The sequence below is a fragment of the Manis javanica genome, chromosome 8 (genome assembly GCF_040802235.1).
Source record: "Manis javanica isolate MJ-LG chromosome 8, MJ_LKY, whole genome shotgun sequence".
Lineage (NCBI taxonomy): Eukaryota > Metazoa > Chordata > Mammalia > Pholidota > Manidae > Manis > Manis javanica.
In genome coordinates, this window is record NC_133163.1 from 41,437,884 (window position 1) to 41,681,676 (window position 243,793).

The window sequence follows — 243,793 nt, forward strand, 5'->3', positions numbered from 1 at the left end:
CACTATATTCTTACATCCAGGAAGCTGAAGTCACCTTGTAAACCAGTCACTGCTTTTTCAGATGATTGCCTTTAAGTGGCTTTCAAATTCTGAAGATCATCATGCATAATGCATTATGCTTATGTCAAGATTAAATTTTTCCATTGATTTTTCTCTTGCCTCCATCAAGGGTTTTGTCAGATAGGACTCTGCCTTCTAAAACAGGAGGCTGCTTTTGCTTTCTCGGAAGTGCAGACCTGATTCAGGAGACAGGGCAGAGCTAGAGAAAAGCTACAGGCTGTCAGCAGCATGCTGCTGAAGAGCTGGTTAAGCAGCTAAATGGTAACCTTCTGAGGGAAGAGAGAGCCAGAAAAGAGAAGAAATGAGGGCTGCAGACAGAATCTTGAGGCCGCCACAATTAGCAGATCCAGAAAAACCTATCTTAAGCTTCCACATCTGTGTGTGGATGTTAATAGCACCACCTGGTCTAGAGCCTGCTAGGATTCATTGAAATAATACAAGATAAGTGCTTACACAGTGCCTGATGCAGAACACTTAATAAATATTACTCTTCTTTATTCTTATAAGAGAGTGATCTTTTTTTTTACATTGGCATAAGGTCAACTGATGTACAAATATTAATTGTTAATATATGCATCAATAATTTGTTGCCCGGTAACTAGGATTTTTGAAGAGACAAACTCATTTCAGTGTTTGCCTTTTAATTAAAAGGGGTGTTTTGGCATTTTAAAATTCAAACCTGAAGGAACTTCCCGCTGAGCTGCAGCATCTTGGGCACAGCAGGGGTATACTACCATTTTTAAAAAGCCAGATAACAATTAATGTCATAATTTTATATTTATCCTGCTAATTACAGCTAAGACAAACCCGTTTGTCCAGACTGTGCAAACAAACAAAGAAGTCCTCTGCACGGAAATCTAAGTTACTTGCAAATTTGCATGTTAATTATTGTTTACCGCCTTTGCCCTTGTGGCTCATTACTTCTAACAAAGAGCAAGATGTATACATACCCTGGCTTGGCTTGTCTGAGACAACCTGAAATGCAGCTTGCTGCTCTCTGAGCAGGCAAGGAGGAGGCCACTCTGCTTACTAGTGGTGAAATGACCAAGCTCAAGAGATCTTTATGTGAGTAGCCATAAAGGGTTCTGAGGCACATTTTAATAAAGACCAAAGAAAACGAAAGATGGACCTAGAGATTCTCACACAAGTAAGACCACCTTTGTTTTTAACATACTTTGGAGCAATATTATTCTTGACATGTGCTATATACAATGTGAAAGATAATATACATTGTTTTCTGTACTTTGAAGAGCTGCTCTCTAATTGTGGCAGCCTCAAGATTCTGTCTGCAGCCCTCATTTCTTCTCTTTTCTGGCTCTCTCTTTCCTCAGAAGGTTACCGTTTAGCTGCTTAACTAGCTCTTCAGAGGCAGCATGTAGCTTTTTCTCTTGCTCTGCTTTGTCTTCTGAATCTAGTCCACAGAGGATTCTCACTTCTGCTACCATGTAAAACCCAGTAGTAGCCTGAAATTGAGTGCTGTCCACCATCTGGTCCAGCTACTTTCCAACTTCTTTTTCCCATTTTACTCTTTCATTAGGCAGTTCAGCTCCCATAATTCAGTGCTAATTGGCACCAGGGGTGAAGGTGGGATGGGAAAAAGGAGAAAGTGACATTTTTTAAAGTGTCTATTCTCAGAGGTTTTGATGAGAATTCAAAAGAAGCAATGATCAAATTCTAAATGAAAGACTTTTGATTGCTCTGAATGTAGAGAAGTAGGAATAGGAAACCACTGTCTTTTGTGGTAATACAGCCTCGTGCCTCAAATATAGCATAATGCCACAAAGGCCCTGGGAATGGTTTTCCTCCAACATGATCTATATATCCCTAGAAGCTTTTTCTTTTCAAGTCTCAGCTCTGGGTTGCCCCTCTCCCCAGCTGGGAAAGCCTTTCCTGCTGCTCCCAAGAGAAGAGGCCTCCTTCTGCTCCACTCCCACCCCACTCCTGCTGACAGTTACAGTAAGATATCGCACCATGGTGGAATTATGTTTGCCTGGCTGTCTCCTCACTCAACTTAAGGCAACTTGAGGTTAGGAAAAGGATCTTTCCCCATTGCGTCTCCCATGCCTAGAACAGTGCTGGCACCTAATTGGTACTAGTTTCTCTTTATAGACAGCCAGCCAGTCAGACCTGCTAACAATGTTAGAATGCTCCTTCAGCTGGAATTAACAGTTCAGAGTAGAGGCCAGTGGAGAGGAACCTGGAGGAAGAAGATGGGGGAACAGCCACTCCCAAGCCAGCCTGGGCAAATGATCTACAAAAACTCAGCTGATGACTGAGGGCTTGGACTGGGAGTGGATGTGGGAAGAATGCTTAGTGAGATGACTCCATAGACTGCTTCACTCCAGGATTTTCTGAAACCACAGGCACTGTCCTGGAGGCCTATTCTGAATCTGGCAACTTTGGGCAGGCTTTTTTGGGAAAAGGAGGGTTGGTATTTATTCTACTCCTTTAGGAGATGATGAAATAATGGACCACTAGAAGGCAAGTTCCCCAGTACTGTCCCAGCCACTATTACAAGTCCGTGAGATCTTGACCCCAGTGGATGTTCAAATGGACAGATGGATATACATCATCGGCCTGAGAGCTCTGAGGCCTTTTCTGACATTGTCTGTGGTTCCACAGAGCAGTGCCAGAGACAGTCAAGGCAGGAGACAGAGAAAGGAATTTTGAGAGAAAAAAGCATCCTATGTTTTCAACATGCCTTCATCCTCCATAAGACAGTAAGACCCTGTGCCATAGTCACGGAAGACCGCCACAGCCTCCATTACACTCCTGAGCACCCCCAGACACACCCAGGAGTCCTAGGTTATTCTGCAGGTCTAGTACTACACTTCTGCCAGCCCACCAGGACCGACTGGACATGTTTGTTCTCCAGTTTTCCCTAATTCCACTCCCACTCTTGCTAAAGCCTTTGTGCAGGGTGCAGGGTATGATGGGGTGGGGACTGAAAAGCCGAAGGATGTCTGGGAGCAGGTACCCATCCTTTCAGCAGCTGCCATCCAGTGATAGCAATCTGAATTCTCCTACCACTCTTCTTCTAGAACTTACATTATTTTTTGAGGCTCACATTGAAAGTTGAGTTTTTTTAAAAAAGGAAGGGTTCTGCTGCTTACAGAAAAAAGTGAAAACCATGCCTCTAATATCACTCATGAATCAGGCAATCAGAAGTAATAGTTAAGAGCAGGGATTCAGGGCCAAACAGCCTGGATTGGTTATTTACTTGCTACATGACCTTGAGCAGCTTCTTAATTTTTGTTCCCTGTTGCTGACTTCCTTTACCTGCATAATGTGGTTAATGATTGTACCTACCTCCAAGGGTCGTAGTGGGCATTAAATGTGTTAATACCTGTACAGCATTAGAGACAGCTCAGGGACATAGTAAGCGCTGTGTATTCCCTTTGACTCTCACTAGAATGTGGTGAGTAAAAGGTAAAAAGTAAAAAGGTGAAAGTAAAATGTGGTGAGTAAAATCCACGAGGGCAAGGAGTTCTGCTGTTGTTCATTTCTGTAACCCAAGCACCTAAAACAGTCCCTGATACATAGAAAGTACTCAATAAATAATTGTTAGATGGATTGAACGGGCATATTTGGCCATCATTCCTCACAGCTCTGGAGGTCACAAAGTTATAGCACATCTAACTCTCCTCACTCCTAACTAATGGTCCCTGGTCCTACTGTGTCCTGCAACCTATAAAGGTGGTACATTAATAAAGGGCGTGCCCTGGGAGAAATGGCATTGCAATGAGAAAGACAACTTCTGAGACTAGCTCTCTTCCTACTATATGTGTGGCCTTGATTTCTCTAAACTATAAAATTCCAGGGTTGGAACCAGAAGACCCAAGTGTATAACTCAGCCAGGGGACTGACTGAAAGACACCCGACCACAGACGAGACGTGAAACTAGGTGGCTTATTTGGTAAAACTAGGTAGGCTCAGCTGGCACACTTCCAGGAAATAACTGTTCAACCATAGTAATGTTCCGAAGAGCCATCAAAAATTATTCTAAAAATCAATTAATTTTCCTCTTGAATTACAGTATGCTGCTTCCCCATTACAACCAATTAGACCTTTTATTACAATTTTTACTCAAAGTTCATGAAGAAAAGGGGTACTGACCTGAACATTTAAGTGTTCCTTCAAATACAGCATGCCTTTCCCTTCAGAAAACCTTGAAAACTCATGGACTCCATGTGGCCACAGTACAGGCTGCTCGTTATTGCCGCCCCTCACCTAGGAAAGAAGCATGTTTGTGGAACAACACATTCAAGATCAAGATTCATTACCACCAGTTTAGTTGAAATCACATGTATTAGCACTCAGTAACAATTACTGTGAGAGGGAAGGCAGGCATTGGAATGTGCCTGTGCAGAGGACATATGAATAATGGAGAGGGCTACACTGCATGCGGTATACCTGATGAGCCTCTTACCTGGGTACCCATGGAGACACCAAGGGGAGGTGCAAATTATTATTGGTGGCAGGGCAATCATTAGTGAACACAAGGCTAACAGAACTCCTGGCTGGACAACCTCAGGTTAGTTAGGCCCTGAAAAGAATCCAATCTTCATTCTTCCCTTGTCACATGCTGAATTTGACCTATAGGATTAAGGTAATGATTTCTTCCAAGAAACCCTCATATCACTTTTAAAACTTTCAAAGTCCTGCTCTGAGTGAAGTGGAATTTTCCTTCTTTAGACTAGAATTTTGGCCCTCGCCTAGTGATACTTCATCATATCATATACTTAGCTCTTCATAATACAAAGCTACCTTCCTACCTCATGTAATCTTGGTTTTCCAACTCCATGGAAGTAGGTGCATTAGTGGCCCAAGACTTATTCTCTGAACTCACTGAAACTTTGTTTGGCATTTAAGCCTGGCCTGTATAGTTTTGACTTAAGTTCCTTCCACATTTGGAGATTACCAGGCCTTTCTTGACAGAGTCCAATTATGTGCTGTGGTTTAAGAGGAAGCCATCCTATTTTAACTGTTGGCTTTCTACCGTCTCTTTGAATCTCTTTCCATCTGCTGTGAATTTTGTCTGCTAGCTTTTGAACATGCATTCTTTCATTCAGTAAACTATCACTGAGGACCTACTACCAGCCACGCATTATGTGTACATTATGCACAGCACTGAAAAACACAGCTCCTGATGTTTTTCTGGTGGCCTCTATCTCTGCTGCCTCTTCTCTCACCTCAGTCAACCTTGACATTAGTAGTCAGAACCTTACCTCCTCATTAATTTTATTATGTTAATAATACATGCTCGCTGTAAAACAAATAAGAAATACAGATAGGAAAAAAAAAAAGAAAACAGAAACTTGAAAGCATTTGATCATTACTTGTTCTTTCCAGGTAAGCAAATACCATAATACCAGATAAATATAGAAGGGGAAAATGTATTTTTGTTTGTTTAACTTTTTATTTGAAAATAATGATAAACTCACAGAAAGTTACAAAAATAGTACCCTTCACTTAATTTACCCCAGTCATCATCTTACATAACTACATAACTATAGTGCAATATCAAAATCAAGAGGTGACCCTCATTTGCATCTGTGTATGTGTGCGCAGTTCTGTGTAATTTTATCACATGTGTAGATTCATATAACCATCACCACCAACAATATACAGAGCTGCTCAATCACCATCAAGGGACTCCCTAATGATAATTCTTTTTATTTGTGCTCACCCCTGTCTCTCACACCTGACTACCACCAATATGTTCAACATATCTATAATTTTGTCCTTTTGAAAATATTACAGAAATAGAGTCATGCACTATGTGACCTTTAACGATTGGCTTTTTAAATTCAGCATAATGCCCATGAGATCCATCCAAGATGTTGCATGTATCAATAGTTTGTTTCTTTCTATTTGCTGAATAGTATCCTATGGTGTGGATGGACCAGTTTGTTTAACCATTGGTGTCATTTCTGATTTTTGGCTATTACAAATAATGCTTCTGTGAACATTCATGTACATGTTTTTGTTTGACCATAAGTTTTTATTTCTCTGGGATAAAGGCTTGAGCGCAATTGCTGAGCTGTATGGTAAATGCATTATTGGTTTGATAAGCAATTGCCAAACTGTTTTCCAGAATGGCTATATCAGAAATCCAACGTCTCTATATTCTCACCAGCATTTGGTATTGTTACTGTTTTTATTTTGGCTATTCTAAGCAAAAGGCATTTTTAATAGCACTAGTATATCAGAAAGCATAGAGATAAAAATGAAACTTAACTTTCTAACTACTTTTTAAAAACTAGTAATGTTCACTTCTAATATGCAAAGTTTTATCTGATAAGGTTTGTATCAGATTCTACCTTATTCAATATTACTTTAGCTTCTTTTACCTAAAAAAGTAGTAGAGGAGCTCAGTCCTGCATGCACAATTAATAATTCAGGTGTCACATTTTAAGAACATGAATTGAAGATATTTTGAGAAGTATCCAGGGTTTATGGGTAGATCCTAGAATATTAGTGAGCTGAGTTTGGGTTCTTCATCAGTAAGATGTCTCTATGTCCATTTTTGCTTGGGACAGCACTGGTTTATACCTGTTGTCCCATATCCCATGTGGTTTAGCTTTTTTTTTTCTGGATCTTTCATTTTTTAGTTTAGCAGTTGGTGCATTAAAATAAGCTGGGATAGGTGGTAAAGATACCTCGAGACAAGTGCTGGGCATAGAAGCCACAGGGCATAAATATGCAAAGAAGTAAAAAGCTAACCTTTGCAAACAATATGGCTTCTCTCTCACTTACCAACTTTACATTTCCCTGTATGGCCCCGGAAGATGACTGGTTAGCCAGAGACGGGTAAGATTCCTCAAGGGAGGAACAACCTAAGACAGGCACAGTCGCAGGGGGGCCATCAGGTGAGAATTTGGGGATCAACAGAGGTGAGGCTCAGAACCTCACCCCCCCTGCTTTGAGAGAAATCTTCTGCATCCGTGGATGTCTTGCTGCCCTTGTCTAGCCTGGATTAATACTTAGTCCATAGGCACACACCTGATCATCTGATCATCTACATTTGCCTTCTTACAGCACTAAACTATGTTTTCTACCTTTATCTTGCATCTACCTACCACTTCAGCATTTTATTAAAAATAAAAATAATAATAATAATAGGAGAAATGTGGGATCAACATATAAATCAAGTACAAAAATCAAATGAATATTCATATTTGACCTGATGGTTTATAGGTCATATTGCATGATCAAAACCGAAAGTTTCTGTGATGAATGCCCTTGTACTGTTCACCATGTAAGAATTTATTCACTCTGTAAGAATTCGTTCACCATGTAAGAACTTGTTCGTTATGCTTCAGAAGATTGGAGACTGACGAGAATTAGGCTTGAGATGGATTAATGATTGTACATTGAGCATTGACCCCCCTATACTGAATTTTATTGTTGTTAACAACCATTTGATCAATAAATATGAGAGATGCCCTCTCAAAAAAAAAAAAAAAAAAAAAAAAATAAGCTGGGATAGACTTCAGAGACTTACACACTCTGTATTTCCAGCTTCTCATGCTACATCTCATAGTATATGAGATGCATATACTATGCATTGAGAAGAGCTCTCACATTAATCCATGGCTCAATCTCAAAGACCACCAGTAATGTTCTGTCTGTCTTCTTCTGACCCTTTCCATGTGAAACATAACTAACACCTCTCTTAAGTACAAATGCAGGGCACTCATTGATAAAACAAAGAGCACAGAGACAAAAGCAACCAAGGACTACTAACTCTTTTAGATCCTAGGGGACGGCAGGAGTTTTTGAAGCCCTTGCCCTGCTGGCCACTTGGTATACCAGCCAGGTATGTTCTGGCCAATGTCAGAGCCAGAGAGGTGCCAGGGCCAAAGAGAAACATGGGACACAGGGATGCACACAACTTGTGTAAGAGAGCCTAAAGACTAAGTTCTTACATGGTGGTTTTGCCATTTATTGTAAATCTATAATATTTCATTGATAATGTGTTTACATTGCAGGAAATTCTTTTGACAGCAACGAACTCAATAGAAATGAAGGAGTATTTTTAACAAAGTTTAAGTACTAAGTGTCCAAGAAAGTCAATGATGAACATGTTTCTCAGCCAAAAGTTTGTTGACATTTATCCTTCTCTGTGGAGATCACAGTGATACATTGACTACATGAGAGCCAGAAAACTTAATCTGCTAAGGAAGCATCAGTATTGATGGTTAACAGTTACTTTAAAAATGTGCTGGAAGAGGCAGTCTGCTGGAAAGTTCTGTGAATGTCAGAAGTAAGGGAGGCATTAACTCTCTTACTGCTCAGCTGATCAGAAGTCTCAGGGTCAACAAAAATACTGCTGCCTGTGATTTTTAACGTGATGACTAGTTTCCCTCAATACAACAGATATTTGAGCATGATATTTATATTACTTTCATAGTTCATTAGATATTAGATAAAATTGTAAATATAAGAGGAATTTATGATAAAACATTTTATAAGACAAAAAAAAATGTGCTGGAAGAAAAGTTAACCACTAAAGCTTTAGGAGGTACATTTATACATCGCTCTGTGGAGCATGACTTTCTGTTTAAATCAAGTGACTGTTCTTCTAAGCACATTTCAATATATTTTCAATTTCGACTTTTCTTACATACATAGAAAACGTAAAACAAGAGATGTTATGTGTTGTCTCCATTAACAGAATCATAGTTATAAGCCACCGGTTCTATGTAAGTGTCATCATTTACTCAAATAGGAAATCTTTTAATTGCAATATTGGTTCAATGTTTTTCATTCAATTCATGAAATCAAAGCACAGCTTTTAGATGTTACTGCTTCCACACCTGATCATGTGAATGTTATTGAAAATTCCATTTAAAAATTTTACACTGATCTTGCCATTTGTGGCAACACAACTGGACTTAGAGGGTATCATTCTAAGTGAAATAAGCCAGAGAAAGGCAAATGCCATATGATTTCACTTACATATGGAATCTAAAAATCAAAACAAACAAACAAAAAAGAAATAGACCCACAAATATAGAACAGACTGGTGATTACCATAGGGAGGGGGTTAAGGGGATAAGTGAAATAAGGGAAGGGGATAAAGAGGTACAAACTGCAAATTGTAAAATAAGTTAATCATAGGAATGGAAGTACAACATAGAGAATTACAACATAGAGGATATAACCAATAATATTTTAATATCTTGGTATGGTAATGGGGTAACTACACTTAACTGTGGCAAGCATTTAGTACTATATATAATTATCAAGTCACTATGTTGTGCATCTGAAACCAACATAATATCACATAGCAACTATATCCCAATTTTTACAAACCTAAAAGAAAAGTTTTACACCGAAAAAAATTATTTTTGTGGTGATAACAATTCAAGTTTTGGTGGAGCAAAATGTTATGGTAAAATGTTTTCTCCATTAATGGAGGAGAATTGTACTAAGAATTATACTAAGAACTGGTGTAGTGCTTATATAATTCATAGTCATATCCAAACAAATTTTGATACTTTATTAATCGAAAAAAAGTTACAATTGACAAGATGGACAAATATAATTACATATACATAGCGTTACTGAACTAGTGGATGCTTACTATCTTCACTCTGGTCCTCATCCAGAAAAATGATGTGATAAACAGAATTTAAAATGACTCCCAGTGGCCTTCACACTTATGTGTCAATGGGACCTGTAACTTGCTTCTAACCAATAGAATGTGGCACAGGTGATAGGACATCACTTCCATGATTATGTGATGTTATATGATAAAGATAAAGAGATTTTTCATATGGAATTAAGGTCTATAATCTCTTGACTTTAAATTAATGAAAAGGAGATCATACTGGGTATAATCTAACCAGGCAAGTCCTTGAAAAGAGAGTCTAGAATTCAAAGATGCTTTGAAGAAGCAAGATGCCATGAATTCTACAGCTGCAAGAAAATGAATGCTGACAACAACCACATGAGCTTGGAAGAGGTGCCCAAGCCTTAGGTGCAACCCTTGCCCCAGATGGCACCTAAAAATCAGCTTTGTGAGCCTGTGGGCAGACAAGCCAGCTAAGCACTGCCCAGATTCCTGACCTAGGAAACTTTGAGATCATAAATATATGCCATTTTAAGGCACTAAGTTTCTGGTTACTTACTTTACAGCAATAGAATAATTAATAGAGAGCAGCAGAAAATTAGGGGTGAGGGCCAACTAGGGAACCTACCAAGGAAGTGATGAGCTGGATAATTAAAGCTAAATGGAAATGTTCAGCTGCTAAGAGCCCCAGCATTGGACCGCCTACTGATGGGGAAACAGAAGTGAGAAAGGCCAGTAATAGATTCCTTTACAGATCTGAAATAAAAGCCACTACCCATCTGATTATCATCTGAAGCACATCCATAATCATAGCTGGGTTGTTTTTTAAAATCAGACTTCTTGCAGAGCTGAGGGAAAACAGAAATATAATCTCAAGGTTATTGATTATCCTCTAAAATGTTTATGTGCATTAGTCAGCAACTGTGGCTCCTTTGTAATGTCTTTGAAAGATAATAGTATTTAGACCCTACTGTGCTCCCATTCTAGTCTCCAGTCAGCTAGAAAACTTGAAGATATTCTTTCAGAGTTAAACAAAGCTGTGTATGAGTCCTAGGATCACTGAAAAGCATTATCTGATCACTGATTTTCTATCATTCTGAAACTCAATTTAGTAATGGAATGAAAGAGAAGACAAAGGGGAAGAGAATTGGGATCCACCGACATGTGAGTCTCCAAAGTTAAAGGAAATATATGACTATATGAAAGAATTGACTTAAAACAGATTGCTTTCTGGGGTTTGATAATATGGGTGAATATTGAAACTACAGTGTTGTTCGTGTGAAACCTTCATAAGATTGTATATCAATGATACCTTAAACTTTAAAAAAACAGATTGCTTTCTTTATGCCTTAATTCTTAAAAAGCCGTGAATCAACTTTGCCATCAACTGAATCTCATTTTAAATGCATCAGGGACCTCCATATTTGAAGGAACTCTATATAGTAAGTCAAAGTAAAGCAAACTAGCTTTTTGTAGTGTATATAATTAGGTAACTATAACTCTGCAGGGGAAATATTTTCCTGGCCTGGGGCAAAATACCTTTGAAACCAAAATCAGTCAAAGGGAGAAATAAAGTGGGAGAAATCGGTTATTACTTACAAGCAGTCATCCACCTCTGTTCACCTGCATCTCTTGCGACATGGCTGCAAAAAGGGACCCCACCCAACCTCTTTGGTCCAGATATGTGCCCTCCCTCTCCCTGGTAATTACCTATTGATATGGAGATGAACTGCTCTTCTCCACCCCCTTGGGAACACCTATTGATATGGAGTTGCACTAAGGCCCTGCGAGAGATTCTGGAAATACCGCAATTTTACTCACAGCAACCTAAGACTTCTGTTCTATTGATAAGAATTTTTGTAAACCAAACTTTTTATAGTGGAAAATGGTTACCAAAAACTACAGTCAGTTCATTTTCATGAAGTGCATTGCCCATAGAAACCCTGTCTGATGTGGAATGGTCCCAGATGGGCCTTATTGAAAGACAACAGCATGAACACAGATTGATGCGAAACAGGGAAAGCTACTGGACTATTTAAGATCTATGTCCACTGGGATGACTAAAGACCCCAGAGGCTTCTAAGTGGGATATGGAGAGACCTCCAAGTCAGGATGCTAGGGGAAGAAAGCTCAAGTTCCTAAGAGATAATGTCTTACAGTTTGCAGTCTGACTCCTCGGGTTCACGTCCTGGAACTTTGATGTACTAGCTGGGTACGAGCAGGGGAAGCACTTAGCCACTCTACCAGTGCCACCTCTTACCTGTAAAATGGAAATAATAAAACCTGATTTCATAGAACTACTACTGAGGATTAAATGCAAGAATGCAATAAAGTTCCTGGTGCTTAGTAAGTTCTTACCCATTGTTAGCTGTTTCTGTGTGGCACAACAGAGTTGTAGAGGCTTCCAATTATTAAAAAGACTGTCTAACCCTGGAAGGAAAAAAGATAGCGCTGAAGGGAATAAACCAGCATAGGAAGTTCTTCCTTCCCCAAGAGGGGAATGTCCTGGGCATTTTCAGTTCAATAACTCTGTACTCTCTTTAACCATCATCTCACTTAGAATTACAATGAAGAACGTTGGGAATAATTAACCCCATTCTATAGTCCCAGGCGCCTGTCATTGCAGGTAGGAATGATTAGGTACCACTCCATCAGTCCTGGCATACCAGCACATTCCCAGCAGTGATGTGCTGTCATCAGCCTCTCTTTCCCGCAGGCTCAGTGAATTCCTTTCCACTGCCTAGTGGCCTGGATGATATCCTGTATTCATCTCATGCTTGATAACATGTTTACAGTCACAGAATAGCAGCAGCTCCTGAAAACACCCAGCTCTTTTAAAAGCTTAGAAACGACAACAGCAATGAGTGAGCATCCCCTTAGAGCCCGAAGTAGTAAATCCTCTCTCCACTGAGCTGCGGGCCTAGAAGGCTGCTCCCTCCTTTGTTAGGAAAGCTAGTCACAAAAAGAAACCTACAATAAAATGCTGCAGGCACATCAATAAAGGATATAATGAAATCAAATGAGTCTTGTTCCTTACATTTACATGCAAAGTATATCAAAGGAGCATCCAGTTTGTCCCTGAGACCTACACAATGGATTCTTTTGTGTGGGAGGAGAGAAGATACATGAAGGTGAATTAGGAAGCAATCCCAGTTAAAAGGGCTGTGTTTAAGGCTCTAAAGACAATGCAGCCTTGGTAGAGTTAGCTATTAGAAGTGTCTGGCTGCTGAGGTGGTTTTATGGTAATTGGACAAGAGCTGGGTGGAGAGGAACACAGCAATACCACCCCTGGGTCCTGGCTCCCTGTCACAATGCCTCCCTTTCAACACTCCTGGGTGACCTCAAGGACAACTGTATCTGCTTTATAGGGTTGTTATGGGGATAGAAAGAGATACAGCATATCAATCACTTTGGGCTGTGCCAGGCACAGGCTAAGCACCTTACAAATGTTAGCTATTATTGGTATGAATGCCCCCCTCACCCGCCTCCTGTTACCACGTGGTCCCACACAAGAGCTGGCACTAGCCAGAATCGCCCAAACAACAAGTGAATGGGATCCTGCAACAGTCAGCCCTTAGAGGCCCCCTGCTACATGGTGAAGGAAAAGTTATCCCTTGGCAGAAAGGCCTCTTAATGACCCTGCAACTTTATTTCCTAGAGCAATGGAGTTCCTTTTGCAAATACTGGATACCTGCGACATGTGCTGTTTGAATTAGCTCCCCTGTTTCTTACACACTTTTCATATTTTGTGTCTTTAGAGTCAGAGAGTTGGTAGACAGCACCTTGGAGATAAATTATTCCCTGTGGCAGGCTGTCTGCAATTTTTCTTCAGATTCATTTATGCTAAATGGGATGTGCCTTCCTGAAAATGAGCACACAGGCTGCATTATGCCATCTCTATAGCTGAAACATTACAGTATATTTATCTATGTGGAGGACAACACTTTTTTTTCAACTCTTTAGATTTTATTTTTATTAAAGTGTATCTTACATTTTAAAATATATATATAGCACACATAAACTCAGGGCCCCTGTGGTGGGCAGGTCAACCACCCTTCGAGTGGAGGCAGGCAGGCAGAGGAGGACTGAATGGGGACAGAGCTCAAAAATGAGGCTGGGGTGGATGTGGGGAAAGGGACATATGGTTTTCGCAGGCTGGGATGATGAAGGCAGGCAACCATCTCTTCCTTAATTCCAAGGGAAAGGCATGCATTGTCATAACTCTCTCCTGGGCTCTTGCTGCCTCTGTCATGGACCACGCCCGACCCAGATGGAAAGGTGCAGAGGTGGGTCCGAGCCCAGGGCACAGCGCTCTGGTCTTGAGGTGACAGAATGATGGTGCGATAACTTGGCTGACCGGCAAGGCAGGACCCAAGGAAGCTGAGCTCACCCTGGATGTGTCTATGAGAAGGCCCCACTTGTAAGGGAATCGGGTGAGTCAGTCCTTGGCTGTTTCCCCCCTGCTGCCTCATCAAAGTGCCCCTCCAGTTTCCTTCAGCGCAGAAGTACCATCAATTCTCTGTTTTGTAACTTCAGCCTCAGTTTTCATTCACCTTATTAAAAAGGTAATAATTTTCCATTGTGAACATGGGTGCAGGGAAGTTTGAAGCCTAAACTGAACACTGGTGAAACCATGGAATATAAGAGAAATTCAAAACCAGAATAAACCATTGGAGGTTCTGGAAGTGCCTGAGGACCCTCATGTGCGCTGGAAACGAAGAAGGGAACAGCAGGGTCCCCACAACAATTACTCACTCCCCACAGCAGAGCTGCGTTTGTCATTCTAAAAGCATAGGACACGTACCTGGATGCTCATTTCAAATACGGGTCTTATAACTGCAGAGATGTAAATGGGCCTAACTCATAGAGCCTCTTCTGTGGGAAAGCCCTGAGGAATAATGACACGGAGCCATCACTCTGTAGTGACATTTGTTAAAATCCGTCCTGAGGAAGGGAAAGGAACAGGCAAGCAAAGCTACAAAAGGGGATTTATATCCATGTGTAAAGATTGAATTTCTTTAAGAAAAAGGGCCCAAAGCAATTATGGTAACATGTGAATATTTGTTAAATATAGCTGGTGAGTCACAGATTTTTATGTTGTTCTGCACTTGGTTGTATGTTTAAAAGTCATTTCAAAATATTTTTAAATGTGTAGATTTTGAAGGAAAAGCAACAGATTTTGGCAATTAAAAAAGGAAAAATCTTGGCTAATAACAGCACAATGAACAACAAATAAAGTTAGTAAGGAGTAGCTCAGAGCGTCCTTGCATGTTGGTTTCAAAATGACTCTGGAAGGTGCAGCGCGTGTAAAGGGAAAAGCTTTGACGCGGCCGAATCTGCTTTAAGTTAAGGGAGCACAAGGGCTGGGATGGCGGCCAGCCCGCGCCAAGGGGACCGGCCCTGAGCCCGCCGGCAGCAGCTTGCTCTGGGGCACATTCCCTTTTTCCTGCCTTCAGGGAGGTAGTGGAATATAACGTTAAATAATCTAACAAATATGCAACAACTAAATAAATGGTTTTGATACTAATCAGTTTAGACAAAATGGTGATGAAATGAGAAGTTAACTTTGAAAACTCTCTTTTCTGAAAACATAGGCTGGTGCAACCAAAACAAACCCGTGGTCAGGACGCAAATTCAGAATTGAATCATTATGTTTCTTCATGAAGGAAAAAAAAAACATTTAAACAAAAGGAAAACCTCACATACAGTGAATTCCGTGTTCAACCTAATGAGAGCACCTCCGGAAGTGGGCTTACTTAGCTAATGCTGTGAAGTGCTCCATCACCAAGTGTGAGGCCAGATTGTAAACATTTTCCCTGCACAGAAGAAGACTGCTGGAAGGAAAAGAAATCAGAAAAGCTGTCAGGTAGTGACTGTGGGGAACTACAGGTCATTTGAGACCCTTAGTTCATTTACTTGTGATAGAAATTTCAGGGTAAGAGGCAAATAAAAAATAATATCCTTGTTCATGAAGAAGTCCTTTGACCAGTATTTCTTTGACCCAGTAAAAGAGACTATCCCAAATCAGACGTTTCCTCTCCTTAAAACTGACCATCTACGATGAAACAGTTAAACAAATTTTCCTCTGATGTGGAATTGCACACCACGTCAGTTTTTAGTAATTTTTCCACAGTTACGGCTCCAATATATAAACTGATGAAAAAGATAATTGCTGCTATTTGAACCCAGTTATGTTTTAACCTAATTTTCAACATACTGTGACTCGGAGAAGAGAAGACAAATTGCTGGAGTCAAGCCTGATGTACTTGTTTTCAGACCATATAGACTAAATGTGATTGCAAGATTTCAAAATTACTAAACAGATGCTTTGCAAACTTTTTGCTATTTTTTTCCTGATAAGTAATTTTAAAAATTAAAACAAATATGGAGGTTGTGTCTGTAAGGACACTTTGGGTCGCAAGTAACAGAAACCAAATTAAGTTAGTGATTATAACACAATACAAGAAGAATGTATTTTAAAGATATGGGGAGTCTCCCAGACCCAGAGAGAAAGAATACAGGAGACCTCAGGAGGGGCTAACTTTGGGAAATCTTTTCCTTTCCTCTCTCTGAGAAATGGCTTCATTCATCTTGGAATAATGGCTTTTCTTTTGCTACTCAGTCTTCATGATGAGGGACTGAATGGTTATCAATAGCTTAGAAGCTCACAAGTTTTAAAGAGTCACTGCAACTGCTGGCCTGTGGTCTCTCTCTCATTCTGTCTCTCTCATTCTGTCTGTCTGTCTGTCTGTCTCTCTCTCTCTGACACACACACACACACACACACACAGAGTCATCTCAGGTTCTCTCACCCAATTGCAAATGTACAGTTTAGGGACTTCCTGGTCCAGTTTGACTCAGGTGTTCATGGTCAGCAGGGCAAAGTCACACAGCTGCCAAACATGAAGGCAGCAGCCTTCAGAGAAGAGGACGTGACAAACAACATAAGAATTTCTCTAGAACACATTGCAGAGCAGAATGCCGTTGTGCAAAAATATTTATTGAATACTTCCTCTGTGCCTGACACTCTTCTGCTAGAGTAAGAGATAAGAGTGAACCCAAAAGACCAAGTTCCTCCTCTCAGAAAGCTTAAATTCCACTGGAGGAAGAGACAATAAGCCAGTGACAGAAAAATAGATAATGTATCAGATGGTTGTAAATGCAGCAAACAGTGGTAGTGGTGTGCTGGTAAATGTTTAACAGCCAGTTTTCTGGAAGGCATTTGACCATTTCCTTGGTGTGCACACTTCCATCATAAGTCAGCTTCGAGCCAATGTGAGGTCACTGAACTTGGAGCTGGAGAGAGGTGTGCAGGTGTACACTATGGCAGAGAAGCGCCACCTTATGGGTGCAAGAGACAAAAATAACCCCAAGGCCATAGAGTAAATGTAGTAAAAAAGTTGGGATGAGTTTTGAGGATGTATTACCTTTTTTTAAAATTATAAGCTGAATTATTCACTTTTTAATGATGGCTTTAATAACTGGCTCACAAAATTCCTGAAAATTTACAGTCAACTCTCATGAGCTGGTATGAGTCTGAGCCATGACACCACTGGTAGTAAAGAAAATAAAGCAGGTTGAGGGTTAGTGTTCCAGTTATCTATTACTGTGTTACAAACCACCTCAAGACTTAATAGTTTGGAATAAGAACTGTTCTATTATAGCTCACAGCTGTGTGGGCCAAACATTCCAGCAGGGCTCAACTGCACAGTCCTACTCAGTAACATCAGCTGGCAGATGGCCTGGTCTTTAGGGCCCAGGATAGCTTTGCTCAGGTGTCTAGTGTCTTGCTGGGGATGACTAGAAGGCTGGGCTCAGCTGGAACTGTGGACTGGAGTGCCTACATGTGGCCGCTGCACCATGGCGGTCTCCAGTAATCAAACACAGGACACTGTTCTAAGAGGCAGGAAGTGGAAGCTGCGGATCTCCTAAGATCTGGGCCTGGAAACTATCCCAGCAACACATCTGCCGTATTTCTACTGTTCACAGCAACCACAGAACCTGCCTACATTTAAGTGGACAGATATATCTCTCAACAGAAGGAGTATCAAAGAATTTGCAGCCATCTTTAATCCACCAGGATAGAGAATGGTAGTGGCAAAGGAGCTGTGCTCTCTTAAATATGGTGGCTGGGAAAGACTTTTCTATGAAGGATTTTTTTTTCCTGAAAACTGAAGGCAGTGAGGAGTGAGCAATATGAACAAACAAAATATGCATGCAGTTGTTGAGCCAGCTTTTGGCAGACTAAACTCAGTTTGGACTAAACTCTCAGATCCTGCTCTGCTCTGCCGTAAAGACAGCTCGATGGAGAGAAGTCTGAGAAGCACGACGTAGACCTACTCCCAGCCCCCAGGTGAAGGGCACTGAGCAAGGCCATGCTAGCCAACAGCAGAATACAACTTGAGCCCAGCTCCTTCACCCAGATCCCCTATTTAAAAGTCCAGTGCTTTTTCTACAACTCCGTGTTTTTCTAATTTTTACAAAACTCTTTCTAAAATCAGTGTTAGCACATAATTTAACATTTGATACTTTTCTCTCCTAAACTACACAGATTTTATATCACCAATGAGAATGTAAACTCTTTGAGAAAAGCTTACTTTTTCTCTCCTCCGGGGCCTCTGTGTACAATTGTTTGTACACTGCACAAGATAACTGCATGGGGAGAGGGCTAGAGAGGGGGCTGCACTTGGCCTGCTGGCCTGTGTGCTGTGAGGCAGGGCTGCCTTGTACCAGAAAAATGGACATCATTTTCGGGTGCCTACAAAGAAGAGGAGAGTGGTAGCCCTGTACTTCTCTTACAAAGAGTACATCAGATAATGTAGTGCTGGGCATACAGAGAAGGATCCTCAGGTGGAGGGAGGGGGTCAGGGTGGCAATGGGAGTACAGAGTGGGCTGTGTTGATCAATGGCATTCAGATTCCTCCAAAAGTGCTCTTATGGGCATGCTTTCATTATCTATTGCTATGAAACAAGCACCCCAAACTTGGTCGAATAAGAGAGCCATTTTACTGTGCTCACAGATTCTGTGGCCCAGGAATTTGGTTAGGGCATAGTAGAGATGAACTATCTCTGTTTCATGGGACCCAAGCCAGAAGGCCCGTTTGGGGGCTGGAATCTTCTGGAAGCTTCTTTACTCACATGTCCAGTGTCTAGGCTGAAATGACTCAAGGGACCCCTCAGTTCTGAACACATGCAGGTGGCCTTTCCAGATGACTTAGGTTTCTCACAGCATGGCAGCTGGATCTGAGTGGTCACATCAGGAGGATGCCCAGAAGGCATGCCTTCTGAGACACCGAGGTGGAAGCTGCATGCCTCCTCGGCTTAACCTCAGAAGGCTCCTGGCATCACCTTCACAACATGTGACTGACTACAAGCAAGCCATCACGGCTGCCACCTCAGATTCAAGGACAGGGAACTGAGACGCTGCCTCTTGAAGGCACACTGCAGAGGAGCACGTGGGGTGAAAGAGGCTGTGGCCTTCTCTGGGAACTGTAACCTGTAACCAGCACCACAAAGACATAGAACAGTGACTGAGGGACTAAGCCTCCCCGCAGTGCTCATGGTGAAGGGAGGCAGGGGGCACACCCGTATTTCTACTGCTCACAGTAACCACAGAACCTGCCTTTCTGAGACCAGCACTGGCCTCCCAAAGGCCCTCTTCTTTAAGTCTCAGTCAGAAAATGAGCTCAGTGCCAATGACATGGGCAGCTGAACAAATGCACCAGCTGCTTTGGACCTCTGGGCTTGGTGGTTACGCCACCAGAGAATGCTACAGGCGAGCTTGAAAACTTGAGGGTTTGCCTCTTTTTTAATTTGTGGGCACCAACCAACCGTCAAAGTTACCAGGGCTCATGCCAAAGCCAGATGTGCAAAGAAAGCAGTTCCCTGATTACATTTTTTTTAAATTGCCTGGTGCTACAAGATGACTTTTTTAGTCTAATGCAGGGTTGGATGCCCCTGGCAAAGCAACTATAGCCATTTCCTCTATTTCAGTGCACATGAAATAACCAGCCATTATCTCAAACCCCTTTTCTTCTTAACTAATTGGGTGGCCTCTGCAGCTGGGCTATGGAATCCAAGGGAAGTTTCAAATTGAAGATACACATATATATATGTGTGCGTATATATATATATATATATATATATATATAATATTTTTAGGTCTGAAATGCACCCCTCCCATCCCACCCCATGCCACAATCTCTCCCTATTAATATGTCTTATTTGGCAAAAGAAAGCAAGAACACATCAGTATATATAATCCTAAGTACAGTATAGTGATCTTTCTATTTCTACCCCATTAACTCTACCTGGACTTCATACTTGAAGGATTTGGGCAAAAGAGTAGTAGAGCTACCACCTAGCTACAGAGTATCAGCAAATAATAAATGCTAAGACCACCCTTCCCACTCCGTCTCTGGCATTTCTCCTGTTATTCCTCCAGTTGTGCTGTCTACAAAATGAGCTGTCACCACATCAGATCAGGAGAAGTAAGAGGGAGCTACACATCCATGAAAGAAAGCTCCTGGTGAGAATAGGGTTCTTTCCTCCATCAAGAGAGTTAAGTGTGTATAAACAAACTACTTTTGTTACTCAACTTAAACATAAAATTTCACTGTTTAAGTCTGTATTTAGCTCCATTGCCCACTAACATCTGCTAAAATGAGAAAGTGCTTGAACACATTCCTATTTCTCCTCCTCCCCACTGCTGAAATGACAATGTATATTCAAGGTCACAACAAGCTGAGACTAAAACCAGGTATGTTTAGAAGAAATACTTATGAAAGGACATGAGAGTTATAATCAAACACTTATAAGGAATGAGACCTTTTCTGTATGGTTTTGTGGAGCCCCTGGCCTGTGCCAGGCCCTGTGTTGTGGGAACTCTATGTAAAAGAGCTGATGGAAGCCACATGCAGCTCTTGGTGGGCCCTGACTAGGCTTGCAGTGCTGAAAGTGCCTATGCCTTCAGCACCAGCAAGAAACAAAATGTGGCAGTAACTAGGTCTTGTGACTGACACAAGAACTGGTTTCAATGGTAACAAGGTGACCCCTGGGTGTCAATGCATACCTCCTGCACCCTCCCTCCTGAAAAGACGCAAAAGGCAGCTAGCCAAGGCATTGGGGTCTTCTGACCTGGCAAGTTCCTCCAAGGCTGGGGAATACACTTACTTTCACATCCACTAAATCCATCAGAAACAGACGTACACAGCAGCCCAATCAGCTTGCATCTGGGACCATGTGTAATGGCTAATGTTATGTGTTCGTTTTGCTAGATCATGGTACTCAGTCAAACACTAGTATAGAGGTTGCTGGGGAAGTATTCTTTAGACATGATTAACTTAAATGTGTAGACTTTGAGTTAAGCAGATTACCCTCCATAATATATGTGGGCTTCATCCAAATAATTGAAGGCCTTAAGAGCAAAGACTGAGGTCCCCCAAGGAAGAAAGATTCAGCCTCCGGACTGCCTTTGAATGAGCTGCAACATCAACTCTTCCCTGTGGCTCCAGCCTGCCAACCGCCCTGTAGATTTCACGCTTGCTGGTACCCACACCTGCATGGGCCAGTTCCTTAAAATGGGTCACTTAATAACATACAGGCGTACCTCAGAGATGGTGCAGGTTTGGTTCCAGGCCGCTGCAATAAAGTGAGTTGCACAAAAAGTGAGTCAAATGAATTTTTTGGTTTCCCAATGCATATAAAATTTATGTTCACACTATACTATAGGCTATTAAGTGTGTAATAACATTATATCTAAAAAAACCCACCTTAATTTTTAAAACTTTATTGCTAAAAAATGCTAACCATCATCTGAGCATTCAATGAGTTTGTAATTATTGATCACAGAACACCATAATAAATATAATAATTAAAAAGTCTGAAATATTGCAAGAATTACCAAAAATGTGACAGAGATACAAAGAGAGCAAATGCTGTTGGGAAAATGGGGCTGATAGACTTGTTTGAAGCAAGGTTGCCACAAAACTTCAATTTATAAAAAATGCAATAAAGCAAAGCTCGATAAATGAGATCTGGCTGTACATACACATTCTACTGCTTCTGTTTCTCTGGGGAACCCTGACTCTGTACCATATCTGTATACTTTGCATTGCATACTGGCTGATTCAGTCATGTGGAGGGACTGCCAACTGCCTGCTCCACGTCTACTCTTCTTTCTTGGTATCAGAATCTTAATCTCATTTGGGGGTGGTAATATTCTAGCTAAAAGACCACATTCCCAGTCTGCCTGTCAGCCAAGGATGACCATATGACTGAGCTCTGTCCAATAACAGGTAAGCTAGCATTGTTGGTTAGGACTTAACAGGAAAGCTACTTAAGAAAAAGCAAGGTTGCTGGCATGCACCCTTCCTCCCCTTTTTAGTTTCCTGTATAGAAATCTGAAATAGTGTTTCCGGCTCAGTGGTCATCTAGGACCATGACACCATCTGCTAAAACTGGCAGAGCAAAAAAATATCATCTCTGGACATTCCTACTTCCCTGTTACTTGAAGGAAAACCTAAACCTCTCTTTTAAAAGCCATTGTAATTTCCAGTTTCTGTAAACAACAATGTACTGTAATTCCTAACTGGTCAGAAAATACACAAAAAGTACAATAATTTAAACCAAATTTCACCAGATCTCCAACCCAGAATAGCACCTGTGGTCTAGTCTAGCTTGACTTGCAAAATGGTTATTATTATTCCCATTTTACGGAAGATGAAACTAAGGTACAAAGAAGCTAAGTTAACTTGCAAGGTCACACAATCAGTAAATGACTGATCAGAGATTTGAACCCAGACCTGTTTAACTCCTGAGTCTGCACTCTTAACCACAGCACTTGCTGAAGATAAAGCTAAGAATTGCAAGTGGAAGTTACAGGATGCAGATTTCAGTTCAGGGTAAGGAAGTCGCTTCTAAAAGGAGAGGCTGTTCAATAACAGCATAACCTGCATTATGAGGTAATGAATATCCTGTCATTGGAAATGTTTAATTAAAGAGTGGATAACCGCCTGTCAAGGATGCTGGTTTATGGTTTATTTACAGTCTACTTCAATTCTCCCAAGTCTACATGTGTTTTGACCGAATTAAGTAATCCAGATGAGGAATTCTAAAAGAAAGGAAAGGGCAAATTTAATGATACTGGTAATATTCTACTACTGGTAATATTAATTTGAGTAGTAGGATTGAGGGCATCCATTTTATCACTGTGCTTCATCGCTTACACACATGTTCCACGTGTATTTTAGTATATATTAAATATTACACAACAACCATGTTTACTAGAGAAGAGTTAAGGAGGCAAATTTGTTCGGGTGTTGTAAAAAAAGAAAGCAGCAGCCAATGTTCATTCACTCTTCTCCCACCGCTGGGCCAAGGTGGAGACTCTGTAGTCTGGGTATTCCACAAAAGCCTGGCTCAGGCTTCCTCACAGCGTAGGGATTTCAAGTAGTTGGTCCTTTTCAATGGTGTTTGCATTCCCCTTGTCAAGCTGATGTTCCGCTCCTCCTCTGTGCTGACCTGTCCTGAGCCTCTGGGCTTGGATTCCCACTCCTGCCACAACGCATACAACATAGCCTCTCATAAAGGAGGACCGGCCACAGTCTAACATGAAGGGAAGGGAGCCTTGCACACGGGCTGCACCTGTGGTTCCGAGGGAGTGGGCACATGAGAGAAGCCCTTGTGCCACAGTCTTCTCGACACAGCTCATAGCTTCACCATTGACAGTCCCAAAGCACACGTGGCACTGCTGCCTCTAACGTCTTTCTATTGTGGTCCAAAGAAGTGTACTATCAACCCATTAAAAAAAAGCTGTCGAAGAGTCACCAGTTTTAGAGACTATGTCACCCACCCCTTTTTCACCTCTACTACATTCTGTTCTTTTTCTGAATTCCTTCCTTCCTGTCTCTCTGTGGCCTTTTTATTTCTCATTCTTTCCAAGTCTTTCTAACTTTCTGCCTTGGATGCTGTATTCCAGAACCTCTGCCCAGATTTCACCACCCATGACCTACTTTGTTGGGGTATAATTTTATTGATAACAATTGAAATACTAGAGTCGACACATATTTGTTGTATGCAATTTGATCAGTTTTGACATTTGTATTGTATTAGTTTTCTATTACTGCATAACAGTTATCACAAACTTGGTGGCTTAAAACAGCACATGTACCACCTCACAGTGTCTGGGGGTCAAGAGTCCAGTGGGCACAGCTTAACAGGGGCCTCTGCTCAGGGTCTCACAAAGATGCAGTCACAGTGTCTGCTGGGCCGCATTCTCAGCCACTGGCTCAACTGAAGAACACACTTCCAGCTCCATACAGGCTGTCAGCAGAATTCATTTCCTTGTGGATGCATGATTGAAAAAATCCAACCACACATTAAATCTCACCACATGTATACACCATTACTACAATCAAGATTTAAGATATTTCGATCATTCCTGAAACATTCCTCATATCCCTCGGCAATCCATCTCTCCCTCCACTCTGTCCTCAGGCAACCACTGACTTTTTTTCTGTCACCATAGATTAGTTTACATTCTCCAGAATTTTACATAAATAAAGTCATACAGTATATACTCTTTTTTGTCTGGCCTCTTTCACTCAGTATAATTATTCTGAGATTCAACCGTGTTGTTGTATATAGCAATAGTTTATTTCTTTCCTTGGAGGAGCATTCCATAGTATGGATATATCACAGTTTGTTTATCCACTCATTTGTTGATGGACATTTGGATTTCCTCCAGTTTTTACATATTGCAAATAAGGCTGCTGTGAAGGTTCATGTGCAAGCTTTCGTGTGGACATATGTTTTCTTTACTCTTGAGTAAATGCCTCGAAGTAGAATGGATGGTTCCCATGATAGGTATATGTTTAAGAAACTGCCAAAGTGACTGTACCATTTTATATTCCCACCAGTAGGATATGGGAGTTCTCTATCTTTGCTAACATTGCTGTGATCAGTCTTTATAACATTAACTAATCAAGTGGGTGTGAGGTGGTGCGTCATTACAGTTTTAATCTGCATTTCCCTGAAGACTAATTCAACGTCATTCGTTGAACATTTTTCAATGACTTTATGGCCATTTATATTTCTTCTTTTAGGAACTATCTGTTTGATTCTTCTACCATTTTAAATTGGATTTTGTCTCATTATTATTGAGTCATAAAAATTGTTAACGTATATTGAATATAAGCACTTTGCATATGTGTTACAATAGCCAAGATTGCTCTTCACCATGTCATGTCTGCTAATGCTGGAATATCCAAGATGCCTTCTTTATTCACATGTCTGGAATGCAAGGTGGTTGGATTCATCTAGAGCAAATGTTCCAACAGACCGGAACAAGGCTTCCTGTGACTTAGCCTTGGAAGTCTGAGAACATTACTTCTGCTGCACTCAAATGGTCAAATTTCAAGGTGAAGGGAATTAGACATCACTTCTCAACATGAGACGTAACAAAGAATTTATGGCCATTGACTCTCCCACATACGGTACAATTAGAGATTTATATATTAGTGTAAGCTGCCAACTTGCTCTCAGTTGCTCAAACTCATTAAAATCATTAAGTAACATGTATTGGCAAAACTGATAGCTTTCAAAGTGCTTACATATAGTTTACCTTATGACACTCTCACAAGCGTCAGGCAAGTAGATATTAACTTACCCTCGTAATGAAGTTGCTTGATGTAGTGGTACTGGTGACTTCTTCAACAGAAAAAAAGTCAGAACTAGAACACAAGATATTTGGCTTCTAGTATAGCAATTTCTCTACTATGTCATGCTGTTTCTGCTTAAGTTCATAAATTCTCAAATTAAGTAAGCCCTTTCGTTTCTAGGAATGCTAGGTTTGTAATTACGGGTGAGTTATTTATTAACAAATTTTCAGTCAAGAGCTGTGTATTTAAATAATTCGGTACTATTTAAATCTTCTAAGAACTAGAAATTCTGTGGTTGTGAGAAATATGAGTTGACCTAAAGTTGCACTTCTGTTCAATGGCATTATTATACAGATAATTAAAAAATTAAGAAGTCAACATTTCATTTACTGACACAGAAAAAAATGACCATCTGCTGTGAGAAAAGCAAATTGCAGATCAGTAAATATGTGAATACACACACATACACTCACACACACATATACATATACACACATTTTTTTCACACATGCATTTGTTAGTTTATGCACAAAACATCATCTGATTATATAACTGCTAATAGTGTTTTACTTTAAAGATTCTGGGTAATTTGAATATCAGTATATATTATTCTTGAAATAATAATTTAAAAGGTTTTTAAACTCTTCAATTCCCTCAGAAATACACTATAATGATCAGATTTGAAACATCTTCAAAATTTTTCTAGTCCGGAGTTGTGTATAAATATAAACAACAAACAAATACAACTTCAGATGGTATATTAAGGGCAGAAATTCCACACTTGTTCATTCATCCCCTAAACAGAAGTTACTGTGAAACGGTCTTCTCAGTACTCAGCATTGAGAAATGTGTTTTTAAACAAAATGACACAAAAATATTCTTTGAGCTAAACATGACTGGCTCCCAGAAACTTACTGGTTTGAGACTCAAAAGAGATAGATAATTCTTTCCAAACAAGAAGTGATCATTTTTCAAATATTTCAAAAGGCAAATAATCAAGGAAAAAGTGAACCATGTTGGACAAATTCACACATGCACATACATTGTATCTCACCTAAAGAGAGAACATTCCAGTGTGCCATTAAATTATCTAGAAATTCCAAGTCAAAATGTAGCCCCACTATGTCCTAGATCAGTCAAAGGAAAACCTTGGGGATTGACAAGGCTCCAATCTTCTTTCCTGTATGTCTTAAATTGGGGAGTAAAGTAGAGGTCAAAGAGTAGAGGGCCAGGGTCTGGACAGGAATGCTATCTGTGGGACAGGTGCTCCAGATAGGAGCATCCTGGAAAAAGCTAGAAGGATTTCCAACCAATTTGGATAACAATTTGGATAATCTAAATGGGTTGGAAAGTGAATGTCTAGATTTGAGAACTAGAGTCATTGTGTGATGATATCCAGCATAAACCTGGTAGGAAGGACAGAAGGCCAATGATAATTTGTTCACAGCCATGTTGGTCCCCTTTCATATGTTACCTCACAGCTCACAGTCTCCTTGCAAACAGGGTATCATAGCCTTTTCAGATGATAACACAGACTTAGAAGGGTTCCATGGCATACCCAAACCACAGTGCTTAGTGAGTGACAGAAGCAGAATTCAAGCCCAGGTCTTTCTCACCACAAAGTTTATGTTCTTTCCAGGGTGCCAAACTGTGGAAATCTAAGGATTCAATAAACTATATTAGAATAATAAAGTCAGGGATCACAAGCATGGTGAGTCAAGGAGCTGGGCCGATCAGGTCTACCCATTCTGGACTTCTGCCAACAGCACCTGTCCCTGCGGAGTCCCTCTCCTGTAACATCTGGGTCACGCTACAGGGTAAGCACGGCATCTGCACAGAGACATGGGACAGACAAATTAACACAAACTGATGACGTTCCGCAGGCAGCCAGGCAGCTTTGCCAAGTGTTGGGTTTGATTTTGATGTAAGCAGGAGAGAGAAATGGAGAAGAGAGGGTGCCAGAATCAAAGACTGAATAATCAAGCATTAGCCCCAGGCTCTCCTTTCCTAGGAGGACGATCACTCACAAAGACATGATGAGAACTCGTGGCACCTGGCCAGGCAGGAAAACCAAGTGAGACTCGATATCACTAGTGTATCCAGTGGAATAAAAAATGATAAACTAGAGGAGGACTGAGACCAAGCCTAGGTTTGGCCTTGAGGAAGGCACAGACGATCTCTGAGAGGGCACATCTGGGGCCTTTGGGGCTGCAAGTCAAATTACAGTACCTGAGGTGGGAATAGGAAATACTGAAATAAGTTTGACGTTGTCAGGAAGCCTGGTGATCAGAAGTTGATCATGAGCATATCATACGCAGGGGATCAGTCCTGGATCAGAGAAACTGCAAGGGGGGTTACAGATGAGGCAGGAGGGGTAAGGGAGAGGAGTTAACTGGTGGAGTGCGGTCCCAGATGGGTGGAGAGGGATGGGTTTCTGCACATTGAGAAAATCTTTCCTTAAAGGGGAGAGGACAAAAGTAAGACTGTTGATAAAGCAGACATTTGAAGGGAGTTTTAGGCATTTCTTGGTGGTGGTTAATGAATTCAATTTTTAACTATTCCAACAACATAAAGGATAGACCTAATTTAGGAAGGAAAGGGTACATGATAGCAAACATGAGCTCAAGTTCCCTAGCCTTGCCTCTTACTAGCTCTGTGACCTTGGACAAGATTTCTGAGCTTTGCTGTGCTTTAAATTGTGAGGACCATATTTGACCTGCCTCCAGTGTCGTGCTGGAGCCAGCTCACATCAACTCCTCGGAGCTGTTAAATATCCTGAAATTCAGAATTGTTAAGTCATTGGTAGTTTGACAGTGGCCATGGTAGGTGCATTTACAAAGCAGGCCTTCCCTCTCCCCTCCCAGCGCTTGTGGCCACACCACGGGCCCCTTCCCCTACAAGGCACTGCCAGGCTGAAATGAGAGATTGGTTGTGAAAACCCTCTGAAAATAACCAAGCCCTATAAAATGTAAAGGGTTTTTATTATTAATAAAAACAAGTGCGGCAGGATGAGTTTTTCATATATTAATTAAAAGTTTTATTTTCTGTCCTTCCCAGCCACCATTCCCAACAGATAGTCTTTTGTATTTACTTGTCTTGGCATTTTTTGCAGGGTAGAAAGTAGAGATGCTTGGAAACAATGGCTCTTCCAGTCTTCCTAAAGGGGAGAGGAAACTATGCTTGCCAAAAAGATTATGTGAAGGATAGGAAGGGAAAATGGGAGTATCAAAAGGGCTTCAAGGGAGACCCAAAAGAACAGATTCCCAACAGGCCAGGAAGAGGAGAGATCCATGGATTCTATAGGAAGTAGAAAGGGCCCATGCCTGGCTGCCTAACAACCTCCTGGGAGGCACCTCGGGAAATGGCTACAGAGTGGGTTTGCAAATCCCACCCACGGGCTTCTTAGATTCAACTAATATCTAGATGCACAAGACCACAGTCAACCACACTGGTTAAAGATACAAAACAGGAAACCATGCCAGCAGTAGAAGCCATGCTCCTTTCCCCGGGGGAGTAGCCCACACTGCAGACCACACAGCCATCACAGCGAGCTCTTCTCCCGGGTTCCAAGGGTGCCAGTGCAAGAAATGAGGTGCACGTACAGTCCTCCCTGCTTTAGGAGTCTCGTGCCCTACAGGAGCCAGTATCTCTTGTAATAACCCCCTGAGCACAGCTGCCAGAATCCTCTTAAGGGACTTACCCAGCTTCAAAAGTCATTGGTTTCAGGTAAGCCCAAAGCTGTGGCTTCCTCTCAGGTACTGAGTTCTCCCAGTCCAAATACAATTACCACAGGGACCATTTTTGCCATAAGTTACTACACCAAGTAAGAACACAGTTGACACAGTATCTTTGTTGAGTTTCCAAGAGAAACAGAAAGAAAGTTAACAGAAGGTAAAATTCTGAAGTAGCAAGAGAAAGAGTTTTTAAAAACCCTTTACCCACAGTGATCCCCAAGGGGGCAGGACCCCACACACAGGGATTTCTGGCCTTACCAATGATGCCCATGTCCCAGGCACAGCCCAGAAGCAGAGACATGGGGGAAAAAACATAAAGGGCATCCTGCTGGTGTTTAAACAGAAGTCTTATCTCCTAGTCCCAGAATAGTCCATCAGCTGCTAACTCAACCCTCATAAAAATTGTAGTGAAATAATCCCCTTAACCTCTCTGTATAGCTCAGGTCACATCTTCAGTAAGAATTTATTCATCTCACCCATGAGATTGATCCATTTAACATTTGCAGAATGGACAAAGGATGAAAAATATATTAATAACTGGGGCGCTGCTCCATCCTCTGGGCACATAGCAATCACAAATCATTCAACCACTGTTTACAAAGTATTATTTGTCCACTCCCAGTGCAAACAATCTCCACATTATAAGGGCATTATAATCCCCAACTATCTTGTCATTTAAAACATTACTTTTCAAGACATGGCATTATGCTGAGCTGTTCTTTCGAAGGATTAATGGGAACCTCACAACTTGAAATAATTGAATGCAAGAACCACTTTTAGTATGTATTATTATGTAAAGAATTCTTTCCTTTTAGAAAAAAAAATTTAATTACAGAAGTAACACTTTAGTATAGACTCAATATAAGGAAACATTCCAACAGACTCAAAGTAAAAGGCTTCCTGGCCCCCTTCTCTCCTAGCTTCCCTCCTTGGAGGTGACCAGGATATCAATTTGTAGTACATATCCTTTCTTCTCATTTGATTTATAATTTATGTTCTGAGTACTTCCTTTGGATGTCAGTAAAATTACTGTGGTGTATGCTTTAGTCTGTTCAGGCTGCTTTAACAGAATACCATAGATTCAGTGGCTCAAACAGCAGAAATCTACTTTTCATGGTTCTGGAGGCTGGAAGTCTGAGGTCAGGGTGCCAGTGTGGTCGGGTTCTGGCGAGCGTCCCCTCCCAGGCCACATCCTCACAGGGCCTTCTTTAGCGTGCACACACAAATATCTTTGTCTTGTCTCCTTGTCCCCTCCTCTTTTTATGAGGACTCTAAACCCATCACGAGGGCTGCAATCTCATGTCCTAATCTTACCTTAATTACCTCCTGAAGACCCCACCTTTTCCTAATACCATCCCTTTGGGGATTAGGGTTTTAACATATTATTTTGGGGGTACACACACATGCAGTCTATAACAGTGTAGATTCCAAACTATTTAATATGTGGAGAGGATATGAGGATACAGGAAGTTTGCAGCTGGGAGAGGGCCCTTAGCTGATCATACTAGCACCCTGATCTTGGACTTCCAGTCTCCAGAACTAAAAGAAATAAATTTCTGCTGTTTATTTTTAAGTTTATCATCAGGAAATATTAATAGTTTCAAAATTAGCTACACACGCTAGAGAAACCAAAACTTGTGACTTTTCCCTTAAGAAACAAGAGCTGTCCGTGCTAGGAGAGGCACGTGATCCGGTAGCTTCACTCTATAAACGTACTGGGCATCCATGAGCCGTCCCAACAGCCCCAGCACCCTCAGCGACAAGTCTGCAGGGAGTTGGCATTTCCAAGTGGTCCGGTTCAAGCTCTGGAGTATACAGAACAACGCATTCAGCTAAGTAGACACTGTCGGCACTGCTCCAGGGTACCACCCTCTCCCCTCTGAAGTTTCCATTACCCACAGGCTTTGAACTGGTAAACAAATCTGACTTTAGTCACATGGCAAAAGTTGCCTTTCTCTCACTGAGCTTGGGAGAAGTGAACAATTAACAAACAGAAAGTGTTCTGTGACAGTTCATTATTTTGTACCTGATTTGGGGAGACTGAAAAATGGCCCATTCAAACAGTATCCTTTGCCAATTTCCTCTTTTCCCTTCCCCCAGAACCTAAACCCTGGGATTTCCCTGAGGAATTTTATAGAAACCAGCCCATATGGAATATTCTGCTAGCAGAAAGTCAGTAATTGATGCCAACTGGAGAAAGCACAACTTCTGCAACTGCTTTAATTCCAGTGAAGTCTTGCTTCCCTTGCAGCATGCACTACAGCCAGGCCCTCCTCACTCGGCAGTGCAGCCTCAGCTCCTAACAAAGTCTCCAGAACCCAGTGACCAAGAGATGTTTGTCAAATTTAATTAATTGCATTGAAGTAATTTGGTTTCTCCTAATTTCATTTGAAAATGGGAGTAACTATACATACTTCACAGTATGGTTGTAAAGATTGAGTGTTAGTCTATCATACTATTAGCTTTTTAAAAAAAAAAACCTATTGGGTTCCTATTTCCTAAAGATTAAATGGGATGCAGTTTCTTGCAAGTAAGTGCCAGAGACGTTTGGGGCTTACCAGGTGGTTGCATTGAGTGGGTTATTTCATCTCTTGGAGTTTCAGTTTCTCCACCTGTAAAATTAGGAAAATAGTATCTATTTTAGAGGGTTATTGTGAATATCAAATGAGAATACCTGCAAAGCTCATGGCACAAGCACTGTACATAGTTAATATTCCATAAATGTTAAATGTATCATTATGTGCATGGTCTGTATATTGTGCACGCATGACTAGATTCAATCAACATGTGGTGAGTAAATAAATGAACGAGTGAACATAGCTGTATCAGGTGTCTGTTTGACTACACGTGGTAGAAATCCTACTGTAGTTACTAACCCAAATAGATGGTTATTTTTCTCATGTGATAAATTAAGATGCAGGCAACCCAGAGTTGATGCAACTGCTCAAGAAAGTCATTGGGGACCCTGAGGTCCTCATCCTCAGATTTGAAGATGTTCTTTTTCCTGTGTTCCATTCAAGAAGAAGTAGGGAAGGTCTTCAGTTGCCTCATCTGTAAAATGGGAAAGGGCTGGTTCCCTTTCCATTGAACTGTTCTACGATTCACCAACCAACTCAGTATCAAATAAACACAGCTCATCTGGGATAATGCCTTTTGTGTGTAGACTGTTTCATGTCCCATAAATAAGCCATGTGGGTCTCAATTCCACTCACACCTATTGTTCAAAATGATAATTCTGAAAATATTTGGCAACACGAAGAAACATTTATAAAAATGTTAAGTGAAAAAAAGGGAGGCTGTAACAATTGGTCTACACACTGACATAGAAAGTTCTAAGATATATTAAGTGAATAAGAGGAAGTCACAGACCACACTTGAAGATGATCTCACTTTTTTTAAAAAAAAATTGTAATAAAGCAAAAACTGATGGGAATGAGCAATGGAGAAAACTTTCACTGTTAATATTATAGACTACTATTTTTAAAATTTCTTACAGCACATATATATTCACATATTACTTATATAATAAAATTAATGATTATATCTATGAAATAATGTAATTACATATGGTTATGTATGCATAGGTAAATCTTGGAGAGTATTCTAGAAAAATGTGTAGATGTGTCAGGCTGGTAACATAGAAAAATTCCTTATTTGTATTATTATTATGTTACATGTGCAATAAATGTTATTTCCCTCCATGAGTTGTTCACATGAGGCACAGGTTTTGCTCATTAGACCAGTACAGCCTCAGCTGGGACTAAAGTTTGGCAGAGATTATCTGGGATACTTGCATCCAAATTATTTTAGCTGAACTTGGTAAGAAAAGCTCTCTCTCTAGTTTAATTTTTTTCTTTCACTTCCAGCACAAAAAGCCAAGAAACAAGAATTAAGATGATCATACTTCGTCTTTCCCAGAGATCCTGTCCACAGTGTGGTATACAGTGTTCCGTGCTCAAACCACACAGCTAAGCTGGTCATTACTGGCAGGTGAGGAGGCTGGCCCAATTAGGACAAAGCCTACCAGACCAGCTACTTAGCTACCCTGCAACTCTGCCATATGATTTCCAGATGGGAGGACATTACCTGGGTCACTGTCTTGCCAATGGGTTTTGGTCCCAGGTAAGTTCGCTATGGATTCAGTGTGACCAAAGAAATTGACAGCAAAATGTTCTTGGGGGTGAAAGGGTTATACCCAACTTTATTCTCACAGTGGCAGGTCAGTCACTAGAATCCCATTCACTCAGAGCAAGTCTGTATGCAGCAAGCCAGTCTCTGCTTCTGGGCCCCTCTGTTCGCACAGTGTCCTCTGGGCCTCTCTGCACAGTTGTCCCGCACAGCTGTCCTCTGGGCCTCTCTGCACAGCCATCCTCTGGGCATCTATCCTCTACTCTGCTCTCCTGCAGCCTTGCAGCCATGCCACCGTGCTGCACCCAGAGCACTGGGCGGAGCTCTTTTTATACAGTCAACAGCCATGTATTGCCCACTGGTGTGCAGTGAGCTAGTCGACCACAGCCAGGTGAGAATCCTGGCCACAGACACTCTCATTTTATCCACACTTCACCCCTCCAGGATTCTCTCCTCTCAATCTCTGTGCCCTTAGTCCTCTGCAATGGTTCCTGTGCAAGGAAGCTGGAACATTGTTCTCCAGCCTCTCCAGCAAAAAGTCTTGCAGACACACAGGCCGGACTCGTGGCTCTGTCTCTGACCTCTGCCTCTTTGGTCTTAATGGCTGGAACTGTTGCTCTGGTTTCAGCTGTTGCCATAGCTCCAGTAAGATCCTATTTGGCTTCCTGTCTAATTTCCTTCCATCTACTCCTGCCCGTATCAAATCAACCCACATCTGGGTCCTCCTAACCCTCACGAGGCCCCTCAAATTCCTTCTGCGAGTAACAGGTCTTATTTCTTCCCAGGTTCTCATTGCTTCAGCTATGGTACATGTCACCTCGCATTTTGTAATCGCTGCCTCAAGGCGGGCTGCACTGTCAGGGAAGACAGCTTTCCCATCTCTGATCCCGAAAGAACAATTCCATCCACGCCTAAGTCCCACAGCCACCGGCTCAGCCTGAGTATAGGGGGCGGACCATAGAGTGCTCCATGACCTGGAGAGGGACTGCTCCTCTCCTTCGGGAACTTTCAGTTGCTGGGTCTTTATTTTCTTTACAACCACTGGGCATGCTTTCCATACAGGAGGAGCCGGTGCCTGCAGTACCACCCCTCTGTACTTCCCCAATTCCTCCATTTCTGGGGCTGATGGCACCTTTCTCTCCACTCCCCTGAGTGCCTCCTTTGCTACAGTGCCTCGCAACAATGCCAGCTCAGTCTTAAGCAAGCTCTCTTACCTTCATCTCAATGCTTCGCAGCTGACATTCTTGTGCCACCTCGCCTGTGCTTCCCTCAGGAGTTCGTCTTTTTCCTTGATGGCCTCTTCCTCCTTCAGAGCGCCTGGCAGCGCTGTGGTCTCGCCTCCGGCACCTTGCTGATGGCGCTCTCCTGCTGCCTCCTCCCGCATCAAGGCCATCTCCTTCCTCAGGGAATCCACAGAGGTTTGCAGCTCGAGTTCTCATGCTGCCTCTTGCAACAATGCCACTTCCCTCCTCAGGGAATCTACTGAAGTTTGCAGCTCCCGTTCTCACGCTGCCATTTCTTGGGTCTCCGCTGCAGACCTTTTTAATACTGTGAGAAGCAGCCAACCCACAGTCCCCGCTGCCTCACGGGCACTCTACTTCTCAAAGGATCCACTCACTCTACCAAGGGCCACCCCTACTGCCTCAGGTGTCACCTCCACTTGCCTCCAGTCCTGGGGTGGGGCCCAGTCCTCTAGGAGGCAAACCACCTCAGACAACATACCCATTAGGGGATGATCCACTGTCTCCCCATTCACAGGGGCAGTCTGCTGAAGCACCCCTCCCATAAGGGCAGCCTGTCTTTTTCCTTGGTCAACAATGAACCCTGCCGACTTTCACCAATTGTCTTGCCAATGGGTTTCAGCCCCAGGTAAGTTCGCTATGGATTCAGTGTGACCAAAGAAATTGACAGCAAAACATTCTTGGGGGTGAAAGGGTTATTACACCCAACTTTATTCTCACAGTGGCAGGTCAGTCACTAGAATCCCATTCACTTAGAGCGAGTCTGTATGCAGCAAGCCAGTCTCTGCTTCTGGGCCCCTCTGCCCGCACAGCCGTCCTCTGAGCCTTTCTGCCTAGTTGTCCCGCACAGCCATCCTCTGGGCCTCTGTTCTTGGCACTGCCACCACTCCAGCCTCTGCTCTGCTCTCCTGCAGCCTTGCAGCCGTGCCACTATGTTGCGCCCAGAGCACTGGGCAGAGCTCTTTTTTTTTTTTTTTTTTTTTTTGATTTATCACTGATTATATATTATGTGTGTGTTCAAAGTACAAAATGCAGTAGTGATGTTAACAGTTATAATGTAAGGGACTGCTGTAGCTGAAGTTGGTATGTTTAATTTCTTGGAAACCCATCAAGAAATTTTCCAGGTTAAAAAAAAAGTTAGGCAAAAAAAAGAATTGGAGAACGGTTATTTTTAAATAAGGAGCCAAATGAAGAAAATCTTTTTTTCTAAAAAAAAAGATTAAGAATGTAAAAGTACATTTTTATATTAAAAAAGCATTTTTAGAAATCTATAACTATTTTTTTTTTTTTGAGATTTTTTTTTTTTTTTTTTTTTTTTTTAGGATAATACCATATATTTTACAACTCATTTTTTACATTTTACATTTTCACATTTTAAACTCATTTACATTTTCATTTTACATTTTTTTTTTTTTTTTTTTTTTTTTTTTTTGAGAGGGCATCTCTCATATTTATTGATCAAATGGTTGTTAACAACAATAAAATTCAGTATAGGGGGGTCAATGCTCAATGTACAATCATTAATCCATCTCAAGCCTAATTCTCGTCAGTCTCCAATCTTCTGAAGCATAACGAACAAGTTCTTACATGGTGAACGAATTCTTACAGAGTGAATAAATTCTTACATGGTGAACAGTACAAGGGCATTCATCACAGAAACTTTCGGTTTTGATCATGCAATATGACCTATAAACCATCAGGTCAAATATGAATATTCATTTGATTTTTGTACTTGATTTATATGTTGATCCCACATTTCTCCTATTATTATTATTATTTTTATTTTTAATAAAATGCTGAAGTGGTAGGTAGATGCAAGATAAAGGTAGAAAACATAGTTTAGTGCTGTAAGAAGGCAAATGTAGATGATCAGATGATCAGGTGTGTGCCTATGGACTAAGTATTAATCCAGGCTAGACAAGGGCAGCAAGACATCCACGGATGCAGAAGATTTCTCTCAAAGCAGGGGGGGTGAGGTTCTGAGCCTCACCTCTGTTGATCCCCAAATTCTCACCTGATGGCCCCCCTGCGACTGTGCCTGTCTTAGGTTGTTCCTCCCTTGAGGAATCTTACCCGTCTCTGGCTAACCAGTCATCTTCCGGGGCCATACAGGGAAATGTAAAGTTGGTAAGTGAGAGAGAAGCCATATTGTTTGCAAAGGTTAGCTTTCAACTTCTTTGCAGATTTATGCCCTGTGGCTTCTATGCCCAGCACTTGTCTCGAGGTATCTTTACCACCTGGAGGAATTATGATACTCGGTAAATTCGATATGAGGCACGAATTCTATTTAAGGTTTGTAATTAGGAAGGAAGAAGAAAAGCTATAGATGTAGCATATGAAGGAAACTTGGGAGGATTGATTATTTCTTTGACATATCTTCTTGTATAGTACCTTAAGTATGTACAGGTTTTAAACTACTAACTAATTTGCACACACATATTAACATAATAGGAATACGGTGACATAAACAAAGCAAATCTATAATTACCAGCCATCTCCAGTGAAGCCAAGAAAACCATTTAGGCACCCTAGGCATTTGTGAAAATTTATCTATGATATGATGGATATTTTCGAACTGTACTTGAACCATCAGACAAATTAAAGCAGCCCATTTCTGGGATCTGTTCACATCCCATATGTTCTTTTAACCATAGATAGTCTATAGTCATGAGATTTTGGGGTGCTACAACTTGCACCCCTCCCAACTCCTGGTTGAGTTCCAACAGTACAGATCCAGTCAAATTCGTTGTCTCACTGTATGCACATGCCAGCCTAGACATCTCCCTCCTTCTTCTTATGGCAAGTCCAGGAGACGGTGGGCTGGATGCAGCCACAACCGCAGCATCGTCCGGATCCCTGTGGAGGCTTTTTGATGATCATCCCCCGGCACGAGTCCTCCAGAGAGTGCTGATGCCGGAAGCTCCTCCTCATATCGTATCTTAGTTCATTTTCTGGGTATCCAAGCTAGGCCTTGATCTTCTGCCTAGAAACAAACAGACCCTTTGCCCACACTTTGACATGCCCTCTATACCACTGTGCAGAACTCATTGGAGGTCAGCACACAGTAACTGCTTTTTTTTTTTTTTTTTTTTAATTAAGAGAAAGGAATATTATCAGAAAAGAGTACCTCCATAGCTGATCATCTGACACCCTTTAAGTGATCAACATTAAGGATATTTAAAGCATGCGTTGATCTTTGATTTACCAATAGTTTTATCCTGTTAAGGAGTAATCCCCCTTTTCTTTCTTTCTTTCTTTTTTTTTTTTTTTAAATTTTTAATCTACACTTACCTGAAGAATACTATGTTTACTATGCTCTCCCCTATATCAGGTCCCCCCTAACAACCACATTACGGTTACTGTCCATCAGCTTAGCAAAATGTGGTAGAGTCACTACTTGTCCTCTCTGTGTTGTGCAGCCCACCCTCCCCTTTCTCCCTCCCCCCCATGCATGCTAATCTTAATACCCCCCTTCTTCTTCCCCCCCTTATCCCTCCCTGCCCACCCATCCTCCCCAGTTCCTTTCCCTTTGGTACCTGTTAGTCCATTTTTGGGTTCTGTAATTCTGCTGCTGTTTTGTTCCTTCAGTTTTTCCTTTGTTCCTATACTCCTCAGATGAGTGAAATCATTTGGTATTTCTCTTTCTCCGCTTGGCTTATTTCACTGAGCATAATACTCTCCAGCTCCATCCATGTTGCTGCAAATGGTTGGATTTTTCCACTTCTTATGGCTGAGTAGTATTCCATTGTGTATATGTACCACATCTTCTTTATCCATTCATCTACAGATGGACATTTAGGTTGCTTCCAATTCTTGGCTATTGTAAATAGTGCTGCGATAAACATAGGAGTGCATCTGTCTTTCTCAAACTTGATTGCTGCGTTCTTAGGGTAAATTCCTAGGAGTGGAATTCCTGGGTCAAATGGTAGGTCTGTTTTGAGCATTTTGATGCACCTCCATACTGCTTTCCACAATGGTTGAACTAATTTACATTCCCACCAGCAGTGTAGGAGGGTTCCCCTTTCTCCACAGCCTCGCCAACATTTGTTGTTGTTTGTCTTTTGGATGGCAGCTATCCTTACTGGTGTGAGGTGATACCTCATTGTAGTTTTAATTTGCATTTCTCTGATAATTAGCGATGTGGAGCATCTTTTCATGTGTCTCTTGGCCATCTGTATTTCTTTTTTGGAGAACTGTCTGTTCAGTTCCTCTGCCCATTTTTTAATTGGGTTATTTGTTTTTTGTTTGTTGAGGCGTGTGAGCTCTTTATATATTCTGGACGTCAAGCCTTTATCAGATCTGTCATTTTCAAATATATTCTCCCATACTGTAGGGTTCCTTTTTGTTCTATTGATGGTGTCTTTCGCTGTACAGAAGCTTTTCAGCTTAATGTAGTCCCACTTGCTCATTTTTGCTGTTGTTTTCCTTGCCCGGGGAGATATGTTCAAGAAGAGATCACTCATGTTTATGTCTAAGAGGTTTTTGCCTATGTTTTTTTCCAAGAGTTTAATGGTTTCGTGACTTACATTCAGGTCTTTGATCCATTTTGAGTTTACCTTTGTATATGGGGTTAGACAATGGTCCAGTTTCATTCTCCTACATGTAGCTGTCCAGTTTTGCCAGCACCATCTGTTGAAGAGATTGTCATTTTGCCATTGTATGTCCATGGCTCCTTTATCAAATATTAATTGACCATATATGTTTGGGTTAATTTCTGGGGTCTCTAATCTGTTCCACTGGTCTGTGGCTCTGTTCTTGTGCCAGTACCAAATTGTCTTGATTACTATGGCTTTGTAGTAGAGCTTGAAGTTGGGGAGTGAGATCCCCCCTACTTTATTCTTCTTTTTCAGGATTGCTTTGGCTATTCGGGGTCTTTGGTGTTTCCATATGAATTTTTGAATTATTTGTTCCAATTCATTGAAGAATGTTGCTGGTAATTTGAGAGGGATTGCATCAAATTTGTATATTGCTTTCGGCAGGATGGCCATTTTGACGATATTAATTCTTCCTAGCCATGAGCATGGGATGAGTTTCCATTTATTAGTGTCCCCTTTAATTTCTCTTAAGAGTGACTTGTAGTTTTCAGAGTATAAGTCTTTCACTTCCTTGGTTAGGTTTATTCCTAGGTATTTTATTCTTTTTGATGCAATGGTGAATGGAATTGTTTTCCTGATTTCTCTTTCTATTGATTCGTTGTTAGTGTATAGGAAAGCTACAGATTTCTGTGTGTTGATTTTGTATCCTGCAACTTTGCTGTATTCCGATATCAGTTCTAGTAGTTTTGGAGTGGAGTCTTTAGGGTTTTTTATGTACAGTATCATATCATCTGCAAATAGTGACAGTTTAACTTCTTCTTTACCAATCTGGATTCCTTGTATTTCTTTGTTTTGTCTGATTGCCGTGGCTAGGACCTCCAGTACTATGTTAAATAACAGTGGGGAGAGTGGGCATCCCTGTCTGGTTCCCGATCTCAGTGGAAATGCTTTCAGCTTCTCGCTGTTCAGTATAATGCTGGCTGTGGGTTTATCATATATGGCCTTTATTATGTTGAGGTACTTGCCCTCTATTCCCATTTTGCTGAGAGTTTTTATCATGAATGGATGTTGAATTTTGTCAAATGCTTTTTCAGCATCTATGGAGATGATCATGTGGTTTTTGTCTTTCTTTTTGTTGATGTGGTGGATGATGTTGATGGATTTTCGAATGTTGTACCATCCTTGCATCCCTGGGATGAACCCCACTTGGTCATGGTGTATGATCCTTTTGATATACTGTTGAATTCTGTTTGCTAATATTTTATTGAGTATTTTTGCATCTACATTCATCAGGGATATTGGTCTGTAATTTTCTTTTTTGGTGGGGTCTTTTCCTGGTTTTGGTATTAGGGTGATGTTGGCTTCATAGAATGAGTTTGGGAGTATTCCCTCTTCTTCTATTTTGTGGAACACTTTAAGGAGAATGGGTATTATGTCTTCTCTGTGTGTCTGATAAAATTCCGAGGTAAATCCGTCCGGCCCCGGGGTTTTGTTCTTGGGTAGTTTTTTGATTACTGTTTCAATTTCTTTGCTTGTAATTGGTTTGTTTAACTTTTGTGTTTCTTCCTTGGTCAGTCTTGGGAGGTTGTATTTTTCTAGGAAGTTGTCCATTTCTTCTAGGTTTTCCAGCTTGTTGGCATATAGGTTTTCATAGTAGTCTTTAATAATTCTTTGTATTTCTGTGGAGTCTGTCGTGATTTTTCTATTCTCATTTCTGATTATGTTGATTTGTGTTGACTCTCTTCTTCTCTTAATAAGTTGGGCTAGAGGCTTATCTATTTTGTTTATTTTCTCAAAGAACCAGCTCTTGGTTTCGTTGATTTTTGCTATTGTTTTATTCTTCTCAATTTTGTTTATTTCTTCTCTGATCTTTATTATGTCCCTCCTTCTGCTGACTTTAGGCCTCATTTGTTCTTCTTTTTCCAGTTTTAATAGTTGTGATGTTAGACTATTCATTTGGGATTGTTCTTCCTTCTTCAAGTGTGCCTGGATTGCTATATACTTTCCTCTTAAGACTGCTTTCGCTGCATCCCACAGAAGTTGGGGCTTAGTGTTGTTGTTGTCATTTGTTTCTATATATTCCTTGATCTCTATTTTGATTTGTTCATTGATCCATTGATTATTTAGTAGCATGTTGTTAAGCCTCCATGTGTTTGTGAGCCTTTTTGTTTTCTTTGTAGAATTTATTTCTACTTTCATACCTTTGTGGTCTGAAAAATTGGTTGGTAGAATTTCAATATTGTGGAATTTACTGAGGCTCTTTTTGTGAGCTAGTATGTGGTCTATTCTGGAGAATGTTCCATGTGCACTTGAGAAGAATGTATATCCTGTTGCTTTTGGATGTAAAGTTCTATAGATGTCTATTAGGTCCATCTGTTCTAGTGTGTTGTTCAGTGCCTGTGTGTCTTTACTTATTTTCTGCCCGGTGGATCTATCCTTTGGGGTGAGTGGTGTGTTGAAGTCTCCTACAATGAATGCATTGCAGTCTATTTCCCTCTTTAGTTCTGTTAGTATTTGCTTCACATATGCTGGTGCTCCTGTATTGGGTGCATATATATTTAGAATGGTTATATCCTCTTGTTGGACTAAGCCCTTTATCATTATGTAGTGGCCTTCTTTATCTCTTGTTACTTTCTTTGTTTTGAAGTCTATTTTGTCTGATATTAGTACTGCAACCCCTGCTTTCTTCTCACTGTTGTTTGCCTGAAATATGTTTTTCCATCCCTTGACTTTTAGTCTATGCTTATCTTTGGGTTTAAGGTGAGTTTCTTGTAAGCAGCATATAGATGGGTCTTGCTTTTTTATCCATTCTATTACTCTATGTCTTTTGATTGGTGCATTAAGTCCATTTACATTTAGGGTGACTATTGAGAGATATGTACTTATTGCCATTGCAGGCTTTAGATTCATGGTTACCAAAGGTTCAAGGTTAGCTTCTTTAGTATCTTACTGCCTAACTTAGCTCGCTTATTGAGCTGTTATATACACTGTCTGGAGATTCTTTTCTTCTCTCCCTTCTTATTCCTCCTCCTCCATTCTTCATATGTTGTGTGTTTTGTTCTGTGCTCTTTTTAGGGGTGCTCCCATCTAGAGCAGTCCCTGTAGGATGCCCTGTAGAGGTGGTTTGTGGGAAGCAAATTCCCTCAGCTTTTGCTTGTCTGGGAATTGTTTGATCCCACCATCATATTTAAATGATAGTCGTGCTGGATACAGTATCCTTGGTTCAAGGCCCTTCTGTTTCATTGCATTAAGTATATCATGCCATTCTCTTCTGGCCTGTAGGGTTTCTGTTGAGAAGTCTGATGTTAGCCTGATTGGTTTTCCTTTATAGGTGACCTTTTTCTCTCTAGCTGCCTTTAAAACTCTTTCCTTGTCCTTGATCCTTGCCATTTTAATTATTATGTGTCTTGGTGTTGTCCTCCTTGGATCCTTTCTGTTGGGGGTTCTGTATAATTCCATGGTCTGTTCGATTATTTCCTCCCCCAGTTTGGGGAAGTTTTCAGCAATTATTTCTTCAAAGACACTTTCTATCCCTTTTCCTCTTTCTTCCTCTTCTGGTATCCCTATAATACGAATGTTTTTCCTTTTGTATTGGTCACATATTTCTCTTAGTGTTGTTTCATTCCTGGAGATCCTTTTATCTCTCTCTATGTCCGCTTCTATACGTTCCTGTTCTCTGGCTTCTATTCCTTCAATGGCCTCTTGCATCTTATCCATTCTGCTTATAAATCCTTCCAGGGATTGTTTCACTTCTGTGATCTCTTTCCTGACATCTGTGATCTCCTTCCGGACTTCATCCCACTGCTCTTGCATTTTTCTCTGCATCTCATCCCACTGCTCTTGCATTTTTCTCTGCATCTCATCCCATTGCTCTTGCATTTTTCTCTGCATCTCTGTCAGCATGTTCATGATTTTTATTTTGAATTCTTTTTCAGGAAGACTAGTTAGGTCTGTCTCCTTCTCAGGTGTTGTCTCTGTGATCTTTGTCTGCCTGTAGTTTTGCCTTTTCATGGTGATAGAGATAGTTTGCAGAGCTGGTACAAGTGACCGCTGGAAGAGCTTCCCTTCTTGTTGGTTTGTAGCCTTTTCCTGGGAGAATAGCGACCTCTAGTGGCTTGTGCTGGGCAGCTGCACGCAGACAGGGCTTCTGCTTCCTGCCCAGTTGCTTTGGGGTTTATCTCCGCTGTTGCTGTGGGCTTGGCCTGGCTGGGGCTGTTCCTCCAAAATGGTGGAGCCCCGTTGGAGGGGGAGCAGCCAGGAGACTATTTATCTCCGTAAGGGGCCTCTGTGCTCCCTGCTGCCCAGGGGGTTAGAGTGCCCAGAGATCCCCAGATTCCCTGCTTCTGGTCTAAGTGACCTGTCCTGCCCCTTTAAGATTTCCAAAAAGCACTCTCCAAACCAAAACAACAGCAGCAACAATGAGAGAGGGAACAGAAAGAAAGAGAAAAAAAAAAGGAAAAAAAGGGGAAAAACAAGCGATTTTTTTTTTTTTTTTTTTTTGTCCTCAGGTGCCAGTCCAGGCACCCGCTCACTGGTCCTGCTGCCCTGTCTCCCTAGCACCAGGGTCCCTGTCCTTTCAAGGCTTCCAAAAAGCACCCACCCACCGGTCCCTCAGGGAAGGAACGCTCAATATTCTTTGTCCTCAGGCACTGGTCCCACGCACCCGCTCACCAGTCCCGCAGCCCTGCCTCCCTAGCACCGGGGTCCCTGTCCCTTCAAGGCTTCCAAAAAGCACTCGGCAAAAAGAGAGAAAAAAAAGGGGAAAAACGCGCGATTTCTTCCGTCCTCAGGTGCTGGTCTCAGGCACCCACCCACCGGTCCCACAGGGAAAAATGCGGGATATTCTTTGTCCTCAGGTGCCGGTCCCAGGCACCCGCTCACCAGTCCCGCCGCCCTGCCTCCCTAGCACCGGGGTCCCTGTCCCTTTTAGGCTTCCAAAAAGCACTCACAGAAAAGAGAAAAAAAAAAGGGGAAAAACGCGCGATTTCCTCTGTTCTCAAGTGCCGGTCTCAGGCACCCGCCCACCGGTCCCGCAGGGAAAAACGGGGGATATTCTTTGTCCTCAGGCGCCGGTCCCAGCCACCCGCTCACCAGTCCCGCCACCGTGCCTCCCTAGCACTGGGGTCCCCGTCCCTTCAAGGCTTCCAAAAAGCGCTCGCCAAAAAGAGAAAAAAAAAAAAGGGGAAAAACGCGCGACCTCCTCAGTCCTCAGGCACCGGTCTCAGGCACCCGCCCCCAGGTCTCGCAGGGAGAAACGCGGGATATTCTTTGTCCTCCTGCGCCGTTCCCAGGCCCCTCCTCACCGGTCCCGCCACCCTGCCTCCCCAGCAACGGGGGCCCGTCCCTCTAAGGCTTCCAAAAAGCGCTCGCCAAAAAAAAAAAAAAAAAAAAAAAAAACCGCTCCGGTTTCTCTCCACCCGCCGGGAGCCGGGGGGAGGGGCGCTCGGGTCCCGCCGGGCTGGGGCTTGTATCTTACCCCCTTCACAAGGCGCTGGGTTCTTGCAGGTGTGGATGTGGTCTGGATGTTGTCCTGTGTCCTGTGGTCTCTATTTTAGGAAGATTTTTCTTTGTTATATTTTCATAGCTCTATGTGTTTTTGGGAGGAGATTTCCACTGCTCTACTCACGCCGCCATCTTGGCTCCACCCTCCAGAGCTCTTTTTATAGTCAACAGCCATGTATTGCCCACAGGTGTGCAGTGAGCTAGTCAACCACAGCCAGGTGAGAATCCTGGCCACAGGAACTCTCATTTTATCCACAGTCACTCGCTCCCATATAAACCTAGTCACTGAAAGCAGCTCAAAATACAGCAATTGTTATGGAAAATTCCAAGTTGGGTATAGAAATGTTGGTGGGAGGAACATTCATAACTAGCTACCACATACTGACTCATTAGGTGCCAAGCTCTGGGCTATATACTGTACATGCATGATCTCAGCCCATCCTCTCCATGATCTGCAAGGTAGATATTACACAAACACACACATATATATATATATATACTCCCAGTTTTGCAGAAAGTCTAAATGACTTACTTGCTAAGGACCACATAGCCCATCAGATGAAAGAGCTGAAATTCAAACCCACCAATTCTGATGCTTCCAAAACCCATACTTTTAATTTGTGTCCAACATTTTTCACATGTATGTGCACTTGAACAGTTTTGGCCCTCTGGAGCAAAGGAATCATGCAAATTTGGAAAGCATTTCTTTGCTCTTCAACAAAAGTTCTCTGAACACTCTCAATGCTGCAAACAAATTCCATGGAAAAGTAACCAGGCTTAATTCTACCCAGTGTTCACAACAGGGCCTTTAGGCGGTTGGGTGTGTTTTTCCCCCAAGCAATATATCAGCTGAGCCACAGTAGCCTATAATGTATGGCTTTAATATATTACCAAGGGAAAATGCTCCAATGATTTACTGAGGTACACATCATGGATATTACAAGGCAGCATTAATCAGAGCTATGGAGCTGGCTTCTGAAAACCATTAGGCAAATCCTCAGCTCTATGTTTAATGTATTCATCTTGGACCACAGTCTGGAAGGAATGAAAAGATCTCACTGGCTTTGCTTTAAAGCTGCTTTTCTATTAGTAAAGCTAATGTGTGTGTATGTGTGTATATACAAGTTGCTTGAAATTTTTAAAGTGAATTTTAAGATGAACAAGTGTTCAAAGGTCTCTTCACTATGTGTGTCTCTGAAAGAAGAAAGGCCAGTGCCCTCTACATTCTCAAGAGGGAGGTCTGTCCTGGATTTCTACTTTTGTTGCCAACCACAGGATCCAAAATATAAAACAGGAAGTTGCTTACTTCTTGAAGATAGTTGGATACCACTTGTTAGAGGGATAGTTTATGAGTACAAAGATGCTGAAGAGTGAACTCTGGTGAAAGCAGTAGAAGAGGACCCAAGGACAGCAGATTAAGAACAAGATCAAGGGTACACACTGTTGTGTGGGATTACTGCCTCTCTCTATTGACTCCCTCCTGCTTACAAAACAAATAAGCAGTCTGTTTACTTTTATTGAAATGGAGAGTAGCCTGGCTGAGTTGTGAGTGCTGACAAGAATGTGAAGGGCCTCAGGATAAAGACCAAATGCTGGTGCTCATTTCTGGATTTTATTTTCTCAGATATATCAGTCAGTCCTGTTACTGATCTAAGATGCTTACATTTCTTTGCAATCTGACTGGTGCTCTTACCAATAAAAGTTGATCAATGGAAATAAACAGGATATTCCTTAGAGCTGAGTTAACCACTTCTGCAATGGCCCAGGGGACCGAGGCTTCCCGGTGGTGGAGCAGACAAGCAGCAGTTCCCTCAAGGCTCCTAGGGCCAGTATCCCCCAACTTCTTTCATGCTGTCCCTTGCCTGGGTGTGCCTGAGCAAGCCATCACACTGCACCCTGGGATGGAGATGGCAATGCGGGCAGAGTGGCTGGCCAGGAGGGGGGAGCTGTTGATAAGACAGACAGTAGACTATATCCTTTCCAAGGAAATGCGTTCAATATTGAAGGGAAAAACATGTAAACAAGTCAGATGATTGTAGGCCTGGACAGCATTTTAAAATCTGATAGACAAGAGGTCCCTGCTCGCCTGAAACTAAGTGGATGATTAGACATTAATCAAATAAAAACATAAATAAAATGTTAATTGTCAGACACCCTGCAGCCTTTGTACTAATCACCATTTCCTTCAAAAGACTCTCTTGGCTTCCCTGGGAAAATGACCCTTTTCAATAGCTTTACTGAGTTTTGTTAGTTTCCCTCCTCCTGCACAAACCTTATCTTTATTTGTAATTCATTTTCTCAGTTTACATTCTTCACAAGCGGATGTTCCACCTGAACTCAGATAGCTCCACTCATCAGCAGAGGTGCTGCAATTCTGAACTGTTTGCCTTGTCCTACTCTGAGGAAACCTACTTCAGAAACAGGTTACTAACTGGGTATTTTAGAATTTACCACATCATTAAAAAAAAAAAAAGCTACAAATGATCTCATAAAGTGCTGGTGGATGTTTAAAATGAGACTTTACTAAAGTGACAGTGTGCCTGCCATCAATAGCTCTACATATAATGTCTCTTCTACTGCATGAAAATAGTCTTGTTAATTTTTACTTGTAGATTCCTACCATTGATATGACCACTAAGAAACATACCTGCATCCTGGACAAAATAACACTTAATATACAGTCTGTGAACCTTGAAGAGGCTATTTTCTCTTCATTTCCATGGACACTACATTCTCTACTGACATTTTTAGCTGCTCCATAAATCATTTATTTGATTGTTTGTTTACCCAAATACACTTCAGAAGCAGAAGATACCCATTTTAGGTGGGGGAAAAGGAATGTTCAACATCTTTTATGAAGCAATTTCTCAATTCTCCGTGGTACAGTGATTGAGCAGAACTGACTCATGTGGTGGTAAATCAGAAAAACAAACAAACAAAACCAACTTTATTCTTGTCCATGCCCCATTCAAGACCATCTGAGGCTGTTTCTTGAGGCCTTGATGAAACCTCAAGTGAGCCCATTGCTTATCCACTCACTCTTAGATAACAAGCAATCTCATAGTCACATTATTAATTATTATGCTGTTACTAATTCTTAGATAATAAGTACAATGTGAGTGATATAGGCAGGCCCCACAGCTATCCATTCATTCCTTGTTTAAAGTCCTCTGATCCCTTATAATCACACACACACAAAAATCACAATAACTGAAATGCTCGTTCTTACAGTGAGAATTCTGAACTTCATTTAAAGGTGAACTTCTGTCTCATAGATCAGGGCTCTGCAGCAGGAAGATGTGGGGAAGATTCTTCTGTGTCTGCATCCCCAGCTCACTAGGCTGTCCTGAACTCCTGAGTGGTTGGAAGGTGGGAGAGGGTGAGAGGAAAGGGCTGTGAAAGATCCTGCTTGACTCACACCAAAACCACCTGGGGTTGATTTCCTCTGGCTGGAGAGCCATTTTAAGGTGATGCTCCCTAACGGGGTGAGTGGTTGAAGCTGACCACCTTTCTTGTGGTGCATTTTTGGGTTCTTCAGAGATCATAGTGTGTAATGCATTTCCCTCTGGCTGGTTGTTTTTATATCTTCCCTCAGCCCGGGAAATTAAATGATCCAACGCCTGTTTGGGGAGAGGTGAGCACTCTAGGTGGTCCTCTTGGGAAGCTGGAAGATGTCTCCATCAGGCCTCTCTCCCTGCTGGTGGGAGCAAAGACACTCACGTGCCCTGCCCTGCCCTCCCCACGTGGTGGCCTGCAGCTAGCGTGCAGAGCAGCTCCCTCCGTTCTCTCTCCCCTGCTGCCTCGGGGCGACAGCCACGGGTTCTCACCGTTATATTCCTGGGACATCAGTTCAGTGGGTTTCTCAAATTCCTGGCACATGAAAAGCTCTTCAAGTGGTCTCCCTGCAGGTTTTTGCACTGTGCCCCATCAGACTACCACCATCCCAAAATAATCCTCTTCTAAGAAATTCTCTGTAATATCCAGCATCAGTCCTTTATTCCCATGAGGGAGATGCTGGGCTTCAGGTCATCGCTGCCCCATTGGCAGGCCCTCTGTTAGCGGTCTAGCACCTTGCTTTAGAATGGAGGCATATTTCCCACCTATTATCTAGCCTTGGATTGGGAAAAAGTTCCTCTTATCTACTTTTCACAGGATTTGTTTATTCCACAATAAGCAATTTGGCCCTCCCAGACATTACTAGGATCGCTGCCATACTAGACCAGAGTCTCAGAATGCCTCACCACACTGCCAGCTCCCTGTGGGTTGAATGTTGGGACTCACTTGGACCTAAGGAAATGAGACGAAGTCATGGCACGATGCATTTTCTGTTGGGAACAAGATTTACTTTCTTGGTCTCTCTCAGACTACAAAAGATACCGACGGATTGTCATTAGAGGCTCACAAACCAAACATTCACACCAGCAGACTCCTATCCACAGGGCTCACCTCTGAGACAGACATATAAAGAGGCTTCCCTTGCTGCTCCACATGGTTTAATGACTTTTATTTTGGTAGAACTGCTCTGTACCAATTAAAAGTCCCAGACAATATCCTGGGCCAATTTTGGCCACTGAGTGCCAGTCATTAGAGTCTAACTTTTATGGAAAGAAGACCTCGGAGGCCAGGTGAGCTTTAATTGTGCCTCTTTTGTTAGTTCAGAGCTTCATGTTATGCCAAGAAAGCATTAGCCTTATACCTTGTTTATACCAGAGAAGAATGAATGGAGCAAAATTGCTCCTTTCTCCCTATGTCTAAATCACCCTTTGCCTAATAGGTTAAAGTTAACTTCTTATAAAACCCTAACAATGAAACATCATGCTTGAAAGAAAATGTCAGGTTCACCAAGCAATGCCAGCACTTCACGGTTAGATTTTTCCCTCTTAGCTAGATGTTCTTTTCCTTTCAGCAGGAATGCTTTCTGGTTTTTATAGCCAAATGGAATGAAAGAAGCAAAACAGCAAGAGGTATTCATGTAGCCATGTTACATTAAATTTCCCTAGCACACAGTTCCATTAGAATTCTCTTTCTTACCTAGAGAATACCATTGTGTGTACATTAGGATTTCAGTCCTCTAAAAGTAGGCCTGCTCACAAGATACAGGAGATTAAAGAACTGATGTCTCTATAGAAAGAGAAATAACATGTCAATTGTGTTTATTTGTTGGGTTACATGATTTATGCTTTCTCATGTGAAGATGGAACAGAGAGAAGAGGACACGTGACATTGTTTAGATAATCCCCAAAGAAAGTTGGAGTTGCTCCTTCAGGAAAAGGGTTGCCTTTTATTTAAAATATAAATGGTACTGACAGCTTATGGGGAAAAGAAAGATTTCCTATGTTCTATGAAATGGATTCAAGATGCACATAATTTAGTCTCCAGAGAAGGATACTTAGTATCTAAGGGAGAAAGAAAAAAGGGGGAGAGAGGATTAAGGAAGAATCCCATAAAAACAGGGAATTTAGGGGCACTTTTATGAAACTTTATGTTCATATAGATATGAAAGGATCAATGCAATTTGAGTTTAAAGTACACATTTAAAATTCCTTAGTTCCCCCAAACACATTTCAATCCCATTTCACTTCTCTTCTGAATTAATTCTCCATTTTATGTGGATGGTTAAATCAAATAAAATACTAATGCTGCATGAAAACTTTAGAAAACTCTAACATGAAACAGAAAATGTGATAAAGTTTCTAAGTAGATATTCTCTTTTACCTAGTTCTTGTGTTGGAAAAATAGGTGGCAAAGAAGTGACAATTTGAGCTCTACTTATATAATCCATAATTTCACAAGGCTCCAAATTCATACATATCATTATAATTAATAAGTATCAAAAAACTTCTTTGTATTAAAGGACTATGGTCTTGTGCTAGGTGTTACATTCATTTTTTTCTTTAAAAATTATCACTGCTTCACAGGAAGTTAAATTCTGAGAGAGAAAAATCCCAATGTGAATGTGGGTAACAAATAAAAGGAGAACCAGTTAAAAACACAACTACTATCGATTGTGCTTCAGAAGAGAAAAATCACAACTCACTTACAACCTCCCCATTATTGATTACTGTTATAGCAATGAACACACAGTGAAAGAAGATATAATGATGTACCTTCTGGAACTCTGTTAGGGGACGAATCATGCACTCCTCAGAACTTGGAGAAGGGAACCAAAAAGCCTTTCTGTGGACGGGCTCCCTGTCCTAAGCCACGGTCCTCCAACACAGACACAGGATGAGACTATCAATTCATTGTGAAGCACATGTCCCTTTTCTTATTGGGAAGTTTGAAGTCCCTGAAACTTAACACATGTTCATCTTATAAGCAAGAGCTTTGTTTACAACATATAATAGCAAAGAGGTCTTAGGTTAATGCCAAGAACCAGATTATTACCTCTTAAAAAATTATCCTCCTAAAGGAGAAAGAATCTTATTAAATAAGGGGAGGATTTCAAAGTAGCTTTAGAACTGTATACCTCGGGGGGTTATTTTTCAGGCATCATAAAGCATTTGTATTCAGCTTTTTGATCCAAGTTAAACACTTCTAAGGATAAGTGAGGTTTGTTTCCTGAGCTGAGGATATCTTTAAGTGACAGATGCAGGACAATAAAAGGCCTTTTTCAGGAGCATATAAACTGGAACAAGGATAAATTTCAAGACTGTAGGAAGACTGAGAAACCTGCCAGGACACATCCCATTCTCAGTGGACTTCAGACTTCCTGGCTGTTCCTGAATTATTTCCCATGAAGCAAGGCACCATATATCAGTGTCAAGATGCACTCTGACTGTTACTTCCCATAGCACACAGATGAGTCCTCAGCAACTCAGTACACATGAGAACCCGCCTGTGGACAAGGAGGCCATTCTAACTTGTGTGAATAATCTCACCACTGCCAGTTGTTCATATGCATTCATTCACTGTTCATTCAAGAAACATTTGAGGACACCATCCTCTACAAATGATTCCCAATCCCAGCTAACCATCAGAATCACCTGTGCCCTTCCACCAGCTATTGCTCTGGTGAGTGTGGAATGGGGCCCTTGCATCTTAGCTTTCAAACAGTCCACAGCCAGATTTAGAATCACTATTTTAGTACTTCAGGATATCATTGATGAGAGGAGGCTTACAAGCAGTGGGAGATTACCTTTCTTCACCAATTTCTTGAGCCACCACCTTCATCCCAACATCCTAGTCTGTTCTTTTCACTTTACTGGGTTCCAGTGGTACAGAGACTGGTGATAGAGGGAGGGGAATGACAAAAGGGTAAAAAAGGAAAGCTGAGCTACCTGCCCCTCACCATTTTCCTGCTGCTCCAATTCCAACTTCCAGTAGTGGCAAAATGTAATAGACTAACCCTGTGGCCAGTTAAGAATGATAACATCTGGATGAAATACAAAAACCAACGAGTAGAAGGCACTAGAGAGAGACCCAAAGCAGGCAGCAGGAGGAGAATATTCATACACCCTGATAGAAGGAAAACACACTTGTTGAGACCCACATTTATCTGGACCACTTCCCAGTGTCCATGGCCATGGAAAATAAACTCAAGCAAAATCAGCGGTATTACTGGGCTTGGAAGTCAGAATCAGAGTTAAGGGCTCTCAGAAAGTCTGAAAATAAAGCAGGGATATTCCATAAAAAAGGGAGTTACGGATGAGGGTGGGGAGTGTCCCAATATTTGCATACAAACCCTCAAATCCGTAGCTGACTCCTGAATTGTACATGTGTTGGGTGAAAATCCAAGGAACCCAGTGAAAAGTAACAGCTGGAAGCCTGAAGGAGCTGAATAGAGATGTCAGCAGTTGCCTGATACTGGAGACAGAGTTTAGGTTTAGGATTCATGTTCCTTTAATTTAGAGGTGCTTGGTAAACAATTTGAGCATCTTATTGAAATTAAAGAAGGGCCATAGCTTAAAAATAAGAACCACATCCAAAGGCTAAGGGCTATGCTTATTAATGCTGACTCTATTAACAGTCAGATAGATTCTTATGAATTCCTGCCTAAATTACCCAAGAATTACTCAAGCCTAAAGAGAACTCAGGTTCAATTCCATTTTGGTGTTTTTAGCGCATAGGCTACATCTACCTGTGCCAGTCTTTGCAATGTTCATATTGCTAATTAATAAACCTAATGGGAAATGATACTGATTTGTTGGAGACCTCAGAGCAATCCATAGAATTATAATTTTTAGATTTACTATTCCTACCCAAATACTATCTTATCCTCCATTCCGTCCATGAGGCAGTGGATATATGTGCAACCTTCTTTCATAACCAAGGAGAATTGGTTCCTGTTTGTTTGCTTCAAGTCCAAAAATCATAGCACTTGAGGACTAAAGGAATTTCCCTCACATTTTTCTCAATGTCTAAATAAATGCTCTTAATGATTAAGAGGAGAGTTTTCCATGAGAATCTACTCTAATGCAACAGACACTTTTTTGGTATGTTCTCCTGATCTAAGCTGTTCATAGGAGGACTTCAAATATCTCTTAATAAAATTGGCAGAAAAGAGACATGAAGTGTCTAGAGGAAGATTACAACTAGACATAATTTGGGTCTATATAATTGAACATTTTAAACTACATAATTACATAGTATCTATAAAATTGAAACTATGTGATTTTGGTCCTATTCTGTCTACAGGCAGAGACACTCTCCATCCTCCAAAATAAAAAGTATTCTCAAAGACAACTGAAAGACTTTGCAAGATTCCCCTTACAAGAGCTCACAGAGACATGATTCCAGAACCTTCCCCAGCGAATGTGAAGACAGACATCCCCTGAAGCAACTCTATTATCTTGCACATCCCTAACTATGCCCCCCTTCTCTCCAGTTGTTCAGCAAAGACAAGGCTGCCTAATCAGAGTGTCAATTCAGCAAAGCAGTTCACACCAGAAACTTATTGCCTATCTGAACAAATCTCTCCATCTGGTAGCTACAATACAGTCACCCTGCTTGCATATGGGGGTGGCAGCAGCTAAGTGATCAAAGCTTCTGCACGAGGCTGGTCAGCTTACTTCTGCACTAACCCTGCATTCCACATGAACTTTCTAGGCAACACTCAGTTTTCTCTGCCAGCTGCCATACTGATTATGAAAACCTTCTACTGTCCATTTTGTATATCACAATTTAACATCATTCACATTTTAATGTGACGCAGTATGTTTGACTGGGAAAGGGCCACAAAAGAACCCTCTGAGGTGCTAGGAAATGTGCTATTTCTATAGGGAGGTAGTTACATGATACGTATGCATACACATAGGTGAAAATTCATTGTGCTTTCCATGATTAATATTTACCTGTACAAATTATATACTTTAGTTTAAAAAGCAAAAACTACACACATTAGAATACCCAGGTCAAATGTTAGTCAATCCTGATTTAATACTATTTTTAGATGGCTCTTTCCTACAAAAGCTGCTCCGTGCCTCATGTTCATTCTGCTCAGGTGGATGAACTAATCGCTGACCAGATCTTGCCCTCTGGCAAAAGAAGAAATGGTAAACACTGAACAAATAGTAAATATGAATTTGGAATTACGTTTAACCCTGGGATTTTATGGAAATGGGATTTTTTTACCTCTTTACCCTGATCAAAAATGGTAGAGATATTAATGATTCATTAAAAGCTATTCAATATTTAAGACTACATATCAGTTAAGGTAGGTACTCACAGACAATAAATTAACCCAGATACTAATGAATGTTCTTGCTAATTCACATGCTAAAATAAGCAGCTTTTATTAGCCCCAAAAAGTTTTACCAAATTGATATCCATCCCTACCAAACCTGGGAGGAAAGTTGCTCAATTTAGACTAGCTATAACTGGTTCCTAACAATCCAACCTTCTGAAACACAGAATTGGCAATTACAGGGACATAGTCCCATAAAGACAGGTTTTCAGGATCTCTTGAGAACTGCTCAGGAGTACCACAGTCCTTCCAATGGATGCTAATCAAATTGCTCCATGATTTTTTGCATCCTGAAATAATCAAATTAAGTTCCACAGTAAATGCATAGTAGAAAAATTTTTCAAAATTCAACCAGGCACTGGTTGTCATGTCTTACCCACAACTAATATAACCCTGAGAAGGCAAGGCAAAACAGAGAAACCCCTTCTCAAGGCCCTGTGAGCATTTACAAATAGTTTTACAAGTGCCCATGTCTATAAAGATATATCATCGATAATCTATTAAAGTTTTCAGGATGGATAAAACTCATTCCTTGATGAAAAGCTACAGATGTTACCAGAGGGAAAACATTGCTAGACTTCGTGTTCCCAGCACAGGAATTCTTACTTTCCTATCCGGTGACCAAGGAACTCATTTCACTGTTAACATATAGGAACTATGCAGGATTACTCTCCTAACTCAAAAATTTTAGTCTCCATTCAGGAAAGGTAGAAAGAACAAACGGGATACTGAAGCTAAAACTGTCCCAATCCAGGGTTGACAAACTACAACCATGAGACAAATCTGGCTTGCATACCCTTTTCATATGGTCCATGAGTTAATGTTTCTTACATATTTTTTAAGTTTATAAAAAAAGCAAAGAGGGTGGAGCCAGGATGGCGGCGTGAGTAGACCAGTGGAAATCTCCTCCCCAAAACACATAGAGCTATGAAAATATACCAAAGAAAAATCTTCCTAAAATAGAGAACACAGGACACAGGACAACATCCAGACCACATCCACACCTGCAAGAACCCAGCGCCTTGGAAGGGGGTAAGATACAAGCCCCGGCCCGGCGGGACCCGAGCGCCCCTCCCCCCGGCTCCCAGCGGGTGGAAAGAAACCGGTGTGGGTTTTTTTTGGCGAGTGCTTTTTGGAAGCCTTAAAGGGACGGGCCCCTGTTGCTAGGGAGGCAGGGTGGCGGGACCGGTGAGCAGGTGCCTGGGACCGGCACCTGAGGACAAAGAATATCCCGCGTTTCTCCCTGCGGGACCGGCGGGCGGGTGCCTGAGACTGGCGCCTGAGGACGGAGGAAATCGCGCGTTTTTTCCCCTTCTTTTTTTTCTCTTTTTGGCGAGCGCTTTTTGGAAGCCTTAAAGGGACAGGGACCCCGGTGCTAGGGAGGCAGGGTGGCGGGACTTGTGAGCGGGTGCCTGGGACAGGCGCCTGAGGACAAAGAATATCCCACGTTTTTCCCTGCGGGACCGGGGGACGGGTGCCTGAGACCGGCGCCTGAGGACGGAGGAAATCGCGCGTTTTTCCCCTTCTTTTTTTTTCTCTTTTTGGCGAGCGCTTTTTGGAAGCCTTAAAGGGACAGGGACCCCGGTGCTAGGGAGGCAGGGCGGCGGGACTGGTGAGCGGGTGCCTGGGACCGGCACCGGAGGATGAAGAATATCGCGCATTTTTCCCTGTGGGACCGGTGGGCGGGTGCCTGAGACCGGCACCTGAGGATGGAGGAAATCGCGCGTTTTTCCCTTTTCTCTCTCTTTTTGGCGAGTGCTTTTTGGAAGCCTTAAAGGGACAGGGACCCCGGTGCTAGGGAGGCAGGGAGGCGGGACTGGTGAGCGGGTGCCTGGGACCAGCGCCTGAGGACAAAGAATATTGAGCGTTCCTTCCCTGCGGGACCGGTGGGTGGGTGCTTTTTGGAAGCCTTGAAAGGACAGGGACCCTGGTGCTAGGGAGACAGGGCAGCAGGACCAGTGAGCGGGTGCCTGGGACCGGCACCTGAGGACAAAAAAAAAAAAAAAAAAAAAAAAAAATCCCGTGTTTTTTCCTTTTTTTTTCCTTTCTGTTCCCTCTCTCATTGTTGCTTTTGTTGTTTTGGTTTGGAGAGTGCTTTTTGGAAGTCTTAAAGGGGCAGGACAGGTCACTTAGGCCAGAGGCAGGGAATCTGGGGATCTCTGGGCACTCTAACCCCCTGGGCAGCAGGGAGCACAGAGGCCCCTTACCGAGATAAATAGCCTCCCGGCCGCTCCCCCTCCAATGGGGCTCCACCATTTTGGAGGAACAGCCCGAGCCAGGCCAAGCCCACAGCAACAGCGGAGATAAACCCCAAAGCAACTGGGCAGGAAGCAGAAGCCCTGTCTGTGAACAGCTGCCCAGCACAAGCCACTAGAGGTCGCTATTCTCCCAGGAAAAGGCCACAAACCAACAAGAAGGGAAGCTCTTCCAGCGGTAACTTGTACCAGCTCTGCAAACTATCTCTATCACCATGAAAAGGCAAAACTACAGGCAGACAAAGATCACAGAGACAACACCTGAGAGGGAGACAGACCTAACTAGTCCTCCTGAAAAAGAATTCAAAATAAAAATCATGAACATGCTGACAGAGATGCAGAGAAAAATGCAAGAGCAATGGGATGAGATGCAGAGAAAAATGCAAGAGCAGTGGGATGAAGTCCGGAAGGAGATCACAGATGTCAGGAAGGAGATCACAGAAGTGAAACAATCCCTGGAAGGATTTATAAGCAGAATGGATAAGATGCAAGAGGCCATTGAAGGAATAGAAGCCAGAGAACAGGAACGTATAGAAGCTGACATAGAGAGAGATAAAAGGATCTCCAGGAATGAAACAACACTAAGAGAAATATGTGACCAATACAAAAGGAATAATATTCGTATTATAGGGATACCAGAAGAGGAAGAAAGAGGAAAAGGGATAGAAAGTGTCTTTGAAGAAATAATTGCTGAAAACTTCCCCAAACTGGGGGAGGAAATAATCGAACAGACCATGGAATTACACAGAACTCCCAACAGAAAGGATCCAAGGAGGACAACACCAAGACACATAGTAATTAAAATGGCAAGGATCAAGGAAAAGGAAAGAGTTTTAAAGGCAGCTAGAGAGAAAAAGGTCACCTATAAAGGAAAACCCATCAGGCTAACATCAGACTTCTCGACAGAAACCCTACAGGCCAGAAGAGAATGGCATGATATACTTAATGCAATGAAACAGAAGGGCCTTGAACCAAGGATACTGTATCCAGCACGACTATCATTTAAATATGATGGCAGGATTAAACAATTCCCAGACAAGCAAAAGCTGAGGGAATTTTCTTCCCACAAACCACCTCTACAGGGCATCCTACAGGGACTGCTCTAGATGGGAGCACCCCTAAAAAGAGCACAAAACAAAACACACAACATATGAGGAATGGAGGAGGAGGAATAAGAAGGGAGAGAAGAAAAGAATCTCCAGAGAGTGTATATAACAGCTCAATAAGCCAGCTAAGTTAGGCAGTAAGATACTAAAGAAGCTAACCTTGAACCTTTGGTAACCACGAATCTAAAGCCTGCAATGGCAATAAGTACATATCCCTCAATAGTCACCCTAAATGTAAATGGACTTAATGCACCAATCAAAAGACACAGAGTAATAGAATGGATAAAAAAGCAAGACCCATCTATATGCTGCTTACAAGAAACTCACCTTAAACCCAAAGATAAGCATAGACTAAAAGTCAAGGGATGGCAAAACATATTTCAGGCAAACAACAGTGAGAAGAAAGCAGGGGTTGCAGTACTAATATCAGACAAAATAGACTTCAAAACAAAGAAAGTAACAAGAGATAAAGAAGGATACTACATAATGATAAAGGGCTCAGTCCAACAAGAGGATATAACCATTCTAAATATATATGCACCCAATACAGGAGCACCAGCATATGTGAAGCAAATACTAACAGAACTAAAGAGGGAAATAGACTGCAATGCATTCATTGTAGGAGACTTCAACACACCACTCACCCCAAAGGATAGATCCACCGGGCAGAAAATAAGTAAAGACACACAGGCACTGAACAACACACTAGAACAGATGGACCTAATAGACATCTATAGAACTCTACATCCAAAAGCAACAGGATATACATTCTTCTCAAGTGCACATGGAACATTCTCCAGAATAGACCACATACTAGCTCACAAAAAGAGCCTCAGTAAATTCCAAAATATTGAAATTCTACCAACCAATTTTTCAGACCACAAAGGTATGAAAGTAGAAATAAATTCTACAAAGAAAACAAAAAGGCTCACAAACACATGGAGGCTTAACAACATGCTACTAAATAATCAATGGATCAATGAACAAATCAAAATAGAGATCAAGGAATATATAGTAACAAATGACAACAACAACACTAAGCCCCAACTTCTGTGGGATGCAGCGAAAGCAGTCTTAAGAGGAAAGTATATAGCAATCCAGGCACACTTGAAGAAGGAAGAACAATCCCAAATGAATAGTCTAAGATCACAATTATTAAAACTGGAAAAAGAAGAACAAATGAGGCCTAAAGTCAGCAGAAGGAGGGACATAATAAAGATCAGAGAAGAAATAAACAAAATTGAGAAGAACAAAACAATAGCAAAAATCAACGAAACCAAGAGCTGGTTCTTCGAGAAAATAAACAAAATAGATAAGCCTCCAGTCCAACTTATTAAGAGAAAAAGAGAGTCAACACAAATCAACATAATCAGAAATGAGAATGGAAAAATCACGACAGACTCCACAGAAATACAAAGAATTATTAAAGACTACTATGAAAACCTATATGCCAACAAGCTGGAAAACCTAGAAGAAATGGACAACTTCCTAGAAAAATACAACCTCCCAAGACTGACCAAGGAAGAAACACAAAAGTTAAACACACCAATTACGAGCAAAGAAATTGAAACAGTAATCAAAAAACTACCCAAGAACAAAACGCCGGGGTCGGACGGATTTACCTCGGAATTTTATCAGACACACAGAGAAGACATAATACCCATTCTCCTTAAAGTGTTCCACAAAATAGAAGAAGAGGGAATACTCCCAAACTCATTCTATGAGGCCAACATCACCCTAATACCAAAACCAGGCAAAGACCCCACCAAAAAAGAAAATTACAGACCAATATCCCTGATGAATGCAGATGCAAAAATACTCAATAAAATATTAGCAAACAGAATTCAACAGTATATCAAAAGGATCATACACCATGACCAAGTGGGGTTCATCCCAGGGATGCAAGGATGGTACAACATTCGACAATCCATCAACATCATCCACCACATCAACAAAAAGAAAGACAAAAACCACATGATCATCTCCATAGATGCTGAAAAAGCATTTGACAAAATTCAACATCCATTCATGATAAAAACTCTTAGCAAAATGGGAATAGAGGGCAAGTACCTCAACATAATAAAGGCCATATATGATAAACCCACAGCCAGCATTATACTGAACAGCGAGAAGCTGAAAGCATTTCCACTGAGATCGGGAACCAGACAGGGATGCCCACTCTCCCCACTGTTATTTAACATAGTACTGGAGGTCCTAGCCACGGCAATCAGACAAAACAAAGAAATACAAGGAATCCAGATTGGTAAAGAAGAAGTTAAACTGTCACCATTTGCAGATGATATGATACTGTACATAAAAAAACCCTAAAGACTCCACTCCAAAACTACTAGAACTGATATCGGAATACAGCAAAGTTGCAGGATACAAAATCAACACACAGAAATCTGTAGCTTTCCTATACACTAACAACGAATCAATAGAAAGAGAAATCAGGAAAACAATTCCATTCACCATTGCATCAAAAAGAATAAAATACCTAGGAATAAACCTAACCAAGGAAGTGAAAGACTTATACTCTGAAAACTTCAAGTCACTCTTAAGGGAAATTAAAGGGGACACTAATAAATGGAAACTCATCCCATGCTCATGGCTAGGAAGAATTAATATCGTCAAAATGGCCATCCTGCCCAAAGCAATATACAGATTTGATGCAATCCCTCTCAAATTACCAGCAACATTCTTCAATGAATTGGAACAAATAATTCAAAAATTCATATGGAAACACCAAAGACCCCGAATAGCCAAAGCAATCCTGAAAAAGAAGAATAAAGTAGGGGGGATCTCACTCCCCAACTTCAAGCTCTACTACAAAGCCATAGTAATCAAGACAATTTGGTACTGGCACAAGAACAGAGCCACAGACCAGTGGAACAGATTAGAGACCCCAGAAATTAACCCAAACATATATGGTCAATTAATATTTGATAAAGGAGCCATGGACATACAATGGCAAAATGACAGTCTCTTCAACAGATGGTGCTGGCAAAACTGGACAGCTACATGTAGGAGAATGAAACTGGACCATTGTCTAACCCCATATACAAAGGTAAACTCAAAATGGATCAAAGACCTGAATGTAAGGCATGAAACCATTAAACTCTTGGAAAAAAACATAGGCAAAAACCTCTTAGACATAAACATGAGTGATCTCTTCTTGAACATATCTCCCCGGGCAAGGAAAACAACAGCAAAAATGAGCAAGTGGGACTACATTAAGCTGAAAAGCTTCTGTACAGTGAAAGACACCATCAATAGAACAAAAAGGAACCCTACAGTATGGGAGAATATATTTGAAAATGACAGATCCGATAAAGGCTTGACGTCCAGAATATATAAAGAGCTCACACGCCTCAACAAACAAAAAACAAATAACCCAATTAAAAAATGGGCAGAGGAACTGAACAGACAGTTCTCCAAAAAAGAAATACAGATGGCCAGGAGACACATGAAAAGATGCTCCACATCGCTAATTATCAGAGAAATGCAAATTAAAACTACAATGAGGTATCACCTCACACCAGTAAGGATAGCTGCCATCCAAAAGACAAACAACAACAAATGTTGGCGAGGCTGTGGAGAAAGGGGAACCCTCCTACACTGCTGGTGGGAATGTAAATTAGTTCAACCATTGTGGAAAGCAGTTTGGAGGTTCATCAAAATGCTCAAAACAGACCTACCTTTTGACCCAGGAATCCCACTCCTAGGAATTTACCCTAAGAACGCAGCAATCAAGTTTGAGAAAGACAGATGCACCCCTATGTTTATCGCAGCACTATTTACAATAGCCAAGAATTGGAAGCAACCTAAATGTCCATCGGTAGATGAATGGATAAAGAAGATGTGGTACATATACACAATGGAATACTACTCAGCCATAAGAAGTGGAAAAATCCAACCATTTGCAGCAACATGGATGGAGCTGGAGAGTATTATGCTCAGTGAAATAAGCCAAGCGGAGAAAGAGAAATACCAAATGATGTCACTCATCTGAGGAGTATAGGAACAAAGGAAAAACTGAAGGAACAAAACAGCAGTGGAATTACAGAACCCAAAAATGGACTAACAGGTACCAAAGGGAAAGGAACTGGGGAGGATGGGTGGGCAGGGAGGGATAAGGGGGGGGAAGAAAAAGCGGGTTATTAAGATTAGCATGCATGGGGGGGAGGGAGCAAGGGGAGGGTGGGCTGCACAACACAGAGAGGACAAGTAGTGACTCTACAACATTTTGCTAAGCTGATGGACAGTAACCGTAATGTGGTTGTTAGGGGGGACCTGATATAGGGGAGAGCATAGTAAACATAGTATTCTTCATGTAAGTGTAGATTAAAAATTTAAAAAAAAAAGAAAGAAAGAAAGAAAAGGGGGATTACTCCTTGACAGGATAAAACTATTGGTAAATCAAAGATCAACGCATGCTTTAAATATTCTTAATGTTGATCACTTAAAGGGTGTCAGATGATCAGCTATGGAGGTACTCTTTTCTGATAATATTCCTTTCTCTTAATTTAAAAAAAAAAAAAAAAAAAAGCAGTTACTGTGTGCTGACCTCCAATGAGTTCTGCAGAGTGGTATAGAGGGCATGTCAAAGTGTGGGCAAAGGGTCTGTTTGTTTCTATGCAGGAGATCAAGGCCTAGCTTGGATACCCAGAAAATGAACTAAGATACGATATGAGGAGGAGCTTCCGGCATCAGCACTCTCTGGAGGACTTGTGCCGGGGGATGATCATCAAAAAGCCTCCACAGGGATCCGGACGATGCTGCGGTTGTGACTGCATCCAGTCCACCATCTCCTGGACTTGCCATAAGAATGAGGAGGGAGATGTCTAGGCTGGCATGTGCATACAGTGAGACAACGAATTTGACCGGATCTGTACTGTTGGAACTCAACCAGGAGTTGGGAGGGGTGCAAGTTGTAGCACTCCAAAATCTCATGACTATAGACTATCTATGGTTAAAAGAACATATGGGATGTGAACAGATCCCAGAAATGGGCTGCTTTAATTTGTCTGATGGTTCAAGTACAGTTGGACAATATCCATCATATCATAGATAAATTTTCACAAATGCCTAGGGTGCCTAAATGGTTTTCTTGGCTTCACTGGAGATGGATGGTAATTATAGATTTGCTTTGTTTATGTCACCGTATTCCTATTATGTTAATATGTGTGTGCAAATTAGTTAGTAGTTTAAAACCTATACATACTTAAGGTACTATACAAGAAGATATGTCAAAGAAATAATCAATCCTCCCAAGTTTCCTTCGTATGCTACATGTATAGCTTTTCTTCTTCCTTCCTAATTACAACCCTTAAATAGAATTCGTGCCTCATATCGAATTTACCGAGTATCATAATTCCTCCAGGTGGTAAAGATACCTCGAGACAAGTGCTGGGCATAGAAGCCACAGGGCATAAATCTGCAAAGAAGTAAAAAGCTAACCTTTGCAAACAATATGGCTTCTCTCTCACTTACCAACTTTACATTTCCCTGTATGGCCCCGGAAGATGACTGGTTAGCCAGAGACGGGTAAGATTCCTCAAGGGAGGAACAACGTAAGACAGGCACAGTCGCAGGGGGGCCATCAGGTGAGAATTTGGGGATCAACAGAGGTGAGGCTCAGAACCTCACCCCCCCTGCTTTGAGAGAAATCTTCTGCATCCGTGGATGTCTTGCTGCCCTTGTCTAGCCTGGATTAATACTTAGTCCATAGGCACACACCTGATCATCTGATCATCTATATTTGCCTTCTTACAGCACTAAACTATGTTTTCTACCTATATCTTGCATCTACCTACCATTCAGCATTTTATTAAAAATAAAAATAATAATAATAATGATAAGAGAAATGTGGGATCAACATATAAATCAAGTACAAAAATCAAACGAATATTCATATTTGACCTGATTGTTTGTAGGTCATAATGCGTGATCAAAACTGAAAGTTTCTGTGATGAATGCCCTTGTACTGTTCACCATGTACGAATTTATTCACTATGTAAGAATTCGTTCACCATGTAAGAACTTGTTTGTTATGCTTCAGAAGATTGGAGACTGACGAGAATTAGGCTTGAGATGGATTAATGATTGTACATTGAGCGTTGACCCCCCTATACTGAATTTTATTGTTGTTAACAACCATTTGATCAATAGATATGAGAGATACCCTCTCAAAAAAAAAAAAAAAAAAGCAAAGAATATGGAATATGTGACAGAGGCCACATGAGGCCCGCAAAGCCTGTGTAGTATTGACTATCTGGTTCACTACTGAGAAATTTGCTGACTTCAGTTCTACACTATCAAAAATGCTTAATCTGCCTTAGCCTAATGTTTTGTCACTAGTTTTCATAGTGTTAATGACCACATGATCACCTCCTCAGAATTTATACAGATTTTCTCCCTAGGACAGGATACCCTATGTGACTGAGAATAATTCCAGCAATCACTGCATTTTGTTGCATGCAGATCTAGCTAAGTACTGTCAGAAGCTAATCTAGTATGCTGTTTATCTCCAACATGTAGAAGCCACCTTCTAAAGGAGAAATCTTCCATACTTTTAGCTCAGTAACCAGATCCACTAGGAAAGATACCAGTGTGTTGAATTGTAAAAAATGTTCACAGATTCTTCCCATCCTATTCCCTTACATGTGACTTTCAGCATCTTCCCATCAAGAGATGGAGCCCGTCTACTCTTTGAGCCTTGGCTTGGATGTGTGACTTGCTTTGGCCAATGAGGCATTAACATGAGGTAAGCAGAGGCTTGAAAACTGCTGGCACATTGAAGCTTGCTCTCCTGCTGCTCTTAGGAACTCTCAGACCACTATCATGTGAATGAGCTCTAACCAGCCTGCTAGATGATGCCTCACGGCCCAGGTACCCACACTGCCCTGCCGACAGCCAGCAATCACCAGACATGGGAGCGAGGCCATCAACTATCAGCTGACGGTAAATACCTAGGTAAGGCCAGACAGCATCGTGAGGAGCACAGCAGATCTGTTGCTGCTGAGCACAGCCCAATTGTTCATCATGAATAAATCAAAAGAATCATGAATAAACAAATGTTTTAAGCTACCAATTCTTGGGGTGGTTTGTTTTGCAGAAATGCCAAGTAATACAGATGCAAAAATGCTTTAGAACATTATTGGAAAGAGCCATTTCAGGTCCCCTTGACAACAGTTACAACAGTCCACCCAGGGTTTTATATGTCATAATGAAAATGAACTTCTCACTCAGATCAATAGATTACACTCCCATGAGTGACTGAAAATTGAGGCTAACCAAAAAAGCCTCCGGAAGAAGGTGGCTTTAGGGCACAAGCAGCTACCTGAGACATTCAGATCAAGCAACTTCAGAAATGCAAATCCCACCAAAACAATGAAACAAACAGGTATTATTGTTGTGCCCCAACTGACTAACCGCTTTGTGTGATTGTTAATATGTAACTTTAAGCTACTGAATTCCTTCCCTATGTTCTCATGACTGTACTTTTCTTAATTTCTCCCCTCCCTTCTCTGAAACAATACATTTCCTTTAGATTGTTTCTAAGAATGAGTCAGACTAAGGCTCCTTCTGCTCACCTGACCACCTCACGCCAGACCTGCTACCCACTTCCAACTCCAGGGGTCACTCAGATCATTGGAACGCCTCTACTGAATACTAGGAAGCAATCCCATCAAGGATATGATCTGAACATCTCCTTTATACTTTAGAAAATTAAACAGGTATCTCTAGACCCAGATACTCCAGCTGGTTGTTACATAGAATCACACACAGCCAGTATTTTATCCAGAGAGAAAAATCAGCCCAATCACCATTTAATTAATCCTGGTGCATGTGGTACTTTCACAACCCATGTAACTATGGGGGACTACAATCAAAAGAAATAAAAATACGTAGCAAGCTTACCAAGAAATCCTGTGTGCCTATCCCGATGATAACAATACCTCCAACAACTACAGCTTACATTCTTACTCCTAACCTAACTCCCTGTGAAAAACAGAAAAGGAAAACCTTGTTAAGGAAAAGCATGCTATAAAATGTCAACTGAGCTATCACTCTTTGTCATAGTAATTCAAGGAAAAGACTTACACTTTCAACTTTTTACATATAGATCAAATCAATTATGTAGCACCAGGCCTGTTCTTTATCTATGGCATCTATGTATACCAAGAACTTTTTCTCGGATCCCTTACCAACTCCTTTGAAGATTTTAAATCCTGTTGAGTCTCACCATCTGGGTCTTTTCAGAAGTCTCATAGGCATGACCTCCCAGAAGTCAGAGGGGTCTATTGCTTGAAGGTTTTTAACTTGGTTAGGGGTCCCTGAATTCAAGAGATGTATCAATAAGCTTATCTCTCACTATGACTGAAATTATACATAAATGAGACCATTCAGACTATAAAGACCCAGCAAAAGAACATTGGTTTGCTTGCTCTCTTGCTAATTAATGGCATCACATAGTTTTACAGTATTTATTGGCCTCACAAGGGGGCATGTGCACTCTGGCTAATATTTCTATTGTTTCTAGGTAAACATTTCAGGACAAGAAGAAAAAATATCTTTAAAAGAGACAGACACAGCTGATTATTCTCAAAGGCTTGACAGTCTGTGACTTGGAATCAAGCCTCCTGGCATGGGCTAATCAAATAAAAAGCTGGCTTTCTGAAATTTTCTAAATTATAATGACGGGACTTCATTTCTCCAATACATTTGTTTTTTCCAATATTTTAAACCGACTGTGCAACTCATGTTTGATGACCAAATGATGATTCTAGACTAGGAAGGGACAGGATTCCTTGTGGTCAACCTTCATCCTCCAGGAGAGGGGGACTGAAATGGGGGAATGGCAAGTCCTGACATAGCTGACCAGTTGTCCACAAGACACTGTGTGCTCAACATTCTTCATAGTTAACTTCCGTTAAACAGATACACACTTGGATGTATGGTAGAAAAGAATACTTCAATGATTTTCTTTTCAGTTACATCACAAAATACTAAGGATTCTACTCCACACTACTGTTCAAGTTACTCATTATAACAAAATGCCATAGCATCAGGACATATTTTAAAATATAAAACTGTTTCAACTATAGAATTAGTCTTGGATTGGGTGCAGTAATCCACCATGCACTAAAAACTGTTTTATTTTATGGAAAAATGTTTTCAGTTTTTAATAGAAAAACAAAACTGATGGATTAATGATGGTGGCATGAGAGGTGACACAGAGGCTTCCTCCTAAAACCACATATGATATGAAAATATAATAAATACAACTGGTCCTGAAGGAGCAAGAGGAAAGAGGACTGCGCCAGACTGCATACACCTGGAGAAAAGAGCAGACCTCATGGAACAGAGTAATGTGCCAAAGCTGTGGCCCGGCAGGACCCAAGCCCTCTGTCCCACCCCCAGTTCACTGGTGGGAGAAAGAGAAATGGAGCAGGGAGGGAGTGGAGGCGTGGGACTGCTAAATACCTAATTCTGGAGATCTGCTCTGGGAGCACAAATCTACATTTCATGGTGCTTTCATGATACTCTCATGATTAGAGGATTGGAAAGCTTAGACAGGCAGAATTCCTGGAGAGACTGACATTCCAGCCACTTGTGGAAAGCAGGGATCCATATCTGGCTGCTCTGGGACAAAAGAAAGGCAGGCAGTATGAGAGACTTCCGAACAAGGAAACCCTTAGCAAGAGGGCTGCTAAAGGGGCAAGGATTCCACAGAGCTTACCGCTCAGGAGAAAAGACAGGCAGACAAAATTGTCCAGGTGCACTCTGCCCAGCAGGTTGGGAGCTTTCACGATTTTCAGGTGCTCCAGCTCCCTGGCTGGCTACACAGCTCCAAGGACCCCCTCCGTGATACACAGCCTACTGCACCTTTCTCCCGGTCAGCCCCACCTGGCTTGCAAACCGGCAAACCTTACCCTGGCTTTAGGCCAGCCAGAGGGAAGATCTGTCTACAGCAACTACAAATGCAAAACACAGAGGCTTACATACCTGTGTGCTAGGCCCACTGGTTCAGGCAGTAGAGACAGGCATAGCAGCCGTGAAGCAGGAAACAGCTCTATCCTCCCCTCAGGCACCAATTCCACTCCCCTGTGACCCCTGACATTGCTGCAGGGGCTGAGCAGCTCCAGAGTAGAGCTTCTGGACATTAGAGGGCGCCATATACAAATATGAAATGCCAAAGGAACCTGGTCCAGAGTAAAATTAATAGAACTCCTCAGAAAGATGACATGGACCTCATGAACCTTCCTGTAAGGGTGTTCAAAATAAAAATCATTAACATGCTCATGGAGGTATGGAAAGATATTCAAAAACTCATGAGTGAATTCCAGTCAGAGATTCAATCACTGAAGAGCACAATGGAGGGTATTAAAAGCAGATTAGATACAGTGGAGGAGACGATAAATGAAAAAGTAACTAGAGAAGAGGAACACAAAGAAGCTGAGGCACAGAGAGAAAAAAGGATCTCTAAGAATGAAAGAATATTGAGAGAACTGTGTGACCACTCCAAATGGAACAATATTCACATTATAGGCGTACCAGAAGAAGAAGAGAGAGGAAAAGGGATAGAAACTGCCTTTGAGGAGGTAATTGCTGAAAACTTCCCCAATCTGGAAGGAGATAGTCTCTGAGGCCATTGAGATCCACAGATCTCCCAACACAAGGGACCCAGTGAAGACAACACCAAGACATACAGTAATTAAAATGGCAAAGATCAACGATAAGGACAGACTACTAAAAGCAGTCACATACAAAAGAAAGCCCATCAGGCTATCATAAGACTTCTCAGCAGAAACCTTACAGGCCAGAGGGGAGTGGCATGATGTATTTAATGCAAAGAAGTAGAAGGGCCTCAAACCAAAATTACTTTATCCAGCAAGATTATCATTTAAATTTGAAGTAGGGATTAAACAATTTCCAGATAAGCAAAAGCTGAGAGAATTTACCTCCCAGAAACTATCTCTACAGTCTATTTTGGAGGGACTGCTATACATGGAAGTGTTCCTAAGGTTGAATAGCTGTCAACAGAGGTAATAAAATCACAGTAAAGAAAGTAGAACAACTAATTACTAAGCAAATGCAAAATTAAATGAACTATCCCACAGTCAATCAAGTGATGACAAAGAGTACAGACTATGATAACTAATATATAAAGAATGGAGGAGGAAGAAAAAGGAGAAAAAGAAAAAAACCTTTACATTCTGTTTGTAATAGCATATTGAGTTAAGTTAGCCTCTTAAATGGCAGTAAGTACATAACTATTGATAATCACCCTAAATGTAAATGTACTGAATGCACCAATCAACAGACATAGAGTCACTGAATGGATAAAAAACAAGACCCATCTATTTGCTGCCTACAAGAGACACACTTTAAATGCAAAGACATACACAGACTAAAAGTGAAGGGATGAAAAAAGATATTTCAACTAATAGGGAGAAAAAAGCAGGAGTTGCAGTACTTATATCAGACAAAATAGACTTCAAAACAAAGAAAGTCACAAGAGAAAAAGGACATTACATAATGATAAAGGGGTCAATCCAACAAGAAGATATAACCATTATAAATATCTATGCTCCCAACACAGGAGCACCTACATATGTGAAACAAATAGTAACAGAATTAAAAGGGGAAATACAATGCAATGCATTCATTTTAGGAGACTTCAACACTCCACTTACTCTGAAGGACAGGTCAACCAGACAGAAAATAAGTAAGGACACAGAGGCATTGAACAACACATTAGAACAGATGGACCTAACAGACATCTGCAGAACTCTACACCCAAAAGCAGCAGAACACACATTCTTCTCAAGTGCATATGGAACATTTTCAAGTATAGATCATATACTAGGACACAAAGAGCCTCAGTAAATTCAAAAAGATTGAACATGTACCAACCAATTTCTCAGACCACAAAGGTATGAAATTAGAAATAAATTACACAAAGAAAATGAAAAATCCCACAAATGCATGGAGGCTTTACAACATGCTCCTAAATAATCAATGGATCAATGACCAAATAAAAACAGAAATCCAGCAATATATGGAGACAAATGACAACAATAATTCAACACCACAAAAGCTGTGGGATGCAGCAAAGGCTGTGCTAAGAGGAAAGTATACTGTAATACAGGCCTACCACAGGAAAGAACAATCCCATATAAGAAGTCTAAACTCACAATTAATGAAACTAGAAAAAGAAGAACAAATGTGGCCTAAGTTAGTAGAAGGTGGGACATAATAAAGATTACAGCAGAAATAAATAAAATTTAGAAGAATAAAACAATAGAAAGAATCAATGAAAGCAAGAGCTGGTTCTTTGAGAAAATAAACAAAATAGATAAACCCCTAGCCAGACTTATCATGAAAAAAAGAGTCTACACACATAAACAGAATCAGAAATGAGAAAGGAAAAATCACTATGGACACCAAAGAAAGAATTATTAGAGAATACTATGAAAAATTATATGCTAGCAAACTGGATAACCTAGAAGAAATGGACAACTTTCTTGAAAAATACAACCTTCCAAGGCTGACCCATGAAGAAACAGAAAATCTGAACAGACCAATTACCAGCAACGAAATTGAACTGGTAGTCAAAAAACTACCTAAGAACAAAACACATGGACCAGATGGCTTCACCACTGAATTTTATCAAACATTTAGTGAAGACCTTATACCCATCCTCCTTAAAGTTTTCCAAAGAGTAGAAGAGGGAATACTTCCAAACTCATTCTATGAGGCCAGCATCACTCTAATACCAAAACCAGGCAGACACCACAAAAAAAGAAAATTACAGACCAATATCCCTGATGAACATAGATGCAAAAATACACAACAAAATATTAGCAAACTGAATTCAAAAATACATCAAAAAGATCATGCATTATGATCAAGTAGGATTTATTCCAGGGATGCAAAGATGGTACTACATTTGAAAATCCATCAACATCATCCACCAAATCAACAAAAAGGACAAAAATTACATGATCATCTCCATAGATGCTGAAAAAGCATTTGACAAAATTCAACATCCATTCATGATAAAATCTCTCAACAAAATGGATACAGAAGGCAAGTACCTCAACATAATAAAGGCCATATATGACAAACCCACAACCAACATTATACTTAACAGCGAGAAGCTAAAAGCTTTTCCTTTAAGATTGGGAACAAGACAAGTATGCCCACTTTCCCCGCTTCTATTCAACACAGTAATGGGAGTCCTAGCCAAGGCAATCAGACAACATAAAGAAATAAGATGCATCCAGATTGGCAAGGAAGAAGTCAAACTATCCCTGTTTGCAGATGACATAATATTGGACATAAAAAACCCTAAAGAATCCACTCTAAAACTACTAGATATAATATCTGAATTCAGCAAAGTTGCAGGATACAAAATTAATACGCAGAAATCTGTGGCATATCTGTACACTAACAATGAACTAGCAGAGAGAGAAATCAGGAAAACAATTCCATTCACAGTTGCATCAAAAAGAATAACATACCTAGGAATAAACCTAACCAAGGAAGTGAAAGACCTATACTCTGAAAACTACAAAACACTCATGAGAAAAATTAAAGAAGAGACCAATAAATGGAAACACATCCAGTGCTCATGGATTGGAAGAATATTGTCAAAATGGCCATCCTGGCTAAAGCAATCTACAGATTCAATGCATTTCTTATCAAAATCCCAACAGCATTCCTCAACGATCTAGAGAATGTAGTTCTAAAATTCATATGGAACCACAGAAGACCTCGAAGAGCCAAAGCAATTCTGAGAAGGAAGACTAAAGCTGAGGGGATTATGCTCCCCAACTTCAAGCTCTACTACAAAACCACAGTAATCAAGACGAATTGGTACTGGCACAAAAACAGACCCATAGACCAATGGGTCTACAGACTAGAGAGCCCTGATATAAACCCAAGCATATATGGTCAATTAATATATGATAAAGGAGCCATGGACATACAATGGGGAAATGAAAGCCTCTTCACCAGCTGGTGTTGGCAAATTGGAGAGCTACATGCAAGAGAATGAAACTGGATTATTGTTTAACCCCATACACAAAAGTAAACTTGAAATGGATCAAAGCCTTGAATGTAAGTCATGAAACCATAAAACTCTTAGAAGACAACATAGGCAAAAATCTCCTGAATATAAACATGAGCAACTTTTTCCTGAACAGATCTGCTTGTGCAAGGGAAACAAAAGCAAAAATGAACTCATGTGACTACATCAAACTAAGAAGTTTCTGTAAAGCAAAAGACACTATCAACAGAACAAAAAGGTATCCTACAGTATGGGAGAATATATTTGTAAATGACATATCCTACAAGGGTTTAACATCCAAAATATATAAAGAATTTACATGCCTCAACACCCAAAAAGCAAATAACCCGATTTACAAATGGGCAGAGGATCTACACAGACACTTCTCTGAAGAAATTCAGACGGCCAACAGACACATGAAAAGATGCTCCACATCACTAATCATCAGGAAAATGCACATTAAAACCAAAATGAGATATCACCTCACACCAACAAGGATGGCCAGCATCGAAAAGACTAACAACAACAAATGCTGGCAAGGATGTGGAGAAAGGGGAACCCTTCTACACTGCTGGTGGGAATGTAAGCTACTTCAACCACTGTGGAAAGCAATATGGAGGTTTCTCAAAAAACTAAAAATAGAAATACCATTTGACCCAGGAATCCCACTCCTTGGAATTTACCCAAAGAATACAACTTCTCAGACTCAAAAAAGACATATGCACCCCTATGTTTATCGCAGCACTTATTACAATAGCCAAGATATGGAAGCAACCTAAGTGTCCCTCAGTAGATGGACACAGAAGATGTGGTACATATACACAATGGAATATTATTCAGCCATAAGAAGAAAACAAATCCTACCATTTGCAACAACATGGATGGAGCTGGAGGACATTATGCTCAGTGAAATAAGCCAGGTGGAGAAAGACAAGTGCCAAATGATTTTCCTCATTTGTGGATTATAACAATGAAGCAAAACTGAAGGAATAAAATAGCAGCAGACTCAAGAGACCCCAAGAAGGAACTAGGTGTTACCAAAGGGACAGGGAGTGGTAGGGCAGGTGGGGAGGGAGGGAGAAGGGGACTGAGGGATATTATGTTTAGTATGCATGGTGTGGGGGATCACAGGGAGAACAGTGTAGCAAAGAGAAAGGACATAGTGGATCTGTGGCTTCTTGCTGCACTGATGGACAGTGATTGCATTGGGGTATGGGTGGGGACTTGATAATATGGGTAAAGTTGTAACCACATTGTTTTTTCATGTGAAATCTTCATAAGAGTGTATATCAATAATACCTTAATAAAAAATTTTTTAAAAATAAAGAGTAAATTTCAAAAACTGATCTAAATATATATTTAGTATTTAAGAAAAAAATTTAAGACACTAGGAATATACATGTCATAAGAGATACACTGAAATAATCTTTTGAAAATAAAAACATTTCTTCAAGATTCTGTTAGTGTGCACAACAAGTAAGTTTATCTTAGCATTTGTACCAAGGGAACATTTTGAATACCTGTTATCCTGATGTTAAGGTATGTAAACCCAGCAATATTAACATCCTTGATCTTGATAGTCTACCTCCTAATAGCATGTCTTTCTAGAAGGTGAAAACTATAAAATGCATAGTTCATTCCAGAAGTTGAAAATTATAAATTTTAAAGCTTCTATATCATAAATGCATTTAATTTACTTTTACATACATAGTTTTATTACAAAAGAATTTGAGGTGGTTGGCAGAGGAATATATATATATATATACATATACACACACACATACACACACACACACATATATATATATATATACACACACACACATACACACATATATGTAACCCTGGCCAGAAATTATCCTATAAAATGAAATACTGATGATCAGAAACAAAACTTTTCCTTTTAAGAGTTCAAGTGCACGACAAGTGGAATAACTCAAAGATTATATTTCTACCTACAATTAGAAAAGTCAAGTTTCTTATGGTTAGGCGGAAACGTTTTTAAATTAAAAGTTTAAAATACCTTTAAATTAAAAATGCTGTTGCTAAAGTTAAGAAACATCCTTCTCAAACAGCAAAAGCTTTCAGAACCTGAATCCAAGGGGAGTAATGTTTAAAATGAAGCAACTTTCACCCTATTCAGAGACTTGTAGATGAATATCAAATATTAATTATGACTCAGAGAACAGTGTTTTCTTATACTAGTTTAATGGGAACTATTTACAAGCAAAATTGTCTAAAAGGCCATACCAAAGAAAAATAGATTCTAAAGTGAAAACTAAAGCATTTCCATCAGCAGGAATCTGAAGGAAGCTTGAGGTGCTGTGACATAAGACGAAATGTGTGTGGAAGGCTGACACATTTCTGAGTTTCCATAGGTTTCCGCAGCTTCTATCTTCAGTGAGAAGAAATCTTTGAACTCTTCCTAAGTTCCCCAGGCCCTGGGCCATACCAGAAATTGAAGGAATCTAAATTGCTTCTCAGTAATTCTCAGTCTTGAATGCACATTTAAATGACCAGGAAAGGTTTTTTTTTTTGCTTTTTTTAGCATCAGTGCTTAGGCTCCATCCCAGATCAATTATATCAAAATCCCTGGGAATGGAACACAAGTATTATTAAAGCTCCTACAGGTTCTAATTTATAGGCTGGGCTGGGACTCACTTAGTAACCTAGAAAAAATGCTGAGAAAAGTCAAAGATGACTGTAGTTATGCATGTTTGAACTTTAGTTGTAACAAAAAAATTCTTGGGAAGGTAACTATTTTTACTAATGCAAGGCTGCCCTTCTTCTCCTGTGCTTACGCTCTAGTGTGACATGTTCAGTCTCTCAAGATAGTGATACCAACTGCCAACCATGCACAGGCACTGTGCTGGCACTATCCTCAACATCACTGATAATCCCCATTATCCTGCAAAAAGGTATTAAACCCATTTATTCAGGCAGCCGTGAAGGAGTGGCTTATTTGCTCCTATCACAGAGTAAGCAGGTAAAGAAATTGGAATTAGAAATGACATGTCTGATTACAAAGCCATGCTTTTATTTTCTTTTAATTTTATATATTTATGCTTTGATAGGTAATCCAGTCATATTTCACAGGTTTATAAATATAAAGGCTTACAAGTTATTTGTAAGGTACATGAATAATGAACCTCATTCATAATTTTCTCCTGTCACAACTAAAATTCAAATACACAATAACTATAGTCATCCCTAACTCCTACCATTTAACCTGTGACCTAGCAACTAAAACACTGTCCTGGAGGCAAAATTAGCCATTTCTAGCTCATCCTTCCAAAGAAATTTAATGCATATGTAAGCAAATATATGTATGTAAGTGTATGTGTGTATACACACCATATATTTGAATTCCTCCCCACCCTATTTTAAATAATGGTAGCACAATTCACACACTACTTTGAACATGGCTTTCTTTCACTTTAATAATATTTCTCAGAGATAATTCCCTATCCTATCAACACATAAATATTTAAAATTCCTTTTTGTACAGCATAGTATTCCATTATACAGAATAACTAGTACTTTTTCAGTCAGTCCCTTATTGATAGGCATTGGATTACTTCAAACTACTTGTTGTTATAAAAAATTTGGGAGGAATAACCTTGACAACATAATTTCATGATTATGTACAAATAATTATATCTGTATAATCAATACTTAGGTGTCAAAGTCATAGACTTTCCACTATTCCATGATGCCTCAGGATTCTAAGAAATAATTCACAGCCAGACTCAGGACTTCTTTTTAAATTATTTTATTTAAAAAAGTACCTAAACACCAAAATTATGCCTTTCACATTAGTACAAAGTTAGAAATCATTTTTCAGAGTATGCTCAAAGACCAAGATAATCTGAGAGATGGTTTCATGCCAGAGAAAAATGACCTCAAAACCAGTGGCACAAACACTGCGCTGGCTCTCACTTCCCATTCAGAAGGTATCTTCTTCTGAGGAGTCAGTGTCCCCCTGGATGGTGCTGATGATTGGAGACTGCAAGCAGTCCTCCAGATTTACTGAGGGCAGCGTCACAGACATCTTGGCAGGGGACATCTGAGAAGTGAAGAGTGGTACTGCTTTATCACCTGTAAGAATGGAGAAACTCAATCAGGTAAGCAAGTATATCCTAAGTATTTATGTGCTTTTCCATTTCCTAAATAATCCAGGGGATCAAAATAAGAATTGCATATGAGGTAATTGCTTTTCTCAATGTGCTCAGAACTTGTTAGATAAAATACACCCTTCCTCCTTTCCCCTTCCTAGATATTTATAGACATTTAAGAAGATATGTTATGGCCTTCCAGAAAAAGATGGTGGCATGAGAAGTGAGGCACCCAAAACAACATATAACACAAAAATACAGCAACCTGTAAAGAGCAACCTGAAAGAAGACTAACAGACTGCCTACATCTGGGGAAAAGAAAAGACCTCACAGAAAAGGGTAAACTAGCAAAGACCCAATGCTGCAGGACCCAAGCCCTCCCTCCCACCCCAGCTCACAGGTGAAGGAAGAGAAACAAAGTGGGGATGGAGTAAAAAACCAGGACTGCTAAACACCCACTCCTGGAGATCTGCTCTGGGAGCACGAACTCACATTACATGGTGCTCTGGAGACTAGTGGGGTTGGAAAGTAAAGATGGATGGAATACTCAGAGAGACTGAGATTCCAGCCACTTATGGAGAACAGGTACCCACAACTGGCCACTCTGAGACAAAAAAAAGGTGGGCACTTTGAAAGACTTCCCAACAGTAGGAGCAGTGCTAATGGGGCAAGGATTATACAGAGCTTGCTTCTCAGGAGAAAGGAGACAGGTGAACAAAATCATCCTAGCACACTAAGTCCAGCAAGTGGGAACTTTCAGGAGCTTCAAGCACTCCATCCCCATGGCTGGCAAAACAGTCCCAAGGACCCAACTGCAATACTGCAGCCTGCCGCTCCCAGACAGAACCTGTACGCTCACCTGCAGCTCCTACCATTGAGACAGACCAGAAGGAGGGAGGGCCAACTTATGGAAGCTACAGGGGCATAACACAGAGGCTCCTCCCTGCATGCTTGGCCCAGTGGCCCTGGGACTGGAGGAAGGCACTGAAGCTGGAGAGCAAGTAAGAGCTCTTTCCTCCCAGCAGGCACCAGTGGCATGTGCCTGCGATCACCAGCATTGCTCTGGGTACTGGGGAGCTCCAGAGAGTAGAGCTTCTGGGCAAAAGAGGGTGCTGCCTAGACAAAGTTATTATTCCATAGTAATCATTAGAAATATGAAATGGCATGAGAATTTTGTATGAACAAGGATCCCACAAACAACAGAAAGAGGGCTAAGTGAAACTGAAATCACCAATCTTCCTGATAAAGATCTCAAAATAAAAATCACAAACATACTAATGGACCTAAAGAAAAATATTCAAGATCTCAGGCACACCTTCAAGAAAGAGATAGACACTTTGAAAAATACGGTATCTGAAATGAAACAAAAAAGAGAAGGATTTAGAAGCAGATTAGATGAAGTAGAGGAAACAACAAATGAAATAGAAGTCAGAGAAGAGGTATACAAAGAAGCTGAGGCACTGAGAGAAAAAAGGATCTCTAGGAATGAAAGAATAATGAGAGAACTGTGTGGCCAATCCAAACAGAACAATATTGACATTACAGGGGTGCCAGAAGAAGAAGAGAGAGAAAAAGGGATAGAAAGTCTCTTTGAGGATATAATTGCTGGAAAATTCCCCAGTCTGGGAAAGGAAATAGTTTCTTAGGCCATGGAAGTGCACAGATACCGAAACACAAGGGAACCAGGAAGACAACACCAAGACATATAATAATTAAAATGGCAAAGATCAAGGATAAGGACAGACTATTAAATGCAGCCAGAAAGAGAAAAAATGGCCATGTTTAAGGGGAAGCCCATCACGCTATCATCAGACTTCTTCAGCAGAGACCTTACAGGCCAAAAGGGAGTGGCATGATATAATTCATGCAATGAAACAGAAGGGCCTCAAACCAGGAATACTCTATCCAGCAAGATTACCATTTAAATTAGAAGCAGGGATTAAACAATTTCCATCTAAGCAAAAGTTGAGGGAAATTCCCTCCCAAAACCCGTCTCTACAGTGTATTTGGGAGGAACTGCTATAGAGGAAAGGGCTCCTAAGGCTAAACAGTTGTCACCAGAGAAAATACCACCACAGTAAAGGAAGTAGACCAATTAATTACTAAACATATACAAAATTAAATCAACTACCCACAAAGTCAGTCAAGGGATACACAAAGAGTACAGAATATGACACCTAACATATAAAGAGTGCAGGAGGAAGAAAAAGGAGAAAAAAAACCCATTAGATTGTATTTGAAACAGCATAATAAGCAAGTTAGACTATTAGATAGTAAAGAAGCTGCCCTTGAACCTTCGGTAACCACAAACCTAAACTGTGCAATGGCAATAAGCACATATCTTTCTATAATCACTCTAAATGTAAATGGTCTGAATACACCAGTCATAATACACACAGTTACAGAATGGATGAAAAAACAAAACCCATCTATATGCTGCCTACAAGAGACTCACTTCAAACCCAAAGACATACACAGACCAAAGCTGAAGGGATGGAAAAAATATTTCATGCAAATAATAGGGAGAAGTAGGAATTGCAGTACTTGTATCAGACAAAATAGACATCAAAACAAAAAAAGTAACAGAAACAAAGAATGACATTATGTAATGATAAAAGAGTCGATCCAGCAAGAGGACATAACCATTATAAATATCTATGCACCCAACATAGGAGCACCTACATATGTGAAACAAATACTAACAGAGTTAAAGAGGGAAACAGAATGCAATGTATTCATTTTAGAAGAATTAAACACTTTACTCACGAAAAACAACAGGTCAACCAGACAGAAAATAAGTAAGGAAAAAGAGGCACTGAAAAACACATTAGAACAGATGGACCGAACACACACCTACAAAACACTCCACCCAAAAGCAGCAGGATACACATTCTTCTCAAGTATAATGGAACATTTTCAAGAAGAGATTATATACTGGTCACAAAAAGAGCCTCAGTAACTTCAAAGGGATTGAAATGGTACCAACCAGCTTCTCAGACCACAAAGGTATGAAATGAGAAATAAATTATGCAAAGAAAACACAAAAGCCCACAAACACATGAAGCACCCAAATAATCAGTCCATTAATGACCAAATAAAAACAGAGATCAAGCAATATATGGAGACATATGACAAGAATAACTTATCACTGCAAAATCTGTGGGATGTAGCAAAGGCCATGCTAAGAGAGAAAAATATTGCAATACAGCCTTACCTCAGGAAAAAGAACAATGTCATATGAACAGTCTAAACACAATTAACAAAACAAGAAAAAGAAGAACAAATGACACCCATAGTCAGTAAAAGGAGGGACATAATAAAGATCAGAGCAGAAATAAACAAAATCATGAAGAATAAAATAAAAGAAAGAATCAATGAAAGCAGGAGCTGGTTGTTTGAGAAAAAAAACAAAATAGATAACTCTTCTAGCCAGACTTATCCAGAAAAAAAAAAGAGTGTACACCGATAAAGAGAATCAGAATTGAGAAAGGAAAAATCACTACAGACACCACAGAAATACAAAGATTTACAGGAGAAAACTATGAAAAATTATATGCTAACAAATTGGATAACCTAGAAGAAATGGACAACTTTCTAGAAAAATACAACCTTCCAAGGCTGACCCACGAAGAAACAGAAAATCTGAACAGACCAATTGCCAGCAATGAAATTGAATTGTTCATCGAAAACTACCTAAGAACAAAACACATGGACCAGATGGCTTCACCGCTGAATTTTATCAAACATTTAGTGAAGACCTAATACTCATCCTCCTTAAAATTTTCCAAAAAGTAGAAGAAGAGGAAATACTTCCAAACTCATTCTATGAGGCCAGCATCACTCTAATACCAAAACCAGGCAAAGGCACCACACATACAAAAAAATTACAGACCAATATCCCTGACGAATATAGATTCAAAAATATTCAACAAAATATTAGCAGACTGCATTAAAAAAACACATCAAAAAGATCATGCATCATGATTAAGTGGGATTTTTTCCAGGAATGCAAGGATGGTACAACATTCGAAAATCCATCAACATCATATACCAATTCAACAAAAAGGACAAAAATCACATGATCATCCCCATAGATGCTCTAAAAGCATTTGACAAAATTTAACATCCATTCATGATAAAAACTCTCAGCAAAATGGGTATAGAGGACAAATACCTCAGTATAATAAAGGCCATATATGACAAACCCACAACCAATATCATTCGTAACAGTGAAAAGCTCAAAGCTTTTCCTCTAAGATCAGGAACAAGACAAGGATGCCCACCCTCCCCACTTTTATTCAACATAGTACTAGATGTCCTAGCCATGGCATTCAGACAACAGAAAGAAATAAAAGACATCCAGACAGATAAGGAAGAAGTTAAACTGTCAGTGTTTGCAGATGACATGATATTGTATATAAAAATCCCTAAAGAACCCACCCCAAAATTGCTAGAACTAATAAATGAATTCAGCAAAGTTTCAGGATACAAAATTAATACACAGAAATCTATATGCTATACTATATACTAACAATGAACTAGCAGAAAGAAAAATCAGGAAAACAACTCCATTTACAATCGCATCTCAAAAAGAATAAAATACCTAGGAATAAACCTAACCAAGGAAGTAAAAGACCTTTTCTCTGAAAACTATAAGACACTCATAAGAGAAATTAAAGAGGACACCAACAAATGAAAATATATCCCGTGCTCATAGGAAGAATTAATATTGTGAAAATGGCAATCCTCCCTAAAAGCAATCTACAAATTCAATGCAATCCCTATCAAATTACCAATGGCATTCTTCAATGAACTAGAACAAATAGTTCTATAATTCATATGGAACCACAAAAGACCACGAATAGCCAAAGCAATCCTAAGAAGGAAGAATAAACCTGTGGGAATTACACACCCCAACTTCAAGCTCTACTATAAAGCCACAGTAATCAAGACAATTTGGCACTGGCACAAGAACAGACCCATAGATCAATGAACAGAATACAGAGCCCAGATATAAACCCACACATATAAGGCCAAATAATATACAATAAAGGAGCCATGGACATACAATGGGGAAATGACAGCCTCTTCACCAGCTGGTGTTGGCAAAACTGGACAGCTACATGTAAGAAAATGAAACTAGATTATTGTCTAACTCCATACACAAAAGTAAACTTGAAATGGATCAAAGAACTGAATGTAAGTCATGAAACCATAAACTGTTAGAAGAAAACATAGGCAAAACTCTCTTGAATATAAACACGAGCAACTTTTTCCTGAACAGATCTGCTTGGGCAAGGGAAACAAAAGCAAAAATGAACAAATGGGACTACATCAAACTAAAAAGCTACTGTACAGAAAAGGATATCACCAGTAGAACAAAAAGGCATCCTACAGTATGGGAGAATATATTCATAAATGGCATATCCAATAAGGGGTTGATATTCAAAATATAGAAAGAACTCACATGCCTCAACAACCAAAAAGCAAACAACCCATTTAAAAAATGGGTGAAGGATATGAACAGACACTTCTCCACAGAAGGAATTCAGATGGCCAACAGGTACATGAAAAGATGCTCCACATCACTAATCATCAGAGAAATGCAAATTAAATCCACAATGATGTATCACCTTACACCAGTTAGGACGGCCAACATCCCAAAGACAAGGAACAACAAATCCTGGTGAGGATGCAGAGAAAGGGGAACCCTCCTACACTGTTGGTGAAATATAAATAAGTTCAACCATTGTGGAAAGCAATATGGAGGTTCCTCAAAAAACCAAAAATAGAAATACCATTTGACCCAGAAATTCCACTCCTAGGAATCCACCCAAAGAAAACCAGATCTCAGATTCAAAAAGACATATGCACCCCTATGTTTATGTATATGGTACAGCACTACTTACAATAACCAAGATATGGAAGCAACCTAATTGTCCATCAGTAGATGCCTGGAGAAAGAAGAGGTGGTACATATACACAATGGTATATTATTCAGCTATAAGAAGAAAACAAATCCTACCATTTGCAACAACATGGATGGAGCAAGAATGTATTATGTTCAGTGAAATAAGCCAGGTGGAGAAAGACAAGTACCAAATGATTTCACTCATTTTTGGAGTATAATAAAAGAGAAAAACTGAAGGAACAAAACAACAGCAGACTCTCAGACTCCATGAAGGGACTAGCAGTTACCAAAAGGGAGGGGTAGGGAAAGGGTGGGTCGTGAGGGAGGGAGAAGGGGATTAAGGGGCATTATGATTAGCACACATAATGTAGCGGGTTCACAGGGAAGGCAGTATAGCACAGAGAAGACAAGTAGTGATTCTGTAGCATCTTACTTTGCTGATGGACAGTGATTGCAATGGGGTTTGTGTGGGGGGCACTTGATAATGTGAGTGAATGTAGTAAACACAATATTGCTCATTTGAAACCTTCATAAGATTGTATATCAATGATACCTTAATGAAAAAAAAGGATATGTTATGAACTGGATGTTATGTGTCCCTAAAATTCATATGCTGAAATCCTAATGCCTGATGTGATGGCATTAGGAGGTGGGGTCTTTGAGAGGTGCATAGGTCATGAAGGTGGAGCCCTCATGAACGGATTTATAAAAGGGGTCCCAGGGAGCTTGCTGGCCTCTTCTACTTTGTGAACACACAGTGGGAAGGCAGTGGCTATGAACCAGGAAGATGGGCCTTGATTTTAGACTCCCAGTATTCAGAACTGTGAGAAATAGATGTGTGTCATTAATAAGCCATCTAGCCTAGAGTAGGTTGTTATGGCAGCCCGAAAGGGATAAGACAGTAATGAGTGCCAGAAGGTGGGTACAAATGATAAAGGCCAGCTAAGACTGAGTAGGAGTAAGAGCCTAGTTTCTGAAACCCAGACTTACCCTCTCAATGACTGTGTGGCTTTCGGCAAGTTATTTACCACTCAGAATTTCAGTCCTCATGTATTAAATGGGTTAATAGTACCTACACCTTGCACAGTGCAGCAAGTAAAAAATAAAATTGGTAAAGAGCTCAATAATAGAGCTTAGTACTTAGTAAGTTCTCAAAAACTAAGAGTTACCATTACCACTAAATGATCCTACTATCACAACTATTACCATCAAGCAAATAGCTAAAACCCAATAGAAAACACACTGGAATAGCCCTAAAATAAGGGGTTGGTGTTAAGTTATAGAAAGAACATAATTCTTTTTAAAGTAGTAAGATATGAGCCATGTAAAAACCATCTGAAGTCAAAGGTTACTGAGGAACTTCACTCTTCCTCCTACTCCTAAAAAATGTATCCTTAACTCAGGATCATGTCATTAATGCTCATTTACTGAGTGCCTAAGAGTGCTGTGCTGTTAGTTAACAAAACTGATAGAACGGAAGCAATGTCAAAGGAGAAAATAGTCAAGTGGTCATTCAAGTATCATCAACATTTGACCTTGGAAAGTATTTTTCTCTGTAAAACAGACCTTTCTTTGTTATCTTTACATTTAACCAAATATGGGAAAAAAAATTCCACTCCATGGGTTGAGAGAAGCAGGAGGCAATATAGAAGCTGGCTGGTGGCACAGGAGAGGCAGTTTGTGATGAAGAATTCATTAATATGTTAAAATATGCAGTTGACCACATACGCATATTTGTGTTTATACCCTAATTCACTTCTTTTAAGTTTAAAGCACATAGCCTAAGAAGATAAAGAATGCCACCTTGGTATTAGTTAAGACCACAAAAATTTTCATTTCAATTTTCATAGATTTACCAAATATACATATGAATATTAAGTACCTTAAAAACAAATTATCTTAAACAACCTTAAAGACATCTCTGAGTCAAGAGTCATAGTATTCTAAAACTTGTTTATGTTTTTCAAGTAGTTTCTACAGTAATGAAGTGGAATTCTCAATTAAGTTTTTATAGGGACAACAATAAAAGCTGACAATTCTGGTGATTTCAAAGATGATTCAATCACAGCTGTCTAAGATGATCAGAATACTTGCAAAAGGCAAATTTCTTTCATATTAGGCAGTCTAACAAAGTACTTTGAATATTATGGCATTCTTTTTTGCTACTTTTATCAATATCTTCTTTCTTATGACAGAGGGGAGAGAAATAAGATTTGGTATCATTATGGAAACATCACTAACTAATACCACAGTATTAAGAAGAAATAAGAATGCTTTAAGAAGAAATCGATTATTATATCAATATATATAGAATAAACATTTTAAATAGGAAAAAGATTTTTGAAATTTAGCTTTGTCAGGATATAAGAATTACAATTATGAAAAACAATAGAACCGCTTTTTAAGAAATCTTTATAGGACATAAGAATTATTTAAATATTCTGACATTTTACAAAGCTGTGATGCAGAGTACATAAAATAACCAAAAGTAGTATCTAAGATCAGAGCTTACTTCATCAATAAACTAAAAACTAACACAAGGTATAGCTAAGGCCAAGAGCAAAATTAATTTTCAACCCACAAAATTAATTCAGCATTAGCTTTCCCCAGTTATTAAGAGCAATTCCATTCCTTGAGTTATGTATGTTAAAAACTACACTAATGTCAATATTATTCTTTTCCTTGTTATCTAATTTCACCAAACAATTTTACAAGTATCTTCATTTTCTACTATGTGCATTAAATTACTGATTAAATTGCTCAATGACTTAACAAAAGCTGTAACTTTTTTTTAAACCTTAAAGTTTACATGTCTTGAGGCACATACTAAACTCAACTGTTAAAATGTTACACTATTTCTTGTAGTTACTATATTATATTTATATAGAAATTCAAAATTTCATAAAGATCTTTTCCCCAATCATCTTATCTCATCCTATCAGTAGTTTTGGAAGATGGACAATTTTGAGGCACAGAGATGTCAAAGTGGGTTTTTCCAAAAGCATATGCTCACTGACTAAACATCTATATAAATCCAGCATGTGAATGTAGCTACACTGGTGCTGCAAGGGTACACACAGTTGTAAAAGAAAGCTCTCATCCTCAAGAAGCTCATAATCTTGTGCTGGGGATAAACATGTAGAGCAATAGTTTAAATGGAAGTAGCAGTTGAGCTGGGACTTAAAAGATCAAGAAGGTGATGAGAACAACAAAATAAAGTCAAGATAGTTTGTTAAGGCTCTGAGTATTCTGATATTCAAAGTATTGATTGGATAGAAGGAATAGTGACAGAAGGCCCTGAAAGAAGACCAGGGTCAAATTCTGTAGAGAATGGTGAGTTGCAAAATATTTGAACAGAGGAGTATTGTGATCAAACATATTTTAGAAAAGAAAAATCTAATAGCTGCATGGAAAACATGGAGAGGAGAGATGGATCTGTAGAAACAGTCCATGTAAGAACTGGACTTGGCAATGATGATCCTTGGCAATGGAAACAGATTCAAGATATTTTGGAGTGAGACTCAGTACTTACGAAGAATTGAATAGGTCTCTGAGAGGTAAAGTTCATTGAATAGGCAGTAATAAGACCATATAAAAGCTTGAGACTATTTTAAAGGTAGGGAAATACCAGAATCAGTTATACACTTGGTGAAGTTGAATGCCTGCAAGATTTGTGAATGGACTTTTCCAGCAAGCAACTGGAATCAAAGGTGTCAAAAATTACAAGACAGTTTTAGAGATAGAGACAAGCAGTCATCTACATAGATATAATAATTAGAGCAATGAGAATAGTGATCACCTAAGGAGAGAAAACAGACAGAAATGGTGACAAAAATCCAGAGAAAGACAAAGATGGGTGAATTAAGAAAAAAATAAAGAAAACAAAAGGCAAGTGTCAGAGAGATAAGTAGGAAGAGATCCAAGAGGGAAGAGTCACACAAGGTAAGGAAGGTTTTCAAAAAAGGAAGTCTAGTGTAATTCATCTAATTCATATTGGTGGAGCTGAGACAACTCATTGCTTTTTGCATTATACCAAATACCTTCTTTACCCAAATACCTTCTTTATAAGTATTCCTTTTGAGGGGAAGTAAAAAGATGGTGGCATGAGAAGTGAGGCAGAAATCTCCTCCCAAAACCACATATATTTTGAAAATACAGCAAATACAACTATTCCTAAAAGAGTGACCAGAATTGAGTACATCAGCCAGTCTACCTCTGGAAGAAGTGAACATCTCATGAAAAAGGGTAAAGTAAAAAAAGCCGCAACCTGGTGGGACCTGAGCACTTCCCCCACTGCAGCTCACCAGTGGGAGGAAGAGAATCAGAGTGGGGAAGGAGAAGAAGGAAAGGATTGCTAAATACCTAGCCCTACAAATCTACCCTGGAAGCACAGATCCATGTTGCATCGTGCTCTGGATATTAGAGGAGTTTAAACCCAAAGTCAGAGAGTAAAACTGCAAACAGGTTCCCACAACTGGTTACCCTGAGACAAAAGAAAAGCAGGTGCTTTGAAAGACTTCTCAACAGTCAGAAGACTGCTAAAGGGGCAAGGGTTTAGGAAAAGGAACAGATGGACAAATTATCCAGGCACACTCAGCCCAGTAGGTTAGGAACTTTCAGGAGCTTCAGGTGCTCCAATCCCCTGGTTGGCAAGGCAGCCCTGAGGTCCCTCACCACAATCTATCACTCTTTCCTCCCCACCGGCACCTGCGCACAAAACCACTGTCCCCGCCATTGCTGCAGACTAGCTGGAGGGCAGCCCTGCCTACAGCAGCTACACAGATTAACACAGAGGCTTCTCCCTGTGCATGGTGACCGGGAAGCACAAAGGGTCTTTGCCCTCCTTGCAAACACCCATACAGCTTGCCTGTGACCCCCGCCATCTCCCTAGGCCATCCCAAGGGCCACCCCAACCACGGCAGCTTACAGGATTAACCCAGAGGCTGTGCCCTGCACACAGTTAAGCAGCACAGACAGTGGAGCAAGGATGGGTGACCGGGAAGCAGGAAGGGACATTTTCCTCCCCACTGACACTCATGCTGCTTGCCTGCAACCACTCCCATCATTCCAGGACTATGAAAAGGCAGAGGAAACTTGTTCAATCCAAAATCCATCAAACACCAGAAAGAGGGCTTAGAGAGACTGAACTCACCAATCTTCCTGAAAAAGAATTCAAAATGAAAGTTGTAAGGATGCTAATGGAGCTATAGAGAAATATTCAAGAGCTAAGGAATGAATTCAGGAGGGAGATAGACATGGTAAAAAAAATAATAACAGAAATGAAACAAACAATGGATGGATTTAAAAGCAGATTAGATGACTTAGAGGAGATGGTAAATGCACTAGAAATTAGAGAAGAATACAAAGAACCTGAGGCAGAGAGAGAAAAAAGGATCTCCAGGAATGAACAAATATTAAGAGAACTGTGTGACAAATCCAAACAGAAAAATATTTGCATTATGGTGGTGCCAGAAGAAGAAAAGAGAGAAAAAGGGATAAAATGTGTCTCTGAGAAAATAATTGCTGAAAACTTCCCCAATCTGGGGAAGGAAGTAGTCTCTCAGGCCATGGAAGCCTGTAGATCTCCTACCACAAGGGACCCAAGGAAGACAACACCAAGACACATAATAATTAAAATGGCAAAGATCAAGGACAAGGACAGACTATTAAGAGCAGCCAGAGAGAGAAAAAAGATCACATACAAAGGAAAACCCATCAGGCTAACATCAGAATTCTCAGCAGAAACCCTACAGGACAGAAAGGAGAGGCATGACATATTCAATGCAATGAAACAGAAGGGCCTCGAAACAAGAATACTCTACCCAGCAAGATGATAATTTAAATTTGAAGGAGGGATTAAACAATTCCCAGTTAAGCAAAAGTTGAGGGTGTTTACCTCACACAAACCATCTCTACAGTGTATTTTAAAGGGACTGCTCTAGATGGAAGTGCAGCTAAGGCTAAACAGCTGTCACCAGAGAAAATAAAACCACAGCAAAGGAAGCAGATTAATTAAATGCTAACCAAATGCAAAATTAAATCAGCTACCCACAAAGACAGTAAAGGTATACACAAAGAGTACAGAACATGACACCTAACATAAAAAGAGAGAAGGAGGAAGAAAAAGAAGGGGGAAAAAAAAGAATCTACACATTGTATTTATAATAGTGTAATAAATGAGTTGTTAGACTGCTAGATAGTAAAGAAGCTGCCCTTGAACCTTTGGTAACCAGGAATCCAAAGCCTATAATGGCAATACATACATATCTATCAATAATCACCCTAAATGTAAATGTACTGAATGCACTAATCAAAAGACACAGAGCAATAGAATGGATAAAAAAGGAAGACGCATCTATATGCTGCCTACAAAAGACTCATTTCAAACCCAAAGACATACACAGACTAAAAGTGAAGGGATGGGAAAAGATATTTCATGAAAACAATAGGGAGAAAAAAGGAGGAGTTGCAATACTTGTATCAGATAAAACAGACTTCAAAACAGAGAAAGTAACAAGAGACAAAGAAGGACATTATATAATGACAAAGGGATCAGTTCAAGAAGATATAACAATTATAAATATCCATGTACCCAACATAGGAGCACCCAAATATGTACAACAAATACTAATAGAATTAAAGGGAATAATAGAATGCAACACATTCATTTTAGGAGACTTCAACACACCACTCACTCCAAAGGACAGATCCACCAGGCAAAAAATAAGTAAGGAGACAGAGGCACTGAATAACACATTAGAAAAGATGTACCTAAAAGACATGTATAGAACACACCATCCAAAAGCAGTAGGATACACATTCTTCTCAAGTGCACATGGAACATTTTCCAGAATAGATCACATAGCAGGCCACAAAAAGAGCCTCAGCAAATTCAAAAATATTGAAATTGTACCAATTAACTTCTCAGATCACAAAGGTATGAAACTAGAAATAAATTGTTCAAAGAAACAAAAAATCTCACAAACACAAGAAGGCTTAACAACATGCTTCTAAATAATCAATGAATCAATAACCAAATTAAAGCAGAGATCAAGCAATATATGGAGACAAATGAAAATAACAACTCAATGACCCAACTTCTGTGGGACGCAGCGAAGGCAGTTCTAAGAGGAAAGTATATAGTAATCCAGGCCTATTTAAAGAAGGAATAAGAATCCCAAATGAACAGTCTAAATTCACAATTATTGAAACTAGAAAAAGAAGAACAAATGAGGCCCAAAGTCAGTAGAAAGAGGGACATAACAAAGATCAGAGAAGAAATAAATAAAATTGAGAAGAATAAAACAAGAGAAAGAATTAATGATACCAAGAGCTGTTTCTTTGAGAAAACAAACAAAATAGATATACCCCTAGCCAGAATTATCAAGAAAAAAGAGAATCTACATACATAAACAAATTCAGAAATGAGAAAGGAAAAGTCACTGCAGACACCACAGAAATACTAAGTATTATTAGAGAATACTATGAAAAATTATATGCTAACAAACTGAATAATCTAGAAGAAATGGACAACTTTCTAGAAAAACACAACCTTGCAAGGCTGACCAAGGAAGAAACACAAAATCTAAACAGACCAATTACCAGCAACAAAATTGAATCGGTAATCAAAAACTACCCAAGAACAAAATGCAGGGCCAGATGGATTCACCCCTGAATTTTATCAGACACTTAGAGAAGACCCATTCTCCTTAAAGTTTTCCAAAAAATAGAAGAGGAGGGAATACTTCCAAACTCATTCTATGAAGCCAGCATCACTCTAATACCAAAACCAGGCAAAGACACAACAGCAAAAAAAAAAGAAAACTACAGACCAATATCCCTGATGAACATAGATGCAAAAATACTCAACAAAATATTAACAAACAGAATTCAAAAATACATCAAGAGGATCATACACCATGACCAAGTGGGGTTCATCCCAGGGATGCAAGAATGGTACAACATTAAAAAATCCATCAACATCATCCACTACATTCAAGGACAAAAATCACATGATCATCTCCATAGATCCTGAAAAAGCATTTGATAAAATTCAACATACATTCATGATAAAAACTCTCAACAAAATGGGTATAGAGGGCAAGTGCCTAAACACAATTATGGCCATACATGACAAACCCACAGCCAACATCATACTCAACAGCGCTTCTAAGATCGGGAAAAAGACAAGGATGCCCACTCTCCCCACATTTATTCAACATAGTACTGGATGTCCTATCCATGGCAATCAGACACCTCAAAGAAATAAAAGGCATCTTGATTGGTAAAGAAGAAGCTAAACTGTCACTGTTTGTAGGTGACATGATACTGTACATAAAAAACCCTAAAGATTCCACTCCAAACTATTAGAACTAATATCTGAATTCAGCAAAGTTGCAGGATATAAAATTAATACACAGAAATCTGTTGCATTCCTATACACTAATGATGAACTAGCAGAAAGAGAAATCAGGAAAATAATTAAATTCACAAGTGCACCAAAAAGAATAAAATACCGAGGAATAAACCTAATAAAGGAAGTGAAAGACCTATACCCTGAAAAGTACAAGATACTCTTGAAAGAAATTAAAGATCACACTAATAAATGGAAATTCATCCCATGCTCTTAGCTAGGAAGAATTAATATTATCAAAATGGCCATCCTGTCTAAAGCAATCTACAGATTCAATGCAATCCCTATCAAAATACCAAGAGCATTCTTCAACAAACTAGAACAAATAGTTCTAAAAATCACATGGAACCACAAAACACCCCAAATAGCCAAAGCAATCCTGAGAAGGAAGAATAAAATAGGGGTATTATGCTCCCCAACTTCAAGCTCTACTATAAAGCCACAGTAATCAAGACAATTTGGTACTGGCACAAGAACAGATAAATAGATCAATAGAACAGCATAGAGAGCCCAGATATAAACCCACATATATGGCCAATATACGATAAAGGAGCCATGGACATACAATGGGGAAATGACACCCTCTTCAACAGCTGCTGTTGGCAAAACTGGACAGCTACTTGTAAGAGAATGGAGCTGTATTACTGTCTAACTCCATACACAAAAGTAAACTCAAAATGGATCAAAGACCTGAATGTAGGTCATCAAACCATAAAACTCTTAGAAGGAAATATATGCAAAACTCTCTTGAATATAAGCATAAGCAACTTCTTCATGAACATATCTCCCCAGGCAAGGGAAACAAAAGCAAAAATGAACAAGTGGGGCTACATTAAACTAAAAAGCTTCTGTACAGCAAAGGACAACATCAGTAGAACAAAGAGGCATTATACAGTATGGAAGAATATATTCATAAATGACATATCCGATAAGGGGTTGACATCCAAAATATAGAAACAGCTCATGTACCTTAACAATCAAAGAGCAAATAACTCAATTAAAAAATGGGCAGAGGATGTGAACAAACACTTCTCCAAAGAAGAAATTCAGATGGCCAACAGGCACATGAAAAGATGGTCCACATCACTAATTATCAGGGGAATGCAAATTAAAACCACAATGAGATATCACCTCAGATCAGTTAGGATGGCCAACCTTGAAAAGACTAGGAACAACAAATGCTGGTGAGGATGTGGAGAAAGAGGAATCCTATTACACAGCTGGTGGAAATATAAATTAGTTCAACCATTGTGGAAAACAGTATGGAGGTTCCTTAGAAAACTAAATATAGAAATACCATTTGACCTAGGAATTCCACTCCTAAGAACTTACCCTAAGAAAACAGGATCTCAGATTCAAAAAGATATATGCACCTCTATGTTTATCACAGCACTATTTACAATAGCCAAGATATGGAAGCAACCTAAGTGTCCATCAGTAGATGAATGGATAAAGAAGATGTGGTACATATACACAATGAAATATTATTCAGCCATAAGAAGAAAACAAATCCTACCATTTGCAACAACATGGATGGAGCTAGAGGGTATTATGCTCAATGAAATAAGCCAGGTGGAGAAAGGCAAGTATCAAATGATTTCATTCATCTGTGGAGTATAACAACAAAGCCAAAACTGAAGGAACAAAACAGCAGCAGACTTACAGAACCCAAGAATGGACTAACAGTTATGAAAGGGAAAGGGACTGCAAGGGGAGGGATGAGGGGATAAAGGGGCAATACGATTAGCACATGTAATATAGGGGGGAGCATGGGGAAGGAAGTATAGCATAGAGAAGATAAGTAGTGACTCTGTAGCATCTTACTATGCTGATTGACCATGACTGTAATGGGGTATGTGGTGGGGACTTGATAATAGGGGGAATGTAGTAATCACAATGTTGGTCATGTTTAACCTGAGCATAGGATTGCATATCAATGGTACCTTAATAAAAAAAAGTATTCCTTTTAAAGGTGGTTGAGAGAAATTCCATGGAAGTAATATATAATGGTAGGGGCAGCTAAGGAGAGGAGCTGTGATGAAGTTTCAAGCTCAAGTCCCTTTGAGATAGGTCAAGTCTAGGGTCCAAATGAAGTCTATTGTCCAGTCACTTGGGAATGGTCTCATCTATCATGCTGTCAGCATGAGTCTTCCGTGCTGGAATGAGTAAAAAGCCTGTAGAAGAGTGGGGTGGGGTGGGGAGATAAGAGCATGGATTCTGGAATAGGGCAGTGCTGGCCTCATCCATCCATCTATGCACTCAAGAGATAAGAACTGACCACCTACTACATGCCAGGTACTGTTCTAGACTATAGAGATTTCAGCAGTGAAGGAAACAATTTCAATGCCATCATATTCCAGTTGGGTGTAGGGCAAATGACAAACAAATAAGGAAATAAACACTGAACATGTCAAGAGGCGATAAGTGCTATAAAGAAAAATAGGTAAGAGTGAAGAGGGATAGTGAGTGATAAGAGACTTTGGGAAAGTTATGTAACTTCCCTAAACCCTAGTTTCCTCATCTATAAAATAAAGATAAGAGTACCGACCATAGAGGGTTTTTAAGGATTGAATGGGAAAATGCATATCAAGTGTTTTGTATAGTGCTGGCACATATAGAGCACTCAAAACAGATTAACTCTTACTTTTATGTAACTGGAAAGAATCTATACCAAGAAACAATGACCCTCAGGATGGGCTGCAAACGAGTGTCTTTTTTAGGAAAGGGATAAGACCATTTCAATGAAATGCACTAAGAAAAAACCTCCACAGCTCCAAAGGCCTCCAAACAGTTATACTCTTTTAACTCAGTAGTGATGCTTTAATCAACAAGCTATGTCAGTAAAATGTACCATCCTATTAAAAGGTGTTTGTTAATGTGCATTTTGGGAAGACTTTTACAAGTGTTCATTCACTTCAGTTAAAAAGTCAGTTTTAGAACTTTAAAAGAGAACTTTTTAGTCTGGGGACATAAAAAAAATCACTTTGATTACTGTTAATTGGCAAAAAGAGTAACATTCATATCCAGTTTTGGAGTCTAACTTTTTTTAAGGAAAGATATAATATCTTAATAAATCATCTTTAAAGCAAATATAAATCTTTTACTTATATTAAATGTAGTTTGATGCTTTATAAGTTTGACATTTGTAATTTCCACAGTCATGTCATTACTCTATGACATAATTGTTTCAACAGCTGTTTTCAGGTTTGTTTTTCAAAAAGGAGACTATTCCTTGATTTCATGGGTTTTCAGTACGTCATTTAACCTGGCATGCATTTAAGCTGTGGATAACATTGAGTCAGACCATGCATTTGAAACTTCCTCAGACATATATTTTTTAGACATTTGAAATTCACATTTTTTTGCTTTAAAAATATTTAAAATTCATAAACAAATTTCATGTTTTCTGTTCTTTGATGTTGGATTTATAAGACTAAAGAACAGAAAAGCAAAAAGTAATTTATTCTAAGTAATACAAGTGATAATACAGCATTTTTAATGTCATTTAAGATTTTGCCTGTACATTGCATGTATATTTAAAAAAATACACATAGCTTTCTAAAAGCCTTTTAGGTTTAGATAATACATGTCATCACAAAGTTTTAGTTTCTGACTCTAATCCTCAAACACTTGGTAACCCATTATTATATCTCTTGTTATTTGCAAACTGAGAGGAACACAAACAAAGCATTTTTCTGTAAAACAACATAAGACAGGCAGAGAAAAGAAGTTTCCTCAGAAGAGCACAGCATCTCAAACTCTCTATTCAGAATAAGTAACTGCATGTGGCGCAGGTGACATTTACTAATTTAGGGTATTCTTCTATAATAAATAGAGCGACTTTAAATTGCCTGGATTTGGGCTTTTCTGCATGCAGATAAAGACTGGTTTCTTATATACTACACATTTAAACATTTAAAAGGAAACAAAATTAAATAATCTTAATTTACGTAGATGAAAGATCTTAACCCAGAGTCCATGGATAGGGGACCAGAGATTCGTGGATACCCTGATAGGTTATGCAAATTATTTTCATACAAGTACAGTTTGGCAGGGAAATAGGTGGCCATAGCTATCAGTGTCTTAAAGGGGTTTGTGGCCCCCAAATATTTCAGAATCATTGACTTAAAGGATACCCCAGCCCCATATGTGAATCACATTCTCTGAGTTGTTTTTCAGCAGTAATGGTGGAATATAGGACTCTTCCTGGTAACTGTGAATGCTTTATTAGTTACAGCAAATCTATTTCAGCATTTAGCAAATTGCACTGCAATGATCTGTTTATGTGTCTGTCATATTCCACTGACAATATATTCCTTAAGACTGATACTGATTGTTTTTGCCCTCTGTGTGACTAGAACAGTAGGTATCTGTGACCTCTTCACCTTGTATTACCATTATTTTCTTGTGGGTCTCTTGTTCCTGTTAAGTATGTGCTCCATGAGGGCAGTAACATTGTCTTATTTACCTCTGCATTCTACAAAGTTTTAGCATAATGGTAGATACTTAGTGGGCCTTTAAAAGATTGCTGAACCAAACTGAGTTGTTTCTACCTAGAGAGTCTGGTTTCTCAATAGCTAACAGCTTGCTTAGATTCAAGCTGACCAGATCTTGTCTTTAAAATCAGCTCTGAGTTCCACCAATGCAGTTGCTTCCCAGCTGTCCATGAAAATGTTAAAGTATTTCAGCTGTGTTTCACTGAGTTCTTGAAGCATTTTTCCTGTTCACCCTGGGCTCTTCTACTCTTGCTTTAATTCCTTGTTTGAGCAGCTGCTAAACTGTCCTGCTGTATTCAATTCTCCTCACATACTTAACCCCACCCTGCAGATTTTGCAACACCATAGCTTTAGTGCTTGAAAACAAATACTGCAAGTCTTGATGAAGAAGGTGCCTGGCCATTTGATGTTAAGTATAGTATGTAATTTTTGTCTCTGCTCTCCAGAATTAGTCACTATTAAACACTTCTTTCCCTTTATGTCTACAAAGGTGATTTAAAATGTTACCTGTAGTCTCATCCCAAAATATGTGTTAGACATATAAATCCTACAATGTTTTTAAATTTACTATTTATTTCCTTTTTAAAATGAATTGACAGATGTTTATTTTAAAATTTATAATTTAAGATGAAAATAAAGCTGCTCCTATAGGAAGAATATATGTATCAGCACCTGGAAAAACAACTCCAATTCTTTTTCCTCTAAAAAGCAATAGTTAATGTGAAAGATTTGTTTCTTCTTTTGCCAGGCTCCAGCTGCTTCACTTTGTTTAAAACTGACTTCAAAGTTTAAACACTGTCCTGTCCCAACAAATAACCTCCCCCAGATGGAATTATCTCAAATACTGTCCTCAGTGCTCTGAATACCACACCTGCAGCCTTTTAATTCAACATTTTATAAACTTTCCAGAGGGAAATCATTTTTTTCAGTCCCTAGCTTGTGCCTTTTGTAGAGTGGAGTTGAGTGGATGAAGGGAGTTCCATAACTGGGGTGAGTTTATAGATAGTTTAGATGAATTAAAAATTGGAATTAGTTCTTTCTACTGTGATGATTATTATGAAAGAAGTCATAAGGAAGTGAAAAAATCTAAATAGAATGAATAAAAGCATGTGGTATGTGTATATGTATATATATTGATATATACACACACACACACACACACACACACACACACACACACACAGTGGAATATTACTCAACCAAGTTCACAACTTTCAAAGTAAAAATCTTATATGTAAATACAGATGTGCGGCACAGACTGGACTCAATTTGTGTCCAATCCATACCACTGGTGAAGCTACCTGAAAATTTTTTTCATAAAATCAGTTAAGTCTAGAAATAATCCTGACTCATTCCTATTCACTACAAAGAACACAAAGCAAATGCAAGCCCCCAGTTACCCTCATAAAACCAGGTAAACAGAAGCCCTGATCCAACCAATATCCTTAACATAAAAAAGGAAGTTAAACAGCTGATTTTTAATGACTATCAACAGAAAATTACTTAGCCTAATGAATTATTATCTTTATGCATCAAAGATTAGGGTAAGGGATAAGCAAGGGATCAGGAGAAAATGCGCAATTTGTATTAAATAAAAGAAACTCATGGGCTATTTCTTCCAAGGTTATAAGTTTTCACAGGCTCTCTTACTTAAGGATTTAATCATTACAAAAAGTATAGAAACTTCCTTCACTCTAGGCCAGTCTGGGGCATACTGCCCAACACAATCTATGTGAAACAACAAATAAAGTTGTCAGAGAACATAAAAAACACTACACTGTTAAACCAGAGACAATTTTTAACATTAAAATGAAATGGTCCAGATAAAAAATTATAGCAGAGTAGGAAGGCAAGGCAGAATTCTCCCACATACACACCATGAAAGCAAGTACAGCAAATACAACTAAATCTGAAAATGACCGGAAGACAGCAGAACAGGCAACCTACACCTGGTGAAGAAGAGAAGACCACACAGGGAAGGGTAAAGTGGCAGAGCTATGATCTCTCAGGACCCAAAGCCCCTCCTGATCCCAGCCCACAAGCAGGAGGGAGAGGAACAGAGTAGGGAGGGGATAGGTGCTCAGGAACCCTGCACACCTGGCCCTGGAGATCTGCTCTGAAACACGAGTCCACATTGCCTCAGGCTTTGGTGATTAACAGGGCTGGACATGAGGGAGAGTTGGAGCACTCTGGGAGGCTGAGATTCCTGTCAGTCGTGGAGGACAGACTCACTCCTGTGAGACCCAACACAGAGGTGGCAGTTTGAAAGATTTACCAGCAGGGGGAAGTGTGAAAAATGTTCTGGGGTTGGAAGGAGCTCTCTCCAAAGGAGAAAGGACAGGTGGATGATGCTTCCCCAGCCCTCTTCTCAGCCCAACTGCTCAGGAGCTCACAGGAGCCAGCCCCAGCGGTCCATCTCCCTTACTAGCAGCTCAGCTCAGCCCCACAGCAGCACTTTCCTGCACACCCACCCAGCTGCCTTAACCCAGTAGCAGTCAGACTTTGCAGCCTGGCAGGCAGAGGAAGATTTTTCCCAGCTTTCCTAGACCTCTCTCATCCCAGATAAGGTACCTGCAAGAGCTAACTCCATATGCTCTTCTCCCTAGCTGGTGGCACAGCAGCTTTGTGCTCCCCTGTGCACCAACCAGCCTGCCCCACCAGCCCAGCAGCACCACCACTGCTGCACAGCAAGCAGAGGGTGCCCCCACCCACAATGATCCCAAAAGAAGCACCACCACTTGGCTCGCAAAGGGCTAGTTGAGGAGAACTGCCAGCCTTTGTTGACAGACATCTACTCCCAGCAGACAGGCAGACAGGCGGCCTTGCCCACAGCCCACCAACAGCAACTGGGGTCCCACCACAAAGGAGAACCAGGCAATGGTGAGCAGAGTATTGAGTTTCTGGGTATGACAGCATGCTTTCTTCATGAAGCCATTACTGTCAGAACAGGAAGCATAGTGATCTATCTAATTCAAAGGAAGAAACACAGAAACCCAGACAAAATGAGGAGGCAGAGGAATATGTTTCAAACAAAAGAACAAAATAAGACATCAGAAAGAAGCCTAAATGAAGCATAGGTTAGTAATCTTCTTGACAAACATTTCAAAGTAACAGTCATAAAGATGCTCACTGGTCTGGGGAAAAGAACTGATGATCACAATGAGAACTTCAACAAAGAAACAGAAGAACTGAAAAAGAGCCAATCAGAGCAGAAGAATACAATAACTGAAATGAGAAATACAATGGTAGGAATGACTAGTACAATAAAGTAAAATGACTTTACAATAAAGTAAAATGACTTTACAATAAAGTAAAAAGACAATCAATGAGATGGAAATTAGAGAACAACAGAATAACTAAACTGAGGAACAGAGAAAAAAGAATTTTTAAAAATGAGAAGATGGTAAGAGAGTTATGTGATAGCTCTAAGTGAAACAATGTTTGCATAATAGGGGTCCCAGAATGAGAGGAGACACACAAAAGAGTAGAAAGTCTCCTTTAAAAAATAAAAGCTGACAACTTCCCCATATGGGGAAGGAAACAGACACCTAGGTCATGAAGTGCAGAGACACCCTAACTAAAGGAACCCCAGGAAGGCAACACCAAGACACATAGTAATAAAAATGGCCAAGATTAAAGATAAACAGAGAATCTTAAAAGGAGCAAGAGAGAAGCAGACAGTTACCTATAAGGGAAAATCCAAAAGGCTATCAGATTTCTTAGCAGAGAAACTTTACAAGCCAAAAGGGAATGGCATGAAAGTATTGAAATAGAAGAACCTTCAACCAAGAATCCTCTACACAGAAATGTTATCATTCAGAATTGAAGAACAGATTAAAAGTTTCCCAGATAAACTAAAGTTAAGAGAAGTCACCACCACTAAATCAGCCTTACAGGATATGTCAAAGGGACTGCTATAGATGGAAATGTTCTTAAGCCTAAATATTTTTCATCAGTGAAAACTACAGTTAAGGTAGCAGACCAATTACTAAGCAAGTTTCAAGTTAAAGTAACAATCAACTATACACAAAATTAGTCAAGGGATACACAAAAGATATAGTTTATGACATGTTATACATAAAGTGTGGAGGAGGAATAAAGAAATAGTAGTTTTAGATTGTGTTTGAAATAAAGCAACTATCAGTTTAATATAGACTGTTATTTAGGAAACTCTCTATGAACCTTATGGTAACTACAAACCTAAAACCTTTAACAGATACACAAAAAATTTTTTAAAGAAATTCAAGCATAACACTAAAGAAAACCATCAAATAACAAGAGAAGAATATAAGAGAAGAATAAAGAAACAGAGGAACTACAAAAACAGCCAGAAAACAATCAATACAATGGCAATAAGAACATACCTATCAATACTTACCCTAAATGTAAATGGAATAAAGGTACTAATTAAAAGACAAAGGGTGGCAGAATGGATAAAAAAACAAGACCTATACGCTGCATGCAAGAGACTTATTTCAGCCCTAAGGACATACACAGACTGAAAGTGAAGGGATGGAAATAAGATATCTCAAAAGTAAAAGGGAGAAAAAAGCAGCAGTAGCACTACTTACATCAGACCACATAGACCTCAAAACAAATAAAGTAACAAGAGGCAAAGGATATTACATGATAAAGGGATCAGTCCAACAAAAGGATATAACAATTGTAAATATCTATGCACCCAGCATAGGAGTACCTAAATATGTTAACAATGCTAACAGACCTAAAGGGGGAAACAGAAACACAATCATATTGGACACTTTAACACCCTGACTTACATTAATGGACAGATCATCCAGACAGAAAATAAATACGGAAACAGGCACTGAAGGACATATTAGGCCAGACAGACTTAACAGATATACACAGAACATTCCACCCAAAAGCAGGATAAACATTTTTATTAACTGCACATGGAGCACTCTCCAGAACAGATCATATTAGGACACAAAAAAAGCCTCAATAAATTCAAAACAATTAGAATTATAATACCAAAACCAGACAAGGGCAATACAAAAAAATAAAATTAAAGACCAATTTCCCTGATAAACATATATGCAAAAATACTCAACAAAATATTAGCAAACCAAATTCAAAAATACATCAAAGGATCCTCTATCATGACGAAGTGGAATTTATTCCAGGGATGCAAGGATGCTATAATGTCAAGGATGGCACCATATCAACAAAAAGGACAAAAACCATATGATCATCTCAATAGACACTGAAAATGCATTTGATTAAATTCAACATCCATTCAAGATAAAAACTATCAACAAAATGGGTACAGAGGGAACATACCTCAACATAATAAAGGCCATATGTAACAGCTAACATCATAGACATTTATGAAAATGAGCAGCTTTTCCTCTAAAATTAGGAACAAGACAAGGATGCCTACTCTCTCCACTTTTACACAAGTGGTTTAGTTCAGCAGGTCCTAGCCACAGCAATCAGACAAGATAAAGAGATAAAAGACATCCAAATTGGCCAGGAAGAAATTAAACTGTCACTATTTGCAGATGACATGATTCTATATATATAGAAAACCCTAAAGACACCACCAAAAAAACTAACAGAATAACTGGATTCAGCAAAGTTGCAGGATACATAATCAATACACAGAAATCTGTTGCATTCCTATATACTAATGATAAGCTAGCAGAAAGAGAAATCATAAAAACAATTCCATTTGCAACTGCATCAAAAAGATTAAAATACCTAGGAATAAGCCTAACCAAGGAGGTGAAAGGCCTGTACTCTGAAAATTATAAGATATTCATGAGAGAAATTTAAAAATACAAAAATTAATGGAAATCTATCCCATGCTCATGGATAGGAAGAATTAATATCACCAAAATAGGCTCCCTGCTCAAAGCAAAGAACAGATTCAATACAATCCCTATCAAAATACCAATGACATTTTTCAAGGAACTAGAGCAAATAATCCTAAAATTCACATGGAACCACCAAAGAGCCAAAGCAATCTTGAGAAAGAAGAATAAAGCTGGGGGTATTACACTACCTGGCTTCAAGCTGTACTATGAAGCTACAGTAATCAAAACAGTATGGTACTGGCACAAGAACAGACCCATAGATCAATGGATCAGAATAGAGAGCCCAGAAACAAACCCACCCACAAATGGTCAATTAATATATGATAAAGGGGCCAAGAATATACAATGAGGGAAAGACAGCCTCTTCAATAACTGGTATTAGAAAAACTGGACAACTATATACAAGAGAAGGAAACTGGATTACTGTCTAACTCTGTACACAAAAGTAAACTTGAAATGGATTAAAGACTTAAATGTAAGACATGAAACCATAAAACTTTTAGAACAAAACATACGCAAAAATCTCTCTAACATAAGCATGAGCAATTTTTTTTCTAGACATATCTCCCTGGGCAAGGGGAACAAAGGCAAAAATGAACAAGTGGGACTACATCAACCTAAAAAAACTTCTGTACAGCAAAGGACATCAACAAAATGAAAACACTTCCTATTGTATGGAAGAATGTATTCATAAATGATTTATCTGATAAAGGGTTAACATCCAAAATATATAAAGAACTCATATGACTCAACATCAAAAAAACTAATAACCCGATTAAAAAATGAGCAGAAGTCCTGAACAGACATTTTTCCAAAGAAGAAATACAGATGGCCAACAGGCACATGAAAAGATGTTCCACATCACTAATCATCAGGGAAATGAAAATCAAAACACAATAAGGTGTCACCTCATAGTTAGAAGGGCCACTATCCACAAGAAAAGAAATAACAAGTGTTGCAAGGATGTGGAGAAAAGCTAACCCTCCTGTACTGTTGGTGGGAATGTAAATTGGTACAGCCAACTGTGGAAAGCCACATGGAGGTTCCTCAAAACGCTAAAAATAGAAATACCACAAGACCCAGTACCTCCACTTCTAGGAATTTACCCGAAGAAAAAAAATCCCTGATTTGAAAAGATGTATGTACTCCAATGTTTATTGTCACAGTATTTACAATAGCCAAAATAATAGAAGCAATCAAAGTGTCCATCAATAGATGGATAAAGAGGTGGTACATATACACAATGGAATATTATTTAGCCATGAAAAAGAAAGAAATCCTGCCATTTGCAACAACATGGATGGACCTAGAAGGTATTATGCTCAGTGAAATAAATCAGGCAGATAAAGGCAAATATCATATGGTTTCTATGTGGAATCTGAAAACAAAACAAAGTGAACAAAATAGCAATAGACTCATAGACAGAGAAGTGACTGATGGTTACCATGTGCGAGGGACTGGGGTGGTTGAGTGGGATGGGCGAGGGGGTTAAAGAGGCACAAAAATCTCAATCACAACATGCGTATGTCACAGGGATGGAAGTGCAGCATGGAGAATACAGTCAATGGTTCTGTAACATCTATGTTGACAGTAACTACACTAGTTGGGGTGAGGATTTAATAATGCAGGTGACTGTTGAATCACTGTTGGATACTTGAAACTAATACATTGTATATCTACTATACCTCAATAAAAAAATACACTTAAAAAGTAAAATAATATAGACTGGGGGAAAAAGTCATTTTTGTGCTTGGGAATTATAAAGTACAGAAAAGTTAAATAAATAAGAAGAGAAACCTGCAGCACATACAGTTCTTAGGCCAAAATACCCTGGGTGCCAAAGGCATATGCCCACTTTAATGGCATGGTATCAACATGTGCTATGAAATATAGTCAATCAATAATTGTCAATATCCATTGTTCCAAATTCTTAGGGCAGAATGATGTGGAAAATTTTTTAAGATGGTATAATCAGTCATCTCTCAAGCTTCCTACATTTCACAAAAATTTCAGGTATATTTAAAAGAAGATTTAAATTCACATAATTCAAACATTACACAGTTCACTAGACTAAGCAATATGTCTTCACTAGTGAGAAGCTTTCATGTTAAACTATTGTAGTTACACTGTAAGAAACATAAAAATTAAATATGTTCAGAAGCTAAATGTAATACAGATCAATGAAGAACAAAATTAAAGCTTAAAAAGAATAGAATTAGTAGAAAATAGAGTTTTATAAGGGTAAGACTGTGGGGAAATACAAGTTACCTATAATTGACAATCTGCACATAGACCAAAATTGAACATTTGACTTTGATATTGTTTTTTACAAATCTCCAAATGCATTAAAAGTATTTAATGTGACATTACTATCAGACGATATATATGTTCACTTCTCACTCTGCCACGAGGTTTCTGAGAATTAGAAAGAGAACTTACTGATTGGTCCCAATGGTTTATTAAAGCTTCCTTTCAGATTCTAAACAGCACCCATAGTACAAATGTGGAAACAAAGGTATCAGTGGAGGCCCTAATCAGCTCAGAGGCCCATTCCCTTGAATACTTGTTTGCAGCAAGTAAAATTAAGCGGCAGTCTTCTTTGAAGTGGTTGCCTCCAAGCCTAGATGTTAAACTTACTGTGTTAAGTTGAGAAATAAGCAACACATACTTTCATACTAAACAAAACTGGGTAGAAACTAAGAAAAAAAGACCTACCTTAGGTCTAGCTAGGGGTCAATAAAAAAATTTTTTAAGTACTGTTTATATTTCCACCTTTATTATTCTAGGTTTTGTGAAGGCCACAGAACAGCAAGACGTTGTCTCTATCATCTTTAACTGGAAAGACAAAACTAACACACAGTCACTGACACTAATGAGCATATCTTTCGATTAATGCTCCTGTTCCACCTAAAATATATGGGATTTTAAAAGCTAACAACTAATTGAGCCCTTTGCCTTTTAATATTATGTCACTTCTAGCTACTAATGGTTTCAGTTGTTTAACTTGAGTTCTTCTATTCTTGATAACTTTTCTTTTCCTCTTCTAGTTCTATTGTCTTTCTTTTTATACTCTCTTTAAGGTGCTATATATTGGACTTGGATGGCTTTGGATAAAGTAGATGTGATACCTTTTCTAAACCAATAACTTTCAACAGAGCGTTGGAGTAGGGAGAAGGGAAAGTCTGAATCACTTCTGGGACTTTCTCAAACTAACAAGGGTTCCTTTCTATTCTGATAGGCCCACACTCCAAAGTGGGTATATTCCTTCAAGGGAGTTGCTGACTTTCCTAAATTCATAACATCATAAATGTGAGTTTTTTACACTCCATTTCTTTGCAATAAAAAATGGAACATATTTTCCTCTAATACTGAGATTCTTTGCTTAATAAAAATATTTTCTTGAGACCTCCAAAAATAAAAGCTTAATCTGCTTTATTTAAAAAGGTATTTTAACTAAAAAATTATAACTATTACTCCAAACCAAAGCATATTTTAGTCATTTCTTTATATCCAACAAAGCTACTTTATTAGTACAAGTGTCTAAATTGAAATAACATTCAAAATCTGTTGAAGATGTGTTTTTAATAAACCACTTCATAGGCTGAACAAAATTACTGCAATGCTGGATTTTCTTAAAGGACAAGAAAATAAACGGTTTCTCTCTGTTATTCTCCTTCATTTTCCCTAAGATGCTCAATTCAGTTCTTTGTATATAGTTTCTCAAGAAATATCCAGCTAACCATTGTTTCTAAAACCTTTATGTCAAATGGACATACCACTCTGTCATCCTTTTATAGATCACTTTCTAGAAAGAACACCCACTTTCTTCTATTCATTCTATACTGTAGTAGGTTAGATAGAAATTTTTTGCAAGTTAAGTGACAATTAGACACTCCATTACAGTGGCTAAGAGCACAGGCCAGGAAACCAAGATGCCAGAATGCAAATCAGAATGTGAACTTGAAGTAGGTGTGAGACCTGGAGAAATACCACCACTTTGTGAAATATCACCACTTTGTACCTCTTCTACCTCACACATTTCTTAGTATTATTACAGAGACAATATATGTAAATGATCTAGAGCAGTGCCTACATTTATTTGTTACTCAACAAATGGTAGCTTTATTATTTTGCCTGTGATTATTTTCCAACATTCCCAACTGAAAAAAATATCATTCCCATTAGGCAGTCTTTCCAAAATATTTTTTGACAATGAAAATTTTTTATTATGAAAAAATACTGAGCACATAATACAGCAGTAGAGCTACAAAGGATCTCAGAGATCATCTTATCCTTACTAATAAGGATTCAGGAAGGTTAACTGACAAATCAATATCACAAATTAGTAGTAGGAACTAAAACACATAGCAAACGGTTCTTTCCCCACCTCCCACCCATATTCTTCTACTGGAATGTGCTTTCAGTTACTGAGATATGTAAAAACAATCAGAAATTATCTGTTCTACTTTTTAAAAAATTATCAAGCAAGAAAATATAGTATAATGTTTAGAGCATAACCTTTGCTTTTGGAGTTGGACATGGTTTGGCCCCCAACTCGGTCATTTATTAGCACTTGGGCAAAATATGTAACCTCTTTGAGCCTCAGGTTCCTCAAATGTAAAATGAGAATAATATTATCCACCAAATTGGGCCAACTGAGGATCTTAGCAGAGTGCGTCACATATAGGAAGTAAACAGAGATGGGAGCTTTTGCGTGTTGCTGTTATTATAAACATAAAATTCTCCTTTACCAGAACTGGAAGAGAATCTTAATTTTTGCAACGATTTCACCTAACAGTAAAAACTCCACTATGTCAATATCACAGTTTACTGTTGTCACTTATTCCTTTAACAAGCAGCTGTCTCATAATTCTCACTTGCTGTATAATGGTGTTTACCGGAAGGGTGAGTACTGTGCTCAGCAGAAGAGGTTTCAAATAGCAAACACAACCTATACTATGGCCAATGGGATTTCGAAAGTGTTTATCAAGTCTGTTGATTTTTATACTTCTTCATCTTGCTGCTCAAAATTCAAGAAACATAATGCTGGTATTTAAGTCAAAGGATAAGAAGAACAAATTTCCAAATATCTGATTTACAAATTTCTATGAACATTACTATGGAAATTCTCAGTGGGTAATACTGACTAAAAATGGAGTCATAAATGACCTACGAATATAATCTATCTTTTCACCTTTACCTCAAAAGGCAAATGTGTTCACCTTTAAATTTTTTAAGATATCACAAAAGAAAAACAAGTGATCCTAGATTTGGAAAGCAAGGATACTGCTAAAAAAGCTTCAAAGGAAGGCAAACAGAGGGTACGGGGATTGTACCATTTGTACACTATGCTTCTTCCACCTACCTTATTTCAATAGTTGACTTTTTATTTTAAGTGGTCATTCAAATTCTTGTAGCTATATGGTGTCAATTTGAAAGTAAGCCATATTACAATATTTCAAAAAATAGTATTTAAAAGGATAGGAACCTGGGCTAATTTACAATGTTCGTACGCTTGTATTTTTTTTTTTAATTTTGGTTTGAAAATTCATATTCTGCTGTTTAACATTATCTTTAGTAAGAATCACTTGTATAGTAATACTTAAATCTGTAGATCATTATATTATTATTTCAAACAAATTATTTATGGATTATTTTTAAAAACTGGATAGTACTACAGGGCTGTTAACTGCAAAATAAGGATATAAAGATGAAGACCCCCAAAATATAAACTTTTTAACCCACAAAACAAAGTTTTTAAATGGATGATGCCCAGAATTTGGAACAAAACCTAATAAGGAAAAATCTAAAATTAGTAGCATGCAGAAGAACTGGATATTTTATGTTAATTTGATTTCACTAAAAGAAAAGGGATTAGGAATTTTACTAGAGTAGCTAAAAATATGTAAAAAGAAACACTTTTAAAACATTAATCTGGCCAGATTAAGTTACTCATTGGCTGCATATCTTAATAGGTATACAACTCCTTCCAATAATAGCAGTTTCAGATATAGTAACTTGCCAGCACAAAAGCTTAAATTCAATGGCCAAGAAGATGATTGGTAATTCAGAAAATAGATGGCCTATCTGGAATGCAGACCAAGATTTATTTTAATAATGTACGTTTAATTATTAAAGCTCATTAAAAACCATTTAAGTGCTTGAATATATTGCTCTGTGATGTCATGACAAAGAGAGTTCCTGCCTTTAAGGGTCAGGAATGTCTAGAGGGACATTCCAGAATTAAAATTTGGTTGTGAACGGAGAGACTCAATGTTTTAGTAGACAACTTTATCTACAATGCACTTCCTGTGGTTGAACTGCCTGTGACACAGCTACTAAAACAAATTCCTCTCAGATAATTCCTTATAAAAGCATGCCATAATGATTTGAAAACTAAAAGAATCTTAAAAATTGCAATAAGTTTGCCTTATGAAAGAAGCCATACATTCCATATGATTTCATTTATTTATAGTATAGTACAAGAAAATTAATCTATGCTGTTACTAGTCAGAAGAGCAGTTATCCCTATGGGGTGGAGATGGGACTGAAATGGAACGTGAGGGGCTCTGGGGGTGTAGGGGATGTCTTGTTTCTTGAACTGCATATGGGTCACACAAGTGTGCTCATTTTTTGAAAATTCTTGCCACTGTACACTCATGAAATGTGCGCTTTCCTGTATATATAGTATACTTCCATAAAAAAGTTAAAACTGAAAGAAAAGATAATAGGTTAGTTTCAGCAATTAAAAGGGTGATTGCTTTATAGTTTTCAAATTTTCCAATCACTGAAATAGCCAAATAACCAGCTTTTAACATAAAGTGAATAATTACTGCTAAGTCATAGGCCATACTGCTTACTACAATGACAAGTTCCTTTCTATTTCTTTTCTTAAAATCTTGAAATACCAATGAGCTGAAATTATTCAGAAATAGAAGGCAAGTTTTTCTTGCTGCTTTAGTTTGACTCTCAAAGAACTTACTACTTAGGATACTTGATGCTCTGTGACAATTAGTCAATTAATTGAAATTACAAACTAACGTCATTTTAACTAATCTTGAAAGCATCTCTAAAATAGTAACACATTTTATAAAAGCAATTTTTTTAATTCCTCATTTTTGGTGCAAAAAAAGGTTTGTTGTTTCTATTTATGTCTGTAAAGCAATGACATCATAACTACCTTTAAACTCAAAGATAACTCTTAACAATAACTTTTGTAACTTTAATTATATGAGGCCACAAATTGTAACAGATAACTATCATCACATTCTTATGACATTTGCTAGCTAACAATGCATAACTCCCTAATAGTTACTAAGCAGTTTGAACCTGAGAACTTCTATAATTTATACACAGAAAACCCACATTCTGAGATGGAAATTCTTCCTAAAGATGAAAACTTATCTCAAATTATTACCCATGACTATCACTAAAAATACACTGTATTATTTGTGTAGGCTTTGCAGTGAGTTTTGCCATATCTAGCCATTCCTAACTAAATCTGGAAAAAAAATTAAGTGTGATATAGTGACCAGTTCACTTCTCCAAGACCAGACCTGGTAACTTTTGAAAAATAGTGAAAGAATGAAAAATGAGCTATCAAATACAGGAAGCCACTAGGAAATCAGGACACTACCATTCCATATTCTAAAATTAGAGCTTTAAAGGTTTTGTTAACTAGTAAGATTTGGGGCAAGGGGGTGAGGAGGGGAGGGTAGATTTCTGCTCACTGTACACATGACACCAATGGGAATAAGGACTCGTCCAAGTTCTACGTTACCATTATCCTGGGTAATAGTTCCAAGCTGTGAGGCACAGCTGTACAGGCCCTGCCAGCGAGGCCATCGCAGCAGTGCTTTGATAGCGTGGGGCCCTGAAGTGTCAGGATATAGAGAAGGCAGCAGTTGTTGGCTGTGAAAACAGCCTGATACAAACCAGATGGGAACTTACTAGATGGGCAACACAAAGGGAAACAATTGGCTCATTCAACAAAGTTAGGCCTTTACCCCAGAGTATTCACAGAAGACAATAACAGTCACCCAGAGTTGATGCAAACAAGAAATAGCAATGTGGTTACAGTTTAAAGAATTGTTTTTCCTCAGACTAAACAAAGTTTTGATTTCTAATTCTTGCATTCATTAATTGCAGTTTGTTCTACTGGCCTTTTTGCCAGAGACAGATATTTCATTTATACAATATACTTCTGTGACTCTAAGAGAAATATGTGGGGACATAAAAACTAACTTCGTGCTGCTTCCTGTAAAGTGCTATGAACACAAGCTAAGCTATTTCCAGAAACTGGCACATTTAGAAAATGATTGATCATGCTGACACAATAATTAGAAAATATTCCACATAGTATTTCCAGGACTTCCTAAGTCTGATTTGTTTTAATGTAGACAGAATGACACGAAAAGCAATAATCACAAGGCTCTCAGAACTACATTTCTACCTAAATGATTTTTTCTGACTTCATTAGATGGGACAGTATTATGGCAATTATATTCAAAGGAAAAAAATGGCAGTATTCTCCATAACCTTACTGTGCTTGGCTCATTACAGTAAAAAGTGCCTATACATTCTAAGTTGAGAAGTATAACAAAGATTAAAATTACATTTTAAGGTACCTTTTGGCAGTAATATTTCACTTAAAATTTGTATAGGTATGTATTCACAGAGGAGTAGTTTATTTTGCATTTTAAAAGATAAACAGCATTCTAGCTCAAAATAATTCATAGGAAATTGCATTTTTTCCACAGGGAATTCTAGCATCATTTGGGCCTCTGCATTTACTATTAATTTAAAAGTATACACATGAAAGCCTTATGTTTGTAATCACCATTCTTATATGATGGATAAGGAACCCACCAAGGAAACTCTGAAAATAACTGCACATTTTTCAGGCACATATTACACAATTACAGTGCTATTGTGTTTTGTATTTTTGTAATAATAAAAAATAATAATTAGGTTTCTTAGAAGATATATATCTGTGGCATAGTGAAAACTACTGTAGCACATGAGACACAACTCAGGTTTCTCCACTTGCATTTGTTGCATTGTCCAGATTATTTTCACGGACTTCCACCCTAAAAACTGAGGCCAAACACTTGCAGACATCTTCCCTGCTGCATTATGGCTTTCATCCCTTGCCAGGTAATTTTGAAGTAAACCAGAGAAACAGTGAAGTAACAATGCGGTGTGTCGGGTGATGCAGTCACCAGCATTTCCAGTCGTGGGCATTTTTCCCCTGCACTCTGCTGCATGTGCACACATACATGTGAAAAAAGTCCAAGTTAGTCTGTGGCACACTACTGGATAACTGACCATTTGACTATATTTAATCAATAAATCCAAGCGATCAGTAGGCGCTTATAAGTTAAATTTCCATGTAAAAACTAGGAAAAGAACAACTAAAAAGGTGTTATTTATTGAAGTCTAACATGAGAGGTATTAAGAATCAATGAATTAATTCTGATAATGTTTGTGTAAAAGTTTTTCTCAACATTTGGAAGCAACTTTCTTACAAAATGATTAACAAAAGTGGTTGTCTTGAATTTCTTGGTAAATGTGTTTCTTAGACTTTGGGTTAACTCATGAAAAAAAAAGGAGATGTATAATTCTATTATTAGGCATATTGCAATTATTTACACACTTCAGAAATTGCCCCTCTCTACTTTTATGGAGTGCTTATGTATATAAAGATACCAACATAATGTACTAACATAAATTTTGTAAGAGAAAAACAAGTAGTTGAATTTAACAAGTTTTTAATCTCATAAATAGATCTTGGTATGACTTCAGAGAATAAGACAAGGGTCAGATGAAGCACAGCCTTTTAGGTCACACTGAGGAGTCTGGAATTTATTCTGGTGCAAAAAGAAGTCTTTGGAGTGGTTGGAGCATAGAATCATGCAGTCTGATTCCTAAAAGGTCACTCTTTCTCTGGGTAAACAGTAGACATCAGGGGAGTAAAAATGAATTCAGGATATACCAGCTGAGAAACTTCTCAGGAAAATACTAAGGTTGAAGAACATTATACTTGAAAACTCAACTGCACTACTATAGAAGGTAGAAAACTTAGCTTAATATCAAGTCACTGAAAAAATCTTAATCAGTTTTATTAGAATACTGAAAACCACAGTCTCAAGCAAGAGTTTTTAGTAAATCCTGTGAACACTGAGACAAGGAGTAGTGAGGTAACTTAACCTGAGCCTCAGTTTTCTCATCTGTACCACAGAAAGAACAATAAAAACATCTTTACATACCCACAATTTTGCTGTGGGAATGAAAACTACAGTATGCAAGAGCTCTTTGCCATGTTAGTCTCACTGATGTTAAGTTTGGGGGAAGAACCAGATCCACCACATTTGGCAGGGATTGTGCTCTGTCCTGTGCAACTCTCTGCAAGATACATTGACCTGAGAATAATCAAACCAGGAAAGAGCTTGGAAACAATATCATATAAGGAATAGTAAAAGGAATATAACATGTAGATTTGAAATTACGATTGCTTCATCAAATATTCGAAAGATTGTCCCATTGAAAGTCTTGTTTCTAACATCCAAAAGGACAGACCTAGAATGAGAGAGAAGTTATGGAGGCAAATGTTACCTCAAGAAGGAATAATTAATGCTTTCCATTCATAATATGTACAGCCCTGATACTGCAAGATGATCATCTGCCAGATCAAATGTCCCTTTTACTGGCTCCTCTCCTTTCCTTATCTTCAAATCTTGAAGGTGTCTGAGAACTTAAATCTGGAATGCTTCTGTTCCCTTCCTGTACTCAATCCATAAGCAATTTCATCCATACCCACAGCTTTAAACAGCATCTCAGATTTATTTTGCTAGTCCCAAACTCTTCCCTAAGCAGTAACAACACTTCATTCTTTGTGCAAACACTACTCTTCCAGAGAGGACTTCCCTAACAAGATGATCTCAAGGAACAAACCACTCACCTTGTTTCCATCATTATTCATCACCATGCTTTATGATTTGCAACTGACACTAGCAGAAACACAAACTGGCATACATTATTTTTGAAATAAGCAAAACAGTAACTTTGAAACATCTTTATCTTTCAGAGGATTCAAGATGGTGGTGTGAGAGGTGAGACAGAGGACTCTGCCCAAAACCACAAATAGTATGAAAACATAGTTAATTAATACAACTAACCTTATAATACCAACAAGAAAGAAGGCTGAACCAGACTGCATACAGACCTCATGAACAGAGCAGACCTCACAAAACAGGGTAACATACAAAAGCCTTAATCCAGGGGGACTCAAGCCCTTCCCCCCACACCAGCTCACTGGCGGGAGGAAGAGAAACAGAGCGGGGAGGGGGTGGAAGTTTGGAACTGCTGAACACCCAGACCTGGAGGTCTGCTTTGGCAGCAGAAACCTACATTGTGTGGTGCTCTGGACATTGGGCAGGCAGAATAGGAGAGTGCTTGAGAGACTGAGATTCTGGCTGTTTGTGGAGGAGGGGATCCACATCTGACCACTCTGTGTCAAAGGAACGGCAGGCTGACTAAGAGGCTTCCTAGCAGTGAGAGGGCTGCTGAAGGGAAGGGGTTTACAGAGCTTGCCACATGGGAGAAGGGAGAGCTGGACAAGGTTGTCTGGGTGCGCTCTGCCCAGCCGGTTGGAAACTTTGAGGAGCTTCAGGCACCCCATCCCCCTGGCTGGCTGCTCAGCCCCGACGCCCCCACTGTGACACGCAGCCTGCTGCGCCTACCTCCTAGCCTGCCGGCACTGGTTTGCAAACCGGCAGTCACTGTGCTGGCGTCAGGCCAGCCAGAGGGAGGCCCCGCCTACAATAGCTAGAGACACAAAGCACACAGGCTTACACCTATGTGCTTGGCCCACTGGCTCTGACACCGGAGACAGGCACCACAGACAGGAATTAGGAAATAGCTCTTTCCTCCCCACAGGCACCAGCTATGTTCCCCTACAAGCCCCAACCTCACTCTAGAGACTGGAGTTTCTGGGCACTAGTGGGCACCACACAGAAATATGCAATGTCAACAGAACATGGTTCAGACCAAAATCTCACAAACCCCAGAAAAAGGGCCAAATGAAACTGAACTCACCAATCTTCCTGAAAGAGAGTTCAAAATAAAAATTATAAACATGCTTATGGCGGTACAGAAAAATATTCAAGAACTCAGGAATGAATTTAAGTCAAAGATTCAATCATTAAGAAATTCCATATCTGAAATGAAACACACAATGGAGGGACTTGAAAGCAGATTAGATGTAGTAGAAAAGATGATAAATGGAATAGAAATTAGAGAAGAGGAACACAAAGAAGTTGAGGCACAGAGAGAAAAAAGAATCTCTAAGAATGAAAGAATATTGAGAGAACTGTGTAACCAATACAAACAGAACAGTACTCCCATTATAGGGGTACCAGAAGAAGAGAGAGAAAAAGGGATAGACAGTGTCATTGTGGAGGTAATTGCTGAAAACTTCCCCAATCTGGGGAAGGAGATAGTCTCTCAAGCCATGGAGGTGTACAGATCTCCCAACACCGGGAGCCAAAGAAGACAACATCAAGACATATAACAATTAAAATAGCAAAGATCAAAGATAAAAACAGACTTTTAAAAGCAGCTAGAGAGAAAAAAAAGATCACATACAAAGGAAAACCCATTGGGCTATAATCAGACTTCTCAACAGAAATCTTACAGGCCAGAAGGGAGTGGCATGATATATTTAGTGCAATGAAGCAGAAAGGCCTTGAACCAATAATCTACCCAGCAAGGTTATCATTTCAATTTGAAGGAGGGATTAAACAATTTCCAGAAAGGCAAAAGCTGAGAGAATTAACCTCCCACAAACCACCTCTACAGTGCATTTTGGAGGGACTCCTATAGATGGAACTATTCCTAAGGCTAAACAGATGTCACCCAAGGGATAGACAAAGAGTACACAACATGATTCAGAACACACAAAGAATGGAGGAGGAAGAAAAAGGAGGTGGAAAAAAATAACATTTAGGTTGTGTTTGTAATAGGATAAGAAGTGAGTTAAATTAGACTGTTAGATACTAAGGGAATCACCCTTGAACATTTGATAACCACGAATCTAAAGCCTACAATGGCAATAAGCACATACCTATCGATAATCACCCTAAAGGTAAATGATCTGAATGCACCAATCAAAAGACATAGAGTTACTGAATGGATGAAAAAAATAAGACCCATCTATATACTGCCTATAAGAGACTCACTTCAAACTCAAGGACATACACAGACTGAAAGTAAAGGGATGGAAGATATTTCATGCAACTAATTGCGAGAGAAAAGCAGGAGTTGCAGTACTTGTATCAGACAAAATAGACTTCAAAACAAAGAAAGTAACAAGAGACAAAGGACATTACATAATGATAAAAGGGTGAGTCCAACAAGAGGATATAACTATAATAAATATCTATGCACCTAACACAGGATCACCTACATATGTGAAACAAATACTAACAGAATTAAAGGGGGAAACAGAATGCAATACACTCATTTTAGGAGACTTCAACACAGCACTCACTCCAAAGGACAGATCAACCAGACAGAAAATAAGAAAAGAGACAGAGACACTGAACAAGATATTAGAACAGATGGACCTAACAGACATCTACAGAACACTCCATCCAAAAGTAACAGGACACACATTCTTATCAAGTGCACATGGAACATTTTCAAGAATAGATCATCTACTAGGCCACAAAAAGAACCTCAGGAAATTCAAAAGGATTGAAATTGTACCAACCAGCTTCCCAGATCCCAAAGGTATGAAACTAGAAATAAATAACTCAAAGAAAACAAAAAAGCCCACAAATACATGGAGGCTTAACATGCTCCTAAATAATCAATGGATCAATGACCAAATATCATGCAATATATGGAGACAAATGACAACAGCAATTCAACAACACAAAATCTGTGGGAGGCAACAAAGGCTATGCTAAACTCACAATTAATGAAACTAGAAAAGGAAGAAAAAATGAAAATACACAGAAATCTGTTGTATACCTAGACACTAATGATGAACTAGCAGAAAGGTAAATCAGGAAAACAATTCCATTCACAATTGCATCAAAAAGAATAAAATACCTAGGAATAAACCTAACCAAGTTAGTGAAAGACCTATACCTTGAAAAGCACAAGACACTCTTAATAGAAATTAAAGAGGACACTAATAAATAAAAATTCATCCCATGCTCTTGGCTAGGAAGAACTAATTTTGTTAAAATGGCCATCTTGCCTAAAGCAATCTACAGATTCAATGCAATCCCTATCAAAACACCTACAGCATTCTTAATGAACTAGAGCAAATAGTTCTAAAATTCACATGGAATGACAAAAGACTCCAAATAGCCAAAGCAATCCTGAGAAGGAAGAATAAAGCAGGGGGAATTACACTTCCTGACTTCAAGCTCTACTACAAAGCCACAGTAATCAAGACAATTTGGTACTGGCATAAGAACAGACACATAGATGAGTGGAACAGAATAGAGAGCCAAGATATAAACCCAAGCATATATGGTCAATTAATATATGATAAAGGAGCCATGGATATACAATGAGGAAATGACAGCCTCTTCAACAGCTGTTGTTGGCAAAACTGGAAAGCTCTCCATACATAGTGTATAACTCTATAAGAAAGAAAATTAGATAATTTCCACAATTAAAATACTCCTTCATGGAGAGGAGGAGCCAAGATGGCAGCGGAAATCTCCTCCCAAAACCACATATATTTTTGAAAATACAACAAATACAACTATTTGTAAATGAGAGACCAGTGGTTACAGTACAACAGCCAGGCTACATCTACATCTGCGAGAACTCAGCATCTCACGAAGGGTGTAAGATACCAGCCATGGCCCAGCAGGACCCGAGTGCTCCCCCAACCCCAGCTCCCTGGAGGAAAGAAAGGAGTGGAAGTGGGGAGGGAGTGAACACCCAGGACTGCTAAACAACCAATTCTAGTAATCCGCACTGGGAACACAGACACACAGTGCATGGTGTGCTGAATATTAGAGAAACAGAAAAGCAAAATCTGCGAGTGGGTGGCCACAAACGGTTCTCCTGGGACAAAAGAAAAGCGAGTGCTTTTTGAAAGTCATGAAGGGACAGGGGCCTCACAGCTAGACGGAATCATCCCGGCACATCAGCCCAGCAGTGGGGAATCCCAGGGAAGTCCAGGCACCTTAACTACCTGGGCAGCAGCGCAGCTCTGAAGACCCTCATGGCAATAAGCAGCCTGCCAGTCATTCTCCTGGCAGGTGTGGCCCCTGACAGAGAGACCCAGTAGCCTGAGAGGCGTGGTGGCGGAGTGGCCTGGGAGAGGGCGCGTGAGCTGGCGGAGAGGCCCAGGAGAAGCGCACAAGCTGACAGCAGAGGTGGTGGCCGAGTGGCCCGGGAGTGGTCATCGAGCGACCAGGGAGAAGCCATGCATGCCCACTGTGGCGGCGGTGGAGGGGCCCGGGAGCAGCTGCACCCCCAGCAGCCACACAGAATCTCCTCCCAGGGTGCAGCTGCCCAGACAAGACCCAAAGGCCACTGCCAGCACGCAGCTGCCCAGCGCAGGCAGAAGAAATAGAACAAGGCATGAAGGAGCACTGCTCTCACAGGAGAACACACCTGGCGTGCCTGAAATTCCTCGTAGGGTTCTGGGCTACCCTGACGGTGAACCCGCCCACAGCAGTTTAGGGGATTAATCCAGAGGCTGCCCCAGGAGTGTGGGTAACTGACACAGGCAGCGGAGAGGGGCAAGGTGACCAGCAAACAAAAAAGGACTTTGTTCTTAGAGCTGATATATGCACTACCGGTCTACAGCTAGCTCTATCGCCATGAAAAGGCAGAAGAATTTGGTCCAGTCCAGAATTACTCAGATAACCCCCAAGAGAGGGCCTAGGGAGATAGATTTAACCAATCTTCCTGAAAAAGAATTCAAAATAAAGGTCATAACCATGCTGATGGACCTGCAGACAAATATGCAAGAGCTAAAGGAGCAAGTAGGGAGGGAGAATACAGAAATAAAACAATCTCTGGAAGGACTTAAGAGCAGACTGGATGAGGTGCAAGAGACCATTAATGGAATTGAAATCAGAGAACAGGAATACAGAGAAGCTGAGGCACAGAGAGATAAAATGACCTCCAGGAATGAAAGAATATTAAGAGAAATCTGTGACCAATCCAAACAGAACAATATTCGCATTATAAGAGTACCAAAAGAAGAAGAGAGAGAAAAAGGGATAGAAAGTGTCTATGAAGAAACAATTGCTGAAAAATTCCCCAAAATGGGGGAGGAAATAGTCTCTCAGACCATGGAAGCCCATAGAACTCCCAACACAAGGGACCCAAGGATGACAACACCAAGACATATAATAATTAAAATGGCAAAGACCAAAGACAAGGGCAAAGTATTAAAGGCAGCCAGAGACAGAAAAAAGGTCACCTACAAAGGAAAACCCATCATATCATCAGACGTCTCAACAGAAACCTTACAGGCCAGAAGAGAATGGCATGATATATTTAATGCAATGAAACAGAAGGGGCTTAAACTAAGAATACTGTATCCAGCACTATTATCATTTAAATATGAATGAGGGATTAAACAATTCCCAGACTAACAAAAGTTGAGGGAATTTACTTCCCACATACCACCCCTATGGGATATTTTAAAGGTACTGCTCTAGATGGAAGCACTCCAAAGGCTAAACAGATGTCAAAAGAGAAAATAAAATCACACCAAAGAAAGCAGACCCAACCAAATACTAACTACATGCAAAAAATAAAATCAACTACTCACAAAAGCAGTCAAAGAAAACATAAAAGAGCACAGAATAAAACACTTAACATGCAAAGAATAGAGGAGGAGGAATAAGAAGGGAGAGAAATAAAGAATCATCAGACTGAGACTGTGTTTATAATAGCTTAATAAGAGAGTTAAGTTAGACGGCTACATACTAAAGAAGCTACCCTTGAACCTTTGGAAACCACAAGTCTAAAGCCTGCAATGGCAATAAGTCCATATCTTTCAATAATCACCCTAAATGTAAATGGACTGAATGCACCAATCAAAAGACACAGAATTAACAGAATGGATAAAAAAGCAAGACCCATCTATATGCTGCTTACAAGAGACTCACCTCAAACCCAAAGACATGCACAGACTAAAAGTGAAGGGATGGAAAAACATATTTCATGCAAACAATAGGGAGAAAAAAGCAGGTGTTGCAGTACTTGTATGACACAAAATAGACTTAAAAACAAAGAAAGTAACAAGAGATAAAGAAGGACATTACATAATGATAAAGGGTTCAGTCCAACAAGAGGATATAACCATTATAAATATATATGCACCCAATACAGGAGCACCTACATATGTGACAAATACTAACAGAATTAAAGAAAGAAACAGAATACAAAGCATTCATTTTAGGAGACTTCAACACACCACTTACTCCAAAAGACAGATCACCCAGGCAGAAAATAAGTAAGGCGACAGAGGCACTGAACAACACATTAGAACAGATGGACCTAATAGATGTCTACAGAACATTTCACCCAAAAGCAGCACATGGAACATTTTCCAGAATAGACCACATACTAGGCCACAAAAAGAGCCTCAGTAAATTCAAAAAGACTGAAATCCTACCAACCAACTTCTCAGACCACAAAGGCTTAAAACTAGAAATAAATTGTACAAACAAAACAAAAAGGCTTACAAACACATGGAGGCTTAACAACATCCTTCTAAATAATCAATGGATCAATGACCAAATTAAAACAGAGATCAAGTAATATATGGAGATAAATGACAACGACAGCATGAAGCCCCAACTTCTGTGGAAGGCAGCAAAGGCAGTTCTAAGAGGAAAGTATATAGCAATCCAGGCATATTTAAAGAAGGAAGAACAATCCCAAATGAATAGTCTAAAGTCACAATTATTGAAACTGGAAAAAGAAGAACAAATGAGGCCCAAAGTTAGCAGAAGGAGGGACATAATAAAGATCAGAGAAGAAATAAATAAAATTGAGAATAATGAAAAAATAGAAAAAATCAATGAAACCAAGAGCTGGTTTTTTGAAAAAATAAATTCAAAAATAGATAAGCCCCTAGTCAGACTTATTAAGAGAAAAAAAGAATTTAACACATCAACAGAATCAGAAATGAGAAAGGAAAATTTATGACGGACCCACAGAAATACAAAAAATGATTAGAATATACTATGAAAATATATATGCTAAAAAGTTGGAAAACAGAAGAAATGGACAACTTTCTAGACAAATACAACCTTCCAAGACTGACCAAGTAAGAAACAGAAAATCTAAACAGAACAATTACCAGCAACAAAATTGAAGCAGTAATCAAAAACTACCCAAGAACAAAACCTCTGGACCAGATGGATTCACTGCTAAATTTTATCAGACATATAGAGAATAGATAGTACCCATTCTCCTTAAAGTTTTCCAAAAAATAGAAGAGGAGGGAATACTTCCAAACTCATTCTATGAAGCCAGCATCACTCATACCAAAACCAGGCAAAGACCCCACCAAAAAAGAAAATTACAGACCAATATCCCTGATGAACATAGATGCATAAATACTCAACAAAATACTAGCAAACCGAACTCAGAAATATATCAAGAGGATCTTACACAATGATCAAGAGGGATTCATCTCATGGATGCAAGGATTGTGAAACATTCAAAAATCCATCAATATCATCCACCACATAAACAAAAAGGACAGATACCACATGATCATTTCCATAGATGCTGAAAAAGCATTCGACAAAATTCAACATCCATTCATGACAAAAACTCTCAACAAAATGGGTATACAGGGCAGGTACCTCAACATAATAAAGGCCATATATGACAGACCCACAGCCAATATCATACTTAAAAGCGAGAAGCTGAAAGCTTTCCTCTAAAATCAGGAACAAGACAGGGATGCCCACTTCCTCCAATGTTATTCAACATAGTACTGTACATCCTAGTCACGGCAATCAGGCAAAACAAAGAAATACAAGGGATCCAGACTGGTAAAGAAGAAGCTAAACTGTCACTATTTGCAGATTACATGATATTGTACAGAAAAAATCCCTAAAGACTCTATTCCAAAACTACTATAACTAATATATCTGAATTCAGCAAAGTTGCAGGATACAAAATTAGTGCACAGTAATCTGTTGCCGTCCTATACACTAACGATGAACTAACAGACAGAGAAATCAGGAAAACTATTCCATTCACAATTGCATCAAAAAGAATAAAATACCTAGAAATAAACCTAACCAAGGAAGTGAAAGACCTATACCCTGAAAACTACAAGACACTCTTAAGAGAAATTAAAGAGGACACTAACAAATGGAAAACATCCCATGCTCTTTTGTAGGAAGAATTGATATTGTCAAAATGGCCATTCTGCCTAAAGCAATTGACAGATTCAATGCAATCCCTATCAAAATACCTACAGCATTCTTCAATGAACTAGAACAAATAGTTCTAAAATTCACATGGCATGACAAAAGACCCCGAATAGCCAAAGCAATCCTGAGAAGGAAGAATAAAGCAGGGGGAATTACACTCCCTGACTTCAAGCTCTACTACAAAGCCACAGTAATCAAGAAAATTTAGTACTAGCACAAGAACAGACACATAGACGAGTGGAACAGAATAGAGTCCAAATATTAACCCAAACATATACAGTCAATTAATATATGATAAAGGAGCCATGGACATACAATGGGGAAGTGACGGACTCTTCTGGTGGCTGTCAAAACTGGTGTTGGCAAAACTGGACAGCTACATGTAAGAGAATGAAACTGGATCACTGTCTAACCCCATACACAAAAGTAAATTAGAAATGGATCAAAGACCTGAAAGGAAGTCATGAAACCATAAAACTCTTAGTAAAAATCATAGGCAAAAATCTCTTGGGCATAAACATGAACAACTTCTTTATGAACATATCTCCCCTGGCAAGGGAAACAAAAGCAAAAATGAACAAGTGGGACCATATCAAGCTGAAAAGCTTCTGTTCAGCAAAGGACACCATCAATAGAACAAAAAGGCATCCTACAGCATGGGAGAATATATTCATAAATGACAGATCTGATAAAGGGTTGACATCCAAAATATAAGAAGAGCTCACACACCTCAACAAACAAAAAGCAAATAATCCAATTAAAAAATGGGCAGAGGAGCTGAATAGACAGTTCTCTAAAGAAGAAATCCAGATGGCCAACAGGCACATTAAAAGTTGTTCCACATCGCTAATCATCAGCGAAATGCAGATTAAAACCACAATGAGATATCACCTCACACCAGTAAGGATTGCCATCATCAAAAAGACAAAGAACAACAAATGTTGGTGAGATTGTGGAGAAAGGGGAACCCTCCTACACTGCTGGTGGGAATGTAATTAGTTCAACCATTGTGGAAAGCAGTATGGAGGTTCCTCAGAATGCTCAAAATAGAAATACTATTTGACCCAGGAATTCCACTTCTAGGAATTTACCCTAAGAATGCAGAAGCCCAGTTTGAAAAAGACAGATGCACCCCTATGTTTATCACTGCACTATTTACAATAGCCAAGATATGGAAGCAACCTAATGTCCATCAGTAGATGAATGGATAAAGAAGATGTGGTATATATACACAATGGAATATTACTCAGCCATAAGTAAAAAACAGATCCTACCATTCGCAACAACATGGATGGAGCTAGAGGGTATTATGCTCAGTGAAATAAGCCAGGCAGAGAAAGACAAGTACCAAATGATTTCACTCATATGTGGAGTAAAAGAACAAAGGAAAACTGAAGGAACAAAACAGCAGCAGAATCACAGAACCCAAGAATGGACTAACAGTTACCAAAGGGAAAGGGACTGGGGAGGATGGGTGGGAAGGAAGAGATAAGGGCGGGAAAAAGAAAGAGGGCATTACGATTAGCATGTATAGTGCATGGGGGCAAGGGGAGGGCTGTGCAATACAGAGAAGAAAGTAGTGATTTTACAGCATCTTACTACGCAGATGGACAGTGACTGTGAAGGGGTATGTGGGGGGAACTTGTTGAAGGGCGGTGCCTAGTAAACATAATGTTCTTCATGTAATTGTAGATTAATGATACCAAAATAAAATAAAATAAAAAATAAAAAAATAAAAGCAATAAGATGAAGAAGAAGATGGGAAAGGAGAAAATACTTTGCAGGTAAACAGCACTATAATAAAGGTCCCAGTTCCAAGATGAACTCAGCCTTCCACAGTGGGGTCAGTCTCTATAATTAATATTGTGGACCAGCAAAAAATTATGCATAGAAGATAGTCATCATTTTGAAATCCATATATTTTTCTTTGAAAGACCAATAGAATGAAATCAGTTCATTTAAAATTCAGCCAACATAAAGTATAGCATAATACTTTCAAAGCCTAAACAGATAATTTTGCTTAGAAGAAAATCTTTTTTAAAACTATATAATTCAAAATAAAAATAAATTGTAATATATGAAACATTTGCAAAGGCAAAAAGAAAAAAAGAATTCTTTTTGTATATTCCTTTTGTATATTTGCTCAATATCAGGACAAGTATCAAGCTATTATTATGAGAAAGCAAATCTTACCTGGTTGCTGTGAAAGTGAAATATCAGATTTACTTCTTACATGTATTACACGAATTTGTACTGGCTTGTGTTCAACTTGCTTAACGTCTTGGTCAGGCTTTTGTTGGTACTAAAGAATTTAAGACATGAAGTCATGATATTATTTTTTAAGTTATTTTTTAAAACTCTGAGAATTAAATTATTAGGGTTGTTTATTATATAAAATTACAGCATTATGCATGCTTTCTAACTGCCAAATGGGTGATGGAGTACATATTAATAAAGCTATTGCAAAAACAAAATCTGTGTGTATTGTGTATAATAAACATAAATTTCAAATATTCAAATCATTCTTTGTATACTGAGTAGAGAACTCAGAGCTACATATAAATCTATTCTATATATATACACATAATGGATATAGATGGGATAAAAAGTTAATGTGGCTGTAAGCTCTTCCATATAATCATTTTTGTGTAAAATGAAAATCTGCATAACGCACTGCAATATTTGAAGAGTTTTAGTATATAGTAACATCATTTAATTATCTTAAGTATGAATAGGTATTGTTATCCTCCTTTGCTATTCAAGAAATGTATACTCCACCATAAACCCCATCATCTGTTTTCCTTACGTGTATGTAACCTAAACAAATTTTAAATTTACAGTAGTCACTAATTCCTTCACAATTACACATCACAAATTGTGATGACTTTAGCCATTTTCTTTCTTCCCTTTCTTTTTTTATAAGCCTAATTATAAATGAGTCCATGAACACAGCTATCAGGAACTTAAAAAGATATCCCTGGATTTTCATCAACAAATACAAGCAGAGAATAATCTGAAGCATCTGTCCACATGAACTCAAATGTAACCACTCCAGCTGTGGCAGGCACGCACTTACCTGCAGGTAAAAATGAGTAGCTTTAAATTGCAGCAGTTAACTAATTAAACTGGTTCTCAGTTTAGAGCATTAGTCATATAGATTTCTGCCTTGACGGAAATATTATTTTGGATTGTATTTCTAACATGGGCACTATGCCTCTCACTGCGACAACTCAATTTCCTTGTTGACTCCCTTTCCTAACCACAGTGATTAAGAACTGAGTATTGTGGATCTAAACTGCTGTGTTCAAATCTGGCTAAGCCATTTTCTACCTTTGACTTTTTGTCAAGTTTCTGAATCCCTCAATACCTCCATTTCCTCATTCATAAAATGGGATAATAATAACTACCTCATTAGGTTGTTTTAAGGGTCAAATGAGTTAAATATGTAAAGAACTTAGAAAAGCATCTTGCAGAGTAAGCACTATAAGTAAGCGGGTGCTATTATTACTACTAGCTGTACTTTTCTCTTACAGAAATCTAATAGATGAATTTTTTTAAGCCCAGTTTTTCTGGTAACACACCACAGTTTTATTTTAAAACAGGCCAACGATTAAAGGAGAGCAATCATTCTTTTATTTTTCAAATAGTTTTACTGAGGTATAATTGATAGTAACTTGTACATATTTGAATTGTACAATTTGCTTAATTTTGTCACTTATATATCCATGAAACCAGCACAAATCAAGTTAATAAGCATATTCATCAATCTCAAAAGTTTTCTCATAACCTTTTGCATTCTATCCCATTACTAGACTTGTTTTCATTTTCTAGAATTTTATAAACATGGCATCTGAGTATGCCCTTTAGTTTTTTGAGGGGGATTATCTGGCTTCTTTCCCTCAACATAACTTTGGTGAGAATCATTGACATTATTGTATATATCAGTAGTCCATGGCTTTTTATTGCTGAGTAGTGTTCCACTGTATAAATATATACCAATTTTTATGTTCATCATTTGATAGACATTTGTGTTGTTTCAGTTTGGGGTTACTACAAATAAATTTGCTATCAGTGTTTGTGTACAAGTCTTCATGTCCATATGCATTTTGCATTCACTTGAGTCAATACCTAGGAGTGAAATGCCTGGGTCACATAGCAGGTGTGAGTTTTACTTTTTCTAATTGCCGAACTCTTTCACAAAGTGGTTGAATCATTTTACATTCACATCCAGCAGGGTATGAGAGTTTAGTTGTGCCACATCTTTGCCAACACTTGGCATATCGGTCTTTTTAATTTTAGATATTATAATGAATGAGTAGTGGTATTTCATTATGCTTTTAATTAGCATTTTCCCAATGACTAACGATGTTAATAATCTTTTTATGTATTTACTTGCCATCAGCATGTTTTCTCTGGGTAAAGTATCTATCCAAATATTTTATCCATTTTTTAACTGAATTTTTTGTTTCTTAATATTGAACTCTGTGAGTTCCTTATACATTCTGAATACAAGCCTCTTATCAGATAAGTGATTTACAAATATTTTCTCAGACTCTGGCTTCTTTTCTTACTCTTAACAGTGTGTCTTGAAGAGCAGAAGTTCTTATTTTTGTTAAGATCAATTTGTTCATTTTTTTTCTTTCATGGGTAGTGCTTTTGGTGTCATTTTTGCCTAACCCAAGGTCACAAACAATTGTCCTTCTATATAGAAGTTATTAATAGATGTTTATCCATTATTAACTGGCTTCCCTGATCTTTGCTTGGTCACAGGGTATTAATACTGAACCCTACATAAATGGGTGTGTTCCATAAACAATCTTTATTTTATATATTTTTGGATTACATCCTTGTTGGAGGCTGAAAGGATGTTACCTCCAGTTGAACTGTAAGCTGGACCCAGGCAATTGGAGGCTCCTTCCTCTCTCCCTGTCCTTGGAATGTATAACCCAGCCAATATTCCCATACTAGGAGCCATTTCAAGGACACAGCCTTAAGAGAATAAGGTGTTGTTGAGACCATCTGGACGGAATACATGACTGAACCCAGTTAAGACTTCCATATACACTTTTAAGATTCTGGCAGACAGACGCAGAGATCTACTTATCTTGTGGCCACCCAAGAGAAGCCTTTTATATAAGTTCTCATGCTTATTAAAACTGCCACCTGCTCATCTGGTGTGGTCTGCCCCTTTCTTCAGTCTTCTTTGCCCTCCATGTATAGGGAGGGGCCAGTTTTGAAGTTCACCCAGGGAACTCCCAAGATTGTGAACCAGTAATACTCACCACCATGCAACAACTACCTATTGCTAAATTAATCCACAGTGAGAAATGCATTGCTATTAGACAGATATAAAACTATTTGTAATACCATGAGCATCTTTCTATACCTTGGAGATTAATTATCCTCTTTTTCCAGTACCCAACATTATATGGGCCACTGGTGTAACTCAGTATGAAATTTCTTATGTTTTAAGATGACAGATTTTATAAATTGTAATGTAATAAATGTTTATTGAGTACCTACTATGTGCAAATTACTGATCTAGACATTGCATGGGGATACAGAGGTGTAATTGCATGGGGATACAGAGGTGTAAATGCTAATAGCTACCTAACTAGATGATAGGTATTTTATATACATTATTTTTAATCTTCAATTTAAAAATGAGAAAATTAAGGCTTACAAAAAGGTTAAATAATGTATTCAAGGTCACAGCAAGAGAACAGATAAGCAAAGATATATATCCATGCTTCAGTTAGTAAATAAAGGAGGCATGATTTGAGGCTGACTCCAAAGACTATGTTCTTGACAGCATACCCTGCTAAGGTACAGCATTGCCACTTTCTCATTTTAAGTAAAGAGTAAGTGCTATTAATTGAGTACCTGAGGGAAATCTTCAGCTGCTGTTATTAACTTCACATCATTTTCTTGTGCTGTCAAAAGTGCTGTGGGAAGAGGAAGCTTAGAATTTGGCTGCAACTCCAATTCTTCCAAACTCATTGGACCATGACTAGCATATGAATTTTCATAAACACCACCTGTTATCAAATATGTAAACAAAGAGTTAAAACAAATTGTCTATCTTACAAAAAGAACAAGTAATTGACTAGAATTACCAATATTTCTCATTGCTGTAGCAATGTAGCAATGTTGAAGTAGCAGTGCACTTTAACCCAAAACACCTAGTACCAAGCTTTCACTGCAATTAAAACCAAAGCTCAGAGAGAATGCAAAAAGTACTTACGTTAAAAAAACATCTATGGGCCATTCTAAGGCTCTAACCAACAAGTTGCTGGTAGAATCCACACTCAAACCCCACCCCTTACAAACCACCTCCTAACACTCCAACTTACCTTTTTAATCAGTAGGAGTCAGTGGAATACTTGCTATCTAAAATACAATCTTACAGCAAGGGGCAATTTCCTAGCTAGAAAATGTTGGTATTGCTTAGCTCTGTTCTGTAGCTATTTTTCTTTAAATTATCAAATTCCTTTTTCTTATCCAAATGGCATCTCAATCGAATCAATAAAAAGAAGACAGTAAGAGCAGAAGTATCTGTTATATCTAATAATAACACTGTGCATTTATATAGCACTTTGTACTTCTGGGCACTATAATATACATAATATGTACATATTTCATATATATTACCTCATTTAATTTGAATATCACAATCATTCTGTAAGGCAGGTCAGATAGTATTATAACCGTCTTTCACTGACAAAGATAAGGCTAAGGAAGTCAACTGACTTTCCAAACATCAGAGAGCTATTAAGAGGAATTAAAATCCTCATATTTGAATCCTCCCATTGCTAAAATACTTCTAAGAAAATTCTTCTTTCTAACTAATGGCCACCTTTTAAATATAGCACAGTATAGTATTTCATTTTAGTCCATAGAAATAGACCTGAAGCATTACACATAAACTAAGTTGTTTTAAATGAAATAATATTTGAAAGATATCACAGATTTTTTCGATTGAAAGGTAGTCTGTTGATAATTTCTTAGGTATAGCAAATTATCACACAGACTTAAATATAAATATATACTTAATGAAAATCTTGCAAGAAAATCTATGAGATTACTGGTATTACTGGTATTAAACTGTGTTAGGTAAAACCTAATCAAGCCATAAAAACAGAGAAAGTATAAAAGATAGAAATAACTATATAAAATGTTTTTAATTATATATCAAAGCATGATCATAAATAATGTCAATAAACAAAGTGTAAATTTGAAAAAAGACATTTGCAATACTCAGGATAGAAAGCATCTAAAATATGGAAATACCTCTTACAAAGTTACAAGGAAAATTTAGAACCTAACAGATGGGGAAAGAACTTAGGGAGGGAATTCACAGAAGAGCAAATCCAAATGGTCAACAAATACAAAAAAACATAAACTCACTAATAGTTAGAGAACTTTATATTTCAACTGACAAAAATAATAAGAGTAATAAACAAAATTTTTGGACAGGATGCAGGGAAAAGTCTCAAATAAATTACAGATAAAAATAAATTGGATTAAATTTTTAAGAAAGCAACTTGGCATATCCTAAAATTAAAATACCTCTGCCCTTGGATCTAGTAACTACTCCTGGGAAATGATTCCAAAATACGAATAATGCAACAATAGCTTAGAGTATACATATGTGGATATTTACTCTAGCAATGCTTATAGTGGAGGAAAATGGTAATTAAGTATCCATCAATAGAGTGGTGATTAAATAAATGATAGGCCATCCACACTAAAAGGTTTTATGCAGCCATTAAAAAGAATAAATTTAAGCAATACCAGCTGACCTGGAGTAATTTCCACAGGATTTAATAGGTTAAAACAAAATGCAGGTAAGTGAGCATCAAATGATCTTAACTTGTAAAACAATGGTAAACACACACACCATATGTCCCTATCATGTATACTATACCTGTGAATTTGCATATAATTATATGTGCAATGACAAAAACAAGAAGGTTACATACCAGAATCTTAAAATGAGTTACCTGGGGTAAGACATAATATGGGACAAGAGAAAATGTGAGGAGGAAGGGTGGATGGAGGGCACTCCAAGAAAGGAGTCTATAATTTAATGTATGATATAATAATATTTTGTTTTTATGTAAATGTTCTATGTGGTTAATACATGGGTATAAAGAAAAAATTAAGACATAAGGTAAAGTTTTTAAAAGAAAAAAATTCAACTCCAGAAACTCAGAAAGTAAATAACCAAACATCTCCCCCAAAGCATTCAGAGTGCACAAGAGCTTTCAACTCACATACCACCCTATAATTTAACATACGTTTACTGACTGTGCACTAGGTGCCATACACTCTCTTAGATGACAGGGATATGACAGAGAACAAGATAAATCCCTACCCTCGAGTGAGATCACAGATCAGTGTAATAAGAGCAACATTAGGCAGGTAACTAATAGAGGACTACAGAGACAGGTGTCTTAACTTAGTGACAAGGGGTCAAGATAAAATTCCATGACAGCAATCATAGCAATACTGAATGTGCTGTGTCACTTCTAAAAAGCATGCTCTTTGAGTGTGGGTGTCTTGTCTGCATAATGTAAGTTAGTCCTTTATAAGAAGTATACTTAAAGTATTATTTCATTAAGTCAAATTTAATTTGATTAATCGTAACTTGAAATCCCTAATTTTACTCTTCTAGAAGGAATCCTACTGTTATGAAAAAGCAACCATCATAGACTTTCAGAGAAGACTAAGTCCATCTGAAATTGCCAGCACCAGTAGCAGCTTTGGGTCTGGTATGTTTAATAGATTATTGCATTTGTATGAAACCCCAAAGTACCTCAACTTCAAATTCCACATGTACAAAACCCAGTCATACTTATTTCCTACTAATTCTGTCCTTCTTCCATATTACCTCTCCTTCAGTGAGTAGAAATCATTCCAGATATAAACTGGAGATTTCTTAGACTTTCTCTTCTTTTACACCTTTTATATTCAAACTGTCTTGTCCATTCTCCTCTCTAATTGTCTCTAAAACCTGCCTTTTTATATGTCCTCAGTGCTGAATAACGTCTCACCAGGGTTACTTTAATAGCTGTCTAATCTGGCTCCTTGCCTGCAGTCTTAATCCTCTCCAATTTGCCCATCACACTGCACGTCAGATGATCTTGCTAAATAAAAGGCAAATATAATCATATAGCCAGCCATCTACTTATAATTCTTAATGAATCTGTGAATATCACAAAACATTCAGAATTGATAAAATTCAAGACTGAATTTCCATGGGAATACATATAAAATAAGATAGGTATTACTTTTCCATTTTGTACACAAACGGATCCTTACTATCTTAAGAGCAAATCTAAAAACTATCTGATATGCAATCCAGGGTCTGTTAGTACCTGGTTTCTGCTCACTACTACAGTCTCACTGCATCCTAAACTCTAATTCATTGATAAAGTACTTAAATTTCCCTGATTAAGTCTTGCTATTTTTTGACTTTATCACCTTGTCTCATTGCATATTCTACATGGAAGGTCCCTCCCTACTTGACATGGCAAATATCTATTCATCTTTGAGAAGTATTTCAAGTAAGCCTCACCTCATGGATGAAATCTATCTTGATTGCCTTCTCCAGGTAAGCTGACTTGTACTCTCCCATTTTATACGGACACCCAGTACTAATTCATTGCATGTTTGCACCTTTTCCTCTACTATTTCTACTAGAAAAAGACACTCATTATGGTCAGAGCCTTACCAGGTTTTATATTCCTCTAGGATGTGCTTAGAGCAAAGAAGTGCTCAAAAAATATTTTCTAAATGAATAAATGAACAAACTGGAAGATGCTGATCATACTTCACCTTCTGGCTAATTCCTTTAAAATTCAGTTTCATATCAGCTCTTGTGGGAAACATCTGAATCCTCTGCACTCCCACAGTATTCTGTGCTGTTGTACTAATTACACAATATTATCATTGTCTTTCTTGTATTGCTCCTACACTACCTTGTAAACTTCCTTGAGAGCAGATGTCTCAAGTGCCTAATATAGTACCAATATAATAGCACTAGGTACAGCAGCTATTCAACACACGTTTTTGAGTAAACAAAGAACCATAACTGGGTATATCCCATAGTCTTCACGATTTTTTTCAAAATACCAATTTAAATTTTAGGATTCCCAAGATAACACTTCAAAGCTTATTTTGCATCTTTTTGTTACCCAAACTCAACTTGACAGCCTCAGGTTTTGAAACAATGTTATGGAAATATAGGTTGCAAATAGGCCTGAAAATGAGCAGGGGTGGGGAGAAGCAAAGTAAGAATAGATGAGCCTCTGTAAACAAAATCATTAAAACTCAGCCTAACAGGCATATAAGATTAGCTACTCCCCAAAATAATGATACACAGTACTCATTCTTCTGTGGTTGCCATTATGTAACAAAATATCTGCAACAAGAAGAACCTACTAGTTCTCTACTGGCAAAGCTTTTGTAGGCAACTTCAGTATTTTCTGGTTCTACTAAATACATGTAAGAAGGTATTTTTACATATCAAAGCATTATTAAAGAGAGGAGCATGTCATGTGCCAAGCATTGTGCTTTCTTACATTGGTGTCACTTACTACCCTAATAACCTTGTAAGACAATACTATTTGTGGTACCCAGTCTCCAAGATGTCCTTCTGATTCCTATCTCCGGGTATTCATACTTTTTTGTAGTCCCCTGCTATATTATTCCAGGATTGGTCTGTGGTATCTGTAGAAATGTGGAAGAAGAGATGGTGTGTCATTTCTGAGATTAGATTATAAAAGACACTGTGGTTTCCATCTTGGTGGCTCACTTTCTCTCATATCTTCTTTGGAAGAAGCCAGCTACTATGTCATGAGATGCTCTATAGAAAGGTTCGTGTAGTAAGAAAGGGGGGCCTCTTGCCAGCAGTCACATGAGTGAAGGGAGATTCTCGAACCCCAGCGGAAGACTTCAGATGACCTCAGCCCCAGGCAACAACTTGACTGCAACCTGAGAAATCCTGTGAATCACCCACCCAGCTTACTAATTCCCAGACTCATGACTTTCAGAATTGTGTGAGATAATAAATGCTCACTGTCTTCAGCTGCTAAATTTTGGAATAATTTGCTACATAGCAATAAATAACTAACACTCTAATAGTATCCCCACTTGATGGATGAAGAAACTTGGGCTCAGAGATACTAAATTACCTGTCCCAACCTACACAGAGCTGGAATTCAAACTGATAATCGGGAACTCCAAAAGCCCAAATTCTTAGCCACTCTGCTATGCTTATACTGCCTAATCTATATGCTCAATCTTATGTTATGTGTTATGCTACATTACTTATTTTTTCCAATTAAGTTAAGCAAATACATACAGTGTACCTACTATTAAAAATGCACTGTACTGCAGGTAATTTTCTAGATATAACCAGAAGTATAACAAAGGGCAAAATAAGATATAAGCCTCATGAACTTTATAACTTAACAAGTAGCCAGTTGTTCTCAAGTACCCAGCAGCCCTTGAGTGATCTGTGAGAGCCATCTGGTGTCAATTATGTGTAACTGCAATCTGCACAGTTTGGATATAAATATGAAAGTCACATTTTATGCCATTTAGAATCCTACTCATTTCAAAGAATGTAAAACAAGTAGTGCTCTCACTATTGCACAAAATGAGAAATAATTCCAGTCTTAGTTTACATTTATTCCCATGGAAAATTTAGTCTTGAATTTCTCTAACTAGTGAATGATATAAGGTGTTTTTTACTCTATATAAAATGGAAACTCTAATATTCTATACCAATGTTTTCTAAATTCAGGCATTTCCTTTTCTGAATCAAATCTTCATACCTCCAGAAGTTCTTCTCACTTGAGAGAATGCAGCAATGGGCATGGAAAATCAGTAAATAAAAATACAGGAGATATCATTAATTTGTATATTCCACATTTACAAATTTTCCTATTTAATAAAATATACTTGTAACCTCAAAATCAGTACTTGCCACATTTTTGTGGTCATTCGCAGTTGTGTAGACTAGTAGAAAACTTGAATGACTGACACACACAACTAAGTTTGAACAAGGTGCAGCTCTGCTTTCTTATTTCAGCTCATACTGGAAACAAATGTCCTTTCTGCTATCTATTAGTGCCATGTTCTTCACATTTTTGAGTTTTGTTGGTGATTTGCTGTCTAAAATGGCCCCCAAACATAATACTTAAGTGCTATCTGTGTTCTCAAGGACAAGAAGGCTGTGATGGGCCTTAGAATATGCAGGTGTTAGATATGCTTCATTCAGACATGAATCATGGCGCTGTTGACCATAAGTTCAATATCAGTGACTCAGCAATACATATTAAAAGAAGTGGCTTTAAACAGAAACACACATAAATCAAAGTCATGTATTGATTAGTTGACAAAAATGTTACAATCAGAGGCTTTCAGGAACCTAGCTCTGTATTTCCCATAGGGGAGTGGTTCAATATCATTAATTCAGGGTTCCTGGTGACCAGAGAACACACTACCATCAATAGTGAGAATCAGCTGTAGATGCTAGTGATACATGGTCTCCATTCTGCTCTTTTTTCCAAAGTGTTACACCAGAAAGTTTAGGTAATGAAGTTCTAAGATAGTAATGAGTACAATGAGCCAGTGTCAGAAATTCATTTAACTCAGAGAATGATTTTCTACAGTATTCTCTAATTTAACCTTGTCCTAAACAAAATGTGTCATGTCACAATTCTGATGTTTGAGTTATATTTTTATGATATATGTTAAAATAAATGCATCACTCCTAAAAAATTTTAAATGCATAGATGCATACTACCAAAATTATCTCATGTGCCACCCAATGGCTCATAAACTAACAGTGGCACATAAATCACATTTGGGAAAACACTAATATAGATACAAAAGAAAAAGTTCTTACCAAACTTTTCAGTTATAAAGACCCTTTTAATAAAAAATTTTTTACAAACCCCCACCTGAAAATAGTTATGATTTTCTTAACTCCTATTAGGAACACTACTGTAGATTATAATATAAAAGAGAATAATAGTATTCAACATGGAAACAGTACAAAGAAAGTTTGATGGGATTCAAAGTGAATATTCTAATAAATAATACATCAAGAGGCAATATTTTGGTATATACTTGCAACTGTGTCAAATTGCTGAGATATTGGCTTGGGAGCACATTTTTGGTCCAGAGATTCTGCATGAGCAACAGGCTGCTGAACAGAAATAGAAGGTCCCACTAACAGGCTCTCTGCTGCTGCAGTCAGCCTGGGCCTTTGTCCTGCACTGAGTTCACCCACACTGTTTTCCAAGTCCTATAGAAAGCAGAAACAATTGTTTAAAACAAAACATTATATTAAAACCAAGTCAAAACAAGAAGTATTTATCAAATGCCTTGATCCATACCCCTTGACTGCTTGAAAGGTATTTTAGAAAGTGCTTATTACACCATATAAACACTACATTAAAGATAAGCTTAGAAATTAGCGTAATAAGACACCTAGTGAGAGGCTTTGTTTTTAATATATTATTTTTTATGAAGTTAAATAGCCATTATCTGTTTTTTCAACCTCCAAATTAGATAGCCATAAAACACATAAGAAAAATTTTATTATTTAAAATACTAAATGCTGAAGATGAACAAGTGGGACTATATCAAGCTAAAAAGCTTCTGTACAGCAAAGGACATCATCAAATAGAACAAAAAGACATCTTAAAGTATGGGAGAATATATGCATAAATGACATATCGATAAAGGATTGACATCCAAAATATATAAAGAGCTCACGCACCTCAACAAACAAAAAGCAAATAATCCAATTACAAATGGGCAGAGGAACTGAACAGACACTTCTCCAAAGAAGAAATTCAGATGGCCAACAGGCACATGAAAAGATGCTCCACATCGCTAATCATTAGAGAAATGCAAATTAAAACCACAATGAAATACCACCTCACACAAGTAAGGATGGCCACCTTCCAAAAGACAAACAACAACAAATGTTGGCGAGGATGTGGAGAAAGAGGGAACCCTCCTACACTGCTGGTGGGAATGTAAACTAGTTCAACCATTGTGGAAAGCAGTATGGAGGTTCCTCAAAACACTCAAAATAGAAATACCATTTGACCCAGGAATTCCACTTCTAGGAATTTACCCTAAGAATGCAGAAGCCCAGTTTGAGAAAAGACATATGCACCCCTATGTTTATCACAGCACTATTTACAATAGCCAAGATATGGAAGCAACCTAAGTGTCCATCAGTAGATGAATGAATAAAGAAGATGTGGTACATATACACAATGGAATACTATTCAGCCATAAGAAAACAAATCCTACCATTTGCAACAACATGGATGGAGCTAGACAGTATTATGCTCAGTGAAATAAGACAGGCAGTAAAAGACAAGTATCAAATGATTTCACTCATCTGTGGAATATAAGAACAAAGAAATAAACTGAAGGAACAAAACAGCAGCAGACTCACAGAACCCAAGAATGGACTAACAGTTACCAAAGGGAAAGGACTGGGGAGGATTGGTGGGCAGGGAGAGACAAGGGGGGAAAGAGGGCACTACAATTAGCAGACATAATGTATGGGGTAGGGGGCACAGGGAGGGCTGTACAACACAGAGAAGACAAGTAGTGATTCTACAGCATCTTACTACACTGATGGGCAGTTACTGTAATGGGGGACGTGGTGGGGACTTGATGATGGGGGGAGTCTAGTAAACATAATGTCGCTCATGTAATTGTAGATTAATGATACCAAAATAAAAAAAATAAAAAATAAAAAAATAAAACACTAAATGCTGAACCACACATGTTGCTCATACTGCTTAAAATCATAATAATAGAATATTTATCTCTCACTCTTCATTAAACAAAATTGTCTAAAATTGTGTGGACTTTATAATTAACAGCCAATGAGGAGAATATACCTTAAATGATATAAAGATTACTACCCCTTTATAAATAATTATATTTTTATAAGTGAACAGATTGAGGAACACTAGTTTAACCATACTTGATGAAGTTTTTTTCCCTGGGAAAGTATAAAAGTACAAAAAGTACATGTGTGTTGATCAAGTATATGAAATAAATAAAAAACTATAAAAATCAAACCTTCTATTTTCTTTCTGTATTAAACATTATATATGTAATCACTACCACATTTTGTGATTTGGAAATATTCTAACTGATGCATTTACTAATCAAGAATGGAATAAAAATTCTAATCTCTAAAGATCTCATGTTTTTCATTTAAAGTGAGTTTAATTTCAACCAAGTGGATTTTTTCACTAAAATATATGAAGAAATCACTGCTGAAACACTGTTGATGACTCTACTGACTACAAAATAAAATCTAACTTTTTAGCTCAGCATTCAAGATTTTCTAAAATTTCCCCAAGTCTTCTCTATACACTTTTATCTCCTCTTAGTTACTAAACTGACTTTTGTTTTAGGAATATCAATTGCCTCAACATCCTTTAATTAGATTGTTTTACAATTAATAGGAAACCCTTGGAGACTCTTGGACAAAGTTTGGAATGATGGCAAATACATTTTCCCTAGAAATTAATTAGGAATATTTCACAGTAGCAATATTACTCTGACACTACTGTAAAAATGTTGTGCAGTATACAGTACCTTCTCTGTTGTGAATCAATTCTCCAGGCTGCAGATATTGGTTCCCTAGAATAATATCAGGGAGTACAATGGCCCAACTGAGGTGAAAGGTTACAGGTGAAATCTGAGGGGGAACCTATGAGCACTCACTCTTTCCTCTCTTACCCTCCAACAAATACTGGATTAGAAAACCTCCTAAATATCTTAGTTTGTGACTCCTTTGCCCCAAAAATCTTAGTGGGCACCACAGTGCCCAAGACTTTCCATAGCCTAAAAGGATCTTTATGCCTTTATGATCATCTGGTTCAACCTACTTCTCTAGATTTCTCTCTGTAGGTAAGTTCTAATCACACTTAGATTTTCAACACTTTCTACTTATATCCTTCTCTTTCTTGGTTCTTCTCCTTTAACACATGCTATATCTGCTTCTGAAACATCTTTCTCCTCTGCTGCCTAGCAAAATCCTGTTGTGTCTCTAAAGACCTACATCAATATCATATCCTATATGAAGTGTCATTGAACTTTGAGAAGTTTTCCCTCCTCTAATCTCATGTACACTTACAAATACAGCTATTTGATCAATTATCACACCGTAGACTAATGTTTAAGCCCTTTTGTCCATACAGGTCTTCAGGATTTTTTTCAACTGTAGAACAAGAGGGCTGGAACAGATGGCCTTAATCCTTTCAGCAAGTGCTAATACCACACCCCAGACCACTGGTAACAATTAAACACTGCAGAAATACACCAAGGCACCTAGAGACCGTTTCTTGTCCCTTTGCCTCTGGGCTGACCCATTGTACTTGGCTAGGATGCTGGTACAGAAATCCCTCACTGGAGCACCCAGCCTAGGCCTCCTGGTATCTAAATCAGAGGTGCCCCAAATGTGAAGGACAGTGTGGGCCTCAGAGGGAGAACCCGGACTCCCTTATAAATACAAGTATTAACATTATTATAAATTCCATTAGTAGTATTATTTACTCAAGTATTTTATTTTTAATGAAATTATTAACTCTAGATTACAAGTCCTTACACCCCAGCTACATATGGATAAATGCCTATTGATACATGAATTCAATTTATTTTTGGTTTTTCAAGAAAGTACTTCCACATTTGACATTATTATAAATTTGTTGCATATCTGATTTAGGCTTAGTAAAAATATCAATGTTATAGTGTCAAATGTAGAAAAAGGAAGATATAAATTATCATTTAGTCCTGCTTCAGTTTAGTTATTTAAACAAACTTAAACATGCTTTGGCACCATGATAAAGTTCTAAGAATGGATAAAAATTCCATAATGACCTATTAAATAAGCCAAATGCTCTCTGAAAATAAAGATACTTCATTTATGCCTTCCCCCAATATTACCTCATAAAAGTGATTTCCACGCAGATCTAGGCTTCTAACCACCTAAACATATGCATACCACACAACCCACAGGACCTACTAAATCAACATACCCGAGTGTAGGCCCAGCATGGGTATTTTCTAAAAGCTCCACTGGCAAATTTAATATACAGTCCTAGTTTACATCATTTCAAATGGTTGCTTTTAAGGAATTTCTAGCATTATGAATATAAGAGGATAGAACAACATAAGTTTTAAATACTCCAATTTTTTTTATCATGATCACATATAATGTTATGCAAAATGGAAACAGTGCAGCTAGATTTCACTTCTAGCTGGAGCAGCTAAGATAGACTAACAAGAATGAGATTTATTCAACCCCTTGAAACAACTAAAAAATTGGCAAAGTGTATGAAGAAGTGCATTTCAAAACATGGGACAAAAGTAGCATGGTAACAAAAGACAGTGATCCCTGAAAGATGGGGAACAAATTAGAACCCTATGGTGGTTTTAACTTAACTGCCTGTGAGAGGTTCCAGGCTGTGCACAGGAGGGAGAACCTAGGCAGAGCTCAGTGCTCCTGAGCTGAGAAGATGACGCTGAAACTCCAGGGAAATTAGGACAGTAAGAGTTTGTAAGACAGACTACCAGAAAAGTGAAAGCTGCACACAAAGTCTGGCAATCTGAAGAGGATCTCCTTTTAGAGTTAAGCTGAGTACTGATCAGCAGATGCATATGAAATAACCACATGAGGCTGGAGGCACAAACACCTGAGAAAGGACTCAACATAACTGCACACCTGATGCTCATATAATAAACTCAAAAGCAAGACTCAAAAGTGTAAAACTACCTTTAAGTAACTGAACCACGTGCCTAAGCAAAGATCAATATTCCTATTTATAAGAATATAAAATGTGGATGCAAAAAGCAATGAACAATGATACACACTACAACACAGATGAATCTCAAAATTATTATGCTGAGTTACAGGAACCAGGCAAAAAAAGCATACATACCATGTGATTCCATTTGGATAGTTCTAGAAAATGCAAACTAATCTATAGTTACAGAAAGTAGACCACCAGTTGCCAGGAGAGGTGTTGAGAATGAACAATAAAAGATGAGAAGGAGGGATTACAAAAGGGCATAAAGGAAATTTGGGAGTGATAGATGGCAGGTATGATCATTACCTTGACTACTGTAGTGGCTTTACAGACTTACAGGCTCTACAGATGTCAAAAATTATCAAATAAATTATTTTTTTAAAGAAGAGCAATAACAGCAATGTATAGCAAAGACTATGGATAAATGTAGATGAAAGTTTAGTACAATCACTTTTCCCTGCATAGGTAATTTAAAAATATATACAAAGATTTCTATTCCTTAAGTTTTTCAAAAGAAAATTCCTATCATTTCTGTATGATATGTATATATGTATATGTATATATATTATATATCTTTTATGTATGTATATTATATAAATATATAATAAGATATTTTTAAATGCTAATTTTTTCTTCCATATAGCTGAAGAATAACTAGGAAATGTTAATATCCCTGGGTCCTAGTTCAGTTTTTTTATGCTACTGAATTAAATTATCTTCTAGCACAAAGAATTACAATCATGGTTAGGGAAAAATAGCAAATGTATTTATTATAAGAGTTGGTTTTAACAGCTAAAGTCCTGCCTGAAACATTGCAAATGCCACATATCCAGATGACCATTTGCACTTACATTAATTGTGTGTTTTTTCAACTACTGGAGCCCCAGAGGTTAACAACAATTTTCATTCTGACAATTATGATAATGAAATGTGAAATTATGATAATGAGATGTGCAGCAACCTTAAATTCCTTCCTGTATGTTTTATTAAATTTTATGTCTATAGCTAAAATATTTGAGTAAAAATCCCTGACCAATGGCAACAAGTTTATCAAGAAATTCTTCATGTCAGAATCCAATATAGAGTCAGTATTTCTTACCATTTCAAAGGCATCATGCAGAGTACTGGATAAACTATCATTTAGGTTTGTCAGATACAGTCCTACATCCCCTAAAACTAGAAATCAAAATGTAAATTTTAGAAAAAATAAGAAACATAAATTTAGTAAATAATCTGACATAAATGCATAGAACATTACATTTAAACTTACACAATAAAAATACTAGGTTCATAAATAATAACTTTGAAGATATTCAATTTCACCAATTTGTTTTGTTCATTTTAAAACAAAGATGAGATTTTTGTTTCCTCTTCCAACTTGTCAGAAATTAAAAAGAACTATAAATATCAACTGTGACTATGAAACTGAGAAAGAAGAACTCCTATATACTACTGATATAACTAAAAACATTAAAATTAAAAACTGATTAACCTTTCTGAAGAGTAAGTTGGCAAAGTGTCAGTATTTTAAAGATGCAGCATATTCTGACTCGGCAATTCACTAATAGGTATGTAGTCTAAGGAAATTATCAGGTAAGTGCACAAAGATATATATCTATATACACATGCATAGGTGTATGTGTGTGTGTGTGTGTGTGTATCTCTATATATACATATAAATAGACCACACATACACACACAGACGCACGCGCATATGTGCAAGGCTGGACACTGGAGAGTTATGTGTGGTATGGAAGCAGTGAAAACAATCTACATGCCTACCACTATGGCATTGCCTTAATAGAGTACACAGCCATTAAAAAAATGAGGTAGAACTATGTGTATTAATACAGAATGATGTCCACAATATATTGTACAAGTAAAATAAATTCAGGTTTCAAAACAATATATATAATATAATACCATTTTCAAAGTAAAAACACATACACACATGTACCTATTTAGGTATCCATACACACATAGGAAAAAAAAGAAAGGACTAGAAAGGTATACCCCAAACTATTAAGAGTGGTATTATTTCTGGAGGGTAGGATTTATGAGAGAGATTTTACTTTCTGAGATTAAGGCATAGAAAAATTAATTTGCAAAGGGTCCATATTCTTTCTGCTATACTATACATCTTAAAAATCAGTAAAACCAGAAAAATATTACTTAGGAATTATCATAATCTAACCAACTAAATCAATTGACATAAATTAGCTTACTCTTGGAAGCCACCTTTTGACCACAATTCAATAAAATCTCTCCTTCAGAGATGGGTCTCTCTAAAGTTTCAGTTTCAGTAACAGTAATGCTCAAGATGCTTTCCATTGTTGACGAATCTGAACTTGGCATCTGTATGGGGGAAACGGCCTTGGTGACAGCAGGCAGCATCATAGAAGGAACTGGTTCTGGAGGTGCAGACTGAGCAGGGAAATTGATGCTTTCAGGTTCTTCATCCTTGGCCACAGACATTACACTAAAAACAAAATGACATATTTTGAACTTTTAAGGTCACTGAATTTTGATATAAAAAAACAGATTCAAAGGTACTATGTCTCCTTTAGCAAAGTATTTCTATAAGCTGCACTACTATAATTAAAGATTAATTTTTCTAAAATTGTTTCCATGCTTTAATCATAGATCATCTTGAAAGGTCTACCATCCCTAAAATAAATTTACATGGAGATATGTGGTAATGTAAAAGCAAACTGAAGTTAGTAAATGAAGATTCACACTGGGGAGAAATCATTTTCTATTTAATTAACAATATTATAGGTATCTTTATTTTTTTAAACTGCTTAAAAAAGGAGAGTTGAAGGTAAAAATAAATTTGACAAAAACTTTAAAACCTTAAAATTTATTAAACTTCTTTCTACTAAAATATAGTTTGTGGTTTAGAGTGCTTCATTTATCATTTCTGATGTTTCCAATGAGTAAACGTAAGACAGTTTAAAACAAAAGGTGCAGTTACTAAAAATGAATATGTTATCACTTACATAGCTCTTGGATGAAGTTCTTCTTGAAGAGAGTTAGGATTCTCTTCTTCCAGTGGCAAGTCTCCTTCACTCCATGGCTTGGGAAGCTCAGGGCTTGGTATCTTCAATTTATCAATGGAAACCTCTGACAAAGTTGGGGTAAGAGGTGCCAAGGGAGGTGGTGTAGTAGTGGGGGTAACTGTTGGAGTATTAACAAGTGTGACAGCAGGTATATCATTTCCTATAGATTTTTTTAAAAAGAAATAAAGAGATAAGTCAATAAACTCCATAGGAAGGTAAGGTAGGCTGTTTCAGAAATTCCTTAAATTTAGGCATACAAAGAAAGGCAATGAAATTAATAATAATGGTGATGGCCGGTAATGGGAAAATTCCCAAATTAATTTAGTAAAGTTAACAAAGTAACCTTGAAAAGATGCCACTTTTAACATCACAATGAACTTAAAGTAACATCAGTGTCTATTACATTATATACTTTAAGAAGTGTCAACAAATTCCTTAGGTTTCTTGCAAGAAAAAATGATTTACTAAAACCTAGTAAGCAACAAGCATGTGTATATGAATCTATAAAGCATCTTATAAAACAAACCATGAAATTTTATTTAATTGTTAAAACTAAGTTATAGAAGTAAGGTTTCTACCTTTTTCAGCAAATACATCTTTCACAGGAAAAGCTATATCGTGGCCTGAATTGCAGGGAGAAGAATCAGGAGTTTTTACCAATACATGCTCCTCAAGAGATGATGAAGGTGAGTGAGGAGGAGTTGGCTGTGGGGTAGCCACTGGGGTATACACTCTTGTCTAAAATAAATAAAACAAGATAAATGATGCTTATAATCACCCAAATAAGGTAATTATCATTTATCATCACACTGAATCTTCCACAAAATCTTATATGATGGCTAAGGAAGATACAGTATCATAAAAATGTCAATTCTCTCAAAATTAAACCAATCAAAATTGGACTATTTCCCATAAAAATCCTAACAAAATTTTTTATAGAACTTGAAAACTAATTTTAAAATATATTGAAAGATCAAGAAATTTTGAATATAAGGAACAATATGACAGTGGGGGAGTGCAGCTTCCCCCCAAATATCAGTAAGCAGATTCTGGTAAGGGCATGGTCATTTAGATGCTAAGTATTCTATCTCTATTATATAGATGAGACTAAGGAACATAGCTGAAGGTTCAAATTCAGATCTTCCCAACTGCTCTTAACAAATACACATACTGCCTATTTATACTGATTTTCCACATTTCCTCATTCAGTCACCCTCATGAAAGCATACACAGCATATGGGCATTAAACAAAACAAATTAGCATGGAGAAAACCATAACCTTGAGGACATCTGCACCACACGGGACACCAAGGAGCTGTGAAAGCACAGACCCAAACTATGTAAATGATCTTTGGCACACTGACCACATTACACCAATTACATCAATGCCATAAAGTTCAAATACGTAACTTTATGTTTATGCCTCAAAGAGCTCAATTTAAGTGTTTCACCTAAATAAAATGATGTCTTTGTGTTCTATAAGATCAGAAGTGACTGCAAAGTTTTAAACAGCTGGTAATATAGAGTACATTTTGGTTTTGTATTATTTCATGTTGCTATAATAGATTAGAAACTATTTAACATAGCAAGTCTGATTAAACAAATAACACAAATGCCTAAAATATATTTTCTTTTAAAGATTAAAAATATCAGCTTACATAATAACCAAAAGCAATGTGATTGGCTATATCTTGAATTTTTTAAAAAAAGCTATAAAGGCATCTTACTATGCTGATAGACAGTGACTACAATGGGGTATGGGGTAGGGCTTGATAATATGGGTGAATGTAGTAACCACAATGTTGCTCATGTGAAACCTTCATAAGATTGTATATGAATAATACCTTAAATTTTAAAAAAAAGCTATAAAGGATATTTTTGAAAGAATTGGGAAATTCAAATATGGACTCTATATTTATATAGTATTAATACACCAATGTTAAATTTCGGTAGTATGATAATGGTATTTTGGTTATCTAAGAAAGTATTTGAGTTCCTAGAAGATACGATGTGGTTAAAAGTATCATATCTGCAACTTTCAAATGACTTTAAAATAGTATGTAATATACAACATATAAGGAGAAAGAAAATGTGTCACATGTTATCAATTGGTAAATATAAGGAAAGGATATACAGATGTTTGTTGTATCATACTTTCAGCTTTTCTATAGATTTAAGTTTTTAAAATAAAATACTGGAGAAAATATTATTGTGATCATAGCAACAAGGAATCAATTTTCACCCACAGACTATAATCTTATGATACCCAGTTTAAATTGCCCATCTCACTGTTATTTAATACATGGATCAGAATTCCCCAGGACTCCAAGTCATGAAAACGAGAGCCACACCTACCGGCAAGTACGTTTTGCTTGTTGAAAATTCCCCAGAAACACCTGTGGCAACAGGAACTTGCTTTGTTGCCTCTCTGTCACCCAACACGACGGCAATGGTCTCAGCAAGAGCTTCATTCACAAAATGGCTAATCATGTCGGAATTCACAGGAACCCCAGCATCAACAAAAAGCTGTAGAACTCCACTACTTGTTCCTTCCACTAAAAAATGAAAGAACTTCAGAGTAAGTGTGCAAGAAACCTGCTTGCAATCCAAACCTTAATTCTAAAAGTTTACAAATGCAGTCACATGAGGGGGTGGGAGGAATAAAAATGAAAATACAAAATCTACTTATATGAAAGAGAATAAGATGATAACTTATATAATGAACATCCCCTCTAAACAAACCAGAAAGGGGAGGTAGACATCCAGATAGAAATTTATTTATATGGTCTCTTCCCTACCACTACAGAATTTAATGATAAGAAGGACTTGAATCCACAGGGAATGTTCTCATCTGAAACAATCCATGTTTCGAAGAGCAGGGCAACAGGATACTCTGTGACAGATCTTGGCCAAAACACAAAGCCACATTGATTATGGGGATATTTTAGAGAAATGATAGCTTCTTCACAACTAAGACAAAACTTCCTTCTTGATTCAGATAAATCAGTTACTAATATTACAAGCTAATCCTCCTCAAATTTTTAGTTTAGGTGCTTGGTAGCAGAAGTTATATAGATATATATACAGGTTGTACTTCTCACTTGTGTGGCAGTGGAGCATCAAGTAGAATATTCATCAACAGGCAGAATTGCAAATGTACAGCCTAGATGTGTGGCTTAGGGGTCATCAACCGACAAAGGATAACTAATGGCCAGAGGAGACTGAAAAAATGGAAAAGAAAGAGGGCTGAGCACAAAAGTTGGGGGACATTTTTATTCAAGTAGCAGGGAAAAAAATGAAGGTTCAAATTCAGATCTTCCCAACTGCTCTTCAAATAAGGTCTTGAAGAAATGAAAAAAACAGGAAGAACAGAAGGAATTCTAAGAAAGAAAAACCTATAGGACATTTTAAGAATTAGAGGTGGTGAACAGTGGCCATGGTAGAGCCACCCAGGAGGATAAGGATTTGAAACAAAGGTTGTCTTTAACAACCAAATGCAGTGAGAGAGAAGTTTCATTAGTGGGAGGGCAGAAAGCCAACCCAAATGGAGTAAAGGGAAAGTGGGCAATAAGAAAGTAAAAGCTGTAAATACAGCCTGTGATATCTAGGATTTGGGCAGATAAGGGACAGCCTAAGGAGGAAGAGGAGTAGGTTATTCTGAACAGAAGAGAAGGGGAAAAAGTAGTAATAATGATACATAGGAATGTAAAAAAAAAAAAAAAAAGTTGCATAACTTACATAATCCAATTTCAAGACTTATTTTTAAATTATAGTAATCAAAAGTATGGTATTGATGGAAAAATAGATTTATAGATTAATGGGACCTGATAGAAATCCAGAAACAGATTCGCACATATTTAGCAATTGATTTTCAACAAAGGTTTCAAGGCAATTCAATGGGGAAAAGGATATTTTCAACAAACAATGCTAGAACTGGACAGCCACATATCAAATATAATCTCGATTCCTACTTTATACCATACATAAAAATTAACTCAAAATGTAACATAAACCTAAATACATAGTCTAAAACCATATGTCTTCTGGGAGAAAACATTGGAGAAAATCTTAATGATCTTGAGTTAGGCAACTGTATCTTTAATGATACACCAAAAACCCACAAACTATAAAAGAAAAATTGATGAATTAAATTTCACCAAAATTAATCTTGGTCCTCAAAAGATAATGTTGACAAAAAAAAAAAGGCAAGATACAAACCAGAATACATGTGTAAATTTATGTCTAATAAAGGGCTTGTATCCAGAATAAATAAAACTACTTTTACAGTTCAACAATAGTAAGACACAAACTTCAATTTAAAAGTGGGCAGAAGATTTAAAAAGATACTTCACACCAAAGTAAGTATACAAATGGCAAATAAGAGCATGAAAATTTTTACAGCATTAGTCATTAGGGACATGCAAATAAAAGCCACAGTGAGATAGCTCCACATGCTTACAGAAAGTCTATAATTAAAAATGTCAACAAGTGCTGACAAGCATGTGGAGCAACTGGAACTCACACACTGCTGGTTGGAATGCAAATTAGAAAGCAACACTGGAAACATTTAGCGGTTTCATAAAGTTAAAAATACATCATATGACCAAGAAAAATTAAAAGATGTGTCTAAAAGATTTGTTTGCAAATATTCATAACAGCTTTATTTATAATAGCCAAAAACTAAAATTACAAATGTCCATTAACAGGTAAGTGCATTAACAAATTATGGTATATCAATACAGTGTGTTATTACTATGTACACAAAAGGATTGTCATTTCACATTTACTATGATTGTCAAGCATTATGTTAAATAAAAGCAGACATGAAAGACTACATACTGTATTATATATATTATAGAAAAGGCAAAAACACAGTGATAGAAAGCAGGTCAGCAATTATTAGGAACCAGCGATTATGGGAGGCTAGGAATTGACTGCAAAGTGGCATGAGGAACCTTTTTGGAATAATGGAACTGTTTTACTACATCAGGATTCTGTGGCTAATGTATAAATGTATAGCTGTGTTTATTTAACAAAACATCAAACTGTACACTTAGAATTGGTGAATTTTATGGCAAGCAAACTATACTTCAAAAAAGCTGATCAAGAAGGAGGGAGAAAAAGAGGGAAGGAGGAAAAAAGATGGGTAGGAAAAGAGGAAGAAGAGAATGATAAAGAAAGAAAGGCTCCAAAAGAAAGAGACTCATTTATTCAGTCAGTGAACTTAAAACTTAGTAGATGTCAATCAGGGCTAGGCACTAAAAGAGAAACATTCTTAATCCTGAGAAATTTATAGTCTAGTGTGTGAAACAGATATTTAAATCAGTCATAATAAAATCTGGTGTTACTTTTTTACTCTAACAGAGATACATGAAAAGTGCTGTGGGAAATAAGAGATTTGAGGTGGGAGGATGGAATGGAATAATAATATGAATGTAATAATATGAATATTACAGTATGAAGTAAACAGGTGAGAAAGACAACCTCCACTACTGAGAACTGGGAAGTGATATTGGAAGTAAGAGCTTATCTTTTGTTATCTGAGGACTAATACATAAATCCACAATGAGCTGAAGGTTTTGTCTTTTAGTAAACAAAAAAAGTTAAAAGATTCCATTTCACTTACCAATGTCAGAAGTCGATGGTTCACTTGCCTCACTGACTGAAACCCTGACATTAGCTGCAGCCTGTTGTTGGATTGGAAAAAGCCCACAGATAATTCTCGACATTATTTCTTGTTCTACCCTGGGGGATAAAAGTTAAGGATGTCTAAATTTTATTGAAATGTACAAAGTGTTCAAAATATCACCTTACCTTTAAAAATAAACTTTACCCATGGACACAAACATTTACATGTGAAAGCAGTCATTCTGAAAGTTGAATACAGAACGAAGAAAATATCAAATGTATCCCCTAGCAAAATAAACCACACAAAACAGAAGCTCTGTGTGGGAGATAGTTTATTAAATCAAATTAAAATCTTTCAGATTAGTCTAATGAAAAGTTTAACAGGCCTCCTAAATTCATAATAAGGTTTAAGTCAATGATTATCTGGCATAATGATTAATCATATGAGTATCCATATGATAATGACTATCAGTGCTCTGAAAACACACATATGAAACCATATGAGATCAGAGCTAGAAAAGAAGTCCAGATGAGATGCCCTCGCTTCAAGGAAATAAATATAATGATCACAGTACAGGTAGTTTTCCACTTAAAAGGGGAAGAAAATTTATTTCCAAGGTCATTTTTAGAAAAGGGAAGGAGAAGAAGAAGAAAGGGAAGGGGAAAAGGATAGAACTCTGTTTCTGTGCATTTCTTTAGAGCAGCTAACAGACTGATTAAAAATCATTATACAAGCAATAGATGTTCATTGTAGAAAAAATCAGAAAATATGTAAAAATCTAAAAAAATCAGATAAGGCTCACTCATAATCCCAGATTCAGAGATAAACATAAACAATTTGGTATATGCTTTTCAGTTTTTTTCCTACACACTTATTTTTGAGTGAAGTCTTGCAAACTGCAATTACATCATTAGTATCCTGCTTCATGTATGCACTGGTGTTTCTTTCAACATCATTAAATATTCTTCTAAACCTAATCATGATAATTGTACTAAAATGCAGTTTAGTTTATTCCATAAGTTCCTTAAGGTTTCTTATGGGTAAACATAGGGATAAAAATTGAATTTCTCAGTTTATGTAAGTAAATAGAACAGAACCTTGTTTGTAGAAAGCACTATACATGTAAAGTATTCTATGGCCTTGTAGTAGAAACATAATTATTTCCTTAGGATAAATTTCTGGATGTGAACCACTGGATTAAAAATCATACATTTTTAAGGTTTTTATTACTTAAAAATGACCTCTTTTGCCATAATAGACAGCCTAAGTACAAATATTCAAGGACAGAAACAATACCTCCAATAATCAGCTAAACCCTTGTTATCACATTAGATAGTTTGCAGTGACTATAGCAAAGGAAAAGATTAATAAACAAATGGAAACGAGGCAGATTTTCAACCAAATGTGATGCTTTCTATTTATATTTGCTACTATAATTCTGTTCACACCATAAACACTGTAAACTCACCACTGAATTAAGCTATTTTCCAAAGTTTCTTTTCTCTGAATTACTTTATCTAGAATATCAGCAGTGGGCTGAAGAGTAGAAGCAACAGGTGGAAATGGAGGGCCATTGTATTTTGTAGAAACAGCTTTAACACTTCTGTTAAACTCCAGAATAGGTTCAGAGTATTCTGGAATTTCATCACATTTTTCTTCTTCCTGGTAATAATAAAAACAAAACTATTATATTCATGTATCTGCTCAACATTTACCAAGAGACAAGTATAGATGGGGCACTTAGGTAGATGAATTAACCAGCACTTCTACATTAATCAGTAGCATTTCTAATTAGGTGGTATCACATTATTTATAATATACACATTTGTCATACAAATCACATTGAAAACCTTAACTACACAATTATTTTGTCTTTTTTCAAACCCAGCATTCATTTTAAACAGTCATAAAACAAACTAGATAACTTGGGTTATCCCTATGTAAAACATTATTAACATTTCCTGCTAGGAACTTTTTATGTTATTTAAAAAATTTTTTTATTGAAGCACAGTTAACATATTAATTTCAGGTACACAACATAGTAACTCACTAATTATATGATTACTAAATGCTCACCACAGTAAGTGTAGTTACCATCTGTCAATATACAGACATTGTAATATTATTGACTGTATTCTCTATGCTGTACTTTTCATCCCCATGACTTATTTATTTTATAACTGGAAGTTTGTACCTCTTGATCCCCTTCACTTACTTTGCCTATCCCTCAACTCCTCTCCCCTATGGCAACCATCAGTTTTTTCTTTGTATTTATGAGTCTGTTTCTGGGGTTTTTTGTTTGTATGTTTGTTTTTTTTAGATTCCATACATAAGTGAAATCATACGGTATTTGTTTCTCTCTGCCTTATTTCACTTAGCAAAATTTATCATAATAAAACTGATGCTTCCAAATATCACTGCTTCCTCCATCAGAACCTATAATTTACACTTAAATATGCAGTTAGGTCCTATTAAAATTATTTGTATCATCATCATGATCAAAGGAGTTACTTCTGGAACTTTTAAACTTTTTATTATAAAAAATATACATGTTTAAAAGTAAACAAAATAGCATTCAGTACTCTATTTGTCATGTATAAATAACGTGTCCTATTTACCTGTTTCTAAGCTTTAACAATTATCAACTCATGTCTAACCTTGTGTCACCTATACTCCCTCCATCCACTTTCCCCTTCACATATCTTTCTGAAGCAAATCACAGATATCATACAATTTTAAACTGAAAATAATTCAATATGTAGCTCAAAAAATTTAGGACTCTTTAAAAATGATAACTCAGTAATATTCTTCCATTGAAAAATGAAGTCCATGGCTAATAAGTGGCAGAGCAAGGGTAGAAATACTTGTCTTTGAACTCCAAATCCTTTCCTATTTCTACAACTGCTTCTTTCACTTATACATTGAAAAATTTGTTGTTAAATGTCTTTGCTAGCCATTAGGATACAAAGATAAAGAAGATTCTTGCCTTCAAACACCATGTGGAGTTCACATGATAAGACATACTAGTGAACAAATAACTTTAAAATATTACATATCTCTTAATATTCTAAAATATGTTTATTTTATGATTAATAAAACTGGTCTTAGATCTGAAAGTCCAAGAAATATGAACAAATATCTTCTTTAAAGTCTACTGACACATTACATTCAAGGAGTCTCTATGTTCTAAGATCTTCTCTTCCTTCCTTTATATTTCACTTTCTCCTTCCATTTTAGCGGTTCTAGAGTTTCTGTAACTCTTCCTGTTATATGGGCTCTTCCCTTGGCTTTTAGATCCCTCACAAGATTTTTCTCAATACAAACTAAATGGTGACCTTGCCAATAATCCAAAACAAATGGCAAATCAAATAGAATGGCAAATGTAATAGAATGAAGAAAGGACAGACTGGAAGAAGAAGGCCAAAGGAAAGGGAAAGGAAGAAAAAAGCAGGAAGCAGAGAGATGAAACTTAAATGGGAACTAGCTGACAGTTATTCAATCTCATGGAGGCAGCTAAGTGATATTGATGAAGATAATACTGTACTACAGAAGAACAACTTTATCATTTTAAAATTAAAATATATTAAACTCAAAAGTAAAAGGAAGTTTTTCAAAACACTGTAACATAATATTGATGGCCAAAAGATACTCAACCATCAAGAACAATGCAAGAATGTCTCTTCTTACCACTCTTTTTCAACATTGTACTGGAAGTCCTTGCTAATGCAATTAGACAAGAACAGGAAATAAAAGATATATAGACAGGGAAAGAAGAAATAAAACTATTTGCAGATGACATGATTATCTATGTAGAAAATCTGAAAGAACTGACCAAAAAACTCCTGAAACTAATTATTGATAACAAGGCTGTCATATGCAAAATTAATATACCAAAGTCAATCACTTTCCTAAACACCAACAATGAACAAGTAGAATTTTAAAGTAAAAAAACAATACAATCCCATTACATTAGCATCCTCAAAAAAGAAATACTTAGGCATACATATTTAACAAAACATGTATAAGAATTATATAAGGAAAATTATAAAATTCTGATGAATGAAATAAAATAACTAAGTAAATGACAAGATATTCTGTTCATAGACAGGAAGACTCAATAGTGCAAAAATGTCAGTTATTCCTAACTTGATCTATATATTCAATGCAATCCAAATAAAAACCTCAACAAGTTATTTTGTGAATACAAGCAATTGTCTAAAATTTATATGGAGAGGCAAAATACCCAGAATAGCCAACACAATATTCAGGAAGAAGGATAAAGTTGGAAGACTGACACAACCCAATATCAAGACTTACTATAAAGCAATGATAATCAAGATGGTATTGATAAAAGAATAGATTAATGGAATGGAATAGAGAGTCCAGAAATAAATCCATATAAATACAGTCAACTGACTTTTTTTGAAGGAGAATTCTTTTTATTGGCTGGTTTCTACCAAACACTCAAGTGGTCTTTGACAAAGGAGCAAAGGCAACACAATGGAGCAAAGATAGTCCTTTCAACAAATGGTGCTGGAACAACTGTACATCCACAGGCAAGAAAATCCATACACAGACCTTATACCCCTTACAAAAATTAAATCAAAATGAACCAGAGACCTAAATGTAAAACACAAAACTGTAACTCCTAAAAGATAACATAAAAGAAAACCTAGAAGACTGTGGATATAGTGATGACTTTTAGATAAAACACCAAAGGACTTTATTAAAATTAAAAACTTCTGCTCTGTGAAAGGTAATATCAAGGGAATTGAAAGACAAGCCACAGACTTGGAGAAAATATTTGCAAAAGACAGATCTGGTAAAGGACTGTTATGCAAAATAAACAAAGAACTCTTATAGTTCAACAAGAAAACAATCCAACTTAAAAAATGGGCCAAAAACAGACATTGGCTTAAAGATGGCAGTGTGAGAGATGAGACGGACACCTCCTCCCAACACCACATATAATACGAAAATACAGCAAATACAACTAATCCTGAAAGAGCAACAGGAAAGAAGGCTGTGGTAGACTGCCTACACCTGGGGAAAAGAGCATACCTCACAGAAAATGGTAAAGTACCAAAGCATGATCCAGCAGGACCCAAGCCCTTCCCCAATCCCAGCTCACCAGTGGGAGGAAGAAAAACAGAGCGGGGATGGGGTGGAAGCTGAGGACTGCTGAACACCCAGACCTGGAGATCGCCTCTGGGAGCATGAACCTACATTACGTGGTGCTCTGGAGATTAGTGGGGTTGGAAAGTTAAGACACGCAGAATACTTAGAGAGACTGAGATTCCAGCCACTTGAGGAGAACAGGAAATCACAACCAGCTACTCTGGGACAAAAGAAAGGCAGGCATTCTCAGAGACTTCTCAACAGTGACAGAGCTGCTAAAGGGCCAAGGATTGCACAGAGCTTGCTGCTCAAGAGAAAGGACATGTAGACAAAATCATCCCAGACTACTCAGCCCAGGATGTTGGGAACTTACGAGAGCTACAGGCGCTCCATCCCCCATGCTGACAATGCATCTCCAAGGACCTCCGCTGAGATATGCAGTCTACCACTCCTTCCCAGCCAGCACCAGCTGGCAAACCGGTAGCCCCCTACATTGTGCCAGGCCAGCCAGAGGGCAGCCCTGCTGATGACAGCTACAAGTGTATAGCATAGAGGCTCCTCCCTGCATGCTTGGCCCACTGCCCTTGCAGTGGAAGCAGGCACGACAGCCAGGAAGCAGGAAAGAGCTCTTTCCTCCCTGGCAGGAACCAGCACTGCTGGCCTGGAACCACCACCATCATTCCAGGTCTCAGCAGCTCCAGAGAATAGAGCTTCTAGGCACTAGAGGGTACCACCTCCACCAAGTTATTTTTACAAATATGAAATGTCAAAAGAACCTGGTACAAACCAAAATCCCACAAGCACCAGAAACATGGACAAGTGAACTGAACTTACCAATCTTCTTGAAAAAGATTTCAAAACAAGTCATGAACATGCTCATAGAGTTACAGAAAAATACTCAAGACATCAGGGAGGAACACAAGAAAGAGACAGAAAATTTGAAAAATACACTATCCGAAATAAAACATACAATGGAGGGATTTGAAAGCAGAGGAGATGAAGTAGAGGAGATGGTAGAAGAAAGAGAAATTAGAAACAGGAATACAAGGAAGCTGAGGCACACAGAGAAAAAAAGATTTCAAGGAGTGAAAGAATATTAAGAGAACTGTGTGACCAATCCAAACAGAACAACACTTGCATTATAGGGTTACCAGAAGAAGAGAGAGTAAAAGGGATAGACAGTATCTCTGAGGAGGTAATTGCTGAAAATTTCCCTAATCTGGGGAAGGAGACCACGGAGGTGCACAGATCTCCCAACACAAGGGATCCTATGAAGATAACACCAAGACATATAATAATTAAAATGGCAAACACCAAGGAATAAGGACAGAGTATTAAAAGCATCAGAGAGAGAAAACAGATCACATACAAAGGAAAACCCATCAGGCTATTATTACACTTGTCAACAGAAAACTTAAAGGCCATAAGGAAGTAGCATGATATATTTAATGCAATGAAACAGAAGGGCCATGAAATAAGAATATTCTACCTGGCAAGATTACCATTTAAATTTGAAGCAGGATATAACCATTACAAGTATCTATGCACTCAACATAGGAGCACCTAATTATGTATAACAAATACTAACAGAATTAAAGGGGGAAATAGAATACAATGCACTCAGTTTAGGAGACTTCGACACATCAATCACTCTAAATGACAGATCAACCAGAAAGAAAATAAGGAGACAGAGGCACTGAACAACACATTAGAACAGATGGATCTAATAGACATTTATAGAACATTACACCAAAAAGCAGCAGGATACACATTCTTCTTAGTGCACATGGAACATTTTTCAAAACAGATCACATACTAGGCCACAAAAAGAGCCTCAGTAAATTCAGAAGCATTAAATAATGCCAAACAGCTTCTCAGACCACAAAGGTATGAAACTAGAGATGATTTATGCAAAGAAAACAAAAAAGCCCACAAACACATGGAGGAATAACAACATGCTCCTAAATACTCAATGCATCAATGATCAAATAAAAACAGAAATAAAGCAATATATGGAGACAAATGAAAACAACTCAACACCCCAAAATCTGTGGGAGGCAGCGAAGGCAGTTCTAATAGGAAAATATATTGCAGTACAGGCTTACCTCAGGAAAGAACAATTTCAAATGGATAGTCTAAACTCACAATTAATGAAACTAGAAAAAGAATAACAAAAGAGGCACCAAGTCATCAGAAGAAGGAAAATAAATAAATAAAATAAATGAATTTCATTCTTAGAACAGAAATAAATAATATTGAGAATACTGAAACAATAGAAAGAATCAGTGAAACGAGGAGCTGGTTCTTTGAGAAAATAAACAAAATAGATAAACCCCCTAGCCAGACTTATCCAGAAAAAATGAGAGTGTACACACATAAACAAAAACAGAAATGAGAAAGGAAAAAGCACTATGGACACCACAGAAATACAAAGATTTATAGGAGAAAACTATGAAAAATTATATGCCAGTAAATTGAATAACCTAGGAGAAATGGACAACTCTCTCGAAAAATACAACTTTCCAAGACTGACCCAGGAAGAAACAGAAAATCTGAACAGAACAATTACCAGCAATTAAATTGAATTGGTAATTAAAAAACTACCTAAGAACAAAAAGCTTGGGCCAGACAGCTTCACCACTGAATTTAATCATTTACTGAAGACCTAATACCCAACTCCTTAAAGCTTTCCAAAAGTAGAAGAGGAGGGAATACTTAAAAACTCATTCTATGAAGCCAGCATTACTCTAATACCAAAACCAGACAAAGACACCACAAAAAAAGAAAATCACAGACCAATATCCCTGATGAACAAAGATGCAGAATACTCAACAAAATATTAGCAAACTGTATTCAAAAACACATCAAAAAGATCATCCATCATGATCAAGTGGGATTTATTTCAGGGATGCAAGGATGGTACAATATTCGAGAATCCATCAACAACATACACCATATCAACAAAAAGAAGGACAAAAATCACATGATCATCTCCAAAGATGCTGAAAAAGCATTTGACAAAATTCAACATACATTCATGATAAAAACTCTCAACAAAATGGGTACAGAGGGCAAGTACCTTAACATAATAAAGGCCATATACGACAAACCCAGAGCCAACATTATTCTTAACAGTGAAAAGCTGAAAGCTTTTCCTTTAAGATCGGGAACAAGACAGGGATGCCCACTTTCTCCACATTTATTCAACATAGTACTGGAGGACCTAGCCTAGGCAATCAGAAAACACAAAGAAATAAAATGCATCCAGATTGGTTAAGGAGGAAGTTAAACTGTCACTGTTTGCAGATGACATGATATTGTACATAAAAAACCCTAAAGAATACACCCCAAAAGTACTAGAACTAGTAACTGAATTCAGTAAAGTTGCAGGATACAAAATCAATACACAGAAATCTGTTGCATTCCTATAAACTAATGATGAAGTAGCAGAAAGAGAAATCAGAAAAACAATTCCATTCACAATTGCCTCAAAAGGAATAAAATACCTAGGAATAAACCTAACCAAGGAGGTAAAAAACCTATACCCTGAAAACTACAAGACACTCTTAAGAGAAATTACAGAAGACACCAATAATTGGAAACACATCCCATGTTCATGGGTAGGAAGAATTAATATTGTCAAAATGGCCATCCTGCCTAAAGCAATCTATAGATTCAATGCAATACCCATCAAAATATCAATGGTATTTTTCAACAAACCAGAACAAATAGTTCCAAAATTCATATGGAACCACAAAAGACCCCAAATAGCCAAAGCAATTCTGAGAAGGAAGAATAAAGCAGGGGGGATCACACTCCCCAACTTCAAGCTCTATTACAAAGCCACAGTAATCAAGACAATTTGGTACAGGCACAAGAACATACCCACAGATCAATGGAACAGAATGAGAGCCCAGATATAAACCCAAGCATATACAGTCAAATAACACATGATAAAGGAGCCATGGATATACAATGGGGAAATGACAGCCTCTTCACCAACTGGTGTTGGCAAAACTGGACAGCTACTTGCAAGAGAATGAAATTGGATTATTGTCTAACCCCATACACAAAAGTAAACTCAAAATGGATCAAAGATGTGAATATAAGTCATGAAACCATAAAACTCTAAGAAGAAAACATAGGCAAAAATCTCTTGAATATAAACATGAGCAACTTTTTCTGAACGCATCTCCTTGGGCAAGGGAGACACAAGCAAAAATTTACAAATGAGACTACATCAAAGTAAAAAGCTTCTGTATAGCAAAGGATACCATCAGTAGAACAAAAAGGCATCCTACAATATGGGAAAATATATTTGTAAATGATATATCCGACAGGGGTTAACATCCAAAACATATAAAGAACTCACACACCTCAACACCCTAAAAGCAAATCACCTGATTAAAAAATGAGCAGAGGATAGGAAGAGACACTTCTCCAAAGAAGAAACCCAGATGGCCAACAGGCACATGAAAAGATGCTCCACCTCACTAATTATCAGGGAAATGCAAATTAAAACCACCTCACACCAGTTAGGATGGCCAATATCCAAAAAGCAAGGAACAACAAATGCTGGTGAGGATGAGGAAAAAGGGGAACCCTCCTACACTGCTGGTGGGAATGTAAATTAGTTCAACCACTGTGGAAAGCAATATGAGGCTCCTCAGAAAACTAAAAATAGAAATACCCGTTGACTCAGGAATTCCGCTTTTAGGAATTTATCCAAAGAAAACAAAATTTCAGATTCAAAAAGACATATGCACCCCTATGTTTATTGCAGCACTGTTTACAATAGCCAAGATAAAGAAGCAATCTAAGTGTCCATCAGTATATAAATGGATAAAGAAGATGTGATATATATACACAATGGAAAATTATTTGGCCATAAGAAGAAAACAAATCCTAGCATTTGAAACAACATGGATGGAGCTAGAGGGTATTATGCTCAGTGAAGTAAGCCAAGTGGAGAAAGACAAGTACCAAATGATTTCACTCATCTATGGAATATAAAAATGAAGAAAAAACTGAAGGAACAAAACAGAAACTAACTCACAGACCTCAAGAAGGGACTAGCAGTTATCAAAGGAGAGGGGTGTGAGAGAGCTGGTGGGAAGGGAGGGAGAAGGGGAGTGAGGGGTATTATGATTGGCACACATGGTGTATGGGGTCATGGGGAAGGCAGTACAGCACAGAGAAGACAAGTAGTGACTCTCTGACATCTTACTATGCTGATGGACTGTAACTGCCATGGGGTGTGTGTGGAACTTGAAAATACGGCTGAATACAGTAACCACAATATTTTTTATGTGCCTTAATTTTTAAAAAATGGGCAATAACAGACACCTTACCAAAGAAGGTTTAACACATGAAAAATCAGCATATGAGATTTTCCACATCATATGTGATCAGGAAAATGCAAGTTAAAACACACCTATTAAGGTGGCCAAAATCTGGAACACTGATAACACCAAATGCTGACAAGGATGTGGAGCAGCAGGAACACTCATTCATTGTTTGTGGAATACAAAATGGTACAGCTTCTTTGGAAGACAATTTAGCAGTTTCTTACAAATCTAAACATACCTTTACCATACTATCCAGCAATCCAGTTCCTTGATATTTATCCAGAGGAGTTGAAAACTTATGTCTACACAAAAACCTGCACACAAGTGTTTATAGCAGCTTTATTCACAGTTGCCAAAAGTTGGAAACAACTAACATACCCTTTAGTAGGTGAATGAATAAAAAAATTGTGGACAATGGAATTACTACACTAAGAAGAAAGGAGCTATTAAGTCATGAAAAGATATGAAGGAAGCTTAAAGGAATATTATTAAGTGAAAGAAGCCAATCTCAAAAGGCTACATACTATATGATTTCAAGTACATGAAATCACATCTCCATAGTGGAGACAGTGAAAAAGTTCAGTGCTTGCCAGGGACTGGGGTGAGTGGTAGGAATCAGTAAGTGGAACAGAGGATTTTGGGGCAGTGAAAATACTCTGTATGATGCTATGATGATGAATATGTTTACCTAAACCCATAGAATGTACATCAAGAGTGAACCCTAAGGTAAACTATGGACTTTGGGTGGTTATAATGTGACAATGTAGGTTCATCAATTTTAACAAATGTACCAGTCTGGCGGGGATGTTGATAACACATGGGTGGGGCTACAGGTATGTGATAAATCTCTATATCCTCCTCTCAATTTTTCTGTGACCCTAAAAAGTAATAATAATAAAGTCTTTTAAAAAAGATAATTAATCACATGAAAAATACTGGTAGAAAAAAAATTTCTTGTGGTTTTTTAAGCTTTGTTACCTGTATGACATCGATTACTTCATCAAAGTTATTTCCTGGAAACTTCACCTCTTCTTCATCTACCTTTGCAAATTCTGGGGTCTAAGAAAGCATTTTCATTTTCAGAAAGTTTTTGTTATGCTTAATATATTTTTAGTTTATACATAATTCATCGTATTTTTTCCCATAACACAAACTTATATAATTACATGGCCCTATTTTTTATTTTAATATCCTGTTCAATATTTCTTTCATTAGTAAATGAAATCCTAGATACTCCCAAGCTATTAGGTTCTCATTTTGATAGCTATAAAAAATTAAATATAAGTTTTCCTGTCAAGGATTCCATCAACAATAAAACTTAAGACTATTGATCAAGTTGATTTGATTGTGATTTCTCTCCTAGTGTTTATGTATGTGGATATATAAGTATACACATACAGAAACTCATGACATACACAAAATCAAATAATTTAGCAAGATAAACAAAAGTTATTTCACCTATTTAGGCTTTAAGCCTCACTATACATAATCTAGTCACCAAAAACCATGATAGCCTTTTCCTGAGAGCAGAATTATAGAATCTAAAAATTATTATTTGTAATCATATTATTTTAATAAACTTCCATTGAAAAAAGTTATTCATGAAAAATTTTAATTAAGTACAAATACCATTTAGATCAGGTCTATTTTACCATTTCTGATCATGAAAAATTGTTGGTGCTCTCCCTTTCCTTAAAAGTGTATTCTTGATGACCAAAGTTGCTTTCAGTACATGAAACCTAGAAAAAGTTAGTTGCTACTTAGCTGTGCAGTGAAGTCATAACTTCATTATTTAACAGTAAATAAATAGTAGGAAGAAATATGTATTTTTGCATCATGTCATAGTATTACGACAAAGTCGCATCTCAAAATTTGCACTTCAATCATCACTATGAAAGTCACGATCAGGAAAACTATAATTTAATTCCAATTTAAATCAAGATTCTTCTCCAAAGATATAGAGAAATGTTTTCTTCACATCTGAATCTTACAACTTAAGTTACCAAAACATTACACTAAGGATTATCACTTTCAGAATGTTTATAAATATAAGGATCTTAAACAAATTTTTATATTCAAATTCATAAGCAATTCCAGATTCATTTTGAGTCTTTTCCTAAAAACCTAAACAATGATAATAATTTATTATTATAATGGAGAACTTTGCATGCAATATGTAGTTAAAACCTATAATCAGACATTATTCAAAACTGTATGATAAACTCTGAACAATACCTGTATCCAGGTTTTTAGAGGAGATGTTTCTTTGGGACTAGGCAGAGAGAGACTGACATCAGCACTACCATTCGAAATGCTGTCAATATCTACATTTGGTAATACCTAAAACAGAACACAACTTCCAGTTTTCTGTTCATCATTCTGATTCAAATGTTTGTCAATCTATGTATCAATAATAATTAATTTTTATTGTGAAGTCAATGGATAACAAATTTTTTAATTATGATAATATATTTTACAAAATTTGGAAAATACAGGAACACACAAAATTCAGCTATCTTAAAATAACTTCATTTTCACTATTCACTTTTTTACTGTCCATTTATGCATATTTATCTCACTATACACTTATGCATAACTAAAATCTAAAGTAGTTTCATTCCTGATTTTTTGTTATACTTAGGTCATAAACACTATACTTCCATATAGACTTCATAATTACATTTTAAGTGACTGTGTAATATTTCAACAAATATACATGCTTTAATTATTTAATCATTTTCCTGTTGGTAAACATTTAGTATATTTCTAATGTTTCTACTATTTTATATATACATAACTACAAAAAATTTCATATATATATAGGGTTTTTCTTCCTAGACCTGAATTATTTCATTATGTCAGATAACCAGAGATTAGATTATTTTCTTAGGCCACAGGGCATGAATATTTAAAATTCTTAGTAATTTTTACTGCCAAAATGCAATCCAAATGAGCTCTATTTATATCAAAAACACAATTATAAATTTTACCCAAATTAAATAATGTAATTGTTTCAGCAATATCAGTTTTTAAATGGCAGTGTATTACTGTTAATTTAATTTACATTTTCACTAGCAGGACTTAAATTATTCAATTCGTTTCTTTTAAACTATATTTCCCCTTCTGTAATCTTACTCATGTTCTCTGCATACTTCTACATTTGCATCTATGTTTTCTTATTAACTTATGGAGGTTTGTATGTTTAATAGTTAATCCTTTCTAGCACACTCCTTTCGTATTTTGCTCACTATATGTTGTTTTTCTTTTAATTTAGGAATATTCTACATGCTTAAGTTTATATTTTAGACTTCAATCTACTTTTCTGCCATATCTAAGTTTTCTTCTCCCATATCCAGACTTAGCTTTAGTGTTGATAAAGACTCCATGAAATTATCTTCTAGTTCTTGTATATTTTTATATTTCAGTTATACTTTAATCTATTGCCTATTTAGAATTTGCTAGACTTACAGTTTAGAGTCTAAAAGTGATCTATTTTCCACATTTCCTACCAATAATAATATACATTATTTCATTTATAAGAATCCTATTTTCCACTGATTTATGAAGTATCAATCACACATTACATTTATTTAAAATAACCAATTCTATTTCTCAAATACTTTGTTTTATAGGACAAGTACCAAAACACTTTAACTTTTATAAACCTTTGTTCTTTCAAATACCAAAATGATCCTAAAGTTCAAGTTAAAAACATGATTCTTTTTAAAATTATAATTCATTTAAATTATACATCAACTTAGGAAGAATCAGCAACTTGAATATTTAATCTTCATGAGTTCTTGCTCCATTAATTCAAGTCTTCTTAATTATGGTTGAAGTCATATACATTCTTCTTTTTTAATTATAATATAATGTTCCCTTTGGAATATCAAGTCACCTAGATGTGAGTCGCTTAAAAAAGGTAGCTTAAATCAAACAGAATAAGGATAGAGACATCACATTAATATCTTAGTTTTAACCCATGATGAAAGCAAAGTATTCATGAAATAAGTTCTAAAACTAAAACAAAGTTTGTTTTTTTCCTTGATATTTTCTGCACCATGGCATACCTGTACAGTAAGTTGAGGAGGATCCTTTTTCTCCGACTTCATTTCTACAACTGCTATGTTAGGTTTCTTTACTGCAGTTTCTGTTTTTCGAGATGATGGAGGAATAGAAGTAGTCACTGTTACAGGGTGTGGCTTGTTTACTATTACTCCAGCAGGTATCATTGAATCACTATTACTTTGGGTTTGTCCTAAAAAGTTTGGGGGAGAAAATGAGTCAACCATTTTGGAAATAAAGAGAAAAATCTAATACAGAAGTTATATCCTGTATTCTCATCTGAAGGAAAAGCACTAGCTGCAATCACCTGTCCCTTGTCACCATACTGTCAACATACTCATCTCGTCATCCTTGTAGCAGCAACTAACATTTATTAGGCACTCATATGTACTAAACACTTCACATGTTATCTATTTTAAGCCTATGAGTATTAATATTACCCATGTATGACAGTTGAAGAAACAGAAGTTTAGAAACAGTTTGCCAAAGGTCATAATTGTTTGTACATGGCAAAGCCAAGACTAAAGTGTATTGTATTATATGGCATTATTTTTGTTCTTATATCTTTATTGAGCAACAATGGACAGAAATAAAACCAAAAACAAAATATTATTGGTTTGATTACTAATAAATAGCATGTAAGCCCACTATTTGGCAACTATCAGAGCTGTCAAAAACTTTTTAGCTTTCACTTTAAAAGTTCCGTTTGTTAGCTATATTTCAAAGTACAAAAGGGACAGTACACTGCACTCACTAAAAGCACAGACTCTAAGGGGGGAAAAATATGGCAGAGTAGGAAGGCAAGGCAGAAACCCCCCCTCATACACATATACATACCAAGGAAACAACTACAGCAAATACAATTAAACCTGAAGATGACTTGAAGACTTCAGAACAGAACACCTACACCTGAGAGGAAGAGAAGCTCCCACAGAAAAAGTTAATGTGGCACAGCCGTGATCGAGTGGGACCCAAGCCTTTTCCCCATACCAGCCCACAGGTGGGAGGAAGAAGAATGGATCAGGGAGTAGATAGGTACTCAGGAACTCTGCACACCTGGCCCCAGAGATATGCTCTGGGAGCACAACTCCACATTGCATTGGGTTTTGGTGATTAGTGGGGCTGGACACCATGGACAACTGGAGCACTGTGGAAGGCTGAGACTCCTGCTAGTTGTGGAGGACAGGCATGCTCCACAAGTCCCACTGAGACCCAAAACAGAGGTGGGCAGGTTGAAAGATTTCCCAGCAGCAGGAGGGCTGCCAGAGGTACAAGGGTTGGATAGAGCTCTCTCTGCAAGGGAAAGGGCAGATGAACATACCTTCCCAGTCCTCCCTTGGCTCAATAGTTAGGGCACGCTCAGAAGCCCTGGATGCTCCATCACCGAGCTGACAGCTCAGGCATAAGCACTTCCCTTACCAGCCAACAGCAGTGTCAGACTTTGGTACCTGATAGGCAGAGGGAGCCTCTCCCATCTTAGCCCTGTTGCAGCTCAACTGGGGAGGTGACTGTAGGAGCCAGCTCCAAGAACACCTTCCTCCACCCTGATACCCCACACTTCACCACTCCCACCACCCCACACCCCTCCCACACCCTCCCTCAACCTCACACCCCCACCCTGGGCAGCTTTGCTTGGTGCTATGTACCTGGCCACTGCCATATCCATATTATGCCACCACAACTGGCTGTATGGCACTAGTACCCAAAAAGAATGCAATTGGCCCACCCACCCTGTTAACCCTGCAGCCCCACAATTGCTGTAGGGCAGGCTGAGGGTGACCTGACCACAATGATACTATCAGAAATAACTGCTCTGACCACAAAGGGCACACTGAGAAAAACTGCCAGCTGCAGCATACTGAGACCACTTCCAGCAGACAGACATAAAGGTGGCTCCACCCATTGACCACCAAAAGCAACTGGGGTTCTACCACAAAGGAGAACCAGAAACTGGAGAGAAAAGAAACTTGAGCTTCTGGACACCACAGGATGCCTGCTTCATAAAATTACTTTCTAGGCCAGGAAGCATAGTAGATCCATCTAATATAAACAAAGAAACACAGAAACACTAACAAAATGAGGAGGCAGAGGAATATGTTCCAAACACAACTACAAGATAAAATATCAGGGAGAGGCTAAGTGAAACAGACATCACCAGTCTTCTTGATAAAGATTTCAAAGTAAAATTAATAAATATGCCCACTGATAAGCAGAAAAATATTGAAGATCTCAGAGAAGACTTCAACAAAGAGATACAAGAGCTGAAAAAGAGCCACTCAGGGCTGAAGAATACATAACTGAAATGACATATACAATCGCAGGAATGAAAAAGAGATTGTGGCAAGTAGAGGAGACAATCAATGAGATGGAAATTAAACAACAGGAACACAACAAAGCAGAAGAATAGATAAAAGAGAATCTCTGAGAATGAAAGAATGATAAGAAAGCTGTGTGACCAAGCCAAACAAAGTAATATTCTCATAATAGGGGTATCAGAAGGAGAAAACAGAGACAAAGGGATAAAAGTCTCTTTGAGAAAACAATTGTTGAAAACTTCCGCAGTCTAGGAAAGGAAATAGATATTCAGGTCATGAAAGTTCAGAAAGCCCCTAACAAAAGGAACCCCAGGAAGATAAAACAATATAACAATTAAAATGGCAAAGATTAAGGATAAGAAGAGAGCACTGAAAGCAGCCAGAGTGCAAAAAAACATTATTTATAAGGAAAACCTCATTAGGCTATCAGCAGACTTCTTAGCAGAGACTTTACAGGCCACAAGTGAGTGGCAAGAAATATTTGCTGTACTGAAACAGAAGGACCTTCAACCAAGAATCCTCTACTGAGTAAGATTATCATTCAAATTTGAAGCAGAGATTAAACAATTCCCAGGTGAACAAAGGCTGAAGGGATTTTCTACTACTAAACCGGCATTATAGGAGATATTAAATGGACTACCATAGACAGAAATGTTCCCAAGGCTAAGTCGTTTTCATCAGTGAATTTAAAAACAGTAAACGTAGTAGACCAATTACTTACTGAGCAAGTACGAAATTAACACAAAAGTAGTAAAACAAACTATATACAAAATCAGTCAAGGGATACACAAAAAGTGCAGATAATGATATTTAATACATAAAGTGTGGAAGAGGAAGAAGGAAAAAAAAGTACTTTGAGATTGTATTTGAAATAGAGCAATCATCATCTTAATACAGACTGTTATGTACTCAGGAAGCTATCCTTGAAATTTACGGTAACCAGAAACCTAAAGCCCATAATAGATACACAAAAAACTTAAAAAAAGACAAATCCAACCACAACATTAAAGAACACCATCAGTAACAAAAGAAGAGTAAAACTCAGGAAGAAAGGAACAGAGAGGAGCTATAAAAACAAGAAAATAATTAATAAAATGGCAATAAGTGCATACCTATCAATAATTACCTTAAATGTAAATGGATTGAATACACCAATCAAAAGACACAGAGTGGCAAAAAGGATAAACAAACAAGACCACCTATCTACATGGTGCCTACCAGAGACCCATTTCAGACCAAAAGGCATACACAGATTGAAAGTAAACTGAAAGAAAGATATTTCATGAATGTAATAGGAGGGAAAATGCAGGAGTAGCAGTATTTGTGTCAGACAAAAGACTTCCAAACAAAGAAAGTAAAAGAGACAAAGGAGGACATTACATAATGATAAAGGAGTCAGTCCAACAAGAGGATATAACCATTGTAAATATCTACCTACCTAACAAAGAAGCATGTAATTATGTGAAACAAATACTAAAAGAGCTAAAGGGGAAAATAGAATGCAATGCATTCATTTTAGGAGACTTCAACAAACCACTCACTCCAAAGGACAGATCAACCAGACAGAAAATAAGTAAGGAGACACAGCCACTGAGCAACACATTAGAACAGATGGACCTAACAGACATCCACAAAACATCCACCAAAAAGCAGCAGGATATACATTCTTCTCAAGTGCATATGGAATATTTTCCAAAATAGATCACATACTAGGCCACAAAAAAAGCCTCAGTAAATTCAGAAGCATTGAAATAGTGTCAACCAGCTTCTCAGATCACAAAGTTATGAAACTTGAGACAAATTATGCAAAGAAAACAAAAAAGCTAATGAACACATGGAGGTTTAACAACATGCTTCTAAATAAACAATGCATCAATGACAAAATAAAAACAGAAATCAAGCAATATATGCAGACAAATGAAAACAACTCAACACCCCAAAATCTGTGGGACTCAGTGAAGGCAGTTAGAAGAGGAAAGTATCTGGCAATATAGGCTGACTTCAGGAAAGAAGAACAATACCAAATGAACAGTCTAAACACACAATTAATGAAAATAGGAAAAGAAGAACAAATGAGGCCCCAAGTCAGTAGAAGGAGGGACATAATAAAGATCAGAGCAGAAATAAATAAAATTGAGAAGAATAAAACAATAGAAAAGAATAAATGAAACCAGGATCTGGTTAATTGAGAAAATATATATATATATATGTTAAACTCTAGCCAGATATATCCAGAAAAAATGATAGTGTACACACATAAACAAAATCAGAAATGAGAAAGGAAATATCACCATGGACACCACAGAACTATAAAGAACTATTAGAGAATACTATGAAAAATTATATGTTAAAAAACTGGATAACCTTCAAGAAACAGACAACTTTCTAGAAAAATACAACCTTCCAAGCCTGACCTAGGAAGAAACAAAAATCTAAGCAGACCAATCACCAGCAATGAAATTGAATTGGTAATAAAAAAAATTACCTAAGAACAGACTCTGAAGGTTTTTTAGAAAGGATTAAAGATAGTGGCGTGAGAGGTGAGACAGAGGCTTCCTCCTAAAACCACATATAATATGAAAATATAATTAATACAACTAATCCTGAAAAAGCAACAGGAAAGAGGGCTACGCCAAACTGCACACACCTGGAGAAAAGAAAAAACCTCACGGAACAGGGTAACATACCAAAGCCGTGGCCCAGCAGGACCTAAGCCCTTCCCCCCCAACCCCAGCTCACTGGCAGGAGGAAGAGAATGGAGCAGGGAGGGAATGGAGGCCTGGGACTGCTGAATACCTAACTCTGGAAATCTGCTCTGGGAGCATGAACCTACATTTCATGGTGCTTGCATGGTACTCTCATGAGTAGGGGGTTGGAAAGCTAAGACAGGCAGAATTCCTGGAGAGACTGAGATGCCAGCTGCATATGGAGAGCAGGGATCCATATACAGCTTCTCTGGGACAAAAGAAAGGCGGGAAGTCTGAGAGACCGATACTAATGGAACAAAAGAGGGGAGAGAAGAAGGGATAGAAAGTGTCTTTGATGAGGTAATTCCTGAAACTTCTCCAATCTGGGGAAGAAGACAGTCTCTCAGGCCTTAGACATGCACAGATCTCCCAACACAAGGGATCCAAGGAAGACAACACCAAGACATATAGTAATTAAAATGGTAAAGATCAAGGATAAGGACAGACTACTAAAATCAGCCAGAGAGAGAAAAAAGATCACATACAAAGGAAAACCCATCAGGCTATCATCAGACTTCTCAACAGAAACTTTATAGGCCAGAAGGGAGTGGCATGATATATTTAATGCAATGAAGCAGAAGGGCCTTGAAAAAGAATACTCGACCTGGCAAGGTTATCATTTAAATTTGAAGGAGTGATTAAACAATTTTGAGATAACCAAAGGCTGAGAGAATTTACCTCCCACAAACCACCTCTACAGTGCATTTTGGAGGGACTCCTTTAGATGAAAGTATTCTTAAGGCTAAATACATGTCAACCAAGGGATAGACAAAGAGTACAGAATAGGATTCATAACATACAAAGAATAGAGGATGAAGAAAAAGAAGAGGAAAAAAAAAAGAACCTTTAGGTTGTGTTTGTAATTGCATACTAAGTGAGTTAAATTAGACTGTTAGCTAGTAAGGGAATTACCCTTGAAACTTTGGTAACCACGAATCTAAAGCCTGCCATGGCATTTAGTACATACCTATTAATAATCACCCTAATGTAAATGCTCTGAATGTACCAATCAAAAGAAATACAGTTACTGAATGGGTAAAAAAACAAGACCCATCTATATGCTGCCTACAAGAGACTCACTTCAAACACAAACACATACACAGAATGAAAGTAAAGGGATGGAAAAAGATACTTCATGCAACTAATAGGGAGAAAAAAGCAGGAGTTGCCGTACTTGTATCAGACAAAATAGACTTCAAAACAAAGAAACTAACAAGAGTCAAAGAAGGCCATTACATAATGATACAAGGGTGAGTCAAACAAGAGGATATAACTATTATAAACATCTATGCACCCAACACAGGATCATCTATATATGTGAAACAAATACTAACAGAAATAAAAGGGGAAATAGATTGCCATGCATTCATTTTAGGAGACATCAACACACCACTCACTCCAAAGGACAGATCAACCAGACAGGAAATAAGTAAAGAGACAGAGGCACTGAACAACGTATTAGAACAGATGGACATAATGAACATCTACAGAATACTCCATCCAAAAGCAACAGGATACACATTCTTCTCAAGTGCACATGAAACATTTTCAAGAATAGATCATATACTAGGCCACAAAAAGAACCTCAGGAAATTCAAAAAGACTGAAATTGTACCAACCAGCTTCTCAGATCACAAACGTATGAAACTAGAAATAAATTATTCAAAGAAAATGAAAAAGCCCACATATGTAGGTTTAATAACATGCTCCTAAATAATCAATGGATCAATGACCAAATAAAAACAGAGATCAAGCAATACATGGGGACAAATGACAACAGTAATTCAACACCACAAAATCTGTGGGATGCAGCAAAGTCCATAGCAAGAGGGAAATATATCGCAATACAGGCCTACCTCAGGAAAGAAGAACAATCCCAAATGAACAGTCTAAACTCAGAATTAATTAAAATAGAAAAGGAAGAACAAATGAGGCCCAAAGTCCATAGAAGGAAAGACATAATAAAGATTAAAGCAGTAATAAATAAAATTGAGAAGAATTAAACAATAGAATCAATGAAAGCAGGAGCTGGTTCTTTGAGAAAATAAACAAAATAGATAACCCCTTGCCAGACTTATCCAGATAAAAAGAGTCCACATACATAAACAGAATAAGAAAAAAGAAAGGAAAAATTACTACAGATACCACAGAAATACAAAGAATTGTGAGAGAATACTATGAAACATTATATGCTAACAAACTGGATAACAGAATTGGACAGTTCTCTAGAAAAATACAACCTTCCATGGCTGATCCAGAAAGAAAGAGAAAATCTGAATGGACCAATTACCAGCAATTAAATTGAACTGGTAATAAAAAAACTACCTAAGAACAAAATCCCTGGACCAGATGGCTTCACTGCTGAATTTTATAGAACATTTAGTGAAGATCTAATATCCATTGTCCTTAAAGTTTTCCAAAGAGTAGAAGGAATACTTAAAAACTCATTCTATGAGGCCAGCATCACTCTAATACAAAAACCAGGCAAAGATGCCACAAAAAAAGAAAATCACAGACCAATATCCCTGATGAACATAGATGCAAAAATACTCAACAAAATATTAGCAAACCAAATTCAAAAATACATCAAAAAGATCATCCATCATGATCAAGTAGGATTTATTCCATGGATGCAAGGATGGTACAACACTCGAAAATCCATCAACATCATCCACCACATCAACAAAAAGAAGGACAAAAAACATATGATCATCTCCAAAGATGCTGGAAATGCATTTGACAAAATTCAACATACATTCACGATAAAAACTCTCAACAAAATGGGTATAGAGGGCAAGTACCTCAACATAATAAAGGCCATTTATGACAAACCCACAGCCAACATTATACATAACAGTGAGAAGCTGAAAGCTTTTCCTTTAAGATAGGGAACAATACAAGTATGCCCACTCTCCCCACTTCTCTTCAACATAGTATCGGAGGTCCCAGTGACAGGAATCAGATAACACAAAGAAAATAAAGGCATCCAGATTGGCAAGGAAGAAGTTAAACTGTCCTTGTTTGCAGATGACATGATATTATACATAAAGAACCTTAAAGAATCCACCTCAAAACTACTAGATCTAATATCTAAATTCAGCAAAGTTGCAGGATACAAAATTAATAAGCAGAAATCTGTGGCATTCCTATAAATTAACAATGAACTAGCAGAAAGAGAAATCAGGAAAATAATTCCATTCACAGTTGCATCAAAAAGAATAAAATACCTAGGAATAAACCGAACCAAGGAAGTGAAAGACCTATACTCTGAAAACTACAAGACACTCATGAGAGAAATTAAAGAAGATACCAATAAATGGAAACACATCCTGTGCTCATGGATAGGAAGAATGAATATTGTCAAAATGGCCATCATGCCTAAAGCAATCTACCGATGCAATGCAATTCCTATCAAAATACCAACAGCATTCTTCAACAAACTAGACAAAATCATCCTAAAATTCATATGGAACCACAAAAGACCCTGAATAGCCAAAGCAATTCTGAGAAGGAACAATAAAGCTGGGGGGATTATGCTCTTCAGCTTCAAGCTCTACTACAAAGCCACAGTAATCAAGAGAATTTGGTACTCGCAGAAGAACAGACCCATAGACCAATGGAACAGACTAGAGAGCCCTGATATAAACCCAACCATATATGGTCAATTAATATATGATAAGGAGCCATGGACATACAATCGGGAAATGAGAGCTCCTTCAACAATTGGTGTTGGCAAAACTGGACAGCTACATGCAGGAGAATGAAACTGGATTATTGTTTAACCCCATACACAAAAGTAAACTCGAAATGAATCAAAGACCTGAATATAAGTCATGAAACCATAAAACTCTTAGAAGACAACATAGGCAAAAATCTCCTGAATATAAGCATGAGCAACTTTTTCCTGAATACATCTCCTCGAGCAAGGTAAACAAAGGCAAAAATGAACACACAGGACTACATCAAACTAAAAAGTTTCTGTACAGCAAAGCACACCATCAACAGAATGAAAAGGCATCCTACAGTATGGGAGAATATATTTGTAAACAACATATCTAACAAGGGGTTAACATCCAAAATATATAAAGAATTCACATGCATCAACATCCAAAAAGCAAATAACCCAATTAAAAAATGGGCAGAGGATATGAAGAGACAATTCTACAAAGAAGAAATTCGGATGGCCAACAGACACATGAAAAGATGCTCCACATCACTAATCATCAGGGAAATACAAATTAAAACCACAATGAGATATCACCTCACACCAGTAAGGATGGCCAACATCAAAAAGACTAACAACAAATGCTGGCAAAGATGCAGAGAAAGGGGAACCCTTCTACACTGCTGGTGGGAATTAAGCTAGTTCAACCATTGTGGAAAGCAATATGGAGGTTCCTCAAAAAACTAAAAATAGAAATACCATTTGACCTGGGAATCCCACTCCTTGGAACTTACCCAAAGAATACAACTTCTCAGATTCAAAAAGACATATACACCCCTATGTTCATTGCAGCACTATTTACAATAGCCAAGATATGGAAGCAACCTAAGTGTCCATCAGTAGATGAATGGATAAAGAAGATGTGGTACATATACACAATGGAATAATAACAGCCATAAGAAAGAAACAAATCCTACCATTTGCAACAACAGGGATGGATCTAGAGGATATTATGCTCAGTGAAATAAGCCAGGCAGAGAAAGACAAGTGCCAAATGATTTCCCTCATTTGTGGAGTATAACAACGAAGCAAAACTGAAAGAACAAAACAGCAAAAGACTCACAGACTCCAAGAAGGGACTAGTGGTTGCCAAAGGTGAGGGATGTGGGAGGGTGGGTATGGAAGGAGGGAGAAGAAGATTGATGGGTATTATGTTTAGTACACACGGTGTGGGGGGTCATGGGGAAAGCAGAGTAGCACAAAGTAGGCAAACAGTGAATCTGTGGCATCTTGCTGCACTGATGGACAGTGACTGCAGTGGGGTATGCGTGGGGACTTGATAATATGGGTAAATGTAGTAACCACATTGTTTTTTCATGTGAAACCTTCATAAGAGTGTATATCAATAATACCTTAATAAAAAATTTTAAAAAATAAAGATGTGGTACATATACACAATGGAATATTATTCAACCATAAAAAGGACACAAATCTTAGGACTTCAAACAACATGAATGTATCTAGAGGGTGTTAAGGTCAGTCAAATAAGCCAAGTGGAGAAAGACAAATGCCAAATGACTTCACTCTTTTGTGGAGTATAACAACAAAGCAAAACTTAAACAAAACAGCAGCAGACTCACAGACTCCAAGAAGGGACTAGCAGTTACCAAAGGGAAGGGGTTGGGGATGGTGGGTGGGGAGTGAGGGAGAAGGGGTTTTAGGGGCATTATCATTAGCACTGATAGTATAGGTAGGTCATGGGAAGGACAAATAATGACTCTACAGCATCTTAGTACACTGATAGACATTGACTACAATGGAGTGGAGGGGACTTGATAACATAGGTGAATGTTGAAATCTCAATGTTGCTCATGTGAAACCTTCATAAGATTGTATATATCAATGATAACTTAATTTTAAAAATTACTGTACAAGTAAAAAAGCAACTTAAACATGCCCCAAAGAAGATCAGCAAATTAATTTCACCCATATTCCTAAAGCTAAAGAAGTTCAATATCTACTTGTATAAGTAGACACGTTCCCCGAGTAGCTAGAAGCCTTCTCCTGCAAAACTGAAAAGGCAATAGTTGTCCAAATCTTAGTGAACGAAATCATCCCCCAGTTCAAACTGCCCAAGAGCCTGCAAAGTGACAAGCCAGACTTCAAAACTGTAGTATCTCAAAAAGTCTCCTCAGTTCTGAGAATACAGTACCACCTCCATCGCTCTTAAAGACCGCAATCCTCAAGCAAAGTAGAGAGAGCAAAATGAAATTCTAAATCAACACCTAAAAAAGCTGACCCAAAAAGTCAGTCTCCCTTAGATCACCGTCCTTCTTACTGCATTCATATGAGTCAAAAATACTCCCCAGCGAGCAAGCTTTAGTTCCTTTAAGTTGCTATATAGTAAGCCTTTCTTTACCAATGACTTCCTCCTCAACACAAAAACAGCTGCACAAGTAAAGCAAGCCACCTCCCTAGCCCAATTCCAACAAACTCTCCAAAAGCTAGAAACAGCCTGAAAGAAGAAAAACATCCTCTTTTTGAGCCAAAACACTTAAGACTCTTAATTAAGACAGTGCCCACTACCAGTCCTTCTCTTGCCCTAATCTGAAAAAAGACCGCATAGAATAATTCTCTCCACTCCCACGGCAGCAAAAGTAACGGGACATGAGTCATAAATACATCACTCCAAGCTAAAGCCCCGAGTGCCTAAAAAAGCAAGCCCCACTTTAAACAATGAAAACTCCCTGCCCCATTATCCCTGCAATCCTGTAGAAAAGCTGAAATATCTTTCTAAGTGACAAACACCTAAGATAAGTACTCCATACTCCAGAGTCCTTAGTCGCTTTTAGCATCACTTTAAGAGTAAAACTTGTTATTCTCATTACTCTGTTATGGTAATCCCCCTCCCATTAGCCAGCAATATTGCTGCCATTAAGTTTAAATCTTAAAAAGCAAGCCTTAAACCTGCCATTATTACTATTAACCCCCTCCTTATTAGATCTTCTTCTAGCAGCAGTACACCCCCTAACTCCAGTAATTAACAAGACCGCTAATCTAAGTAACCAAACCAGTTGCTAAATCTGTCTCTGCCGAGAGCATCTAAAAGATAGTATGTCTCCTCGGCATTCTGATGTTACTAACAACAATTGCTAATACCATAGCACAATAATAAAGTTTTTCTTATACAACTTACACTATCACCAAAAATGATAGCGTTCGTAGACGCCCACATTCCCTCAATCCACAGTAAACCGTTTCATCACCAGCTAAAGTAAACAAAGTCCAGTGCCTAGCTACCAAAGCCAGCCTGAGCTTCTCTAATTCTTACAGCACCCAGTCTCTCTTAAAAATCCTCAACTTTTCTTTTCATAATACCACCTTTATATATATCATACCTTTCATGAGTGAAAACCACAATTCCAGAGAAATTCCACTAAAGAAAAAGAAGACTTTGATGTCTATAACCTTAACTACACCATCATCTGAGAGCCACATTTCCAAGGCAATGCGTCTGGCCTCTAATTATGGTAGAGCAATAATAAATTAATTGCCACCAACCATTATGCTAACAAAGCTTGGGCTGTTGTGCCCAAAGTCACGAATCCCAGAAGACCACCAAGGAGCCAACCACGATGCAAAAGCAAAGAGCCTTTATTAGAGCTAGCTCGAGCTCAATCTCTCATCTACACCAACGCAGTGGCAAGATGTCAGAGAAAGAGAGTGAGTTTCAGTACCACAAAGGTTTTATGGGGTTCTAGGGCAGTTGGTGAGGTGATGGTCGTGGCTCTGGCTGATTGGCTGGATCTAGGGGTAGTTGGTGGGGTGATAGGTCGTGGCTCTGGTCAATTGGCAGGGTCTGAGGGTGTTGGGTGAGCTCTTTGCTGATTGGAGAGGAGAGACCAAGCTCTGATTGGGTGAAATAGGATCCACGTCCTGATTGGCTGAGGTAGGATCTGGGTCCCAATTGGCTGAAATAGAATCTGGGAGCTTGCCCTTTCAGGGCCATAGTTGTCAATTCATTAAAGCAAGAAACTCTTAGCATAAAAACGGAAACAGAGACAATCCTCAGCATTTCCAGTAGCAATCCCCAACCTCCCCACCCCCTTTAATGCCATTCAACTCACTTTCAGAAGCCTTTACTGTCAGATTCCTCATACCCATAACCAATCCCTCACCAGCTTCTCTCCCCTGCATGCAAACATTTCACCGGCATACATCCCTCTACTTTTGACCTCTTAAGAGCAATGAGATCCCTCTATTTTAGCCAATTATAGTAGCCTCCCAACATCACACAAATGTGCTTAGCCACAAAAATAGACTATTCTAAAGTCATGCTGACTAGAACAAACTATTCTTCCTTTATAAAACTGATGCGTACCTGACCCTGCCTAGGAAATAGAAAAAGCAGTGCACAATAATTGCAGCTATACCTGATGTATTAACTTTTAACAGTACCTCCTTCCCCACCTCTGAGCAGCAGCCTAACCTGAGCTCCTTCTTAAATGTGTCACTGCAACACCAGTCTAAAAGAAGCCTAGTGCCCCAGATCCCTAATTTCACCAGGCTAGCCACAAATAACCCAATATTAAAATCAAATAGCCTAAAATACTCAATATTATGTAGCCTCTTTCAGTTTATAGAGATTCCTGAACTCAAAAAAAACAGTAAAAACATTTCTCTAGTAATGCAAAGCACCTAAATAGTGACAGTAGCTGCCATAGAAGCTCAGCAAAAAGCCTTAAACTCCTTAGTTCAAGGGGTCCTCCAGAATAGGAGAGCCTCAGATGTGCTCACTGCCAAAGTCAGTAGCACCTGTGCTATGCTCAATGAGACCTGCTGTGTTTATATTAACACATCAAGACTAGTAGGAAAAAATCTAGAGAAAATCAAACAGAATATCCATCTCTTTAACAAGATTACAAAAAGAGAAATATTAAACTCCTAGCTAAGCCAAATCTTCAAATCTCCCATGGAGTAAATGCAGCCCTAATTAGCACCCTTCATTCCCCTCCTTAAAGAAATAGTATTTGCTCTCATATTCAGACCATGTTTACTTAATTTTCTAATAAAGTTTATCTCTCCTTGTTCTGAGTCCATCAAGTTCCAGATAGTGATGCAATAAAACGCCCTGTAACAGTCCCTCACAACTGTTATCAACTGCAAGCCACTAGGTAGGCCACTCAGAGAGTGAACTGCCATTCCCTAGCAGTTGTCCATTGCCAGCAAAAAGTAGCTCAGGCAGTCTTCACCCTTCTCCTAATGACAGTTAGAGTTACCTCTTCTGAGAAGAGATGGAAGCAGGTGTTAGTGGGATGCAGGCAGATAGAGCTCAAGGTCCCAGTAAGTTATAGTCAGAGTCAAGGATCTGTAATAAACAAGAAGCCTCATCCTGAACATTTGGCAAAATTCAGCCTGAAAAACAATAGAGTTTCCCAATCTCATCTCGGCCCTAGCAACAGGCCACAGCAACAACTCACAGCCAACTGCATAAATTTAGTCCATTTTTGTGCTTATAAACTCTAGACATTGCAGCCCGAACAGCATCCTCCCTTAAAGTCCCTCCCAATTAGCAGGAGTCTTTTTCCTTCCTTTTCACTCATTGAAAGTTTTGCTAGTTGCTCCATACTTTTGTCTACTAGCTTCATTCATCACCTCCAAAACACAATCCCAAAAAGAACAGCAGCATCTCAGCCAGTAACACTACAGTATGAGAGAATATATTTGTAAACAACTCATCTAATAAAAGGTTAACATCCAAAATATATAAAGAACTTATATGCCTCAACACTCAAAAAACAAATAACCCAATTAAAAAATGGGCAGAGGACTTGAACAGACACTTCTCCAAAAAGGAAATACAAAAGGCCAACATGAAAAGATGCTCCACATCACTAATAATCAGGGAAATGCAAATTAAAATTTGTGGAATGTAAAAACAAAGCAAATGAACAAAACAGCAGTAGACTCACAGAGATTGAGAAGTGACTAGTGGTTACCAAGGGGGAGGGGTTGGTGTGGGTTGGTGTGGAAGCTGAGGGTGATAAAGAAGCACAAAAATTGTCAATCATAATATAATCGTAATAGTACAGCATGGAAAATATAGCCAATGATTCTGTAACATCTATGTTGACAGAAAGTAACTGACTAGTGGGGGGTGAGGATTTAATAATATGGGTGACTGTTAATGTGTTGTGTATTTGAAACTAATATAAGATCATATATCAATGATGCTTCAATAAAAAAAAAAAAAAAGCACAGACTCTAAAGCCAGAATGCCTGGGTTTGAATCTCAGCCTTTGAAAAACTACTTAACTCCTCTGCACCTGAGTTTCTTCATCTATAAAACTTGTACATCACCATGTGTTTTATAGGGTGGATTAAACAAGTTAATATATGAAATGTGCCTAGATCTGTACCTGGCACACAGTAAGGAATATGTAAGTATTAGCTATTATATTAGAGGAAGGCATGTTTGAATAGACACTAGCTACCAAGTTATCATGCCATTTACCCATAATATCAAAAATGAAAAATTTTCTCTTATGTGGAAAAACATTCATATTTAATCATCAAAATTAAGGCAGAATAGCAATGACTCTAAAAGAAAAAAATGAACTGCTAGGGTTGAAGAGCTACTGTAAGAGTAAAAATGATTTGTTCAGTTTTTACACTGATGAGTCTGAGAGACCTCAAATAAGCAAATAAACAAGTACTGGCTTAGAACACACAACTACCTGATCTTTACTTATCACAACCTAGTTCAAAAGTACATAAAAAGTACTCTAAAGTGCCTCCCCCAAGACATGATTATATTAAAGCAATCAAAATTCTTGAATCTTTAATTATTATGAATGTCTATGACATGTCTAAACATTTCTTTTTATTTCACTTCATATACAGTAGTGTATTATGAAATAACATAAATGTTTCTTGTGAGTGAAATTATGCAGGAGCCCATCATCCTGGGTTTTTATTACACAAAGTAAAATAGAGTCTAAGGTCTTACAACAAATATAAACATCACATAAAGATGAAGTAGGTATCATGTCAGCACCATTTTGGAAGTTCTGCTACTTTTAAGAATTTAAAATTTGCCTCACGTGCTTTGTTGGGACTTACCTAAAAGAATTGCCATAGGAATCAGATGACCTTCCAGTGTACCTGAAAGGTTAGGCATTTCTCTGCTTGGGCTGAACAAATACTGTTGATCACCAGGAGGCAGCGTAGCAACGGAATGTTGCAGTTTAGAATCCATCTTAGTAGGTTTTGTTGCGTAAAAGTCAGTCTGTGTTCTTATTGACTTGACTTTAGTACCTGTAATAATCATCAATGGCAGATATTTTAAAATATTGAACATCTACTATCCAGTCATCTAGAAAAACAGGAAATGTTCTTCACAGAAAGTCTCATTTTATATAATAAGGTTACAAGGCCCCAAATAAAAGTAACATAAACCAGGGATTGACAAACTTTTCATACATGGCCAGAAAGCAAATATTTCAGTCTACTGGAACATGCGGTCTCAGCTGTAACATCTCAGCTCTGCCTGTACTATGACAGAATAGATACAGTGAATAGGAAAAAAATGTTGAATAAATAAGCAGAAGAATATTCAGACTATATTATTTAACTTACTACATTTTATTTTCCTGTAAGTACAAAAAAGTTAATGATCATTTTTGGAATTGGATTTTTTTCATTCTCTCACAACACTCTTACTTACGACATAGTTCTGAATAAACAGCCTTTATCCTTTGAAATTATGTAAAGACATTCAAATTGTATACCTATTAAAACCTTACAGAAGCTAATATCATTATATATTTTTTTCCTATTTCTATAAAGTACATCTATATAGAAATTAAATCCTGAATACTTAAAATATTAAAAATCTGTCTGATTATCTGTCTCTCTGGAGAAGATAATTTCTATGGAATCAGAAAAAAGTAAAAGTGTAAAGAAAAACCAAAATATTTTCTGAATAAATTTTTGACATTACTCATTTTTATTTTGTTAGTAGTTTGATGAATCTAGAATTTTAAATACAGTTTCATGATCCCAGGAAGAAAAATTTTACGACTACATCAGTATTTTTTCATCCTACTATTCAGGATTCATTCATTCAATTGAATGAATATTTTTCTGGAGTGTTTATTTAAAATAAATTTTTCAGCATGTAGTTAGTATTAGGCATCAATCTAGATACAGGGAATACAGTATGGAGTAAACTTTATAGGAAAACAAAAAACAAAAATGTAACATCAGATAGTGAAAAGTGCTGTAAGATAGCACCAGATAGCAATAAGGCAGGACAAGGAGATAGAGAGGGATAGGAGGTAGTTTTTGGATAGGAAGGTCAGGGTAGACCTCTTTAAGGAGGTAACATCTAAAAGCTAAGATTGAAAGAACTGAGAATGAGACATACAAATGTCTGAGGGAAAAGCTCTCTGGGTAGAGGAAATAGCAGGTACCAAGGCCCAAGAATGAGTGTATGTCCACAGGCTCTCAATCACTCAGTCACTTCTACCAGTAAGTAATCTGTGGATCTGTAAGTATTTTAAAACCTCAAGTTATTTTCTGCAAAGGCTTTCAAAATCCCAACTATAAATTAATAGCAAAGCTCTAATAAATAAAAGGAAACATTAGGATAAATATTACCCCTAAGCTATATGCTTAACTGAAATAACGTCAACTAGGATTTCTAGACAAACTGACATCCTGCGTGAGTGTCTAACTTTTAGAATGAAAGAGAAGGAAAATTAAACCAGGTGTCATGGCTCCAACTTCCAGAAAGGATAAGAAAAATAAACGAGTTGGTATCCACTAGTTAACATATACCATCAAAGCGGCATACTGACCGCTAAAGTACAAGTTGAGAAACCTCAAAATGCAATAAAGATCAACAGACTAGATATTTAAGAGTTGTATTTAGACATACTAGTGAAATGGTAAATGTGAGTCAAAACATACAGTGATATATGAACTCATTTTTAGTTATGTACAAAAGCACACTCCCAAATTTTTTACCTTTGCTACTTATGGCTCTTTGAGAACACACAAGCAAAACTGCAAAAATGCTCAGAAGCACTTCTATGACAATACGCAGCTATGGCTGATCCTTCTGTTCATAAAAGACATGACGGAACAAGGTCTTCAAAGAAATGTCTGCTTTCTGCAGATTAGAATTTAAATTATTCAAGACTCATCATTTGATAAATGTAAATTTTATTATGCTGGAACTGAAGCATCTAATCCTATATTTTGACGCACTTATGCTTATCTTGTGCTATGAATATGGTCTATTTTTCCTGCTCTCTTAGAAGGAATTGTTTTTCCATCCCTAAGCATTATATAATTTTAACTGTATAAGTAATAAATAAAGAACCAAAATTAAACTTTGCAAATTAAACTGATACTATGAAAAATGAAGTTTACCTCAAAACAACAAGGTTCCTTACCTTTAACTTGTTCTATGACTTTTGGTCTCTGTATTTTAGACTTAGGAGATGGAGAATTAAATCGGAGATAGGGCCCTTTTTTAAGAGTGCTGCGATGACCCTGATAAACTGGTTTTCCATAAATTTGTAACATATAATCTTCATCTTGTACCACTGTGGTTGCTTTCAAAAATCCCTAAGTACACAAAGTAAACAGTCATCACTTATTTCATTTTTCTAAAGCCTCCTCTCACCAGCTTAAGTACTATAATAAGAATGATCAGGTCAGAAAAGTCCTCTATTTTAAATGGCTCTTAAATTCCAGTTTTCAAACTATAGTTGTAAAGTTCTACGGCTTTCAAAAGCATGAAAATTAAATATGAAAAACATACACTCAAGAAACATGAAGGTTCTTACAACTACTAAGTATATTTTCAGTACCACAAGGACTTAAAAATATTTTATATATTTATTACATTCAAGTACAATAATGTAACATATATTTTTAAATGGTTTTCTACTTTACTGATCCCAACTTCAATCATAATCTAAATCTCACAAAAAGTAGCACTATTGAGCATTAACTAAGTACTAAGCATTGAATTAGATGCTTTATTAATATGTTCAACAATCCATGTTTGGCATTAATAAAGTTACATCTTGGAGTAGCCAAAGACATTCCCTCCATAGTATCTAGTACCATGCCTCACAATCATACATTTGTTAAATTGAAAAATAAACAAAAAGTCGTAAATATATATAAACAATAATGAAATTCAATTTTGACTACCATGAACCATAGAATCTAATTTTTGGACTAGATGAATTCTAGATATACCTGTTATAATTAAAACATTGTGATTCAAAGTGTGAGATCTCAGAAGGAAGAAATTATGAGTTTTATGCAGTGCTTTTCACGTTATGGGTATCCAAAACCACCAATATCAATAGTTTGAAGATAGTTTGCATTCATATAGTCCTTCATATTCTAAAAATATTTACATATTCGATTAATTACCTATATCTTAAAGGAAATGATCAATTATAATGTAACATTAATGTCACAAAACCAGAGTAGGATCTTACTTCTTTTCTTTCTTTCTGTAAGCTTGAAGCAGGCATGCTCCTCCAAGGTGTATTTCTAAAATGTTCCTCTTTTTGTTTTAGAACATGTTTCCTTGGAATTACAGAATTTTTTATCATTTTGTTTTGGATGTTGTTTTTAATATCTTTACCCATATTCTGAGCTTTCTTGGTCCTTGGATTGGTCTGACCAAATTTCTTTTGTTCATAATCTTTCCTTGCCAGTTCATCCTTAACATAACCAAAATTAAATTTACTTAAAATATACGCAAATAGTAATGCTTTTACATCAAAAGTATTAGATTTTATTTCCTGGTCCTATGAAATATAGCTTAGCACTTTTAAACACTTTATAAATAAATGACATTGGCTTAAATGTGAACAAAAATTCTCTGGAAGAATAAACTAAAAACTAAACAAATTAATATCTTAGGGTACAGGATAGGAAGGCAACTTTTCATTACAAGCCTTTTTATACTTTTTGGTGTTTGAACCATATGACTATAGGAACTATTCAAAAATTAAATTAAAAATAAGTGTCCAAAAAAGTAAACTTTGCGATAAAACTCTGAAATGAATATTTATAAATTAAAACTTTTTGAAAACTTAAACACATTTTCCATGGAATTAACAGTAATAGAGTGACATATATTGCTAGTTGTCTGCAGAGCCAGAAGTGATCTCCAAGTCTTTTGACTCTTAGTTCAACTTGTCTTCTGCTGTATCCTATAGTAGGTAATATAAATTCTTCATAATCACATTAGATGTAGTCTTAAACAACAAAGTTTAGAAATATATTTCAGTGTTTATTGCTGTGGAAACCAAACAACACTTCACCTTGCTACCATGGTGAAAAAGCATATACACAAATCTTAAAATCAGAGAAAAACACTTTGCACATCAAGATAAAAATAACAGGGCAATCCTGATAGTGTTACTCCCTCAAATATATAAAATTTTAAGAATTTCCTCAAAAAGACTGGGATATTCTCAAGGTGGCAGAGTGAGTAGGGTGGCAGAAATCTCCTCCCAAACCATATATATTTTGAAAATACAGCAAATACAACTATTCCTAAAAGAGAGACCAGAAGATACAGGAAAACAGCCAGGCCACACCTACATCTGCGAGAACTCAGCATCTCACAAAAAGGGTAAGATACAAAGCCATGACCTGATGGAACCCGAGCACTTCCCCAACCCCAGCTCACCAGCAGGAGGAAAAGAATCAGAGTGGGGAGGGACTGGAAGCACAGGAATGCTAAATAACCAGCCCTAGTAATCTGCACTGGGAGAAGAGACACACATTGCATGGTGTACTGGATATTAGAGAAACCAAAAGCTAAAATCCAAGACTAAGACTGCAAACAGGTCCCCACAGCTGGCTGCCCTGTGACAAAGGAAAAGTGGGTGCTTTAAAAGTCTTAAAGGGACAAGGGTTTAACAGGTGGACAAAATCATCCTGGCACACTGAGCCCAGCAGGCTGGGAACTTTAAAGAACTTCAGGGGGCACTAATCCCCTGGGTGGCAACACAGCTCTGAAGCCCTTCATGGCAATAAGCAGCCTGCCGTTCATTTCCCACTGACAGCACTCCAAGCAAACCGGCTGACCCACCATTGCTGCAGACCAGCCGGGAGCAGCCCCACCAACAGAAACCACACAGAGACTTCTCCTAGCAAGCAGCTAACCAGCCCAGACCCACAGGTCTAGTATGAAGCTGCCGGGCAGAGACGGCACAGAGCCTGAAAGGCACAAAGGGGCTTTATTCTCACAGTGAACACATGCTACTCGCTTGCAACTCCTGCCAGTGGCCTAGGCCATCCCCAGGGCCACCCGACCACGGCAGCTTAGGGGATAAACCCAGAGGCTACCCCCTGCTCCCGGTTGACCAGCACAGGCAAAGGAAGCCAGCACAGAGTCCAGAAGGCACATAGGGGCTCTGTTCTCATGGCGAACATGTGCTGATCACCTGCAACCACCACCAGTGCCCTAGGCCATCCCAAGGGCCACCACCCACGGCAGCTCAGGGGATTAACCCAGACACTGCCCCCTGCACCCGGTTGACCGGCACAGGCAGAGAAAGCCAGCAGAGAGTCCAGAAGGCACAGAGGGGCTCTGCTCTCATGGCGAACATGCATTGATCACCTACAACGACGGCCAGAGGCCTAGAGCATCCAGAGGGCCACCCACCCACAGCAGCTCAGGGGATCAACTCAGAGGCTACTCAATGTGTGCAACTGCCCAGCACAGCGGAGACTGGCACAGAGTCCAGAAAGGAAAAAGTGGTGATGTTCTTGCACGAGAACACATGCCACTTGCCTGCGACCCCCAGCAGTGCCCTAGGCCATCCTGAGGGATGCCCCACCCACAGCAGCTGAGGGTATTAACCCAGAGACTGCTTCTTGTATGTGGTTGACCAGCAACAGGCAGCGGAGACAGGCAAGGCAAACAGCAAGCAAGATGGGACTTTGTTCTCCCAGCTGACACAAGTGCCACCCACTGGCGATCACTTCTATTGCCATGAAAAGGCAGAAGAACCTGGTTCAGTCCAAAATCAATCAAATGCTAGAGAGAGAGCCTGTTGAGACCGAGACAACCAAACTTCCTGAAAAACAATTCAAAATAAAAGTCATAACCATGCTGATGGAGCTGCAGAGAAATATGCAAGAGATAAGGGATGAACTCCAGAGGGAGATAATAGAAATAAAACAATCTCTGGAAGGATTTAAGAGCAGACTGGATGAGGTGCAAGAGACTGTTAATGGAATAGAAATAAGAGAATAGGAACACAGAGAAGCTGAGGCAGAGAGAGATAAAGGATCTCTAAGAATGAAAGAATATTAAGAGAACTGTGTGACCAATAAAACCAGAACAATATTTGCATTATAGGGGTACCAGAAGAAGAAGAAGAGAGAAAAAGGGATAGAAAGTGTCTTTGAAGAAATAATTGCTGAAGACTTCCCCAATCTGGGGAAGGAAATAGTCGCTCAGAACATGGAAGACCACAGATCTCCCAACACAAGGGAACCAAGGAGGATAACACCAAGACATATAATAATTAAAATGGCAAAGATGAAAGATAAGGACAGAGTATTAAAGGCAGCCAGAGAGAGAAAAAAGATCACCTACAAAGGAAAACCAATCAGGCTATCATCAGACTTCTCAACAGAAACCTTACAGGCCAGAAGAGAATGGCATGATATATTTAATGCAATGAAACAGAAGGGCCTTGAAGCAAGAACACTGTATCCAGCAAGATTATCATTTAAATTTGAAGGAGGGATTAAACAATTCCCAGATAAGCAAAAGTTGAGGAATTTACCTTCCACAAACCACCTTTACAGGGTATTTTAAAGGGACTGCTCTAGATGGAAGCACTCCTAAGGCTAAATACATGTTATCAGAGAAAATAAAATCACAGCAAACAAAGCAGAACAACCAAATACTAACTAAAGGCAAAAAATAAAATCAGCTATCCACAAAAGCAGTTGAGGGAAACACAAAAGAGTACAGAATAAAACACCTAACATATAAAGAGTGGAGAAGGAAGAATAAGAAGGGAGGGAAATAAAGAATCATCAGACTGAGTTTATAGTATAGTAATAAGTGAGTTCAAGTTAGACAGTTAGATAGTAAAAAAGTTACCCTTGAACCTTTGCTAACCATGAACCCAAAGCCTGCAATGGCAATAAGTACATATCTATCGATAATCACCCTAAATGTAAATGGACTGAAAGCACCAATCAAAAGACACAGAGTAACAGAATGGATAAAAAAGCAAGACCCATCTATGTGTGGCTTACAAGAGACTCACCTCAAACCCAAAGACATACACAGACTAAAAGTGAAGGGATGGAAAAAGGTATTTCATGCAAACAATAGGAAGAAAAAAGCAGGGGTTGCAGTACTTGTATGAAACAAAATAGACTTCAAAACAAAGAAAGTATCAAGAGATAAAGAAGGACATTACATAATGATAAAGGGGTCAATCCAACAAGAGGATATAACCATTAAAAATATCTATGCACCCAACACAGGGGCACCTACATATGTGAAACAAATATTAACAGAATTAAAGGAGGAAATAGAATGCAATGCATTCATTCTAGGAGACTTCAACACACCACTCCAAAGGACAGATCCACTAGACAGAAAATAAATAAGGATACAGAGGCACTGAATAACGTGTTAAAACAGATGGACCTAACAGACATCTACAGAACTCTACACCCAAAAGAGGCAGAAAACACATTCTTCTCAAGAGCACAAGGAACATTTTCCAGAAGAGACCACCTACTAGGCCACAAAAAGAGCCTCAGAAAAAAATTCAAAAAGATTGAAATTCTACCAACCAATTTCTTAGATCACAAAGGTATAAAACTAGAAATAAATTGTACAAAGAAAACAAAAAGGCTCACAAACACATGCAGGTTTAACAACATGCTCCTAAGTAATCAATGGGTCAATGACCAAATTAAAACAGAGATCAAGCAATACATGAAGACAAATGAAAACAACAGCACAATGCCCCAACTTCTGTGGGACATAGTGAAGGCAGTTCTAAGAGTAAAGTACATAGCAATTCAGGCCTATTTAAAGAAGTAAGAACAATCCAAAATAAACAGTTTAAAGTCACAATTACTGAAACTAGAAAAAGAAGAACAAATGAGGCCTAAAGTCAGCAGAAGGAAGGACATAATAAAGATGAGAGAAGAAATAAATAAATTTGAGAAGAATAAAACAATAGAAAAAATCAATGAAACCAAGAGCTGGTTCTTTGAGAGAATAAACAAAGTAGATAAACCCCTAGCCAGATTTACTAGGAGAAAAGAAGAATCTACACACATAAACAGAATCAGAAATGAAAACGGAAAAATCATGATGGTCACCACAGAAATACAAAGAATTATTAGAGAATACTATGAAAATCTATATGGTAACAAACTGGATAACCTAGAAGAAATGGACAACTTTTTAGAAAAATACAACCTTCCAAGACTGACCAAGGAAGAAACAGAAAATCTGAACAGAACAATTACCAGCAATGAAATTGAATCAGCAATCAAAAACTACCCAAGAACAAAACCCCTGGGGCAGATGGATTCAACGCTGAATTTTATCAAACATTTAGAGAAGATGTAATACCTATTCTCCTTAAAGTTTACCAGAAAGTAGAAGAGGAGGGAATACTTCCAAACTCATTCTATGAAGCCAGCATCACTCTAATACCAAAACAAGGCAAAGACCCCACCAAAAAAGAAAATTACAGACCAATATCCCTGATGAACATAGATGCAAAAATACTCAACAAAATATTAGCAAACCAAATTAAAAAATACATCAAAAGGATCATACACCATGACCAAGTGGGATTCATCCCAGGGATGCAAGGATGGTACAACATTCGAAAATCCATCAACATCATCCACCACATAAATAAAAAGAAGGACAAAAACCACATGATCATCTCCACAGATGCTGAAAAAGCACTGAACAAAATTCAACATCCATTCACGAAAAAAATTCTCAGGAAAATGGATATACAGGGAAGTACCTCAACATAATAAAGGCCATACATGACAAACCCACAACCAACATTGAACTCAACAGCGAGATGCTGAAAGCTTTTCACTTAAGATCGGGAACAAGACAGGGATGCCCACTCTCCCCACTACTATTCAACACAGTGATGGAGGTCCTAGCCATGGCAATCAGACAAAAGAAAGAAACAAAAGGTATCCAGATTGATAAGGAAGAAATAAAACTGTCACTATTTGCAGATGACATGATATTGTACATAAAAAAACCCTAAAGAATCCACCCCAAAACTAGTAGATCTAATATCTGAATTCAGCAAAGTTGCAGGATACAAGATTAATAGACTGAAATCTGTTGCATTCCTATACACTAACAATGAACTAGCAGAAAGAGAAATAAGGAAAACAATTCCATTCACAACTGTATCAAAAAGAATAAAATAATTAGGAATAAACCTATCCAAGGAAGTAAAAGACCTATACCCTGAGAACTACAAGACACTCTTGAGAGAAATTAAAGAGGACACTAACAAATGGAAACACATCCCATGCTCTTGGGTAGGAAGAATTAATATTGTCAAAATTGTCATCCTGCCTAAAGCAATCTAGAGATTCAATGCAATCCCTATCAAAATACCAAGAGCATTCTTCAATGAACTGGAACAAATCATTCTAAAATTCATATGGAACCACAAAAGACCCTGAATAGCCAAAGCAATCCTGAGAAGGAAGAATAAAGCAGGGGGCATCTCACTTCCCAACTTGGAGCTCTACTATAAAGCCACAATAATCAAGACAATTTGGTACTGGCACAAGAACAGAGCCACAGACCAGTGGAACAGAATACAGAGCCCAGATGTTAATCCAAATATATATGATCAATTAATATATGATAAAGGAGCCATGGATATACAATGGGGAAATGACAGCCTCTTCAACAGCTGGTGTTGGCAAAACTGGACAGCTACATGTTAGAGAATGAAACTGGATCATTGTCTAACCCCATATACAAAAGTAAATTCGAAATGGATCAAAGACCTGAATGTAAGTCATGAAACCATTAAAACTATTAGAAAAAAACATAGGCAAAAACCTCTTGGACATAAACATGAGCAACTTCTTCAAGAACATATCCCCCCGGGCAAGGGTAACAAAAGCATAAATGAACAAGTGGGACTATATTAAGCTGAAAAGCTTCTGTACAACTAAGAACACCATCAATAGAACAAAAAAGCATCCTTACACTATGGGAGAATATATTCATAAATGACATATCTGATTAAGGGTTGACATCCAAAATATATAAAGAGCTCATGCACCTCAACAAACAAAAAGCAAATAATCCAATTAAAAAATGGGCAAAGGAGCTGAACAGACAGTTCTCCAAAGACAAAATTCATATGGCCAACAGGCACATGAAAAGATGCTGCACATCGCTAATTATCAGAGAAATGCAAATTAAAACCACAATGAGATATCACCTCACACCAGTAAGGATCACCACCATCCAAAAGACAAACAGCAACAAATGTTGGCGAGGATGTGGAGAAAGGGGAACCCTCCTACACTGCTGGTGGGAATGTAAATTAGTTCAACCATTGTGGAAAGCCATATGGAGGTTCCTCAAAAAACTCAAAATAGAAATACAATTTGATCCAGATATTCCATTCCTAGGAATTTACCCTAAGAATGCAGGATCCCAGTTTCAAAAAGACAGATGCACCCCTATGTTTATAGCAGCACTATTTACAATAGCTAAGAAATGGAAGCAACCTAAGTGTCCATCAGTAGATGAATGGATAAAGAAGATGTAGTACATAAACATAATGGAATATTATTCCGCCATAAGAAGAAAACAAATCCTACTATTTGCAACAACATGGATGGAGCTGGAGGGTACTGTGCTCAATGAAATAAGCCAGGTGGAGAAAGACAAGTACCAAAATCATTTCACTCATCTGTGGAATATAAGAATAAAGCAAAAACTGAAGGAAAAGAACAGCAGCAGTCTCACAGAACCCAAGTAAGGACTAACAGTTACCAAAGGGAAAGGGACTGGGGAGGATGGGTTGGAAGGGGGGGATAAGGGGGAAAAAGGGGCATTATGATTAGCACATATAATGTAGAGGCAGGGCACAGGGAAGGCAGTACAACACAGAGAAGACAAGTAGTGATTCTATAGCATCTTACTATGCTGATGGACAGTGACTGTAATGGGGTATGTGTTGGGACTTGATAATGAGGGGAGTGTAGTAACCATAATGTTGCTCATGTAATTATACATTAATGATACCAAAATAAAAACAAGAATAAAAAAACAAATTTCCTTTAAATTTCTGACCTCCTAATAAAAAGAACTCTCTTAGATTTTCTTCAGTGTTAATGTCAGAAGATACATTATGAGCTTTGTGGATGTGAGAAAGTGGCAATTTTTCCATCTGGAACTGACTACTGTAAACTTAACAACCTTATAAATTTTATGGGATATTTTCTCTTTAAGTAACTTTGGTATTTTTACTTAGGTATTGGTGAGCCAATGCTTCTAAATCTTGTCTTGAAATGTTTTTGTACGTCTACTTTGTTTTTTAAATGCTTTGCTACATTTTCTTTCAAATTATTCATATTTTAGTTGCTGGCCACCAATTTGTCAGATAAGAGCCATAATATAATTTAAGAGGCAAAGTACTTGTGAAGTAAACAAAATTTATTACTAAGCAAACATAAAGAGTGACAGAGTGAAATTAAGAATTATAAGCACACTTACAGATGAGAAATATTTTCAGAGTAAGTATTAAACTTTTGGAATGAGTGTTATGTTCTAAGAAGTCACTTCATTCTGTTTTTTCCAATACCTACCTGAATTTCTGCAGAAATAGCTTTGATCCACTCATCCACTACTTTTCTGATCCGAATCTTCTCTGACATCTCTCTACAAAAGAGAAAAAAGGATTTTCTTGAATTAGTATTTAATGTCCTGAGAACAGGACCTGGATCAGATCACTTGTCTAGTTTTGAATCTACTGTGTTCCCCAATATTTGCCATCTGAAAATAAAAAAACCAATATTATTAGTTTTTATCAAATGTTTAAAAGGTATTTGGAAAGCACATGTAGATTCCAGAAGATTAGTCCCAAAGATAGAAAAAGAATTAAAGGGAAAATTTACATCTGTAAAAACTAGTATCAATATATGTATACCCAAATTCCAACTTTTAAGTCCAAATCATCAAAAGCTATAAAAAAACCTTTGCTAAACACTAAAACACATTAAGCAAAATGAAATGCTAAGAAAAAAAATTAAGAAAGAGTATTAAACAGGCAGTTTCATAAATAACCTTGGAATACCAACATAATGTCTTACCTGTTAGTAGATAGAGCATTGATAAATGAATACATGGCAGCTCCATCCTTTGCATGAATAATAGCTTCGAGGTTTTCTTCCAGTACTTTTTTATTGTTTTGTACTCCTCTCAAAATCTTTTCAGCATCTTTCAATATGGATCTCGTATTGGTGGTATGAAGGCTAATGGAATTCTGTGGAAGATCAGCAAGCTTTGAGGTAATCAGAGATTCTTTTGGCTTAAAAGAAAAAAAAGACAAAAACATTACCATGTAAAACTCAAATTAGTCATTTTTTAATACAAACAAGATTATTTTACTACAAAACTAACTTTAATATAAACAAGAGCTATTACTATAGTTAGGGCTATACACTAGAACAATAAATCCTAAAGGACTCAAGATGTAAAACTGAAGACCTATAAAAGAATATTTGGCAATTAAGGTTTCTCTCCATTTAGAAGTACTAATGTGTATGTTAAGTAAGGCTTGGAAGTCCACAGAAGTGGTAGGCAGTACCAAACAGTACTGTGACTAAAAAAGCTGTATCAGGTGAAAAAAACTAAAACAAAATGACAGCAAGTTGGCTCTATACAGGCATGTCAGACACTGTGGACTGAATAAATAAGGTCATTCACAGTTCTCTTTCTTCCCTCCTTCTTTGCCAACAGAAGCTGGAAAGCTGGAGGTGGCCACATGGTTTGGTCCTAGCCAAGGAGCAGTAAGTAAAAGTCACTTGGTGATAGTTTTATAAAGAGAACAGACTGGGATGACATGTCTTTTTCAGAGCTTTATCTTCATCCTTTCTCTTGGCTTTTTGTCCTGCTAACTTTTTTATTTCTTCATAATTTTTACCTTTACTAATCATCAATTTTAATATCCTATTCCTACTTTACCTGGAATATGTCATTTGTTTCTATCCTCTTTTGGCCAAGATCATGAAGAATATTATCAGACTTCTGCACAGCCACTTTAGCTATTTCTAGTTCTTCACAGGAAGGAAATCTTTGAGAGGATAGAGTGCCAGTGCTATAAAAACATTTAAAAAATGAAGCTTCCTAAAATTGTCATAAAGTCAGTAAACATTTGATTACATAAATCTTTGAAACATTCTTAGTTAGACATTACTAAATGGTATCCTGTTAAAATTATACAGTGAGATTATAGTTAGTTACATAATTTCACATATGAAACAGAAAATCACAAGACATAAAATTACTCTGACCAGCCTGGTTTAGGCATAGTAGAAAAAGTGCAGAAAAAAGGTTTTGCTTTAAAGAAGCTAACATGAACAAGCACTTAGAGAATGGTACAGTAAGAACCTCTAAAAACCTGCTCCCACAGAAGAGCTAAGTGAACTCCAGCAAAAATGGTCAAAAATCAGCTTTTACAGAACTCTGGAAATTAAACAAAGGCTTGCAACCCAAGAAACATTTAATGAAGAAAAATGACTGACTCTTAGTAAGAACAGTAAGCTTTTGACTTTTTAATTTGCACCAATTCCAGAACCCTTTCCCCAATGCTGCAGTAGCCTTAAAAGTCAATAATCTCACAAGCCCTGAACCCTGAAAACCAACAGCCTCACAAACACTCAAAAGGGCAGAACAGATTTGGCGCTCCCAAAAAATCTCATTCACAGAGTTTCTCTCTATTTAACTTGACTCAGAGCTAGCTCAATGAGAAGCCCTACTCCCAGATAATTTTTCAAAATCAGTGGCAAATGTTCAATATCTCAACTGCCAGAGGTAGCAAAAACAGTTAAGGCAAACAAGAGGTTTGCCAATAAACTAAAAGCCTGGGAAACGAGATATCCATGGTGGAGCTTTGAAAAGATCCAACACATTACTGGAGATCTAGAAGGTCATATCCATGTACAGGGCTATATGCATGCCTAAGAAAGGCCTGAAAAAGGCATTATCTCCCATGTCTGGCTGACCTTGCTGTGCACAAGTGGGAAGTTAAGGCTACAACCAACTCATAAACTGTCAGAGCACTGAAGGTATGCCCCAACACATTCCATACACAGCCCCTTGGCCAAAGAGAGGAAGACTTAATGGCTTAAGGTAGTTAAGGAAATCTCTTCCAATCACTAGCAGACTTAGCTAACCAAACAGAGACTTTGCTGACATTCTTAAAGAAAAAAAATGTCAACCAAAAATTCTATAACCAGCAAAACTATCCTTCAAAAGTAAAAAAGAAACTAAGTTGTTCCTAAACAAACAAAATTGAGAGAATTAATCACTAACATACCTCCCTTACGGTAATACTAAGATGAGCCCCTTAGAGTGGAATAAAAGGAGACTAGATGCTAAATCAAGTCCCTATGAGAAATAACTGTACTGGTAAAGGTGAGCTATATAGGTTAATATAAAAGACAGTATAAAACATTTTTGTTTATAACTCTTTTCCTATCTTATTTAAAAGACAACTGCATAAAGCAGCAATTATCAAGATGTACAGATGAGCTGTACATAATGTGTAAATTTATAATGTATAATGTATAAATATGCATGAAAATAATAGAAGGAAGAAATGGGAAGGGAATGGAGTATATCAAACCAAAGTTTTTCAATCCTATTGAAATTAAATTGGTATTAATCCAAACTAGATTGTTTTAAATTAAGCTGTTACTTCAATCCCTAGGGCAATCACTAAGAAAATAAAACTATATAGTAAAAGAAGCAATAAGGAAATTAAAACGTTATACTAGGAAACATCTATTTAATGCAAAAGAAGGCAGTATCCAGAGATAGAATTTTAAAAAGACCTCAAACATAAAAAGCAACATGACAGACATAAATCTCACTTTATCAGTAATCATATTAAATGTAAATGAACTAAAATTGTATTGTCTCCACATGAAATTACTAAAAATGTGCCTCTTTTAGGTCTTATTATTGTAGCTTTCATGACATTCACAGTAAATAAAATTATCATGGCCTAGATTTATTGGCTTTTAAGTGTTTTATTATGTAAAATTTCAAAAATACACAAAAGTAGAATAATAGCCTCTGTGATACTGTTTAGCTATAATAATCATTAAGTGAGGGCTATCCTCATTTCATCTATACTTTCAACCCAGATTACCTTACCTGTGTTGGTTTATTTCTGAAGCAAATCTAGATATCATTTCATCACAAATAAATAATCTTCATTCATTAGAAATTAATAATTTGCATTTTGAGAAAATTAGACACATTCATTTTATAACTATACTATAGAAAAAGGGGAAAGATATATTAGCAACAGGAAATAGTAGATAAATTTTAATTTGGAAAAGCAATGCTATAAATTTATTAAAATTCCTAGAGAAACTTTAGAAATATGAACAAAGCTCTTTGCAGTACAGCTTTTATTCCAATCTCTCTTTTTCACCTGTCTCTCGTCTCAGGATTCCATCCTATTTTTGATCTAGTTAGTGAGGTTTTGTCTGAAGATTCACTTTTTCTTGTCAAACAATCATGGTTATTCAAAATTTGTTCCAATAGTCTTACATTTCCTACAGTAAAAAAAAAAGTACCATTTTTCAAGTACTGATTCATTTCTCTTTTATATAATATCTCACATATATTTGTACCAAGTTAGTTTCTTATGATGATTATCTACTCAATTCACTCTACAACATAAGGCATAAATACAGTCATCAAATAAAACTAAATTTTTATAACTCATGAAAATAATTCTGGTAAGTTTAGGCCAAAATTTATTTCCACCAGAGGAAAAAAGGAATTTGAATGAGAAGTATCATCATCACAAATCACAGCAAATTCAATTTATTGTTATAAATAGTAAAAAAGGATGTTTAACAATTTGTTTCTTCACATCAACTATTAGTTGAATCTTCCCTGTAGTCTCATCTTTAATGAGACTATATAATGACTTTTTTTTGGTTAGGTTGACCTGTTGATTAAAGATTTTATCTTTCAAATTCCTTGAATGTCTTTAAAGTATCCAAGATAAAACTGAATGCACTTAAATAATTCTAAGAATAAAACCTTATATTTAAATTTTTCTCTTTCTTTTACCAGAAGGACTACATTTTAAGGATCTGTAGCAAATTATTATTTTAGGGCACTTATAAAAGTCCTATTTTAAATAGTTCTATATTAAATAGTTTGTATATTAGCACATTTTCCAACTAAACATAGTAATAAATATTAAATTTCTCTGAGTTTTATTATTGAAATTCACACCTAAAAACAATATAAAGAAACATGCTCTAAAATGATCAATACTACCTTCAACAAAGCATTTAAAATTTATTAATAACAAAACTTATTCATTAAAAGTTTAAGTAATAACCCGTAGAAGACAATCAGAATGATACAAATGTATGCCTCTCATTCCTTCTACAAAGAATCTAAAAGAGGTTGATTTGCCCAGTACATGTCTTTTTTGTAAAAAAGACATGTATAAAATAGAGATCCTACTTTAGTTACTACTAGGCACATTTGAGAATTATAAATCATTAGTGCAAAAATCTGCTCCTAATTTGAGAAAGGTCTAATAAAAGTAGTCCTGCTAATTGTAATTGCTTTAGTACCTGACATCTTATTTTCCTTTTCTTCAGTGGGATTTTCCCTCTTTGATATTTTATCATCCTTTGAAACAGGTACAGGAACAAACCTGCGAGGTGCTGGTGTCTCAAAACTCATATTTTCAATCTCTCTAGAAGGAGCTTTAGTAGACAACAGAGTAAATAATAGTATTAAACTTACTTTAAAAAATACTTTATACAGTGTTCCTCTTTATCATATTTTATCATATTTTAAAAATAAAACCAAAATTGTACGGGATATACAAATTATTAAGAAGTATGTAGAAATAACTTCATCAGGAGAAATCAAAAGAAATACAGGCTTAGAGCTAATACACTTAGAGCTAATAAATAAGAAAAAAATCAATATGACAATAGTGCAATTTAAGCTATTTAAACTGGTGAAAATGACATAGCTGGACACTGTTTTTGGCAATAAAAACTGGTAAGATCATTTGACACTAGGTATAGGAAATCGTAAAATTTTTATATACTTTGATTTAGTGATCTTACTCTTGGGAATTTATCCTAAGAAAATATACTGAAAGAAATAAAACATTATATATACGATAATATATAAATATGTCAAATATCTATATAAATATATTATGGCTTTAATTCAGTAATGTTTACAAAGAAATAACCCTACACTGCCTAAATGTCCAACAACAGGATAACTATCAAGTAAACTGAATTAATTATTCAGGACTTTCCTTCAGGTATTAAAAACTAGCAAAACATGGGAAATACTTTTGATATGCTACTAAAAGCAATACAAATTTATATTTATGCCATTACAAGTACTTAAAAGTGATGTATGCCCAAAAAATGTAGAGAAAAGAAAGTTTAAATTGTTGAATTTTTAATTTACTCATTTTTTCTTTGATTTCACCTAGTGTCACTAAAAATACAAAAAGAAACCAATTCAGTATATAACCAATAAAACATACATCTTTCTCCTTTAAAACTCAAGTCTGAAAAACAAAATTATGAGCAAGTAATTCTCTAGAATAAAGTATGAAACAAGTGCCTGCTGCTAGAGAAAGCACATAGCCAGGTCATACTGAAACCTGAGTTTTGGCTGGAGCTCTGACACTCTCACTCGCAAGCCAGTTAACCTTCAACAGGCTAGTTATGACCTCTTCCTCTCTTCACAACTTAAAAACTAAACCATATTAATCACAAGTTTTGTAAGGACCCCTCTGATTTGCTGTAAAACATAAAAGAACTTAGAAATATTAGGAATCTTTGTTTACAATACAATAATGTTCTAAAAAATCCAACATTGGGGATATTGTACTCCATTGGTTTGCATATAACAAAAGGGACAGCCCTTAATTTTCATTATTTCATTATTCAAATATCAATCATTTGGAAATCATTTATTTTAAATTTCAAAGGTTTAATACAAATGAGCTATGTATTCCCATTCTTACAAACAGAGATTTAAAAAATTCTATTAAGGTAGATAGTATTGCACTGCTAACTCCTTGAAAATACTTAGAAATAGTTTATAATTATACTGAGGTGGTTTCTCTCCTGACATAATCAAGAAAATGGTAAATAGGCAGTTTGTCGGAGAACTGGAGAATTAATTACAAGCATTTTGATATTAAATAAGTAAAAGTTTTCTAACTTTATAAGTACTTCTGACAATTTATGAAGGTTATTCATTAAAACCATAAAGCAGGTATGATCCATAATAACTGAACAAGTTTTGAAATGATCTAAAAATTATTTAACCTAAAAAAGGAACTAATTTTATAAAACAAAGACTTGGTCTTTTACAACCTAGTAAATAAGTTGTTGGCTTACACACAACAAAGAAAATTCATAGCTGACGTTTTATAATCAAAGAAAATTACATATTTTTACCTGGTTTGGAAGTAAATGTGTATTGTGAAGATAGATTACTGCCACCAAGATTAGAATAGTCTGGTTTTACAGAATATTGTTCTACTATGCTAGAAGGAGGCATGACAGCAGGCTGAAAACTACTAGTCTTGAGTGCAGCACTAATGAAATGAGTCTAGAAGACATAAGATTATTTTATTAATTCAAATATCACTTGAAACAGTTAGATGACAAAATACACTGCAATTTATTAGAGGACTTGAAAACAATTTTATTAGACTTACTAAACAATGAAAATACATGCAATATATTATGGTTTTAATTCAGTATTGTTTACAAAGAAATAACCCTACAACTGCCTAAATGTCCAACAACAGGATAACTGTCAAGTAAACTGAATTAATTATTCAGGACTCTCCTTCAGGTAGCACTGAAGCAGCAATGCCACTTGGGGGGAATATACTATTACAAAGACCTGGGTTAACCCTGATCTATGGTGTGACCTTGATCATTTTATTTAACCATTCTAAAACTCAGTTTCTTCCTTTCTACTTCAAAGATGGCTCAGAGGCCACTGAAGCATGCTAGGTCCCTTTTGGAGGGACCCTGGCCCTAACCTCTACTTCAACTAGAGAATTTAAAATCTAATTTAATCAGAGAATTTTAACTCAAAACATCTCATCTTTTATATCCTGGATGATTTCATTTGAAGGGTTAAAAACCACCACTAGTAAGCATTCAAAAAAACAGTACTCATGCTTAGTAGCAGCAATAATATATGTATGCACTTACATATAAATGGGAACCATAGTGACAACAGTTTTCAGCATGATTTATTACAATATCTGGAATGTGTACATATCTTACTTTATAAAATCGATTTTAAAAGGAAGTTTTATGCCAGTTAAAGAAAAACCCAAAAAGATTTATAGTTTATAGAATTCTTAAAATGTGCAGAGATCCCTCTACACAAACAGATGGAACAGACTCAACAAAAGTTCATTTCAATAAGCATTTACTGAACTACTAATATACCTAGTGAATCACTGAAACTTCAATTTTCTCTCTAATTATAAGCTTTATAAATAAGACATTTGAATTAGCAAAGATTCCATTCTTCCAAAAACATAAAGCCAATGAATTCTGGGTTTATTTATGTAAGGATGGAAGAATGAAAGACAGACATGTAGGACAAGTAAGGACCCCCTTGTTAAGAAATCACTGTGTTTTTCAAACATGTCATCTCATTTTATTCTGAAAAAATAATATCTTTTCAAGACAAAGAAATCAAGCATCACAAAATTACAGTTATTTGCAGGCTGGGGAGCAGCACTCTGAGAGACCCACCCATTCCTAGCTTCTCCCTAGATAACATGCTGCACACTCAATTTTACTTGTGCATGTAGTACTCACTAAAACTTTACTTTGTATGCCCATAATCATTCCAATAAAAATATTATCTTGAACTACATGAAAAACTCAAGACAAGCTCCACTGAGAAGTCTAAAATTACAACATGCTAGTTTCACTTTGTGATAGTATGCTGAGCTATAATAAACTTATTATTGTATATTCTTCTGAATCTTCTACTTTAGCTGAATTTTTTAAAGTTTTAAAGTTGTACATTAATTAGAAAAAAAGTAAATTAAAACCAATGCATTTATAATGCAGGTCATTCACTGATTCAAAAAAAAAGTATACGGAGTTCCTGAGTTCTGGGTACCATCCCAGGCCTTGGAAATTCCAAGATACTGTACTACCAGCTGTACTATCAGCTCCCTGTGAGGATAGCTCTTCTTTTTGTAACAGCCCAGAGGTTCATATCCAAAAGGCACTATAATTTTTTCATACTTTTTTTTTTTTTTTAGAGGGCATCTCTCATATTTATTGATCAAATGGTTGTTAACAACAATAAAATTCAGTATAGGGGGGTCAACGCTCAATGTACAATCATTAATCCATCTCAAGCCTAATTCTCGTCAGTCTCCAATCTTCTGAAGCATAACGAAAAAGTTCTTGCATGGTGAACGAATTCTTACATAGTGAATAAATTCTTACATGGTGAACAGTACAAGGGCATTCATCACAGAAACTTTCGGTTTTGATCATGCATTATGACCTATAAACAATCAGGTCAAATATGAATATTCGTTTGATTTTTGTACTTGATTTATATGTTGATCCCACATTTCTCCTATCATTATTATTATTATTTTTATTTTTAATAAAATGCTGAAGTGGTAGGTAGATGCAAGATAAAGGTAGAAAACATAGTTTAGTGCTGTAAGAGGGCAAATGTAGATGATCAGATGATCAGGTGTGTGCCTATGGACTAAGTATTAATCCAGGCTAGACAAGGGCAGCAAGACATCCACGGATGCAGAAGATTTCTCTCAAAGCAGGGGGGGTGAGGTTCTGAGCCTCACCTCTGTTGATCCCCAAATTTTCACCTGATGGCCCCCCTGCGACTGTGCCTGTCATAGGTTGTTCCTCCCTTGAGGAATCTTACCCGTCTCTGGCTAACCAGTCATCTTCCGGGGCCATACAGGGAAATGTAAAGTTGGTAAGTGAGAGAGAAGCCATATTGTTTGAAAAGGTTAGCTTTTTACTTCTTTGCAGATTTATGCCCTGTGGCTTCTATGCCCAGCACTTGTCTCGAGGTATCTTTACCACCTGGAGGAATTATGATACTCAGTAAATTCGATATGAGGCACGAATTCTATTTAAGGGTTGTAATTAGGAAGGAATAAGAAAAGCTATAGATGTAGCATATGAAGGAAACATGGGAGGATTGATTCTTTCTTTGACATATCTTCTTGTATAGTACCTTAAGTATGTATAGGTTTTAAACTACTAACTAATTTGCACACACATATTAACATAATAGGAATACGGTGACATAAACAAAGCAAATCTATAATTACCATCCATCTCCAGTGAAGCCAAGAAAACCATTTAGGCACCCTAGGCTTTTGTGAAAATTTATCTATGATATGATGGATATTGTCCAACTGTACTTGAACCATCAGACAAATTAAAGCAGCCCATTTCTGGGATCTGTTCACATCCCATATGTTCTTTTAACCATAGATAGTCTATAGTCATGAGATTTTGGAGTGCTACAACTTGCACCCCTCCCAACTCTTGGTTGAGTTCCAACAGTACAGATCCAGTCAAATTCGTTGTCTCACTGTATGCACATGCCAGCCTAGACATCTCCCTCCTTATTCCTATGGCAAGTCCAGGAGACGGTGGGCTGGATGCAGCCCCAACCGAAGCATCGTCCGGATACCTGTGGAGGCTTTTTGATGATCATCCCCCAGCACAAGTCCTCCAGAGAGTGCTGATGCCGGAAGCTCCTCCTCATATCGTATCTTAGTTCATTTTCTGGGTATCCAAGCTAGGCCTTGATCTTCTGCATAGAAACAAACAGACCCTTTGCCCACACTTTGACATGCCCGCTATACCACTGTGCAGAACTCATTGGAGGTCAGCACACAGTAACTGCTTTTTTTTTTTTTTTTTAATTAAGAGAAAGGAATATTATCAGAAAAGAGTACCTCCATACCTGATCATCTGACACCCTTTAAGTGATCAACATTAAGGATATTTAAAGCATGCATTAATCTTTGATTTACCAATAGTTTTATCCTGTCAAGGAGTAATCCCCCTTTTCTTTCTTTCTTTCTTTCTTTTTTTTTTTTTTTAATTTTTAATCTACACTTACATGAAGAATACTATGTTTACTATGCTCTCCCCTATATCAGGTCCCCCCTAACAACCACATTACGGTTACTGTCCATCAGCTTAGCAAAATGTTGTAGAGTCACTACTTGTTCTCTCTGTGTTGTGCAGCCCACCCTCCCCTTTCTCCCTCCCCCCCATGCATGCTAATCTTAATACCCCCGCTTCTTCTTCCCCCCCTATCCCTCCCTGCCCACCCATCTTCCCCAGTTCCTTTCCCTTTGGTACCTGTTAGTCCATTTTTGGGTTCTGTAATTCCGCTGCTGTTTTGTTCCTTCAGTTTTTCCTTTGTTCCGATACTCCTCAGATGAGTGAAATCATTTGGTATTTCTCTTTCTCCGCTTGGCTTATTTCACTGAGCATAATACTCTCCAGCTCCATCAATGTTGCTGCAAATGGTTAGATTTTTCCACTTCTTATGGCTGAGTAGTATTCCATTGTGTATATGTACCCCATCTTCTTTATCCATTCATCTACCGATGGACATTTAGGTTGCTTCCAATTCTTGGCTATGGTAAATAGAGCTGCGATAAACATAGGGGTGCATCTGTCTTTCTCAAACTTGATTGCTGCGTTCTTAGGGTAAATTCCTAGGAGTGGAATTCCTGGGTCAAATGGTAGGTCTGTTTTGAGCATTTTGATGAACCTCCATACTGCTTTCCACAATGGTTGAATTAATTTACATTCCCACCAGCAGTGTAGGAGGGTTCCCCTTTCTCCACAGCCTCACCAACATTTGTTGTTGTTTGTCTTTTGGATGGCAGCTATCCTTACTGGTGTGAGGTGATACCTCATTGTAGTTTTAATTTGCATTTCTCTGATAATTAGCGATGTGGAGCATCTTTTCATGTGTCTCTTGGCCATCTGTATTTCTTTTTTGGAGAACCGCCTGTTCAGTTCCTCTGCCCATTTTTTAATTGGGTTATTTGCTTTTTGTTTGTTGAGGCATGTGAGCTCTTTATATATTCTGGACGTCAAGCCTTTATCGGATCTGTCATTTTCAAATATATTCTCCCATACTGTAGGGTTCCTTTCTGTTCTATTGATGGTGTCTTTCGCTGTACAGAAGCTTTTCAGCTTAATGTAGTCCCACTTGCTCATTTTTGCTGTTGTTTTCCTTGCCCGGGGAGATATGTTCAAGAAGAGGTCACTCATGTTTATGTCTAAGAGGTTTTTGCCTATGTTTTTTTCCAAGAGTTTAATGGTTTCATGACTTACATTCAGGTCTTTGATCCATTTTGAGTTTACCTTTGTATATGGGGTTAGACAATGGTCCCGTTTCGTTCTCCTACATGTAGCTGTCCAGTTTTGCCAGCACCATCTGTTGAAGAGACTGTCATTTTGCCATTGTATGTCCATGGCTCCTTTATCAAATATTAATTGACCATATATGTTTGGGTTAATTTCTGGGGTCTCTAATCTGTTCCACTGGTCTGTGGCTCTGTTCTTGTGCCAGTACCAAATTGTCTTGATTACTATGGCTTTGTAGTAGAGCTTGAAGTTGGGGAGTGAGATCCCCCCTGCTTTATTCTTCTTTTTCAGGATTGCTTTGGCTATTTGGGGTCTTTGGTGTTTCCATATGAATTTTTGAATTATTTGTTCCAATTCATTGAAGAATGTTGCTGGTAATTTGAGAGGGATTGCATCAAATCTGTATATTACTTTGGGCAGGATGGCCATTTTGACGATATTAATTCTTCCTAGCCATGAGCATGGGATGAGTTTCCATTTATTAGTGTCCCCTTTAATTTCTCTTAAGAGTGACTTGTAGTTTTCAGAGTATAAGTCTTTCACTTCTTTGGTTAGGTTTATTCCTAGGTATTTTATTCTTTTTGATGCAATGGTGAATGGAATTGTTTTCCTGATTTCTCTTTCTATTGATTCGTTGTTAGTGTATAGGAAAGCTACAGATTTCTGTGTGTTAATTTTGTATCCTGCAACTTTGCTGTATTCCGATATCAGTTCTACTAGTTTTGGAGTGGAGTCTTTAGGGTTTTTTATGTACAGTATCATATCATCTGCAAATAGTGACAGTTTAACTTCTTCTTTACCAATCTGGATTGCTTGTATTTCTTTGTTTTGTCTGATTGCCGTGGCTAGGACCTCCAGTACTATATTAAATAACAGTGGGGAGAGTGGGCATCCCTGTCTGGTTCCCGATCTCAGAGGAAATGCTTTCAGCTTCTCGCTGTTCAGTATAATGCTGGCTGTGGGTTTATCATATATGGCCTTTATTATGTTGAGGTACTTGCCCTCTATTCCCATTTTGCTGAGAGTTTTTTATCATGAATGGATGTTGAATTTTGTCAAATGCTTTTTCAGCATCTATGGAGATGATCATGTGGTTTTTGTCTTTCTTTTTGTTGATGTGGTGGATGATGTTGATGGATTTTCGAATGTTGTACCATCCTTGCATCCCTGGGATGAACCCCACTTGGTCATGGTGTATGATCCTTTTGATATACTGTTGAATTCTGTTTGCTAATATTTTATTGAGTATTTTTGCATCTACATTCATCAGGGATATTGGTCTGTAATTTTCTTTTTTGGTGGGGTCTTTGCCTGGTTTTGGTATTAGGGTGATGTTGGCCTCATAGAATGAGTTTGGGAGTAGTCCCTCTTCTTCTATTTTGTGGAACACTTTAAGGAGAATGGGGATTATGTCTTCTCTGTGTGTCTGATAAAATTCCGAGGTAAATCTGTCCGGCCCCGGCGTTTTGTTCTTGGGTAGTTTTTTGATTACTGTTTCAATTTCTTTGCTCGTAATTGGTGTGTTTAACTTTTGTGTTTCTTCCTTGGTCAGTCTTGGGAGGTTGTATTTTTCTAGGAAGTTGTCCATTTCTTCTAGGTTTTCCAGCTTGTTGGCATATAGGTTTTCATAGTAGTCTTTAATAATTCTTTGTATTTCTGTGGAGTCTGTCGTGATTTTTCCATTCTCATTTCTGATTATGTTGATTTGTGTTGACTCTCTTTTTCTCTTAATAAGTTGGACTAGAGGCTTATCTATTTTGTTTATTTTCTCGAAGAACCAGCTCTTGGTTTCGTTGATTTTTGCTATTGTTTTATTCTTCTCAATTTTGTTTATTTCTTCTCTCATCTTTATTATGTCCTTCCTTCTGCTGACTTTAGGCCTCATTTGTTCTTCTTTTTCCAGTTTTAATAATTGTGATCTTAGACTATTCATTTGGGATTGTTCTTCCTTCTTCAAGTGTGCCTGGATTGCTATATACTTTCCTCTTAAGACTGCTTTCGCTGCATCCCACAGAAGTTGGGGCTTAGTGTTGTTGTTGTCATTTGTTTCTATATATTCCCTGATCTCTATTTTGATTTGTTCATTGATCCATTGATTATTTAGTAGCATGTTGTTAAGCCTCCATGTGTTTGTGAGCCTTTTTGTTTTCTTTGTAGAATTTATTTCTACTTTCATACCTTTGTGGTCTGAAAAATTGGTTGGTAGAATTTCAATATTTTGGAATTTACTGAGGCTCTTTTTGTGAGCTAGTATGTGGTCTATTCTGGAGAATGTTCCATGTGCACTTGAGAAGAATGTATATCCTGTTGCTTTTGGATGTAGAGTTCTATAGATGTCTATTAGGTCCATCTGTTCTAGTGTGTTGTTCAGTGCCTGTGTGTCTTTACTTATTTTCTGCCCAGTGGATCTATCCTTTGGGGTGAGTGGTGTGTTGAAGTCTCCTACAATGAATGCATTGCAGTCTATTTCCCTCTTTAGTTCTGTTAGTATTTGCTTCACATATGCTGGTGCTCCTGTATTGGGTGCATACATATTTAGAATGGTTATATCCTCTTGTTGGACTGAGCCCTTTATCATTATGTAGTATCCTTCTTTATCTCTTGTTACTTTCTTTGTTTTGAAGTCTATTTTGTCTGATATTAGTACTGCAACCCCTGCTTTCTTCTCACTGTTGTTTGCCTGAAATATGTTTTTCCATCCCTTGACTTTTAGTCTATGCTTATCTTTGGGTTTAAGGTGAGTTTCTTGTAAGCAGCATATAGATGGGTCTTGCTTTTTTATCCATTCTATTACTCTATGTCTTTTGATTGGTGCATTAAGTCCATTTACATTTAGGGTGACTATTGAGAGATATGTACTTATTGCCATTGCAGGCTTTAGATTCGTGGTTACCAAAGGTTCAAGGTTAGCTTCTTTAGTATCTTCCTGCCTAACTTAGCTCGCTTACTGAGCTGTTATATACACTGTCTGGAGATTCTTTTCTTCTCTCCCTTCTTATTCCTCCTCCTCCATTCTTCATATGTTGTGTGTTTTGTTCTGTGCTCTTTTTAGGGGTGCTCCCATCTAGAGCAGTCCCTGTAGGATGCCCTGTAGAGGTGTTTTGTGGGAAGCAAATTCCCTCAGCTTTTGCTTGTCTGGGAATTGTTTAATCCCGCCGTCATATTTAAATGATAGTCATGCTGGATACAGTATCCTTGGTTCAAGGCCCTTCTGTTTCTTTGCATTAAGTATATCATGCCATTCTCTTCTGGCCAGTAGGGTTTCTGTCGAGAAGTCTGATGTTAGCCTGATGGGTTTTCCTTTATAGGTGACCTTTTTCTCTGTAGCTGCCTTTAAAACTCTTTTCTTGTCCTTGATCCTTGCCATTTTAATTACTATGTGTCTTGGTGTTGTCCTCCTTGGATCCTTTCTGTTGGGAGTTCTGTGTAATTCCATGGTCTGTTCGATTATTTCCTCCCCCAGTTTGGGGAAGTTTTCAGCAATTATTTCTTCAAAGAGACTTTCTATGCCTTTTCTTCTTTCTTCTTCTTCTGGTATCCCTATAATACGAATATTATTCCTTTTGGCTTGGTCACATATTTTTCTTAGTGTTGTTTCATTCCTGGAGATCCTTTTATCTCTCTCTATGTCAGCTTCTATACGTTCCTGTTCTCTGGCTTCTCTTCCTTCAATGGCCTCTTGCATCTTATCCATTCTGCTTATAAATCCTTCCAGGGATTGTTTCACTTCTGTGATCTCCTTCCTGACATCTGTGGTCTCCTTCCGGACTTCATCCCACTGCTCTTGCATTTTTCTCTGCATCTCATCCCATTGCTCTTGCATTTTTCTCTGCATCTCTGTCAGCATGTTCATGATTTTTATTTTGAATTCTTTTTCAGGAGGACTAGTTAGGTCTGTCTCCCTCTCAGGTGTTGTCTCTGTGATCTTTGTCTGCCTGTAGTTTTGCCTTTTCATAGTGATAGAGATAGTTTGCAGAGCTGGTACAAGTGACCGCTGGAAGAGCTTCCCTTCTTGTTGGTTTGTGGCCTTCTCCTGGGAGAATAGCGACCTCTAGTGGCTTGTGCTGGGCAGCTGTGCGCAGACAGGGCTTCTGCTTCCTGCCCAGTTGCTATGGGGTTTATCTCCGCTGTTGCTGTGGGCTTGGCCTGGGTGGGGCTGTTCCTCCAAAATGGTGGAGCCCCATTGGAGGGGGAGCGGCCGGGAGGCTATTTATCTCCGTAAGGGGCCTCTGTGCTCCCTGCTGCCCAGGGGGTTAGAGTGCCCAGAGATCCCCAGATTCCCTGCCTCTGGTCTAAGTGACCTGTCCTGCCCCTTTAAGACTTCCAAAAAGCAATCTCCAAACCAAAACAACAACAGCATCAATGAGAGAGGGAACAGAAAGAAAAAAAAAGGAAAAAACACGCGATTTTTTTTTTTTGTCCTCAGGTGCCGGTCCCAGACACCCGCTCACTGGTCCTGCTGCCCTGTCTCCCTAGCACCAGGGTCCCTGTCCTTTCAAGGCTTCCAAAAAGCACCCACCAACCGGTCCCGCAGGGAAAGAATACTCGATATTCTTTGTCCTCAGGCGCTGGTCCCAGGCACCCGCTCACCAGTCCCGCCGCCCTGCCTCCCTAGCACCGGGGTCCCTGTCCCTTTAAGACTTCCAAAAAGCACTCGCCAAAAAGAGAGAAAAAAATGGGGAAAAATGCGCGATTTCCTCCGTCCTCAGGTGCCGGTCTGAGGCACCCACCCACTGGTCCCACAGGGAAAAACGCGGGATATTCTTTGTCCTCAGGTGCCGGTCCCAGGCACCCGCTCACCAGTCCCGCCGCCCTGCCTCCCTAGCACCGGGGTCCCTGTCCCTTTTAGGCTTCCAAAAAGCACTCGCAAAAAAGAGGGGAAAAAAAAGGGGAAAAATGCGCGATTTCCTCTGTCCTCAAGTGCCGGTCTCAGGCACCTGTCCACCGGTCCCGCAGGGAAAAACGTGGGATATTCTTTATCCTCAGGCGCCGGTCCCAGGCACCCGCTCACCAGTCCCGCCGCCCTGCCTCCCTAGCACCGGGGTCCCTGTCCCTTTAAGGCTTCCAAAAAGCGTTCGCCAAAAAGAGAAAAAAAAAAGGGGAAAAACGCGCGATTTCCTCCGTCTTCAGGTGCCGGTCTCAGGCACCCACCCGCTGATCCCGCAGGGAGAAACGCGGGATATTCTTTGTCCTCAGGCGCCGGTCCCAGGCACCTGCTCATCGGTCCCGCCACCCTGCCTCCCTAGCAACGGGGGCCCGTCCCTTTAAGGCTTCCAAAAAGCACTCGCCAAAAAAAAACTGCTCCGGTTTCTTTCCACCCGCCGGGAGCCGGGGGGAGAGGCGCTCGGGTCCCGCCGGGCCGGGGCTTGTATCTTACCCCCTTCGCAAGGTGCTGGGTTCTTGCAGGTGTGGATGTGGTCTGGATGTTGTCCTGTGTCCTGTGGTCTCTATTTTAGGAAGATTTTTCTTTGTTATATTTTCATAGCTCTATGTGTTTTTGGGAGGAGATTTCCACTGCTCTACTCACGCCGCCATCCTGGCTCCGCCTCAATTTTTTCATTCTTTTAATTAAGTAAGTGCAGAAGCTATATGTATACCAGATGGTTCTCATCCAAGGGTGTGCATCAGAATCATTACAGCACTTTTGAGTCTCACACTCCTTCTCAGACCTGCTGTTTCAGAATCTCAAGAGGTACAGGACTGAGTATTTTTACAAAGCTCTCCAAGTGACTCTGATGCACATTCCTTCTAACGACCATAGATATTAACAAATAACTGCAATGAGATATAAGCACCTTAAAGATGGTATGAACAGACATACCACAGAAGGAAGAAAAGCTAACTACAAAGAGAAGTCTGACAGAACTAATGACATTTGAGCTAGAATGTGCAGTTCCCCACATAGAGGGTAAGAGTGATGAACATACAAATCATTATTGAAAGACTAAAGCTGTCACAATCTAGTGAGCTATTAAAATAATCAATTAGTGTTGGCTTAGATACAATAATAAGAAATGTGTGCCCACTTTACTATAGATACCTGAATATCTATTTGCTGCTGTTGTAATTTTTCAAGATGCCTAATATGCTGCTCCATAAACACATTCATTTGCTTTTCATGATCATGACAATGTTGTTTCTCATGTTTATTCTGAATGCTTGTTTGCTGCTCTTTAACACATTGTAAATGTTTGTCAGTCTCCTGTAACTTATTGAGTAATTCTGTAACAGAGTTGACTTTTGCTTCCAAATCACTCTGCACCTAAACAATAAAAATATCAAATATATAAAAAATATGCTCAATTACTAGAAAAGTTATTTAACTAGATTGGTATTGAGAAATAACCAAACAAGATTTTTATCTTCTAAATCTCTGGTGATTTTATGCTCTATTTTTGAACTGCAGAAATAAAAGGTAGAAGATAGCTATCCTTAAGTAGACCTTTACTCTCATAAAAAAAAAATTGCCACACAGAATTTTTAAAATGCCAGAAATACAATACTTAAATAGAAATTTGAAAAACGGAAATAGCAAAAGAAAGTAGCTTTTGACACTTCACTAATCTCAGGCTGAGGTAGGTCCAGAGCCTGGATTCTAGTCTCAGCTCTACCCCCTAGTAGCTCTGGGAGCTTGTGCCTACTCCATTCCTAGCTTCTCCCTAGATAACATGTTGCACACTCAATTTTAGTTGTGCATGTAGTACTCACTAAAACTTTACTTTATATGCCCATAATCATTCCAATAAAAATACTATCTTGAACTACATGAAAAACTCAAGACAAGCTCCATTGAGAAGTCTAAAATTACAACATGCTAGTTTCACTTTGTGATAGTATGCTGAGCTATAATAAACTTATTGTTGTATATTCTTCTGAATGTCCTACTTTAACTGAATTTTTTAAAGTTTTAAAGTGGTACATTAATTAGAAAAAAAGTAAATTAAAACGAAGTTGTGCCTACTCCGACATGTTTCTCAGTTTCCCATTTACAAACCAAGGGGATTGGCAAAGATGATCTCCCCATTCTCTTCCAGCTCTAAAGTAAGGATAATCAATCGCCCTGGGGTTGCCTAGGACTGAGGGGTTCCCAAGATGAGATACTGTCAGTGCTAGAACTGGCCAAGCCCTGGGTTCTCTAGCATTACTGCAGAAGCAAAGGGGTAAGTCACACAACTCTTGAGAGGTAACACACAATCACAAACAGGAAAATTCTTTCAAACTGAGAGCAATTAGAACCCTACAGCTGGACACAACCATTTATAGAATCAGTTCCTAATAAATATTTCTACATTTTACAAAGTAGTCATAAGTATCCTGGGAGAAAAGTATACTTTTATCAGTGGAGCTGCTGTCGCAATGGCAGCAGCAGTTGCCGCAGCCACAGTTGTAGCCGAATCGATTCCACTGGGTGGCGTTCTAGCCTCCTGAGGAACAGTGGCCTTTTCCACGCCTGTATCTTCCAAAAGCTGTACCTTTACTTCCTTAAGAACAGGCATACTTTGAGCTCTGCAGATAAAAAGGGAAACCACACTGAACCATATCAAGAAATACCATTTCAAGATTCAAGTAGTAATCTACTGAAGGTGGGTTTTCTTGATTTTTAAAAAAATTAAATCACCTAGTTTTCTCTATCAGCATCTTATTAGTCTTGTGGCTAATGAAATCAATAAAAGCTCAGGTCACTAAACACAAAAGAAATAAGATAAACTAATTCCTGAAGGCAGATATTTCAGAAATAAGATACATAGAAAAGGTCATGGGCACAATCACAAAGATATGTGATTGAAAGGTACAAATTTAAAACATGCAGAAAAAGCTCTAAGAACTCAGGTACCAAGTTTTACTCCGAAGACAATCCAAGAGAGATTGTTAAAAACTGCTAAAAGAATTTTTTAAATTCTAGCTCACTTAGATTTAACTAATAAATGTCACACAGTTATTTAAAATGGGCACAAAATACACTATTAAGCAGCCTGAATGTAAGTCTAGCAAATAGAATACATATTTGCAATAAGGCATTTAATTAAACACTAAAAAAGAGGGAGAAAAAAAAAAGACTGATCAATTTTCTTTTACATTTGGCCTAAAGGAAAACAATGAAAGGAAGCACTGACAAAACTTAGGAGTCCCTAGATAAGTCTAAGTAAAATCGGCAGGAAAGTGCTCCATCTCCAGCTGCTGGATATCCCTCCTTGATTTTTAAAGAGAGCAAAGAGCAGCTCTTAAACTTACTCCTCTATGGTACATCCTCATTTCTACTATGAGCATCATTTTTCTCTGCCTCAAAATTTTGAAGTTATCTTGACTTCTCTATCCTGTACTTCTCTTCTCATACCCAAGTAAGTCATCAAGTTTTGTCAATTATTTCATCATTAACTGCAGGATTAGTGTCATAGAATTATAGAGGCAGGGGGAACCCAATAGGCCATCTAATTTCCTAATTTTACAGATGAAGAAGCTGAGGTCACAGGATTTACCTGATCAAAGTCACAGAACTAGTAAGTGGCAGAGTTAGGTTAGGGTCTGGTTTCCACACACCTTGTTTTCTCTCTCAGAACACTTCTTCCTTCATAATTCTCCCTCTACAGGAAGAAATTTCTCTTGCCAATGATTTCATTCTTTCAGTTTTTACGTGCTTAAAAATTCCACACATATATTTCTCCACCATTTAAAAATCTAAAATTGCTCTTTACAGACAATTAAATAGGCTACTTTCTTCTGTCTGGCCTTCCAGACAGTCCATCCTCTGGCTCTGCCCTAGCTTCCTATACATACCCCATTTCTTGGCCAAACAACCTTCCTCTGGGGTTACTCACTGACTACACCACACCACTCCCATAGCTGACTCCATGTTTCTTCTCACTGTGTTCTCTCAACCTTCTTCCACCCGATTTACTATATCCTTCTCCTCCTTTGAGATCCAGGGCAAGCCTTATCTTTTTCAATAAGCTTGTCCTATAACACTTCTTGATTGCTTCCTTCATTAATTCCTTTGCATTTACTGGCTATGCCACACAATTGAGGCTTGATAATCAGCCACTCTGGTTTAAATGTCTGTATTGAACAGTTTAAAAGTACAGTGGATGCAGTGCTGTTTCCTATCACAGTTGTAATCATTCATTTCTCCACATACGTACATTTTCTCTCCCCAACCAAGTTCTAAGCAACCTGGGGAGGGGAATGGTGACGGAGGAAGGGGACGACTTTTATACCACACAGCATCAAAGAAAGAACTAAGCACATAGTAGGTCCTCAATATATATTTAACTGAGTGGTACACTAAGAAAATAAAATAAAGATATTCCATCTTTTAGTATTCCTGTCTGAAGTCTAAATGTGACTTACCTTTTATGAGCTCTCACACATTAATACATTAAATTGACCAGCAAGAGAGAGAACACTATAATCTAGATGTCAACTTCTTTATAGGTTTTTAAATTCTGTTTTTTCCAATTATCAAATTAATAAAGGCTCAATGTAGCAAATATAAACAGCTTCTAAAGTGTAAAGAACTGGAAAAATGCATACCACTGGCCTATTCAGAAGAAATTATTTTCTCTGGTCCTTTTTTTTTAGAACTTCCTTTATTCCTAAATTCTCTGAATCTGGCATCTTTCCCAGTACTAAGATGAAAATGCTGTCAACAAGGCCACTAATAATTCTTCATGCTCAATCAATGGATGCTTTCCAGTCCTTAGGTTTCTTCACCTCTGGGAAGCATATCAAACTTAGAACGACATTCCCCTTGGCCTTGTTAACACCATACTCTCTTACATCTCTGGATTAACTTCCCATGTAGCACTTAGAAGCTAGCCTCTCTTCTCTGCATATCTCTCAGAAGTTGGTTTTCTCAGAGTTCTACCCTATGTCATCTTTTCATTCTTACACCCTCACTCAGTCACTTCAACCACTTCTGAACTTAGACTACCAAGTACAAACTGATAACTTCTACATCTGAATTTCTAGCTTTGACACCCGTTTGTGAATCTGACCTTTATATTCAATTTCCTATTGGACATTTTTTACCTGGATATCTCATGAATACTTTAAAACCCACATCCTTGTCCAAAATGAAATTTATTCTCCCAAGGATTCTTTATCTCAAATGCTACTACTGACCATGCCAAAAATCTGAAATTCATCCGTAGCTCCTTCCTCACTCACATCTAATCATCAGTTCCTGCCAATTCCATCTCCCAAATCATATTCCAAATCTGTCTACTCCTCTCCACCCCAGCATGATTCCTGCCCTCATCACACCAGAACCCAATGTATTCAGGACCAAAATAATCTGTCTCTCAAAGAGATCCCTGAAAAATCTGTAGCCAACTGGCTTCCTGGAATGCAGACCAGTCCTCTTCCAGTCCATTTTTTTTTAATATTGATATCTGAGTAAGCTTTTAAGAAATGATTTGCCATTTCTCTTAAAGCCCAAACTCCTTTAAAGAAGTTCTCCTTACTTCTCCAACCACATGTAAGGATATTCTACCCTTGCTCTAGACACTCTGTAGAGCCAGACTCTTCATTCCACAAAGGCTCCAGCCTTTACTACCTTTTATTATTACAGCTTTAGAGAATATTATAATATCAAATGTGGTAAATTCCCCATCATTTTGTTTTTGTTATTCCAAAAGTAGCTATTTTCAACTGTGTGTATTATGTATGCATATATTCTTAATGGTATGTACATATATTCTTAATTGTATATCCTTCCAGGTAAATTTTAGAATATTTTGCCAAATTCCATCCACCATTTCCCCAAAAAATAAATTTCACGTGACACTGACTTACAATCTGTATCTTGAGACTTAATCAAACTGTCTTTTAACCCAACATGAAAGTCATTTTTATAGTTCTGATTCAAGTATTATTCTCTACATTGCAATTACCTTCTCAGAGGCCCATTTTTATTTTAAATTCTGTTAATTCATCCTGAAATAGGGAGATAGCACCTGTCAATAGGCAAGAGGGGTAGTGTTCACAATTACCTCTCACTGTCCACCTGTTTGTGAACATCATCTCTCTCTCAGATCATAAATTCTAAGAGGTCTGAGAGATTTCAGTTTGGAGAGTTTTGACTTGAAGGCAAATTGATAAAGTCCCTATTATGGCTGCAAGCAGTCACTTCTACTGTGGGTCAGCTGGACAGAAGTGGTAATCACTTTCTGTCCAAATAAGTCAGATATAATCTGCAATTTTTTGGTTCAAGTGTGGAATCTGAGGGACTGCACCACCCCTCATATCCTTATCTTTGCTTTTTCTTAATATATTTACAAAAATATATTTACAATTTACAAGGATCCAATTTACCATCCAAATTCTTCTCCCAACCACCATATCACATACTGAGAATTGAAGGCTGACCAAATGTGAAGAGGAAAGAAATGATAATAAGGACAAACAACCAGTTGTGAAACTCTGGCTGGCTCAGGTCACACCCTTCTGGTTTGGAGAAAATATTTTTGTTAGGCCAGTGTTTCCCAGAGCATAATATGTATCCATGGATTACTTTAGGTGGGAAAATAAACTTTTTTATTTTAATAGCATTACTAGAAATACTAATTTTCTGCTTACAGAAGTAATATATCAGTAAAAAAATTAAAAAATAAATTTAAAAGAGAATATAAAATTTTTTTTTAATAAAATGAAAGTTCAAATGTAAGTACGAATTTTTCCTACGTTCTAAGGAGCCTCCCAGGTTGCTCTGGCTCAGAAGTAGAATACATTTAGCTTAAGAGTAAGTATCTGTTTCCAATCCCAGTAATAATAAAAATACTAAAAATTGACTCCAGCATAGCAATGTATTCTTTCATGTTCATCACGATGCTATTGTCTGGGTTGGTTTTGTACTTCACTGATATTTAAGATAAAGTTGGTAGGAAGCATTTAGATGTAGCAGTAGCCATCCACTCAAATGCTAAACTTGTCCCTTTCTCAAATATTGACCAGCAAAAGTCTAAATGTCCCCTGCGGGTAAACAAGAAGTATTACACATTTGGAACTACTTGACTACTACTACAAGTAATGTAGTGACATGATTAAGAGAGCAGCCTTTAAAAGCTGACTGCCTGAGTCTGAATCCCAGCCCAGTGAATACTTGCTAAATGACCTTGGTAAAGATCAATTTCTCTGTGTCTCAGTTTCCTCCTCTATAAAATGGGGATTCTGTAAAATTGGGAGAATAGAATCTATTTCATTGGTTTACTGTGAATATTAAGTGAGTTAATGCATATAAAGTGCTTAAAACAGTACCTGTTCTATAATAATAATTGACAGCTATTGAGTTTTTTATATGTGCCCAGTACCATGAAAATGCTTTATACATATTATCACATAATATATACTTCACACATTGAGAAGAAAGTTTTTCCTATGTCCAAAGTATAAATGAAGCTGATTTTAGAAACCCATATAGAAACAAAAGAAATGGCCTACCTATTTTCTATAAAGAAACTTACTTTTGCTTTAAAACTGCTCTTAGAGCATCTTTCTCTCCTACAGTGTACTGAGAAATAAAGATGTCATTTGCTGCAAAATCAAGACATAAAAATATATTTCAGATTCCTGAAAATATATCAAATATTAACAAGCTATTCAAAAAAACTGTTTTAACTAAAAGACTGTGTAGGAATTTAGCATAGGATTTCTCATTAAAAATAGACAAGGAACAAATTAAGTGACTGAGTAATACTAGCCATAACCCTAGATCTAAGGCAAAAAAACATTGTATCTAAAACATCTGGGGCCAAATGGGAGACATTTGCTCCAACTCTAAAGAGAAAACTTGTTAAATGAAAATTTAAAAACACTGTTCACTTAAAAAATGTCATTAAATAAATTTTTTCAATGCATGTTTTTTTTAAATAATGTCTTTACACTTTAACTGGTAACAAGTCTTTCTTTTAATTGAAGTATTGTTGATATACAATCTTATATTGGTTTCAAGTATACAACACAGTGGTTCAACAGTTACTCATGTTATTAAATTCTCACCCTCACTAGTACGGTTACTATCTGTCAACACAGGAAGATGTACAGAATCATTGGCTGTATTCTCCATGCTGTACTATCATCCCTGTAGCCAACTTATATTATGACTGAGAATTTTTGTGCCCTTTTATTCCCCTTATCCTCACAACCCCTCATCCATGGTAACCACCAGTCACTTCTCAGTGTCTATGAGTCTACTGCTATTTTGTTCATTTTGTTTTGTTTTTATATCCCACAAATAAGTGAAATCACATGGTATTTGTCTTTCTCCGCCTAACCATTTCACTGAGTGTAATACCCTCTAGATCCATCCAGGTTGTTGCAAATGACAGGGTTTTTTTTTTATGCCTGAATAATATTCCATTGTGTATACGTACCCATCTTTATCCATTCATCTACTGATGGGCACTTTGGTTGTTCTTACCAGGGACTATTCAATCCTTGAATTCAGAATTTGTAAGCAAGTATCTAATGCCAAATTTATGCATTGGTAATGATAATATGATCTTTACCATTTTTCAAACTTCTAGATTTTAGAGATTCCATTAGTAGTTTAATTTGGAAGGAAAAACCAATTAAAAATGAAAATACAAAAAAACCCATAAGGTTGTTTAATGAATGTCAAAAAAAATCAATGTCTAAAAATCTAAAGTCCTATTCTTATGAAAGAAACTCTGATATATGACAACATAGATGAACAAAGAGCTGCTAAGTGAAATAAGTCAATTACAAAAAGACTAACATTGGATCATTCCATACATATGAAGTATAGTGAAATTCATAGAAATGTAAGGTAGAATGGTCTAGAGGGAGCAGGTAATGGAGACTGAGTGTTTAATTAGTACAGAGTTTCAGTTAGAAGATGAAAAGGTTCTGGAGATGGTTAGTAGTGATGGCTACAAAAGGTCAAAGTACCTAATGCCACAGAACTGTATACTTAAACATAGTAAAAATAGTAGGTTTTATATTATGCATATTTACCACACACAAAAAAATCAAATCTCTCCTTTTACCTTTTTTTGTGTTGCTCTCTTCTATTTTATCCAAAGGCAACCCTTGTACTGCAACATCTTCAGAAAAATCCTTTGGCATATGAAAGGTTAAATAAACTTTTTGATTTTTTTTCCTTATCAAGTACCACTTACTAGCTATGTGACTGAAATCCAGGAAGGCAGAACTGTATGCTTTTATATACTTAATTCCCAATACCACCACCAATGCCTAGATACTTTGAAGCTACTCGAGGATTTGTTGAATGAGTAATGAGCAGTCAGACAAGTTAATGAGTAAATGAACAAGCAAGCAACTGTGACCCTGAAATTTAGACCCAAATCCAAATTTGCCACTTCTAGCAGAGCAAGGCATGTAATAGCTCAGTTGCTACAGTTAAATGTGAACATCTGATTCACACGAATCAAACAGAGTTCATAAGGATGGCCAACACACAGCACAACATAACGAATTAATCACAGCATTCTTTGTCACTGAGCTCATGTGTTCTCAGAAGACTTCTCTGTATTGCTGACAACTACTGGCAAATAGCTTTCTGCTCACATGTGTAATCACAGACTTCATCTTTAAGATTCTATTCTAGCGCTAAGACACTATGACTTTTTAAGTACTAAGTTCATTCAACATTGCTCTTCACTTTCCTTAGGCACACCTTTTTTGTTTTCTGCTAAATCAGAAAAGGGAAAAGAGAACATCATAAAAAGAAACTGATCTAGGCTATATAATGACAACAGGTTTTAACTTCCTAAAAATAGCCAGAGACTAAAAATACAGTAGAATGCATCTGGGAAATTAATATAAAAAACTCGAATCAGTAAGAAAAAGCACAGCACATAAATACATAATTCACAAAAGAATGAATACAGTGGCAATATACATTAAAAAATTTCTTCTTCACTAATAATAAATACAAAATAAAATATGAGATGCCTTTTTAACCCATCAAAATGGCAACAATTTTGTTTGTGTGTGTTTTATGCCATATTGATAAAGGTGGGAGAAAGTGTGTTTAATTTTTGTCCTCCATATTGGTAAAGATGGGAGAAAGTCAGTCCACTGATGATCTTGCTGGAGAGAATATATATTAATACATATATGCATAATTTATATTAATTTGCCAAAATTTCTGGAGGCAACTTAGCAACATTTCAAAAAGTGTGTATATCCATTGATCTAATAATTTTACACCCAGTAATTAATCCAAAGGAAATGACCTAGCATATACACCAGAATGTTCATCACATGGTTGTTTATATTACCAAAAATTAAGTGGGACACAAATCTTAATGTCAAATGACAAGAATGTGAACAAATAAATAATACATACATACACTAAAATCCTGTGAACCCATTAAAACTTTCCAGAAAAAAAATCAATGATACAGAAAAATATCCTTAATACCACTTAGTTATAAAACAGTATGATCTCATTTCATAAAATATATACACGCACAGAAAAAAAAACCTCAAAATGTTAACAGTTGGTGATTTCAGTTGTGGAATTTATCTTTCCCTTTTTCTCGTTTCTACTATGAATTTTTTTTCTGAGTTTTTGTTTTCTTTCTACGCATGTGTAGGGATTGACCCAAATAGGGAAATGGACATCTCATCTTCTGGTCATAGGGAGAAACAGGTATGAATAGGAGCAGATATAAATAAGCTTATAAATGTGAGCATATGGGGCACAAATTCCTTTGGTTTTCTCATTAAAATGGCATGGTCAACTCAAAATACACTGTAATCTTAGCACTCATTTATGAAACAAAAACATGATACAAAGTAATATAGTTTATGTTCATCATAAAATGATATTGAACTAGGTTTGCTTTGTAGACATGTTTTATATTAGACAAATAAACAGAAAAAAAACCAAGCTGTGAACCCATATTAAATCTAATGGAATATTGCCTGATAATTTTTCAAAGACGACCCATTTCTCTTTAATTATACAGTAACAGCATATCCATATATCTAGAAAATTATTGAGGTAATGGAATTAAAATACCATTACTCATTAAATAAGGCCTGCTCAAAAAGGAAACAAAAACACTAACATAAAGGCTAGGTATTTACTCAGGGACCAAGTACAGCACATAAAAAGTTACACATAATGACTGTGAGCGCTTGACAGTTAAAAAGTAAATAGTTTCAATTTCATCCTTAGTTTTCCACCTTCAACGTTCAAATATTATATTGTGAAACTCTCTAAAGACTTGTTGACAGCATATATGTAGGTCAATATTATGATTGGCTGTCAAAGTTTAATTAGATTGCATGACCAGAACATTATATTTATCATCAAATACTTTCAGCATTACAAAAAAAACGGTTAGGATGAGAATTTCATGTTTTCTTAAAGACACCTCAAGAAAAACACACAAAAGACCTAGCAAGAGTTTGAACTATACATAATCACATCTTTTTTTTTTTTTAGTTATGTTGGTGTTACTGTTCCTTTACTTTTAGGGATGGTTTCGGATGGTATGCTAAGTTTCTGGTCTAGAATACTTTTCCTTAGACAATAGCAGAGCTTCTTTACAGTTACAATGTTTCTCTCAGTGGTCATTATCTTACTAATGAATATTTTTGATTTTCTGAAAGGCCTTTTGTTTAATGTCTCAAACACTATCAAGTCACAATTGTATGTAAAACATTTCTTTTTGGCAAGTGAAATTTAAATAAAAACAAGGCCTGTTGCTAATCAAACCTAATTTAAGAACACATTATTCAACAATATTTAAATTTTTAAATGAGTATAATTAAGAATCCTTTTGCTTACCCTTTCTGACACACTGGGACTTTCTATTAGAGTCTGTTGATAATTTCTAGCAGAAGTCAAGTCTGATGAACCAAACAAAACAAAGGAATCAATTTTAGTGATTGTTAAATTAGAACCTTACCTTTAGAAACTGTACAGGAATTATTCAATAATTATAAATCCCATGTTAATGCAAAACCTAAACTGGAAGCCACTTATCATGCAAAAACTAAAAATGTAATTAAATATATCCCGGCGAAAGGCGAAGGATTTTACAGCTGATACCTTGGAAAATAAGGGTCAGTACTGACAATCAAATTAGATAAATATAACATTTAAAAATATATTACATTGTTGCATTGGACAAACTATGGGTAGAATCATTTGCCAAGATTATGTACATGATATAAAAACCTGATTTAACAGAAGTGAAAGCTAGTTGAAAACTATTCATAATCACGAACCACGTAACGTTCCATTCAAGCTAGTCCCGGTTCTAACAGGCCGTTTTACAGACAACGCTGGAGGAACACAAGGCAACTCACCTTTCAGCAAAGCCAAATTATCTCCCTGTTTTGGAGAAACTATCTCACGAAGTCTTCTCGCTGGTATTTTAATCTTTTTTTTCTTTTCCGGGCTAAGCTCAGAGCCTTTCATATTATTGGTAAGCAGTCCCCCAGTTATAAATAGAAGAACTGTCTTCTGGAAGAATACTTGAGAACAAAATTTTCACCGCTTTGAGGATTTGGGTGGGGAAGAGAAGAACCTAGGGAGAAGTATGGTAAAGACAATGTGAGAATTTTAAGATTCCGAACATGCAGTCATCAACTTTAAAATAAAACCACGCCTAAACAGACTATCCACAAGGCTAGAAATTGCAATTTGGTGCTTAGTCCAGGATGAGAGAAGGCTAGAACATCATATTTACCCACTAGTCCCACCCAGCCTGTAATGCACCAGGACAATATATCTGGAAGTAGGTGACAAGAGAATGGCCGCAAGACCAACAATAACCGTAACAATACAGAGGACTCCCCAATCTGAGAACTAGCAGTGCAAAACCAAATAGAAGTGGAGGCGCGTTAAGATTCGTCGAGAAACTGAGTACAGCAAGTAAAACTGAAATGTTATTTTTAAAAAGAAATTACCCACATATGAAGCTTAATAGCTTTCTTCAGCCAGTCTTCTACATCCCTTAGAGTGCAACCGTCTGACTTCTAAATTTACACCTCCGCGTCTGACCACCGGGTAACTCAGCTGCAGGGATAATCTGACAACAGTTCCCCGGCCAATCCACACCCACATACCTTTAAGCCCGCCCTTGACACACAACACGCACGCGCGCCAGGAAAATCGTCCAAAGCGTCCAACCAAAAAGCTAAATGCTCTCCGGTGTTCCTCTATTCCTCGCCGGGTGGAAACAAACTCCAAACCCAAAAGGCTTAAAACATGAATTGTTTTTTAAAGGCAGTATATTGCCTCACAATACTTAAACATGGAATAAAGCCTGAGTCTCGCTGATGGCCGGCAGAGCTCCCACCCTAAACTGGTAATACCCCTCGTATTAGGGACTGCTTACAGTGCTGCGCCTGGAGACCGTTAAGGACGCGGGATTAAGTAAATTTGTTTTACAAAAAGATTCCACAGATTCTGGTTATTATTAGAGAGCAAGCCAGTAACAGAGAGCATTGCCTAAGCAGACATTCACAAAAATTAATTTTTAGGGGATTTTAGAATTCGCTGATGATATCTGCTTTTTCCTGTGGCTTTTCCCGCATTATAACGAATCCCCATCGCAGAACCTGAGGGCTATTTGACATCGCCTTTCCCACGTGTTCTCTTCCATCCAGAAACTGCGGCGCCAGCCCTGACCCCGGCCCTCCAACCCCAGACTCGTCTGGCCTTGCAGCACCCCCAGACTCGCACTGGTGTCGGATGCGAGAGGCTGTGCCTAAGTATGGTCTCTTTTCTCTGCCCCCCGAATCCCAGGTTCCCGGGCGGGGGCGGCAGGCGGCAGGAGGCAGGCTACGCTTCGGAAAGCTGGCGGGGTCTCGGAGGAGGCCGCCGAGTGTACGTGGGGCTGTGGGAGGCTGCGGAGCCGGGCTTCCATTGCGGGTTTGGGACTGGAGCGACGGTCGGAAGTTGAGGCTCTGAACCACCCCCAACCTGAGTTGGGGGAGTTGGGGTTTTATGTGGGGACAGTGAATTAGACTGTAAAGCATCCACGCCGTGACCTTGAGTTGACAGGCAGGAGACTTTAACTGAAAAAAAAAATCCTCTCTAAACAGAATACCAAGGCCGCCAACCCTTACCAGATATGCTTATTTTCGAGAACGCACTAAGACGTTTCCCTTTACGAATTACTTGAGGCTTAAAAAAAGAATAAGTAAAGCAAAAAATGCAATATGATATAAGAGCTAAATAAAGTTTATTTTTACATCCAGCTGTCAGCTTTTATAGAAAAATTGAAAAGGACCTTATGGGCTCAGCTTTGGAGAACCTTTTAATTATTCTTTGCATCTTGATGGATTTCTGTAATCACTATTTCTTATTTCAGTTACATTTCCCTCTTCATTATTGGGCTCTGAGGTAGTACCTGTTTGCTTACAATTTGTTTCACAATTCAGATCAATTAAAATATAGAATGTCACAGCTCTAAGAGACTTTGGAGATGATTTAACTCCCTTGTAGGTGAAACTTAGATGTGAAAGAAAAAGTGACCTTTCCCTTCTAGTTTCCAAGGTGTGAGCATGAGCATAGAAACTTATTAAAATGACTTGAATAAGTCATTTGATCTTAGAACCTTTTTTTTTTTTTATCTAACATTAGAGCTGGAGCTAAAACCAAAGTAGTCTTGCCTCTATGTAGTCCAGTGTTCATAGGCTCACCCTGTAGGCCTTGAAGCTATGTTTTTTAAACCCAAAAGCAGTATATAGTAATCTTTCAAAAGTATTTTTTGCTCTGATTAGTAGGATGATGAATGAGGGTTACCAGTTGCTCAGACACAACTTACTAAACCTGCTGCAAATAACCTAAAGTGAAAGTAAAAGGATGTGTTAGAACCCCATTTTATATCAGTCAAACAAGTTAATTCAGAGCTGGAGCTAAATCAAAATTTCTGGGAATTGTTTGTCCTGTATGTTCCAACTAAACATACTACCTGGAAATATAAGGATATTAAGTATTTTTAATACATATAACAACATATATGCAAAAAACTTTAACTTCAGAATAGAGTAAGGAAATTAAAAAACTTTTTTAAAAGTGATTTAACCACAGAAATTTAGATTTCATCAAATAGACTTAGGACTTGAAGGGGTCTCAGCAGTCATACTGTAATCCCCTCATTTTTCAGGTAAGAAAGCAGGCCTTACTGGAGACAATTCAAGCAAAACTTGGACAACTATTTTTCCAGAACAGAAAGGAAACTCATGCATCAGAAAAGGTTTGAGCTGATGACTGATAAGATCTCTTTTTACTTTTAAGTTCCCTGGTTTTGTGATGTTGTTTGGCACAAAAATAACTTAGCATTGCTGTAGTCACTACCAAAACTTTAGCCAGAGATTTTAGAACTCTTTATCACTTCTCTCCCTCTTCAGGTTTCAGGGATATAACCATCAGGTAACCGCTTATTGGAATGGATATAGCCTCTACAATGAGCATTCACTGTAATATCTGAAAACTAGTACCAAATAAAAGGGCAGCCACTTTGCTTCTTCCTGTTCTCATTCAGGTGGTTTGTGTGGCTGTTAAACTTTGTCAGTCAGCATAACTCACGATTAAATAACTGCAGAATATAATGGTGAAAGATTTAGAAAACTCCAAACTAACAAATTTGGAAACCATTAATTCACTCAATCATCTCCAATATTTTCTAGGAACAACTGCCTACAATTAGGTATACCATAATCTTGATATTGGTGACTACAGAGAAGAGCTTTGGAGATTTAGGCAGACTTAAGAAAATTGCTGACTGTTAGCTCTTGAGTTCACCTGTGGTCTGGGAAGCTACTTGAAAAAAATATACATATAATTGAATGATTCTAGAGAAAAGAAAATGATAATGTTAACATAGTGGTCTCTGAGTAGCAGAACTATTTCTCTTTTGTCCTCCAAGTTCTCAAGAAATAGATTATATTATTTTTATAATATCAAAACCTTTATTTCAAAATAAAGGCTGTACATACTGTTAAGGACTGTACACCAGAAGACAATACCAAAAGAATAATTTTAAATAAAATTCATAACAACAGCTTTGGGGCACTCCTCACCTATGTCTTATTAAAGACTTCCCAACAACAACCATCATTTACCACCATGAGTTGTATACTAAGGGAGAAGTGGGGTAGAGTCAGCTTGTTACCAGTCTCTGAAACTTGCACATTTAGATTTCATACTTTCTATCTCTAACCTCTGGTTGAAAAGTCATATGAAGTTTATCCTGAAGAAATAAAAGGATAGGAATAGGAAAAAGAATGGGATTTTGACATTACAATTAGTAAATGTACATATATAAGGTTTTATAAGTAAGAAGATAAGATGTGTTTTCTTTTTTGGTGCAAGCTGTATAAAGTCTAGCTTGCTGCATGCCCTCCTGAAGTAAAGCCTGTGTACTGTACAATTCAACAATTCAAAGGCTCAGGGTCTTAGGACCCTTTGTACTTTAAGCTAGAGACCTGCTGGTAAACCAGTTCCTTAATGCATTTTATTGCCTTTGTATTTTTTTTTTAAGTTCCCACAAACAGTGGTTTCATTTAGCACCTATTTCCACAAAAGTTACATTATTTGGTTCTTTGCAAGCTGTTTTCTGAGTGGGAAGCCTAAAGAACTCTAGTTGTGAACTTTGCTAACATTTACCACATTACATATTGTATCTTGTTCTTTGGCAGGATGAGAAAGCTGGACAACCTGATTTTCTTTTTTACTAAACTTTATTTTGAGATTATTGATTTACATGCAACTGGAAGAAAAAATGGAGACCTCTTGTGCCCTTACCCAGTTTTCCACAATGGTAACATCTTACAAAACTATAGTACAATATCACAACCAGGATACTGATACAGTCAAGACCACATTTCCATTACAAAAGTCTCTCATGTTGTTGCCTTTTTATAGCAACACCTACTTCCCTTCTACTCCTAGCCTCTCCTTAAATCCTGACAACCACTAATGTTTTCCATTTCATTAATTTTGTCTTTTCATGAATGTTATATAAATGGAATCATATACTACATAACCTTTGGTATTGGCTTTTTTCATTCAGCATAATTCTCTAGCAATTCATCCAGGCTGCTGCATGTATCATTACCGATTCGTTTTTTATTGCTAAGTAGTATTCTGTGGTATTGGTAGACCAGTTTCTTTAACCATTCACCCATTGAAGAATGTTTTAGTTAAACATTCATATACAGGTTTTTGTGTAACATAAATTTTCATTTCTCTCTGATAAATGTCCAGGAGTGCAATTGCTGGGCCATGTGTTATCTGTATGCTGTATTTTTTAAGACACTGCCAACTTACCAACATGACTATACAATTTTACATTACCACTAAAGTATTTGAGTGATCCAGTTTTTCCATTTCCATCCCAGCATTTGATGGTGTTACTATACTTTTAAATTTAGCATTCTAATTGCTGTGCAGTGCTATATATCACTGGTTTTAATTTGCATTTCTCTAATGGCTAATGATGTTGAACATCTTTCCTATTTACTATTTGTATATGCTCTTTGATGAAATGTCTTCTCATGTCTTTTGCCTATATTCTAACTGGATTGTTTGTTTTACTGTTGAGTTGGGAGGTTTCCTTATATTTTCTAGTTATTAGTTCTTTGTCTGATATGTAGTTTGTTTTTAAAGTCAAGTCTAAGAACTCTTTTCCCTAAAAGCCAAATATTTTCCCCTGTTTTTAGAAGTTTTAATAGTTTTATCTTTACATTCAAGTCCCTTATCTATTTTGAGTTAATTTCTGTATAAAATGAGAGAATTAGTTTGAGGTTAAAATTTTGGCATATCATGTACTGCTGTTCCAACACCACTGGTTGAAAATGCTATCTTTCATTTAGTTATTTTTGCACTTTACCAAAAACCAGTTGGGCATATTTGTGACTTTATTTCTGGGTTCTTTATTCTCTTCCATTGATCTATGTGTCTGCTCCTCCACAGTACCACACAATATTGATTACTGTTGCTGTATAAGTCTTGAATAAGGTAGACTGATTACTCCCACTTTATTTTTTCATATTTGTTTTTAGCTATTTTAGTCCCTTTGCTTTCCATATAAATTTATAATAATCTTATCTATATTTATAAGAAATCTTATTGGGATGTCAGTAGGAACTGCTTTCAGCCTGTGTATAAATTTTGAGAAAATTGACATCCTTATTATGTTCAGTGTTCCCAATCCGTGAACAGAGTATGTCTCTCCATTTATTTAGGTCTTCAATTTTTTTCATGAGTATTTGGTTACTCTGATCATATAAATCCTGTGTGTGCTTTGTTCTATATATTCCAAATCTTAGTTTTTTGAGTTGTTGTAAAGATACTCTATTTTTCAATTCAGTTTCCAAGTGTTCACTGCAAGTATATTGAAATACAATTGATTTTGCATGTTTGCCTAGCACATTTGCCTGTGACCTTGCTGAACTCACTTACTAGTTCTAGGAGTTTCTCTGGAATTAATTCTTGTTGATTCTTTGAGATTTTCTGTGTACACAATCATGTTATCTGCAGAGAGAGTATTATTTTCTTCCTTCATAATCTGTATGTCTTACTTCCTTTTCTTGCTCTACTGTACTGGGTAGAACTTCCATGCATATATTGAGTAACTGAGTAGGAGCAGACACTTTGCCTTGCTCAATTAATATATTTTACCATTAACTATAGTGTAGGGTATAGGGTTTTTTGCAGATGGCCATTGTAAAATTGAAGAAGTTCCCCTCTTTTCCTCTAGAGAGCTTTTATCATGACTGGGCATTTAATTTGTGAAGTGTGTTTTCATCAATTAATGCAATCATATGATTTTTCTTCTTTAGTCTATTAATATGGATTAAGTTGATTCATTTTCAAATATTAAACCAGCCTTGAATTTCTGGAAGAAACTCCATTTATTCAAAATGTATAATTCTTTTTATATATTGCTAAATTATATTTACTATTATTTTGTTAAGGATTTTTATATCTATTTTACAAGGATATTTTTCCTATGGTTTTCTTTTATGTATTGTCTTCATCTGATTTTAATATTAGTATTTTTTTAAATTTTGGTATCATCAACATACAATTACATGAGCAACTTGTGGTTTCTAGATTCCCCCCATTATCAAGTCCCAAACACATAACCCATTACAGTCACTGTCCAGCAGCATAGTAAGGTGCTATAGAGTCACTACTTCTCTTCTCTGTGCTATACTGCCTTCCCCATGACACCACCTACATTATGTGTGCTAATCATAATGTTCCTTATTCCCCTTCTCCCTCCCTTCCCACCCCACTACCCCAGTCCCTTTCCGTTTAGCTGTTAGTCCATACTTGGGTTCTGTGAGTTGGCTGCTGTTTAGTTCCTTCAGTTTTTCCTTTCTTCTTATGCTCCACAGATGAGTGAAATCACTTGGTACTTCTCTTTCTCCTCCTAGCTTATTTCACTGAGCATAATACCCTCTAGCTTCATCCCTGTTGTTGCAAATGGTAGGATTTGTTCTCTTATGGCTGAATAATACTCCACTGTGTATATGTACCACATCTTCTTTATCCATTCATCTACTGATGGACACTTAGGTTGCTTCCATTTCTTGGCTATTGTAAATAGTGCTGCAATAAACATAGGGGTGCATGTCTTTTTGAAACTGGGGAATTGCATTCTTAGGGTAAATTCCTAGTAGTGGAATTCCTGGGTCAAATGGTATTTCTATTTTGAGTTTTTTGAGGAACATCCATACTGCTTTCCACAACAGTTGAACTAATTTAAATTCCACCAGCAGTGTAGGAGGGTTCCCCTTTCTCCGCATCCTTATCAGCATTTGTTATTCCTTGTCTTTTCTGTGTTGGCCATCCTTACTAGTGTGAGGTGATACCTCATTGTGGTTTTAATTTGCATTTCCCTGATAATTAACGATGCGGAGCATCTTTTCATGGGCCTATTGGCCATCTGAATTTCTTCTTTGGAGAACTCTGTTCATATCCTCCACCCATTTTTTAATAGGGTTATTCACTTTTTAGGTGTTGAAGCATGTGAGTTCTTTATATATTTTGTATGTTAACCCCTTGTTGGATATGTCACTTACAAATATATTCTCCCATACTGTAGAATGTCTTTTTATTCTGCTGATAGTGTCCTTTGCTCTACAGAAGCTTTTTAGCATGGTGTAGTCCGATTTCTTCATTTTTTATTTTGTTTCTCTTGCCCAAGGAGATGCATTTAGGAAAAAGTAGTCATGTTTATATGCAAGAGATTTTTGCCTATGTTTTCTTCTGAGAGTTTTATGGTTTCATGACATATTCAGGTCTTTGATCCACTTTGAGTTTACTTTTATGTATGGGGTTAGACAGTAATCCAGTTTCATTCTCTTGCATATAGCTGTCCAGTTTGCCAACACCAGCTGTTGAAGAGGCTGTCATTTCCCCATTGTATGTCCATGACTCCTTTATTGTATATTAATTGACCATATATGCTTGGGTTTATATCAGGGCTCTCTAGTCTGTGCCATTGGTCTGTGGGTCTGTTCTTGTGCCAATACCAAATTGTCTTGATTGTTGTGGCTTTGTAGTAGAGTTTGAAGTCAGGGAAAGTAATCTACCCTCTTTTTTCTTCCTTCTCAGGATTACTTTGGCTATTTGGGGTCTTTTGTTGTTCCATATGAATTTTAGTACTATTTGCTGTAGTTCATTGAAGAATGCTGTTGGTAGTTGATGTGGATTGCATTGAATCTGTAGATTGCTTTAGGCACAATGGCCATTTTGACAATATTAATTCCTCCTATCCATGAGCACAGGATGTGTTTCCATTTATTGGTATCTTTTTAATATCTCTCTCTCTCTCTCATGAGTGTTTGCAGTTTTCAGTGTATAGATCTTTCAGTTCCTTGGTTAGGTTTATTCCAAGGTATTTTATTCTTTTTGATGTAATCATGAATGGAATTGTTTCCTGATTTCTCTTTCTGCTAGTTCATTGTTAGTGTGTATAGAAATGCAATAAATTTCTGTGTATTAATTTTGTATCCGGCAACTTTACTGAATTCAGATATTAGAAGGAACAAAACAGCAGCAGACTCACAGAACACAAGAATGGACTAACAGTTACCAAAGGGAATGGGACTTGGGAGGATGGGTGGGCAGGGAGGGACAAGGGGGGAAATGCGGCATTATGATTAGCAGACATAATGTAGGGTGTGGGGTTCACAGGGAGGGCTGTATGACACAGAGAAGATAAGTAATGATTCTACAGCATCTTACTACACTGATGGACAGTGACTGTAATGGGGTATGTGGTGGGGACTTGATAATAGGGGGAGTCTAGTAACCATAATTTCACCCATGTAATTGTAGATTGATACCTATATATATATATATATATATATATATATATATATATATATATATATATATATATATATATATGTTTCAAGAACAGTAAAAGAAAAATAATGGATGTTGAATTTTGTTGAATAAGTTTTTAGCATCAGTGGAGATGATCATGTGGTTTTTGTCCTTTTTCTTGATGTGGTGGAAGGTGTTGATGGATTTTCGAATGTTGTACCGTCCTTGCTTCCCTGGGATGAATCCTGCTTGATCATCATGGATGATCTTTTTGATGTATTTTTGAATTTGGTTTGCTAATATTTTGTTTATTTTTGCATCTATGTTCATCAGGGATATTGGTCTGTAATTTTCTTTTTTTGTGGTGTCTTTGCCTGATTTTGGTATTAGAGTGATGCTGGCCTCATAGAATTAGTTTGGGAGTATTCCCTCCTCTTCTACTTTTTGGAAAACTTTAAGGAGGATGGGTATTAGGTGTTCACTAAATGTTTCATAAAATTCAACAGTGAAACCATCTGGTACAAAGGTTTTGTTCTTAGGTAGTTTTTTGATTACCAATTCAATTTCCTTGCTGGTAATTAGTGTATTCAGATTTTCTGTTTCTTACTGTGTCAGCTTTGGATGGTTGTATTTTTCTAGAAAGTTGTCCATTTCTTCTAGTTTATCCAGTTTGTTAGCATATAATTTTTCATAGTATTCTCTCATAATTCTTTGTATTTTTGTGGTGTCTGTAGTGATTTTTCCTTACTCATTTCTAATTCTGTTTATGTCTGTAGACTCTCTTTTTTTCTTGATAAGTGTGGCTAGGGGTTTATCTATTTTGTTTATTTTCTCGAAAAACCCACTTCTGCTTGCATTGATTCTTTCTTTTGTTTTATTCTTATTGATTTTATTTATTTACTCTCTACTTTTTATTATGTCTCTCCTTATACTGACTTTGGGCTTCATTTGTTACTCTTTTTCTAGTGTCATTAATTGTGAGTTAAGACTCTTCATTTGGGATTGTTCTTTCCTGAGGTAGGCCAGTATTGAAATATACTTCCTTCTTAGCACAACCTTCACTGCATCCCACAGATTTTGTGGTGTTAATTATTGTTGTCATTTGTCTCCATATATTGCTTGATCTCTGTTTTTATTTGGTCGTTGATCCATTGATTATTTAGGAGCATGTTATTAAGCCTCCATGTGTTTGTGGGCTTTTTCATTTTCTTTGTGTACTTTATTTCTAGTTTCATATCTTTGTGATCTGAGAAGCTGGTTGGTACAATTTCAGTCTTTTTGAATCTCCTGAGGTTCTGTTTGTGGCCTAGTATATGATCTATTCTTGAAAATGTTCCATGTGCACTTGAGAAGAATGTGTATCCTGTTGCTTTTGGATGGAGGGTTCTGTAGATGTCTGTTAGGTCCATCTGTTTTATCACATTGTTCACTGCCACTGTGTCTACTTATTTTCTGTCTGGTTGATCTGTCCTTTGGAGTGAGTGGTGTGTAGAAGTCTCCTAATATGAATGCATTGCATGCTATTTCCCCCTTTAATTCTGTATTTGTCTCACATATGTATGTGCTCCTGTGTTGGATGCATAGATATTTATAATGGTTATATCCTCTTGTTGCATTGACCCCTTTATCATTATGTAATGTCCTTCTTAGTCTCTTGTGACTTTCTTTGTTTTAAAGTCTAGTCTGTCTGATACAAGTACTGTAACCCCTGCTTTTTTCTCCCTATTAGTTGGCTGAAATATCTTTTTCCATCCTTTCGCTTTTAGTCTGTGTATGTCTTTGGGTTTGAAGTGAGTCTCTTGTAGACAGCATATAGATGGGTCTTGTTTTTTTATCCATTCAATGACTCTGTATCTTTTGATTGGTGCATTGAGACCATTTACATCTAGGTGATTATCGATAGGTATGTACTTACTGCCATTAGAGGCTTTAGGTTCGTGTTTACCAAAGGTTCAAGGGTAATTCCCTTACTATCTAACAGTCTAATTTAACACACTTCATATGCTATTACGAACACAACCTAATGGTTGTTTTATTTTTTTCCTCCTTTTTCTTCCTCTTCCATTCTTAATATATTAGGTATCATATTCTGTATTCTTTGTGTATCCCTTGACTGACTTTGGAGGTAGTTGATTTGATTTTCCATCTGCTTAGTAATTGTTCTACTTTGCTGCAGTTTTATTTCCCCTGGTCACAGCTATTTAGCCTTAGGAATACTTCCATCTATAGCAGTCCTACCATAATGCACTATAGAGGTGGTTTCTGAGAGATAAATTCTCTCAGCTTTTGCTTATCTGAAAATTGTTTAATACCTCCTTCAAATTTAAATGATAACTGCTATAGATATACAATGGGGAAATGACAGCCTCTTCAACAGCTGGTGTTGGCAAAACTGGACAGCTATATGTGAGAGAATGAAACTGGATTATTGTCTAACCCCATACACAAAAGTAAACTCAAAATGGATCAAAGACCTGAATATAAGTCATGAAACCATAAAACTGTTAGAAAAAAACATAGGCAAAAATCTCTTGGACATAAACATGAGTAACTTCTTCATGAACATATCTCCCCAGGCAAGGGAAACAAAAGCAAAAAATGAACAAGTGGGACTTTATCAAACTAAAAAGCTTCTGTACAGCAAAGGACACCATCAGTAGAACAAAAAGACATCCTACAGTATGGGAGAAGATATTCATAAATGACATCCAATAAGGGGTTGACATCCAAATTATATAAAGACCTCACACACCTCAACAAACAAAAAGCAAATAAGCCAATTAAAAAATGGGTAGACATGCTAAACAGACACTTCTCCACAGAAGAAATTCAGATGGCCAACAGGCACATGAAAAGATGCTCCACATTGCTAATCATCAGAAAAATGCAAATTAAAACCACAATGAGATATCATTTAATACCAGTTAGAATGGCCACCATCCAAAGACAAACAAGAACAAATGTTGGCAAGGATGTGGAGAGAGGGCAGCCCTCCTACACTGCTGGTGGGAATGTAAACTAGTTCAACCATTGTGGAAAGAAAGCAGTATAGAGGTTCCTCAAAAAACTCAAAATAAAAATAGCATTTGACCCAGGAATTCCACTACTAGGAATTTACCCTAAGAATGCAGTTCCCCAGTTTCAAAAAGACATATGCACCCCTATGTTTATTGCAGCACTGTTTACAATAGCCAAGAAATGGAAGCAACCTAAGTGTCCATCAGTAGATGAATGGATAAAGAAGATGTGGTACATATACACAATGGAATATTATTCACCCATAAGAAGAAGAAAAATCCTACCATTTGCAACAACATGGATGGAGTTAGAAGGTATTATGCTCAGTGAAATAAGCCAGGTGGAAAAAGACAAATATCAAATGATTTCACTCATCTATGGAGTATAAGAACAAAGAAAAAACTGAAGGAACAAAACAGCAGCAGACTCACAGAACCCAAGAATGAACTAACAGTTACCAAAGGGAAAGGGACTGGGGAAGATGGTTGTGGAGGAATAAGGGGAAAAAAGGGGCATTACAATTAGCATACATAGTGTAGCAGGGGGTGGGGGCACATGGGGAAAGCAGTTTAACACAGAGAGGACAAGTAATGATTCTATAGCATCTTACTGCACTGATGGACAGTGACTGTAATGGGGTATGTGGTGGGGACTTGATAACAGGGGAGTCTACTAACCATAATGTTGCTCATGTAATTTTACATTAGTAATATCAAAATAAAAAAATTTAAATGAAAAATTTAAATGATAATCTTGCCAGGTCAAGTATTCTTGGTTCGCGGCCCTTGTGTTTCATTGCATTAAATACATCACACCCTTCTAGCTTATAATATAAGGTTTCTGCTGAGAAGTCTGATGATAGCCTGATAGGTTTTCCTTTGTATGTGATCTTTTTTCTCTCTCTAGCTGCTTTTAAAAGTCTGTCTTTATCCTTAAACTTTGCCACTTTAATTATTATATGTCTTGGTAGTGTCTTCCTTGGGTCCCTTGTTGGGAGATCTGTGTACTTCCATGGCCTGAGAGACTATCTCCTTCCTCAGTTTGGGGAAGTTTTCAGCAATTAACTCCACAGTGACACTTTCCGTTTTTCTCTTCTCCTGGTCCCCCATAATGCGAATGTTGTTGCATTTGGGTTGGTCACACAATTCTCTCAATATTCTTTCATTTGTAGAGATCCTTTTTTCTCTCTGTACCTCAGCTTCTTTGTATTCCTCTTCTCTAATTTATTTTCCATTTAACATCTCTTCTACTCCATGTAATCTGCTTTTAAAACTTGCCATTGTATGTTTCATTTCACATACGGAATCTCTTAATGATTGAATCTCCATCTTAAATTCATTCCTGAGTTCTTGAATATTTTTCTGTTCCTCCATGAGCATGTTTATGATTTTTATTTTTGTCTCTTTCTGGAAGATCGGTGAGTTCAGTTTCATTTGGCCCTTTTCCTGGGGTTTGTGGGATTTTGGTCTGAACCAGGTTCCTTGGACATTTCATAATTCTATGTGGTGCCCTCTAGTGCCCTGAAGCTCCAAGCTCTGGAGCTGCTCAGCCCCTAGAGTGAGGTTGGAGGTCATAGGGGAGCAATGCAGGTGCCTGGGGGGAGGAATGAGCTGTTTCCTGATTCCGAGCCACAGTGCCTGTCTACAGTGTCAAAGCCAGTGGGCCGAGCACACAGGTGTAAGCCTTTGTGGGTTGCATCTCTAACTGTTGTAGGTGGGGCCTCCCTCTGGCTGGCCTGATGCCTGTGCAATGACTGCCAATTTGCAAGCCGGTGCCAGCATGCCAGGAGAAAGGTGCAGCACGCTGTGTATCACAGTGGGGGGCCTCAGAGCTGAGTAGTCAGCCAGGGGGATGGAGTGCCTGAAGGTCCTCAAAGTTCCCAACCTGCTGGGCAGAGCACGCCCAGGCAAGCTCCGTGCAATCCCCTCCCCTTCAGCAGCCCTCTCACTGCTAGGAAGCCTCTCAGACTGCCCACCTTTTCTTTGTCCCAGAGCGGCCAGATGTGGGTCCCTGTCCTCCACAAACAGCTCGAATCTCAGTCTCTCAGGTATTTCACCTGTCTTAGCTTTCCAACCCCTCTAATCTCCAAAGCACCACACAATGTAGGTTTGTGCTCCAAAGCAGATCTCCAACACAGGGTGTTCAGCAGTCACAAGCTTCCATCCCCTCCCTGCTCCCTTTCTCTTCCTCCTGCCGTTGAGTTGGTGTGGGGTAAGGGCTCGGGTCCCACTGGATCAGGGCTTTGGTATGTTACCCTGTTTCGTGAGGTCTTCTCTGTTCTCCAGGTGTATGTGGTCTGGTGCAGCCTCCTTTCCTGTTGCTGTTTCAGGATTAATTCTGTTAACTATTTTTGTACTGTGTGTGGTTTGGGGAGGAGTTCTCTTGTCTCACCTCTCATGCCTACATCTTGAATCAATTTTATCTTAGTATTTTGATATCTAGATTATACTAAATTCATGGAAAGCTGTTAGATTTATGTATATAGAGTTGTTTGTAACTCTGTTATCCTTTTGATTTCTGTAGTGTCTCTGGTGATTATACTGTGTCTTTCTTATTGATGATAATTTGTGACTTTTTCTTTGTTAGTCTTTCTAGAGGTTTGTTAAAATCTTTTCAAAGAACCACCTGTTTGTTTGACTGATTTCTGTCTTACTGCTTTTCTTTTTTCATTTTCATTGATTTCTGCTCTTATATTCTTCCTTCCACTGGTTTGGGTTTGTTTTGCTTTACTTTTTCTACATACTTAAGGTAGAAACTTAAGATGGTTGATTTGAGATGTTTCCTCATCTCTAATGTATGCATTTAGTGTTATAATTTTCCTCTTGTTACTGATATAGCAGTGTCACACAAATTTTGATGTGATGTATTTTCAGTTTCATTAAGTTAAATGATTTTTTAAAATTTCCTTGAGACTTTTTGATCCATGGATTATTTAGAAGTGTGTTGTTTTATTTTCCAAATGTTTGGAGATTTTCCTGTTGTCTTTCTGTTACTACTTTCTAGTCTAATTCCATTGTGGTCAGAGAACAGACTCTGTATTATTTCAGTTCTTTTAAATTTATTGAGGCCTATTTTACAGCCCAAGATATGGTTGATCTTGGTTTGTGTCCCCTAGGCACATGATAAAAAAATGTGTATTCTCTCTCATGTTAGGTGAAATGTTCTATAAATGTGGATTGTATCCTGTTAGTTATTGGTGTTGAGTTTTTCTGTATCTTTAAGAATTTTCTGTCTAGTTCTATCAATTTTTGCAAGAGAGATGTTGAAGTCTCCAACTATATTTGTCTTTTCAGTTCTTGTAGTTTTCACTCTACAAATTTTGCAGCTGTGTTTGGGTCATACACATTTAGGATTGTTGTATCTTCTTGGTGGATCAACCCTTAATATCTCTGTCTGGTAATTTCCTTTGCTCTTAAGTCTACTTTGTCAGATATAAATATCAATCCACTATTTCTTTTGATGAATGTTTGCATGATGGATCTTTTTCCATCCTTTTGTTTTTAACCTGTGTATATCATATTTGAAGTAAATTTCTTTAAGACAGCATATATGTAGTCATGTTTTTTAATCTACTCTCCCAGTCTCTGTCATTTGATTATCTAGACCACTTATATTTAATGTAATTTTTATTAGAATAATAAATTTTATTTGCTATTTTATCTTGTTTTCTGTTCTGTTTTTTATCTATTTTTTTCTTGCCTTTGGATTACTTGAAAATTTTTAGAATTCCATTTTGGTTTCTGAGTATATCTCCTACCTATCTTTTTTTAGTGGTTGCTGTAGGTATTACATAATACATTGGTTATCACAGGCTAATGGTGCTAACTTATTACCAATTTCAGTGAAGTGTAGAAAACTTACTTCCTTTACCTTCCCATTTATAATACACATATAGAACTAATGTGGTTCTAGAATTTTTGCTCCGGTTATCAAACATAATTTAGGAAACTTACCAGGAGAAGGAGAGTTTGTTTACTTACTCTTATTTTCTGTTATCTGTTACTGCATTTTTCCTCCTCCTTAGTGTTCCAAGTCTCCTTTTATCATTTCCTTTCTTTATAGAACTTTAGTCTTTCTTTTAGGGTCTGTCTGCTGGCAACAAATTCTCTTAGTTATCCTTCATTTGAGAATGTCCTGATTTCCTCTTCATTCCTGAAGGACATTTTTGCTAGCTACAGGTTTCAGGTTTGACTGATAAGAAACCTGCTGTTATCCTAATTGTTTTTCCCCAGGATGTTGCTTTTTGCTTGCTGCTTGCAAATTTTTTTTTTTAGTTCTTAGGTGTTTGTGATGTATCTGTTTATGAACTTCTTTGAGTTTATGCTCTTTGGAATTCATTCAGTTTCTTGAATCTTGTTAAGTTTCTGTTACCAAATTTGGGGAGTTTTCAATCATTTTTTCTTTTAGTACTTTTACATCCCTGCCTTCTTTCCCCTCATCTTCCAAGGACTCAAATGAAACAAATGTTAGATCTTTTGTTACAGTTGTACAAGTTCCTGGCACTCTGTTCCTTTTTTTTTTCTATTTTTCTTTGTTATTCAGATTGGATAATTCTGTTTTCTATCTTCCAGTCACTGATTACTTCTTCTGCCCCTCCATTCTATTGTTGATTCTGTTATTTTGGTTATTTTTCATGTCATAAAATCTCCATTTGGTTCTTCTTGAAACCTTCTATTTCTGCTGGGACTTTGTTTTTTCATTTGTTTCAAGCATGTTCATAATTGTTTGTTGAACCACATGGGAAGCCTGGATTTCCACCTTGATTTGCAGTAATGAAGTACCAAAAATTGCAGCATTCTTCATAGAAGATGTTTTAAAATATTTGTCACACAATTCTAATGTGTCACACCTCAGTGTTGGATATCTATCGATTGTCTTTTTTCATTCAGATCATCTTAGTTCTTGGTATGATGGGTATTTTTTTAAAATTGTAAACTAGACATTTTTCATATTGTGTAATGAGAGGCTTTATATCTTGTTTAAACCTTCTCTTCCAGCTGGCTCCTTTTGACACTGCTCCATTAGAGGAAGTAGGGAGGGAGAGTGTCACCTCATTACTGCTAGGTGTGGGATACAAGTCCAGTTTCCTTACTCTGTCACATGAGGGGTGTTGGAGGGGAGATGCTCTTTTTTACTGCTAGGTAGAGTAGGAATTATGACTCTCCACTAGGTCTCCATTGGTATCTCTCTGGTTGAAAGAACTGGAGTGCCTTCCACTGACACCATAGGAGGGTATGTGGCCTAATTACCATGGGGGATAGTAATGAAAGTCCTGAAACTAAGTGTCCTTTGATACCACCCCAGAGGGGAGGGAAGAGGGTTACCTCATTACTGCCAGTTGAGGTAGAAGTCTAGGCTCCCTGTATGATTTCCACCAATACTTAGTGGTGGGGAGGCAGTCTTCACTAATGCCTAGCAAAGATGAAAGACCCTGCTGCCTCATCACCTTTCTGTGTCACCACTCTGGTTTGGGAGTTGGAGTGCCTCCTTATAGCCTAGTGAGAGTGGAGGTGAGGTCTAGGCAGCCAATCTAATTTATGCTGATGTGGGTACGGATGAGGACCACAGATTTTTCTGTTTGCTTGGAGCATAGCAGTTACTAAGTTTTCTGTCATAGGCTTCCCCTCTCCTAGTTCTTTGGCTAGAGAGGGCTGGCTTTTGGGAGAGCTTTATGGCTGCCCCTGTTGGCATGTGCAGACTGCCAGCTTTCTCAGCTCCAAGTCATTGAAATATTGGACAAAACAGAGAAAGAGAATTCATCGCTGTTTTGTTTCTTAGGTCCCAAGAGTTCTGTATAAAAGAAAGTTCCAGTATATTTTCTTCCCTCCACCTTTTAAAATTTTATGTTTGTTTATATGTAATGCCCAGGGTTTTTAGCTGTACTTAGGGAAAATAATAGGGAAAAGCACGTCTACCTCAACTTGCTGTAGCACAAGTCCTAACCTTCAATGTTTGATATACTTAAAAATCCTCTGGTTCTTTTGACTGGTTAGTGGTATTTTACAGCAGCCATAAAGATGCAGCTCACATCAGAAGCATGGCTGGTTTCACTGGCACATTCAATAAATGTTTACTGAATGAATATCAACCAATTAATTAGAATAGTAATTTGCTAAGATCTATAAGTAAGTTTGAAGTTGATATTAGAAGATGATGCAATAATCAGGTTTGGCTTTCCATGCAGTTCCATCTTCAAAGGGCACAGAGTCCATGTTTCATGACTTAATAACCTAAGGAAACTTTAATGGATAGTATCTTACCTGGAACATATGAAATGATGATAGCCATAGCAATATCTGAAAAATTATGGCCTTCAGTTAATTCTTGTTATTTTTCAGGTAGTTGATATAGTTAAAATACATATATATGTATATATTTATACACACACACATATATGTATATTTACACGTGTATACATATAGAGAGAGTATAAATCTGTGAAATAAAGTAGAAGTAAACAGCATTCTTCTTAACATTTTAGTTGCTTATGGAACTAGTTGCCTGAATGTTGGGCTAACCTAAAATTTGTATTACATTCTTTGTAGCAAATACAGAGAATTTTTAATAGAAATGATGTCCTGTTACTACTAAATGAAAGATTCTTTGATGTATAGACACTTAACGCTTTTTATTAATCATTACTTCAAAGAAAACTATTGGCTGTGATATCTGAACAAAACTAGCACAGCAGATAGAAGAGAATTGGTGCTTTCCCTTCATATGGAAAAACTGTCAGTAATATTGATGAACTTAGAGATAAGAAAGGAGAGGAGGAATGAATAAATGCAAAAGAGGGGAAGGTGTATACATGATTGGGAATGTTAGAATGGAATTACCATTGATTATTAATCATAGTGAGTTTTTTCATGATGGTAGCATGACAGTTTGCCCTAAGCTTGAATTTCCTACTTGGTTTTATCTCCATATAAGCTTCATGAAAATTTCATGCTTTTCAGAGCCACTTTAAATAATTGATGAGCTAATAAGAATGATAAATATATCCAGTTTATCTTTTTTGCAGTTGCTATCAGGAACTCAAAGGTAAATATAATGCATAGAAATTCTGTTAGTCAGCAGTATATCTGATTAGCATTTACTTATTCTTCCTTTTACATGCTGTTTAATTTATATTTTAAAGAAATCTTTTTTTATATGAGATGTTCATTCATTTTAGAACTAGGCAGGATAGAATAAATAAATAACTTGATTCATTCTTATATCTAGATTAACTGAGTTTAGGTCCTCCATGTAGGTTATTAGAAAACCCCAGTAACTCAGAAAGACTTTTGGACTTCCTTATCTTCATTTCTCTGGTGCCCCCAAGTTAAACCATAAGTGTCACATGTTCAGAAATTTCTAATACGTCTCTGTGATTAACATTTTTGACTTGCAGAATGGGCAGCTTCCATACCTCCTTTTAGAGCCTTTTAGTACTCTGAATATCTTTCACTAGAGTTGTTGACTTATAAGTGGATGGTGTTTGTTAACAAATAATAGAACCTCTACATTTAAGTAGAGATAATAAAAGAATCATTAGTAGCACAGTTCAAAGTTACATTAGCAACCAGTGGAATTGTTGACTTGAGTACTTACAGGAAGACAGCAGAGATCTCTTGGTTCCCCTTAAAACTATTAGGAATGGGTCTTTAACATGTGGCTTTGCAAGTAGCAGAGCATATCTGGAGATTTAGATGGACAGGGCCTTTGGGTTCCCTAGATGGTATTTAAAAATTTAATTCTAAACTGTAAGGCTCTTTATTGTCATTAATGACCTGGGAGATTGGAGGAGTGTCATATAACTACATTCTTGTTTAGAAATGTATAAAGTATGAACAATAATTTCAGGTAAACTTGTCTCAGCTCTAGTTCATAAACATTCTTGTTTTGATTACCTAACTCTTTAGCTAGACTAAAAATATTTCTTTACAGATTGACAAACTACTTTTTTTTAATTTTTAAATCAGGTGACTAATAAACATACCAAAAGAATATGGCTGCACAAATACCAGAATCTGATCAGATAAAACAGGTAAGGTATTATAATTAAGGAAAAAGAATTTTGCAAAAAATTTAAAGCACTACAGGATGCAACCATGTCAGTCAGGGATCTCACAAAACAACTGTTTTTATTTAATTTCTAAAACTGGATATTAAAAGATATGAAGCATATTTGTTTCTCAGGTAAATTGACAGGTTATGCAGGAAAGAATATTAAACTAGAAAATCAGACTGTATTTTGTAAATGATAATATACAAATCATATTATACCCATTTTAAGTTAAAGAACCCTTGAGTTCAAGTATTACAACACATTTTGCCTAAATACAAAATATCAATGTAAAGAAACTTCTGATTTGTTTGTAGTTTAAGGAATTTCTCGGAACCTACAATAAACTTACAGAAACCTGCTTTTTGGACTGTGTTAAAGACTTCACAACAAGAGAAGTGAAACCTGAAGAGGTATGAAAAGTGTTGGCCACTAAAAATTCTCTGAGTTTGTCATAAACAGTGTAAGTGGGGTCCCCTTAAGCATATTTCTTGTTCCTCGTTATGACAGGAATTTGAGCTATCCCCTACGTACCACTGCTTACAGGAACTGAAGCAGTCAAGGACCAGTGACAATGAGTTCAGTGATGCCAAATTTAATGGGACAGTCATGCTTTACCACAGCAAACTTTTTTAGAGAAGATGCCTGGAACTAGCTGAATGTTTCTTTTATAGCAAGATTCTTAATAATTAGCTTTCTGTCAGTATAGCCAGGCTAAAGAAATTTGACATGACTTTTCTATCTGACCCTGAGAACTCAGGTTACTTTCGGAAAAAGCAGAGCTTGAATATGGCAGCTCATTGCGTAGATGGACTCTAGAAACCCAATCCTATTAGAAATTTTAACTTTTAATAGCTTCCTCAACACATTTATATATTGGCTAAAGGTGATATCAACTTCCTCCAGTGAAAGATGTTGATATCAACATTCATGCCAAGAAGTTAACATATGACTGGCAATCAGTAAATCCTTCTTAAAGAAATGACAAAGTTTGCGAGATGATAAGGGTAATATTCTTGTTAAAAAGTAAAAGTTTGAAAATTTAAAATGTTGAGAATGGAGCTTCTCATTGAAAAGGAACAAACTTGCTTCTGGGCCTACATTTTATCAATCAGTAAAAGGAACAGGAATGTAGGCTTTCAGTTAATATTTTAAAATACATGCAGAAAATCTAGTCCAGAAGGCAGAGACTTAATCATTGCATTTAGTGCTTACAAATTGGTAGGCATTCAGTATATATATAAATATTTGTAAATGCTATATGCACTTGCTATTTGTTAATATCATTTAATTCTCAGATATATTCAAAGAAAAGAAAAGCACTCACTGGTTGTTCTTTTGGAATCCATGCATTTTTTTTGGGGGGGGGGATTTGGAGAAAGGAATTGTATTAGTAAGCACGGGGGGTAGGCTGCTGCCAGGTACCCCCATGCATACATTTTTTAAAATAAATTTTTGTGTTTCCTCTTGGATTTTCTTTTATCTCTAGACCATCTGTTCAGAACATTGCTTACAGAAATATTTAAAAATGACACAAAGAATATCTATGAGATTTCAGGAATATCATATTCAGCAGAATGAAGCCCTAGCAGCCAAAGCAGGACTCCTTGGCCAACCACGATAAAGAAGTCTCAACGGATAGACTCCTGATGAAAGATTGCCAGCAGTGTTGCCTGGAAAGTAAGGATTCATCTGATAGAATCCCCTGAAAGCACAAGCTGCCATGTTAAACCATCTGTCATGACTGTTTGGCAAATGGAAACCACTGATGAAACAAAATTGCTATTCACTAGGAATAATCAAAATAGGAGGTCTTATTGTTCAATGAAAATAATAAGATGCAACATTTGTTAAGGTCTTCAGATTCAGAAGCTCTGTCTCTTGATTAGAAAAATAAACCATTATTTCGTCAGTTGTGAATGTTAATTTTAAAGCAAAATATGTGTTCTATCATGTATGAGACAGAGAAAAAGTTTTATTACTAAAAGTAAAATAAATGGAAGTATCACTGAGCAGTTGTTTATACTATATAGTACCATAGTATTCTGACTGGACTGAGGATACGTTGAAATGTTTTTCAATCAGGATCATCCTCCAAATATTCCTATTCATTCATGTCTGCCTCAAATTGCTAGTAAATACATAAAATAGTTACTTGCTAATCATTTCAATGCATGATCTTTTTCTTGCCTCCCTTCTTGTGTCAGGGTGGACATTACACATTCTTATCCTAGCTACCTTTTCACATATCTTCAGGAAACATTCCATCTGAGACTAGCTTGGGAATATTTAAGACCATTATGCTCTACTGGAGACTGTTGTTTTATGTCTTGTTCAAAGATGAGAGTCCATTATGAATGATTCTGAGTCAGACCAACAAACAATATTCAGTGTATTCTCAGCCATGATGTGATCAGTGTAATAAAAAGTGAACCAAAGGTAAAGTAGTGTCTTATGACCAAATGAACTCTAAATCAAATCCTTTCCTGCATTTTCAGGAACTTCTAGTTGTGCATAAGTATAACAAGCAGTTTAGTAAATGTAAGTGAACTAATACCCACTAATAAATTGGCTATGGATGGATTTCACTTGATACCAATCTAAAAAGAACATAAATAGCCTATATGTAAAAATTTTTTGAAGTGATTTCTATGTTTTGTCATATGAGAAAGTAGAAGTAATGTTCTGCTTGGATAATTTGTGGTTTTCTATATTACATCTAATTTTTAAGCCACTGGATCATTTAACTTACAGTCCACTTAAGATGAAGTAATTAAGCCTCTTTCACATACCTTTGACGCCATAATTACAGTCAATAATTTTAGACTTTAGGTTTGTGTCTAGACACCTAACTTTACATTTTCAACATAAATGTTCATTGCTGGGTTTTTAGTAACTTTTCTTAGACATTTACAGAAGGCATTTATTAAATGAAATATATTAGTATTTCACAAAAAGGTTTGTTTTAAAAACATGGCCATATAGAGATGACAAAATAAGTCAGAATATTTTGTATTAAACCTTTTACAGAAAAAGATTTAACAGTGACTGCTTTCAAGCTGATGGAACTAATGTGATACAAAAATAATTTGATTAACTCAACCAATAAACAATCAAATCAATTAATCAGAAATTTCAAAATTACTGGCTCTATGGTTCCGTATATACATAACCACAATTGAGATGGCTATAGAACGAGACAGCAAAATAATAAAAATTGGGGGTGATGGCAGAGGGAAGTGGCAAAAATTGAGATTATAGAAACTGGGTGAAAAATTATTACATTAGCACACTGGTTCTCAGCCAGTATATTATATTGGAATGAACAAGGTTTAAAATATATTGATGCCTATGTTCCACCCCAGAGAGTCTGTTTTAATTGGTTTGGGATGGTGTGGGGATTTAGAGAATAAGCAACCAGGATGAGAACTGCATTAGAAGTAAACTACAGTAAAAGTATATAACCCTTAAAGTATATAACCCCAGTTAATCAATTTTGGGGTTCACAAAAATGTTACCACCTTTGAGGTAAAAATTTTAACTCAACTTTGTAATTTTTGTTTTAATCTCAATATTTGTGACATTCACCTCTAAATGTGAATTATTACATGGTAGCTCTTAAAGTGAATAAAAATAATGTAATAATTATTTTTTCTTTTGATTTATAATTCATAATTTTCCTCCCCATGTTTATACTATCCCACTTAAATGGATACTTATATCCAGGAACTAACCATATCTATGGATTAATTCAAATTTTGTGAGTCCCCTAGTTTATATATTTGGGGGGTCCCTTTTAAGAAAAAGAATATGAAACTATAAATACAAAATTCATAGGACCCTTCAAAAGGCCTGCAAAGAGGCCCAGGAGAATAAAGGTCCTTATGTTTCATTATTTTGTGTAAAATCATGAGCAACCATTCCTATAGTGTGTAATGAAAGCTTATGTTTCATTACTCTGTGTAAAATTATTCCTGTTTATAGCACTTAAATCAGTTCTTACTCATTTTGTCATTAATATTTAACAGATACTTTTTTAGTCTACTTATAAAACTACCTAAAAGAAAGATTAGTACTAGGATCCAGGAGCCAAGATGGCAGTGTGAGTAGAGCAGTGGAAATCTCCTCCCAAAACCACATATATTTTCGAAAATACAACAAATACAACTCTTCCAAAAAGACAGACCAGAAGACACAGGACAACGCCAGACTACATCCACAACTGCGAGAACCCAGCGCCTTGCGAAAGGGGTAAGATACAAGCCCCAGCCTGGCGGGACCCGAGCGCCCCTCCCCCCAGCTCACAGCAGGAGGAGAGGAGTCGGAGCGGGGAGGGAGAGGGAGCCCCAGGACTGCTAAATAGCCAGCCCTAGCCATCTGCACCCAGAGTGCAGACACACAGTGTGTGGGGTGCTGAATACTAGGGAAATGGGACAGTAAGACCTGCGGGCGGGTCCCCGCAGCTGGTGTCCCTGGGACAAAGAAAAGCGAGTGCTTTTTGAAAGTCTTAAAGGGACAGGGACCCCACAACTGGACGGAGGCATCCTGGGACACTTAGCCCAGCAGCTGGGAATCCCAGAGAACTCCAGGGGCCCTACCCACCTGAGCAGCAGCTTTGAAACCCCTCACGGTGAGAAACAGCCCCCTGTCCGTTCCCCCTCCAGCCTGGCCCCAACGTAGCAGAGCAGCAGCCTGAGGCTAGCCACGCCCACAGCAAGGGAGCTTCCTCCATAGTGGCTGGGCAAGAAAAAGAGACCCAGTCTGTGCGCACCAGCCCAACACAAGCCACTAGGGGTCGCCATTGTCCCAGTAAAGAAAGGCCAGGAGCAAGGTGAAAGGGTCCTGGCTCTCCCAGCTGACAGATGAATCAATAGCATACGACTGCATCTATCAACATGAAAAGGCAAAAAAATTTGATCCAGTCCAGGCTGACCCAGACATCTTCCACATTCTCTCCTGAGAAGGAATCTGGGGAGATAGATTTAACCAATCTTCCTGAAAAAGAATTCAAAACAAAAGTCATAACCATGCTCATGGACTTGCAGAGAAATATGCAAGAACTAAGGAGGAAGAATACAGAAATAAAACAATCTCTGGAAGGACTTCAAAGCAGAATGGACGAGATGCAAGAGACCATTAATGGACTAGAAATCAGAGAACAAGAACGCAGACAAGCTGATGCAAAGAGAGAGAAAAGGATCTCCAGGAATGAAAGAATATTAAGAGAACTGTGTGACCAATCAAAACAGAACAATATTCGCATCATAGCAGTACCAAAAGAAGAAGAGAGAGAAAAAGGAATAGAAAGTGTCTTTGAAGAAAAAATTGCTGAAAACTTCCCCAAACTAGGGGAGGAAATGACCTCTCAAACCACAGAAGCACAGAGAACTTCCATGACAAGGGACCCAAGGAGGGTAGCACAAAGACACATAATTAAAATGGCAAAGATCAAAGACAAGGACAGAGGATTAAAGGCAGCCAGAGACAAAAAAAGGTCACCTACAAAGGAAAACCCATCAGGCTATCATCAGACATCTCAATGGAAACCTTACAGGCCAGAAGAGAATGGCATGATATATTTAATGCAATAAAACAGAAGGGCCGTAAACCAAGAATACTGTATCCAGCAAGATTATCATTCAAATATGAAGGAGGGATTAAACATTTCTGAGACAAGCCAAAGTTGAGGGAATTTGCGTCCCACAAACCACCTCTACAGGGTATCTTAGAGGCACTGCTCTAGATGGGAGCACTCCTAAAAAGAGCACAGAACAAAACAAAACACACAACATGAAGAATGGAGGAGGAGGAATAAGAAGGGAGAGAAATAATCATCAGACTGTGTTTGTACTAGCTCAATAAATGAGTTAAGTTAGACAGTAAGGTAGTAAAGAAGCTAACCTTGAACCTTTGGTAACCATGAATCTAAAACCTGCAATGGCAATAACTACGTATCTTTCAATAATCACCCTAAATGTAAATGGACTGAATGCACCAATCAAAAGACAGAGAGTGTAATAGAATGGATAAAAAAGCAAGACCCATCTATATGCTGCTT

General features: G+C 37.7%; 2 protein-coding genes across 15 annotated transcripts; one reads left to right on the forward strand and one right to left on the reverse strand.

Annotated features, from left to right (window-relative positions):
- Nucleotides 1-75,321: 75,321 nt before the first annotated feature.
- Nucleotides 75,322-218,675, reverse strand: KIAA0586 (KIAA0586 ortholog). Of its 10 annotated transcripts, none has more exons than XM_073242323.1 (30): nt 218,444-218,675; nt 217,682-217,902; nt 217,158-217,219; nt 214,381-214,450; nt 212,836-212,905; nt 207,709-207,883; nt 206,418-206,639; nt 195,404-195,557; nt 193,535-193,669; nt 192,367-192,490; nt 189,888-190,020; nt 189,014-189,231; nt 188,510-188,582; nt 180,121-180,348; nt 179,056-179,230; nt 176,717-176,911; nt 160,874-161,061; nt 159,039-159,143; nt 157,782-157,862; nt 147,806-147,999; nt 146,335-146,453; nt 143,064-143,263; nt 141,287-141,446; nt 140,649-140,868; nt 139,875-140,128; nt 138,749-138,825; nt 132,926-133,103; nt 125,666-125,820; nt 121,976-122,084; nt 75,322-75,663 (listed from the first exon to the last, which is right to left on the reverse strand). In XM_073242323.1, the coding sequence occupies exons 2-30, from the start codon at nt 217,791-217,793 to the stop codon at nt 75,512-75,514; spliced, it is 4,338 nt and encodes a 1,445-aa protein (XP_073098424.1). In that variant the 5' UTR covers nt 217,794-217,902; nt 218,444-218,675; the 3' UTR covers nt 75,322-75,511. The 10 variants fall into 10 exon arrangements, with proteins under 10 accessions (XP_073098424.1, XP_073098422.1, XP_073098423.1 ...); XM_073242321.1 differs by lacking the exon at nt 218,444-218,675 and adding an exon at nt 218,289-218,428; XM_073242322.1 differs by lacking the exon at nt 218,444-218,675 and adding an exon at nt 218,285-218,428.
- A 21-nt stretch (nt 218,676-218,696) lies between these two features.
- On the forward strand, nt 218,697-241,383 carry TIMM9 (translocase of inner mitochondrial membrane 9). Of its 5 annotated transcripts, none has more exons than XM_037007021.2 (5): nt 218,937-219,091; nt 220,492-220,581; nt 237,653-237,717; nt 238,053-238,148; nt 239,225-241,383. In XM_037007021.2, the coding sequence occupies exons 3-5, from the start codon at nt 237,679-237,681 to the stop codon at nt 239,357-239,359; spliced, it is 270 nt and encodes an 89-aa protein (XP_036862916.1). In that variant the 5' UTR covers nt 218,937-219,091; nt 220,492-220,581; nt 237,653-237,678; the 3' UTR covers nt 239,360-241,383. The 5 variants fall into 5 exon arrangements, with proteins under 5 accessions (XP_036862924.2, XP_036862916.1, XP_036862921.1 ...); XM_037007022.2 differs by lacking the exon at nt 218,937-219,091 and adding an exon at nt 219,118-219,206; XM_037007026.2 differs by lacking the exon at nt 220,492-220,581 and having other exon boundaries at nt 218,938-219,091.
- Nucleotides 241,384-243,793: the final 2,410 nt, after the last annotated feature.

What these genes read in the sequence shown, in the direction of transcription:
- KIAA0586 (XM_073242323.1), bottom strand. Translation starts at nt 217,793, where the DNA reads ATGAAAGGCTCTGAGCTTAGCCCGGAAAAGAAAAAAAAGATTAAAATA. An exon ending in TACAGAAAGAAAGAAAAGAA is followed by an intron (nt 179,231 to 180,120) that starts GTAAGATCCTAC and finishes TTGTGTACTTAG; the next exon opens with GGATTTTTGAAAGCAACCAC. An exon ending in CAGCTGAAGATTTCCCTCAG is followed by an intron (nt 122,085 to 125,665) that starts GTACTCAATTAA and finishes TAAATTCTTTAG; the next exon opens with TACCAACAAAAGCCTGACCA.
- TIMM9 (XM_037007021.2), top strand. Translation starts at nt 237,679, where the DNA reads ATGGCTGCACAAATACCAGAATCTGATCAGATAAAACAG. An exon ending in AATCTGATCAGATAAAACAG is followed by an intron (nt 237,718 to 238,052) that starts GTAAGGTATTAT and finishes ATTTGTTTGTAG; the next exon opens with TTTAAGGAATTTCTCGGAAC. An exon ending in GAGAAGTGAAACCTGAAGAG is followed by an intron (nt 238,149 to 239,224) that starts GTATGAAAAGTG and finishes TTTTATCTCTAG; the next exon opens with ACCATCTGTTCAGAACATTG.